At 47.5% G+C, this 288,358-nt stretch overlaps 1 protein-coding gene across 6 annotated transcripts; it reads left to right on the plus strand.

The window, feature by feature from the left end:
* Positions 1-10,046: 10,046 nt before the first annotated feature.
* On the plus strand, positions 10,047-219,041 carry GALNT14 (polypeptide N-acetylgalactosaminyltransferase 14). Of its 6 annotated transcripts, none has more exons than XM_045447249.1 (15): positions 10,047-10,692; positions 142,614-142,783; positions 169,327-169,425; positions 176,921-176,988; positions 179,322-179,387; positions 179,560-179,681; positions 187,331-187,418; positions 188,147-188,231; positions 191,636-191,739; positions 199,989-200,115; positions 202,226-202,318; positions 206,411-206,494; positions 206,971-207,115; positions 217,154-217,273; positions 218,467-219,041. In XM_045447249.1, exons 1-15 carry the CDS (start codon positions 10,564-10,566, stop codon positions 218,623-218,625), a joined length of 1,659 nt encoding a protein of 552 aa, XP_045303205.1. In that variant the 5' UTR covers positions 10,047-10,563; the 3' UTR covers positions 218,626-219,041. The 6 variants fall into 6 exon arrangements, with proteins under 6 accessions (XP_045303205.1, XP_045303209.1, XP_045303210.1 ...); XM_045447250.1 differs by having other exon boundaries at positions 10,304-10,692; positions 218,470-219,041; XM_045447251.1 differs by lacking the exons at positions 217,154-217,273; positions 218,467-219,041 and adding an exon at positions 210,663-210,964 and having other exon boundaries at positions 10,301-10,692.
* Positions 219,042-288,358: the final 69,317 nt, after the last annotated feature.

A 288,358-nucleotide genomic window follows, 5' to 3' on the forward strand; every position in this document is an offset into this window, starting at 1 on the left:
ATATACCACCAGTAAAAACCTCAGAGCCATTGCTGCACCCTGGAAATTGCTTTGTCTTTGAGAGTCTAAAAAGAAAAACCCATCAGCCATCAGAGATTTTAATTATTTATTTTTAATTACACAAGCAATGCATGAATATGTTCTACTTGTAAAAAATTCACACAATACATATAAAATGAAAGTCTCCCTCAAGTGAAGAATTTTAAGTAGCTCTGGTCCTCACCTGTCAGCCCGCAGCTCTGCCACGGACCAGCTCTGGGGAGTGTGGGCAAGCCCGTCAGAGGTTTAAGGAAACCCGGAGCCCTTGTTATACAGGCAAGGGTGAGGACGCTGGGGTCACTTGTAAAATGAAACGGGGGTCTCAGGCTGAATATATCCTTTCTGTTTAGAAGCTGTTGACTTTGTCAGCACTCTTAGATTTTTGTAGTTTTCTTTGAACGGAGCAGGGAAGTGGGAGCTTGGACACCTGTACCTCCACAGAGATGTGCCCTTTTCTCTGACACCTGTGACCTTAGGGCATCCAGCATCAGATGCACATGCTGGGCATCCTGGCCTGAGGCTGGTACTCCAGGGGGCTGCCTTCACCTTCCCAGCTTGGGCAGAAGAAAGAGAATCTTTCTCAGGCACACCTTGTGCCCTCTACCTTGCTGAAGGAGTTTCTCAATAATGGCTCACACCCTCCTTGAATTTAAGGGACCTGGCTATATTTGGCCACAGCAAGTGGGAAGATTTTCATCAAATCAATCTCTTTCTCCACAATATTCTATTAGTAGGTGTTTCCTGAGGACTCAATAAACCCCTGTATAAATTTTCTGTGGAACTAAATGGAGATGCATCAAGGGTTTTAAAAGAGGACTCAGAAATGCATTGGATTGAAGAAAGATGGAAGCAGGAAGAATCATTGAGACCATCTGTTTAGTTCTTCCCTTTACAGGTGAAGACACCAGAGAGGCGGGGTCCAATGCCCGAGGTCCCATAGGCAGAGTGAGAAACAGAGTGAGCACCAGGACTCCCGGTCTCAGATCCTCTGCTCGGCGCTCAGTCCATCACACTGGAGTCGGGGTCCAAGCTGCCACTGCGATCTACCAACAGGACCTGGCCCGTCACGACGAGTCCTTGCCCCAGGAGCTCCATCGCTTCCATCCACCTTAGAGCAGCATTGCAGACAGCAGCAGATGAAATAATGACTGTTCAGTGCCGTACAAATCGCCGAGGTACAGAAAGTGAACTGCAGTTCAGTTATTAGAAAGACAAGCATTCCTAATTAGTCACCGACAGCAGCGTGTCCCAGAGCACGATTGTCACCTACCTGAAGAAACATTTTTGGGATTGGGAACCTGGACAGGAAGCTTTGCTCTTCTGTTTTGGTGTATCTAGTGACTTGGTTAGGGACTGAGTGTTCTATGATCTTAGGAAATTATTTTTTTTTTAATTTTTAAAAAAATGTTTATTTATTTTTGAGACAGAGAGAGAGACAGAGTGTGAGCAGGGGAGGGGCAGAGAGAGAGGGAGACACAGAATCTGAAGCAGGCTCCAGGCTCCGAGCTGTCAGCACAGAGCCCCATGCGGGGCTTGAACCCACGAACCATGGGATCATGACTTGAGCTGAAGTCAGATGCTCATCTGACTGAGCCACCCAGGTGCCCCTAGGAAATTACTTTTAATTCAGTTAGGTATGATAATGGTTTTGTGGTTATGCCCCAGGAGGTCATTAATTTTAGAAAAATATGTGTGCTGAAGTATTTCTGGTTTATTTAAGGTTACTGTTTAGGTGTTACGTATCATGATGTCTGTGATTTATTTTTCAATGGTTCGGCAATTGTGGATGCATGCGTGTGTGTGCCCACATATATGGAAAAATGTTAACAACTTTTGAATCCAGGTGGTAGGTATATTATATGTGGCGGGTGAGTCAACTATAGTCTATCTTTCTGTGTGTTTGAGAATGTTTCTAACAGAATGACCAGTAAAACAAATTCTGCAGGTGAATTCTCTCTAATTCTCTCTAATGGTTTGAGAACCATTATGGAGCTGTACTGACCAATGACAGTCTGTGAAGTGGGAACGTCTTTTGAATTCCCTCCTTGGTATCTCATCAGACTTAGAGCCACTGTTTGTCAGCAGTACTCAAGGTTCTATTTCCTTTTGCTTTGTTGTGACAGAGTCATCGACAAAGCCAAAATATTGATATAATAGGCCATTTTTCTCATTTCAAGGCAGGCCTAGCAACGTAACAAGCTCCACTGGAATATATCGACTAGACCAGTAGTTTCCGGACTCGGGTGCCTAGAAACATTGCCCATAGAATTTCAGCATGCTTAGGGTAAGACACAATTATCTGATTTAATAGCAATCAGAGGTAATTCTAATGTATATCTAGGTTTGAGACCCATATTTTAGACCATGATGACCACAAAGCCAAGGTCACCGATTTGATTTCCACCTTATGAGCTGTTGAACTTTGCACGAAGAAAAGTTCTGTTCCTTAATGACATCCTGCACACCTTACCCTATCCTACCACTTACAATTTTTTTTTCAATGTTTATTTATTTGTAAGAGACAGAGCGTGAGCAGGGGAGGGGCAGAAAGAGAGGGAGACAGAATCTGAAGCAGGTTCCGGGCTCTGAACTGTCAGCACAGAGCCCCACATGGGGCTCTGACTCACCAACCGCAAGATCATGACCTGAGCCAGAGTCGGACACTTAACCTACTGAACCACCCAGGTGCCACCCACCCACCATTTTTAAATGAAGGTTTTGGTGGAAGAAATGAAAAAAAAAAAAAAAAAAAAAAGAACCAGGATAAAGAAGGTAAGCGGATCAGAACAATTTACTATTGCATATACATATACTATTCCCACCCACCCCCACCCCCACCCCCAATTCTGTCTTCTGAGAACCTGCTCCATTCAGTTGTAGAGGTGGCTGCATTTTACGGATGGGTGCCTTTATTTGTAGTTCTCGGATTATCAAGTGTATCAACTGCCTCAGGAATTTTGGATGAAAAGGTAAAAATGTTTTGCCAGCATCAGTGAATTATAATGAAAATGAGTGATGCTTTTAATGAAAAGTACCTGATAAAGAGTTACCCAGCAAGCCTGAAAGGAGAAATTGACCCTGGGAAACAGAATGATTAACCACTCCCCCCTCAGCCAACCGTCTTCATCATGAACATTTTCTAGGCTGCCGTAAAGGAAGATGGGGGAACAGCCGAACCCAGGCTTCTGCAGCAGAAACTCCATAAAGCAGCTTCCTTGTTCTTACGTCTTTGCAGCTTAAACCTTTAATTAACCAGAGATGTCATCAAGAAAAGTTTGCCAAGGAAGAGGATGCCTGGTTTAATTAAAAAGATCTTTAATAGTTATTAAGGAAATCAATTTGGAAGTCAGGCCTGAGAGCCGTGATGGGGGAAGAAATCACTGAGAGGAACTTTGCCACCCCTCAGGGTAATGGATTTTAACCCTTGGGTCCTCAGCACCTCCAAATCCCCGGGGATGGTGGTGCAGGGATGGAAAGGAGATGTTCATCACCACTCATAAGTTTAGAATTTACATTCCAGATCCAAGAGGCAGGTCTGCCTTACGGACAGACGAGGAGCCTAACCTTTCTGGAACGCAGTTATCCCGGCAATTGACGGAAATAGGAAACCTTTATAAATTGAAAATCTCCTTCCTCATAAGTAGAAGCTATTTTTTTTTTTTTTTCAAGGAGATGCATTATTTTTCCCCGGGGATTTGTGCTTGGACTGTACATCAGGCTTCTTTCCATTACCGTGCAAACCCGCCTCCCTCGGATCACGCTAGAGAAAGGTATTTGGTTCTTTGGAGCACAAGAGAAATATTATTTTCACTTGTCTCATGAAAATGATGACACAAAAGGTGAAATAGCCGGAGGATGGGCAAAATAAATTGTCTATGTGGAGGGAAACTGCAAAAGGGAAGGAGTTTTTATTTTAAAAAATAGCATCTTGCCAACAGGGGGATGATATTAATATCATCTTCTGATGCAGCCCAGTCGAGTTCAAATGCTAAAAGCACTTTTCAAATAATCTATGTTTAATTAATATTTGTACAGCACTTAGAGAGAGGAACTGAAGAGAGTTGCAGAGTATGGCTACAAAAATAATTTTCCTGTTGCACTGTAGCTATTTCTTAGGTCGACTGAAGTGCCTCTACCTGGGACTCATATTATTACTCCATGGAAACTCAACAGAGAGGAGGAACCAGATCTTTGAACACTAAAGCCTGCGTCCTAATGACCAGCTTACACTTTCTTGAAGAACCGGAAACAGGCCTTATGTTTATTTGTATTCCTTACAGCCAATTGCCCAGAATCTATAATCACCATGTATTTTTTTTATTGCTTTGCCGATTACCTGGAAACCTCTGGGCTTAGTCGCCCCCCCACCCCACCCAGTGTCACAGCTCCCTGTTTCACTTGAGGGACATCACTTGGACAACGGGTGTCTCTGGATAGATACACGATAACCCAAGCTTTAGTAATGAACTTATTTTCTTGCTGTAAGTAGATCATGCAGCTTCTCTGGGCTCCACTTTCCTTAATTACAAAGTAAGGAGTGTTGAACTAGATGTTCTCCAAGGCCCCTTCTGACCCTAACATAGTCCAATTCATTATTTCCCCTTTGCCTTGGCTGGGTATATCTGTTCAAGTTAATAGAATGATGGTACACAGGACATATCAGCGCTTAGTAAGACATTTATGGCTCAAGTATGGGTTGTAAACTGGCAGGCAGCAGGCTGGATCCAGACGGCAGACCTGTTTAGTTTATAGCCCACCTGAACTTTCTCTTTTTTTGAAGGATGGGAATTAAATCAGTTAATAGTTCAAATCCAGGAGGTTTCACATGGTAGTCTGGACTTCTGTTTCTGTTGAGAAGTTGGGAAACTCTGGCACCCCTTTACACCGGCAATGATCAGTTGGCTCCTTGTGAGTCTTGCCTGCACCCCCAGCACTGCGACCTCAGAACGAAGGTTGAATGCCAGTTCCATCGTGACCACTGTGCTTGTGCTGTTGTTTCCCTGACCCTATCTATTCATGTTTCTTTCATGGCCTGTGCAGGTATGTGGGCGAAAGGACGAGATGGTTGGAGGGATAGAGTCTGATGTCAAGAGGCCCTGCCCTTTGAAGGGACATCTGTGCCAGGAATCCACTGCTTTCCGGGATGTGTGAGCTGCTAGGTGGGTGAAATGCCTTCAGCCGGTAAGTGGGGTCAGACACTGACTGGTGTGGGCAATATAATAATTTCCTATTTAAAGCTGGCTCGATTTGTCTATACTGTCTCATCTTTGAATAAATATCTTAAATGTCACTTACTCAGAAAAGCACCCCACATGAACACTTAGTTTATTCTGAGCCCAGCGCGCGCACACACACACACACACACACAAACACACAAGAACTTTTAACATCAAAGACCCGCATTTTTAGTCACTTAAGAAAATCAATGTTGTGTTTAGCAACATCATTGGAAGTCGTCCTGTCCATTAGAGTGGCCATCTAGTTTATTGTCTAATATAGGAATTTCTTAAAAGTCGAAGAGGGCACTATTCATAATCATGCCAGGAAAATAGGAATAAACCGACCTTCTCAAGCAAACCGGGCACGTGGCTCCCCCTGTTCAGTATGCAACATCCACAAATGACTTGATGACAGAATCTGCCAATGGCCCCTGGAAGGTGTCCTGGGAAGGAGAGTTGTCCTATTTCTACCCCTGGGCATAGTCGGTTCCTCTCACTGCTGATGTTCCTGCCGGATGAGAAAGCACCCACCACAGTTGTATTCCTTCTGGGTTCCCAGCTCTCTTGCTCCCTTCTACCTGCACTGATGCCTCTAAGCTTGAGTCTACCAAGGACTGTTTGATGGTCGGAGATCATGCAGGCTGTCAGACCTGGCTATCGGAAATTTGGGACCTGGGGAGCAAATGACACCTGTCTTTGGGTTCCTCGGTTTCTTCTGTGTGTGCTCTCCTCTTTCAGAGACACTCCTAGGTAATTCTGTTTATTAAATAATCTTCCTCTACTTTTCTTTAAGCTAATCGGGTCACCCCTTCATGCAACTAGAACTCTGCATTTTCTGGTGGGGGTGGATGGTTCATGGCTCAGGTCACTGCAGGACATTAAGACACAAGATCAAATCACTCTCTACAACCCACAAAGACACCATGGCAGCCATAGTAAGTTTTCCACTTGCTATTTGGGTGAGGAGCAGAGAAAGTTGGGGGGCACATGTAATGAAGGGAGAAGCAGGCTTTTGAAATGCAAAGCTATAAATCCCTTTCTAGGAAGCAAATTATAGAGGGGTACCGAGGGAAAACAAGAGGTGGGGGAGGAGGGGGGTAGTGGGATAGTGAAAGGAGTTGCTTAATGGATAGAGAGCAGTCCAGAACAGTGACTCTCAGATCCCTGAGATAAAAGCCACCCATCTACTCACCAAAGATGAGAGGAAAAACCAGTTGGCCTTATTCTTCTGACAACGATACACCAGTGTGGCAGACAGAGGAGGTAAGGAGGTTGGTAAGAGCTCATTCGCATTTACCACGCAGCCTAAACTATTTCATCACTCACTTTATCAAAAGACCTTGCAGGAGACTTGGGACATGTGGTTGTAACAGAAGCCACCGTGGCAGGGGAAAGGGAGAGGAGCACCGAGGAAGAGGGCTGATGTATTATTTACAGTTGGAGAACTTGAACAGAGCAGACGGCAGGGGTCGGCCCGAAGACCTGGGTCTGTACGACTGTGGAATAAAGACAAGACATCTTTGAATTCTCCGTTGCTCCTTCTGCTGCCAGGGCCCCCTGCCAGTGCTGGGCCGTGTGCGTGTCTCGTCTCTCCGCTGTGCTACGATCTGCCCGGCTACCGCTTAGCCCTCCCTATGGCCCAGAAGGGGTAAAGCCCTCCACAGCAAGCTGTCCGGGCCTCTGTGGGTAAAATCTCATTAGGTCGGCACAAAGGGCGTCTCGCTGGGGGTGACAGGTCTAATGAGCATGCAGATAGAAGACCGCAGGCACACACGTGCTGTCACTTAAGTCACGCAGTGGGCAGAGAGGACGGATACAGGGACTCGGATCTGAGAGCAGCAAAAGGCTGCAGAGAGCTCGCGGACAGTGACAGGAGGACAGCGAAAGGAAGCCGGAAGCCAAGGGTGAAAACCCAAAGCAAAGGCCATTGGAGAGCATGTGCCTTGGACTCCATAGCTTCCCCCTGTTTCCAGCTCACATTTGCTCCATATGCTGCTTTACACAGCTTTCCGGGGCCATAATGGGTTTTATTCCATAGTTTTTATACGAACACGAATGACTCACATCTGCTCCAATACCCAATTTCCTCTCTAATGTCTTCGGCTGTGAGGAGAGAACAGCTCGCACAGAACTTGCCAACAATAGGAGTGGCGGGAAGAGTCCTATGCCGGGGACAAGGAAGGTCAGGGCCTTGTGTGTGTGAGCTCGAAGGGCCTCTGAGAGGGCGTGGCATTACAGATGGGGAAACGGAGACCCACCCAGAGAACTGAGGAATTTGTTCGGGAATATCAACACCAGGGAGGTAGATCCATTTTAGGGCACCAGGAGAGTCCTAATTCCTTATTCCTAACGAGAGTTCTTATTTAATTTATCTTATTTCCTGCCATGTTAAATCTTTTGCTAGGAGCTTTTCCTCCCCATATAAGCTGTGATGAGAAAAAAGTAACTTGGATTAATCGCCAGTGATAGCTAATCCCCCACTGGGATCAACTGTGCTCTGCATTACTTAAGCTGGTTATTAAAGTTTTAAATATCCGCCAGAGCGAATGGGGTGGGGGTAGGGGTGAGGGGGCCCATGCCGGGTCCTGGGAGAGACCTACAGGGCTGGGTCCTGCCTGGGGACCCACTTGGTTTCCAGAAGCTTGAAGTCCCAACTGAAGTGCATTTCAATCCTGATGACCGTTACTGATGTGACAACCCAGACTACTATACCTTTGGGCTGGATCAGGTAACGACTCTTGGCAAAACTGGATTCCCTTGACAGCTTCCAGAGGACCAGGGGATCTTCTCCACTTGAGTAGAGGGCAAAATAACAATTCAAGAAGCAGACAATCCCATGGAAGGCAATCCTTGGAAGGCAATCCCTGCTCTCCCTTGCAGGCTCTGCATGGAGCTGCCACGGGAAACCCAGGGCCTCGGTTTCCCCAGATGTCAAACAGAACGAAGCCCCTCAGCCCCATGGCGGCAGGCAGTGTGGTGCTGCACCATGTCTAAAGCCTGGCGGTTGTGTAACCGTCTGCCATCTGTTACTCGGAAGCCGCATCACAAAGCGCTGAGCAATGGACTACGGTGTTGCAGCTCCTGCCTGGAGCCGACAGCATCTCAGCGGCTTGCCTGGGGGTCCCCTGCAGAGCCTGCTGCAGAACAGGGCGCCAGCCCAAGGCTGCAGGTCCAGGGTGAGGCCCCTGGCAGAGACCCAGGGCACTCACAATGCTGCACGGATGGGTTCCCTTTTTGCTCCCCTCACCCCTCCCATTACAGTGATCTACCTGGATTTTCGCCCCGCCAAAGTGGTGGCTGGGGAGCCTACCCCAACCTTTCAGCGTATAGAGTTCTAATAAAGGCAGATTCTGGACCACCAGTCCCCCACCCCCAGGGTTTTGTGTGACGGTCTGAGAGCTCAGCTGAATCTTAAGATGGGCTGCCAAGAGAGCTCAGCTGTTCTGGGCTGTTTGATTTCCACCTCTGCTCCCAACCAAAACCTTGTTACCTACAGCCTGGCCAAGAACTCTTTGGGGCTGTGAGGCAGGACTGCCCTGTGGCTGAACGACAAGGCACCAAGTATAGGGGGCTTTCAGCAGATTACTCCATATGTGACTCCACTTCTTGGGGGCTCCATTTTACTGGAGAATGAATTCCACAGCCCTGCTTTACACCTGCCTCGCCTCAGGGTATGGGCTATCCCCTATGCTGAGCTCTGTGGGGACAGGCAAGGGGACAGTGGCTCTACGGTGGTAGGTACCTCATCCTTACCTCCCCGAGCAACTTAATGAGATAAGCACCCCTCCAATTAAGACCGCATACATTCAAATGGCACAGTTCCTGCAGCCACTGTTCCCCAGGCAGGACAGAGTTTTTAACACCCCTCTTCGAAGGGTCAAATGATTCGAATAACACCAGCACCCTGCATTCAGCTTTCACAATTATTCACTCACTTGTCCAAGGAGGTATTACCACCCCCATTTGGCAGATGAGGAATCTAGGGCTGGGGAAAGCTGAAGGACTTGCCCAATATTCCCATGGCCAGTATGGCTGACCCAGGCCAGGAACCCCTCCTCCCCTGACAGCACCATTATTCTAGTCTAACTGAGGCCTGCGTGCGAATCCAATCTGTTATTTGCGCTGCTTCTAGACCCAAGTAGTTTTCATCTGCAGAAAGGAGCAGAATGCATTTTTTCCAAGGGCATTTGGGAAAGGGGGCTTTCCCAGGGTCATTCCCAAGTACCTCATGTGGTTGGCGCAAAGTTGGAACACCGCCCCCCCCCCCCCCCCTCGCTCGCAAGCGCAGAGCCCTGATGCTTACAGGGAGAGAAAACCCTTAAGGGAGATAATTGCGCCTTAATTTTTAAAAAGATTTCTTTAAAGTTAAATTTAGACCATCTCAGCGTTCCATTAAGCAGAAAAAGTTGCCAGGCACCTGCAGGCAGGCATAGAAACACCCCGGGGGAGTTGGCTGAACTCGGCCTTGGCCCTGAAAGGCCAGGAGAGTGAACCGCGGTCCAGGCGGCAGCCCCGCCAGCGCCCGCGTCCCCCGGTCCCGGCGCCGGCTCCCGGAAGGCGGGTGCACTGGGGACCGGCTCCGGGCGTGAGCGCCACGTGCAGCCCCCGCGCCGAGCGGGAAAGTCCTCCCAGGCACAGCTCAACCCGGCCCGGGCTTGGCCCTTAGGTCCCGCCTTGCGGCTGGGGTGGCGGGCCTGCGGGGGTACTGTTCCTGCCCCGCCCCGGCCCAGCCCCGGACGGCCCCGGAGCCGCGGCCAGGGCTCGGCTGCGCCGGCGGCCCCGGAGCCGCACCTTGCGCCTCACTCGGCGGGCGGCGGTAGCGCCCCCCTCGCAGAGCCCCGCTCGCTCCCGCCCGGGCTCCCTCGGAGTCGGTCTGTCGGGCCCACGCTCTCGCTTCGCTCCCTCCCCTCCCTCCTCCCTCTTGTTCTTCCCGGGGTGCCGGGCACAGCCTCGGATTCCTCCCTCCCCGCAGCTCGAGTCCGTTTCCCTCGCGGCGGCGGCGGCGGGCGAGGCGGCGGCGGCGGCGGCGGCGGCGCAGGGAGCATCTCAGCTGCCACTGCGCTTCTCCGGCGGGAACGTGTGTCCAGCTTGGCTGCCCTTCGGTCCTTCTCGGCCCCTTTGCGCCCCACGACCCCCGCCCCTGCTCGCTTCTCTCCGAAGCGGGCGGAGCACCCAGCAGCTTCCTGCCGCCCCTGCACCCTGATCCGGCGGTCGGCGCTCTCCAGGACTCCTGCCCCGCCGACCCTGACCGCCAGGGGGTGCCCCAGGGGCGTAGCGTCGCGGAGAAGACTAGGCAAACGGGACCATGCGGCGCCTGAATCGCCGCTTGGCTCTGCCGATCTTCGGGGTGCTCTGGATCACCGTGCTGCTGTTCTTCTGGGTAACCAAGAAGAAGTTCGAGCTGCCGCCGGGACCTGAAGTGCAGACCCCCAAGGTACGGGCTTGGGCGGCGTGGTGGGCGCGGGGCACTGATTTGCAGGAGTGCGCGCAGCCCGCGCGCCGGGTTTGCGGGCTCCCGGGAAGCCAGGGCGGGAGTCCGGGTGCCGCGAGCAGGTAACGGGGCGCCGGATGCGGCCACAGGGTGATGTTTCTGGATTTAGGAAGGCTCGAGGCATCTCCCGACCCGTGAAGTGTGGCAGTGGGAGTGGGTGTGGGTGGCGGGAGCGCGCTCGCGGGCAGAGTGGGGAGCTGAACTTGGGCAGCGCGCTGGGGTCCCGGGGCGGAGGGGACGCTGCAGACGAGCCGCCCAGGGGTGGCGGTCCGTGGACGCCGCGGGAGAGTCGCGGGCGGTGGGGTCGGGTGGCAGGGCGGGCAGGTGCTGGCGCCCGCGAGGAGTCTGGCCACGGCGCTGACCTCCTTCCTTCCCGCAGCTGCCAGGCCCGACCAGGGGAGGCCGGAGGCCCGGGGTGCGCCGCGCGCGCGTGTGCATCGCGGGCGAGCGCCGTGCAGCCTCCCGCACGCTGGCTGCCCGGGCCCGCCGGCCTGTCGCCACCCCTGCTTTCTAATTGTCCCCGATCTCTTTAGCTGCGTGGGAAGTTGAATGTGCCCTGAACACCACCGAGGAGCCTGTAAAACCAGACGCCTTGATGTTGGTGGGGAGTTGGGGAAATGAGAATCCAAGTGGCTTTTCCAACTCCTGCCCAGTGGGTTCCTCCAAGCCCAGCCAGAAGGTTCTCCCTTTAATTTACATTCACACATTTACCTTTAATTCAGAGTCCCCATTCCTGAGTCTCCTCTTCCTGAGACCTGGAACACAGGTCGTGGGACACAGAAGGAGGCCTCTGGGGGTTCCTGACCAGGCAGACAACATTTACTAACTGGGTCCAGAGCAGTCTTCAGGGACTTGGAAAAAGCCCTTGGAAGAGGGTATGGTCTGAAGCCGGAGGCTAAAAAAGGGGGGGGGGGAATGGGGAGAGAAGGGGGTCTCCCCAGTAAGTCCATACAGAGGCCCAGTTTGTGCCATGTAAACAATAGGTGCTTCTTCATAAGTAATTGTGTAAGTTGGGTGGTATCCTCATTTCATAGATTAAGAAACAGGTTCAGTCTTTGTGCCTTGCCTTAGGTGGTTCTGACTTGAACTCAGACCGCTGATATTCAGAACCTTTCCACTAAATCAAGGTGTCTTTCAGATCCCTTTTTAACTAAGTCTTCTGGCACTTGTGTTTTGGAATCTTGCTAATGCCGAGTTGAGTCCCACAAGCGTTTATTGACGGTCTGCTGTGCGCCAGGCAGTGTGCTAGGTGTTATGGGTACAAATATGTAGATCTCACCTTCTAGGGGTAGGGGCTTTGCTCAGGAATGTGCCAGGATCATACAGAGTGCTGAGCGCCAACAGGGCTCAGTGTACTGGGTGTCATGGGAGCCTGGGGACTTCCTGGGGGAGGAGGATGTGACAGAACTGAGTTGAGAAGGATGAACAGTAGGTTTGCCAGGAGGTAGGGAGGGCATTCAAGGTAGAGGTTAACTGTACCAAACAGGCTCAGAGGAATGACACAGCGGGTTGTGTGAATTTGGCATAATTTGAGTGTAAACCACGTGGCTGACGGCAGGAGTAAGGGCGGGCAAGTGTGAAAGGGTCGGATTGGGTAGGACCTTGGGGGTGCTAGGGGCCCTTGGAGGGGTAGTAAGCAGGGGAGTGAGAGATCAGACTGGTGACTTCAAACAGCCTTTGGATCAATTTTCTCACCTCAGACCTGCCTGTAGATCTGGAGAGCTTTTCTTCTTTTTCCCCCAGGGTGGTTCTGCTCCTTGTGATGCAGTTAATGATGCCTGCAGGGACGTGAACTCTCTCTGTTTTGCATTGAACCTCATTACCTTAAGCTTACTTATTCTTAGTTTACACCAGGGAGCTGGGACAAGAGATCCGTATCCCTCTTTGTGCACTTTGTCTTTCGTCTTTACCTGCCTCTTCTCGCCCTGGCATGTGCTGGACACACATTTACTGAATCCAGCTAGATGCCAGGCTCTGTGCTGGGTTTGGAGGCTGCTGCGATGAAGATACTATGTCCCTGCCCTTTGCAGGGAGGTAGGGAGGCTCTCACAAGTTCCTGGTTGAGGCAGAATTACAAACAAGTGAGTAGTGGGTGGGGTGGGGGGAGTGGTCTAATATTGGAATTCTAGACATAGTGGTGTGCAGTCATGGAAGAGGTGGGCTTCTAGTTTTGGCCACTTGCTTTTGGTCTTAATATCTTACTTCTTCTTCCTCCCATGTTCTGTGTCCTTGAGAGCACAAATTCTATAGACTTTTAAAATCTTGGGGCGCCTGGGTGGCGCAGTCGGTTAAGCGTCCGACTTCAGCCAGGTCACGATCTCGCGGTCCGTGAGTTCGAGCCCCGCGTCGGGCTCTGGGCTGATGGCTCAGAGCCGGGAGCCTGTTTCCGATTCTGTGTCTCCCTCTCTCTCTGCCCCTCCCCCGTTCATGCTCTGTCTCTCTCTGTCCCAAAAATAAATAAACGTTGAAAAAAAATTAAAAATTAAAATCTTGATACCTTTTATTATTAGGCGCCCTTCTTAGTATATTTCTCCTTTCTGTTTTTTGCCTGTATGTGTGACCTCGTGTGCCCACGTATATGTGTTGTGTCTCTTCGTGAGTGTATTTGTGTCTGGTAGATGAACACCCCTCCGTATCTTAGGATATGTGTATCCGAGGAAAGAGACGGAGAGACAGAGTCCTTCTGAGCGCCAGAACAATGTTATTGCCATGACTGACCTGTTTAGGAAATTTGCACATCCTGTACAAAGGCGTGCGGTTGGTTCCCAAACCTGACGGCATGGCAGAATCCTCTGGAGAGTGTTTAACATACAAGTTTTGTGGCTTATTGCAGAGACTATGATTCTGTGGGTTTGGGAGAAGGTCCCAGAATCACTGTCTATACAAGTGTTCCGTGTGAGTCTGAAGCAGCCTATTGATGGGTATAATATTTAGAGCTAGATGAGGAATATTAAGTGTGTTGATTTTTTTTTGTAGTTTGGCCCCACGCAAACATGGCCGAATGATTTCATTCTTCTTGAGTTCCTCAAGGACCAAGCTCGTGTGAGCATGTGCACTCAGGCGAAGTAACAAAAGCTAGCATTTGTGTGGTGCCTTACAAATTCACAAGCTCTATTTCACACGTATTCGCTCATTTAATCTCCACAACAACCACATAAGGCAGATAATACGTTTATGCAGATAAGCCTGAATAATGAAGTTATACAGTTGGCCCACGACAACAAGGCTATTATTAAGTGGCAGCATCCGGGGTAAGAATGGAATGGGATCGTTTTCGGCACCGCCCACCCACAGGCTCCTTCCATGCCGCTCTGCTGTGTGGACTGCCTGGATCTGCACTTGTGGGTAATGGGGTGAGGCTAGGGGTGTTCACAGCATGTGCTTCCCAACCTCCTTTCCAGCATTTCCATGGTTTGTGCCTAGACACTTGCCTTTGGAGAGCTCCAGGGAGGGGGGAAGGTGTTGGTATAATTTGTGGGGGAACCTCCTCAGGGGGGAATCCTGATCTGCTCTTGGAGGAGGCCACCTGGGGCTGAGGAGGCTCCTTTGGCTGGACAGAGCTCCCCCTGGTGGGGAGGGTCCGGTTGCAGTCAATGATTGCAGCATCCTTTCCAAGGCAGAGATTATTTCCTCAATTATTTCCTCAATAGTAGGAATTTGGATGGGATGTTTGTCTATTGTAGGCAAAAAACTCAGTTTTGTGTGAGTTCAGTATCCTAGCTTTTCCTAGGAAATGATCATTCATGGTCCTTTGAAGAGCTCTTGACTTGGACACATTGAAAGGAAGCCTTAGGGAAGTTTTTGTCCATCCTGGACTCCTTCCCACCTTGGTAGAGGGGGTCAGTTTATTTCCCAAAGCACAAGCAGTGGGTGCCCTTCACTTAAAAATATTTAGAAGGGCCCCTGGGTGACTCAGTTGTTTGTGCATCTGACTTCGGCCCAGGTCATGATCTCGCAGTTTGTGAGTTCGAGCCCCGCGTCGGGCTCTGTGCTGACAGCTCAGAGCCTGGAGCCTGCTTCGGATTCTGTGTCTTCCTCTCTCTCTGCCTCTCCCACACTCTCACTCCATCTCTCTCTCTCTCAAAACAAAGAAACATTAAAAAAATTAAAAAAATATTTAGAGAAGTCAGGGGACTTCTCTAAAAAGAAGTCAGAATATCAACAAGCACTCTTTTTTTTTCTTTAACCTTGAGCTTCCCCCTCCCGCCCTCCCCCCGCCCCCACACCCCAGAAACTGGGGAGGAGAGGACTGGGGCTGGGGCTCCTGGGCCAGGGACCCCTCCACGTAGACTTTCCACGGCAAGTTGCCTTCCCTGGAGTCCACTACAGGCTGTAATTCCCAGGCCCTTAAATTTTTTTCCCAGTGTTGGAAAGCATCCTCATTGGCCTGGGGATGGGATCTCCAAAGTGGACCTGATAATAAAGTAAAACCTGTGCCTTGTCACAATCCAACTGATGTAGAGAAGGCACGCTACACTCCTGGTTTAAGAAAATTAATTGGATTTTTTTTTTTTTTAAGTTCCAAGAAGGGCTGGCTCTATTAATAGCTCAAGTAAAGATTTCTTTAAGTTTGACTTCTTAATGTTGATTTGATTCTTTTACTGGGTCCCTCCCCCCTCCAAATTCTGCTGAGCTCCAATTCCTAATTGAAAATCGTGTAACAAGTTTGATGTCTTAAGTCAAACTGTATTTTAGTGATAAATACTATACCAGTAAAAATACCTGGAAAATGTTTTCATTTCTTCTCTCCTGTATCATTTGTTTGCCATTTGGAGAATTATACAATAACCGACAGAATTAACAAAAAAAAAAAAAAAAAAAAAAAAGCAGCACATTTGTCTCTTCCAAGAAACTAAATTTAGTCCAGGGGCTTAGGGCTTAGTAAAAGCAAAAGAATTTGAAGCCTGAGGGTACTTTTTGAGGAAGGTATTGGAAATGTAAAGGCTTTGAATAAAGTGCCTCGGGCCCATGTAGATGTATTTGTGCTCTACTAGAAATATAGCAAATGCTATTAGAAAAGAGCTTGTCTTTTGGTAGTATTTGCATGCCACAAATGCCTTGAGTATATGACACTGTTATTTTATTCCCCATTTAGTAGATCATTTCTCCCATTAAAAAAAATCATAAATTTTAGAGAGAGAGAGAGAGAGACCCTGTTAATCTGCTGACACTTGGAGCATGCATCCTGGACTCTGTCCAAGGAATTTGACCCTGGCGTGACCAGAAGTAGCCACCATCAGATGAGCGTCCGTTGTTTCCTTCATTCCTGCGTGTGCTGGTGCCAGGCTCTGGGCTCTTTGCCCCCCCGCTGTGGTTCCCAAAGCAGGTGGAGGGTAGTGTTGCTTCGTGGTCCAGCAGCGGCTGCTGTACAAGGCTGAGAAATATGAAAGTAGCAGGTTGGAACCTCAGATATTCAAGAAATAGCCTGTTTTTGTAGATATCAACAAGCTATTTATTTATTTATTTATTTATTTATTTATTTATTTTTTACCCTGAGCTCTCCCCTGCAGCCAAATTCAAGCCCATCAGGCTGGTGGGAGTCTGCCCACACTGGGTTGTACCCACATCCCAGCTTGCTTTCTGGCTAAGAAAGCACTACCCTTCAGGGCCAGGTGGGAGGCCCTGTCTAGGGACCTATGGATCGGATCATTCTGAGGGACTCTTTTTGAGTCAGTGTGGGGAGCTCTCTCTCTCACTAAACCCTTGTTCACCGAAGTGGCCTCCTGCTTTTGGAAACAAAGACCAGGAATCCCTGTCTCAAATGTTCCTGGAGGCATAGAATGATACCTGCTCAAGTCAGGGAAGACAAAGGGCCAAAACCAAGAGGGAAAGAGAAATTAATGTTCCTGTCATAAGCCTCCCTCAGCCTGTCTAGAGACTACCCTTTTTCAAGGTTGCTCGTGTGTTTGCTTCATTTCAAAGTGTTAATTTCCACTCATCAGAGGTCATTTATAAACTAAACAGGGACAGAATGAGGCTGCCTTGGCTGATGCCTGAGGCCCAGGGTTTCCACCCGGCCTGGTTCACAGGATAGCTCGTCTGCCTCCTTTGCCTGTGTCCTTTCCCGAAGCCTTCCACCGCACATTTCCAAAACCGTCTTCTCCATTGTCAGGCGCATTTGAAGATATGTGTTGCCGTGCCCTTGTTTAGTGTCTAACGTGTCCAGTTCTGTCGCTCCTCCAGAGAGCATCTCAAAGTCCCCATTGCACTTTGTGAAAGAGTGTCTGAATTAGAAAGCAGGGACAGATCCCCCGCTCCTCCGTCCGGGGCAGTGTGCGAAGCCTGCCATGGCTTTTGCACATGCCACCCCAGAGACCAACATTAGAGACCCACCATCTGTGGGGTACGTGAGTGTGAATGTGCCCACTGCCCGCCGCAGCTGGCCGCAGGGCCCCTGGGTGGTCAGCCTTCCCACTCACAGGAGCCTCAGAGACTCGCACTGTTCACTGCAGTCAGGAGACTGAGAGCCCGACCCTCCCCTGGCAGCTCGTGTCACATCATCACACGTGGTTTCACCTTCTGGCTTTTCTTGTGTGTGTGTGGCCGTCCGTTGGCCGTGCTGGAGGGAACTCCGGTCCTTTCTCCTGGGACCCAGTCTCCCTAGCTGTGAAATGGGGGCAGCGTGGCTACGGCCCCCCTGCCTGTCTCGCCCTCGCCCCGCCAGCAGGTCTCAGTCGTTTCGGGTAATTTGGGAATGACTCTGAAAGTAAGACCTCGTGGCTATAAATAATTACACCACAGATACTCCGTGTCTATTACTTATCTTTTAATTATTTTACCAGAAACGCTAGATTAACCAAAAAAATAAATCAGTCTCTGAGTCCTCAGATGTTGAGCTGATTAAGAAAGAACCCCTTTGGGATATGGAAGAACACACACGCGTACTCGGGTACCCTGGGGAATTCTGCAGAAGCTCCTGAAATCTGCTGGCTCTGGTATTTTAGTATTTCAGAATAAATGGCCTGATGTGACCTTCTGGGGCAGCAGTGTTTGCATTTGGCAGCAGCTGCTGCCATCACAGGACCTAATGAACAAACGCTCGGAAGCTGAGAGGGGAGAGAGAGGGAGAGGTCTCTGCGGTGTTAGCTGGGGGTCCTCTTTCCTCCTGCTTCTCTTTCACACCATCCCCTCTTCCCTCCACCACATTCTCCCTCCTCTTATTTGTGTCTCCTGGAAAGCTGGTGGGGTCTAGAGCAGAGAGCCCCAGGGCACTCGGCCAGGAGCCCCAGGAAGAAGTCTTGGGATGGGGGGACAGGGGCCTGGGACTTCCCTGTGGCTCCAGCCAAGGTCTCGAGCAGCCTGTGTCCCTGATGCCTTGGATGAGAAAGCAGTTGTTAATGAAGGAGGGAAGTGACTGCCTTGCCCTGGGCCACCCCGGGCCATTCCGCTCGCTCGGATGCCCTGGGAGCAGCGTGAGCCTTCTCGCAGAAATTGAGGAGCCGTCTGACCCACGGCGTCCCGGACAACGCCGCTTCCAAGTACAACGTCTCTTCTGCATACCATTCCCAGAGACAAGATTAGGCACTTAAAAAAATAATCAAATTCTCCTCATGTCACTTGTCTTCTTAAATGTAAGCACTACAGAGATCTTTCAAGGAAATGCAGGGGAGAGCTGTATGCTCACATGTTCCTGCCATTGGATTTGAATTCCCAGATGAAGGGAACAGCCACCCAGCTGCCTCCTTTCTAATGATCCTGGTTGTTTAAATGCAATTTGCATCTCATTCCAGGCCAGGAGAGAGAGGGAAGTATCTAGAGAACGGGTATGACTGCCCCATCTTGACAAGCTCTCTCCAAAGAGGCTAACTGTCCCTTTTCCTTGTCTCACTATGGTTTAGAAATTAGGATTTTCTTCCCTGTGGTCGGGACTGGAGATTTATGTAGCTTTTCTTGTTCCTCTGAGAACACTTCAGTCATTCATTACCCGCACCCCCCCCCCCCACCTCTCCCCAGCCACAGAGAGACTGGTCCAATCAATATTTATGCGCCCATCACTCGCAGCTGCAACACACAGGAATAATGCACGCCAAATTCCTTGATGGCCATTGAAAAATTAGCTGGCGCCCATATTTCAGGCTCGTTGTATTCTAGGATCTCGGGGAGATCAGAGCACGTGGTGCACAGATTAATTAAGCTGCCCAGATAATTGGCTGTTAATAGACGGCCAATTGATGGCTGCCAGATGGGTGCGGAATTGACTAAGGTGCTTATGGCGGGGCTGGGGTCTTCATCGGTGGGGGAACTGGCTCAAAGACTTGATTAATTAAAGGTGAATCAGGAACAGGATGTTAAGCGGGAGCTTCTTTCCTCCACCGCTTCCTGTGATGTTTTACAGTTTACACGGTGTTTGTATTCACAAATGCCTCCTTTGATCTTTCCTGCAACCATGTGAGCTGGAAGTTAGTAACACTCTCACTTTCTGAAGTATGATGAAGCCGAGGTTAGAAGGGGGAGGCGACTCTGGCAGGCACCCCCAACCAGTAAGTTGTCTTGAACTCACTCTTTTGACTCTAAAGCTCATGCTGTTTCTATTATGGTCATGCTCAGCTTCTGCTTAGCATTGAAATCTATTTTATGTAGGTACATGTTATATGTATATTTTCATATGGACAAAAGGTTAGCGCTCTTGCTGAGCAATGACTCCTGACCTCTGATGGAAGACCAGTGTTGCTTTTCTGCATGCGGAAGGGAACTGAGGAGTGAATTAGGGGCACCAGAGAGCCCATCTCGGAAGGACCACAGCAGGTCCAGGAAGACTTTGGGTTTTCTTCCAGGAACGGCCAGGTTTGACTTACCCCCAGGCCCTAGAGAAACATTCCACAGGATGCTACCTTCTGCTGTGGGAAGATGCTGGGCCAGAGTGGCTCCGTCCACGTGTTGGTGAGGACGTCCCTCCTAGGCTGGCGGGGTTGACAGCCGGAAATGAAACTTTGCTGTCATTCACGAGGCTGTTCCTCTCAAAAGTCAATGGGATTGTGCAATTAAGACAGACACCGTTGATTTGAATCCCTTTCCTGATGAATGTGGTGCTTGGACAATCAGAAGCAATTCCCCTCTAAGAGGAAGAATGTCACTTGAAAGAACCTAATATGTCCTGTTTGAAATGCAAGGCAAACATGTGGTGGATGACTCCAGGGAAGTGCCTCTGTCCCCAAGCAGAGGGCGCCCTGCCTGTGTGGTGCTGTTTAGCCCTGAAGACCCCTTGATGACTGCTCAGTGCTGCCTTGTAGTCAGACTGACTGCCGGCTGCACCCAGTACCAGGCTCAGCTTCTTCACGGCTGCTTGGGAGGATGGGTGTTACTAACGTACTTGCTGTCCGTGTGTACGTTTCAACTTACGAAAGCAGAAAATCAGGAGCTGCTAATGTCTTCTTGGATATTTTGTCTGCAGTTCAGATTAACTACTGGAGGGCTCATGGTGGTGCTTTTGTTATGTGGTCTGAATGACAAAGTCAGTGTCTACTCCAAGATCCCAAGCGGAAACATGGTTTTTTCACTCTTGTCTATTTTCATGGAGCATGGCAACATTAAAGGGAACTATATTTTTAACAAGTGTGCATGGAGTCAGAACAAAAAGAAATGTAAACCTAATAAGTCTGATATTTTCCCTCTCTACTCGGAGGCCCTACTGATTTTCTAATCATATTTGCCCAATTCTGGATCACATAACTCCCTGGAATTCTCCCTGCCTCTCTTAAAACTGGCATTATGGTTTCTGCTCCAGGTTTTAGCTGTTCTCTTACAATGGAGCATGTATTTTGGAAAGCTTCTTGGTAGTGTCTACAAAAGCTGACCATATGTATATATCTTTGACCCTGCAGTTTTGCTCCTAGCTAGAAACCCCAGAGAAATATATTTGTATTCCGGTGAATGTCATGTAACCTGAATAGGAGTTGGCACACTTTTTCTGGAAAGAGCCAGACCGTATGTATTTTTTTTTTTTTTAGGTTATACAGTTCCTGTTGTAACTACTCAACAGTGCTGTTATAGAGTTTACAATAATGTAAGCAAGTGGAACATGGCTGTGTTCCAATAAAACTTTATTTATGGACACTGAAATTTGCATTTCATGTATTTTTCACATTTCATGAAATAGTCTTCTTTTAGTATTGCGTATTTTCAAATATTTATACATGTAAGCTGCATTCTTAGTTTGCAGGGTGTGCTGAAACAGGTGGGAGGCAGGCCAGATTTGGCTGTGGGATCCTATTTGTATAAAGCATGAAATCAGGCCAAACAAATGTATGGTGTTAGAAGTCAGTTTCATGGGGTTAGTGACAAGAAGGGGACAGGGGTGCTTGGGGAGAACTGGTTCTGTTCAGTTTCTTGATCTGGGTGCTGGTTATTCGGATGTATTCCCTTTGTGAAAAGTCACTGAACACACACTCTTTTCTGTTTGTGTATTTCACTTCAGTAAAAAGTTCAAAAACAAACAAACAAACAAACAAACAAAAACCTCTGAGTGTGTGGCTTCTGACTCAGATTTCAGCACCTCACTTGGGGTCAGAGTATGTAGTTTTCATTCTTTTTATAGCTATTGATTCCTGTTTCCTGGATGAGACCGTCTCTGGAGAAAGGTCTTGATCTGTCTTTCCAGTTTCCCCAGTCTTATTCCCTTTAATAATAATAATAATAATAATAATAATAATAATAAATAATCAGGGAGACCTTTAACAACTGGTGTGCCAAGGGTACCAGCGAACCAAAGTATGTGCTGCGTGTTAACCCCTTAGTTGCTGGATCACGGGAGGATGGGGAGGATTCTAGGAGAGTGGGTGCTGGGGGAGGGCCGTCAGGACAGTGGGAACCATGTGTAGGACTTTGGCTGGTGTAGCTGTCCCGTGGTGAATCCAGGCTAAAACCTGCTTATGCCTATAGGTAAGCGGCGGAGGTTTAATTCCAGAGAATGGAATTACGTGGCACAAACTATTGGCTTGCAGAAAACCAGCTGTTGGTGGGTGTATCCAGGATGAAAGCAAAGAACTAACAATCTGAGCCCCTAGTAAGTGCCAGGTGCTGTGTGTGTGTAGTCGTCTATTCATAACAACCCTGTACAGTCGGTATTATTCGCTTCACTTTTCAAGGAGGAATCTCAAGGCTTAGGGAAGTTCAGTGACTTTCCCAAAGTCATGCGGCTCGCAGGTAGAGGAGCTGGATTCCAAGAGGGACCTGTCTGGCCCTTGAGTCTACCTCTTTGCACTTATCACTTGTTCACCCCATGCTTCCTTCTGTCCCCTCACCCTTGCACCCCCTGTGCTGTCTTGGAAGTGATGACTTGGATAGATCTTTCTTTACCTTAGCAGCCAGCCTTTATAGCAGCCTTTGCTCTGCTTCCTGGAATTATACACCTCTTGTTTACACCAGAAGCTATTGAATGAAGTAGTTTTATATCAGAAGCTGGCTCTTCTAGGACGAGTCCTTTTATAACAGTAATCAAAGAAAAAACTTTACAACATTTTCAGAGGGAGATATATTGTGCTTTCTGGACCATTTGACATCCTTACGAACACTTCTCTCCGGCAGATGACTGGGAATGTTTCTCCTCCCAGGGTTAAACTTTAAAAAAGGAAGTCCTCAAGGTATCCCATTCTTGCGAGTGTTAAGGTGCTTTAGGTGTGCCTCAAGACAGATTGGAGAGGGGACAGTGAGAACTGACCAACAGATACAAAAATGCGAAGGCTATAGTGGATGGCTACCCACTCCCAACATCATCCCTCCCTCAGAGAGTAGTTCCTTCCCTAGCATAATAGCACCAATTATTTGGTTGTTTGTGCTGAGGAGTTGAAAGCTATCGTGTGCCGGGAAAATACTCAGCATGGAGCAGTAATTATGGATCAGCTGATGATAAAGGATGCATCGGATTGACTGCTAATTAGATTATTAGCAGGAAAAACAAATACCTGCTATTAATACAATACATAAGCTGCATTTATGATACTTTCTACTTTTAATGCATATTCCTTTTTATAATGTGCAGTTTCCTTTTTTTCTCTTTCAGAGCCAAGACCTCCAATTTTCCCTAGTTGTACTAAGCATATTTGTTTATTGAGCTGTAATCTGGTCATTTTCTTGTTTCCTTCTGGTCCCAAAGTGGGGTTGGGAGAGCTGATATGTATTGAGTGCCATATGTCAGGCCCTGAAGTGTGAAGTGTGTCAGGTCTTTTATGGGAAGAAGGCGGGCTATTCTAGAGCAGCGTCTGGATCTTTCCCATGGCACTGTGGCACTGTGTCTTTTTAAGGGGTTAGGGATCATGGGGTTTTCTTTGTGAGATCAGTGCTGGACTTAATTGTCAAAGAGATGACCCCGTTGCTTTTTGTGTGGCATTTTAAGATTTGGTCTTTGTTACCCTGGATTCAAGGTGAATGGGATGGACATTTGGGTGTTTCAGGTGCTGGCACTCCCCACTACTCCCCACCAGGTCAGCCATGTAGGTTGACTGCGTGTCCCCTAGCAGTGTGAAAGTCCTAGCCACCTGGGGTGGCTAGGAGTTCCATGGGTCTTCTTCCATCTGAAAGAGCCCTTGGGAGCTCCCTGGGCTGCCTGGGAGGTTGGCAGGCTGAGAGTTAGTTGGTGCTTGCCAGTACGGTCATGCTGGGTGGTGTTAAGGCTGGCACCCTTCTGGGGCGCCTGGGTGGCTTGGTCGGTTGAGCGTCCGACTTCGGCTCAGGTCATGATCTCACGGTCCGTGAGTTCAAGCCCCGCGTCGGGCTCTGTGCTGACAGCTCAGGGCCTGGAGCCTGTTTCAGATTCTGTGTCTCCCTCTCTCTCTCCTCCTCCCCTGTTCATGCTCTGTCTCTCTCTGTCTCAAAAATAAATAAACGTTAAAAAAAAATTGAAAAAAAAATTAAAAAAAAAAAAAGGCTGGCACTCTTCTGATTAAACAGTGCCTGAGCCATACAGGTTGTTAAAATGTTCTCTTATAAATATTATCTCTGGATGACATTGAATAGCCTTATTTTACTAATGAGGAACTTGAGGTTCATGAAGTTCCAATAACTTGCCCAAATCAGTAGAGCTAGTAAGTGGCAGAGCTAAGACAGGTCTGGGTGATTCTGGAGCCCATGCTGGGGTGTCATCGGGATGGTTCACAAGGGGCAGTGAGCTCCTCGAAGGAGTTTTTCCTTTTGAGTGGCTGGCCAGCATGGGGAGACAGAGCAGGCAAATTCCCCTGCCACTAGGTCAAGCCCATCAATTCATCCCACAAGCCCCTATGGGGCACTATTCTATGTGAAGCTCTATGTAGGAGATGTCCCAGCTGGGGTCCTGCCCTCATGTCCAGGGCAAATTTGGGGCAGTAACGGAGCATGGAGCTGTGGCTGTCTGCTGGCTCCTGGCCACTTTTTCTCTAAAACTACCTCCCTCCTGGGTTTTACATTTGTTGTGTATTACTGGAAGGATACAGCTGTATCTCTAGGATGGTTTTTTAATGGTGAAAGGTACCGCAAGATGAAGAGGCGTCTTTCCTCTCTTTTGAGTTTTTAAAGTGGAACATGAGGCCAAGGGGATAGAGAGAATCTTAATTCGGGTTCACAGGATAAAGGCTTGAGAAGATTGCTTTTGAATTTACTAGTCATTTTTGCAAGGGTGACTTTCTTCCCCTGATCATGTCACTCCCCCGTTAGCTCAGAAAGTTCTAGTTGAAGGTCAGTCTCATCCTGAAAAGCTGTTTCACTAAAACAGGAACCTGTTATTCTACTATGCCTCTTATTAGAAGAAAAAGCATTTAGGGAGGTCTTTTAAAGGCATTTCGGTGATTTTTGAAGAAGGGCATTTGTCGGGATCTACTTGTCCCCAAAGTGTGTGCTGTTTGAAAAGCATCGTCCTAGTGGAAGGCAGACAGGAAACTTCAGGATAGAAAATAGGCACTAGAAAATAGGGAAACTTCAGGGTAGAAAATAAGGTGGCTGAGCAAGCCACGTGGGTCGAATTGTCTGGGGTGCCTCTTGTGATTCTATACTTATTTGGGCACCAAGAGCTGGGTCTGCACATGGGCCAAATCCAGTCCCTTCCTCCTGCTGTTTATGTACGGCCTAGGAACTAAGAATGGTTTTGGTTTTGTTTTTTTTACATTTTTTAATGTTTGGGAAAAAACTCAAAACAAAAATAATATTTTGTGGCACATGAAAACTGTGGGAGATTCAAATATCAATGTCCGTCAGTAAAGTTTTACGGGAACAGTCACGCTGGCTCCTTTATGTGTTCTCTGTGGCGGCCTTCACACTGCCCTGGCAGAGCTGAATGGTGAGGGAGACTGGCTGGGTTACAAAGCTCACATTTTACCGGACCCTTTAGAGAAAAAGTTTGCTAATCCCTGCCCCAGACCTTTGGTTCTCATAGTGTGATTCCTGGGTGGGGGTATTTGTTCACCTGGAAGTTTGTTAGACATGTCAAACCTCAGGCCACACCTACCGATTTCACATCCGCGCTGAAGCAAAACGCCCACATGGTTTCCATGCAATTAAAGTTTGAGAAATGCCATATTAGGTGTCAACTGACTCTTACAAAAAGCTTATATGGGACAAACTGAGGTCTAGAGTTGGTGCCACGTTTCCCTATTTGTAGTGAATTCAGTGGGATTGGATCATTCAAGTCTAAAGTCCCGTTCACCCAGTTAGACTGGGGGGGTTCTTCTACTTAGAGCTGCAGAAGGATCCAGGAGGCCTCCTCAGTGCTCCCAGGAACATGGGAGGGGCCTTGAATCTTCCAGGCGTTGTGGTCTCAGCTGGAACATCATTGACCAAGCCCTCGTCATTGTGCTGACCCCCGGGCTGGGTTCCTTCTGATGCCCTGAGTCCCCACACTCAGGGTCCCGCCTACCTAGGGGCAGCACTGAGGCGTCCCTCTTGGATCTTGCTACACCCTGGGCACCCAGCACTCTTAGGACTGGCTGCCTCCATTGTTTTTCCAAGTTAGAGGAATTCCTTTTTTCCATCACCCTCTGTGCTACTTATTGTTTCAGCAACACGGGCTTTTGCATACCACCTTCCTGGAAGCAAGGGAGCATCAAGTCCTGGTTGTGTGTTGAGATGAGGGGTTGGGGTACGGCTTGGGGCGGGAGTGAGCAGGTAGAATGCAATGTGAAGAAATATAATCAATATCTCAATATGTGATCCTACCACACCTGCAGTATATTACGATGGAGTTGATGGGACAACCAGTGTAATCTAGGGCAGTAGCAAATGTAGACTGTCTTCCTGTAGAACAAGGGGTAACTTCTGTAGGAATTTAGAGAAAGGGAGATTGTGTGGGTGGCAGGGGCAAGGGAGGTCTTATGAGGTGCTAGGCCTCCAGCAAGAGTGAGCAGAGGTCAGTGGAAACCAGGAGCAAGCCAGATGTGGAAGAGTTTGAAAATAAAGTCATTTGCTTATTTTTGTTCTAAAACGCAAGTATGTCTGAAAGTAAACAGATCTCCCAGGTTGGGAATATTATACCCTACTCACTGGGGACTTTGTTTAGTACATGTTTTGGGTTTAAGTGTTTTAACTGCTCAGAGTATGCTAATTACTCTTAAGGTAGCAATTCAGTGAAATTTGAATTTGACGTTCCCTTTCTTTTACCCTTTTGGCCTAAATGAGAGTGTATGCTTTTCATTTCTCACCGAGTTTGATTCTGTTTTTTCCTGACCACCTATTTTCATCTTTAATTCATGTGGCTGCTTCCTAGAGAAATGCTCCTCTGGAAAATTCATCTCATCTGTCTACATTCGCCTCGATGAAACCTTGGCGGGGCTGTGGCCAAAAGTCACCTACAAAAGGCATGAACTGAGGGCGTATGCTTGGGGTCCTGAGTCCCGAAGACCTGAGTCCACATGCATTAGTTGGAGGAATGAAGTGGCAACATCCCAGCTGTTGTGACTGGGAGGATGGATCACAATGAGGTTCTAGAAGCTTCCCTCCTTCTTACATATACCAGGTAGCCCAAGGCCGATGGCCTGTTTGTGTTACCTGTTAATGTGTGGCTGATCCATGGAGACTCTCTCCAGATTACCCATTTGGGAAGCTAGATTAGGAAAGGACCTAATGCAGCGGACATGCACATAGGCTCATGATGTAGCATGTTAAAAAAAAAAAAGTAGGATTCAAAATTGTGTCCATAGTAGGACCTTATTTTAACAGAAGATGTATATTGAAAAAAAATCTTGGAACGTCAAAATGGGTGATTTGCCCAAATGGGATATTGTCTAGGCATTCTCATTGCTGCTTATTAATTAATTATTTGATTGATTGATTGATTTAGGCTCCCCTGCTCCCTAGCTCCTTCCATTCCTCCCTTCCCCCACTTTTACATAAGCAACGTAGCAACCTGTGTATATAAACTTCCGTGTCTTCTCTCTGCACCTGTCATCAGTATAGAAACGTAGATAAACATTTACAGATCTGCTGTGGTCCTTATTAAACAGGAGAGAGAGGTTGATCATGTTGTATATATGTCTTTGTATCTTGTCATCTAATCACGTATCCTAGAAATGCTCAGGTCAGCCAGCTTGTTTTTAATGACTGCATAATATTCTATGATTTCATTCACCTGTTTCCATTTAGTGGGACTCCACCTTGTCTCTTAACATTTGTTATCAAACCCAGTGCGGCAGTAAATATTGCACACGTATTCTCACACATTGGGGCTTTTGCTTCTATGGGATAGATTTTGAGGAATGAGAATTCTGAATCCAAGGGAGTCTGATTTTTATATGAATGGGTATAGTAATATTGCTTTTAGAAGCAGTGTAAAAATCCACATTTCCACCAGCATAGTATGAGAACTCTTTCCCCAGCATCCCCTTTTGCATAAATGTTGTCATTTTCCTTTTGCCTATCTGGAGGGTAGAAAACGGGATCCTATTGTAATGTTACATTCTTCTGACTTTAGAGAGGTTGGATGTGTTCTTGTACATTACTGCCCTTAAGGATCTGCTCTTCTGTGATGTATCTATTCATATCCTCAGCCTGTTTTTCCAGTGGGCTGTTTATCTTTTTCTTGTCAATTATAAGAGCTCTTTGTATGTTACAGACAGATTTTTATTGGTCGTGGGCGTTGCAGATTTTTTTTCTAATCAATTGTTATACTGTTGATTTTGTTTATGTTTTTTATATATTGTCATATAATGTTTTTGCTTGTTTTCTCATAGTTAACTGTCTTTTTAATAATAGCTAATGAGTGTTCTGTCTTATTAAAAAGATCTTCCTAACATCTGGGTTGTATATAGAACAGCCTAAATTTCCCCTTCTACATGAGTTACACTTTTTTTAAATCTTAAGTCCATCTGGAATTAATTTTTACGTATAATCTGAGGTAGGGGTTCAACTCTGTTTTCTTTTAAATGGGTAATCATTTGTGTCAATATCACCAACTAAACCATCATTTCCTCCACTGACTGAAATACTACCTTTGTCTTATATTTGTTTCCCCAGAATACTGAGTTTTAGTTCCTGGAGTTCCATTCTGTTCCCTTGACCTATTTATCTCCTACTGTGCCAATATCATATTTTACTAGGATTTTCTTAGTAAATCCAGGGGTTACTTGAATAATCCAGCAGATTTCCTAGATATAAAATCATATCACTATCAAAATGAGTTAAATTTATCTCTCCTGTTTGAATATTTCTTGATTATTTCATTATCTTGTTTTGTCACATTCATGGGAACTTTAAGATGAAAAACCATGCTAACTTTTTCTTGATTTTGATGCAAATGGTTGTAATGTTTTGCTAATTTGCTGTCCACTTTTATGAAATATTCTTAAAAACAATTTTTTTAAAAAATTTTAGACAGAGTGTGAGTGGGGAGGGGGCAGAGACAGAGAGAGAGAGAGAAAATCTTAAACAGGCTCCATGCTTAGCATGGAACCTGATGTGGGACTCGATCCCATGACCCTGGAACCATGACCTGAGCCAAAATCAAGAGTCAGATTCTCAACTGACTGAGCCATCCAGGCGCCCCTGAAATATTATTCATTGTATTTTAGTAGTTTCCTTTTCCTGTTTTACCTCAAGGTTTTTTAATTAGAAATATTTTTGAATTTTTATGTTTTGATTGACTTATGTGTTTCCCTTTTATTGATGCAGTTAATTATTTTGATTTCCTTCCTCAAACCATCCTTGCATTCCTGGAATAAACCCTATATAGTAATGGTTTATTTTCATTGTTGCTGCTGGATTTTATTTGTTGGTGTTTATTTGGAATTTTAACATTTGTATTCATGAATTAGATTCATGTATAATTTTTTTGGTACTCTATCAGAGTTTACATTTAAGAGGGGACTGCTTTCATAAAGTGAATTGGGAAGATTTTTTTTTAATCCAGTGGTAGGCCTTGACTACCTTGCATACCTATTTTTATTTTTCAATCCAATCTGATAATGTTTGTATTTTAATAGGAATATTCAGCATATCATAATTCATGGAATCATCGATAGATTGAATATTTACTATTTATTTTTATCTTTCTCCTTTATGTTACTTTTATTAGTTTGGCCAATGACCATTTCAACTCCTCTGTCCTTTTTCCATTTGGACATCTTCCTGTGCCATCAACATTGACTGTTACCATTCTTTTCAGGGTATTTAAATACCTATTTCTATGAAAACAAGATATCAGTGAGTTTTCCCTGCCAAGATTTTTTTCCTCATCTATTCATTATCAACCTGATGAGTTGAGCCTCATGGGGACATTTTTACTTCCTTACACTTGCTTACACTGAAAGCAGGTGGAACTTCGAAGGCTTTTACTCACTTCACCTTCTACCACCCCTAATTTCCAGGTTTTACTGAGATAATTTAACACTTCTAGAATGAAATGTCAGGGGTGTTTTTGTTTTTGTTTTTGTTTTTGTTTTTGTTTTTGCAGAATGCCTCTTCTTTTTCAGGTACTCTTTTTTGTGACTTACATTACACTTTCCAAACACTTTCCTACTATTTAGATGTAACAAATCATGAGGCTTACACTCATCACTGTGTTCTCTTCATCTCACCCATCTTGAGATTTCTGTTTGAATTCATTCATGTTTTTGATCTGAGCTTTTTTTCCCAGATGGGTTGTGTAGGTTATCTTTTCTGTGAACCCTTGCATATCCACAAATACTCTGCTGATTGGACAGGTTGGGGGGGCTCCTGGGTGGCTCAGTTGGCTAAGCATCCAACTACAGCTCAGGTCATGATCTCACGGTTCATGGGTTCGAGTCCCACATCTGGTTCTGTGCTGACAGCTCAAAGCCTGGAGCCTGCTTCAGATTCTGTGTCTCCCTCTTTCTTTGACTATCCCATGCTCGTGCTCTGTCTCTCTCTCATCTCTGTCTCAAAAATAAACATTTAAAAAAATAAAAAAAAAAAAGATTGGGTGACTTCTGGCTTGGCTACTGGCCATTCTGTGGATACAGTGTCTTCCTGATCCCAGTTTTGCAGATGCAGGTTTACTTGAAGACGAATTACTTTTCCCATGTAAGTTACCTTTTCTTTCTTATTGGGTACTGGTGAGATTTTCTCCTTATCCTTGGAACTTAGGAACATGCCTTGGAGTATGTCCTTTTCCATGACTCCTATGAGGAGCTCAGTTCCAGGTCTTTCTTCAAGGGAAATGCTCCACTTTTATTAATTTAATTCTTGTCTATTCTTTATGTGTTCCTCTTGGATAGGTTGGGGGTGCCTGGGTGGCTCAGTCGGTTAAGCGTCCGACTTCAGCTCAGGTCATGATCACACGGTTTGTGGGTTCGAGCCCTGTGTCGGGCTCTGTACACAGATAGGTATGTTCTCCAAATTTCTTTTTGCCTTTGATTTTTAGGTCTTTTGGGTTTTGTTCTTGTTGTGATATTTTTTTTTTCCATTTGGTCTTCCAAACCACTAATTCAGATCCCTACAGCAGTGATCCCCTTTGTTAATTCATCTGATGAGCTTTTTAGTCTGAAAATCATAATTTTTGTTCCAGAAGGTCTTTTTGTATGTGTGTGCTATGAATGAATATCATTAGGAGCTGTTATTATTTTTGATTGTGTTGCCCTTTGGCTCCTCCGGCAGCTCTGTTTCATCAACAGCTTCCCTCTCTAAGTGTCTTGCTTGTTCATCTCTCTGGCTTCTGACCCCTTCTGTGGGTGGCTTGTTCCCTTTGTTTCCTGGATGAGGCTTAGGACCAGCTGTCTGACCATATCAGGTAAGATCAGCAGAGAGTGGTGATGGTGGTGTAGTCTCGACTTCTGTGCTTTGGAGTGGTTCCACTTGGCTAGTGTCAGTTCCCTGAGGCACCAGGAGGAACCACCTAAATTGCTCTGGCACCAGGTCAGAGAGGACTTGGTGGGTCTGTTCAGCCTCCAGCCCTTCCTCTGAGCCAGAGAAATGGAAGGCCCTCTCAGTGTGCTCGTGCCAGGAATGCTGCCTTCTTCCCAGGGCTCAGTCTCACTCTTGGCCAAGTTGTTCGTGGGGTTTGGGAGCTCTGCTCTTGCTCTGCACCTCTCTGCTCTTGTCCTCCATGCTGTCTTTCAGTCCTGCATCCGCTTCCTCCATCCATCTCTGCAGGACCTGTGGTCCCTCTCACCGACTCCAGACCATACCCCTGTGGTTGTCTCAGGGTCTTCCAGGCTCACGAGAGCACCCTGCAGTTGGGTTGGAGTTGAGAGAGATGACTCCACATGTCCACAAGGGCACGTTCAAGACACCGTTGTCCCAAATTGCTTCATCAGTTTCTGAATTTTCAATAGTGAATTTTCAGAAATTTCCAAGTAAATTCTGTTTTAAGATTTAGGTTTCTTTGTAACCTAATTAAGTTCTGGTAGGAAAATGTGAAGGTGGAGTCTTTGCATTACCTTTCATATTCTGCTACCTTCTGGGAGACGGGTTATGCTTCAGTTTTCATTGGGAAATGTTACTGTGATTTTGTAGCAGCTGCATATAACACCACTGGATAGGCCTAACTCATCTTTACTTGAAATGGCTTCCTTATGGGGCCATTTGGGACTTCCAGGCTTAATCCATCACAACATAAGAGATCCAGAAAGATATGGTGATGAGATTCTATAACCAGAGAAAGGAGGATTTGGTATAAGATGGGCATCAAAGTGAAGAACCTGGGGATGGCAAGAATGAGAAGATTCAAAGTAACATCAGGGATAAACTCAATGGTGTTGCGGGCCGATGAGCATGGTATCAGACCTTGTTCCATAGGGTGGACAGAATGCCAAGTGGAGCCCGAATTGCTGGGGAATTAGTTGGCCAAGATGTTATCAGATGGCCTTTCAAGTGAGGAGAACTTGAATGGTCATGAACAGATCATGAATATTGGCCATTTTTCTTTGAAGACTATGGCATATTACAAAGATTAGCTCATGAAGAATTCAAGAGATCCTCACCTTTTTCAAAACTTACTAAGCATCTCTTCCATACACAATTGTGTGCCTAGTGCTGTCCCATACATCTCGTTTGATCTCCATCCAACACTCTAAGTGAGGCAACATTTTCACAGTTTACATGAAGAATGAGGCAGAGACTCATTCAAGGTGCCTTATTCACAGTCATGCGTCGGTAAATGCCTGTGGCATGCCTTTATGAGCTGATCAGGAGGCCTGACTCAGATGTGACAGTGTTGTTGAAAAGCATAGGTTTTGGTCCAGGATTTGCTCCAACAGTCCTCAGTGTAAGAGAGCAAGGGCCCTATGCTTGCTCTCCAGAGCCCAGGGGCCAGCTCATTGCTCTTGGGGGGAGCATTTCGGGGCACACTTATGCTGAATGGGCAGGAGTATGACTGTTGGCCTTCTCTAAAGGGCAATTTTTTATGGAGTTTGCAACTGAAATGGGAGCTCAGGTCCTCTGTAGAACAGGAAGGGATGTGTAGAAGGAAAAAGAAGCAAAACAAATAACACTGAGCCTGAAGGAAAGGAGGCATGAGCCCTGTGGTTGAAGGCAACAGCTTTCTGTGGGACTTTCCTGCTGGTAACAGTGCTTTTGGTGGCCTATTTAACAAAGGGAAAGATAAATTAACTCTAAGAAAGAAGCAAAATAGATGGAGGAGGAGGAGGAAAGGATTGAGTGGAAACTCACAGTGCCTAGAAAATGTGAGTCAAGTCAGGTGAGGACCTCCATTTGGAGCGAGAGTGTAAGTAGGTCCCTGGTCACCTGTATCATCTTGCTTCATTTTAAGAGGCAAAGGGCACTCACAGTGACACAGCCAGCATTCTCCAGAGGGCTGGGCTCAGGGGTGAGCTTTGTGCAGCCTGTGGTATATTGTGATGGTTTACTTTTGGTTTGATGGGTTGTAGTTTGAAGTCCTGGCTGAAAGCCACATGTGGGACTCCCACAAAAGATGTCCCAGACAAATGAGTCTGTTGAACAAGCAGACGGTCCTCCTTGCCCCTGCCTTTGGCTTTCCTGCTGTAGATTCAGTGAACAAATTAAGTTTAGCACATGTTTTGCAAATATCTACCATGTGACCACTGCTGAACTCCACACTGTGGGAATAAAAGTATAAGCTGGCCCTTTGCCCTGGAAATTTGTGGCATATTCAGGGGAGCCAGCCTGGAGTCCTTGTCATGGTGTCCTTGCGGCTTGCTAATGTGGAATCACTGGGCCTGCCTGCTGGGTGGCTCAGCCGTGGCATTTCCCCACCCACAATCCAGAAGGTTCCCTGGGGCTTCAGAGCTGAAGCAAGAGGCAGCGTTTTATTCTCTGCCTCACTCTGGTTTGCTGTCTTTGAGGCTCTGGAGTGCCTGCTGTTTTAAATTCTCTGGCTTTGTTAGAAGACCACTGGGATGAGGGATGGTTTGTTTAACTCTTGTCTTATAAACTGGGTACATCCCTTCCAGTCAGTAAGGGATGTGGAGGTCTGGTCCAGGCTCCCACCTTTTCCCTTAACCTACCTGAGTCAAGTTGAGTGTTATTTTTGAAAATCTGCCCAAGAATTTTTTTTAACCTTATTTATTTATTTTGAGAGAGAGAGAGCACAAGCAGGGGAGGGGCAGAGAGAGAGAGAGAGAGAGAGAGAGAAAGAGAGAATCTCAAGCAGCCTCCACACTGACAGTGCAGAACACAACGTGGGGCTCGAACTCACCAACAGTGACGTCATGACCTGACCTGAAATCAAGAGTTGAATGCTTAACCAACTGAGCCACCCAGGTGCACCAGAATTTTTTTTTTTTTTTTTAATGAATCTAGAGCCTACGTGAGAGTTGCTATAAGTCTCGCTGATTCAGTTTTTCTCACTCAGAGAAAAAGAACAATCAGCTTGACATTAATTCCCCTGCATTTGAGAACAGATGGTTTTCTGAGCACTTAGAAAAAAAATGGGGTGATTGCCAGGACTAGCGTGGCTCCCCACCGAACAAAGCACGCTTTCTTTCCTGGGGTGGTCCCAATGGGAGGTCAGTGGAAGGACGTAGCACTATAGGGCCAGCACCCGGCCCAGGCGCTCGCTCTCCCTTCCTCAATCTCGTGCTCTGGGAGACTGTTCTAACTGTCCTGAGCCAGAATATGTCCACGGTTTTCATGGAAGCCAGCACATGCTTGGCATCTCCTGTCACGCTTTGATTTTGCTTGTTAAAGATTGCCTTCTGGGTAAGAAACAGGGTTCTTTCTTTTTGTGACTCTTAAATCCTTGGCCTGTTCCATTTTTGAGATGCCTAGTGTTTGCGAGACATGTCCCTCAGAATCTCTCTGGAGTGGGACAGCCTTTCACTTGATGAGCCAGTGAGTGGAGTGCCTAGACACAGAGCCAGGAAGAACTGGTGTGCTTTCTGCACTGATGGGGAATACAGGGATTCAGGAGGTAAGAAGGGAGGAAAGAAGGATCTCGTCTGGCTATTCAGAGACCTGGAATATTGTTTCAAAGAAAGGCAATACAGAAATTAAACCTTTTTTTTTTTTTTGACAGATGAGACTCAAAGACAAGGAAAGAATGGATTTGTTTTTAACGATTTCAAGTAGAATTGAGGCTGTTCCTGCAATTGTTGGAAATAAAATTGGTTAGAAAATGATGTCAGCAGAGAGTGGGGACTGTGAACCAGGAAAATAAATGAGCTCTGAAATCACCTTCTATTTTATAAATATTGTTTCTGGAGCTGAGAAAATTGAGACAGATTATTCCTTTTTCTCTCTCCCAAGCCATTGGTGGAAGAAGCCCTGAGTATCCCATTTGGACCTTGTGAGGAGCATCTCATCTTGTCCTGGCGCGCTAAGTAGCTTTGTCTGCATTTAGACACACTCCATTTCCCTTTCAAGGACCACTATCAGCAGTAGCCAATTACAAACACACCTCATAACACATTATTGAGACACACCGCACGCAGATAAGCTGGAGAGATGTTTAATGATTGTACTGCATCGCGTCCATTACAATCTGTCCACACTGCCGTAGGACAGAGGGGCCACTTCCTGTGTGTGAGTGTCTCTGTGTATGTGTGTTTATGAGCATTTCATTTTCATTGAGTCCTAATTAGACATAATTTGAGCCAAACCAGTTTATACTTTCAAGGAAGGAAAAAGGGCATCATTTCACATTGTGACAGGCTCCTTTGAAGCCTCAGATTCCTTGTCTTTGGTTTTCTAAACCCATCAGTGCTATTAGCAGCCTGGATTCATCTGCGAACAAGGAATGATTCATTTTCCGACTCAATGGGTGGTTTCTTTCTGTTATCTATTTCTTGTGGAGAGGCAAAAGGTGGGCAATTTAGAGAAATGTTACTTAGGCATTCACTTTCTCCACTTTTTCCTCTGCTGGTTTGGTTTTGCAGTTAGAGTTTGCTGGATTTTATTTTCTCTGCCATTTACCATTGCTGCTGGTTTGGAAGTAATCACCGCGTTTTGCCACAGTAACAGCTGCATTCCAGGCCTGGGCGGAGTGGAGGCTGATTTACAAAGCACAAGGCCTTCCCTTATGGTGTTGGGGGTCTGGGATCTGGGAGGGAGAGCACAGCCAGGCTCAGGGGACAGACCAGAGCCTTCATTTGTTGAGGCGGGAGCCTTTGAGTTTATCAGACCTGCTTGCTCCTTAGGTCCTGCTTGCTGACCCTGGAGAGAGGAAGTTCCTTTCAAGAGTACTTAGCTGGTTAGTGGCAGAGCTTATCTGGAACCTGGCCTCTTGGCCCCTAATCCAAATTCCTTGCATTCTATCTGTTCCAAACTGGCTTCTTTTGTGTGGCAAAATACAAACTCAGTAGGGAGCTGGGAGCTGCCAGCAGGGATGCTGGGTGCCTGCTGGACCCTCCAGCTGCGAAAACCATCCCAGAACTTGCAAATGATTAACACTTGTATAGCGCTTGTTCCCCAGGGAAACCCTTTCCATTCCAAAGAGCCTTCTGAAGGAGGGCATGTGATTTCAAAGGATTATGTTATCAAAAGATTGTTCTTACCCTCCTTCGTTTGGAAAACCTGAACGCCCAATGTTCCTACCAGTGTTGCCTTGCCTGAGTTTTGTTCTTACAGCTCTGGGCTTTCTTTGACCACCTAGGAGAGGGAGGAGAGAACAAACTTTTGTGTTTGCCTTTAAGTCAGCCTGAAATGTTTTCAGCCAGATGGAAAACTAGGTTGGGTCTTCTAGAGCCCGTTGGTATAGTTGAGAGGGTGACGTGTCCAGCCTCCCAAAGTTGGAAAAATTTACTGTTCACACTTCATTCATATGTTCCTTAGTCCTTGGCAAGCGAATTGCTTTTGAAGAATTTACGTTCCCATCTGCCACTTCTATTAGTAAGGGTGATATTTGTGACTGATGTGGTGATGGTGGAGTCCTGAGGCCTTGGTGATTTAATGTTGCCCATCTGCAGCTTGAAACTTTGGGGTTCACATGGGGTCAGAGGCAGGAGTCTGGGTTTGGTATTTCCTGAAACACCGCCTGGCTGAGAGAGCCTGTGTTTGCTCACAGCCAGACGGATGGTGCCAAGTAGTGGCACATTCCTACTGTTACTTTTGCAGCCAGCAAGAGAAATGAGACAGGGCAGCCAACAAATTGGTATTTTGAAGAATCTGCTCTGTCTTTAGGTGTGAGTGTGGGTGTTGTTGTGGAGGCGGTGAGAGTCTGAGGCGTGGGGTACGATTCTATCCTAAAGAACCAGCTGTTCCCTGGTTAATGGTTATGGAAGACCAGATGCTAAAGGAGAAATAGGAGGAGAGGTAAAATGATCAGCACCATGGAAAGCACCATGTTTAGGGAAGCCGTCCTAGCAGCAGGGAGACTTGCCTCCTGTTTGTACCTTCCATACTCTGTTGATAATCTTCAGAGGAGCTGGGAGAAGGACAGCTGTTTCTTCTGGCACTTCTGCTAATGGGAGACTGAAGCTTAAGGGGCGACTGGTTTGAAATGTTGTGGCCAGCTAGCAGAACAGGCAACCAGGATTTGCAGCATGATATAGTTTGTGCAAGACAACCTCTCTTGCTTTCTGCTCTTGGATACTATACAAGAGCAACAAGGAGAACATTTTTTTTTTAATCTCAAAATGTCATTTTCAGTGGAATTAGAGAATAATCTGTGGAATCTGAAGTATGTGCTGCAAGGGCTGGCTGCCGGAGCAGCTGGGTTTGGGAGAGACCACTGAAGGAGTGTGTGTGTGTGTGTGTGTGTGTGTGTGTGCGCGCGCGCGCGCGCGTGCGTGTGTGTGTGTGTGTGTGTGTGAAGAGGCTTAGAAGAGTGGCAAGAGGGCCTCTGGGCAGCAGATGGCTGAGTGCGAGCAAAGTGCGTGACCTGGAGGTGTAGGGGCATCCTGATGAACCCCAGCCATGTCCCTTATTTGCAAATACTGGGCAAGGATTGGCATGAGCAGAACTGAAGAAAGGTGCCTCCCAAGTCTCTTTTGCTTCAAAGAAGCAGAGGAGGTGGGTTAATACAAAGAATCCTCCAGGGAGAGATATTTGTAGGAAGTAATATCTATGGTAGTAGAAAAAAAGTCATTCCTCCCTTCCTTCTTTCCTTCCTTCCATTACATGTTTCTTGAGGTATAACATACATACAGTAAGGTATACAAATATTTTTTAGGTTGCCAAGATTTGTACACATGTGCCTTTGTGTAACCACCACCCAGATCGAGATCTGGAGTGTTTTAGGCACCCCAGAAGTCTCCCTGTGCCTCCTCCCAGTCCTTACCCTCCCACAAAGAGAACTTTCTTTTAACAACGAAAAGCTGTCCTGGTCCTTCCTCCTATCCTACAGGAACTTCCTGCAAAAAACTGGTTCAAGAAAGTCCACCTAGCACAATGATAAGTAACAAAAGAGAAATGGAGAGTGCTGGCAAAATAGAAGCAAAGATATTATAGCAAAAAGTGTCAGCAGTAGTCACAAAAATTAAGGAACCCCCAAATAGGGAACATACCCGGGAAAATATTCTCAGGGAGCAGATGAAAATTGCAATCAAGTTATTTCACAATGAATTTAAAGAACTCAATGAAGCAGTCATTTCTATGAAGAAAAACTACAAAGCAGAGACAAGAATTCTGGAAGGGATGACAGGATGGTAAGAGGTAGGGAAATGTGAGCTGTCAGTACTCAAGGAGGAAAGAGGAGAAAAAAGGCAAACGTATCTCAGAAATGGAGATAAAGTTGGAAGGATCTCAAGGGAAAATAGACACCGGAAAATACAGTGTGGAACACAGACAATAGAAATAAGAAAGGTGAATAAATGCAATGGAAATAAGGGAAGCATTCATAAAGATTAGAAAGAAAATGGTAGATATAGAAGACAAGAAATGGCAATTTAGCACAAGTGTCAATTTAGTCCCTGAAGGAAAACACAAAATAATTGAATAGAACAAATATTTAAAATATAAATTAGGAAAACTTTCAGGATATAAAAGAAGACTTAAATCTAAATGTTACTAAGGGAAGTTAACACCAAGGTATAGCCTTGCAAAGTTTTATACATTAAAGATAGGGAATAATTCCCTCCCTCCCTTTCTTCCTTCCTTCCTTCCTTCCTTCTTTCCTTCCTTCCTTTCCCCTTTCTCCCCTCCCCTCTCCTCCCCTCCCTTCCCCTTCCCTTCCCCTCCCCTCCCTTCCCCTTCCCTTCCCCTCCCTTCCCTTCTCTTCCCTTCCCTTTCCAGCAGGGCAGAGGGTGAATGTGGAGGGGGCACACATAGAAAGTGGCTAGAATGACCTGGAGACTAGTTACAGGGGACAAATAGGTTAATTTATTGAGCAAGTAAATAAATATAGAGAGGGTAGTAGGACCCATGTTTTTCACTGTTTGAGAAGAGATTTATAAACATGTAAAGAAGGAAGGCTAGAAAGATCCTGAGATGCTGGACTGGAATTTGAAGCGTCAATATGTGTGAATATACTTACATACACTTCCTAACTCATTCCAGTGAGATGGCCCAGAAGCAGTGGGACTACAGTAGTCCTGAGTGCCCACTGAGGTTTATAAATACTGTCCTCCACTAAAAATTACCGGGGCTCTTCAGAGAGATGGCTGACTTAAGGGGTGGGGCAGAGAGAGTAAGAAATGAACCTGAAATGTTCTGTTTTACCAGAAAGTCAGGAAAAGATAAGAAAATGTCAAGGACACAGAAGTCAGCTTGAAGTTTCCATGGGCCAAAATGAGGACAATAAGAGCATGAATATCGGATTACAATCTATTGATTAAAATAGGAATCCATGAGTTCATACTGTTACAAATGAATGAATGAATGAGTATATAAATAGATAAGTTAGTAAATAAATAAGTGGGGAGAAGTCTCTTCCTTACAGTAGAGTGCCAATGATAAATGTAGACGGAATGGTGGAAATAGATATTTACCACTTGGCATCTATCATAACGGTAGTTGAAACAGGCAGGAGTTGTCCAAGGATGCTAAGTCATGGGGATGGAGGTTTCTTATGAGCAGCAGTATATTGGTACACTATTGGAATAGCCTCCCACAAAACTGTAATCAACTACAATGGAAAGATGGTGAATTGTTGGTGGTGTAACCTGGCAGGCACCACTTTGACCAGATGATCAAACTTAACATCATTTGCTGGTAGGATGGTTTGACATAGGGTGCCCTGGATGTGATGCACTAACACAGCATCGTTTCTGTTGTATTTCTGCCTAGCATGCATGGCTTGTTTCTGCTCATGAGGAAATGTAGGAGGGGCCCAGACCCTACAGAATGAAGGCCTATAACTTTTTTGAGACCTTTAAGGACTTGAGACACAGAGAAAGACTGAGGAGCCATTCTGGACTGGAGCAGACTGATGAGACATTACAGCTAAATGGAATGTGTGTTAGTGGATAAGATCCCAGACCAGGAAGAGAAAGGAGGCATTGTTATAGCAGTTGGGGAAATTTGAGTGGGTCTGTGTGTGGGACTGTGCTAGACCAGTGTTTATGTTTTGACTTGGAGAGCTGTATAGTGGTCATATAGGAGAAGGGTCCTTGTCTTTGGGAGGCATACACTGGAGTGTTTAGAGATGATAGACATCATGCCAAAAGAAAAATCCTTGTTTCCGAAAATGGGGAAAATGCAGTTAAATGTCATCATCTCAAGACTTGGCATAGAGGGGGTGTAAACATTTGTATTGTTCTTGCAACTTTTTTTTTTAGGTTCGAATTGCTTCAAAAATTAACAAAAAGATCATGAAAAAGAATAATAAATGAAAAGATGGGGTGCCTGGGTGGTTCAGTCAGTTGAGTGACTCTTGATTTTGGCTCAGGTCATGATCCCAGTGTCATGGGATCGAGCCCCACATCAGGCTCCACGCTGAGCATGGGACCTGCTTGAAATTCTATCTCTCTTTCCCTCTGCTCCTTCCCCTGATTGCGTGCTCTCTCTCTCTCTAAAATAAAATTAAAAAACAAAAAAGAATAGTAAGTAAAAAGAAAGAATTTCTTGGGAACAGAGGCAAAGAAATCAAGTTACTTAGGGGGACAAAAATATCAGGCTGGTCCCAGTTTCCTCTGCAGCAACATTTAATACCCTAAAGACAGTAAAACATCTGAAAGATAAGCAAGGAAAGAAAGTGTGAGCCAAAATTTATATCCATCCTTGCTGTCTTTTAAGTATAAAGAGTTTTGAGCATGCGATAACTCAGGGAATATTGTTCCCATGAGCCCCTACTGAGCAAACTAGTAGAGGATGAACTTCAGCCAGCGAAGAGAAGACTGAGGGTGAATGCTGAGTATTTCCAACCGTCAATCTACACTAAAACTAAGACTAAAATAAATAGAAGCGTTAGAGCGACAGAGGAGAATGTAAATGTTCTGGTGATGACAAAATGACACAACTAACAAATATGGGAGGTGGGGGGAGAGTAAATTCCCTGAATGCCTCATTCTATAATAACAGGCACTCAAAGGATATAATTTAGAGCTGACAAAAGAAGTAATATAAGCATAATTATATTTAACAATAAATGGCAAACATTAGGAAAGATAATATTATTGACCAAAATCAGGTGGTAGAAAAGAGACACAGCATAGCCAGAGTAAATGGTGCCCAGGGGCTTGCTTATGTAACGTGTTCATCGTCTCCCTCCCTGCGTGCAGCTGCCACTGTGTTAACATTTCCATGCACTTTCAAAATTGGCATCCAGGGATGTGTGTGTGTCTCTCTCTCCCCACCCCAACCATGCCTTTTCTTTGCCTCTATAGAAAGAAGTGAGGGGGAAGAAGAGAAAATCTACCAATTTTATCTTTGCTTCCAGTACAGGATTAATAAATCATGTCTAAAGACACAGGTTAAGATTATTATATAATGTTGTAGTTATGAATGCAACCACCAGAATAAAAACATGAACCCTCCCAAAACAGTCACACAGGAGAAACAATCATAGAAGGACTAAAAATAATGCCAAGAAACCAGAAACATAAGATAAAATGAGAACTAGGAGCAAACCTGTTTGTCGTGGTGCTAAATATAAATGAGTTTAACTCACCTTTTAAAAAGGGTTTCAGATTGGATCACAAATCAACAACCCAATCCGGTGTTGTTTATGGAGATGCCCCTCAAGTAAAATGACACAGGAAGGTTGGAAATACAGGAAGGATAAGTGAAGGAAAGTGAGGAAAATACAGAAATAGAAAGTAGTAATTAGGAGCTTGCCTCAAACAAAGGAAAATTCAGGTTAAAATACATTAAATGACATAAAGGAACTTCATAATGCTAATGTGTACATTTCACAATGGGAAAAAAAAAAGCAGCAACATTGAAAGAACAAATTTCAGGAGATGCATGGAAGAAATAGACCAAAGCACACTTGTAACAGATCGCTTTCATTTACATGTTTCAATCTCCAGATAACTAGACAAAGAATAAAAATCAATATTGAAGACCTAATTAACATAATAAAGAAGATCCATTTGATAAATAGCAAATCCTGTGCACTAAATGAAGAGAATGCATCTTTCAAGGGCCCATGATACACTCACAAATATTGACCATCTATTAGGGGACAAAGAAAACTTCAGTAAATCCCAGCAGGCAGAAAAAAAAAAAAAATACAAGCAGTGTTCTTTGATACAATTAAGCTAGAAATTAATACTAAATCAGAAAAGCAAAATACCATTATGCTGAATGTAAAATCAAATCAAAACAAAACAATACAAACCAAAACACTTAATGCATAGCTTAAAGAGGAAAATAAAAAGTGAAATTGCAGATTTTCTGGAAAACAATGATTAACGAAAACACTGTCAGAACAGATGTGCTATGGCTAAAGCGGTACTCAGAGGAAAAATGGTGGTCTTAAATATTTACACAAAAGAATGGTAATATAAATTAATCATCTAAGTTGAGGAGATATAGTGGAATAAAACAGATTATAGCAGAGGGAAAGCAGAAGAAAGAAATAGATAAAAGTAAGAATTAATGAGTTAGAAAACAAAGGCAGTTGAAATAAATTTCAAAGCTGGTTTTGGGGAAAAATAACAATGAAATAGATAAACAACCAGTTAATCTAATCAAGAGAATGTGGGAACAAATGCAGATACATAAAATAAATGATATGTGGGAAATGACATAAATAGGAAATTAAAGGAATCGTAAGAGACTACTTGACTCAGCTCTAAGCAAATACATTTGAAAGCTAAACGAATTAGATTACTTTCCAAGAAAATATATTTTACTCAGCTGACCCCAGTAAAGAATCCAAAATTTCCAAAGTGGAAATTAAAAAATAAAAAAAAAAAAACCCCGAACTTTCAAACAGGTATACCCTGCCCCAGAGAAGAAATCCCCATTCTAGATGGTTTTACAGGGAAAGTTCTAGCAAGGAACAGACAATTCCAGTACGTTTCAGAGCATAAGCAAAGAAAAAGAAACAGTTACCAAAGTCTGACAAAAAAGGCACAAATAGAAAACCAAAGACTAATCATTACCATTATGAATATCAATTCAAAATTCAAAAAAAAATTAGCAAGACAACTTTAGCAATACATTTGAATACATATGTCATAATCAAGAGGGTTTTATTCCTAGACTGCAGGTATGGTTCTGTAGCAGTGAACATTAGAAAAAATAATAATGGCTGTCTTCATAGATTCTGAGAAGGACTTTGAGAAAGTTAAAAGATCATGTTTTAGTAAAAAAAAAATACACATAAGAAAACAGGGCAGCTGGGTACTTTCTTAACATGCTAAATATACATCCACCTCAGACTAAAAGCCAGCATCAGGCTTAATGGGGAAACAGCAAAAGAATTCTCATTGAAGTAAAGAACAGGAATCTGCACTGTTAGTACTAGGATTTGTCTTGCACTGGTGATGCTTACCAATACAGTAGACAAGAGAAATCAGTTCAGAGAGAGAAGTGCAGAGGAGGTGAGGGCCACTACATGTGCAGGTATTGAGGCTGCATGGCTGGAGGACATAAGAGAAATCACTGGAAAACTATTTCAGATACTAAAAGAATCCCCAAAAACAACAAAGTGCAAAAACTAGTACACAGAAATGAATACCTTTTGTATATACAGACATAAAAACATAACAGTTATTATAACATATTATTATAACATAAAAAATATAAAACAATGATGACTTTGGCAAAAAAAGATATGTAGAACATGTAAGTAGGACGTGTAAGAATATTTAAAAGCATTATGGAAGGATAGGAGCTGTGAGCAAATGGAGCGATATATCATGTTCATGGATAGAAAAACAATGGATGGATGTCATTCTCTTTAATTTGTAAATTTAATGCAATCTATTTTTTTTCTTTTTTAAAAATGCGTATTGACTTATTTTGAGAGAGAGAGAGCAAGTACACAAGCAGGGAAGCAGCAGAGAGAGAGAGGGAGAGAGAGAATTCCAAGCAGGCTTTGTGCTGTCAGCAGAGAACCTGACGTAGAGCTCGAACTCACTAACCGTGAGATGGTGCCCTAGGCTGAAACCAAGAGTCAGATGTTTAACTGACTCAGTTACAGGCGCCCCCGTAAATGGAATGCAATCTAAATAAAAGTACCAGAAGTCCTTTTAAAAAAGAAAATCAGGTATGTTTATTTTAAATTTCACATAAAAAATTAAATAAGAATAAGTCAGTCAGAGAAAGACCGATACCATATGATTTCACTCATATGTGGAATTTGAGAAACTTAACAGAAGACCATGGGGGAAGGGAAGGGGATAAAAATACTTATAGAGAGGGAGGGAGGCAAACCGTAAGAGATTTTTAAATACAGAGAACAAAGTGAGGGTTGATGCGGGGGGAGGGGGAGGTTGCGGGGGAGAGGGGAAAATGGATAATGGGCACTGAGGAGGGGACCTGTTGGGATGAGCACTGGGTGTTGTGTGTAAGCGATGAATCATGGGAATCTACCCCCAAAACCGAGAGCATGCTGTATACACTGTATGTCAACCAACTTGACAATAAATTATACTAAAAAAAAAAAAAAAAAAAAAAAAAGTCAAAAAAATTCTGAAAAAGAAAAACAATATGGGAAGACTGGTCCTACTAGATACTGAGACTTATTATAGTGCCTTATTTATTGAAAAAGAGTTATAGGCACATACACAAATAGTTAACAGCAACAAAATATATAAATAGATCCAAATGCATATGATCATTTAGTATTCTATAAAGATGGCATTTCAAATCACTGGAGGGAAAGTTTAAATATGTACTATTGGGATAACTGGTTGCTGTATGGGGTAGAAACAAAATTGGATCCATACCTCACACTGTATATACACTAGGATAAAATTCAAAATGAAAATAAGATCTAAATGTAAAAACAAAACTATAAAAGTACCAGAAGGTAGCACAGAGGAGGCGTTTCTAACCAAATGTAAATCCAGAATCCATAAAAGAAAAATCTGGTATTATATGACCCGATAAGAATTGAAAGAAAAAAATAAGAACAAAATCACCCTGACTAGGAAGAAAAAAATCTATATAAACTGAGAAGAAAAATGACAAAGGACTAATCGTCTTAGTAGATAAAGAGCTCCGAAGAGTCATTTCAGTCATTTCAGCTTCAAAGCATTTCAGCCTGATAAAAAAAAAAAAATAGGCAAAGGATATAACCAGACAATTCATAGGAAAAGAAATATGAATGTTCATGTCCTAAGTATGTTAAGAGATATGCTCAGTCTTACCTCATAACAGTCAAATTAAAACTGAATGCAAATACCGTATTTTATCTATCAGATTGCCAAATGAAAAAAAAAAGCTAAGATATAGAACAATGTGTATATGTTACTAAAAGATGATGGAGCAGGAGTGGGGCAGAATTAGAATGTATTTAATTTTGCATCCATATGCATAAGGAGTTCTGGAAGGCTATACAGCAAAATAACAATGGTTTGCCTTTAGGGGTGGTGATGGACTAGGGTTGAAGGGAGACTTTTCATTGTATACCTTTTTTAAAAAAACAAACAAACATGTAAATGCATTTTAAAAAGGGGATTATTACAGTAACAGGATTCCGACATATTTACTGATATATTTATGTCACAAGATGATGCATGCCCCCTTGTCCACCACCTACAGAAAAGGGTACAAATGCCAAATGTAATTTGTTCAAATCCTTTCCTCCCTTAATAAGCCATGAAGGATAGAGGCAGAGCTCCTCAGAGTCCACTATGAGTTTTTTAGGTAAAATCAGCATCATCTTGAATCACTAACTTTTATTAGGCACTGGAGTGTTTGTTTGCAGAATGCAGTGCCTTTGCTGAGTGTGCAGTTTCCATCTCCCTTGACGATTTGGTATGGATCTGGATCGAGTGTTAGATGCTTGTTATGCAGCTTTTTAATAGAGATGTAGAATGGTGATTGATACCAGCTTGAGATTACTCAGTTGGCTATTATGATGTAAGTCTGAGCAGCTCCTACATACGGAGCATAGGACATAACATGGTGGAAGTGAATGGATCATAGAGACTGACTCGTGAAACGCCCCCATTTCACTGGTGAGGAAACACTCCAGCCCAGGTAGAAGGTACTCGGCTGGTCAGTGGTGAGCTGGAGCTAGAACCTGAGGCTGTCCCCTGGGACCTGCCAGCTCTGGGTTCTTCACATCTGCCTGTTTCCCATGATCACAGAGGTCTTGGCTCGGTCAATGCAGTGTTACTGTGTGCCCAGCACAGTATTGGAGAGTCTCATAGTAGGGGGGTGAGTGCCACTTGTGTTAGTATGCTTGGATGTGACCAACAGGAAACCTGACCCGTATGGGTTTACACAAAGGAGGAATTAGCTGACAAAGCTGAAAGTTCCAGTAAACATCCTTGGTTTCTCTCTGTAACAAAAACCCTATTTTATTTTCTCATAGCCCATAACACTCTTCAAAGGTGTCTCCTTGGATTTATTTATTTGGTAGCTCCATGACAGCAGGATCCTCTTCTGGCTTGTCTACTCTTGTATTTCCCATGCCTAGAGCACATTTTAGCTGTTCAGTAAATACTTGTGGGAGGTAATTCTCTGCCCTTGGGATGGAAGGTGGAACAGGGAGTATGCACAAGGTCTGAGTCTCCCAAAAGACACTGATGTGGCAATGGACGCTAGGGGCCATAAAAACTGGAGTCCACTGCGCCTCAGAGACCTTCAGTCTTTAGCTTTCTTCTCTTGTTTCCTAGAAGATATCTTCACTGTTCATGTATTCCTTTCCACTGGATTGACTCAGGAAGGCAGGGAGAAGCTTCCGTAACTATGATTAGTTATCCTGTCTCACATGAGCAAAAGGGCCCTGAGACCACCCAGCCCTGTATAGAGCACAGGAAACTTTCCCCTAATCCTTCCCCAGCTAGAGGATCATGACTGCTTCTTCTTGGTTTAGAATGAGGATAATGCTGATTATGTGTGGTCTCATAGTAAGAAAGGAGGAATACGGTTTTAGGAAGATGCTCTCAATGGGACACAGACAGACATAGGACAGGAGTCCAATGTGGGAGATCCAGAATCCTGAATTATCTTCAGAGACCAGGGTCTACCATTGCCACACCTCTCCACTTAGGTCAAGTTGTCCCTTGGCCAATGGTGGTGGTGGTTACCATCTTCCCTGTGTGTACATTTGGATGGTTTTCAGACAGGTTTTCATGCAGGGCATGTGTTATTTGCAGACTCTAATTTGAAAGCACAGTTGTCTTTGGTTAGTTGTGTGATGATCTTGGGCGAATCATTTAATTTCTTACTCTCAGATTATGAGGTAATAGCACCGTCTTCCTGGTATATCTCCCAGGATTGATGCGAGCATTACATGAGACAAAGCGTAGACAGAAGCCTACCTTTTCATGACCTTGTTTTAGTTCCATAAAGTTGTAGATCTTAAAGATCTTCTTAGACTTAGAAGGAACCAAAGTGACAAGAGGTTTGGTCAGGGTCCTATGCTTAGCTACTGAGAGAAAACTTTCCCAGCCTCTCTGGGACAGGTACTGTGGTAAGGAAACTAATGCCCCCTCTCCTCGACCTTCCCTCCCTCCCCTCCCAAAGATGTCCTCTCCTAATTCCCAGAAACTGAATATGTGCCCTTACATGACAAAGGGGAGTCAAGTTCCTAATCAGTTGACCTTAAAATAAGGAGAGGAGCCTGGATTACCCAGGTGAGTCCAGTGTAATCACAAGTGGAGGAAGGAGGCATAAAAGGGACTCAGAGTGATTCAGGGTGAGGACTCCACCCTCCGCTGCTGGTTGGAAGGTGGAGAGGGAGCGAAGAAGCCAAGGAATAGAAGAAGCCAAGGAATACAAGCAGCTTCTAGAAGCTGGACAAGGGAAGGAGACCAACTCTTCCCTAGAGCCTCCAGGGGGAACATGCCCTTGCCGACAGCTTGATATTTAGCTTTACCTAGACTTGTGTTAGACTTTTAACCTACAGAACTGTAGGTAAATAAACCTGCATTGTTCCATGTTACTAAGTTTGTGGTAATTTGTCCAGCAGCTGAGTACAGGTACCATTTCCCCTATTTTACAAATGAGAAAACGAGACAGAGAAAGGTAGAGACTTTTTCTAAGTCATAAATCTCAGCTACTTTGGGAACTTTTTCTAGAGAAAAGAGTTGGTGTGTCGAGTATATTCAATAACTGCTATGGGAGATAGTCTGGAGGAGATTAGGATATTAAATAGATGGTCTTGGAAAGACACCTTCCCCTCCTTCTAGCTAGCCTGCTTTCTACCCATAGAGGGTCAAGAGTTTTAAAATTGATTATTTTTCAGTGACCTAGTATAATCATTATTGTCCTGATAAGTAGGCAGGTTGACTTTTTTTTTTTTACCCCCCCCCCCCCCCCCCCCCCCCGCCCCGCCAGGACCAAAGAACATTTTAGTGGGAGAGTAAAAAGTATAAAGTCAGGGCAGAAACCTTTTTTTTTTTTTTTTTTTTTTTGCATAAATGGAAGTGGACACTTTGTTGTCTTTCCTTTCTAAGGATGATTTCCCCTGTGCCCAAGTAGCTCTAGGTAGGAAGGGAGTAGCTTAATGCCGAACCCACGCTGTGTCAAATACTCAGCTTGCAATTGTTCTGTTGTTGGGGCTGATACGTATTTGTTAGTGTATCTGGACCAAGGTTGCAATTCATAGACATTGAATGATGGGTGGGGCCCTAGTGGTCACTCTTCCTGGTTGTATCTGTGTTGATGACATTAAGCTATTAAGGGGACAAATGTCTACCAAGATTAAGTCACCTCTGTTGTCTCAACTATTTATGTTGCTTTAAGTCAGCACGTAATTTGTACTCTTAGTGACTCAGCTAGAATATACTCATTGATTCCACTGAGACTTGACATTTGCCTGGTGGCTCTTTTTTTATCAGCTCTTGGTCTCTTCCTCATTTTAATCTTGCTATTCCTTGGCTCTGACCTTGTACCTGGTCCAATCCACTCACCGGAAAGACAAACCACTAAGGCTAGAAAGGATAAATAGCCTGCATGGGGCCCAATATCACTGGGCAGCAAGGGGGCCAGAGCCTACCTTCTCCCAGTCCTGCCCTTGCCCCCACCCAGCACATCCCCTACCGCAAGTCTGTGTAGGAACATCATTGCTGGACCAGTCTCAAAACCAGCCACGTGCTCTTTGGGAAAATTACTTAATCATGAATTTATTTTTTTTAATCATGAATTTCTATTCTCTGTATGCTCAATAGAGCAGAGAAGAAGCTGAGACACCTGGAGAATGGTGAAGTCTGGCATGTGGAATAAAATGGATCAAGGGAGACCCAAGGCCATCCTATTTGCCAGAGTAGAGAGGGTGATTAGGGCACCTGGCCACAAGTTGCCCATGTGCATATGTTCTATGGCTCTCTGATCACACAAATAGCTTTGGCCTACAAATGGGGCCAGGTCAAAGCCCACAGCCGGGTAGATCTTATTGTTCCAAAAACAGATGTGAATTACCTGCATTCAGTGGGTTTCTAGACAATCAGCGTGCTTGAGAGGGGTTTCTCGAGTCCTGCTCAGGGTAGTTGAGCCCTGGACATGGAATAACCTGGCAGCTTTACTGTTCTGTGCTCACGGATGTTTTTCTTTATAAGAGGCTGCAAGTCTGCAGAAGTTTTTCAGGCCATTTACATTCAACACCTGCTGAATGCTACAGAAATAAAATGATGTATACATGATAGATAATAATAAGAGATACAGCACTTGTCATTTGTTAACAGTGCTATTCATTATTCTTTGCAGCAGGGTGGTGTGATAGACTCACGTTATCCTCCTCTTGAAGAGGAGAGACACAGGCATGGTGTGTGGGAATCGGCATATCACATCTTTGCTCTCTGCTGGGGATGTGCAGTTCTGGACTCCCTTGGCACTGCTTGGAGAGGTGGTGTGGCCTCTCCTCCAGGCTGGCTAATAGGATCTTAAGTCCCTGGTCCTGGAAGAGCCTGGCCAGGCTCTCAGGTGTTGCGTCTCCCTTTCCAGTTGCTTGAGCTGTAAGTCAGAGAAGCCATCCCAAACCAGCTCCTGCAAAATGAGACTCTTGCAGGGTTCCAGAAGTGTGGTCCTGGAACCCAGGCCTCCTGCAACCTGGAACCTCCTGGTTCCTCCTGGAACCTCTCCTCCTTTTCTTCTCTGCTTTATTTGGCTTTATTCTGCTTTCCTAGCAGATCAGCCTTCTCTGCTCCTCAGCTCACATAGTGGGTAGGAAAGTTATACTGCCAGCTGTACAGGGCTCCCTTGTCCTCTCCCTTGTCCCTGACCTGCTCTTAAGTTCTAAGGTAAAAGACCCCAGTGGGTCCAGCCCCAGACAAGAGCCATTCCTAGTCCCCTAAGCCATGGCTGAATCATGTGGCACAAACATGACATCCCAGAATGTCCTGCCCTGTGCATGGTCTTTGCAAGATGAGTAATCATCTAAAAGATGACCAGATGCTGGTCACTGATCACTACGTTTTATATTCATGACATTGTACATTCACTCCTTTGAATATATGTAGTGATAGGAGACTCATTGCTTGAGACAGCTCAGACAGCTAGGATGCTTCTTTATACTGAGCTGAAATAGGCATCCAACCCTAAATTTACTCCTTGTAGCCACAGCAGGATCTTTATCTTTCTTCTTCATGACGGTTCTTTGGAGGCACCCTGTTAATTAACTCTCTAACCATTCTTCCTCTGACACATGTCTGAAACCCAGCACGTTCCTGGTTGCCCTCCTGAATATGATCCATTTTGTCTGTATCTCTCTTAAAATGGAATTCCAAGCCTAGCATCAAATCCCCACTCATTCTAGATCTTTTTCTAGGAGTAGCCTTGGGGCAGGTGGAAGATGGTCTATATGAAGACTTGGCAAATTTTTCATTAAAGGACCAATTAGTAAATAATTTGGCTTTACAGGCCATATGATCTTTGTTGCAGGTACCCAAGTAGCTTTCTGGTGTAGCATGAAAACAGTCACAGGTAGTATGTAAACAGGTGAGTGTGGCTGTGTTTCCATACATTTTTATTTATGGATGCTCTAATGTGAATTTCATGTAATTTTCATATGTCACCAAATACTTTTCTTTTGACTTTTTTTTCCCCGAACCATTTAAAAATGTAAAAACTGCTCTTAGCTTATCTGTCACATAGGAACAGGTGATAGGTTAAGTCTGGGTGGTGGGCCACATTTTGCTGGCCTCTAGTCTGTGTCCTGTAAATAAAGTCCCTCAGTCAAAACAAATACAGTTCCTTTTACCCAAGCCTGAAATACCACCACTGCTGAGGGAGGAAAACATTGCCCTCTGCAGAAGAGGGGAAGGGAGGCCAGAGGATCTGTTTAAAAATACTTCTGGGACAGGTAATAACAGTCTTTGCAACTTTAGTATGAATTAGTACTAATGACTTCCCTTTGTAAAACACTTGCCAGTTTGTAAAACATGCATTATTTAATTCTGTGCTCCCAACACCTGTGAGGTAGATATTTTAATACCTACCTTCACAGATGAGAAGGAAGCCTTTGCTCCAACAGAGGAGGAGGGGTGGGTAGGCTCGAGATCTTGGTATCTGGAAATGATGGCAACTTGAGAAGACGGGTTGGAGGCCTTGAAGGGATGGAGGGTGAGCACCCCTAGCTGTCTCGTGAGTTTGCCCGTGGCATCCCTGTTGGCAAGCAGGTGTTCTCTAGACCAGACTTGTTTTCTCCACATATAACTGGTGGGTGTTGAAGAGGGCAGTGCAGGACCTGAGATGGTCAGGTTCCTTGAACAGACTTCAAGGTATATTCAGCTCGCCCCTCCCCCCCACCCCGGCTCAGGCTGGGAAGGCCCTTGAGAGTGAGCTCTCTCTGTTCTCTTTCAGGTATAAATAAGATCTGCATAGTTGGGATGGAAGGAGTATGCTGGCTGCTTGTTATTTCTGGGACCCCTTGCATGAAATACAGGCTCCCTAGCATCACCTGTCAGATCTGGCAGTTTTTGTTTCATTAAAAATAAAACAGAAAGCCCTCTAAGCAATGGCATTAAAGAACATCTGGAAAATAACCCTTCTGCTTTCCCAGGGAAGATGTCAGTACGTCCAAGGCAGGATTGATGAAAGAATTTTAGAAGCAGTCAGGAAAAGAAAATGGATCAGGCTTTAGGGAAGTTGGCATAAGAAGTGAGGAGGGATAAAAAACTGAACCAAAGAACGTGTCTGTCTTCAAAAACAATGGTTCTGGTGGCTAACTCTTAACAGCTGATCTTGCTTGATTTGTTGTGGTCCAGGCTGACTATTCTAGCAGACAGTTATAAATACTTTTTTCTTCTTGAGCCAGTTAGCAAGCAATTAAGCCTCTTTGACATGAACATCAGTGTGCCAGTTGGTATTGTGGGCGATTCAGAAGAAGCAGACGGCATGGCCCCTGTGGCTCGTCAAGCTCAAATCCGGCAGAGGGAAGGGACCAGTAAGTCCTGCATCAGACAGTGAGAAGGCTAATCAAGTATTGGGCTGGGGTTGAGATTACAGAAGCTGAAGGGAAAGAGAGGGGTCATGGTAGCCTAGAGTCATTAGCAGAGGCTTTCAAATAGAAAGGGGGACTTCCTAGAATTTAAATCAGTGGAGAAAATTAAAAAGATATTTAAGGAAGAGCAAACAGCTGGCCACAAGGTACCCCTCCCCACTGCCATCCACGCTCCCCACCCATGACCTTGCCTCATCATTCCTTGAGAAGTTTGAGCCTGTTCAATCTGAGTTCATCTTTCCTCTCCCAGGCTTTCAAACCTTCTGGCATCTACATCCACCTTTTCCCTTCTTATAACAACGAAGGACGCCCCCACCCCACCCCCGCCGCCTACCTAAGGCCAGCTCCTCTATTGGTTCTCAGGATCTCATCCCCTCCTGCTCTTGTCGTAGATATTGCCCTTCCAAAGCTAGCTCACCTCTCCCAGCCCTCCAAATCCTCTTTCATTTCAATAGATGGTTTTCCCATTAGTGTACAAACATGTCTGGTATCACCTATCTTAAAAATAACCCTGTCTAACTAAGCATTCCCCCTTGTGTTGGTCAGCCACATCCATGATGATGCTGCGGAACAAATAACCACAGCATCCGAGGGGCATACAAGAAGCATTTGTGTTCTTGCTCATTGGGCTGGCTAGGGTTCCACAGATCCAGGCTGGGTTCCATGTTGTGGGTTGCACTCTAGTCTGTGCCACATATTATTCATCCTCCATCATCCAGAGGCTGCCCAAAGTATGTTCTCCTTGGGGACGAAGACAGGAGCCAAAGACAGCAAGCCCCATCAGTCAAGCACATTCAAGCCCTTGTTGAGGGCACAGCTGTACTTCTTATTGGCCACATCATGTCAGATATCCAAGCCCAACGTCAGTGGGGTGGGAAATAACACTCCCTCCCAGCATGAAGATTGAGAGAGGGAGCAAATGCTTGCTGAAGATTAAAATACCATATTCTTTCCTCTTTGGTGCCTTTGTTCTGGTTCTCTGGATAGCCAGACTTTTAGAAAAGGGTTGCCCACACACGGTGTCCCAGTTCCTCATGTCCCTTGCTCTCTTCATCTCCAGTGGCTCTGCCACAACCACTCCATCTAGCCCCATCTTGTCAAGGTCACCCACATCATCTGTACTGTCAAAGCCAGTGGATGTGTTTCCACCCTTGTCTTGCTTCCTCCGCTGAGGGGGTCACTCTCTCTTTCTGGAATTCCTTTCTTTTGGGTTTTACCCCTTCAGCAGCCCTTGGTTTTCCTCCTCCCTCCCTGACTCCTCCTCTCTCCCCTGCTTAGTGGTGGCATTTCTGATAAGGTGGTCTGGAACTCCTCTTTGCTTACTCTCAACCCCATTGCTGTTCACAGAGTTTGAATACCACCTCTATGATGGTGACTCCTGAATATATGTCTTGAACACAGGGACCTGAGTCGTAGCCTCCTCTACTGTTTTAGCTGTCTTAACATCGCTGTTTGGATGCCATGATCATGCCCAAACTCAACACATCCAATTGGAATTGTTTTTCCCTCTATTATTTGCCCCTCAATGTCCTCAGCCTCAGCTGTAGAGGTCCTAAACAGACCACATTGGCACCTGCCTCAGATTCTTTGTAAAGTCTCTTTCTTATGCTTGAAATGTTTTTTGCTCTTCTTCTCCTAACCCCTGCACCCCTTCCCATGGCTGGTGTCTGGTCATCGTCCTGGCCACATAGTCAAATGTCACTACCCTGGAGAAGCCTTCCTTCACCATTCATTCTGAATGAGGCCGTATTCTCCATGCTGCCTCATTTTTTAATGTTTCCTACCAGTTAGCATAATTGGTCATTCTTTTGTTTGTTCTCTTGGGTGTTTTCTGTCTCCCTGAGTAGAACGAACACTTCTTAGCAGGCTCTGAGTAAATATTTGTTGAATTAATGAATTCGAAAGGCCCTTTGAGATTGTCTAGCTCACTGTTTGCCAGCCTGCAGGCCGTGGACCCCTGGAGGACTGTGGAATTATTACCCTGGGTCCGAGGATCCGTAGTACACCAATCATTGCTTTGCTCTTGGACAACCGAATAATAAATCTCACTCACAGGTATACTACTGTTTTTCAGATGATAGTATTGTAATGAATAAAGTACAAATTCATTTGAAGGGATTATTAAATTCATAGGGCTATTTTATCTCACCTGTGAACATAATTTGTATAACTTCTATCTTTATAGCTGTAACCACAGCTGCAGAAGGATGAAGGTGCTTGCTCAAGGTCACATTCTTCAGCAGTAGAAAGGCCTGGAGGGGATGGAAAGGAAAGGTCAAGGGCCTGGGGAGCTGTATAGCCTGGTGATTAAGAGCACGGCTGTGAGGCACATCCTCTGAGGGTACCTGCTTCAGCGGGGTGGTCCCCTGCCCATGGGCCTGAGCCGGTTTGTGTGGTTGAAAGGCTATGCCTTGGAGGGTAGTAGCAGGTGTAAGGGGCGAAGAGCTGGTGACTCTTTGTTCCTAAAAACCAAGGGTTAGCCTGGAATAGGTGAGTCCAGAGATGTTGGGATGCAGTGAAGGCCTGGTGGCCCGGGTAGGGGGTGGGGTATCAGAGCAAATGTCACATGTGGGCACTTCAGTTAGAGCAACATCAGAAAAGCATGAGAGAGCTGAGGGGTCACAGCAGTGCACAGAGAGGAAACGAAGTGACTGCTGTGAGCACACTGGAAGGCGTAGAAGGAACGTTGGAGAAGGGGGAGGTGTGACAGAGGTGGCAGGGTCTGGTGTGGGACTTGGGGCTCCTTGGTGAGAACCCAGGCCAGGGTGCTGCGGAGGCTGACTTCCCTGCCTCACCTGCTGTGCCCCCTGCTCCATCCCTGTGACCTTCCTGTGGTTAAGGCTCCCTCGCTGTCTTTTGGCTCAGACTTGAACTCCTCTGTGGCTGTTCTTGGGAGCATCTTTTTAAAGTTCTGAAGGTCATGCTTGAGTACTGGCTCCATCCTTTCCCTAGGAGTCTTTTTTAAAAAAATGTTGATTTATTTATTTTGAGAGAGAGAGAGAGCAAGAGGGAGTGGGGAAGGGGCAGAGAGAGGGAGAGAGAGAATCCCAAGCAGGCTCCATGCTGTCAGCATAGAGCCCCACGTGGGGCTCGATCTCATGAACCGTGAGATCATGACCTGAGCCAAAATCAAGAGTTGGATGCTGCTCAACCGACTGAGCCACCCAGGCGCCCCTAGAAGTCTTTGTCCTGATCCTGGACTGCGTTTCTGGAAGCCCAGAAGATGAGGAACAAGGAATGGAGACTTCAAGTCAGGCCTCTAATTCAATAAGTCAGTCCGGTCTTGTTTGATGCCCTCAATCAGGGAGTGGGATCTCTTCTCTTTGTCTTGTGGGTCAGGTACCCTGGCAGGTTGGCCAATGTCTGGTTGAAGTAATGTCCGCCATGTATGGAGGGCTGTGCTGTCCCCCATGCAGTGCTAAGCATAACACACCTGTTATCTTTAATGCTCGCCCCAGCTCTGGGCGAGCCAGGTTGTAGTGAAGAGACTGAAGTTCAGCGAGGTTAAGTGGCTTGCTTAAGGCTACTACGTTATGAGGGAGCAAAGCCATTGTAACAGTCCTGATGTGTGGGGTGTCCGTTCCCATGCTTCTCTCTTACCGGCCTGCCTGGACAGGGCTGCTGAGAAGGACACCTCTCCCACCTCCATGACCTAGGCAGGCTGAGCATCAGAATGTGCAGGAGCTGGGGGCACCTCGGTGGCTCAGTCCATTAAGCATCCGACTCTTGGTTTCCGCTCAGGTCATGATCTCACTGGTTCATGAATTTGAGCCCTGCATCAGGCTCTGCTCTGACAGTGTGGAGACTGCTTGGGATTCTCTCTCTCTGTCTCTCTGTCTCTCTCTCTCTCTCTCTCAAGTAAATAAACTTAAAAAAAAAAAAAACATGGAGGAGTTAGACACATCTTCAAATGCCACACTGGATGGCTTCAAATGCCACACTGGATGGCTGGCCTACAGAGAACTCTCCTTCTGGCCCTGAGGTTTCTACTTTCTTGCACCAGCCATCATTAGTTTGGTGCGCGTTCCCAGTCTCCATCCAGATCCTCATCTTCCAGGTTCCAGAATCAACTGTTTGAGCCTCAGCCAACTCACAGAACCACCTAATAGCTTCCTTGTCTTGAATAGCCCTCTTCTCTTAGCCTCATATTCCACTTCTCTGAGACTGTTTTCTCATCAAAAACAAAACAAAACAAAAGAAACACAAAGGAGGGGGGTCTAATAATGCTTATTTTGGATTGAGTTTGAGGACGTGCCTCCCGCAGCGGCTGCACCAGTGCAGGCTCGGCTCGCGTGAGTTGAGGCTGAACTGGAGGTTTGCCCTGCGAACCCAGTGCGCTTTCTCCTCCGCTCTACTGCGGATCAGCAGCCTGTAGAAATCGTGTTCCTAAATCCATCCCCAAGTCCCTCAGTGAACCGAGGAGTCCCTGGCAGCTTCCCTGGCAACAGTCTGTCGCCAGGATTCTCTCTCCTTTCTCCTGCTGTTTGAAGATTCACCAGCAGCGGGAGAGGGAGTGGGGACCCATGGCCCTGTGAGGACCCTTCCCTCGGGTCACACCTGGGGTCTGGCGACCTGGGGTCATGGTCACACATGGGGCCGCGGCTGCTTGACACGGGAGAGCAGAACTGTGGCTTCCTGAGGTTATTCCCAGCTAAGAGCCTAGGCTTTTCTGCAGAGGCACATCCACGGAGGCGGCAGATGGGAACCGCAGCCCCGCCACCCAGCTCGCTTGTGCGGTGGGCGCCGGCTGAGTGCCCACCAGCAGTGAGGCACTGGGTAGAGGTTCCCACTCAGGGGAGGGGAGGGAGACCACTTGAAACCCCGTGATCCCAGGCACATCCAGACCCCGTGTCCTCACAGTCCCCTCCTACCCCCTGTACCCCCTGCTCTGTTTTCTTTAACTGGAACCGTCAGGAGGAAATGATTAGACTAGGCAGCTCATTAACAGTTATCGATTCACTATGTTCCCTTCACCAGGTGCCTTGAAGGGATAAGCCGAGCTTCGTTCTCGAACAAGAAAACCCTGCTCTGCCCGTAGGAAGACATGGTGCCTGGCTCCCTGACTCGGCTGGCCTTTGATGCCCACAGCTAAAGGCACTCGGGGCCACCTGCAGCTTGTGTCCCACCCCCAGGCTCCATGATCAGTCTGGGTCCTTCTCAGGGAGAGAAGTACCAACCATCCCAGTTTGTCTGGCTCTTTCTGGCTTTAGCACTGGATACCCCACGTCTTGGGAAGCCCATCGATCCTGGGCAAGCCGGACAGTTGGGTTATGCTAGCAGGGAACATTTCATCTTCCTTCTCCTTGGTAATAATTCATACTGAGCGCTTCCCATGTACCCAGCTGACTGTGCCACCCGTTCTAGATCTTTGGGAGGTTGATACTCCCCTTTAGGAAGCTGAAGTTACATTGCAGCTAATTTATCTGGTTAATTGTCACATTTCCCTGAGTCCCTAACTCATGAGTTGAGCATCTAGTCAGCTTCCTCTGGGCCCCATCTAATCCTCTTGTTCTAAAAGCTGGTTTCCTCTTACCTTCTGCCTTGTCCTGGTCTGTGGTTGTCAGCCTCTCCTATGACCGAGGTCCCGTGAGTGCTACTACAGTCCCCTGTGATGGTTCCTAAAGTCAGCCTTGATCCTGACCTCCATCCCAGAAATCTGTAGGATCCCGGAGTGTCACACATGAACTTGAGTCCCCAGGCTTGGCCTTTACACCTGCACTCTGGACCCCACATGGCTGTCTTCACCTGTGCCTGCTCACTTGCTTAGTATTTATACAGATGTCCCTCAACTTATGATGGGCTTATGTCCCATAAGCCCACGGTAAGTTGCACATATAGGTAGAGAATGTATCTACTACACCCAACCTACTGAATGTCATAGCTTAGCCTAACTTAATGCGCTCAGAACACTTACATTAGCCTACAGTTGGGCAAAACAATCTAACATGAAGTCCATTGTATAAAAATTGTTGACATCTCATGTAATTTATGGAATACAGAACTGAAAGGGAAAACCCAGAGTGGTTGTCTGGGTATAGGGGGTTTGTTTAAAAATATACATATATTTTTAATGTCTGTTTATTTTTGACAGAGAGAGAGAGAGAGAGAGAGAGAGACAGAGACAGAGACAGAGCATGAGTGGGGGAGGGGCAGAGAGAGAGGTTGACGCAGAATCAGGCTCCAGGCTCTGAGCTGGCAGCGCAGAGTCCAACGCGGGGCTCAAACTCACAGACCGCGAGATCATGACCTGAGCTGACGTCGGACGCTCAACCGACTGAGCCACCTGGGTATAGGGTGTTTGTTAAGTCTGGGGGTCATTCACCCTCGTGGTCACGCCGCTGACCGGCAGCTATGCTCGTTGCTCCTGCCGAGCATCGCGAGAGTATCGCACTGCATATTGCTAGCCTGAGAAAAGATCAAAATTCAAAATTTAAAGTGTGGTTTCTACTGAATGCAAATCACTTTGCACATTGGTAAAATTTTTAAAAAAAAAGTGCAAGTTAAACCATTGTACATCGGGGACTGTGTGTTGTCGGTGCTCGGCCGGTCTTCCTGGGATTATCTCTCCTTGTCCTGTTTGCGTGCATGGGGAGCAAGTCCTTTTTGTTATCTGCCTCAGCGTCCTGTAAGTAGGCCGGTCAGTACCCACCGAACATAACATGATGCACTCCAGAGGCATGTATAAATGACTTTTGGATAGGGTGGGCTCGATTAAAAGCAAATTGATTCAAATCATGATTTGAATCACTAGTCAGGAAGAGTCGATTAAATCAATATTTTCCTTTCAAAACTGCATTCGTTTTTGATATAATTTTAATGCACAGGCTTCACAACTCTGACAGAGATAGATGTGGTTTTCATTTTTAGAAGTTACATACCATGCATTTTTAAGCTATGATTTATTTTGACATTTCGTTGAATCAATTTTGCAGCCACTTCTGAGTCTTGAGTGATGACTTAGTTATTTTATTTACCAAAGCTAATCAAACAAATGTGTATAATTTTCCCAACAAAATAAGCATGTGCACTTTTGAATGTTTAACTGTTTTTTGCTGTAAATGTAAAAATGTGTCTTTGCCGAGATGAATTGGACTGTTTGGGGCAGACCCAACCCCAAACACTTATCATATTGTATTTTGGAGTTAACTCAATCTTTGCCTTTCCTTTCTGCTTATTTACGTGTTAGAAGAGAAAGGTGTGCTTTTGTTGTTCCCAAATGATTTTTAAATTTGGATCGAAATCATCTTCTTTGGAAGACTCTCTTGGATGTGTAGAGAAGAAATAGCTGTGGTCACACAAACTTGATGTTCCTCTTCATCCTTGTTGAGACTCGTCCAGCCATTGGCGTGGTCTTCAGAAAGACTTACCAACATCTTTTGTGATTAATCGGGCTTTACCCTATCTGAGGCACATTCTTTATAGGGATCAGTAGATTTTATTTTAAGAAGGTGGAGTCAGACACAGAGAGGCTTGTCTTCTGGAAGGGCTACTTCCCTTCTATCCACATCAGAATGTTTGGGATACATAGAGCTCTAGAGGTCCAGATCGCTTACTCAGGTTTACAAGTTTATCTGTGTCTTTTCTGGGCCTGTTTCTGGCTTCGACTCATGGCGTCATCTCTTAGAACACGGCCATATGCATTTTCTACCTGCTGGGAAATCAAGTGTCTGATGATAGATGAATAGGTAAAGACAACATGGTATAAATAGACAATGGAATATTATTTAGCCACGAAAAAGGAGATTTTTGTCATTTGTGACAGTAGGAGTGAAGCTGGAGGGCGTTACGCTAAGTGAAATAATCCAGATGCAGAGAAATCTACACGATCTTATGGGTGGAATCTAAGTCAAAGTCCTAGAAGCAGAGATCAGAATGGTGGCTCCCAAGGACTGGGGGAGGGGAAATGGGGAAATGTTGGCCAAAGCATTCAAAGTTCCGGTAATGAAGACTGCATAAATTCTGGTGACCTAATATATAGAATGATGACCATACTTAATAATGCCTTATTATATGCTTGGAATTTGTGATGGTGGATCCTAATTGTTCTCACCGGCAGGAGTGGGGCGGGGTGGGGGGGAAGACAACTGTGTGAAGTGATGGTATATTATGTTTAAAAAAGAAAAAAAAAGGATCTGTATTTCCCAAGCTCTCTAGTTTTATTTATTTATTTATTTGTTTATTTATTTATTTTAGGACTTGGAATATAAATGCATTTATGTTTACCCTTTTCATATAGTTCTAGTTGAATAGAACCATAACATGGTAGAGTTGGAAAGAACACAGTGACTGGTTTCCTAGTCCCATCCTCAAACTAAGTCTTTAATTGTGAAAATTCAGTGACGTACACAGGTGACAAGCCTGGGGTGAGAAACCATGTCCTCTGAGTCTCTTGGAACAGGGTGTTTCCTGTAGTAAATCATGCCTGGATTTGAGTAATTTCTCACTTTAGTCTTCCTCTTCTGGAAAGTAATGAGTTTTTAAAACTATTCTTCATATACTAACATTGACTTTTATTCACTTACAGTGGTCCTTTATCGGACTGTACTTAAGAGTCTAAGTGTGGGATGGACACCACCTGGTTTCTTAGTGGGGACACCAGATTTAGCAAGTAGAAATAGAGGACACCCGTTACATTTGAATTTCAGCTACACAATGAATACTTTTTTAGGGTAAGTATGTCCCAAATATCGCGTGGGACATACTTATGCTAAAAACATAACTAGGCGTCCTGTATGCTATCTTGCAATCCTATTCTCCCTGTTATTCAGGGTGATGTGTTTCGTTTGGTTTCCCATGATGTTTGTATGGTGCCAGCTAACACACATAATCCACTTTACAGGTGGCCAGACGTGCTCGAGTTATATTTTCACCAGACACTCTACTCTTCTCTGTTGTTTCATTAAAAAAAGAAATCATTGGGGCGCCTGGGTGGCGCAGTCGGTTAAGCGTCCGACTTCAGCCAGGTCACGATCTCGCGGTCCGTGAGTTCAAGCCCCGCGTCAGGCTCTGGGCTGATGGCTCAGAGCCTGGAGCCTGTTTCCGATTCTGTGTCTCCCTCTCTCTCTGCCCCTCCCCCGTTCATGCTCTGTCTCTCTCTGTCCCAAAAATAAATAAACGTTGAAAAAAAATTAAAAAAAAAAAAAATAAATCATTTTGGTCAGCTCTGGTTTTACCCCAGGCACCATTTTCATGAATGTGCACCACTGCATCCCTTTGAGAGGGGATCGTGATCCTTGCAGAGCTCATCCCCTGCCTACACCAGCCTGGGGGGGGGGCGGGCACCAGGTTGCAGGGGGCTGGCCAAATGCAGGACTGCCAGAGACTGGAGTGGTATCCTGAGCACGCTGCCTGGTCTTCCCTGGGAGCACCAGGAGGTTCTATGCTGGGGTGACCAGCAGAGGGAGCAGGTGAGATGGGGGCTGAGTGACCGAACCTCACTCAGCCCAGAACAGGAAATCGAGACCCCGGTGATGGCAGAAGCCTGTGGAGAGCTCCTGCGGACACATTCTCTTGGTCAGTTGGTGGGAAGCTCGCCTGGAGGCTGAGTATCACTAGATGCATGGCTTTCTCGTTGGAGGAGCACCACTTGTCCTCTGTCTTCCCTCCTGAGGTGGGGCCCGGGCCATTATGGCTCTGGGTCCAGATGAGCTGTTCTCCCTAAGGTGTGGACACCTCAGCCATATATCCTGGCATGCATTTCATTTCTTCTCTGTTTTCTCGAATTGAAAATGCTCTGTACCTGAGGCCTGGGCCCAGCCATCTCACTCAGAAGCCAACCCCAGCCCCCCTGGTGTAGCTCCCCTGCTCCCCTTCCCAGGCCCCGAGATGGGCTTGTGGCAGCAGGGCCCCCGAAGGGGCCTGAGTTTGCAGCCCTCTGCTCCTCTGGTCTACAAGGCAACCCTACTTTGCCCTGTTCTGTCTCCACAATGAGTTCTCTCAGGCCTGAATCTTGTCCCCAGCCTTGGTCTTCTGTGGCAGTGCTGTTCCCTACTGTGTCACCATGCTGTCCAGCTTCTGGACCTTTGTCGTGAGTGAACAGCCTGTCCTGAGTGGGCAGTGTGGCTCCCAGGATCCAAGGCCTGAGACCTTCCTGGTTCGGGCACTGTGCAGGGCTGGGCCCAGGAAGCTTGTATCAGTTGGGGGCAGATGCAGGGTGCATGGGACTGATTCGATGGGGGGGGTCCAGGGAGGCCAGACCCTTTCAGGATTGCTTTGATGAGAACTTCAGACTTGGACCTTTTATCCTAAAGTCGTCTAGTTGGCTTTAACTCTAGACACAATTTTCGAGTAACTTTTAAAACGATGGGGTCTCTTATCCATCTATGTTCCTTTAGTGAGGGAAGGGCTGATTGAGACCTGAGTTGGGGCAGCAGACCCAGTGAGCTTATGATCGACTAATGTTATCAAACCTCATTACTATTTTCAAAGCCTTGCTCCCCCTTGGCAAGTTGTCGAGTAGGATCATTACTGTTGAAGTTTTCTCCTCCCGAGCCTGAGTTTTCCCTGCCAGTGCTCCGGCTGCTGCCCTGGGTGACTGCTGCATATAAGTGGTCCTGGCCCTTTTCCAGCCTCTGTATCTCAGACCCAGCCCCGTCTCCATTGGAGCCAGTCTCCTCCAGATTCCCCCTGGCCCTTCACTTCTCCCTTCTTGTCACTTTTGCTGTGACATAGCGATGTCCCTGGCTCCTTCCGGGCTGCCCAGCCTCTCGGTCTGTCCCATACCCAGGACCCCCGTGGACCCAGCGTGATCAGTCCTGATCAGGCTCCTGGGCCAGTGCACCGTGGCCTCTCACCCTAGACTGTCACTGAACAGCAAGGCACGTGTGGTGGACGGTAGGCCGTGGTGCAGCTGTCCTGCCAATTACGGGATGAAACCCAGAGGTGAGGAGATCAAGTGAGAAGTGTGGTGTGTTTGCTGGTACTCAGGGACAAGCTGGTTTAATTAAAGACAGAGAAGGAGGTAAAGCAGGATTTCTGGGGATCACGGAAGGGGACTTCGGGGCACTTGCGATGTTGTTATCAGATGATAGAACTGTTGATTATTTTAAAGTTTCTTTCACAACTGAGGCTTTCATTCACCTTCATAAAGGAACTCTTAGACATCAGACAAGATTAGCTGGTGTCTTTGGAGGTTTGTAACAGGAATGGAAATGGGGAAATATTTAGAGAGAATGAAAAAGTATTTGCTGAGATAATTGAAGGGAAAAGGGGGACAGATGTTAAGGAGGGAAGCAGATGTTAAAATGAAGACAAGGAAACCATTGGAGATGCCAGGAGCTGAGCTGTGGATGGTGAGAGATGGGCGTGTATATTGGATTCCGTAGCCTCCTTGAGGAAGGCAGGAGAAAATAAATAACGGAGAAACCCACAGCTCATGATTAAGAGGAGGCCCTTTAAATTCAGAGAATTTCTTGGGCACTCACTTTTGTGGCCATGGGCATGTCACTTAACCCAAACTCTTTGTACCCTCTTTTACTACCTATGAAATGGGTCTAGTAATGCCCACCCCTCGTGGTCGCAAGAATCAAATGAGATGGAGTTGGCAATGGCTTAGCACCGCCTCTGGCATATTGAGCCAGTAGAAGCTGCACTTGTTATAAAGGCTGTTACTATAGTAATACAAATAACAGTAATCATTAGTACTCTTGTCACAAGGGATAGGGTGCCATTGTGCAGAATTCACATTCCTATGGGACCCTTGAAAGCTGGCTCTGCATAAGTTTGTTGGAGCTTAGGACTATCTAGCTAGCTCAGGTGATCTTACGTCCTGGGTCACTTGGCCGGTCCCATTTATGTCTGGTGTCCTAGCGTATTATTTGCGGTGCGTCCTTTCTTCCTTAAGTGTTCCAGTTGGATGACAAGTCATTTAGTTACTCCACGTGTGGTTCTTACTGTGTAAATCAGTAAGGCAGTATTATTGCATTATTCATTGTTTCCTGTTTTCTCAAAGAGATTATGAGTTTCTTGAGGCCACTGTACATATGTGTATGTGTGAATCTGTGAATGTGCACACACACACACACATACACACATCCCTCTTGTACTTCTTTTGTATCTGCATCATTGCTTCTAACGGGGCCCATCTCAGAACCATGTGGTGACCTCCTCCTTCAGGGCTCATCCTTCAGGACCATCCCCTCCCTCTTGCATGGCTCCGTGCACCTCTCACAGAGAGGCGGTCATCAGGGGATGGCGGGCTCAGAGGAGGGGTGGAAGGAGGGTGTCTGTCGGAGCAGAGCTGGATCTAAAGCGTGGAGCCGCAGACAGACCATGGTTTGCATCCTCGCTGGCCACTTAGAAGCTACATGCTCCTGGGTGGTCAGTGAGCTTCTCGGGGTCTCTGTTGGTTCATACAGAAAATGTGAGTGACAAAATAGACCTTGAAGGCTTGTTAGAATGGTGGCATTGCATGGCACCTAACTGGGTGCCCAACAGGTGGGAACCCTCGAGCAAGACACTGCTCTGAATGTACGTGGGCAGCTCGCATCCCTGCCTTATCCCATTCGGCTCCTTTCTCCAGCTCTCCCAGCTGATCGTTGTACACCGTGGTTTCCAGGGCCTTGGTGACCTGAGGATACTCAAGTTCAGGCAGCTTCTGACCAGGTGGGTGGATGGGTCAGTGCATTCATTCAATAAGTATTTATGGAAGGTGCATGCGGGCACTATCCGAGGCATGGGGAACACCCTGGTCCTCTACCCGATGGAGTCCCTGGTTTTGCAGAACTCGTGACTGTCGGAGTTATTTGTAGGAGGCTTTAGAAAGGTTTCTTTCCCTAACTCATGCATGGATAGAACTTTCTGGAATCACAGAACCCAGCATCTGGGAGGAGTCTTCTACCACAGGTTTTGAACTTCTTGCCTGACTTGGAGTAAATCATGTTATTCAAATGGGATGTTTGTGATTCAAACATTCAAACATTCCTCTCCAGTCCCGGCAGAAGAAATCATCCCGTAAGCACGTGAGGCGCCGCAGCCCCTAATAGCTCTTGTAAACACGCTGTCACTCTCGGGGTTGGGCCCGGTCCGGCCTAACCTCTCCATGACACATATTCTGCACCCGTCAAGAAGCACTTTTCAAACCTATGTCTCCAGGCCCCAGAGATTGTTTCTGATCATTTCCAGATCAGTCAACAAACCTTTATGGATGGAGCAGCTTCTGGGGAGCGGGGGGCGGGGGGTAGAGGCTCAAAGATGCGTGAGACACGTTTGCATGTGAAAGATGTATGGGGATGGTGGAGTCCTATCTCCTGCCAAGCCCTGGTTATACTGTCACTTCCACCCTGGGTATCGTGCTCACAGCAGCTGTCCCTAGTTAGGTTCATTTCTCAGATGAGGAAGCTAAGACTTGGGAGATCAAGTGACTTCTCCAAGGTCACCGAGCTGACATTTGGACCCAGTGCTGGCTCTGCTGTGTTCTCTGCTCAGCATACTGTGAGCAGAAAACCCCCGTTAGACCAGTCTCCATTAGATCTGTTTGCAGTGTAAACCCCAATTGATTATTGTTATGTGCAGAGAACTCAGGGCTCATATGACACACAGGAAGACAAGTAGTCTAGGGTAAGGCAGAGGGGCCCATGTGGCAATGGAAAGAGAGGTTCCATCCCAGATATTGCTTTTCCCTTCCTTTGGAGTCTCCGAATTTGCTTTGTTTTTGTCGTAGCACAGACAGCTTATCTATGATTTGCCTATCTTCTGCCTAGAATGCAGGCTCCAAAAGGGTGGAGTCTTTGTTGGTTTTCTGGACCACTGTATCTCCTGTGCCTAAACCAACATCGGCACGCGGCCAGCATGCAACACGTGTATTTTTTAAGTCCCATCTTTATAATCAACATGTTTTGAGCGCATGTGATATGCCAGGCACAGGGCAAAGTTATTTATGTTATTCAGACCTCATAAAATCCCCATGGAGTGAATCCTATAAATATCCCCGTTTGGCAGACGAGGACTCTGGAGCATAGCGTGGTTAAACAGCTTGCCCAAGATCCTGCAGCTGGTTAGTGCGGGAGCCCTCAGACACTATCACTGGGTGGCCACTTGCTGCCATCACGCAAGCAGTTGGGGGAGGGGTTTGCCCAGCAAAGGTGGCCTGAGCCCTGCAGTTCCTGGTACTTCCTCTGAACGTGGGTGTTTTCCTTACCCACATCTTCCATGTACCTGGCACTTAGCTGTTCCAGTGCAAAAGCCAGTTTATCGTTGTGTGTTGAAAACATAGGGCTCAAAGAGGACACATAGACAGTTTGCAAGCCCAGCGCAGGAAACTTGGTTGTGGCAGGAACACCGGTCTAGAGTCTGGTGGCCCATGTCACCCTGTCCCACACATCTCTGAGTGGTGTCCTAGGGTGCAAAGCTTCCCTTGCCCTCTTGCCCCATCTAGAGTGCTCAGGGGCAAGTCCCATTGTTCCTGTGCACTGGGGTGAGGGCTCCCATGGGAGGGACACACCTGTTGGGCTTGTAGGGGGACCAGGTGTTCCATAGGTCTCCTTCAGCTCTAAGAATCCGTGTCTGCTGGTCCAGTGAGGAACAAGCAGAGGAAGGCAGAATTTCCCAGGGAAACCAAGGGGCTGTGAAATGGAAAGGAAAAGAGATAGGGCAAGAAGCAGGGCAGGAGGAGGACAGAGAGGGGATGGGCCAGGGGAGTAGCTATGGATTTGCCGTGTGTGTGTGTGTGTGTGTGTGTGTGTGTGTGTGTGTGTGTGAAAGAGAGAGAGACAGGAAAAGAGGGAGGGGGGAGAGAAGGGAGAGAGAGGTAGGGGGCAGAGAGAAGGAGGAGAGGGGGCGAGAAGGGGGACACAGAAAGAGAGATTTGGGGGGGGGAGAGAAACACGGAGGAGGAAGGAGCCTGGAAGGAAGGAGGGGAATAAGCTTCCTCCAGCCTGAGCCCACCACCGCCGCTCCCCACCATCCCCACGCTCTGCACAGCACAGGTTCAAGACCAGGTCTCAGTCCCTCCATCCCGAAATGCCCTCTGCCTGGGTTCGCTTGTTCTTCCACCTGTCTCTCTCATACCTCCCTTTCTGGCCCCTCCAGATTCGCTCTCTCCTTTCTTGCACATGTGGGTGGGTAGGTGGTCCCCACACCGCAGCCCTCACTGTCCCCTGGGTGATATCTCCTCTGGGGTTGCTAATCGGCCCCTCCAGTCCAGACGCCTGCATCAGGCAGCCTCCAGAGCTGGCATCCCGGGATGTGATAGGAGGGTACACAGGGGGCCCTGCTTGGTTTCATGCTCTGCTGTTGCCATTTTTGACATTCATAATGAGTCTTGAATGGGAAGCTCCCATTTTCATTTTGCAGTAGGCCCTGCCAATTACATAGCCAGCCCTGCCTCCACGCCCAGACACCCACGGCGGGGCCTGAAGGAACGGAGAGATACCCAGAATTCAGAGATAAGAGGAAGGGAGGCCCAGACATAACTGGTCAGGTGGGGAGAGGGCAGCCAGGGAGCAGCTGGGAAGCTGGGGACAGGTTCCTGGGACCAGGAAATCCTGTAAGGCAGGAAGGGCCACCGAGGGGCACACAGACTGGGAGCCTACAGAGCCTCGACCACCGAGGCAGCATTGCCATTGTGGGTTCGCCTGTGTGGACCCCTCCCTGCTCAGGGAGGGTGGGGAAGGAAACAAGCTAGGATGTGTGCAATGAGGGAAACGGTGTCACTTAACACCAGGTTCTCTGTCCACTGTGAGTTTCAGATCCGAGAGGCTGCCCTCAATGCTGTTGGCTCTCCATTGTGCTCTGGTGTCCTCTGGACTTTGTTCAAGAAATAGCTGCAGAAGGTCAAGGGCAGGGAGAATGCAGACTCATGATGGTCCTCCTTGGTTGAGTCTGGTTCTGCTTTTCTCCCAAGCCCAAGCAGGTCATGGGATCTCTGTGCTAACAGACAGCCCTTCCCACGCCTGCAGGCACAGCGCTCAGCCCTGAGCAGGGCCTGCCGTTCTCCATCCCTTAATCATTAAATCACCCAGTCTCGCACATCGGCATTTTTGCCATGGGACAGGGGAGTCTGGATGGCCCTGCCAACTCAGTGATTTGGACACACCTGAAAAAAAAAATCAGAATGCAAGATGTAGGATTTCAAATTAAAATGAGAAGTGTGGCTCACAGCACACTGCTTGTTTCGGCTGCACGGGCTCATGGCTGTCAGCCACCTCCCCTGGAGCACGCTTGGTAAATCACTGCTGAGCGTTTTCTCGGGTTGCCAGAGAATGGATGAATCACAGGGCTTTTGGAGCCTAACTGCAAGCTTGTTTAAGGTCACTGTAAAGTGGGCAGGTGGAAGAAGATGACCTTTGAACAGGGACCCGGGCGCCTGGGTCACTCAGTCTGGTAAGCATCTGTCTTCTGCTCGGATCATGATCTCGTGGTTTGTGGGTTCGAGCCCCACATCGGGCTCTGTGCTGACTGCTCGGAGCCTGGAGCCTGCTTCGGATCCTGTGTCTCCCTCTCTCTCTGCCCTTCCCCTGTTCATGCTCGCTCGCTCGCTCTCTCTCTCAAACATAAATAAACATTTAAAAAAGTAAATAGGGGCCCACAGGGATATATAAGCATCCCTGTTTTTGAGGACAGGACAGCATGGGTAAGGCCTGCATGGTGTTGCCATTTCTAGGTTCCTTCTGTCATCGGGGAATGTTGGGACCTAACACCCAAACTCCTAGGTCTGTATATGGGCTCCTTTAATGACCATGGACAGGTGCTGGGCCCAGACTGAATTCATAGCAGGTGTTTGGTGAATGAACGCATGTGTGGAGCCGCCCCTGGTTAACCTGGGGAAGAAGGCCTTGAACGTGGGGTCAGAGTGTGTGTCCTCCCTGGGACTTCAGTCGGGCTTTGGCTTATGGTTTGTGCCTTTCCTCCCAGAGGTTCCTGGAGGATGCTTTGCAGGGCCCAGAGGGGAGGTGTAGGTGGATGGAGGGAAGATTGTGGTTTCGCTGTTGATTGGCTCCCTTTCCTTACCCAGGTTTGGGCCGGCATTGATGGGTCTCTCTCCTCCCTGACACAGCGCCTGCTTTTCACCAGGCAGGGCGGTTCATCACCCCATTGGGACGGGGGAGACAAATGACAGCAGTGATATGAACTGAGGAGGATTAGATAAAACCAAAGAGCCATCACACACAACGGTGGACAGTCATTTAAAAGGACATCCATCTCGTTGTTGCCTGAGGCCTCTTGGGAAGAAAAAGACGTCTTCCTATTGCGAGTTCCGTTTTTACTGCTGGGGGTCAGCCTCCAGGGAGCCCGGGCTGAGCCTCTGCCGGTTGTCACGACCCTGGATCGCCTCCAGTGCACTCTCTGGTCAGAGGGAAGAGGGAAGGCTCTGGAGACTGCGTGCGCTCAGCGTCCACCTGTCCTTGGGTGAGGAATTATACTCAACCTCTTGGAGACTCCATTTGCTCATTTCTAAAATGGGGACAGTAAAAGCGTTTATGTCACAGGGCTGTCGTGAAGAATGAGTGACAGACTGCCAGCAAAGTGCTCAGGACGTAGCTAGGGTGCAGTCAGTGAGGAGCGTGACGATTGGGCAGATTCGGGCGGCCCAGCCCATTCCTAGACAAATACCCCCTAACGAACACTGACTTCTTTGCCTTCCTTATGTGGCCTCGGGGTAGGTAAATAACAGTGAGAAGGTTTGATGCTCTTTCTGAGATACTGACCGTCCCCTACCGCTCTCCCAAAAGGAAGATAAAGGGGGAATTATTCTAGCATCTATTTATTTTTTTTAATTAAAAAATAGCTCTATTGAGATATAATTTACATACCCTAAGATCCTCCCATATAAAGGGCATAGCTCGGTAGTGTTAGTGTATCCACAGGGTTGTACTACCATCACCATAATATAATTTTAGAGCATCTTCTTCCCCTGAGAGGAAGCCCTGTGCTCATTAGCATTCACTCCCCGTGCCCCCCACCCAGCCCCTAATCTACTTCGTGTCGCTATGGATTTGCCGCTTCTGGACATCCCATATAAATGGAATCACACAACATGTGACCTTTTGTGACAGATTTCTTTCACTTAGCATAGTGTTCTCAAGGTCCATCCATGCTGTAGCCTGAATCAGTCCTTCATTCTTTTTAGTTGACAAACAGTATTTCCTTGTATGGGTGTACCTCATTTTGTTCACCCATCCATTAGCTGGTGGATGTTTGGCTTGTTTCCATTTCATTATGAATAATCCGGCATCATCTTAAATCCCCAGGGGCCCCATTGCTGTCCTGGGCTGCCAGGGGCTGGTGGTATGCTAATGTGGCCCCTCTTCTAGTTTTGATCCTTGGGGGTTGAGAGCGGAGCAGGGGTCACTCTACACCTATTGTTACTATTTTTTTACTTATTTTGAGAGAGAGAGAGAGACAGAGAAAGAGAGAGCATAAGCAGGGGAGGGACAGAGAGAGGGAGAGAGAGAATCCCAAGCAGGCTCTGTACTGTCAGCACAGAGCCCAATGTGGGGCTTGAAGTCACGAACTGTGAGATCATGACCTGAGCTGAAACCAAGAGTCGGACGCTTTACGGACTGAGCCACCCAGGTGCCCCTCTATTGTTACTGTTTAAAGCAAGTTTGCCATCAGTTACAGACCTTGCTTGGGGTGCAGCCTTTTCTATGTCTCCAGAAGCAACCGTAATATGGGTGCCTATGGGAGGGGCCCCATGGTAATGACCAGAGGTTCTAGTTTGGGGACTGACTTGGAGTCCCTGTCTGGGCAGAGCTGGGGCGAGGAGGGGAGTGGGGACTCCTGAGCTTTGTGGCTGGTGCCGATGGGGGAGAAGTGACACACACGGAAGGGAAGAGCAGACGTGGGGCGTCCCCAGCCTTTGTGCCTGCCTCTCCCCGGGATGGTGGCTCGTGCAAATAGTAATACCACACACATCCACACTGCCTGGATTCGGCTCAGCCACAGGGGGACATCTGAGCCCCAGGCCTGGTCTGAAAAACAGGGTGAGGTGTGCCCGCTTCGTGAAATGTTAATGAAAGTTAAGGGTGCTGCCAGCACTGGAAGCAGAGAGTGGTGTCAACGTGAAGGTCAGTGTTATTGCACGAGTAGGCACGGGCTCCTAAGCCCTCCCTTTGCAAAAGGGAAAGCTGGTAAACTGAGGCATGGAAAGCAGCCTGTCTCAGAGCCACTGGGGATAGCGGGAGACCCTGCCCGGTTTCACACCAGATCCAGTGACCTGTGGAGACCCTGCTCTTCTGAGTGAATGTGGTGTCTGCCCTTCACCAAAGCCCCTGGAGGGAAGACTCTGGAAGGAGGACTCTGGAGAAGCTTCACTGTCTGTGCTCTGGATGCGGTGCAGAGAGCCCAGGCCTTCAGGATCCTGCACCATCACGCTGGGTCACTGGTGTTGCCAGGGCAGGCATCCCTGCCCCGAGCAGGTGAGGACTGGTGTCCCAGCCCCTCAGCAGGGATGTGGGAGAGGTGAGGGGCCGCCAGTGCCCCTCCCAGCTTCCCCCATTCTCGGTCTCACTGGACCTGGGAATTGGATTTCCATAGCCCTGAGGCTTCCTGCTCTGACTTGATTTCTCTCATCTGTTTCTGGAGAGTTGGCCCAGCCTGGGGGGCCGGCGTTGTGCGGTGGGGGGCCAGGTGGCCCGAGCTCGGGTGTCTGAGGCAGCGGCAGGACCCAACCTGCAGCCAAGCCCGCAGGCTGCTCCACACTCGGCTCTTTGCGGAGACCAATATTTGCGGCCAATTTTATCTTTCCAGCGGGATCGTTGGGATGACGATGTTTTGGCCAAGATGTAGCTGCTGTCCAACCCGTGTCAGCATTTCTGAGGTGAAGAGCTCTAATTAAAGGCTTCCCCGCACGGCCTCCTCCCTCCTTGCTCAGCCGGAGTGACATAAATAAACCCCTTGTTTCTCTTTCACAAGCAAACCGAGACCCTTAAAGGTGGCTGGCCGCCCCCGGCAGCCCCCCTCCCTGAGTCCCCGGGGCAGAGCAGGTGAGTAATGGCCACTGTCCAAGCCACAGCCTTGCTCCTCTGGCTTCTGACAGGCTCCTGGGTACTTTATAGCAGGGGAGGGTGCCATGAATTCTTCCTGGTCTCCTTCTGCCAGTGCTGCTCTGGCCCCTGGGGTGGCCTAAAAACAGCTTAGCTGGGGAGCGGGTGAAAAGCAGCTAACGGGGCACACACAGAATGAAACCTCCAGACTGATGAAAAGAGGGAAATGGGGTCACAGGGAGGGGACACCTGCCGTGTGTTGTCCCCCCCCCCCCCCCCCGGCTTCGGCACCGGGCACCAATGAGCTCCTTTCCCACATACCAAGTGTGGGAGTGAGACAAGGTTAAGTAAGGCTCCGAGACGTTGAGCCGCTTGCCCTAGGTCACACAGCTAGGGAGATGCTGGGGCAGGGATTTGAACCTTGAGTTGGGCGTTCCTGTGTTCTGGTCATTGTGCTCTACTGACTACCACTGGGTTGCATTTGGAGGGCAGTTTGTGGGGATATTTAGTTAAGTTACAAGGCACAACTGTGTCAAAGCTGGAGCTCAAACCCAGGTCGGCCTCTGGCCTTTGGTCCTGCTGTTCTTTCCCTGGGCACGCAGAGAAGGTTTGTTGGATGCCCAAGATTGGTTGGCACCTGGGGAGGATTTGCAGGAGGGTTTGTTGTAGTCATTCTCAAAGCGGGAGGCTCCCCAGGGCAATTGGAGGGTGATTCATTTCGAGATGCTTCAGTTCACACGGTTTTTAAAATCCGATGTGGTGAGCTGGATCTGTAAATCTGAGACCCGGGAGGGGCCGTCACCGAGTTGATGGGGCTGGAAGGTACAGCAGCATTCACTCATCCAGGGCCTTCCTCCTGGCCCCTGACTGGTCCTGCCTAACCCCAGCCAGCACTCTGCCAATGGCACCCGCATCCTGTCCCCTGGGATTTGCCAGACACTGAGCTGATTGTTTTACCTTTTGTATAATTCTTACCACTTTCCTGCAAAGTATTCTCCCTGTTTTCCCGATGCAGCAAATGGAGCTCGGAGAGAGTCAAATACTTGTCTAAGTTCACACAGCTATTAAATAGAAGGGAGGGCTTTGGACTGACTCACTTTCCCCGTGATATCTTAGCCTTCTGTGGAGGGAGGATAGAGGACGACGGAGGAGGCTTGAAGACAGAGTGTAAAACATCAGGCCTCCACTCTGCCCTCAGGGCCCTGGGGAGGTAGAGCATCCATGTAATAACGTTAAAATAATAAAACAAAAGAGAGGGTGATAAAGGACCAGGAGAGATGCATAGACTACAGATTTTGTGGGAGTCCAGAGCAGGGAGGTCTTCAGGACTGATCTGGAAGGAAGAGGTCCGTTTGGGGCTTGTTTCCAGCCTCCTTCCTCACCCCCACTTTTCATTCCTCGAGTTGAAGCATAGCCAGCCTGGGAGTGTGAGCGCTTAATCTGCCGGCAATGGAGGAGGAGATGAATCTCTTTAACCGTGCTAACAGTTTTTCATGGCTCTCTCTCCTCTCGTCCCTGTTTATTCTGGAGATCGATACAGACAAAGGAAAAGTTGTTCTCTGGAAGGACCTGGCTGTGTAGTTGTTTAAGAAAATACCCTTAGTCCTTCTTTCGCAGCCCCCTCGTCTTTCCCCGTTGCATTTATTTAGAGCAGAGCCAGCCCCCTCGTCTTTCCCCCGTTGCATTTATTTAGAGCTTCTGGAAAGTGATACCAGGTAGTGATGTTGAACTAGGAGCTCTGGCTGCTGCAGCCTGGTCCTTGGTTGGGCCACGGCAGGACCTGGACACTCAGGTTGCACGAGCACCCAACACAAGGAGCTCCTCTCTTCCCTTTAGACAGGAATGTTTGCTTTCTGAGCCAGAAGCAGGAGAGGGCTGCCCTCTTGAGGCAGAGGAACCCCTGGTGGGTGCGGAAGGAAACATAGGTGTTCTTCTGGCGTCAGGTCTCAAGATGTGGGGGGGTCTGGCAAGATCCAAAGGACAGTCTAAAGTGTACCAATCCCAACAGGAATCAGTATCCTCTGTATCATATATTTGGATGTGTCAATATAGTCTCGGCTATTCTATAAGCTGGTTGAATGACCTGGACAATTAGAATAGACATTAACCTCCAACTCTTTCCCCCGGGGGGGCATCCTTTTAGTGCAATGGAAGTCTTTGCCAGGCTGCTAATGTGAGCTGGATATAGAGGAGCTCTGGTTTTGCGGGACCAGGGTTTGGGTGTCAGTGGACTCTACTGCCCTGATCTCCTCTCTGTACCACCTTAGGACCTGGGGCTCTGAGACAGGTCAGGGAAGTGCTGGGGGAGTTCGCCCCGGAGGTTATTTTCTAGCTCTAATGTTCTAGAAATTGACTATCTTACCTTCTTCTCCTCTCGGGTTTGTGCCTGTGTCTAGACACTGTGGGAATCCAGGGAAAGTTGTAGAGGCAGAGACACTGTCTTGCATTTGCCTTGTGTCCTCACACATAGTAGGAACATAAGAGCAGATTTGCACCCAGCTGAGTTTCAGTCTCTATTCTCAGGAACATCAAGTGTTTGCAGCAGGGGATCTGGGCGAAAGAAAGAGCCACTCCCCATCAGCGTGACTTCCTCGTGAGTTCTGGAGGAGCTGGCCTGAGCCTTGCCATATTCCTTTTGCTCCCAACTCTGCCCGATAGGGAGAAAATAAGAACAAAATCCTCATCCTGGATGTTTCCTCCTGCAGAATTGTCTTTTCAAATCTTTTCCATTCCGGCAAAATTATTCTTAAGTACTACCAGGCAGTGATTCAGTTCATACTCAAGATTTTATTGAAACCATTTGGTTCAGGCACTGCATTAAATGCTAGAGGTATGAATACACTTCAGCCTTGCTCCTGTTCTCAAGGACTGTTCTGAGTGGGTGGTGACAGGAGGTACCTCGGGGCAGAGGGCAGTGGTGTAAGATGAGGTGATCAGTACTCAGAAAAGAGGCAGGTGTAGAGTAAGTTGCAGGGCTTTGCTCAGAAAGGGCCAGGGAACCGTGCTTAAAGTGAAAGGGGTAAGGGAAAGAACATTCTAGGCAGGGGGAATAGCATGAGCAAACCCTTGACATCTGTTTTCTTAGGGTTGCTTGGTGGTCTGGGATAGTTGGAATATCAGGTCTGCTGGGGAGAGTTACTGGAGGCCAGTAGAGTTTGGGTCCCAAGTGGAAAAGGCCATATATACCCCGGATGAAGAGTTTGTTTCCAGGAGGAGAAATTCATGGTCATTGCTGTTATAGGAAGATTACGCTGGTATTTTAGAGGAGGTATATTGGAGTGAGGAGAAAGGGGGACTCAGTTGTCCTTGGGCGTGTTGGTGGGAGTCCAGACTGAGAAGGGATGCTTGCATTTGATTTTTTTTTGTCAGAGTGGGTTTTTTTTAATATGAAATTTATTGTCAAATTGGTTTCCATACAACACCCAGTGCTCATCCCAGCAGGTGCCCTCCTCAATACCCATCACTCACCCTCCCCTCCCTCCCACCCCCCATCAACCCTCAGTTTATTCTCAGTTTTTAAGAGTCTCTTATAGTTTGCCTCCTTCCCTCTCTGTAACTTTTTTTTTTTCCCTTCCCCTCCCCCGTGGTCTTCTGTTAAGTTTCTCAGGATCCACATAAGAGTGAAAACATATGGTATCTGTCTTTCTCTGTATGACTTACTTCATTTAGCATAACACTCTCCATTTCCATCCACGTTGCTACAAAAGGCCATATTCCATTAGGAAGGGGATGGGTGCCAGAGATATCTGTAAGTGGAGTTAATAAGCCCATCAATGGATGTAGGGTTGAGAAGACAAATTAAGAAAGAGGCCAAACGTTTGGTCTGAGAAACTGGGCGGAGGGAGGAAGGTGGTGTTGATTGGAATCAGATGCAGAAGGATGCCATGGGGGCGGGGGGGGGGGTTGAGGGTGGCCGTGAGGTGGCCTGAGTTTGCGGGGTGTGTGGGACATCCCCGTGGGGTGCCCGGGAGGGGGTCTGGCAGAGTCTGGGACCCTTGGCCTCGGGGTGGAGGCTGACTGGGTGCAGGTGAGCGGTCAGGGAGCACTTGAAGGGTGGGAAGAGAAACATCCAACACTTAAAACTGAAAGGGAGAAGGGGATGAGGAAGAACGCGGAAGGAAGAGCTGGAGGAACAGTGTCCCGTGTTTCTCAGGGAGCAGCCCATCTCCCTGGATGCCCTGGGGCTTCCCCGGAAAAGTCCTGGCTGGGTGACATTACAGTCAAGACTGAGATGCGAGCAGAGCCAGGCCACTGTGCAGCATTGGCTGTCTTCTGGGCCACACTGGCTTCCCTTGAAGAGAGGTGACCTGCTGGGCCCAAAGCACCGAAACTAATCGAGAGAGCTGTTTAACTCAAACGCGTCACCCCGACTGTGCCGTGGCGGGGCCCGGGTGTCACGTTGACAGCCTCTGGCCCATTAAAGGTGCAGCTAGTCTGGTGAAGCACAGTTTTGAGGAGCAGCTATTAACAGCATTTAATAGCAGGACTGTAGTTAATGGTTAGCAAATGTTTTATGAACAGGCTCCTCGTGCTCCGTGAAGGCGGATTCAATTTATTCGGAATGGATTTGCTTTCCCCTATTAAAGCTCAAGAGTGTATAATCAGCATCCTCCCTCCACCAAAGGGCCTTCTTTCTGGCCAGAGGGGGACCTGTTTAAGTTACAGAGGAAGCCCCGGGTGGTGGGTGTGTATATGCGGGGTAGGGATGGGGGTCTTGTGTGGAGGGTGGAGACCTGAATGGCTGGTTTATGGTGGGCAGAGAAAGACAATCTGGAAAAGCTTCATGGTCATAATAGAGTCTTCTGAGCCCAGTAGAAAAAACCCTGACCTGGGACCTCATTGGTTCCAGCCCTGGCTGTGATACTGGTTTCCTCATCACTCTTGGGCAAGCCATTTAACCTTTCTGCCTCTGGTCTCTTCATCTGTGAGGTGCAGCTAATAACACCTGTCTTCCTCTCAAGTGTATTGTAGGAATTAATGGCCATGAAGCATTTCAAGGGTTGGGAGAAGAAAGGCTCATGTTGGTGTCCACACTAAGCAGTCAAGGAGAGTCAGGAACTCCCACTGATAGGGAGAGGAAGTATAATTTGGCATGACCAATTGTGGGGAAGTAGGTTCTACTTACATAAATGGGTTAGAGAAAAGATTTGGGCGGAAAGCCACCACCATGGGGTGAAAGTGCCCGAGGTTAGTTATCGAGATATTGTAATGGGATTATGAGAAACTTGGTATGTACCTGCAGGAAGTTACTTTCCTTCTGACACCAATGTTTCTTGATCACAAACTCCACTTGCCCCACTAGACCCTTTGCTTCTTACGCACACAAGTTAATGATTACTCTCTGAGTGTTTTCTCCACATCCACGTGTGTAAGATCTTGTTTTCTTCATGTTCACCACGTGGGTAACATCTTGTGAACTCAATAAATACAGAGATGAAATGGCTGTTCAGGGCTCTTGCCTCCTCCTGGATATTAGCCCCTCTCGTATTCAATTCTGTGTCCACTCTCTTGCTGGACAAGAGAGAACTCCAGACTCCTAGTCTGCAGCAACCACCAAGCCAGACATTAAATTGAATTTCGGATAGTATTTATTTGGAACAAGTAACATTCCAGGGTAAGTACCTAAAGCGTTGGGCTGTTTCTGTTCAGAGTAGAAGTGGGCCATGATTTCTGTTTTTAATTCACTAACACTTTCCTTCTGGATGCTGGACAGGTGCAGGACAGGTGCTGGACAAAGCTACCGGGCTGGTTTGCTTGCCCCTTTAAAACAAAGGTTAAGAGACTGTTGTCTTCTGGGAAATAGGTTAAGCTTTTCAGCCCTTTGACTTAAACGTGTTTCTTTGGTCTTTCTGCTTTTCCTGGAGTTATTTTCACTAAACTACACAATGAAACCAGAAATGCTCAATGACTGAGTAGGCGGATGACTTCCATGCCATATCTGTTCTTTAGCGAAGGGCCTGTCTCTCCAGCCCAGACGATTGCAGGGAGCGGGGATTGTTGAATCATTTATATCTGCCCTCTTAGGTCTTTCTGTTGGGAAAGAAATTGAGACGTTTAGAAAACTTGAGGACTAGGCCTGGTTCTGGTACTTTGAAGATGAATGGCTTGGGACAAGTCTCTTAATATCTCTGAACTTGGTCTCATCCCCAAAACAAGTAGCATTGTAAGATCTGCTTCATGATGTTGTACAGCCCAGACGGGACATCCTCTGTGAAAGCTCTGTGCTCTGTCAGGTGTGGGGATTTATTGCCAAGGGGCAAAGAGGATGAGGGAGATGAAGAGAACATACAAGGGGGGTCATGCCCCAACCAAATGGCTCCCCTGGGGTCAGCCTGACCTCCTACTTTGTCCCTTGAGGAATGGTCCCCTGGCTGCTGATGCTTGGTCTCTGAGCCCTCCGTGCCACTAAAAAGACCCCCCCTCCCCACCCCGGAGTGGTTCTGGCCATTCTGGCCAAGACAAGGGCTATTCTTGATCTGTTCACCAAGAGCAAGCTGCAGAGTAACCTGTCCTTGGAGTTCATCCCTAGTCCTAAAACGGAAGGTGATTCCCCTGGCTTCCACAGGCTGGACATCGTGCTACATCCTTTATACACAGTGTCCCACTGAACCCTCGCAGCCCCTCTACGATGATGCGGGTGCCATGGTTCCCCCTCCATGGACTGGGAGGCTCACCTGGTGGGGTGCCTTGCTCACTGTCACGTAGCTGGGGGGGGGGGGGCTCTGGCATGAAATAGCTGGTGCACACAGAGTATGGCTGAAGGGACCTTAATGAAGGGGCTTTTTAAAGAGCTGTGGGCAGGGGATTGGGCTTTCTGCTGACAGCTCAGAGCCTAGAGCCTGCTTTTAATTCTGTGTCTCCCTCTCTCTCTGTCCCTCCCTTGCACATGCTCTGTCTGTCTCTCTCTCTCTCAAAAATAAACCTTGAAAAAAATTTTTTAAAGATCTGTGGGCAGGAGAAAGGGTGCCAGCAGAGGACAGAGAACCCCTCAGGGGCCAGCAACAGCAGGAAGCAGTTACCCCCGAGGGCCAGAGGGGCAAGGAAGGGGTGATGTTCCTGCAGCAGGCAGAGGAAGGCTGGCTGGAGCACAGAGCAGGATGGAAAGGATCAGAGACGATATATCTGGGCGCACAGATGGAGAAAAACCAGGATGTGAACCCTAGACTCTGACATCGAAATTGGGGCTCCTTCTGTTTTACTGAGCCGACCAGTATTACCTGTTCTCAGGTGGGAGGTGGTTGTCATGTGATGACAAAAGAGGGAACCACCTTGTGATTGTTCTTCCTGGCATTACAAAGAGGGCTGTGGTGGGACGCCTGGCTGACTCAGTCGGTGGAGTGTGCGACTCCAGTTCAAGCCCCACGTTGAGGGTAGAGTTTACTTAAATAAAATTTATGAATTAATTAAAAAAAAAAAAAAGAGGGCTGTGGCTTCTCCTGTGGTTCTAGAGCCAGGCCCAATGCCTCTCTGGCTAAGCTGGCTCTCCTGGCTGGCCTCAGCTTTACAGGTACACATGCAAATGCTACAGGTATTTTGAAATGCTTTTTTCCATCTTGTTACTACCTTGAAATAATAGCAGTTCTAGAGTACTGTGGGATCTTGCTGAAAGCATTAATAAAGAAATACAGGGATTACTATATTAAGTTTTAAGAAACATTTTGAAAAACCACATTTGAATATAATTTGTCTCCTTTGTCCTTCCATGCACTTTATGCATCTGTTTATTTATTTTAAATGTTAATTTATTTTGAGAAAGAGAGCTCTCACGTGCCTGAATGGGGGAGGGGTGGAGAGAGAGAATCCCAAGCCGGCCCTACACTGTCACCGCAGAGCCCAGCACGGGGGCTTGATCTCATGACCGTGAGATCATGACCTGAGCTGAAACCAAGAGTCAGACACTTAATGAAATGAGCCACGCAGGCGCCCCTATCTTATGAGTTTCTAAGCATTATTTTGAGAAGGGCTTCCCATGGCCTGCACACACATAAAAGGTTCAGAAGTCCCGGGCTGGCTGGTTGTGACCTGACAGACCTTGCTGCCTATGGAGGTACTGGATTGTGGTTGGTGGTAACTTGAAGCTGTCAGTCCTAGGGCCTGCCCAAGTCCCAAGGTCGAGACCCCTGGGCCAAGCTTTGGGATAGTTCTGGTGCTTTCTGTCTGTGTTCATGGCTTCAACACTGATCCTTTCTGAGAACCACACCTTCTAAGATAGGTGTTTCCTCAAAATGGGATCTCTTTGTTCCTCCCCTGCCCACCCCAGAATCTCTTGGGGTGCTAATTACAATCAAGACCCACCCCCCACCAGACCTACTGATTCAGAATTGGGGGAGCAGGGCCTAGTCATCTGCATTTTATAAGTTTCTTGGGTGATTTGGGGGGCACACTGCCATTTGAGCCCCAGAACCACTACTTTAGATTGCTTGTGCCCTGGCACTTTTAATTTGACCTGATGTTCAGAATTATAATTGAATTTTCAAGAACACATTGGGGCGCCTGGGTGGCTCAGTCAGTTAAGCATCCAACTTCGGCTCAGATCCTAATCTCCCGGTTTGTGAGTTTGAGCCCCATCTCAGGCTCTGTGCTGACAGTTCAGAGCCTGGAGCCTGCTTCGGATTCTGGGTCTCCCTCCATCTCTGCCCCTCCCCTGCTCACACTCTGTCTTTCTGTCTCTCTCAAAAATAAACATTAAACACAACCACATGTGATCTTTCAACCAAGCTATACTCTAGATAAAAGCGTGCAAGTGAGGAGAATCCTGGCTTTTCCCACTGTGTGTACAGGTCTCTCCTGGCTCCTGTCCAGTATCCCCAGAGGACTTCTCATCAGACCAGGCTGGGGCTCTTTGCTGTCCTCTCTGGCTGGGCCACTCTTATTCAGAGAAATAAAGCCACTAGTCACTGTACTATCTGGGTCTCTTGCCCTACTGCAAGGCAGGAAAAGTAGCCAAGCCACTGTTCAGTCTTTGAGGTGGCCACTGATAGCCAGGGCTAGCCAGTGGGGAGCCTGTCCCTCTGCAAGGAGTTTGCTCAAAGTCCTCTCGTTACAAGAGGAGCCCCTCCCCCAAGACCCAGTGCACTGCATATGGGTGACACAAAGAGTCAAGTGGCAGGGACACGCCAGGGCTCCGTGAGCAGATAATGGCATAATGGCCCCTTTGGCCTCCAGCAGCTGGAGTCACAGCTGACCTGGTCTGTTCTGTTCCAACCCTGAAGCTTTGCGTTGCAAAGGCCAGTCCGTTGATCAAGTGCAATGACAAGGCTGTGGTTTATCCAGCACCTTTTGTCCTAGCGTGTAATGTGCTATCCAAAGGTCAGCTTTCAAGGCATAACTGCCTGTGTCATTTACGCTTTTTGAAATATTAGAAGAAGTGAAAAGCAGTATGCTGGCACCTTGCTAATGGGTGTCCACTTCCCAAATTTTGATTAGCTTTTCTGAAGATTGCAGGTGTTCTGTGGATGATCCATTTAATAACAGTGAGCCCGAAGATACATGGTCTCTGTGCTGTGAATAATAATTTCAGCTTTCATTTAAATTACTCCTTTTCCAGAGCATGATTTCTTTTATGGGCAGTATTTTCATGGCCGAATCTCCTCCTTTGCCCGGATAGTTTGGCTCCAGCTTCCTGCTTGTGGTTCTGCCTGGGCTCGACCCTCAGACGTGCCACCCCGCAAATAGGCAGATCTTCCAGGCTCTCCACCCTGAGAACCCTTTGGTGCTTTTAATTTTGCTGCGTGGTTTCCTGTCTTGGAGGACGTTCTCTGCCAAATGAGCAGCTCTGATATTATGCTTTTTCCCCCCGCTTTCACTAACCAAAATATATTTACTACTTAGAGTTTCTGATTGGCCTGGGAGCCAGTACTACTGAGTTGATCTCCTTCTAGTCAAAGGCAAAGAAATGTGACCTCTTCTTTCCTCTGTGGGGCTTTGTGGACCAGATGAAGTGTGTTAGGCTCTGGGATCTATGCAGATAGCTCACAGTGCCGTGTTACTACACTGAGGAGCCCTGGAGGTTGGGAACCACTGGGCTGTTGTTCTCTGTGTTCATGTGGTTATTCATTTATGCAGGAAACTTCTGTGCAACGGGCACTGTGCAGGGTGCTGGGGCTATAGCATCGAATGAGACAGACCAGGCTCTGATCTAGGTGGAGATGGGGGAACAAGTAAGGGGAGGCCAGGCAGTGATAAATGCCCTAATGACAATAAAACGGGGTGATGGGATGAAGAGTGGTGGGAGCTGCTTCATATCAGGCAGGTGGGAGAGGCTCACAGAGAAGGGGACTTTTTTTTTTTTTTTTTTGAGGGAGAGAAATGGTGTGAGCAGGATAGGGGCAGACAGAGAGGGAGACCCAGAATCCGAAACAGGCTCCAGGCTCTGAGCTGTCAACACAGAGCCCAACGCGGGGCTCGAACTCACAGACCGTGAGCTCATGACCTGGGCTGAAGTTGGACATTCAACCGACCTAGCCACCCAGGCGCCCCAAGGAGGGGACCTTTAAGTTGACCCAGGAATGGCAAGAAGGAGCCAGCCACGCCAAGAATATTTTTGGTTGAGGGAATGGCAAGTCCGTGTGAAGTCCACACATAGGCAAGTGAAACTTCAATCTTACCTCAAACCATTAAAAAAAAAAAAAGTCAGAACAGCCATTAGGTAGACAGCTCCCTTCCAGGGGCTCAAAGCATGTGTCACACTTCCTTGAAGTGCCTGGTTTACTTGTCTCTCTCCCTAAATCATGTATGATTTCCCTGAAGGCAGGACACCGACTTGCTCTCCATAGCCTGACGTGGAGGAGGACTGTGGCAAATTCGGTGGGTGGATAAAGGCTGAAGGAATGAATGGTGTTGACTTTCACTTTCCTTGGGCTTTACATAACTACACTGGGGGCGGGGGGGCTTCTTACTCAGTGGGAAACAGCAGCTCCAAGGTGGGCCAGAACAGGTAAGAGAGGCTTTCCCAGTGTTGATCTGATTTGCTAGTTGCCCCAGCACTATGATCTGAAGACTAGAATAGTCTTCTGCCCTGAAGAAGAAAAAGATGACTGTTCTAGTGATATATGATCAAATGTTCTAGGAAGAGCAGTCACTAGAACATGAATAATCACCAGTACATCAATGCCCTGCTGTGTCTCTTGTTAAGGAAGCACGGTAGCTGAGAAGCTAATCTAATCAGAAGCATCGTTTTTGGATTCCCGTCACAAATGGAACAAGATGCCCCAGGGGGAAGTGATGAAATATCTGATGTGGGATGGTCCCTAGATGCATTTTTGTGGGTCTTATTTTGAAAGGTGGTCCTGGTCAGGAACCACACCTGCTAAGACCTGGTCCGTGGCCATCATGGAGGAGATGTTGAAGTTGGGCAGATAGGAGGGCATGACAAGGATGGTGGGGAAAGATGGGCTGAGAAGAGTCCCGCTCACCTGGTGGACACCTTCCCTAGCTGTGGGTGCTGGTAGCTGAGTTTACACCTGCAGCCGGCACAGGGTTCAGGGGCTGTAGTTGTCTTCAGTCGCACATCCACCAGGAAGGCTGGTGGTACCCAAGATGAAGTGGCTGACGGTCCCAGCAGTCAGGGCCCTCCACCCATTGTGCTGGGGTTTGTATTGGACCAGAGGATGGGCAAAGGTCCCCAAAAGGTGCTGGGCAGAACACTAGCAGGGATCTGCAAGTATAAGAGAGGAACGCGAGGCTAGAGCCTTGGAGCCCAGTTTGGGACCTCTGGGTCTCTGCTTTGGCGTGCGTGTCGAACTCAGTCCCTCAGCTTAGGGTTGGGCCTGGGCCGGGGGAGTGGCCTAGCTGTGAGGAACAGGAAGGAGACGCCCAGGGGCTGGCACCAAGTAGGGCCTGATGTTGTAGCTCTGAGGGCTCTCCTCCATTGGAAGTAGGAAGGCCAGATAAGCCAGAGGATGCCCAGTTAGATTCTCTGACAACAATTAAAATTATACATGTTCCCAAATACTGCATGAGATGCATTTGCAGTTGATCTGAAACTACAGCTGAATTGGGCATCCCGTACTTTGATTTGGTAAATTTGGCAACCGTGATTGGAAGGCAGAAGCTTCCAGAGGGACCTGGCTCTCTAAAGTGTCTGCTGCTTGGCCGTCCTCTGCAGGTGAGGTTGATGAAGATGGTGTGTTCCTACCACGTCCTGAACAGGTGTTCCTCGGGGCAGCAGTTGAGGGAGGGGCCCCAGTGGCTTGGGCTTTCGCAGAGGGAAAAGGGTGTCTTGGCTGAGCGGAGGAAGGGCATCCTGATGTCTCCCAGGGTACCAGGCTTCTACAGAGTGGGCAGCTCCTTGCCGTTACCCGCCCTTGACCAAGGGAGTGAAGTGAAAATGCTCAGCTTTCCATTCTGTTTGACCTTGAGTGTGTCCTCTGGTAACACTACGGTGTGACGTCCAGGATGTCCCGCACCAAGCTGTGTGGGTCAGCGTTTCTAACAGGTGAAGTTCTCTGCTTCACAGAGCAGGGGGCCCAAGGCTCGCAGGAGCACGGGGAGGTGAGTGGCTTGGTGTCGGGTGGGGCTCTGTGGGTGCAGCCCAGGCCTGTACTCCTGGGTCCGTTTCGCACCCACAGGCCCTGGGCAGCCTCCACGCTGAGAGAATCGTGGGTGCGACGACCTGGAAGGACCAGCGGCAGCCCGTCCCCGTGCATCTGTTGTGAGCTATTGGGCAACTCGACACCTCAGTGAGTGTATCTCCTTGGCAGGTGGCGTGTTTGTTCTCCTCACTGAGGAAATTCTGTCAGCCGGGGCACACATGACTCGGGGGGGGGGGGGGAGTAGGAAGGTGAGTGATGTGTGGTTATTTTTGAGTGGAAAATGAGAGGCAGTTGAGGAATGTCCACTGAGCTATTTCTGAGATGTTTGTCACTTACTGTCACTTTTGAGTCTGGGGAAAGACATCCTTTTAGGACAATCAATATGAACTCTTTATTTCAGTGACTGAACGACACAGCTCTGGGAGCACCGATGATGGGGTGTCACGGTCTGTAAAGCCACAGACGAATGTCAGCAGGACAGTGAAGGGAGCAGGCGCCTCTGATCCTCTCTGTGATGTTCTGGATCCTCTGCTTCCCTTGTATTAGTCAGGGTCTTCCAGAGAACCAGAACTGGTATACGTGTGTGTGTCTACATATCGACACCTACCTCTATCTCTGTGAGAGGGATTCATTTTAAGGCGTTGGCTCACGTGATTGTGGGAATGGCGAGACTAAATCTACGGGGCTGGAGATTCAGGTCAGAGAGCTTATGCTGCAGTCTTGAGTTCAAAATTCATAGGGCAGGCCAGGTAGGATGGGAACTTAGGCAGGGTTTCTAAGTTGCAGTCTTAAGGAGAATTCCTTCTTCTGTGGGGCAACCTCAAAAGCTTGGTCTTTGTTCTTTAATTCGTTGGGTGAGGCCCACCCATGTTCTGGGGGGGGGGGGGGCGGTAATCTGCTCGACTCCGAGTCTGTTGAGCTAAATGTTAATCTTCACTCAAAGTCTACTGATGTCAATGTTAATCATAGGTTTAAAATACCTTCTCAGCAACATTTAGATTGGTGTTGACCAAAGAAGTGGGCACCATAGCCTCGCCCCACTGACACGTAGCCTGTACCTCATGGCGAGCTTGTCCACATGTGCTGAGTGTGCAGGGCCGGCCAGAGACCTGGGTGGAACACAGGCACTTTGAGGAGGACATCTCTGTCTAGTAACGGGGCTGGGCCACTGGCTTTTCTGTGGGAGGCTTGCAAAGGTCAGAGTGTCCATCTTGATTTCCCCTTCTCTTTCTTATTACGATGTCACATTCTTTTTTGCTTGGGAGAGCTCAGCCTTTGTCCTTTTAAGGCCCTCAACTGATTGGATGAGGCCTGCCTATGTTACGGAGGGTCATCTGCTTGACACAGAGTCTACTGATTGTAAATGTTGATCACCTCTAAAATGTACTTTCACAGCAGCATCTGGACTTGTGTTTGATCAACTGGGCCCTGTAGCCTAGCCCAGTTTAAACAAAATTAACTGTACACTTTTCCTCTGCCTCATCCTAACAGTTGAGAGACTCTCCTGTTGCCTTGGATGAGAAGAGTATGGCCACCCGTGTCCAGAGCAGGGATTTGGAGTGGTGGGAGCAGGCCAGGAGCTCAAGACATGGAGAGGCTACATACCTCAGTGGTCACCTGATCCACTGCCCCTACCTGGCAAAGGCTGGCATAAGATAGGAGAGGTTGGAAAAGCCCAAAGCCCCTTTCGGCAGCAGGAGTGGGAGGGGCTGAGGGGGGATCACTGCCACCCTTCTCCACCCTGGTCAAGGATGTTACACTTCCTTAGTGGGCCGGTGATGAGCATTCCAAACATGCCCAGCTGGGTTGAGGGTTTCTATGAGCCCCCTGGAGGCAGGTTCCGAAGGATTCCATCAATGGGCTGCCTAATGTGAGCCCAGAGTATTCCGCGTGGCTCAAGGCTTTCTACCCAGTTCATTTCACCCTCCAGCCAGGGGCCTTTTCTTGGGACGAAGGTAGTTTCTCCGCAGCATCTTCCCGCCTGATTCCTGCTCTTCCATTTCTGTGGGAGACTTTGCCCACTCCCTCCCTCTCTTCCCCTCCCCTCGTTAGTCACAATCTGCCTGTGACTTGCAGGCTCTCTCCAGGGTGAGGTCCTGCACAGGGAAGGTCCCTGTCAGAGCTGGGCTGCCCCCAGGTTCCACCACCCATGAAAGGGAGATCCCCTTTACCTCTAGAGGAGCTGTGCATTCCCTTTTTTAAAAATTAAACTTTTTAGCTTAGAAAAATCTTAGACTCACGGAAAAGTTGCAGAGATCATACAGAGTTCCTGTATACCCCTCACCTTGTTCCCCCGAATGTTATCCTCTTACATTCATTGGAGCATTTGTCACAGTTAAGAAACCAACATGGGTGCGTTCCTGTTAACCCAACTCTAGACTTTATTCAGCTTTCGCTAGCTTTTCGATCCCAGGATCCAGTCCAGGATGCCACGTTGCATTTAATGCTCGGACAGGCTTTGTCTGTCTGCCACTTGCTCCTTCTCACCATGACCCCCCTCCGGTTCTGCCCTCCTCCCCTCCCCAGTCTGCATGTGTCTGGTTGAGTGGTCAGTGACTGGAAGCTCGTGGTGATCTCTGTTGATCTTTGTTCAGAGGCCTGACCGGAGCTCTCTTCCCTCTTGCACGCTGGGAGGAAGGAAGCCACCCTGGCCACTTGGTAAATATTTTACAACATCTAATGGAATCAAGTTGTTTACTCTGCAGAAAATAGAAAGGCATTAGTTAAAGAAAGTAACAAGCTACTGGTTGCTGACTCTTCAGGTTTAGGCAGAGGCCTGGGAGACTGAATGATTTCCACTTAAGGGGTTTTAGTGCCGGCCTGCAGCAGAACATCCCAGAAGCGATTGGCTTCTGCTGCTTCTCGCTGCGCGGCCCTGGCCACCCAAGCCCCAGGGGCTGGGATTGGCAGCCAGGCTCTTGCAGCCTCAGACTTACTAGGGACCTTGTGGGCTCCTGCTCAGCTCTGTCCCCTTAATGTCCCTCTGCAGACCTCGTTCCCAAGTCGTTCTCCCCTTGGCTTCTTCCTCCTCAGCTTGACTCTTTGCCTCATGTCCCTTGGGTGGGGGAGATCTCGGGAGGCTGTGGACCACATCCTGAACCTGTCATGTCTGTACCCTGCTGGAGCCCTGGTGAGCTGTGCCCATCCACATGGCCCCTCGCCCGTAGGACCTGGCCTTCTCGTCTGAAATGAGAAGCATGATGCTCCACACGTGGCCCAGAGACAGAGAGAAACCGGGCCGCTGGTGGTGGCTAGAGAGGCGGACCCCGCATCACTACATGTCGCATTTCCTCCTTCTCCGCCCTTCCCAACTCTAGGTCCCACTTCTACTTTTTCATAGTCTGCCCCCCCCCCCCCAAGAGTTTCCTTTCCCAGAAGGGTGAGACAAAAATGTTTATTATTTAAACCTAGGCATATAAAGGCTGCAGTAAATTGTTTTGATGCCGTTTACAAGCTGTGCGTTGTAGTAAAGTTTAATGGGACGTCGGAAGGGAATCCATGCAGGAGGTCTGAGCAGAATCTCGGATGAAGGGGATGTGGATTTCACAGGCCCGCAGGTCTGCGGTGGGTCTCCTGGCACACCGCTCTGAGAGCTCGTGTGCCTCGTGTTCCCTGCTTTACCCTGTTGCTTCCTTTGCCCCCCCCCCCCAGCCTGCAGACTTCCTTTGCCCTGCACCCCCTCACCCCCTCGGTGCCCGCACTCACCTCCTGGAACCCCTGTCACGTACACACCACGGTTCAGGGATCCTTCATGACCGAGGGCCAAAGAGTGAGCTGCTGATGTGGTTCCAGGGCCCGGAGCCAGCTCAGCCCTGGCCTAGAGCATTCAGGAGCCTTTGGCTGGACTGTGGGGATTTCTGAGGAACCTTGGGTCCTCTTTCTTGGCAGTCTTGAATGATAATCATTCCCACTTTGAGCATTTTGTGAGTTTCGTGTGTGTGATGCCTGAGAATGACCTGAACACCTAGATCGTAACCTGAGAAGGGGGGGTCTGCGGCAGATGACAGACACCCCGAGCGGGACAAACGAGGACTGTTAAGGAAGTGAGCAAGTGACTGAGTCCCACCACAGAGGGCTTGCTGGGTAACATACACTTTATGAGAACGTGCAGGGTTTGCAAGGACAGCATGGGACATTTCTAATGGCCGTGCTCCTCCCTTCTCTCTGAGGGAGGGCTGGCCGGGCAGGGGGAGGGGAAGGGAGGGAAAGGGAGGAAGAGGGGCCTGTGGACTGGAGGGAGCATTTGTCTGGTGAAGGGGCCATAGTGGGAATGAGCAGGTCAGGGGAAGGGACTTGGCTTTTGATGAGTGGTAGGAGTAGAGTTCAGTCCTGACTGGGAGGGCAGGAGGGGCTTCTCTGGGGTCTTGGGCAGGGCATTGGCCTGGCCCAAGGTCAAGAGGGTCGTAATAGCAGCATAGAGTGAAGGAGTCAGCTCCAAGCTCTTGTATCTTGAGTGAGAGAAGATGAGACCGTAGTTCATAGTGGACATTTCAGCCTGGGGGAGCAATGGCAGAACTCCACGGAAGGATGCAGATGGTGTGGGAAAGGGAACGAGGCAGGAGCTGGAGGGGGAGACTGTCCCAGAGCCTGGTCCTCTCTGGCACTCTCTGACTCTCTCTCTTATTTCTCCTCCTGAAGATCCAGCCATTCACTGTTGTAGTTTCCGGAGGCTGGTCAGTAGCAGGTGTTGGAAGTGGATGGGGGCAGGACAAGGTCCTCCCTCAGCCTTGGGTTTCCAGACCAGGTCTTGCAAGCCAGCTCCCCTTAGGGGCTGTCAGCTCACAAAGAAGCAGAGCCCCACACTCCCTCGTCAGGGCCCTCCTAGGGGAGAAGTGGCTGGATTGAGGTACATTTGGGCATTCCTATGTCCCCTAGCCACAAGCCACAGAGCCAGCAGGGCCTGTGGTTCCTAATAGAAAGCAAGAAAAACAGAGCATTATGCGTTCCCTGACCCCCCACCCCCTGGTGGGGGCAGCACATATGCCTACAAGTCCTCCTTGGGGGCAGGGAGGTTACCCCTGACTCCGAGCATACCCTTCTGCGCCCTGGGCAGGTGTCTCAAGGTCCTCGTGTCTGGGCTGTTTCCCCAGAGGGTGGGGAGCTGATTCTTGGGTGTTTGGAGGCATCCCCCAGGCTCAGCAGCTTTGGATAAAGCGTTCTAAATCTACCTATTATAGACCCTCAGCTGGAGCCCCAAGGGGCTGGCGCTTGGCTGCAAGCCTGCATTCCCAGAGTAGGTCGGATCCCGGCACTGGAGGTGAGCCTGGAGGTGATGTGGGTGGGTGAGCTCTGGCTGTATGTGTCCTCTTTCCAGTCGTGGCCGGTGAGCAGCTCCCATCGCAACTTTGTCCTCCTAAGGTGTGGGACTCCTCTCTGGAGACGGTCAACGTTCAGATTGCAGGGCCTGCTTGCTGATTTTATGATTCACTGTGGCCCTGGGGTCTGCAGTTTGGAAAAGCTCTCTTGGGTGATCCTGTCCTGCAACCAGATTTGGGATCCCTTGTTTAGGTCCACCCTCCACTCTAGAAAGGAGCCCTTCAAAAGGTCCCTAGACCAGGCTCTCAAGAATTTGGATATGGAAGGGAGATGGGGGAATACCTGGGGCTCCTGGCCCTTGTTATTAGTTATACTGAAGTGAGATGTGTTCCCTGTAGTGCCCATCAGATCTCAGAGTAAGGGTCATCAGGAAGAACCAATTCCACAGCTACTTAGAGCCCAGTGAGCAGCTACAAATGGCAGCCCAGCCACTGGGACTCTCTGACTTAGAGTAAAGTGGTAAGGTCGAGGGCAGCATAAGGAAGTTCAGGGCCCTAGGGTGGACCTAGGCTTTCCCTGGCACCTCTGCCTCCTTCCCCAGGGAATGATGCCATGCTACGGAAAAGCCTGTACCAGTCCACATGCTGACTTCATGTCAGATGTTTGCCTCTTGCGCTCCCTCCTTGCCTTGCTCGGTCTGACTGGGGGGGTGGGGGGAGGGAAGGTGGCAAGGCAGGCCTCCTCCATGCTCCTGCCCCACCTGGGACCTGCAGTTCAGCCTCTGGCCAGGCAGGCCCTGCCCCATCCTATCCCGGAGGGGTGCTCCTTCGGGGTTCCGCAGGGAGGAGATCTATGCTGTGAGATTAGCCCTGCAGGAGGGAGGAGCCCGTTTCCAGCCAGGCGGCTTCCTAGCACCTGAGCCTGGGGGAGGGGCTCCCCTGCCCTGAGCTTTCCTTTCTCCATTTGCAAAAAAGGATTTTGCTGGCTGTCCTGCCTCCCTTAGAGAAGCATCTTAAAGACCGCGAGTGAGCTGAGAGATGGGAGCATATCTTGAAAATACTAAAGCAGGGCCTGTGAACTTGAAATGCGTGACATAAAGAAGTGGGCTGGGCGGTGAAGAATGGTGGGAGCAGTGAACTGCAGAGCAAAATTAGATTCGATTAGAAAAAATAGGTACTGTAGGCTCCGTGTAATGCACATTTAAGGACCAAATTTGGCTCCTTCATTCACTCCTGCTGTTAAGTGTCATTCAGAAGCCAGGTGGCCATCGTGGATTTCCATGTCACATTCATGACCTACTGCAAACAAGGCCCCACAAAATAGTTGATGCCTGTCCGGGGGCGGCGTGGCGGGGGAGACTGTGAGCGTGTGCGGCTCTGGGGCCAGCCGGCATGGATTCAAACATGTCTCCGGTGCTCGGGCACATTATTTCCGCCACCTCTGCTTTTGTTCTTTTTTTCCATGTAAAATGTGGATGATCCTAGCACCTGATTCCTCAACTCCCTTGAGCATTAAGTGAGCTACTCCACGAAAAGCTTCACCCAATGACTGCTTGCAACTTAACCTCCTCAATAAACGTTTATTATTATTATTATTATTATTATCATTATCATTATTATTATTATTTATTACTGTTGTATTGTGATGTTACTCTCTGCGGAGGGGCGTATGCTGCAGGAACAGCATGAGGATACAGGATAAGCGATGGAGGTGGAGAGTGGGAAGTTGAGAGCAGAGATCACACAGAGGTCTTGCGTGCTTCCTGTTGGAAAGTGTGACCTTTTACTTGGAGTCTCCAGGTAACCACAGGGAACAGGGACAAATGGCCAATTACAAAACCGAGGAGGGATCATGCACATTCTTGCTGCATCCGTGCTTGTACTTTGCTCAAGAGGTAGGAAAGTCTTTCGTCCTTGATTATCGGGCTGTGGATGTACCTGGAAAACTCAGGTGTGTGCAGTTTGCTAACTGGCACTTCCTCATTGGTGTGTCTGAGCCCAGCTTGGCACCTCGAGTGTTGTTGAACCTCAGCTGGACGAACTGCCAGTCCAGGACAGAGATGACGGTGGCATCTGTGTCCCTGGATGCTGGGACGTAGAAATGGCCTCCTCATGGCTGTGGCTTCAGAGTTCAAGGTTTGGCCCAGTTTTCTCAGTTAAATAATGCCCCAGATCGTGGGTGCTGCTCACGTATCTTGGTGCCCCATCCTTGCTTGCACCCATACCTAACACTCAGCCTGGTCCTTCTTCTCGTCCCAGCATGCACATAACTCCTGAGGTCTGCCTCCTCACCTCCCATCTTGAAGCCCTTTCTGAAGGTTTTCTAGGTGGTGATTTTCTGTGAGCATATTGGTTTGCATTTCCAATGCCTTTGATGGATCCAACATCCCATACTTCTAACTACTCAAATGCACTTGGGATAGAATGTAGCCAGGATGTCCTTTCCAGAAAACTCCTTTCTGGTTTGTGCACTGTTAACTATGGAATATTGAAGAAAAAGTTTCTAGAATACAGAGACCATACATCTGTTTATCTTGTTCTGAATTACATCCTAGGCACAGAAGGACACTTAATAAATCAATGTCCTGATGAAAATGGTATTGTTGTCAGCAAATGATGATAATCGGGAATGCACAAGAGAAAATGTTACTTGATTCAAATGTGAACCTTGGGCTTTCAGGGGAAAGCAAGCTCTCTGCAAGTTTCAAGGGGTGCATATTTTAAGGGGGCAGTGTGTTGAGTTTGTAAGCACAACCCCGGTGCTGCATGCAGTGAGCACTGTGTCCTCTTAGTGCTGAGTCCTGGCAGATAGTTCTGGGAACTCTGATGTGTGAGGACAAAAGGCCTGTCTTTTCATAACACTGGGTGGCTTTAAAGGGCTTACTAACGGGAACGTGAAGAAACAATTCCATGCAAAAAATTGATCTTGGAATGATTAAATAGTCTTATAATAAGTTGCTAGTTCTCTGCTCTTTGGTTAGAGAGGACGGCATATGAAGCTGGCAATCAGGAAACTTGACAGCATTCATAGAGGGTGGGTCCTCCAGGTACAGCTTTCCAAGATGCAAGGAGGCACCCTACAGCCTGGCCGGTCCACTCCCTGGCTATCCTTCACCCTTTGCCTACCCCATCATTGATTTCATCACTGTTGTGTCTGTGGTTTCACGGCACCTTGTGTAGACGTCTGATGCTGTATTATATTGTCATTCATTGTTCACAGGTTGGTCTCTCTGGACACTGGGAAGGGACTGATGTGATCCCTTACATTAATCTTTATGTGATGGAACCTCCCGTGTAGTAGGTCCTCAATGTGTATTTGTTGCATGAGTTAAATAATTTTGGCAGAGCCCTAAAAATAAAATCACATGGTCCAGCCCTTCCTGATAAGGTGGAGGACCCCAGAAAGTTTTAATCCCTTGTCTGTGGCCCTGCAGGGATTGGATGTTTTGCCTTCTGTCTCCAAGTGCAGTGTTTTGGGCTGAAGTTGTTTTTTTTCTCCTCTTGTTTGTCTACGTGGGTTTTTCTTTTCTTCTTCACTCGTTCCTATGTTATTTCTTAAACAGCTACATTGAACTAGGTACAAAACAAGATAAAGAACACTAACAGCTTTTATTTTAGCAAGGGAAGATAGCCAGGAAATAATCATGTTCAGTGAGGAAAATATATGGTACATCAGAAGGAGATAGGCACTGTGTAAAAAAGAAACAGGAGAGCAAAGAGGGGAATTGGAAATACTGAGGAGAGGCAGAATTTATGGGGTGAGAGTGACAAAGTGAGGTTTGAACAAAGACTTGAAGGAGCTGAGGGATTTAGTCTTGCTGATATCTGGGGATGTGTGTCCCAGGCAGAGGAAGAAACTAAAGCAGTGGCTCCAATGTAGGAGTGTGCAGGGGAACTTGAAGACCAGCAGAGGGCTGGCATAGCTGAAGTGGATGGGCCAGGTGACGGATGGGAGAGGAGGGGATTACATGAGACAGGTAACCAGAACCATGTCAAAGTAGGGCCTTATAAGCTCAAATAAAGACTTTGGCTTTGATCCAGAGGAAGTGAGGAGCCACTGGAGATTTGGAATAAAGGAATGGGATGATCTGACTTGTACTTAAAAAGGACCATTCTGGGAAAGGTAGAATCAGTGAGATCTATTAGATGGCTATTCAAACAATCCGGGCCAAAGGTGGTGGTGGTTTGGCTCAAGATGGCGGCAGCAGTGGTCATGGTGAGAAGAGCAGATACTGGATGTGCTTCTCAAGGAGAGCCAGCAGGGTTTCCTGATGGGTTGGATACAGCATGTAAGAAAGAGGAAAGGAGTGAAGGGTACCCCAAGGGTTTTCACCTCAATGGACAGATGGATGGAGTTGTCCACCTCCCAGCCTGCTTCACTGGTTCCATGCCTGGGGTGGGAGAGAAGTGGGGAGAATACAGGAAGCTGTCCATGCCAGTGAGACTACGGTCCACCCCTGTTTTTTGAGCCCTCAGTCTTCTTCACCAATTCAAATACCACCCTTTCAGTAACCCCTTTAAGATCCGTCATCTCCTTCACAACATCTACCTTGATTAATTTTACCTGGCTGAAGTCTCTCGGTTCATTCCATATTCATACACAGATATGCTTTACTTAACACAGTAGATGAGTTTTTGAAAAGAGAGGTGTATGTCACCTTTCCAAAAAAATATTAAGGCCTATTTTATATTCACCAGGGGAGCTAACTATTTAAAGTACCCTATTATTAATGCTTTTGTAAGGTGAAGAATCCTTTTGTTAGATGACTATGGATCTCCACTAATTTATCAGTTATGAAAGATCAGGGTATAAACGTATAAAACTGAGCACACACTTGTGTAATATGTCTCTCTATATGAGGTACCTGCTAAGCAGCTCATCGGAGGGTCTCTTGGGACCTCAGGCTCAGGGCACTCTCACCTGAGCTCATCATTTTCCTCCTAAATCATCTTCCTCTCATACTCCCGGTTTCATGCAGGCCTCAAACCCCAGAACCCTCTCTTGACATCTGTTCTCTTCATTCTCCCCTTGCCCCCAGCTTACCACCGATCCACCTTTGTGAACTCTCTTGCATCTTCTGCATTCTGTCCATGACCCTCTGCCTCTTATAGTTCAAGTGCCTAAGGCTTTCTAATGGACTTCTTAACACTTCACCCTGCAACTGCTCTATCCATGTTCTCTAAGACATCCTCCCACATTCAGCTATCCAAGTCAGCTGCCCAAAGCATCCTTCTTCCCATAACCCTGTTCAGGGTCTGAACCTGTTCAAGGTCTGAATCCTCCCCTTTCCATGTCTCTTTCCAGACATCAGTAGCCTCCCCATCACCTTGCCTGTAACCTACAGTCTAAACACCTGAGCAGGTTGTTCAAAACCCTGTCTGTGGCCAACCTGCATACACCCTTGTGGTCTTACCACCACCACTTATCCATCCATCCTCATGCACCACGATGGGCATCCATGGCGAGGCATTTCCTTTACCCCTGAAGCCCTGAGGATGAGCAGGTGGAGACCCATACCTTCACCACCCCTGGTCTGAAGTGCCCCTCTGGCCACCTTATTCTGGTCAAATCCTTTCCATTTTCAAAGACCAGCCCAAACACCCTTTCCTCTTTGAAGCCTTCTCACCTTTTAGGCAGAAACAACCCCTCCTTCCATAGTACTTCATGCAAATCACTTTAATAACACATATCCCTCTTCTGTTTTGTCATTTTCCCTGCCCTACTTTCTTCACCTACATGTGTGCTTCCTGCCTGCTGGGTGCTGTCTGAATCCTTCCCTTTCTCTTTCATGCCTTATGTGTAGAGAGCGCATAATAAGAATATGTAGTGTGACACTATGGCTGTCCTTTTTCTTATTAATATTGTTGACATGGAAGGCCCACATTAAATTATAAGTTTTGTGAAGTCTGGAACTGTCTTTGGATTTTTTTTATCTTCATCCCTTACCATACAGTCCCCACAGATGGCATTTATTGTGCCAAATGCCAAATTCTTCATGAGCCCTTGTGTTTCAAGGTTGCATGGTCCTAATGATGGAAACACAGCAAATTAGGAATTCATTCCAGGCACTCTGGCCTCTGGTTTGTTTATTTATTCATTTGTTTATTTATATCTCATGTATCAGGTATGCATTTCAGACCACAACAGTAGGGCATAAGACATGTCACATTTCTTTATTTCTCTAAGTCAAATTTAATCGGTGCCAAGCTTCCACCTGCTGAGCTGGCAGGAAATCTAATCTGTCTTTTGAGACTACCGCCCCCGACCACTCCCTGAGGATTATAAAAAAAGCATTAGGAGTCTCACCAGTTCTGAAAAGCTGGTGAAGGATTCTTTTGTTGGGGATCCATACTGGACATATCCTACCCCACATGGCCTGCAGGCCAGTGTCTCCTCTGCTTCCGTATTAAGAGAGCTTAAGGGCCCAGGCTGGAAGCATCAGTTTTGTTTTGTTTTGTTTTGTTTTTCTGAGACCCACTGCTATATCCCCAGGACGCTGCAATGAGGAAAGCCCCAATCTCCACCACTCATGGCACTGACAGAAACCAAGCCCCATCTTGGCTTTGGAGGATATTCTCAACTTCCTCCAAATGAGAGAGGGGAAGGTACTTACTCCTTTTAGCCTCTTTCAGTATGGTCAAAAAAGTTAATTATATAATGATTTTCCTGTCACATATCTTAATAAATGATTTTGACTCTGTGCACATCATAAATTCATGACCGTAGAGAGATAGAAATAAAGAATTCGGACCGGGGAAAGAACTCAAAGTTTCAGGAACTAGAATTGCTACAGTTAAGCTTCACATTTGACTCTAAGCTTCTGAGTTGCTAAAGTGAAAAGGGAGATGTGGTTTCATAACTCTGTTATCAGAAAGGGAGAGACAGTTTCTCAAGAGAAGCAAAGCTTTCTCTATTACTTGATTCTAAAATAAATTTCTCATGTGAAGCTTTATAAAGAGGATATCAAACAAAGCCTTCTAAGGTATTGCATACAGGTCTCTGTTTCTTCTTGCTTATACCTCCCGATAATCACTTGTGAGGATAAGTATGCCTGGGGGCCCGCACACAGGAGCATTGGCCACATACATTGGTCTGTACTGTTGCTACCTTTTTGTCCTGTTCAAACTCCTAAACATGGCCAGATATTCCTGACATCACAAATGCACCACAGTTTAAGCAGAACGAAGACTGAAATAAACATCTACTAAAGATCATAATGTAAGTGATAGAAGAGTATGTTTGGTTTAGTCAAGTAGGTTTTGCTCCTGATGTTTCCTTAGTCTATTGACGGCTTTGGCCATTTCTTTCTCCTGCTGAAATCTCTGAGCATAGGGGCCGGGACTCTATATTGAATCATTGAATCCTCAATGCCAAGCATGGTGCCTGGCTTTTCACAGATGTTAAATAAGTCGTTGTTGAGTTAATATGCTTGTTTTTCTGTTTATTTGTAACATGATCTTTTAAGTTACTCTCCTGTGTTTCAAAAGTGATATGGAGCTAAATGAGACAAAGAGTTCCTCCACGCTGGACCTTTCTTTGCCTCGTACATGACAGAACTAGAGAAATAGGCTTAATGATGCATTAGTGATTCAGGGAACTCCTATCCTGTCAGGACAATGAAAACTGGTAGGCTGCTGGGTAGAAAACATGAGGTTGTGTTCTATAAAGGAAGATGTCAGTACTACCCAAAGTGATCTATGAATCTGTTGTATGAAATCTAACACAATTCCCATCCAAATCCCAATGACATTGTTGGTGGAAATAGAAAAACCCATCCTAAAATTCATATGGAGTCTCAAGAGACCCTGAATAGCAAAAACAGTTTGAAAAAGAACACAATTGGATGACTCCTGGTTCTTGATTTCAAAATATATTACAAGGCTACAGTAATCAAAACAGTATGATATGGCATGAAAGATAAATATAGGCGAATGGAATAGAATACTGGGTTCAGAAATCAACCCTTCTGTATGTGGTCACATGATCTTCAGCATGGTGGCAAGGCCTGTCAATGTGGAAAGGACAGTGTCTTCAACAAATAGTATTGGGAAAAATATACACTTACCTGCAAAAGAATGAATTTGGACTATTACACCATAGATAAAAGTTAACTCAAAATGGGTTAAAGGCATAAGCACAAGATCCCAAACTATAAAACCTCTAGAATAAAACAGGGAAAAACTTCATGACTTGGCATGAATGGATTTGGCAATGTGTTCTTGGATATGACATGAAAAAGGCAACAAAAACACAAATAGACAAATGAGACTACATTAGCCTTAAAAACTTGTGCATCAAAGGACACAACAGAGTGAACAGAAAACCTACAGAATGGGAGAAAATATTGCAAATCCTTTATCTCATAAAGATTTAGTATCCAGAATATACAAAGAATGATTACTACTTAACAACAAAAATATCAAATAACCCTATTTAAAAATGGGCAAAAGAGTTGGATAGACAATGCTCCCCAGATGACATACAAATGGCTCACAAGCATGTGAACAGATAGTCACTAATCATCAAAGAAATGAAAATAAAAACCACAGTGAGCTATCACCTCACACCCAGTGGGGTAGCTACCATCAAGGAAAAAACAAAAAAACTCGTACTAAGACAGAAAATAACAAATGTGATTGAGGATGGAGAGGTTGGTACCCTTTTGCACTGTTAGTGGGATTGTAAAATAGTGGAGTTGCTATGGAAAACAGTATGGTAGTTTCTAAAAAATTAAAAATAGATCATATGGTAATATGATCCAGCAATCCCACTTCTGGATACATGTCCAAAAGAATTGAAAGCAGGCTCTTAAAGAGATACTTATGCACCTATGTTCATGGCAGACACTATTCACAATAGCCAAGAGGTGGAAACAACCCAGATGTTCAACAGATGAATAGGAAAGCAAAATGTATATAATGGAATATATATACTATACATATATATATTATATATATAGTATATATATATACTATATACATATATATAGTATATATATGTATATATATACTATATACATATATATACTATATACATATATATAGTATATATATATGTATATATATATACTATATACACATATATAGTATATGTATATAGTATATATATATACTATATGCATATATATATAGTATATAGTATATATATATATGTGGAGTGTATATATATATATATATGGAATGTGTATATATGTATGGAATGTGTATATATGTATGGAATGTGTATATATGGAATATATATATATATGGTGTGTGTGTGTGTATACACACACACACACACACACACATACACTGTGTAGCCTTAAAAAGGAAAGAAATCCTTTCACATGCTACAATATGGTTGACCATTGAGGAGATTATGCTAACTGAAATAAATTAATCCATCATGAAGAGGTAGGAAAAAATACCATTTATATGAGGTATCTAAAGTAGTCAAACAAAATAGAGAGTAGAGGGGAAGGGGGAGTTGTTTAATGGGTATATGAAATAGAGTTTCAGTTCTGCAAGGTGAGAAAGTTCTGGAGATCTGTTTCACAACAGGTAAAAATTCTTAACATGATTGAACTGTACACTTAAAAATGGTTAAGATGATAAATTTTATATGCTCTTTCTCATGGTTAAAATAGCAACTAAAAAAAAAAAGTCAGCCATTGAAGCACTTTCAAAATGGCAGAGTAGTTACCTCCAAAAATCTGCCCTTCCATAAAAACAGAATCCTGGCAAAAATTGTCAAAATCAATTTTCCCAGAATTCTAGAAATTAAAGACCTCCAACAATTTGAGGAACATTCTTTCAAGAAAAATGACTGAATCTTAGTAAGAACCAGTGACATTTTAACTTGCCCTGTTCCCATTTGCTTTAGCTCTGCAATATTCTTGACCAACATCCTAGCAACTACAGCAGGTATGAAAATCAGCAGACTAGCAACTCTGGAGGGGTCAGAATGGAGTTGGAGCTCCCCTCCTGGCCCCATCTCCTGAGAATTATCGCTATGTGAACAATAGATTTGAATTCACAGAAGAAAGAATCAGCAAACTTAAAAGTAAGTCAATAGAGTCTATTCAGTCTGAGGAACAAGGTGAAAAAAGAAGAAGGGACAAAACATCAGAGACCTGTGGGACATCATAAAATGTACCAATATGTGGATTATAAGAATCCCAGAAGGAGAGAATAGAATGTGGCAGAAAGAATATTTGAAGAAATGGTGTCCTGAAACTCTGAATTTATGAAAAACATTAATCTGCACATCCAAGAAGCTCAACAAATTCAAGTAGAATAAACTCAAAGAAATCCACACCCGGGGCTTCTGGGTGGCTCAGTCGGTTAAGTGTCCAACTCGACTTCGGCTCAGGTCATGATCTCGTGGTTCATGAGTCCGAGCCCTGCGTCGGGCTCTGTGCTGACAGCTCAGAGCCTGGAGCCTGCTTCGGATTCTGTGTCTCCCTCTCTCTCTGTTCCTCCCCTGCTCATGCTCTCTCTCTGTCTCTCAAAAATAAATAAATGTTAAAAAAAAAAAAGAAATCCACACCCAGACACCCCATAATCGAACTGTCAAAAGTCAAAGATGAAGCAAACATGCTGAAGGCAGCAAGAGAGAGGAGACTTGTTACATGGAAGGGAGCCTAGCAAGATTAACAGCTGACTCCTCATAAGAAATCTTAGAGGTTAGAAATCAGTGGAATGAAATACTCAAAATGCTGAAGGTGAGAGACTATCAACCAAGAATTTTCAGTAAAAACTATCCTTCACAAGTGAAGGAGAAATTAAGAAATTCTCAGATAGACAAAAACTGGGAGGCAGAAGACCCGCCCTACAAGAAATATTACAGAGAATCTCTCAGCCTGAAATGAAAGAACACTAGATGCATTTCAAATCCATATGAAAATATAGAGTAGTAAAAGCTACTACAGTGTAAATTCATTTTATTTGTTATCCTTTTTTCCCTATTTCCTTGAAAAGACAGATACACAAAGCAACAATTATAAAACTGTGTTGATAGGCTTATAATGCACAGAGATGTAATTTGTATAGCAACACTAGCATAAAATAGGAGGGAAAGAATGGAGCTGTATTGGAGCAAAGATTTTATATACTGTTGAAAATAATAAGTTCGTATTAATCTGAATGGGATGGTTCTAAATTAAGATGTGAATCGTAATCTCCGGGAAACCCGCTAAGGAACAAAAACAAAATAAAAATAGTACACTAGAAAACATCCATTTAACACAAAAGAAGGCAGAAATGCAAAAATAGAGGAATAAAGACAAAAGACATAGAGAAAACAGCAAAATGGCAGTCATAAATCCTATCTTGTTATTAATTACACTAAACTTAAATGGACTCCAGTTAAAAGGCAGAGAATGGCAAAATGGATTTTTTAAATGTTTGTTTTGAGAGAGAGAGAGAGCATGTATGTGGGGGCGAGAGGCAGAGAGAGATGGGGAGAGAGAATGCACTGTCAGTGCAGAGCCTGATGTGGGCTTGATCTCATGAACCGTGAGATCATAACCTGAACCGAAACCAAGAGTCGAATGCTGAACAACTGAGCTATGCAGGTGCCCCCAGCAAGATGGATTTAAAATATATATATATATATATATATATATATATATATATATATATATATCCAACTCTATGGTATGTACAGGAGACACATTTTAGATTTAAAGACACAAAGAGGTTGGAAGTAAGAGGCTGGTTAAAAATAGAACATGTAAACAATAACCAAAAGGAGCTGTAGTAATATCAGACATAATGGACTCTAAAACAGCACTTTTAATAGAGACCAAGAAGAATGTTTTCTAATAAGAGTCAGTTTATCAGGAAGACATAACAGATGTAAGCATATAATCACCTAACAGCAGAGCAATAACTAACAGAACTGAAAAGAAGTAGATGATTTGAAAATAATAGTTGGAGACTTCAATATTCCACTTTCAGTAATGGATAGAGAAAGTTAGCATGTGACCAAAAAGGAGCTAGAAGGTTTGAGTGCCATAAACCAGCTGGATCTAACAGCGTTTGTAGAATACGTCACCCAACAAAAGCAGAATACACGTTCTTCTCAAATGCAGAATGGGTCATTCTCAAATGGAGAATGGGTCATTCTCCAGGATAGACCAGATACCAGGCCATAAAACAACCTCAGTACGTTGAAAGGGATTGAAAGCCTACAAAGTAGTTTCTCCAACCACAGTGGAGTGAAATTAGAAATCAATTACAGAAGGGAATTTGGGAAATTAAACCATATACTCCTACATAACCGGTGGATTAAAGAAGGAATCACAGGGAAGGTAGAAAATTCCTTAGGAAGCATGAAAATGAAAACACATCATATCTGGTACAGCCACCCTGGAAAACAGTATGGAGGTGACTCCAAAAGTTAAAAGTAGGACTACTCTGTGATGGAGCAATTGCAGTACTAGGTATTTACCCAAAGGGTACCAAAAACACTAATTCAAAGGGATACATGCTTATAGCAGCATTATCTACAATAGCCAAATTATGAAAACAGCCGAAGTGTCTGTTGACTGATGAATGGGTAAAGGTGATGTGCTGTGTATATACAATGGAATATTATTCAGCCACGAAAAAGAACGAAATCTTGCCATTCGCAATGACGTGGATGGAGCTAGAGAATAGTATGCTAAGTGAAATAAGTCAGAGGAAGATGAATACCATATGACCTCACTCACGTGGAATTTAAGAAGCAAATGAGCAAAGGGAAAAAAATTAAAACAGAGAGAGGCAAACCGGGAAACAGACTCTGAACTATAGAGAACAAACTGATGGTTACGGGAGGGGAGGTGGGTGGGTAGATGGGTGAAACAGGTGGTGGGGATTAAGGAGGGCACTTGCTGTGATGAGCACTAGGCGTTGTATGCAAATGTTGAATCACTATATTGTACACCTGAAACTAATATTACACTGTTACCTAGCTGGAATTTAAATAAAAACTTAAAAGAATGTATAAACCCACCTAAAAAAATAAAAGAAAACACAATATACCAAAACTTGTGCTGCTACACCATTGCTTAGCAGGGAATTTATGGTTGTACATGCTTATATTTAAAAAGAAGAAAGATCTCAAGTCAATAACCGAAACCTCTACCTTAAGACATTAGGAAAAAAAACCCAGATCAAACAGAAGGTAGGAAATTAATAAAGATTAGAGCAGAAATCTAGAACATAGCGAACACAGAAACAATCCCGTAGATCAAAAGTCAGTGACTGAAATAGCCCCAGGCGCTCGGGGGAACACTCTCCAGCAAAGCTGTAAAGGACAGTGGGGCCCTTTTGCGGGGCTCTGGTGCTGGACCAAACACTGTATTTTAAAGTATAGGCTGGTAAGCGTCCTTGAAACTTGCTCCTAGAAGAGTAACAACATGAAGTAAGTGTTGGAAAGGATTATTTGGTGTCAGTGTTCATAATCTGGAGGCGGCATTCAGTGCATTAGAAGGGCGGAGGAATGAGATCTGCAAAGGGGAAGCCGGCAGCCGCTGCACGAATCCAGGCTGCTACGGACAAAAGCCTAGAGCAGTCATCGCCGTGGAAGGACACGTTCAGTATAGAAGGGGTTGGGGAGGAAAGTAGACTTCATGGGATTTTTTTTTTCTTTTCCTTTTTTTTTAAAGATTTTATTTTTAAGTAATCTATAACACCCCACACGGGGGTCGAACTCACAACCCCGAGGCTAAGAGTCGCATGCTCTTCTGACTGAGCCAGCCACGTGCCCTGACTTCATAGGATTTGATAGCTGTTGGGATCTTTGATCTGAGAAGTAAGGAAGGAGAATGAGTGTAGCCTTGGCTCCATAATTTACTAGCCATTTGATCTTAGGCAGTTCTGAGCCCTGGTCCCTTCATCTATGAAATAAGAATAGCAATGCTTACCCTGGCCTACATTTCAGGACTTTGTGTATGATTTAAATGGGATAATGGGTATAAAATAGGTGTAAAAGCCACTTGAGAATGCTCAAACTCTTGACAAGTATGAGGGCTTGTTTGCTATTATCATATAATGAGTTCAGGTTCTGATGTGTGTTTTCAACAATGAGGACATCTCCGTGGAAATGTGTGGATGGTTGGAAACTCGGGAGGGAATTCTGCAGAGACATTAGTGCCAGAATGAACATTTGGGCATCACCTGCCTCTCTCAGGAAGAGGAGTGGGGAGAGGGTGGGTTGGGGGTGGCAGGACAGGCACTTAGCCTGTGGAGCAATCCAGACATTTAGGGACAGAGGCAGGCCAGGGCGGAAAGGGACCAGGAGCTCAGAACAGGATTCCCGGCGCTGCAGTCTGCCATTACCCCTGAAGTGTGAAGGAGAGAAGGTAGCAGGTCTGGGCTGAGCGATGTCTGTGATCTCCACACAGGAGTTTCCTTAGAAGATCAAGCAGGCAAAGCAGCATTATCAGAATTTAGCTGGAGAATCACAGGTCGGGAGTGGGAGGCAGCAAGATAGCCTGTTCATTCTAAACGATTGGCTTTGAAAGAAAGAATTGGGGCAATTTCAGAGTCTTGTGTTGAGATTTCACGGTTCCTTAGTTTGAAATAGAAACTCTGTTGTGGTTGTGCTGCTAGGAGTGTCAGGGTCATCAGGGAGGCCACCAGGGAGGACAGGGGACCCCATCTTGCCCCTGGCTCTGGTGCGTTGCATTTTGCATGTACGAGCCGTGCCATGCATGAGAGATAGGTGGGAACCCCTCTCCATGGAAGCAAGAAGGAAATGCCCAGCAGATCAGAGCTATCCCAAAGCCTCAAGAGCTCATTCTCTATTCAGTGACTCAGCCTGTGCACCTGCAGGAGCAGCCCACCCGAGCCAGCAGAGCTCATTTCAGAGAGCTGATTCTCTCTCTTTTTTTTCTTTTGAGAGAGAGAGACAGACAGACAGGGTGGGGGAGGGAGAGAGAGAATCTTTAGCAGACTCCGTGCCCAGCCCGGAGCCCAACGCAGGGCTCGATCCCAAGACCGTGAGATCATGACTTGAGCTGAAATCAACACTTGGATGCTTAACCGACTGAGCCACCCAGGCACCCCCCCTTTTTTTTGAGACCTGATTCTTTCACTGCCATCTGTCCCTTTACATGCAGCACCAGCTAGATTATGCCCAGTATGTTCCCCAACCCAAGGATGTTCACTGATCACAGTGTGGCACTGAACTTGGGGTGGGGTGTGACTCCAGGTCCCTGCCAGTGCAGGACTGCTTTGGGGGCTGACTGCTCCAGTGGTCCCCTTAAGGGATGGGATGCAGCCTTCCCTGGCACCTTTTCCCACAGAGCCCAGCTGTTTTTCCAGGCTTGAGCTAAGTGCAGCTCAGGGCAGGGCTTCTTGGCTTTCAAGTGTTCTTCACAGCAGATCTCGGGGAGGCTGATATGACCTTCATCGCTCAGCAGTGCCGCTGAGCTGTGCTAAGGAGGGTCTTCCTGGCCTGGGAAAGAGAGAGAATCTTGAGATGGTGGCAGGGGGTGAGGGGGGCGGGAATATTCTCAACAGCTGCCCTGGCAGGAAGATTGCAGAATCAAGTCATATACTTGCTTGCACAGACCTCAGGCTGCTTCAGTGACTTCCCAGCCCCAAGATGCTTCTTAATACACTTGACCTCAGAAGGCACCAGAAAAGTAAAAGCAGCAAAAGTCGAGCCCAGCTACCCAGAACGGCCGACTTCATCTGTTTCTTGGAAATGAAAATAGCCCTGCCTTTGGTTGCTGTTCAGGATCTTCTGGAGCCTAGTACTTCAGTCCTTGTGCCTGTGCCCACTCTTGTTTCCTGCACCCCATTCTGACTTTCTCATCCCCAGCCCTGGGCCCAGGTGAGGATGAACATTCTGGGATGTCAGTGGCTGGGAATATCTTGAGTAGGTGAATCCACAACCAGCCATCCCCACCACTTCCCTAGGGACCATAAGCACAGAAAACTTTCTGAGAAAAGTCCACTCTTACACAAGTTAGGGCTTTGGTCCTGAGCCCCCGATTGGCCACCCACCTTGGGGAGCTGGCCTCGTCACTGTGGTCCTCAAGCACGTCTTTGTATCCAGGAATCCCTGGGCATTCTGCTCCAAATCCCACCCTGGTTTCAGCACAACCTTCTTAAAGGACTAAGATACCTTGTTCCAAATGAAGGAAGGTCCCTGGCAGATGAGAACGGCAGCTGTAAGGACTTCCTAAAGACATAGGCAGAGGGAGCAGGGCACAGCTCAGTAATGCCAGACACAAAGCCCTAAACAGGGAGACACTTACTGGAGAGAGAACACATTCCCCTCTTACTGGGTGTCTGTCCATGCTCTACTTCCCCAGGAGGGTGTGGAGAGGATGGGGCAAACCTCCATCTCTCCCTATAAAATGGATTCCATAGCCGAGATCCTGCACCCCAAATCATATTTCCTTATGGGAGTCTAAGGGTGGCAGCTCTTTTCAAGGCTTAGGCCGGGCATTTAAAGACTTCCTTTTCCTCCATATAATGTGTTTGGATGGATCCCAATGTCATGAATGTGTGCCAACAAGCTATAACTGCTTGAGGACTTGGTTTCCTTAACTCGGTGAGTTTGGGTGAGCAAAGTAGGGGGAGTTGCGGCGGGACTGGTAGATGAGAGGCTAATCCAAGAATTTGCAGAGCCACATGCAAAGGTGAGACTGGGTCAAAGTGGCATTCATCACGTTAGTGAGCCTAGAGGGAGAAAGAAAAGAAAAGGAAAAAGAAAGCAAGCACAAGTGGAGAAGGGGCAACGTGAGAGAGACAGATAGAGAGAGAGAGAATCCTGAGCAGGCTCTCGACTGTCCGTGCAGAGCCTGATGCAGGGCTTGAATTCACGATCCGTGAGATCATGACATGAGCCGAAATCGAGAGTCAGATGCTCAACCGGCTGAGACACCCAGACGCCCCTGCCTTTGTTTTACAAATGACAAAACAGTTCTGGAGACTTGAAGTGACTTGCTCAGGTCACTCTGCCCAGTGAGTTGCTGTGGAGAAACTCAGATCCGAGTGTGCGCACGTCTGGGCCCACTCTTTTCCCAGGGCGCATGTCAGCGTTGTTCCGGGCAGGGCAGTTTGAGAAGTGGGAGCTCTGTGGGAGGATTGCTAACACGGCCTTCCTTCCTGGCCCTTGGCCTTTGTTCTGGAAAGCGGTGCTTCTGTTTTTGTTTTGTCTGTGTGTCAACCTGCCCAGTCTCTCAACTGTGGGCCCCCCCCCAGCCTTTGCTGCTCTGAATGGGAGCCGTCCTTCCCACCGCTCACCTTCCCTTCCCCGCTGGATATCGCGGCAATGAAATACCACCTTGGCTGAGTCGGGGAATTTGTCATTTTTACATCTCCACGTCCTAGTGTCTTCTGCTCCCGGTGACAAATAAATCCCTGGGCTGATGGCTGGCCCCGGCCATTCATTAAGCAAATAAAGCCCCAGTGTGTGAGTCGGAGACTCGTAAATAATCCCGGGTGTTTTATCCCAGTCGCCCGCTGCCTCTCCGGCTTTGCATATTTATAATACAGGAGCAGTATTTCTGACACAGATTGTTACATGTGGAAGACACTGGGGAGGGCGGGCAGCTCTGGGTTCTGACCTGGATGGAAATGGCCTGTTAACAGGCTGGGTGCAGGCAGTGGCCCTGAAGCTCTGAATGTGGATGTCCTTACCCGGCAGGGGTGAATCCATGGTGTTCAGCCCGGAGCTGGCCCTGCAGGGACTGAGTTCTGATCTGGCTCTGAGTCGAGATGAGGAGGAGTGGGGAGACCTGGGGCAGGTGGCTGGTTCAGCCTGTTCTGTCTTGGGAGTAGAGGGCCATCATCTTGGAGGAGGGAAGTGGCTGTAGGACAGTGGAAGCCTCGGCAAGATAAGTGGCTAGTAAGTGACACTTAGTAATGTGCCCCCTCAGGAGAGGCCAGGCACCCTCACACCTGCCTCTCTGGGCAGGCTCCTGCATGAGGGGGTCAGGCTTCTGGCCCCAAGGAACCAAAGGACGGTGAGGAAACAGTTCATGCTAGCAACGACGGGAATGGCGAGGGTCATGAACAGGAACATTTACTATTAAAGAAGGGGTTCAAGTTTGCAAGCATATTCATACGCATTGTGCACCTGACTATGTATGCTTATGAGCGACGGACTCAGCAAGCAAGCCTTATTCACCCGAGAAAGATGCCATCAATGCAGCCACCTGGGCGATGTGTGCACGCATGCGCACACACACGCCATGACCCTCTTTGCACGTCATATCCCCCAGGCAGCAGTCGGTGCCTAAAGCCTCCCAGAAGCAAAGACTGTCGTTTACAGAGGTGTAGAGGCATGTGGGGCACATGAAATTGTGGTGATGAATAGAAACAGAGGTAATGGGCATCTAGTACTGTATCCCAGTCCCGAAGGGGATGCTTGGAAATACTATTAACCCACCGGTATCCGTGCACCAGGTTTCTTCCTAAAGTTGCCAAGGTTGGCCAATCTCACTCATTACCCCTTTTGTCTGGGATCTGTGTGCCTTGTGCTAGGAACCCCGAGATGGAATACCTGATCTCGGACTGGGCCCCATGACTTCTCAGTGTAAGAAAATACTGAAAGTGGAGTCCATCTTTAAGGCCCAGCGAGAGTATGTGGGGGTCCGGTCCTCCACTGTGCCTGGGTGGTATCAGGCGGACCAGAGTGTTTTTTTAATATGGGTTATAGTACATCATTAAGGTGCAGGACACGATGAGAAAGCAATACAAGCAGGAAGGGAGAGTGTCCTTCACAAAAGGTTCGTTTCTCTCGTACTTGTAGGTGTGGGTGCTGTGTAGGTGTCCTGGTCGCAGTGTGGCATGTATCTCTCACTTCGGGTTGCATTCAGGAAAGTGGGCCGCATGGGGAAGACTGGAGAGGAAAGGGCTGTGGACTCAGAGTGGAGGGTCCTGGATTCGATTCCCAGCTGCGCCCTTAAGTCCTTGCGCACCTATTTGCACACCGCGACTCAGGCCGGACCCCCTTCTTTGTACGTGAGCATGGCAGAAATGACCAGCCGTGATGGCATGGTGGAAAACTAGAGCTGGACGACACCCTGGAGGTTCTGCAGGCCTTCGTGGGAACTCAAGGCTGGAGATCGGGAAAGACAGGTCACAGTCCAGGGGCAGGACGGGAGCCCCTTGTGCTTCTTGGGGAAGCCCCCCTTTCTGATAAGTGATAGGCACAGGGACCTCTGGAATCCCCTTAGAAGCAAACGTCTCCATGTGGCAGCCAGGATGACCCAGTGTCACCCCGTTCGAGGCCTCATTCATCACCGAGCCAGGACAGAGCGGCCGTTTTAGCCGTCACAGGCCACACTCCAGTGTCTGTCTGGGGAGAGAAGACAAGATACTCTGCATCCGGTTAAAAGCAACAGGAGGATGTCAGGGAGACAGAAAGTAGCTCTTCTTGGAAGCCAGCCAAGGCATCCTGGTGCCAAGATTAAGAAGGATAATAACAACAGCCATAATAGCCAGAATCAAAAACGCTTCTACAAGGCCTCGGGGACCTGGCAAAGTAATAGGAGAAGGGAAATCAAGAGGGACACTGTGACCTTTGCAAACCTCCTGCAGAAAAGCCAGTGGCCCAGCCCCTTGCTGGAGAGAAGTGTCCTCCCGAAAGTGCCTGATGTTCCACTCGGGTCTCTGGCTGGCCCTGCACACTGGGCACATCTAAGGACAAGCTCATGGCAATGGTTAATGCAGTGTGTCATTGGTGGCGGGGATGGGGGGGGTGCTGTGGGTCCCAGTTCTTTGCTCAACACCAGTCTAGATGTTATTGGGAAGATATTGTAAACATGTGATAACCATTTAAATCAGTAGACTTTATGGGGCGCCTGGGTGGCTCAGTCGGTTAAGCGGCCGACTTTGGCTCAGGTCATGATCTCACGGTCCGTGAGTTCGAGCCCCGCGTTGGGCTCTGTGCTGACGGCTCAGAGCCTGGAGCCTGTTTCGGATTCTGTGTCTCCCTCTCTCTGACCCTCCCCTGTTCATGCTGTGTCTCTCTCTCTGTCTCAAAAATAAATAAATGTTAAAAAAATTTAAAAAAAAATCAGTAGACTTTGAGTCAAGCAGATGACTCTCTACCATGTGGGTGGGCCTCATCCAATCAGTTGAAGGCCTTGAGAGCAAAGAGTGAGGTTCACTGAAGAAGGAGTTCTCCTCAAGATGGGAACATAGAAACCCTGCCTGAGTTTCCAGTGTTCTGACTCAAGACTGCAACAGCAACTGTTGCTGGAGCCAATGCCTTAAAATCTCAACCCCCCGTCCCCCCCTCCGTATTATAGAATGTTAGTGATGGGAGGATTCCTTGCAGATCCTGATGCCAGCCCCTCTCACAGGCTAGCGGAATGAGGTGGGGAGGGGTGCAAACTTTGGAATCAGACCTCCTGTATGGAGACCTAGGCTTGTCCCCATCTTAGCATTATTATACATTCTTAGCATTACTATACATCTTTCTGCCTCAGTTTTTCCTTCTCTGAAATAGGTATAATAGTTACGAGAAGGATTAAATGTAAAGTATTTAACCTAAGTACTTGAATCGCTTTTAGCTCATTTCGTTATTATCACATAATTAAAAAAAAAAAAAAGTTGCCCCAAATTGATGATGTATCTGGCCTGTTACGCACAGAGTGTCTGTGATACAGCTGATCCACATGTTACGTATTTTGGTTTTAAGGCTAGGAACTGCTGTATTGCTCTGTGAGCCTGCCATCTCCGCTGGGAAGATGGTCCCAGAGTCTGCTCTGTGGGATCACTCTCCTCAGTGGTTTTCAGTCGCTCCCCACTGTTACTCCAAATAAAACCTATACTTTGGGGCCCGGCACTTAGTCAGCAACTGTTATCACATAGGACCATGTACCAGGCTCTGGACTGGTTGCCAGGGATACCCGCCGGAGCTCCTGCCCTCATGGGGTTCACATTCTAGTTAGAGAAGTAGAAAGCAAATGGATACATAATCTATATGAGTGAATATGTAGACAGAACAGAATAAGGGGAAGGGTGGTCCAGATGAGACCTCTAAAGAGGTAAGGTAAGATCTGAGCAGGAGGGAATGAGCCAGGCAGATATCTGGGGGAAAGGCATTCCAGCTGGAAGAAGCAGCATGTGCCAAGGTCCTGAGGTGGGAGCTTGATGGGCACCAGGAAGGAACAGCCAGGAGCCTGGTATGACTGGAGTAGAGTGAGGGGAGAGGAGAGAACATGGGGGTCTTTGGGCCATTGTAAGGACTTTGTGAGATGTGTAGCCAGTAGAAAGTTTTAGACAGAGGTGTGATGTTATCTAACTTATGTGCTTAATGGATCACTCTTGTTGGCTGCTGTGTGGAGAATAACCTCTAGGGAGAAAGAGAAGAAACAGAAAGACCAGTTAGATAAGAGAGGGCGGAGTGGGCACAGGCACAGGGGTAGTAGCGGAGGCACCGAGTCGCGTGAGGTATGTTGCAAGTTTGCCAACAGAAAGGATGTGGAGAGTGAGACAGTGAGGAAGCTAGTGTGACATGCACGCCGAAGGCTGGAGAAGTGGGATGGATGGATTCGCCTCTCACTGAGTGAAAAAGACTTAGAAGAGCAGGTTCTGAGGGGAAATCGAGACCTAGGTTGGGGACTTATGTCAGGAAATATTTTGGACCTTCCACTGGAGATGCTGGGGGAGCCATTGGACATGAAGAGGGAGAGAGGTTGGAGGTAAAGATAGAAATTTAGGAGTCATCTTTATGTTGAAATACTTGGTAGTAGATGAGATCAGGAAAGGAGAGTGTATAGATACAGAGAAGATGGCAGGGCACCTCAGTGCTTAGCAGGGAGGAGACTGAGAAGGGGCAGCCATAGAGGTGGGAGGAAACCCAGGACAGAGAGGTGGCCCAGAGGCAAAGGAGGATAGTGTCCTGGTGGGAGGGCTGGAGCTACTGTGCAATGATGCTGCTGGGTCAAGCATGAGAGAACCCAGAATTGTGGGTTGACTTTAACCAAGTGGAAGTCATGGATGACCTTCCTAAGGGCTACTCATAAATCATGGATGACCTCCATAGGGATCATTCATAAATCATGAAGGACCTCCACAAGGATCATTCATAAATCATGGATGACCTCTATAAAGGCCATTTCAGTGGAGACATAAGGAGAAAGCCTGGTGGGCTGGGATTCAACAGAGACGAGGAAGAGACAGTGAAGGCAGGACTCTTTCTGTAAAGTCAATACAAGAAAGGGGGTGTTTGTAGGGTGAAAGAGGGATCTGGGGTCAGAGGAGGGTTTTTAAAAATAATTTTATCATCTCAGCGCAGTTGACATACAACGTTATGTTATGTTAGTTTTAGGTGTACAACATAGCGATTCAACATATATTGAATTCTACGTTATGTAATGCTTCCCCCAATAAGCATAGCCACCATCTGTCACCATACAACATATTACAATATGATTGACTATATTTCCTATGCTGTACTTTTCGTCTCTCTGTGACTTATTTATACCTGGGAATTGGAACCTCTTGATCCCCTTCACCTATTTCATCCATCCCCCCACCCAACTCCCCTCTGGCAACCATCAGCTTGTTGTCTATTAATGAGTCGTTTTCTGTTTTTTCATTTGTTGGTTTTGTGTTTTAGCCTCCAAGTATAAGTGAAAACATGTGGTAGTTGTCTTTCCATGTCTGACTTACTTCACTTAGTATAATACCCTCTGGGTTCATGCATGTTGTTGGCAAGATCTCATTTTTTTAATGGCTGAGTAATAATCCATCATGTGTATTTACCACATCTTCTTTATCCATTCATGTGTTGATGGACACTTGGATTGCTTTCATATCTTGACTATTGTAAATATGCTACAATGAATATAGGGGTACATGTATCTTTTCAAATTAGTGTTTTCATTTTCTTTGGGTAAATACCCAGTAGTGGAATTACTAGATCCTATGGTAGTTCTATTTTTAATTTTTTGAGGAACCTCCATACTGTTTTCCACAGTGTTTGCACCAATTTGCATTCCCACCAAGAATGCATGAGGGTCCTCCTTTCTTCACATCCACGCCAACATTTGTTATTTCTTGTCTCTTTGATATTAGCCATTCTGACAGGTGTGAGGCGATATCTCATTGTGGTTTTGCATTTCCCTGATGATGAGTGATGTTGAGCATTTTTTTCACGTGTCTGTTGGCCGTCTCTATGTCTTTTTTGGAAAAATGTCTATTCAGGCCCTCTGCCCATTTTTAAATCAGATTATTTGCCCCCCCCCTTTTTTTTGGTATTGGGCTATAGAAATTCATGACATACTACATTAACCCCTTATCAGATATATCATTTGCAAATACCTTTTCCCATTCAGTAGGCTACCTTTTGTTTTGTTGATGGCAAAGGAGGGTTTTTGAAAGATGGGAAACAGTGTTCTAGGTTTGCGTGCTGATTGATGGGAATGATCCAGCAGGGAGCAGGGATGTGATGATGTAAAACAGAGAGGAGAATTACAGGAAAGAATTCCTCGAGGGGGCAAGAGGCGATGAGATCCAAATAAGACAATTGGTAGTTAAGGGCCTCCATACTCTGCCTTACTAGCGTTATTTTTCATCCACCAGAACCTTTTCCAGGCAAAATTTAGAATTTTACTCTTCCTTCAAACGTGTCTTCCCCCCCCCCACCCCTCTGTACTTTGGCCAGACCCTTAGAAAACTAGAAAACTGTCTCCCACATCTCAGTCTGTTGAAATTTTCCTGTTCTTCAAGGCCTGACCCAAATGTGCCCCTGCCATAGCACTCACAGGTCTGCTTCCAGAAGTGGTCCCTCTTGACCATCGGTGCCCTTTGCTTGGAGCTCTCTAGAGCACTTAGCATTAGTGTTGACTTCTCCACTAAGTGGACAGCTGCAGAGAAGGGCCACTGGTAGGTGGTGGGGCAAGAGGAAGAGGTCAGCTCCATGAACCCACCCAGAAATCTGGCATTAGAAGAGCTACAAAGAACTTCAGGCTTGTGTGTCAGTGTGGCATGTTTTTTATTTAGAATTATATGAGGAGGGGCACCATAATTTTTTCTGCGTGTAGATCCTAAAGATCCTTCCTTACCTGGCCCTGCTTGTCCCCATTCTACCCCAAGGAGACCATAAGCATCTTGCGCAGGCATCATATCCCACTGGTCTTGGGACCCCTGTGGTACTTTCTTAGCCTCTCAGTCCACATTGGTTCAGTGTGAGGACACTGTTTTATAGAAGTGTTATGTGGCAACTGAAGGCCCATGTATTCTGACTTTAAGGAAGGTGGGGTGCTGGTGAAAAGTGACCTTATTTGTTGGGGCACCTGGGTGGTTCAGTTGGTTAAATGTCCGACTTTGGCCCAGGTCATGATCTCATGGTTCACAAGTTTGAGCCCCGTTATCGGGCTCTGTGCTGATGGATTAGAGCCTGGAACCTGCTTCTGTGTGTGTCTTTCTCTCTGCCCTCCCCTGCTCATACTCTGTCTCTCTCTCTCTCAAAATTAAATAAAACATTTAAAAAAAGTGACCTTATTTGAGAACTGGGGTTGAGGAGAGACTGTAAGGCTGAGAATGGGGTCAAGATCCATAATACTCCACCCAAGGGAAAACTGACCCTAAGCAGGTAGTGTAACGGGACTGGGACACAGCATGCCACCATCCCACCATCTCCCACTATGGGGACCTCTGGGGCTCTGTGGCCATATTTTGGGTCTGACAGCATCTGCATTAAAAAAAAGAAAAGCAGGGTTTAATTCTCCTGTCTTATCAGTATTTCTCTTGGTCATCAAGATGGTGACAAAGAATGGCTCTCCCCTCATCCCCCTTTTCCTCCCCTTTCTGACCCACCCCTCCCAATTATACACATATTTGCAAAACACATGCATGGTCTCTGAAGATACTCCAGCCACGAAGAATAGGATGCAAAGATTTATTTCAGAACCAGAGGAATAACCTTTCTTCTTCCTCTCTGCTTGTTGATGCACCTGCCTTTGAGGCCTTCAATGCCTACACCACTTGTCCAATTTTTACTCATTATGGCAGCAACCCTGGAAAGTAGATATTATATCCCAATTTGATGGATGAGAAAATCATCCACTGGTCTGTGGAGAAATGAAGACCCCCTCCTCAGGTGCACACAGCCAAGGGCTTGACAGAGTACACATTTTATCTCCAGTCTCCCACCTCTAGGCTCAGGCTCCAGGGCTCTTCCAACTATGCCTTTTTATCGAAAGGGCCAAGTAGTAAATGTTTTAGGCTTTGCAGGCCATATGGTCTCAGCTCTGCTGTTGTAGGAGAAAGCCGTGGACAGCGTGTTAATGAGTGGGTGTGGCTGTGTCTCCATACAACTTTACTGATCAGAGCAGGTGGCAGGCTGGATCTGGCCCACAGGTCTGCGAGAGAGGACCTCGGACCTCCCCCAAAGCTACCTCTTACCTTGTTGCCCTTTTGTGACCACTGCTTCACATGACTCCCAGAGTGTCCCTCCCTTGCCTGCAAACCAGCTCATCCATGCCGTGCCTGCACGTTTTTCCAGCTCTTGCTGAATATCTCTTGGAATTCATGCTCCTGCCTTCCCCTCCAGGCCCATTGACAGGTGATTAAGAGCCCAGCTATACATTTCTGACAGCAGTGGCTGGCAGGAGGGACCGTGTGGCTGAGATAAGCAAGTGTGTGCTGGGGAAGGGGCTGGCCATGTGGGACGTGGGTTTCATTCCCGGAGAGGAGTAATAAGCATGTAATTGGCTTTTCAGAAATGCTCGGGCTGCTGGAAAGCCTGTGTCTCAAGCCCACCATGTACTCCTTAGAGCAGCGGAGACTGGCTCACCCAGAGTGGGGATGAGCCAGATGAATTCTGGGTCAGCAGGTGGGGCTGTCTTGTCCCCAATGATCACTATAAGCTGTATGATGTTTGGGAGCCAAGAGGCAGAGTAGGGCAAGACAGAGAAGAACGGAGGCCTATCCTGCCAACAACCTACTTCCCCACTCACAGGGGCAGAAGTGCATCCCAGGAGGCCAGTTCTGGACCCAGCATGACAGTGGAAGCATGGGGAATTCAACAGTGGCCACTGCCTTCGGTCTGTGGATGAGACCATCCCTATGGGATGCCGAGGCCACCTTGAACTCTAGGCACAGGGGGGGAGCTGTCCAACCCCCAGGTTTGTGCTGCCCAGAGAGGGGTTCTGACTATCTGACTCCGAGGCAGGGAGAGCAGGGGCTGCTGGAGGTCCCCTGCTTCTTTCTCAACTTCTCTTTCCCTGGGGTGTTATTGACCCACATGAAGGTATTAAAGCTGTAGCCAGGTTTTAGATAGAACAGTTACAGAAAAATCAGCTTTTACTTTAGGTTCAATCCCCTTTTAATGAACACAATTAAAATATACAGGTCTATAGATTGAGTCTATTTTCATGTCCGGGGTAATGATCCAACATTGCTTTGCTGTGTTATAGTAGCAAAACACATCTCTCTGGCATGTATGCTCCCAAATCTGTGGCCATTTCCCACTCGTCTGTGTCACAGAGGGTAGACTGCCTGGTCACCTGGTGACCTGGTAGACAGGTCACCTGACCTGTCAGCTCTAGTACAACTCTGTGCCATAGTTCTGGCACAGTAATAGCCTCCTGTATGTGTAGAAGGCAGTTAGGTTGTCAAGGCACTTTTTTTTTTTTTTTTTTTTTTTAATTTTTTTTTTTTTCAATGTTTATTTATTTTTGGGACAGAGAGAGACAGAGCATGAACGGGGGAGGGGCAGAGAGAGAGGGAGACACAGAATCGGAAACAGGCTCCAGGCTCTGAGCCATCAGCCCAGAGCCCGACGCGGGGCTCGAACTCACGGACCGCGAGATCGTGACCTGGCTGAAGTCGGACGCTCAACCGACTGCGCCACCCAGGCGCCCCGTGTCAAGGCACTTTTACACGCATCCTTTTACTTCATTCTCACAGTGACCCTGTTACCTAGGTGGGTCAAGTGTTATGCTTTCCATTTTACAGAAGGGTGAATGGAGACTCCAAGCTCAGTATTTGGGGTCACACAGGAAGCAGGTGCAGAGATAGATGGGACTAGACTCCAGCACTCTTTGCTCTGTCCCAAGCTGCCATTCTCATGATGGTCTGGGCTCCAGGCTAGGGTACCAGCCTCTGGACAGGGAGCAGTAGCCATCTAACTTCAGCAAGAGACCTTCGCATCCCTTGGACCTGCCTGGTCATAACTGTCGTGACAGGACTGGACTGTGTGGTTGTGTGGAGAACCTTGCAGCTTCCTGCCTCAACCAGGCCCTGGTGGACACAGCCAGATTCTCCATGAGTGGTCATTAAATGAGTGAATGATGAGTGGCCCTGGGCCATCACAAATGATGGTACAATGGGTGCTGCTGACATGTGTCAAGTGTCAGACATCCGGGCTCTGTAGTTCCTGAAGGAAGGGATTTTACCAATGAAAATTAGAGGAAAACCCACTTGGGGAGCCTCAGTGGCTCAGTTGTTTAAGCATCCCACTTCAGCTCAGATCATGATCTTGTGGTCTGTGAGTTAGAGCCCTGCCTGGGGTTCTGTGCTGACAGCTCAGAGCCTGGAACCTGCTTCAGATTCTGGGTCTCCCTCTCTCTCTGCCCCTTGCCCACTTGCACTGTCTCTTTCTCTCTCGAAAATAAATATTAAAAAAATTAAAATTTAAAGCAAAACCCACTCAAAATAAGCTCTGGAGTCAACAAATTCTCAACCTGAGTCCCATTCTAAAGTAAGACCACAGGGGTGCCTGGGTGGCTCAGTCCACTAAGCGTCCAACTCTTGGTTTCTGCTCGGGTCATGATCTCACACTTTCGTGAGTTCAAGCCCTGCATCGGGCTCTGAGCTAACAGCGTGGAGCCTGCTTGGGCTCTCTCTCTCTCCCTCTCTCTTCCCCTCTCCCACTCATGCAGTCTCTGTCTCTCTCAAAATAAATAAATAAATAAATACACTTAAAACAATGCATTTAAAGTAAGATTGCACCATTTTATGTTGGGAGAGAGTTTCACCTGAAGGGAGGCATGGTAGCTTCCACCTATCCTTCCCTCCGTCCACCCGTCCCCGAAGCCTTGCCTCTTGTGTGATGTCTATTGTGCCAGATTCCCGGCCCTGCAGACTCTTCAGCAAGAGTGAACAGTATGTGGGCCATTACTCCTCCGGAGCTGACGCTCTGTGGTGCCCCAGATGGGCGGAGATTGCGCTGGAGCTGCCTGGCTCCCTGTGCCCCAGGCCGCTGTCCACGCTGTCCACGGTCAGGACTTGGAACAGCACCGCCCTCGAGGCCCAGGCCTCCCCCCCACCCCCACCGTGAGGGTAATGTCCCCCTAGTCATCGCTGTGGCTACAGATGCCCTTATTACTCACACAGAAGTCTCACCCTTGTTTAACAACATATTAAACCATTAGTCTCCATGCCAGTGGGTTCAGCTAGTTCACAGTGGCAAAAGCTGATCATTAAATCCCCTTTTCCCTGCTTAATCTCTTTTAAATTGGTTGCTTTTTAATTTTACCAAGTGCCCTCTTTCTCAACCATTCTGTCACCCGCCCAGTGCTGCGGCCCTGGCATACTCCCAGGTGACGGGGGCCAGGTCCCCTGCATCTACCCTGCGGGGGGGGGGTGTCTCTGTGACTGCAGGGTCACTGGGGTGGAGCCTAAACAGGATGCTCTTCCTGCAGAATGGGCCCCCACTCCAGGTGCCGTGAACTGAACAGGTTATTGATCTGCTTGCCTCACACTCACCTCTGATCCACTCCTGAGGCCGAAGATTCCAGTCTTTAAACTTGTGTCATCCAGAGCCTGGGTCCCCTGCAGGTAACAATAAAAAAATCTTGTGTTTTCTCAGCAGGAAACTCAAATATTTATAAAAATGGAGAGTGTGTTATGTGTATTACTTGTAGTAACTTCAGAAGTCATTAAGGCTGTGATGGAGCCCGGAGAATTCACATTGCTGGGCCCGTCAGAAATGCTTGCGGCGGACAGGGATGGGAGGTGGGGGATGCAGAAGGTCCACTCTTATTCCTGGCAGGCCCTGTGGGCCATAGGAGAGTAAACCCCAGCTGTCGAGGTACCAGGCTCAGGGCATCTCTGCTGACAGCCATGGGGATGGAAGGGGTTAGAGTCTTAGGAACGTGATGCAAATGTGGAGGCAGAATTGATACGTGAGACAGAAGTGCCATTGGCACGGTGACCAAGGGCCATTCAGCCGTGGTTAGCTTTGAGGCCTTTGCTCGTGCATGAAACGGTCATCCCGATATTCAGGTTGCAGGGTCGCTAGGAGGATGTCAGTGAATAATGAGCGTGGTGCTCCTAGTACAGAGCCTGGCACATGGCGTGCCTCTCCCACTCAGCGGAGGGCAGTTGTCTGAGGAAGTCGGCGGCCAGCACTTTCGGCCTCCGGGGGAAGGAGATACAGGTGCAGTTAATGGGATCTGGGAGGGACCCCAGTGGCATCCCCTGCCGTCCACCACTGCATCCAGTACAATCCATATACCATCCACGCCTCTCTGGGATTCGGGTCAGGCAGCTTCTAGGGAAACTAGCAAGGGAAGGGCTCGCGTAACCAACTACAGCTCCTGCTGCTATAGTTGTTCCCGGGGCTGAAACTGATCTTTGTGTGTCCCTCCCCCGCCCCCTAAACACACACACACACACACACACACCTACACCTGCACCGAGGGCTGGTCTAGCTGGCTTGCTGGGCGGGGTGATCCAGACTCTCATCCCGAGGCCCTGGTTACTGTGTCTCTGGCAGTTAGGGGTTGTAGTACCTGCCTGTTATCCAGTTACGGCCGAACGTGGAGATGCTCCAGGGAGTCACCTGAATGCCAAGCGTGTGCCTTCCGTCCCCATTACACAGTGCCCCCCCCCCCACCTCAATCATCCTTCTCTATTAGATAACTGTTCTCTGAGCCTGCTGGTCTACTGGTGAGAAGCATCAAAACCAAAGAGGTGGCAACAATAGCTTTAAGTTTAAGGGTGCGCTGTCCCCTTGGGTGGGACTGAGAGATAGAAGTATCCCCTCTCTGGGACCCAGGGGGTCTAGACTCCAAGAGCCTTAGTTGTGGAGAAAAAAAAGCACAAACTCCCTGAGTGTGGGAGCGGTGAATGCGTCCACTCCTACTCTTACTCATTGGTACCCAGACCCCATGAACGTCACCTGCCGACTACAGAACATCACATACTGGCTGTCAGTGCATGGCAGCTCCCTGAAGGATGGTGTCCTGTCTTCTCAGGGCATCATCTCCATGCTGGTGCCTCAGCAACACTCTGGCAGACTCTGGATGGCATAGTATGTTTCTGGACCAGTGGATCTGTGGTCTGGTACCTACTGCCTTACCCTCTTTGACATAAAATGGGCCCTTTGGTACGAGACAACGTTACGGGGAATTCCTGCCAACAGGTCAGACTTTCTGTGAGCCCTCAAAATAGTGGTACCAGCGGAGGCTCTGTTGACAGGAAATGTGAACATATAGCTGAAATACATGTTCATCAGGAAGGATGAATCATGGCCTTTCCCGTTATGAGAGGGTGCACTGTAATCCACTTGTACCCGGTGGCTGGTTGGTCTCAGTGGATGGTGCTGTATTAGCCTCATGCATGATTTGTCTCTGTTGTGGGCAGGTTGGCATGTGGCCCTGGCTGTGGCTGCATCAGAGTTGGCGACAAGGAGCCCATACCACTAGGCCCATGCATAGCCTCTATCTTTGCCCCCATGGCTGCTTGATTCATGAGCCAGTTGTATGCACTAGGGTAGCTGAAGACAGAGCCTAGCTGACTGCTAAAGAGTCATCATGGCCACTGCCTGTTCTGGCATGGATGCTCTTCAGTGGGCATTAACATGTGATATAGATCCTCACACATGGTGCAACTCCCAGAAGGCTCTACCCCAGGCGTCCTTGTCTCCAGCCTTTTAATCTTGCTCCTTCCAGGTCCCTGAACGACCAGTTTAGCCATTTACCACTGTTCATGAGTACGGGTGTTTCCCTACATTGAGCCACGTCTTCCTCCATATAAGTGCGTACGTGACAAGGTGCACTGTCTGAAGCTTGACCGACTGGAGGGGTTTTCCCTTAGCACCAATTCAAGGCCACATCCGAGTATGGCTGTAGAGCGACAACAGTCCATTTGTGGTTTGCACCCATCTGCGGACCCAAGTAACTTGCAAACAAAACTCAGACGTTTTCCTTCTCGGTAGAGGGCCCCCAAGCCTCTCCTCGTGAGGCCATAGTTGTGAGCTGAGAGGTGTCAAGACAATGATTGTATGTGACAAGGTGGAGGAGAGGTCTCAGCCACCCGTTTGTACAGTCTTCTTTTGCTCTGTGGATGTGCCCAAGCCTGATTCTGAACATTCTAGTTCCGCTTGATGATGGCCTGCTCTCAGGCCTGCTCAAATTTATGGCTTGGTAGGTCTAACACTATCCAGTTCGTTTTGAGTAGTTCTGGCTATATCATTGCTTGATGTCCCGTGATTTGATTTTTCTTTTTTTCTTTTTTCTTTTTTTTTTTAATGTTTATTTGTTTTTTGAGAGAGAGAGAGAGAGCATGAGCAGGGGAGGGGCAGAGAGAGAGGGAGACACAGAAGGGGAAGGCAGGCTCCAGGCTCTGTGCTATCAGCACAGAGCCTGACACAGAGCTCAGACTCACATACCGTGAGATCATGACCTGAGCCAAAGTGGGACACTTAACCCACTGAGCCACCCAGGCGCCCCACATTATTTGATATCCCAAGGTTAGAGATGTGTGTCTGTGTGTGTGTCTGCGTCTGTGTTTTAATATTTTCTGTTTCTCCCAGCGCCCAGCAGCATACCCTACTGTATTGTTCTGAGCCTCAAATGGCTGCTTTAGGCTTGCTACAAAACCTTAGGCTACAGACTGGCTATTAACACAACTACAGCTTAAAACTTCACCAGTTTTTCCGCTGACACCCTTTGTCTTTTCTGGCATCTAATTCCAGATCCCATGGTGCATTCAATTGTGATGTCTCCTTAGTCTCTTTCCATCTGTGACAGTTTCTCTGTCTTCTTTGTCTTTCATGACCTTGATACTTTGTTTGTCTTGCAGAATGTCTCCCAATTGGGTTTGTCTGATGTTTCCTCCTGATTAGGTTGAGGTGATGTGCTTTTGGCAAGAAGGCTATGAGCCCTTCCGAGTGCATCATTTCGGGGGATGCATGATACCAATGTCTTATTACTGTGGTGTTCACCTCAATCGCGTGGCCAAGGTGATGCCTGCCAGGTTCCTCTATTTAAAATTACCATTTTTTTCCTTTGTAGTTAATAAAAGTCTTGGCGGAATGTACTTTGAAACTATGCAAAAATCCTGTTTCTTCTCAAACTTTATCCCACCGATTTTAAGATAGACTGGTGCAGTTTTTATGCCATGGACCCTTTCAGAAGGTGGTATTGACTTCTTTCTTCAGCGCTCCTGTTGGGAGTAGAATTTGTGGTGCCCTGTGCAGGGGGAGGCAGCTACCTCTCTGTTTTCACTGGCAGGGAGTGTCCTGATAGCCCTGCAGAACTTTCACATCCTGCTTCCATTTCTCACCCCCTCACCTGCTAATTTATACTCAACCTCTTATGTCTCTTGCCTCTCTCCCTCTTCCCTTCGTTTGCTTGTTGAATTAGTTGCTAGGGATGCAGCCAGCTCAGAACTCTGCACTCTAGGCATATGGTAGACCCAGAGAACTTTGGAGACCAGTGACCCCAGCCCCCTATTTCCCCAGTGAGGATAGACCCCATGACATGAAGAGGAGCACATGGGTCTGGAGGAACCAGTGCCAGGTCTAGAACTCGGCTTCCTGACCTGTGCATCCCAGGTTCCCCATGGTGCTCCATTCCTCAGGGCTGGTCATATGGAAGTTCCCTCTAGGCCCTCATGAGGCACTGCTACCTGTCATATGGCTCCTCCTGTGAAGTGAAGTCATGTTTCCCATTTGGTCTTGAGCTTCTCGACTTCTGTCCTGAGGAAAAGGGACTGCTGTCTGCCCGATTGGGAACTGGGGGCCCCACACCCCTCTGTGGGGAAGGCTTCTCCCTTCTTTGACGTGCAGCATTGGGGCAGGCATCTTTGTGAGAGCCCAGAGCACCCCACGAGCTCTCCAGACCTGAACAGTGGGTCCTCCTCTTGCCTTTTTTTCTGGTGGGGGGAGTTGGGGTGCTCACTTCCGTTCTCGTTTTCATCCTCATCTTCGGTTACCTTCGCCTCTTTGTCAATTGTTACATGCAAGTCACTGCTTTTCTCAACTGGTGTTTTCATTTAATCCTTAAACCCTGTGAGATGGACACAATTCTCCCATTTTCCAGGTGAGGGAAACTGAGGCTCAAAGAGATTAAGTAGCTTGCTCTGGATCACCATTCCCATAGCCGTTTGGGTTTGTTTCCTAATTAAATAGATTCAGTGCTCTGCTGATTCTTATACTTCATTCCTGGGCTTTTCATTTTGAACCGTCTCTTCATTGGCCAGATGTTACCCTCTGGCACATTCTTCAAAGCAAGCTCACAGGTGCTGTAATCCCTGGGTTCTCTGATGGCGAGAATGTTAGCCTCTTGCCTTCACACTGGAACAACACCCTAACAGGTTAAGATGCTCTCGGGTCTTGCGGAGAGTCCGCCTCTATGGCGTCTGTTCATTGTCCTCTGCCGGTGGATGTTGCTATGAGCAAGTCTGAGGTCAACGTTCTCCCTTTTGTAGGTAACTTGTTAGTTCTGCCTGGACGCTTGGTGATCTCTGTCTTGATTTTCCAAGTTCAGTACCTAAGCCAGGAAATGTCTTTGTGCTGATTGTTCTGCATCACTTTTTCGTGGAACATGGCATGCTCTTGTGTTGTGCACCTTCCATCCTTTATTCACCTCGGGAGCTGTTGTTAAGAAAAAGGTGAATACCTTTTGTGCATTCCACCTGTGTTTTGGCTTCATGGTGACCGGTTTTCTGATGTTGGTTCACCTTTGCTCTTTCTACATGGGTTTCTCTCCTCCGGTTGCTTTAATAATGTGAGCCTTTCTCCTGTACAGTCACAGTGACCCGCCCGAGGGCCCACTGCCAGCGGGTGGCAGACCAGAACTGCGACCCTTTCGTTGGTATCAGTAACTAGATTCTCTGCTGTACGTGCTCCACTTCTTGGGATTTCTACATTTGTTTATTGGTTCTGCAAAAGTGTTTTGTGGTTCTCAACTGTATAACCCTCCGGGCCATTTCTTCATCATCTCATCTTTTAGCTCTTATCTTAGTAAATTCATGTTCTTATGTTGTTCTAGAACATGAAGCATGTTTGGGTGATTTCTTTTGTTCCTTAGGTCATGTTTTCTTTCACACTGGGGTTTCTGGTGTGTGTGTGTGTGTGTGTGTGTGTAGTGTGTATCTGGTGTTTTTTTTTTTTTTTTTTTTAATGTCTATTCATTTGTTTTGAGAGAGAAAAAGAGCCCATGCAAGCAGAGGACAGGCAGAGAGAGGGAGAGGGAGAGAAAGAATCCCAAGCAGGTTCCATGTTGTCAGCGCAAAGCCCGACACGGCGCTCGAACTCCAAAGAGTGAGATCATGACCTGAGCCAAAACCAAGAGTCGGATGCTTAACCAACTGAGCTACCCAGGTGCCCCTGTTTTTTTTTTTCATGCTATGATCCATTTCTTTGTTTTTGTCCCCCACCGTCTCCCACCAGCAACATGTTTGCATCATGGCCATGGGGTTTGTTTACATCTTGCCTGACCTCCTGACCCTGACTCAGGGCGGGTCAATTCTTGACTGCTTTCCTAGCATGTCTGAGCCTGGCTCACTTCCTCCACAAGGCATAGTCTGAGGGCCGGGAGCTCTGTGTCTGCCTTCTGCAGCCTGAACGTGGTGGGGAGGCAGGGGCTGTAGGCAGTTTTCATGAGGACAGATGCCAGATGCCAGAATCCCCAGAGAAAATCCACACTCCCACCTCTAAGACATAGGCAATTTGGGGCAGGAAGGCCCGATAAATAAGGAATTATAGTGTCGCAATAAGAGGGGGGACATTTTTAGACTGCTGGGGTCAGATTTTCTCAACTCTCTTCTAGTAGTGGTGGGGGAAGTTTAAGAGAAAAGGTACTGGTAAGGATACCGGTGTGTGGGGACCAGGATTATGCATGAGACAGGAAGTCCAGAGAAGGACTTGCAGCCCATGGTAAGGGATGGGATCCAACTGTATTTTAGAAAAGTCATTCCGGCAGCAGTGTGAAAAATTAAATGCAGATCCCAAACTAAATCCCCAGGGCCTATCTTTTGGTCAGCTCTGCGAAAAGGCCAAGGAAGTATGTTTTGTACTTGGAGCTGAGGCACCAAGGAGTAGAAAAGTTCCTGAAACTGGCTGACATCCCCACTCTTTTTATCCCTGCCCCATTTTAAACACCCTCAGCTTCTGGGCAGCTGCTGAAAACCACCCCACATTCTCTCCCAGGGCTGTTTCCTCATGGACCTCTGGAGATATTTTCTCAGGCTGCCCAGATGGCAGCCAGGGCTGGGGGGCTGTACATCTGGATAATATATCTCAAGGTTTTTGCCTTTTACAGCACAGCACTGGGCAGGGACTAATTATGGGGTCCCTCTGAACAGCATGCCTCATTACTGTGCTCAGCATGAAATGGGCAGAGCCTGGAAGAGCTGGGGAGCTGGCTTCCGCCCCCTAAAGTGTAGCTGGGAAGGGAAGAAGGAGGGCATCATTGATTTCTTCCCTATCAGACAGGTTTGCCCATGTGAACTCATCTTTTCAGGAAGGCACTCACTCCTCTGTGCTGGACTTGACAGCCAGGTGCCTCCTGGGACTAGGGTAGCACTGGATCCTTGATGCTGTAAGCAGAAATTTGCATCTGTGTAAATAAGGACATTTCTCTGGGGAATCAGTCCATGGCTTCCATCACATTGGAAAGGGGGCCATGTCTCATCAAATAATTAAGAATGCCTTTTCTATCTTACTCCTACATGTGATGGGTGGGGAGACTAACCAGAGACCCAGAAGTGAGAGCAGAAGTGATTTGCCCATGGACCAGGTGTAGTGGCAGAGGCAGACCTGAAAGCCAGATCCCCTGGCTCCCTCTAGGACGCTTCTTGCTGCCTCATTAGTGAGATCACTTCCTGCCCTGCAGACACACGGTGTTTTCTTCTTTACTAACAAATAAACATGTAGCTGCTATTTATTGAGTGCTTAGTGTATGCATGGCACAGTGCTCAATATTTTACTTACTTTATTCCATTCTTTCATAAAATAGCATCATGATTTCATAGAATAGGCAGCTGTGGTGGTGGTGTTCTTAGCTGCCAAGGTGAGGTTAAATCACTTGCCAATGTCACAGAGATAGAAACTGGAGGAGAGAGATGGCAAACCCAGCCCCATTGGGCATCCACTCTTCCCATCCCCCCTGTTCCCTCTGTATTAGGCTCCTGCCAGCCTGGCCCATCCCTACAGACCCAAACCAAGACTGGCATGCTTCCTGAAGTATTGTGACAGGAATACTGCTGTCCCTGCTGGCCTTCCCTTCTCTGGACAGGTGGGGCCATTACAAGTTCTTGTAGGAAGATGGCCCCGGTTTCTTCACCAATCCTGCTCCTTCCTTGATGGCTGCCCTTGGGCCTATCTCCTTCTCCCCCTCCTAGCCTGTGCTTGTATATGACATGAGAATCATGGTATCCATATCCTGGGGCTCTTAATGAGATCATTCTTGTCTGCCGAGTCACTTATTCAACAAATACTTGAGAATATACCACGTGCCAACAGCTGTGCCAGTGATGTCGGTGGTGAGTATGGAGAAGGCTGTCTCTGCTGTCAAGAATGCAATGGCCTTAGGGGCACCTGGTAGCTCTGTTGTTTGAGCATCCAGCTTCGGCTCAGGTCATGATCTCATGGCTCGTGGGTTCAAGCCCCACATCAGGCTCTGTGCTGACAGCTTGGAGCCTGGAGCCTGCTTTAGATTTTGTGTCTCCCTCTCTCTCTCTCTGCCCCTCCCCGACTCATGCTGTGTCTCTCGCTCAAAAATAAATAAACATTAAAAAATTAAAAAGAAAAAGAATGCAATGGCTTGGTCAGGGAGGAAGACAGGAAATATATACTTAGACAAAGTTACATGGTGCAGACTGGGACTTCCAGATTCCTTGAAGGAGAAGTACAAAGTTCTAGGAAAGTATAAGCAGAGACTGATTCAACCTAAAGTTCCTGGAAGGCCCCTTTAAAGATGCAGCACTGGGGCGCCTGGGTGGCGCAGTCGGTTAAGCGTCCGACTTCAGCCAGGTCACGATCTCGCGGTCCGTGAGTTCGAGCCCCGCGTCGGGCTCTGGGCTGATGGCTCAGAGCCTGGAGCCTGTTTCCGATTCTGTGTCTCCCTCTCTCTCTGCCCCTCCCCCGTTCATGCTCTGTCTCTCTCTGTCCCCAAAAAAATAAATAAACGTTGAAAAAAAATTAAAAAAAAAAAAAAGATGCAGCACTTAGTCTGAGGCTGATGGATGGGTAGGAGTTGGTCAGATAGAGAATATTCTGGGGAGAGAGCCCAGCAGGCATGGAGGCCTGTTCGCTAAGGGTAAAATACCATACACCAGGGGCTTAAACAACCGAAATTTATTTTCTTGAAGTTCTGGAGGCCTGTAGTCCAAGATCAAAGTTCTAGCAGTGTTGTTTTCTCTTGAGGCCTCTCTCCTTGGCTTGCAGATGGCCACCTTCTCCCTGTGTCCTCACTTGGCCTTTCCTCTGTGTGAGGATATTCCTGGTACCTCTACCTCTTTTTATAAGGACACTAGTCATGTGACATTAGGGCTCCACTCTGATGGCTATTTTAACCCAATCATCTCTGTAAGTATCTATTGGCCTTATCTCCAAATAGTCACATGGATTAGCACCCCCCCCCATGACCTCATTTAGCCCTAATTACTTCTTTAAAGGCACTATTTCCAGATGTGGTTATATTCTGAGGCCCTGGAGACCTCAACAGATGAATCTTGGGGAGAGACAACTCAGCCCATAACAGATGGGAAAAAGCTGGTTTTGTTTTAGAAGCTGAAGAAGCCAGGGGCACCCGGGTAGCTCAGTTGGTTAAGCAACTGACTTCAGCTCAGGTCATGATCTTGCGGTTCATGAGTTCAAGTTCTGTACTGATAGTGCAGAACCTGCTTGGGATACTCTTTCTTTTTCTCTCTGCCCTTGTCCCCCCCCCCCCCCACCTCTCTAAATAAATAAACTTTAAAAACATATCCTTAAGGGGTGCCTGGGTGGCTCATTCGGTTGGGTGTCCGACTTCAGCTCAGGTCATGATCTCTCAGTCTATGAGTTTGAGCCTCGTGTCAGGCTCTGTGCTGACAGCTCAGAGCCTGGAGTCTGCTTCAGGTTCTATGTCTCCCTCTCCCACTCGTACTGTCTCTCTCTCTCAAAAATAAATAAACATTTTTAAAAAGTAAATATATATATATCCTTAATATATAATGTATAAATATATATATCCTTACAATATATAAGTATATATAAATATATAATATAAAATGTAAATAAATATAAATAAAATACAACATATATACATATATAAATATTATATATATACACACACACACACACACACACACACACACACACACACATCCTTAAAAAAAAAAAGCCGAAGAGGCCAGTGTGGCTGGAGTATAATGAACAAAGAGGAAGGGAGAAGTGGGACAAGGCTGGAGAATTTGCAGGGCCTGGGGGCCCATGGTAGAGTGGAGACAGTATTCTGAGTGCAGCAGGAGCCCCTGGAGATGTTTGGAGCTAGAATGGGAGAGAGAGGATCAGGTGTACTTTTAAGAAGGTGACTCTGGAAAATGGATGGTTGGAGCCAAGAGTAGAAATGCCGAGTTGGGGCCTGTGGCAGTCAGTGGTGGTTGGGCATGATTGTAGAGACAGGAGAGGGCAGGTGGTTGGATGGAGACCCATTTTAGGGCATGGGTGATGGGTCAGATATATGGGGGGCATTCGAGTGACCAGGCTGAAGGTGAAGGTGAGAGAGAAAGAGGCATCAGGATGACCGTCAGACTCCTGTTTGAGCCACTGCACAGATACTGGTGCCATCTCCTCACATGGGAAAGACAGAAGGTGGTGCCGGTTGGGATGGGAAGTTGGAGCATTCCATTTGGAACGGACTCAGGGTGACACAGCCCAGTGGGCATGTTAGGTGGGCCTTTGGGTGGTGCAGAGGTGGAGCTCAGCAAAGAGACCCAGGCTGGAAGGCTCTGTGGGAAATTTGCCACCTGTGGGAGGTGTTAGAGGCATAGGACTAGAACTCGCCTGTGGTAAGCAAGTAAGAAGAAAAGAAGAGGAATCAGGATTACATCCACGAGAATCCCAACATTTAGAAGCCAGGGAGGAGAGGGAGCCGGCAAAGGAGATTGAGGAGTTGCCAAAGCTTGTGGGAGAGCCCAAGACGGGGCTCCTGGAAGCCAAGGGACGGTGAGTGGTAGGCACCCAGTCAGTGTGGCTCCTTTTCATTGCCACCCTCTCCTTCTTACTTAATTTTGTCTCTTATTTCTCAGTATCTCTTGGCCCTTAACCTCCGGTGACAGTAAGAACCGAAGAGATGAGTAAATGAATGGATGACACATGCACAGAGTGAAGGAAGCGGTGCAGCTGTTGTGGGTGGGCCTCTGGGGGGACGAGTAACTGCCCTCATCTCCCTCCTCCCTTCTTGGCCATTGATTCTGTCCAAGGGACTGGGCGGGGTGCGAGTTTCCTAGAAACCCGTGGCCCTGTCTAGCAGAAGGCCCTCTGGGGAGCTCCTTCTCATGCTTGTCAGGCATCCTGGCCTGAGCAGGACTGAGCCAGTCCCCTTGGCTGCCCGTGCAGGGAGCCGCCTCCCCCAGCAGGTCACCGGAGCCCCTGTCGCCTTTCCTCCCCGAGCAGTGTCGACTGCACTGTAATCACACAATTATGATGCCATTAAAATGTCACATTTGGAGAAATCCATATAAACAAAGCATTAACAACCACTTGAAAATTGCAGTCTTTACCACTAATGACCTACTTTCTCTACACACCGCGCCCTCCTGCCACCCCCACTCGGCTGCCTCTTTCCCCAGCCTCGATTTCAGAGGCACACCAGAAGGTACGTTCTGTCGTCTTTGCTGCCTGGAAATCCTTGATGTCTAATGTGCTGGGAGAAGCTCTTCGACGGGGCGCAAGACAGCCAGGCCAGGGGAGCCCAGCACTGAGCCACTTAGGGAATGACACAAGAGGAAGGCACACCAGGCAGAGCTAAGTTCCTGATGGAAGGACCCTCAGAGAGAAGCTGATCCTTGGGAAGTTGAAGAAAGAAGGTGGTGTTGAAAATCTGAAAAGGCAGCTTTGGGCCTTGGCTTTGACCGCCCCCTTGGGAAGCAGAGCGGAAACCAGAGACATAGTGGTCACACTCACAAGCATAACACAACACAGGAGGAAAAGTGTCCTGCTCCGGGACTGTGGACCAGAGGGCTTTGGATCCCTGCCACCGTGTGTCCAGGATGAGAAGTGGGTGGGCTGGGCAGAGAGGCACAGGGCAATAGAGCTTTGATAGTTTTGACTTCGTTTCCCGGAAGAGTGCTCTGGAAAATTTCAGATACTGAATTTTCTTTGTCACCAGAATCTAATTTTAATGCATGAAGAAAATGGATTACTTAAAGGAATTTTATATATGAGTGCTCTTATAAAATAAAGCGAATGAGTGCTCTTGTAAAGTAAAACATAAACCAAAACAGCTCTGGCAAGTGATTAATCTCTTCCCAATGTATCTGAATTGCAAATCTGGATTCCCATAGAGTCCCGGATGTGATTAAAGGGAGAGTATGCCTGATTCTGAAACAGCGAAGGGAAGGCCACTGTGGATTAAACAAAGTTGAGTTAGCGTGTAGGAGGGGCTTTAAATAGTGTTCCTACGCTTTCCACCCCCTCACAGTTCAGGATGCACCTGCAGAAGGGATCATGCCCCAGGCACTCTGATGAGTGGACAAGAATGGTTGGTGACCAGCATGTCCTTTGGGGAGCAATTATTGGTGCTTCCTAAAGTGAGGGAAATGGGGGGCCTTCTTTACAAGCAGGTGCATCATAAACCTCTTTTTTATCATTTCTGTGACAGGGCGTGACTCACGTTCTCACTGTGTCATAAAGATGGCCAGTATTTAGGACAGGCTCAGAAGGATCTCTCTTGGTTTTTCAGCCCGCTGCCATTATCACTTGCTGTGTCGCCTGCAGCACTAAATTTGCCCTTGGCAGAGGCGAGCATCCCACCCCCACCCAGATTCAGCAGGCATGTCGTCTGGGTACTGTGGGTCTGCTTTGGACATAAAAAGAGCCCCTTTCATAAAAGCCAGCCAGCGGCCCCCATGGGGTCCTGCAGATAAAGTCATTTCAAAGTCATTCGCTCCAATCCCACACCTCCATATTCAGCAGCTGACCTAGTTTTGAGGGAGCTAGAGGGTATCTGGAAGTCACCTTATTTACAGAGCAGATAGAAAATGCACTAAGCTCTGGGCCCTCACTGCACACAGTATCTGGGGAGATCTAGCCTGCACCTCGGAGGCATAGGAGGGAAGGGAACAAATTCTCAGCCGAGAGCTTGAGGCTTCTTGCTAACGTCACCTTTGGGGAATGAATGACAGGGCTTACGGGACACCTGACTCGGAAACTCCTTTTCTAGCCAGAGTCGAGTTTAGCGTGCGGATTAGGAAAGGTATTTCCAGGATTACCTGGCAGAACGGCAGTGCCTCCTCCCTCCTCTTCCCAGTCCCTCTCCAGGCCGGCGCTGGGTCAGGAGCCCTCCACCCACGACCCCCTGCCATGGCAGGTCCTGCCTAAGGAACAACAGGGCCCACCTGCCTGGGTTTAATCCCAGCTTACTTGGCCAAGTCCCTTTAGCCTCTCAAACCTCAGTTACCCCTTCAGTAACATAGGGTTCACGATGGCATCTGCTTCGGGCTTGTCCTGAGGATGCAGCAAGTGACTGTTTCAGGACAGATCCTGGGGCGCAGTACATGTTACAAACTACTAGCTGTGGGTGTTCTGAGCGGTGTCCGGTGTGAGAATTGATCACCTTTCCACATCAGTCCTTTTCCCTGGCTTCCCAAGGCTATCTCCATCTTGATTTTGCCAAGGTCACCTTTGTCTGGGAAGAACCCAGAGGGAGATGTGGGGAAGCCGCAAACCTCACTAAACACATTCCTTGTGAGTCCGGCTGTAGGACTGGCCATTGAAGCCAAGTCCCAGGAGGCCCAGAGGAGCCCCTCCAGAGCTGATGTGTCCGGTAGAGGAGAGGGGCCCACAGTCGAGCAGGAGCCCTGACGTCCAGGTTCCTTGGTCTGATGGAGACTTGGGGGTCTCAAGTAGGCTCAGGCTTCTGACCTCTCCCCCAAGATTCCCTAGGTCTTTCCCCAGAGTCGCCCGCACAGGTTCTGTGCTGGCCCCAAGCCCCCACCTCCACACTTGTTAAAGGCGGTTAGCTCAGAGGTCCCATAATGCTAGCTTCTAGCCTGCCAAGCTGGAGATAACCTTAACTATTACTTCTTAAAATCGTTTTCTGTCTCATCATTTGAGTGGCTCTGAGCTCAAAACCACGTTTGAGATGGAGCTTTTGGGTAGACCAGCCCTGCCAGGACCCAGGACACATCAGCATCGATAATGACCTATTGCTTTCATCACAGCTGGACAGTCAGGTGATGCATACGGTCAGTTGCCTGTCGATGCTGTCAGAGACCCCGTTTCCGCCACAAAGAAGGACGAAGCTAAACATAAAGTGGCTGGCTATAAATTGCTTTTTTCTCTCCATTAGCATTCAGTCCCCCTAAGAAATAATAGTAACTGCAGCAGTGTTGACAATAATAATATGTTACACACGCATTATGTTTTGCCAAGCAATTTTTCCGGCCATATCTCATTTTGAAGATCTAATCCGGGCCTGTAAAGTTGTGCGGGGTAAGGGTTAGTACTGCTCTCAGGACGGAGGGAGAAACTGACCACACGCAGTTGAAAGGTCGTGTGGAGCAGAGCCAAACTCGGGATCCAGCTTTCCTGACTTGCGTTCTCTTTATGACATCGAAGGAACCGTGGAAGATTACAGGATCCTCCCTGGTGCGGTACACCCCTTCTCTGCCCAAGGTGTGTGCCACCTGCCCACACACGAACACTCTTGCAGCTGCAGATCTGACCAGGGGAGTTGGGCTGAGATGTACAAGGGGCCCCTGGAAGGGGAAAAGAAGTCACAAGAACAGAACCGGTAATGTGAGTGCTGTTCCCTTTATGTCATCCTTCCCTCCTTTATCTTTACCCTTTTCCTTTTATTCCATTCCTGCCCCAGGGTCACGGTTTGATGGCCTTCAGGCCAAATTCAGCCCATAGGCATATTTTGCCTCACCCAAAGGGAAGGTTTAAAGAGTGTGAGTAGGCAGGTGTTGTGAGGTACTTACAAGGTATCCACTGGCATTTCTGTTCTCAGTGACCCTGAAGGCACATTCGTTTGTGACCCCTGCTAGATGCTTAGGTTCAGTAGGGCCCCTTGAAAATTGCTTGGCTCCGTAAGTGTTCCTTGAGGCAAAAGGGCCTCGTGATGATGCCTGAAGATATTTCCCAGCCCTGTTCAGGCAAAGGAGGGGAGAGGAGACGGACTTTGGGAAAGTGATTTCTTCTGTCCCTGAGAAATCCGAATCTTGTTTGTAGTGCTTTATTAGTTCCTTCTAGAAATTGCTTCCCGTGGGGTGAGGCTCTGACCTCAAGGCCCCATCTCAGTCCTGCTGGAGGCCCCTGTGGCCACGTTGGAAGATGGCTACAGCATCGCCCTTGCAGACCCCCCCTCGGTCTGATGAGGTGACCATGCACCCAAGATGGCTCAGCGGTCCACACCAGAGACAGTGTGCTGCAGCGTCCTGCTGTGTCCAGCCGGAGGCTTCCTTTCCTAAGTCCATTTCCAGTTCTTCTCGTCCCACATCCAGATGCTTTGCTTAGTCTCCCCTGGGCACTGGTTCCATCTCTTTGTGCATGCTGTCCTCCAGCATCGAACTCCTGGTGGCGGACAAATCCATCTGCCTGTGCCACTGTGCAGTCCACCAAATCCTCTTTCTCCTGAGCCCCGCGGGGGTCCCTGGCTATCTCCCCTCCCCGATCTCTTGCTCTCTGGGTTCCAGACCTGGAAGGGGGGAGGCTTTTGGTGTTCCAGTCCTGGCTTACTGCTGCAGTCTTTGAACCCGCAGGAGAGGACGCAGAAATGCATGTGAGTAGGGCCGGCTCTCTCTCTGGCCTCATGCCCACCAACAATTGGGAGTATTCTTTTAGCAAGCGATAAGCAATTTGGGATGCCTGTCCACGTAAAGGGGCTCTGGTTTCGAATTTATAGGACTCTGGGTAGGAAGGAAGCAGACACATCAGCATGAATGCTCACGTACCCAGGCACCTGCGGGGAAGCCAGCCCTTCTTCCCCAGCCACGCAGACTTACACTTCCCTGGTACCTCCCTCTCGTGCTAATTAGTAAGCAAATTAATCTCCATATACAGTCCAAATTGTGTGCGTTTCCTTTGTTCTATTCCAGAAACAAAAGCCAGGCTTCTGTCCATTCCATTAATCATATTATATTTCTCAGTTGGAGTTTCCAGGCAATTAAAATAATTATCAGAACTTCTCTGCTTCCAGAAAGCTTGAAGCCTGCTACAAAGTCGTATTTGCATGTGGTGTGCAGTTGGGATACAGGCGGTGTGTGGATGTTGGGACAGTGGCAGGGAGGAGAGAGCTGGGCAGTGGCGGTTCTTGCTGTCAGAGGTTTGGTGAGGGTAATTGGAAGCAGATGGAGAAAGAAGCCAGCATTAGAGAGGGTTCTAGGCTTGGCATCCAGGCTGGCAGGCCCTCCAAGGGCTCCGAGAAGTCACAGCAAGCATCTCCCAGCAGATTCATTTTCTAATCACCTGGCTCTATGGTGGGGGGGCGGGGGGAGAGGGCGTGAGTTGTGAAAGGAAAGTGGGGAAGAAATGGAAAGACCTAGAATAAAAGAGTAAACTCATTCCTGCTGATTACATGCTACCTCATTTGATCCGAGAAATAGCCCTTTCCCCCTCTATTATATGTCCATTCCATCTATCACATTCCTTAAGGAGTGACTTTCGTGTAATTAATACTAACCATTAAACTCCAACATTGAAGGAGCAATTGCCTAATTCACAGGAAAATTTAAATTTATTACTGGCACCCGAGATAAAATGAATCCTGAAGAGGAGAGAAAACCCTGCAGAAGATAAATAGAAAGCCAAGTGGGATATTGACTTGATCCTTCTCCAGTGCAGGGTAATTTGGCTTCTAAAGTGAGTTAGATCATAATAAATTAAATTTAGATTTCTGCACATCAGTTAAATAACTCCCAAGACAGAATTCCAGCGAGAGGAAGAGGTGATAATACATGGTGGAAATATTAAAATGAAGATCTTATCTAATAATCCATAATTGATGTGCTGTCCCTAAATGAGGGAAAAGGATTTTCCAGCTCTTTCCCTTGCCATGAGCCCCAGTGAGTGGAGGGCCAGCTGGCCCTTCCTTCTTTCTTGGGGTTTGTCCTGCACACCGGGAGGAGTCTGTTCCCAGGGTCCTTCCTTTCCCAGACGATTCACTCTAGGCAGGACTTAGAGATTGTTCTGTCCTCTTCACTCTCTGGACTGGTTGCTGGAAAAATAAGGTCAGTCCCCAGCTGGGTGGACATTAGAACAGTGCTGGGGTGACCAGATACTCCTCCATTTTTAAGGACTGCCCAGCAAGGGGGTAAAACATGGCCTGGATTGATGAAAAACACATCCTGGTGATGTTGAGGGAACACAAGCTTTGAAGCTAACAGCCCTGGGTTCGAGTGTTCGTAGTGAACTCCCAATCCATGTGGTCTTAAGCAGGCTCCTTTGTTTCTTTGAGCCTGTTTTCTCATCTGTGAAATGGGAACAACACGACTGGCCTGCCTGCTTCACGGGGGTAAGGGAGGTGCAGCATTCCAGCAAAAAAGCTTTGCAGCTAATGAGAAACGTGTCTCTTTGGCCTGTTTGATATTGCCCTTCAGTCGTTATTATACTTTCTTCTTTCTAAAAGTTATGCTCGGTTCTTTTTCAATGAGCTTTTGTTCTTGGCTCATTTTTTTTATTCCATTTTTTAACCATTTTGTCTACAGTTCTGCTTTATTTTGTATCCCCAACTCTTACATCTGAAGTCTTTGGAAGATCTAAATCTGTTGTTTATAGTTTCCACTAACTCTCACTAACAGTGACTTGTTTCCCTGTGTGTCTGCTCTTCTGTTGTGATTTCACCTTTTGATGAGCTTTGTGGGAATCCTGGGGACCTAAATTGGAGATGCTTTTCTCTAAATAGGATTACATTTGCTTCTGCTGGGACCCGGGGCTACAACTGACCTGGGACCACTTAGTCCTTCTTCCTGGCCTTAATTGTGGAAGATGTGGCTTCAGTTTCTCCATTTTGGGGGTCAAGGTTTACTTTCTCAATGACCTTTACCCTCAGGGCAGCGTCACATTTGGTCTGCTTCCCATTCAACTCCCAACTCTAGTTTCAACACCCTGTATATTCCCCTGGCCTCACCCCGCCTCTCACACGGAAGATTTTCCTTATAGAAAGCCCAGAAATACATTTTTAAAACACAATTTGTTGTCATTGATGCAGGATCTGGTTGTATGAAGGCCCCCGTGAGTGTCTGGTCTGCTGAGGTGCGGGAAGCAGAAACCTCCGGGGGCGGAATGCAGGGACGCTCACCTCGGTGCCGGGAAACCGAGGCTGTCCACATGTGAAGGTGGGAAGTTCAGTGTCCGTAGTGAGCTTAGAACCCGGCCCGGGTCTATCGGCTTTGACACAGATACCTCTCAGCTGTGCGAACTTGGGCAGACCATTTATCCTCTGGGCCTCAATTTCCTCATTTGGAAACTGGGAATACAGTTGTCATTGTATGTTAGGTCTGTGCGAATTAGAAATAATTTGGGGCACCCCTCATTCACTGCTTCCCTCTAAGGTTCTGACAGGGGGGCTGTGGGATTAATTTTGGTTTTCTGATAAATGGCAGACATTACCATAGGTACAGCATTTTCACAGAACAGCTCCCATGTAGCAAACCTGGATAGAAAAGTTAGGGGTGCCTGGGTGGCTTAGTTGGTTGGGCGACTGACTTCGGCTCAGGTCATGATCTCGCGGTCCGTGAGTTCGAGCCCCGCGTCGGGCTCTGTGCTGACAGCTCAGAGCCTGGAGCTTGTTTCAGATTCTGTGTCTTCCTCTCTCTCTGACCTTCCCCCATTCATGCTCTGTCTCTCTCTGTCTCTAAAATGAATAAACGTTAAAAAAATTTTTTTTTTAAAAAAAGAAAAGTTACTCCGTCGTGAGCAGTGTTTCCTCTTCTCTTACTACATGTATGGAAAGGTTTCCAGAGTGTTTGAATTCTTCGATGAACCCTATCAGGCTTTTTAGTTGGTCTTGTTCTCCTGGACCCTTTATTATATGTTTTGCACTCCTCTGTGTCCATTTTTGACACTACGATGATGGTACCAGGGGTTAAGCCCTAGAAGACGCAGTAGATATAGCTAAATATCCAAAAGGTATGAGAAAGATTAGAGTTGTATCAAATAGCCTGGGGGAAAAAACAGACCCAGAAGGGAGATAACGCCAGGAGACAGATTCTGGTTCAATATTAGAAGGAAACTTCTAGAAGTTGGGGTCCTTTGAAGCTTGGAGTGAGCTACTTGGGACCTCTGTGTCCCTGTCTGGACCCAGGAGGGGCGTCCACTGGGCAATGGAATGTTATGCTGGAGTTTCAAACATTGGATGGGTAGATGAATGATCTCATCTTTAAATAATAAGTTATATCATTATTTTCAATTCTAATCTCCCATGTGTTAGCCTAGCATATTCCAACCTTCCCACAGGAATCTGCCTGCAGAATTGTACCCTTCCTGCCATGGCTGGGTGGAGACTAGGTGCCCAGAAAGGAGAGTGATAGACGGGTGGGGTGATGGTGAAGGGGGCACAGAGACCCTTTGAGGGAGGAAGATCCCCATGCAGAGAAAGAAGTTGGCTGAGAAAAATGATGGGAAACACACACATAGTCTTTGAAGATGACCCAAGAAGATGGCAGTGAGGCTGTGATAAAGCAGTGTCACCTAATAGCTGGGAGCATAGGAGCTGGAGCCAGGCTACTGGGGTTCAAATCCTGGCTCTAGAACATACTACCCATGTGACATTGGGCAAGTCACTGAATCTCTCTCTGCCTTGGTTTTCCCAGTTGTAAAATGGGAATGGTCAAATTGGCATGTGTGATTGTGAGGATTAGATGTAAATGACATGTGATAGGGCCCCCCCCAGAGTGTTAGTCCTTTTGTCATGGGGTAAGTTTGAGAAGTTTTATAATAATCAGCACAGTTCAGAATGGGACAGAGGCCTCATCAAGGGATAGAGACGTTCTCATTCTGATGGCGAAAAGGAAGAAACTTAGGGTAACAAGTGAACTGGTAGCTTGGGAAAGGAGAGGAGACAAGAGCATTAGTGGAAAATAATAGCCACATAATCAGCTCTAATAGTATTAGTGCAAAATAATCAGTGTGAAAGTAGAACAGAAGGAGCAGGCCAGGGATGGACGGAGGTAAGGGGGTTGGGGGTGTCTCATGAAAGCATGGTGGGAGGAAAGAAATGAAGCCACTTGGATGTTCTTCTGAGCTTTTGTCTTTGGTGCCAAATCATTTAAGCTGGGTTTGGCTGACTTAATCAGGTATATTCTATAGAAAAGATTGTCTTTTGTTTTCTGTGTGTGGCATCGTGCTTACCGTTAGAAACACACACACACTCCAGACTGAGTAAATTCTGGTCAGAAAGTCAAGTGTGATCTTTCTGGGGAACAGCGGGGCAGCTGGATGGTGGTGAGGGCCACACAGGAGGGGACACGGTCCTGGAGTGGGGTCTCGTAGGGGCTCGTGGGTGTGTGTTCTTGTTTAAGAGAGCAGTATCTCTTCCTGTAATAGGAAAGTTTGTGGAGGTTAAAGTGTGTGCTCAGGCACTGTCCCAGAGGGTCACGTGAGCCAGAAAGCAAGGAATCCAAAACCTGGATACCATGTGCTGCACTCTGGACTCGCAGAGACTGAGCAGGGGGACTCATGCATTGAAGAGCTTGGAAACCAACTCCAAATTAGTTCCGGAAATATCTGGTGGAGTCTGGGACCCTTCAAAAATCCTGGGAGGGCTACAGCCACTTTGATATGGGGGCAGGCAGGGAAAGAGTGGCTGGCCCTTCCTTTGGGTCTGCCCCCCCCCCACCTCACTCCTCAAGGGGGGGTGGTTTCTCTGCCCACTCACTCTCAGCAGAGGAGATACCCCTGGCTTGTTTCCGTGGTAAGACAGAACACACCGAGGTGTTGGGAGGTTCTAGGAAGGATTCAGTCACCAGTCCCTTTGCCATCAAGCTTGGGCAAGCCAGCCAGCTAGCCTGTCTATACCCATCCCTCCCTGTCCAGATGGGGTTGTGTGTGCATGCGTTCTGGGCCAATATGTGCAAGCTGCCTTGTAAAATAGAAATTGCTATTCAGATGGTAGTGTTAGTATTTTAAACACAGGCTCGCTATTATTTAATACATCCAGATATCATTATAGGAAAACCAAGCTCCTGGTGCAGAGAGTTCCCCCCCACCCCCAAAGTGGATCCCAGGGCAGCAAAGTGTGAACCGGCTCTGTACATATGACCATGGGAAGGAGCAGTCCCCTCCAAGGATGCCTCTGACTGGTTGTTCAGACACTTTCCCTCGCCAGCCAGGCTGTTACTCTGGCTCTAGGCTTTCTGGGGGCCAGAATCCCAGCTGAGTTCCCATGGCACCAACCCCAAGGAGGCAGATCCTGGTGGGGACGTCAGAGATGCTTTGCTGCCCGGAGGGTGGTGATCGCCGGGCGGAGCAAACAACCTGGTCTTATGCCCTCTTGGTCCTGGGCCTGGTCTGGTGTGAATAGAGAGTAGCGGATGAGGCCAAGGGGTGTTTACCTGCCCTTTTTCCAGCCGCGGTGCCTCTCCACAGGGCCTGCCCCTCCAACTGCTTCATGGAGCTGTCCAGCCATGCCCCAGCACTGCCTCAGTTCAGGCTTCCCTTCCCACCAGCTTGGATTACTGAGGTCCCCTGCCAACTGGGCTCCTTATGGCAATCTCTTCCCTCCACTTCGTCCTGCACATGTGGTCAGAGACCTTTCCGTTGGGCCCGCTTCATACAGACCCAGCTGTGTTTCAGAGCTTTCTTTCCTTCGTGTGCTGTTTGCAATTTCCGCTTTGGGCCTCCCCATCCCTGAGCTAGCCATTCCCTGACCGGATTCCCCCTCCTCCGGGTCTTCCTGCCTTATATCTGGGTTTTCAGTATGCCTGTTATCTCCCCTCCCATTTCCTCTTAAGCAAAGCAAACTGTCTGCTCCTCTTTCAAGCACTAATTCATTTGCTACCTCTTCCAGGAAGCCCTCCCCATTTCCCTCACCCTCTGGCATAGGTGTCATGAGTGTCTTCGTGCATGTCTCTCTGTGGCCTTGCAACCCCTCTGCAGCCTTCTGTCTCTGCATCTCCCCTCTGTGGCACTTACCACAGTGTAGGAACTTACCATGTAGAGAACTGCAGAGAATCTAACTGGGAATGAGCCAGTGGGAGGTGGTGTGGGGCCCCATTGCCCTTCTCTGCAGAGAAGGATGTCAGGGTCGCTCTGTGGTGATGTCCCAAGCATGGGTGACAGCTGTCAGGCTGTGACATTGCACAGCACAGGCCAGGGATCTCACACCCCACCCCCTGTATAGCAGCAGTATCCCAAGACATTAATAAGATCCATTATTGGATAAAAATCGCTGGTTTCCTAAGCTTCATTCTGTGCTATTAGCAGGAGAATGCTGTTTCAAAAGGAGATAACAGGAAGAGAGAGAGAGAGAGAGAGAGAGAGAGAGAGAGAGAGAGAGAGAAAGATCAATTACTAGATAAAATCAAGTGGTATCTGAGATAAATGTGTGCCCTGGTGAGCCGCCCCTCTGAGCTGCCTTCTGTGGGTGGAGCGCTTGCCCTAGCATGTGTGGGGGCTGCCCCGGGGCCTTCCTGTCAGGCTCCCCACGTACAGGAGGGCATCCTGGTCAGTGATGGGCTGGACAGTACCCAGTCAGCTTTTCATACGCTTGCACAGCGACTAGGGTCAAAACACATAAGTGAGCCTCTCATCCTTGGTGATGATGCCAGCCCCAGAGCCCCAGTCCCCACATTCCAGGGCAGAGTCCGGTCAGTAGGTTCTTTCCAGAGATACAGAATGCTTTTTGCTTTGGCGAACCTGAAAGGGCTCAGTGGCTCTCCTCTAGAGGTGACGGTGTCAGCACCCACTGGGCAGTGGCCATCGAGGGAAGCATCCAGCTTGTGGAGGCTCTAGAAGCCCGCACCTTGCTGGCTGGGTGGAGAGTCTCCGCTTGGCTGCGGAGGTGGTGCGGGCAGGGCAGACGAGGCGGCCTGGCTCTGGGCAGGAGCTGTCCCCTCCCCGTGTAAATCTCCTCGCCTCCTCTGCTGTGTGGAGGCCCCGGAGGGCCCAGGAGACTGCGCTCCGCTTTGGGCCTCTGCCACCGTCTACCTGTGCAGACGAGCCTGTAAGCCTTGTGAAAACTTGTCTTCCCAGCTCAGCACAGAGCGTTTAGGGAGGATGGAACAAGATCCTGAGTACAGAAGCCACCTTCTGCATTCTCAAGTGCTGTCTCCACGTACAGTGAGGGACTGATGCTTCTTAAAAATAACCACATGGGGCGCCTGGGTGGCGCAGCCGGTTAAGCGTCCGACTTCAGCCAGGTCACGATCTCGCGGTCCGTGAGTTCGAGCCCCGCGTCAGGCTCTGGGCTGATGGCTCAGAGCCTGGAGCCTGTTTCCGATTCTGTGTCTCCCTCTCTCTCTGCCCCTCCCCCGTTCATGCTCTGTCTCTCTCTGTCCCAAAAATAAATAAACGTTGAAAAAAAAAATTTTTAAAAATAACCACAGAGTCCGGGGTTGGAGGAAGAAAGGAACACGCCAGGGTCCATCTGGTGGGTAGCACACCATTATAGATGGAGCGCCTACTTCTCATCTCTTCCTGTGGCACAGGGGGGAATGACACTCATTTTGCACCTGCTGTGTGTTGGCGCTTTTCAGCCAGGTGTTCTCAAATTACCCTGGAGAGCTGGCCTGTGGGGTCAGGCTTCTAGGACCCAAGTCCCAGCCCTGCCACTTCCGAACTGTGGGATCCTGAGCAAGGTACTTAGTTTATTCAGGCCGTTTTCTTGTCCGTGTAATGGGAATGTGAGAACTGTCCACCTCTTAGAACTACTATAAGAAGTGGGTAAAGGTTCTCGTACAACACCTGCTACATAGCACTCAGCAAATGGTAGCTGTCTTCATTGTGTTGTTCTCTGTTATTGCTGCTGGGGGTGTTACTAATGTCCTACCTCTGGCCCCATCTTTGGGCTGGACTGTGCCAGGAAGAGTCCGTTCTCTGCAGTTGGGCGCTGACAGAGAGGGCTGATGGAGGGCTGGGAGCCATTCTCACGGACTGCCCGTTTGTGCTACACAGAATTTGGACACTGACTGGGAAGACCTGTGGGACCAGTTTGATGAGCGGCGGTATCTGAACGCCAAAAAGTGGCGCATTGGTGACGATCCCTATAAGCTGTATGCTTTCAACCAGCGGGAAAGCGAACGGATCTCCAGCAATCGGGCCGTCCCGGACACTCGCCATTTGAGGTACTTCCCTGTTTTCCCCCTTATTACTCTCTGCCCTTCCCTGAGGTCATGACAGAGCCACAGCAGGCTTGATTTGCGCGGTGCCCATGCCAACAATGGGGGCGGGCAAACCGTCCGTGGCCGGCTGGATGCTGAAGTGTTGTGATGTGGTAGTTTACCCTCTCTGTGCTACTCACTGCTGCGAGACATCCCCAAGCGCCTGCAGGGAGAATGGGGGAGCCCCCTGCACCTTGCCTCCCTCACCGCAAAGTCACAGAGCACTAAAGACCCTATAGCCTGGGCCCGTTGTCCCTGGCAGATTCCCACGGCCTGGCCTGGCTTTCAAACAGAGGGAGGGCAGGATGGGCAGATCCCTGGGAAGTCAGGTTGGTGGCCTCATCTGTCACTGGGGGAGGTCCTTTCCTCTGACAGCCCAGGCGCACGTCATCCTGTGAGATGGAAAAATCAGAGGGGCCTCTTTACATGCCATTGCTGGCTGCTTCAGAGCAACCCGTTCACATGGCCTCCACTCTGCCATGTCCTTGGTCAGGCCACACCTTCAGATGGGCTGCGGAGATCAGGCCTGGAACGATGCAGGAAGGTTCTTTCTAAACAAGAAGAGTCTTTGTGACGGCACGTTGCCTCATTACCAATCCTTCCTGGAGTAGAAGCAGCCCTTTGCTTCCTGATGAGGCCTGAGTCAGTAGGTCAGCCTCGACCCCAGCTCCCCTGTGCTGGCCTCCTAGCCCACAACTGGGAGACCCAGCTGCACCAACGGCCCACGGGTACGAGTTTGTGTCTCCTGCAGGAATTTCACTTTGCACCAGCTTCAAATGGCAGACTGGCCTATGGGGGGTAGAGGGCCTTGAAGGCATGGTTAAATTGAGAAGCTATATGGCTGGCATGAGCTTCTTAGCTTTCTACCTTTGTTCGGGTCTGCGGGTACCCACTTGTGGACACGGGTTTATGACCGGGGCAGTACAAATTTTCACAACTTATGAGGCTGGTCTGTCTGGTGGTGCTTAAGTTGGCAGTCTATGAAGGCTGGTAGACTCAGTTTCCCCAACAAGGCCATACAACTCAGAAACCTTGACTTATGTAGCATGTTTCCCATGGAGCAGCTCAACCAGGCCTTGTCAGTGACTGTCATTCGTAAACAGAGCTGGAGTCCCGGTTGCCCCACATAAATAAAAGCCAGAGCGATGAGCTATAAGGTATCTGTGGCTTCTTCTAACTTGGAGGGTTTGTAAACTTAACTCTCTTCTTATGGTACCCACGAGACTCTTCCTTAGCAGCAGGAAGACCCCCACAGACAGAGATCCAGGGCACCGGCTGTGCCTCGAACACTCCCTGCTGCCGTCCTGAAAGCTTCTTAAAGTCAGAGTCTTGTATCATTGCTGTTAAAATTCCCCAGCACGTATCGTGTTCCCTGGCACCTGCTAAAATTTTCTTTAAAAATTAGATCATTTTATTTCCCTGAGTAGAGACTACACGTAGGAGAAGAGCAAATAGAACACAGAAGGCTGAGAAGCCCCACTGGTCCCAGGCAGGTCCCTCCTTGTCTTGAGTCCAGATGGCGAGACCCTCTGGAAGGACAAATGGATGCTTCCTGCCGGGAAAGGAGCAGGTGCATCCGTGTGAGAGCTGTACCCCAACCTGCAGAAGGAGGGCAGGCGGTGGGGGTTCACTGACCAGACAGGTTCGAAGGGATGCGTTGAATAGGATGAATTTCTGCATTCACCCTGGTCTGCGATCTGAGAGGCAAAAATGAAAGCGGTTTACAAGGCTGGACATATGTGTTGGTTGTGGGGGAAGAACTGAGACTATTGCTAAGGACTCACGTTTACCGGGTCCTATTCAGGGCCCTCTGCAGCATGTTGCATTTGTTAAGTGAGTGTGATCTGCTGGCATGGCAGCAAGAGGAGGAGAGAGGATTTAGATGAAATCCAGGCTCCCTTTGGGAAGACAGAGGGGAAAAGTCTATCAGCCATATGTCTGCCTCAGGGCACTAACCTTGCCCTGTGGGAGCTAGGGTTCTGGGAGCAGAGAATTTCAGATTTGTGGATCCTGATCTGAAAGAGCAGGAAGAGGGGAGGACAGGTGATTGGGAATGAGGGCCAAGGATGGGGGAGGATGAGTGATTGGGAAAGAAGGCCAGCACAAGGGATCCGGCCGCCATGGCAGGGGTGTTGAGCTCCAACTGTGTGCACAGCCCCAGGCTAGCACAAGGAGAGGCCATCTCCAGGCTAAGTCTGGTATGGGGCTGACCCTGTGACCACATCACTCTTGTGCTAATGAGAATTCAGCAACCACCAGCAAAGCCCAGTGTTCTTCCCTCAGATGGGCCCCACTGGGGGGTGACCTTCTGTCTCCAGGATCTCCTACTTCCAGCCCTTGCTTCCCATGGAGCCTGTGTCCAGGAGGTTAAAACCCCCAGCTAAGTCCCTTAATCTGTGAGTCCAGCCTCCCTGTATCTTGACTTCGTCCGGTTGCAGTGCCTGGGGTCCTTCTTGGGCCCTGCCTGTCACAGCTCTGACCAGTTGTGGCCTCTGGTGGCCTATATCCTATAGACCAGGGATTCAATCAGTGGCTGGCATTTGGGGCTGGATCATACTTTGCTGTGGGGGCTGTCTTGTGCATTGTAGGAGGAGGGAAGCATCTCTGGCTTCCACCCACTAGATGCCAGGAGCAGCCCCCACGTGTGACAACTCAGAATGTCTCCAGGTATCGCCAGATGTCTCCTGAGGGGCAAAGTTGCAGTGAGAGCCATTGCTGTTAAGCCAGCCCCACTTGTTAGCTGACTTCTCAAGAGGGAAACATCAACATGCATCAGCAGCCCCAGCAACAGGACAAGGCCTTTGGCCTTCTGGGAGACTCATCTTTGCTAGCACCTATTACAGAGCCTGGTGTGGGCTAAGATTTCCAGAAACGTTTGTTGAACAAATGAGAGGGGGGTTAAGCCCACAGAGACACTTGACTGTTTCCTCCCATCTGCCTCATGTGCAAAGAGGGAAAGAGGGCCAAGAAGAAGCCCTCTTCGTCCACTCCCTCCATGCTCGGGGGCTTTAGATGAGGGGACAGGAGAACAGACTCAGTGAAAGGAAAAAGGCATTTTCTCTCATTACTGGAAAGAGAAGAGTGAAGAAACAGCATGGGGGAGTGGCCTGAGCTTATTAAATTTGCTTCCAATTTTCTTACTACAGTAATTGGATTCTGATTTATAGGATGCGTGCGGACAGCGCCTGAGACAGAACTATTAGCTGAGCATTAGAGCAAGCATTGCTGAGAGGCGGGCACTGGGGGGCATCACTCAGGAATCCAAAGATGCTGTGAGACTGAGGGAGGCAGCAGGTGGGGTGGGGGAGGAGGACGAGGCTGCCGAAGTTCTCACCCAACAGGCAGCTGGGCCTATGGAAAAGCCAAATGCGCTGACAGCGTGGAACCCCTGACCAGGACGTCGTGGCGGGGCAGCGTGGGAAGGCAGCCCCAGAGAGGCTGGGGGCTTCATTTCCCCATACAGGATGGAACAGTCACCTTGTTCTCTTGGTCCTCTGAGCCAGGGAGCCCAGGGTATTTTGTGGAGATGGCCGGGTTGCCCTGGAGAGTGGAATGACCAAGGCCAGCAGGCAGGCTTGGAGCTCCCCATTCCCGGGCTTCGTGGGGGTGCCAGTGAGTGATGTCCACACCCCGGATAGTTTAGAAAATGAGTAACTATGGTTTCAAGTGGATCCTTTGCTCATTCACCCTTTGAGTTTGACAGCCTAACCTTCCCACGCCCGCCCACATTTAATCTAATGCAGTCTTCACGGTCTTGAGATTGAAACATGCTGTCATCAGCCTTTAGACATGTCTTGGCCATAGCTCAGTTTCCCCATCCCTGGTCCAGGGCCTGTGAAAGGCATGGGGACCAGGTGACCAGCAATGGCCTTTCGCACATCCCTGCTCCTTTCTTGGCTTTGTGTTCTCATTGCACTCAGACTAGGTGGCCTTGTGCAGTGCACAAGTCGCTGCAGTTGTACATAAGTGCGTTCTTCTATGCTTGGTCTTCTCTTTCCAGATGTATCCGCATACATGCACTCGCCTCTCCCACCCGCCTCCGTGGGAACCCAATAGTTGTGCTTGCATCGGAGCAACCTACTGCCACATTTTCCCCCTGAGACCCACAGTCTTGTTAATGCCTACAAGAGCCTTAACTCCCAGGACACTTCCTAGGCCCTGCAGGGTCACAAGGATAAAGACGTGGCTGCCTTTATCGGGGTGGGGGTAGTGCGCCATGAGTAACTATTTCAGTGTAAGGAAGAGATAGCGGCTAGCTGGGGTGAGCCTAAAAAGATTTCCCAGGGGAGCTCTCCTGTTTATCAAGCACTGACTGGTCCAACAAATAGTCCTCATTTTCCAGGTGTCCCACCCCCCCCCCCACCGCTGTCACCACATTTTGGTGGTAACAGCTGGATTTGCCATCATCCAAGTAGCACATAAAACATCTGGCAGACAAGAAGCCATTAAACGGAGGCTCACCCCTCAAGAAGGGAGGAAATATTTTGATAAAGCAAACGTGTATTTTTGCTGTTGCCTAGCAATACTTATTATGGGTTTGCTTTGATTGCAAGGGAGCAGGTGGCAGGGTGGACTGTGCCCATGAGCCGTGAGCTGCAAGGCGTTACAGCTGGGAAGCCTCATTAGGTCACCTCCTCCTGGCCGGCTGGTTTGATTGTTCCCCTCAGCATACTCTCCCAGCCTTTGTCCAGTGCAGTGCTAAATGGTTCAAACAGTGGGATACCCATCACTTGCCTGGAGAGAAAATTCCACACTTCGATACATCTCACCAGGAAGACATTTTTCCTTTGCTCCTTTTCATCCTGGGAAATGAAGGGGCAGTGGCCCAGTCTGGGATCGCCTTTCTCACCTCCTTGTATTTACTCGGTTGGAATGGCTGCCAAAGATCATCATCATTTCTCTCCTTGTACTCGTCACTTAGCAGTAATAGGATAAAAATCGTTACGGCTGGAACAGCTAAGCATAAAAAATGTTCATATTCCCTCAGAGTCAAGCCTCTTCCACTAGCTTAGCACAGAGTTGGTGATTCTACATCGAGGCGGAGAGGAGGAGAGAGGAAACCCATCACAGCCACTTAGCTTTTGCAAACATGCTCTCCCCATCTGCTACGTTCTGATCCCTCCCGTGCACCATTTTTCAATATAGGAGTTGGTGAGCCTGTGGATAGTAGCTCTGAGTGCGCTTCACTGCAGAGCATCCTGGAATCCCAGGGAGCCTTGGAGGGTGGTAGCAGGAGGAGTTTCTGAATATCCTAGAAGTGGTTCTGCAGGAGAACAGTATCTGCTACCCTGGGTGGCAATTTGAGTACCAGATACTGGGCGCAGGAAGGAGTTCTCCCCAGGGTAGGAGTGGAAGAGAAGACATACAGGCAGAGATAGAAGGTGCCTCTGGGCCAGGATTCCTTACACTCCTGGTCCCCTGGGTCCTTGCCTGCTGCCCCTGTCCCTCCATCATTGCCTGCTCTGTGAGTTTCAGGTGGATTTCCTGAAGAGGCAGCATCTCAGCCTTTGAAAGGGGACCAGTCAAGAAAACTTGCTGATGAGAATTCCTCTGAACAAACCGGATTAGCTAATGTGTTCTCACACCTTGTTTAAGCTCATTCCAGCTTTGACATTATGCATCTCAATCATCTATTCATTTTCCCTTTCTTTGCCATTTGACCCATTCATTGAGCACTAACCACATGCCAAGCTCTAAAGTTGGTCCCCACTCCCAGGGAGCTCATGGTCTATGGGGGAAATGCACATGGGACTGATTCCTGATACTCAACCGTGGATTGCTCTTAGGCCATATTTTTGATTCTGGAGCTAATGCACAGACTTCCTGTCCTTGATTCCCACATGCCCATCTCCCGCCCTTTTCTGATTTTGGTGTTGCTATTACTGTCTTGGTCATGGAGCAAACCATACAAGTTTAGGAGCTTTCCTGTAAGAATGTCAAAACAGCATGAAGCTGGCCTACCCAGGAGAAGGCATTTACATGTGGATGAGAGGTGGAGGCTTTTCCGAGGAAATGGTATTTAAGCTGGGATGGAGGGTGACAGGTAGGGGGCAGCAGGCATCCCAGGTTGAGGGAACAGCATATGTGAAGACGAGGAGATTGGTTGGAAGAGCCACAGTGTTATGTGTGAGTCAGCGTAATTTCCTTGCAGTGGGGATGACGGAGGGGAGGATAACTCTGAAAGGGAAGTGTGGGGCCGCATTGTAGCAAAGTGTTAATCCAGTCAACATTGGGGTGCCTTCGCTTTTGTCTCAGCACTTCCTCATCATCTCAGCAACCCCCGGAGATGCCCTAGCTGGTACGGGGTCAGCCGAGCTCCTGCCAGCAGGAAGGGGGACCAAGGTAGGACTGAGCAGAACTGTGCCAGGCAGCAGTGTTGCACGGGACCACCACTGCCACCCCCCCCCCCCCGGCCCTCCGGCCCCAGAGGAGGGTAGGCAGTGTTCAAAACCAAACTTGGCCTGAACTGGGGCTGATCCAAGGCGGTGGAGTGTGATGTGGGATCCTCAGGGCGAGGATCCCCCTGGGGTGGGGAGTTTGCTCTGGGGTGAGGTGGGAGAGGCAAGAAGTGAGAACTGGTCCCGAGGAAAAAGTTGTTGATGGGGACCTGGAAAAGGAGTCTGTCCTTTACCCCCATCTGACTGCTGGGTTTAGGACTGAGCATCAGTCCTGGTAATGAAGACTTAGGCAGGAGAGCAAGACTACCAGATGAAGCCTATATCTTGCTAAAGAGATCCAGGCTCAGAAGGCTTAAGGGACATGTCCAAGATCATACAGCTAGTCAATGCTTGGCTGAAACTCAAATTTTAAGATGCTTGGGGGTATATATATATATGTGTGTGTGTGTGTGTGTGTGTGTGTGTGTGTGTACTGGTACTTGTGGGACAAGGAGAAGGAGAAGAGATGATGCTTGAGGACTCTGTTTCCCAATTCCCAATTAGTTTGATGTCTCTATTTTAGCTTTGCTTGGAGGCATAGATATAACATATTTCAGGTAGTTAACGGAGTCAATAATTTCTTCTGGTGTTCTGTCACCAAGACTAAGAAGGACCTGTGTGCCTTTGAAAGGCACTAAATGGCTTTGGTTCTGGAGCCCACATTTCCCTCACTCCCCACTGGGTTCGCCTCCCTTATTGCATGCTGCCTGAGGAAGGAGGTGATGGAAAGACATGTGGAAAGAGACGGAGAAGTGTGTTCAGGACCCAGGAGGGGAAACTGATTTGGAATGAAAATACTGCCCCTGAAAAATTTATCCTACAGATTATTGAGTCTTAGGTTATTAGATGTCAGCCTTAAAAGTTAAACAGCAAAGGTTATCCAGCAACAAATGAGCTTATTCAGGAATAGCAGAGACATTGCCATTTGGGACATACAAACCGTGGGGAACCACAGGCAAGTCTGGAACACTAAGGGAGGAGCATCCTTCTGTAGGAGAAAGGAGGAGGTTGGGAAGGGTCGTTCTGAACAAAAGTTGACATTCCTTAGTACCCTCCACAGGCCACCAGTACCTTCTCAGCAGTGGGCCCCTCCCCCCCGGAAGACTTTTCCCTTAAGCTAGCCTTGAGAACAAGTGACCTGTGCTCACAGGGGCCAGTAACACCAAGGGGAAGTTGGTATCATTCTCTCCTCCAAATTATTTTTTTTCTAGTTGTTTTTGGGGTGTACCCTTTTAAGAAGGCAGAAGGCTGAGGAGGAGACCCTGGATTTGCACTCTGCATTCTGGGGTGTTCTCTTTAGTGCTGTCATGGGCACCCAGACAGCTGGAGTTCTGAGGGAAATAGAAGGCATTGTTGAGCTTGGCTGTGGCTCTTGCTTATGTCAAAGGCTGTATTGAATTCTTTCACTTCTGCAGCTTTTGAAATATCCCTGCAAGACCAAAATACACACCAAGACCCAGAACCTCTCTCCATCTTTTCTTAAGTAAACTTTGAATCAAAGTAGCACATATATACAGCAAAGCTGACAGTTCATACATGGACCGCTTGAAGAAATTTCCAGAGAGAACATGCCCACATTCCCACATCAAACATCTCCCTCAAGGAAAAGAAGACACTTGGGGTGCCTGGCTGGCTCAGTCGGTGGAGCGTGGGACTCTTGATCTCGGGGTTGTGAGTTCAAGCCCCATGTTGAATGCAGATTACTTAAAAATCAAATCTGAAAGAAAGAAAGAAAGAAAGAAAGAAAGAAAGAAAGAAAGAAAGAAAGAAGAAAAGAAAGAAAGAAGAAAGAAAGAAAATAAAGAAGACTGAGTTTCAGCCATCCAGAACCACCCATATGTCCCCACGCCTACTCCCCACCGTAGGTAACACGATCCAGACTTCAAATGCCATTGTCTAGCATTGCTTGTTTTTGAACTTTATATGTAAAAATGGGCTTCCATGGTATGTACTCTTGTGTGTCTGGCTTCCCTCAAAATTACATGTGTGAAATCTAGCCACATTTTGCAAGACACGGTGTGTTTTTTCTCATTGCTGTATAGTATTTCTTTGTATGTTGCAATGTATATATCTTCTGCTTTGAATGCTCCTTTGGGCTTTTTCCAGTGTGGGGCTCGTATGATCCATGCTCCTTTGGTTAGTCATGTCCTTGTCTTTTGGTGAACATGTGGACGTGTCCCGCGAAGCATTGGTACATGCTGCAAAACCCCCAGTGAAACTGTCGCACCTGTTTCCACCCCACCGGCAGCACATGAGAGGTCTAATTGCTCCGTGTCTTTGCAGTGAGGCACTAGTGATTGGCGGTCAGTCTCACTTGAGGCCTTGAGAGGTTGAGTTGTGCTATCTTACCATGGTTTCAGTTTGCCTGTCCCCATGGATCAGTGACGTGGACCACCTTTCATAAGGTCATGGGCCGCGCCACTACCCGGTCAAGTGTTTCATACCTGCTCTCTTCACCTTTCTCAGCCCTTTGGCCAAGAGCCAAGCACGAAGCCTGATTCTTAGTTCATTCTCAGTAACCTGCTTCTCTTCTGATTGTTTTCTGACATTTTGTCGCACATCGTGGCAGTGTGAGAAAATGGAGGGGAGCCCCTGGACTGAGCGTGGGAAGCCCTGGGTCCTGTCCAAGATAGTGGCCAACTCTTCAGCTATCAGGGTATCTGTTTCCTCATGGGGAAGAAGAGAGAAGTAGCTCAGAGATGCTTATTAAGGTCACTTCCAGCCCTGTTTGCTGGTTAAAAACACTTCTGGTAAGAATGTGCAGAAACTGACTTAGGAACTGAATCTGATTGGAGGCTATTTCCAGAAGCACGGCTCCCTCCAGCTCAGCAGCACCTCCCCTCCCCCTGGGGATAAATCCTTCCCCTCACACACTTCCCTTCCTAAGGGGACTAGAGGGCCTGCAGGACCTTTAGAGCTGTCCTTTATTGCCACTCTTGTGTTCGGTCACCATTACCTCCCAGCACTTCAAAGAACGATCATCTGGTGTGATGTACCCCATTGTGCCTCTAATGCCAGGAAGAAACGGGCCTAGCAGAACAGGCTCGAGGACATCCTGGGAGGCTTGGGCAGCTGGCACCATTCCTAAGTAAGATTGGAACCTCGGCGAGTCCTCAGAACAAGAGTGGCCACACCTCATCTCTCTAGGAGACTTCACCGAGCGGTCTCACATCCCTGTCACATGACCTTAATAGCATCTGGGTGGAAGGGACACCGCCACCTCACAGGGGAGGAAACAGAGCCCAGGCACCGTAACTGGTGGACTGAGTGGCAGGGCTAGGTCTCCTTGCCCTGTGAGCATTGAGCTACGGCATGTCTGCTGGTTGCTAGCTGCTCCTTGGGTGAGTGACTCAAGCTCCCCAAGCCTCAGTTTGTCCTCTGTGAAATGGGAATAATAACCACACCCAGGGATGGTGTCAGGGTGAGGCAAAATAATCCACGTCGAATGCTGAGCATGGTGTTCAACTCCTAGTAAGCACTCGTGACTGTTAGCTGTGATGAGTTGCCAGAATGGTCTTAATACCAGGATCAGCATTAGCACCCAGGCCCTGTGATCTTTCCAGGCTCCGCAGCAGGTCTGGGAGGCAGGGGGGAGAGGGTGCCAGCCCCGAGGGAGCAAGGAGCTGCGGGAATGAGTTTGGAGAGGTCCTGGCTCCGCGCCCCATCCTCCACCTCTGAGTTGGGGTGTGCTCCAAGAACAAGGTGGTGCGGGGGTGGAGAGGGTGCGGGCAGAGAAGTTCTGCATAAAGCTTCCTGCCTCAGCATTGGCTCCTGGCGCCAAAACACTTCGCTTGCCTGAATGTCAAACTTACTTTAAAAACCAGAGTGCAAAATAAGCAATGAGGCAATCACGATGCCCCGTCTGGTGAAATGTGTACTTTTAAAATAGTGGGGATGGAAGCCAAGGCCAGCAGAGGGAGTGATGTAAGGGCCGGGGGCCAGGAAGTGGAACCGTGTCTGACGGGAGATGAAAAGAGCAGAGGAGGTGACAGCTGTGGGCAGGCGGCTGTGGAAAGCTGGTGCTGGCCAGGGTGACAGACAGTGGGATGGAGTGACGCGAGCAGCGGGCTGGAAAAGCAGCTGAAGGATGCACGATGTGACAGAAGAAGGGGGACCCACGGAGTCATGTAGCGGCCAGAGTTCCGTTGGAGTAACAAGGGCAGGATCGGCTAATGCCGCTGTAGTTACCCTTAGTATCCCTGATGCAGCAGGAGGAACCCTGATGTTTGACTGGAACACATGTATCCAGACAGCTGTCACCTTCTGCCCCACCATGACCCTAATGCTAACCAGACCAGTATCTGCTCTCCCGATTCTTTGCTCTTCTGCATTTCTCCTTGATTTGTCAGATGGACACATTTATTCCTTACCCCAAGCCTCGCTGAGCCCACTGCCACCATCTCTCGAGACAGCAGGCACCCGCTTTGCTCTCACCTGCCCCATCTCAGGATAGGTCCCGCTGTTTACCTATGACGCACGCCCAAACCTTTGGAGCCCGGCTTTGTCTGCCCTCATTCTGTTGACTCTGTCTCCTAGACAGCCCTTGGGCCCTGGCCTTGCTGCCACGCTCCATGGCTGTCCCCTCTCACCTGGGTGAGTGCAGCAGCTGCCTACCGCCCTCCAGCATGGCGCTGACTCCTCACCCGTCCATCCTCTCCTGTTCCTCCATTGAGAGCTTTCCAAATGCAGACCCTTTGCTCCCCATCTGAAATCTTTCAAATGTTGCCGGCTCACTTCTTCCCCAGCTAGCCAGGGCTCGCGGCTGCCCGACTGTGCTCGAGGCTTCATTCCCGTTCATCTTTGCTGCCCTGTCTGCTCAGGGCATCCTTCTATGGGGTCAGGGAGTGCTCTCCAGGAAGACATCTCACCCTCTTGGGCTAAGTTCAGAGGCTCCTTCTCACTCCCGTGCTCACCTCTGAGCACTCATTACCCTGAGGGACACACGTCCTCTCCCCGCTGTGACCTAGAGCGACTTGGGGCGAGTATGCCAGCAGAGTGCCCGGCACTCAGCCTTTCATCGGTACCCGCTGAGGGACTGTGGACTCAAAGGGCATCTCACTGGATGGATTCACTCTCAAACTGTCTACTGAAAACATAAGGGTTGGGAGTGCAGGTGCGGGAAAGAATCCTCCGGAACAGAGGGAGGAAATCAAATCACGGGAAATTTAAAACCACCTTCACTCAACAAAGGATTCTCTGTGTTAGCGCATAAATCCGGGACCACAAACAGCCAATGTTTATTGATCAAACTATTCCCATGACACATGGTAGGCACCTTGTATATGTTCTCCCGGCTAAGCCTCCCAGCCACCTTGCTGTGATTCGGGTTTAGAGATGAGGACATTGACTCTGGTTGGTTGGCTAACTTGCCTTGAGAACAAGAAGAAGTAGAAAAGTGGGCCCTGCCCACGGAGAAGACAGTATAGCTTTGCAGACAACGGAGTAACTCCCACGAGAAGCGTGGTAGTAGGGGCTGACGTGGGTGGCACAAAAGCTATAATTTCGGCAGCCCTGGACAGGAAGATGGGGATGGGGGTTGGGGATGGGGGGGTGTGTGGAGATTGTGCTGGAGGTGAGTGAGTGAACCAGGTTAGCAGGGCTGGAAGGTTCAGGCAGGAGAACTGTGGGGCAAGGCTGCGGGTTAGCCCAATGGGGCGACCTTGGGATGCGGTCAGGGCTTGGCTTCAAGGAACAGAGTGAGGGTAGGGTGAAGGTGTGTGAGGGTAGAGTGGTGTGTGAAGCATGTGTTAGGGACATTAGTGTGGAAAGCAGGGAGGAAGGAGATGAAGGGGAGACTCTATAGGCGGAAGAATAGTCTAGGAGCTGCAAGGGTGTGGACCCAACTTGGGCAGATGGAAGTGAAAATGAAAGGTGGGGTGGCGGCAGAATGTGGGGCAGGCTGACTTGGGGATGGTTGGATGGACTGCCTAGGAGGGCTTGGGAAGGTATGGGAAGGCTTTGCTGCTTACCTCCCTACCTCGGACCTTCCAGGGGGCACACCGTTGTCAGTCCACCAGAGAAGAAGAGGTAAGGGACACTTGGCCCTCAACCAGACCATTCCTGAGCTCGGTGGGCTGGGCCTGGATACATTCCTGGAGTCACTAGACCACAGGTTTTATCTCAGCTACTTCAGTCTGAGGACTGAAGGCAAAAGGTAAAATGAAGGACTGACTATTCTCTGATCCTTTAGCTGGAAAGTCTGAGAAATATCAGGAAATAATAGCTCAGGGAACATCAAAGGGAGATACCATTCTTTAGCAGGGGAGATACTTGTTATTTTTCCCTCTTTCCAGAACCTTCCAGCATGTGCCCTTCAAGACCAAAGACAGAGAGAAAGGCCAGTGTGAAATAAAGGCTGGGAGCCCGCAGGTCGGATGACCATCCAAGGGTCCCGTAGTGGAGCCTGTGAGAGCACAGAGCCGGGAGTCAGCCCACCTGGTTTTAGATGGAGGCTCTGCTGCTTACTGACCTGCCCTCACAGTCCCCTCCAGAACGAGAGAGGAGGAGTCCCAGCACCTACCTCTGAGAATCATTGCGCAGATCTAAAGCTCTTGGAAGGAGACCTGAGACGGAGCCAGGGTTCAGTAGGTGTTGTCTGTTATTACTATTGTGTAATGTGATTCAAGCAGGGCTAAAATAAGACTTGAAGGAGCCCTCGTCCCAGACACCGAGGAATCTTTTCCAGAAACGTTTCAAAAATAGGCCTTGGCCCACCTCCACACTTCCTGGTCCCAGCTACACTCTGCACTTGCCTTTTGAGCACATTATCCCCTATGTGTGTGCACACGCACGTATGCACACACTCCCAGGCACACGCGCACACGCACATAGCTGCCATCTGGGTGGTGCCCGCTACCAGCTAACGCAGATCCTGGCAGCAACCCAAGAGAGGCCTCTTTGCTGCCTCCCGAGAGCAGTTTCTCATCCTGGAGAGAAGGCACTTCTGTCTACCCATGGTTTCCCCCGAACCGCAGGGTCCCAGTGATTTCGAAGGAGCTGGTCAACATAACACAGCCGAATCAGTTGTCTGGAAAAAACAAGGAAAGGGGTCCTGTGCAGAGTGGAGCAGTGGCCATTTCTACGAGGCCTAAATACAGCCCCAGGCAGCTGTATTTCCCAGTCAGGGGTACGTCCTGAGCCCAGGTTGTATGGGCAGCAAAAGTGTGGGAGGAGGTAAAAAATGGGGATAGGAGATTGGAAAAACCATACTGACATATTAGCATCAGCACCCCCCAAGAACGGAGCAGGGGCTGCTGGGTCCAGAGCCGAGTGGAGATGGCCTGTCCTCAGTGTCTGGTGTCCATGCCATGGCGGGGGTGGTCAAACACAGCCTCATATAAGTTAGTGGACGGATCTTTGAGCTGTACTTTCACATGGGAATCAGTGCAACTCTGATCGTCGGTGTTGGGGGAGAGAGGAGGCCATGAGAAAGATTTTCTTAAAGCTTAATTTTACAATTTAAAGGGTTTTTAATTATTATGAAATTAAATAGTGTTTAATTTTAAATTAAATAGCAGCCTTAGTGTTTAAACCCCTTCATTTTTTTTTTTAATTTTTTTTAACGTTTCTTTATTATTGAGAGACAGAGAGACAGAGCATGAGCAGGGAGGGGCAGAGAGAGAGAGAGAGAGAGAGAGACACAGAATCTGAAGCAGACTCCAGGCTCTGAGCTGTCAGCACAGAGCCCGACGCAGGGCTCGAACTCACAAACCGCGAGATCATGACCTGAGCCGAAGTCGGACGCTCAACTGACTGAGCCACTCAGGCATCCCAAACCCCCTTTCTTTTATGAAATGATATTAGAGGATGGGGTCTTTACCAGATATCCTCTCCTGCAAAATAAAATGTTGCAAATCTAGTAACGATCTTTATAATTTTTTAAATGTTTAATTAGTTTTGAGAGAGAGCGCACAAGCGGGGAGAGAGAAGGGAAGGGGACAGAGAATCCAAAGAGGGCTCTGTGCTGGCAGCAGAGAGTCTGTTGCAGGGCTCAGACTCACGAACCGTGAGATCACGACCTGAGCTGAAGTTGGACACTTAACCAACTGAGCCACCCAGGCATCCTGGTCTTTATAATTTTTTGAGTTTTATTTTACTCCTACAAAAGAACCCATCATCTAGAAACCATTGCCTGACACTAATACTAAAATCTGAAACTGGATTGCATACAAGCTAAGGTTCAGTAATACCAAGGACAGTGATGTCCAATGGAAATAGGTGTCAGCCACATGGGTACTGTAAAATTTTCTAGTAGTCCCATTTTAAAAGCAAAGGAAACAAGTGAAATTAACTTTAATGATATGTTTTACTTAATTCAGTGTACCCAAATATTTTGACATGCCATGAGTGTGATGAACTATTTTGCATTCTTTTTCATACAGAGTCTTTGAAGTCTCGTGTGTCTTTCACACTCTAGTGCCCAGTGTCCACCATATTGGACAGCATGAGTCCGGGTGAAGAGGGTGTCTGGGCCATGTCTGGCATCCCGGTCAGGTAGCAGTCAGTCTGTCCCATCTCCCTTGTGGACGCCTTGTTCCTCGTCCCTGAGACTTTGGTAACCAAGAGGAACATTCTAGCCCTGTAAACACAGCTGGGTATTTCCTGTGCTACACAGAACACGCCAGAGCTCTGCACAGGCACCAGATGACTGTCCCAGCTGTGTCCCAGGACAGCCATCGCCCGAGGCTCCCAGTTTTTGCCACTGTGGCTGCATACTCCAGCTTCAGTTTTGGTGACTTGTCTGGTATCTCTTCTCTGTATGACTGACCTTGGCACCTGGCTCATCTTATAGCTCAGCAGTTCCCTTGAGCTGGTGTCACTCATAACTTGGCAAGGGACAGTGTCCTCTCTGGCTTTGCCCTGGTGGGAGCCCACCTACTTCCTCCCTCACACACGCATCCACTCGTTTCTTCAGACACGTGTTGTGTATCTACTGTGCTTAATCACCGTGCTACATTCTGAGGTCACAACCACAAATGTGTCCTTGTTTTTGCTACAGCTGACAGTACAGGGGACAGAAAAGTAAGTTCGCAGTGTTTGGTAATAAATTACAGAGGTGTCCTAGGGGGGAAAAAGTATACTTCCATACACTGGAAAAGCCTTGGGAGATCAAGAAATGCTTTCTGGGGAAAGTAACTTCCAAGCCAAGATTAGAAGAAGAGAAGACTGCCTGGCCTGGGAAGAGAGGAGAGTACATTTCAGACATGCAGGAGGGAGGCCATGCCTGCAGAGAAGTCCAGAGAGAGAAGGAGGGGGTCAGGCAGAAGAACATGGCAGAAACTAGGATCATGGAGGGGAGGAGTCAGAAGTGGTGCTGGGTCACTGGGATGGTAAGCCGTGATTAGGAGTTTCAACTTTATTTCATGAGCAGTAGGGCAGCATTGAAATGCATTAAAAATTGGCAGTATGGAAAGATCATTCTAGCTGCAGCATGCAGGATAGATTGGAAGGAGATAAAGCCAGCTTGGAAGTTGCTGCAGTAATCCAGAGAAGACATGATGGTAATGTAGAGAAACAGCCAGGCGGAGAGTTAAGTAAAGATTGGTGGAACTAGGCCTTTAATTAGGTTGGGGGGGTGGGGGAGAAGCAGGATTCAAGAATATCTCTTGGGTTTGGGCACACTGTAGATGGTGATCTGGGGAACACAAAGGGCTCAGCAGGCTTGGCCGAGGTGCTGGAGGCAGAGGGTGGGTGAAGAGGTCACCTCATGGGGACATCCAAGAGAAGGTGCTCATCAGGATGAGGGATGAGGTTGGGGTCATTAGAAAACAGATAGGAAATTGAAGCCTTAGAAAAAAGTTGAGTAATCCAAAGAGGAGCCTGAAGATAAGATGGTTTAAGAGAATTTGGGGGGGAACACTAGAATTTTAGATGAGGGAAAGAAAGAAAAGGAGAACCCAGAAGAGACAGCCTAAGAAGAGAATAGCCACACTAAGGTGATTTCACGAAAGCCAAGAGCAAAGAACCAAGTATTTAATAAAATGTGTGACCCTCAGTGTCAGATGCTACAGAGATAACAAGTAAGACAAAGACTAAAAAGTTTCCATTAGAGGTAGAGATGTACTAGGGACCTTGGTGGTAGGATTTGGCAGGGAGAGGGTGGTTAAGGACACTGAGAGGCAGAAGTGGATAGTGACCCCATGTGGACTGGAGCCTTGGGCCTCTCTGTATCATCTGACAGCCCCTCGCCCCCAATCTTGGTTGCCTTAAGGAAACAGCGAGTTCAGTAGTAAGGCCCAGAAGATCTTAGCTTGACCACTAACTAGCAGGGTGGCCTTGGGCAGGTCAGTGCACTGTTCTGGGGCTCCGTGTCCTCATCTGAAAAAAGAGGGAGCTGGAACCAACATTTTCTAAACCTGTGTCCCACAGAATTCTTTTTGGTAGGATGTTAAATGCTATGCTTTACTCATCATATACCCAGTAAATAGCTGAGTTCTCATTATGGGCAAGGGATTGTAGGATGGGGGGGGTGGGGAAAGGTGCAAGGGTGGGGAGAGGTCAGGTTCTGAGGTCAAATCTTGGTAAACAATAAGCTCGCAGAGGTTTCAGAACATTTACCGTGTTCATGTTCATCGATAGATCATGAATAAGGTGATCTAGTATTTGTCCAGTATTTCTCATTTGCCCAACTGATTTGACGTGTGTACACATTATTCGCAGAGCATGCACGGGCTTCTCCTGGAGACACTGTCCAACAGCTCGTGGTGTAGGGAGTGCCTAAGCAAGTACTCTCTAGTGTTGCAGGAACTCAGGGGTTTGTCTGGAGCCAAAAAGCATAGGGGCACTTGTACCCCAATGTTTATAGCAGCACTTTCAACAATAGCCAAATTATGGAAAGAGCCTAAATGTCCATCAACTGACAAATGGATAAAGAAATTGTGGTTTATATACATAATGGAATACTACTTGGCAATGAGAAAGAATGAAATATGGCCTTTTGTAGCAACGTGGATGGAACTGGAGAGTGTTATGCTAAGTGAAATAAGTCATACAGAGAAAGATACCATATGTTTTCACTCTTATGTGGATCCTGAGGAACTTAACAGAAGACCATGGGGGAGGGGAAGGGGGAAAAAAAGTCAGAGAGGGAGGGAGCCAAACCATAAGAGACTCTTGAAAACTGAGACTAAACTGAGGGTTTATGGGGGGTGGGAGGGAGGGGAGGGTGGGTGATGGGCATTGAGGAGGGCACCTGTTGGGATGAGCACTGGGTATTGTATGGAAACCAATTTGACAATAAATTTCATATTAAAAAAGAAAGAGAGAGAGAGAAAGGTCTTCCAGCTGCTGAGGGCTGCAAAATAAAGTAGAAGCAAGACTGAGCCAGACTCTAGGGGAGTCCAGATATCCTGGCCTCTTACATCATAGTGCTCTCCTTCCCCAGTTAGCTTCCCAGTTGTCAGCAAAGACCCTATGGGGCCCTCTTACATTGCCAGGAAAATGGGCTTGCAGTGCTGTTTTCTGGGAACACTGTTCTGATCTACAGGCTGCAATGACTCGGATGGTGGAAGTACCCTAGAATGGTCAAGATGTAGGTTTTCTTAGAAATCTGATTGTGCTGGGAGTAGGTGGCCGAGAAATCAAGGAGGGTACTCTGAGGAGGCAGAAGTGAACTGCAGGCCCTGAGCTGGCCTGACAGGTAGAGTCAACCAGGAATATGGTGATGTTGGTGCAAGGGAAAGCGTTTGTTGGCCTAAGTAGGCTCACCCTGAGATCAAGTCCTCTGTTAAATGGCCTTATGTTCATGGAGGGGTGTCCACGACACCATCTAGGTCAACCTTTCTGCCAGAGAATTAAGCCTTAAAGCCCCAGGACATCCATTGTATGAACTGAATTAACTTCTCTTCCGTGCATGTGGAAGGCTCCTATTATGTACCATCCATGGGAGAAGTGAGAAGAGAGTCAACAATATTCTATGTATTGTATGGTTCATATTAAGAACCGCTGAGGGAGCTGAATCTATAAAAATTGGAAGAACTCCAAAAGGTACCACTGGAGAACGTCTCTCTGTATGTGGGTCTCCTGGGCACCCACACCTAGATCATCCAGTGGAATGGAGGTGTGGGGGCTCTGGGAGCACTTTGTGGGGAGAACCATGATGCAATGGCTTAACTCTTCCACCAACTACCCAAGAGAATTTGCCTTTGACCCCAGTGGACTGACAAACAGCTGCTGAACTTGTTTTTCCAGGTAGCTAAGGGTACTTGTATTCCTTGCCTATTGCTGCATAACACATTACCCACAATTTAGTGGCCTAAAAGGATGTTTATAATCTCATTTTCTGCGGGCCAGGCATTCAGGCATGGCCCAGGTGGGTCCTTGACTGTTGGCTCTCACAAACAGTGATCAAGAGTCAGCAAGAGCTGCTGGCATAACTGGGCTGAACCCTCATCCAAGCTCCCTTGTGTGGTTGTAGGCAGGATTCAGTCCCTCACAGGCCATTGACCAGAGGCCACGCTCAATTCCTTGCCACGTGGGACTCCCCAACATGGCAGCTTCCTTCACCAAAGTATGCAGGCCAGAAAGATGGAAGCCCAGTCTTTCCTAACCTAATCACAGAAGCGGTATCCTGTTACTTTAGCTGTATTCTGTTCCTGAGAAGCCAGTCCCCAGGGTCAGCCCACTTCCCAGAGGAGGGCACTACACAAGGACTTGGGGGGTGGAGGCCATCTGCTGCCCACCACAGCACCCAGCCACGTTTCTAGGCAGCTCGCTTCCCTGCCCTGAGGGCTCACGAAACCCCTTGCCAGAATACAGGAACTTAATAAAGTGTTCACCAATTAAAATGTGGCAGCATAATGGAGTAGCAGATCGCAGTGACTCTAAGTGCCTTTAATGCGATGCAGGATTTCTGTAATACTAAGTGAGGACAGATGCTGAGGCAAGACCTAGGAGCAGTATATGTTTATGTGGATGAACAAATTAATCTGCATGTGAAATCCCAGTGAAATTGACATGAAATAAAAATTTCATGCCTTACAGTGTATCAGTGTTGCCCATGAAATGAGATTAAAAGGAATTTCTGATTTTACAGTTGTCATACTTTTCATACTGCTTGCATTTTTCTCTTCTAAAGACTTGGGCTTGGACCTAGAGGCCAGGCAGAGGTTTGGCATTTTATACCTTTTGGGCCATCTTCCTTCTCCTCATGCCTGGGAGCAGGCTTCCTTATGTAGAACTGAGCCAGGAATGTATTGGATGGTCTCAGCTCTGAAAACGGAATCTGTGATCGTAAACGCTGGTGGCATGTTCCCTGTCGCTGTCGTTAGGCAGCTGACATTCTGGAAAGCTCTCTTGGCTAAGAGCTTTGCCCTCCTCATTCTTCCTCACACACACCAGCTTTGGGGTGGGTGTTGGCGTCTGGGGAATGAGGGGGAGAGATGGCATTCTCTCTGAGGCCTCTGCGGGGCTGGAACCATGGCATGGTGAGATGAGACAAAGGTTGGGGAGGGATAGAGGATGTGCCACAGGCCCCTGCACCTGGGAATCCACAGACTGTCGCTCCCTCGGGGACAGTGTTCCCCCAGGAAACTGGTGCCACCCTCACTTTATGTCTTACAGCTGTGTTTCCCTTGGCCTTTGTGGCCATAGAGTTCAGGAAATGGAACATACAGAAAAGACAGCCCATTCCATTTCTCTGCCTCAGTCTGACCTCTGCAGTGTGTGTGGGTCTGAAGGAATCAGAGGGAGGGGAGCAGCTTTCCGTTTAGGAACACGTATTCATGAATTGCCCCTCCCAGAGCCTCATGGAAATCACACCTTCACGGGCTCCACCTTGGCGGTGAGTGAGAGCCCCTGTCGGGATTCCCCTGCGGTGGCCCAACCAATAGTTGGCCCAGGAACGGCAGCCTGTCCCTCTCCTCTGGGCAGGTCACTGCGACGGCTAGGTCCCAGCTCAGTAGCAACTGCTTCTTGGGTTGGTGACTTGAATTGGGGGCACATGGGTCCACACAGAGCACAGGGAGCAGGTGGGACCTGAGCAGCCGCTGGAGGCTTATGGATACCCTTGTGCTTGGAACAGTACTGGCCAGGAGATGTTATGGCATGGTGATGATAGTGGCCTGGTGACAAGGACGTCTGGCAGGCCTGGGTTCAAATGTCTGCACTGGCTGCAGCACCTTACTCAGCCCCCCTGTGCCTCAGCCGTTCAGCAGTGAGTCCGTTAAGCAGTGGCCCCTCAGAAGGTTTTGGTGAGTGTTAACTATGCAGGGTACTCACTACATGCCCGGCAGTAGGGGTCATTATGTAGTAGTCTAAAAACATTCCCTGAGGTAGATAGGTCATCCCTGTAAACCAGGAGTTAAGGCTTAGAGAAGTGAAGTTCCAAGCTCCCAAATAAATGACACACCCTGGGTGTCCACCCCACCCCCGCTCCTCCCACCCCCCCGCCCACAGGCTCGTTTGATCTCCATTACATCAAGCCACATATTTGCGTGACCTTTCCTCTTTCTCTAACTGTCCTCAGTCTCCCCTCTGGGACACCAGACCGCCTTCAAGAGTCTGTCTTCTCACACTTGGTGCCAATGTCCGTTGCAGGGGAGTCCAGTGGCTTTTCCTTTCCATCAACATTTGGGTAAAAATACTTATGTCTCTGCTTCAGAATTACTGCATCTGCCTCTCCATCACTCCCTCCTGTTTCCACACTCCAGGATAAAACCCCAAATGTTTGTCATTTATGACCATGTCTTTTCTTCCATAAGGATGGCACGCTGTAGGAGAAGGTGTATGTTCAGGAGGACTGGCCTCAGCCTTATAGCAGGCACACTTAGGACCACCAGGAGCCTCTGTTGCCCACTGATAAAATGGGGATGATGCTGATATCCTCACACCACTTACAGGCAGCTGTAAGTGCCGGTGTCACGAGCTTGTGCAATGAAATAGAAGGCATGTGTACATTATATTTCTGGGGTAACTGACTGTTGCTTAGTACGTTTCTGTCATAGCCGCATTGGCACCTGTTGGGGTGCAGGGGTGGGGAGGGGAGGGCGAGCAGGGGAGCAGCGATTGGTGATGGAAAGGGATGGAAGAGGGAGAAGTTCCTACCTGTGTCCCGGGGCCGGCATCTCAGAACCACTATGGAGGCGTCCTCAGCCTGTAAGTGCCCTGAACACTCAAAAAGTTGATGGTTCAGGAAGCACTTGGAGACACAGCTGAACTTGGGGAAATCAAGAATCTCAGGTGAATTTTTCAGAAAGAAAGAAAAGAGAGGAACAGGAGAGAATAAACTACACATGGGAAATGAGCTCAGTGGAGCATACGTTATTCAGGAGGTGCTGGGGCCATGGGGACAGCAGCCCGGGCGGGCGGGCTGGCGTCAGTCTCCCCACACAGCATGGGCCGCCCTTCCTCCCGGCTCTACCCCCGCCCTGATCTTTCCGGCTCACTCACTCTTCCCTCCAGTAAAACCCCTGAATCTTTAATAAATTATAAACAAGCTTTCCTGTCTGTCTGTGGGTACCAGATCTTAGCATTGCAGCTTTTGACATTCCTCTGGTGTCCCTGATAGATCTTGCTGTTTGATTAATCTTTTAGATCCCTCTCCCAGAGAGCCTGCCATCTGAGCTGACTCTCCACACAGCGTCCAGTTTGAAGGATTTTTCTCAGCCTCTCTGCCTTGCTGCTGCCGGTGCCTAGTGCTTGTCCCTAAGCGGGGCTGCAGGACGCTAGAGACAAATCACAGTTAAAAGTCACGGGACCCGGGTTCAGCTCTTCTGAATCCCTCACCAGGTGTGTGGCCTTGAGGGAGAGCCTGAGCCCCAGTTTTCCTCTTGTGTGGAGTGGAGGTTCTCAGATGCTGTTGCAAGGATCAGATGAGACAGTGGATGTGCTGCGACCAGGGGCAGAAGGAAGATGCCTTGAAGTCCCCTCAGCCAGGCTAAGCTGCCCGTGCCATCATGTTGTGAGGCTCTGCCCTGCTGCCTACCCTCCCTGGGTTGTGCATGCTGGGGCGCTTAGGGGATTCCTGCCCCACCTAGAGAGGAGCCCCTGTCCTGTATCCTGCAGGCACAGGAGGCTGGAGGGGAGTGAGGTCCAGGAGCACAACGGCCCAGGCTCCCACCAATGCCTGGCACACCACCAAGTTCTGCCCAGTTTAAGAGGTTGAAGTGGCTCGTCTCCAAGGCCCCTTCCTTTTCTGAACCATGAGTTCAAGGTTCTGGTCCATAAGCGTGGACCAGTGCATGGAGGCAGGTTCAGCCACTGTAGTCATGATAATTCTAGCTACCATCTTCTCAGCATCTGTTAAACACGTGCTGCTTTGCCTGCAGCCTGGGTTCTTCACGACAAGCCTGCAAGGGAGGTATTTGTCTGCATTGTATAGGTGACAAATTGGGGCTCTGAGAAGGCAAATGATGTGCCCAAGGGCACACAGCCAGTTTTCGGCAGATCCAGGATTCACATTGACATCACAGCCCAGGTTCCTCTCTCTAACGTTGATGCTACGTTCTTTGCTCTCTCGCCCCCTCTTGCCTCCCAGCGCCCCTCGCCCTCTGTCAGACAGGACAGAACTACCCCACGGGAGGAGCCGTCCGCACATTTGAACTTGACGTTGAAAATAATGATAGTTACCGTTTTGTCAAGCATGGACTGTTACCTAACAACATAGTGATAATCTAGGGAGGGGGGGGGGATCTCTACAAGTTAAAAAATCATTGTCTCCACTTTCCAGATGAGGAAACAGTTCAGAAAAGAAAATTCGGTGTCCAGCAACACAGCTGAGCCTAAGCTGAAAATGGTCTTTTTGACGGTCTTTCAGATTAACTGTGTTTTATTCACTGTCAGCGATAATCACAGCTTCTGATTACTGATGCTGGGGGGGCCTTAAGCAGGAGGGCCTGGGGTCCAACCTGTCTTACAGATGAGTAGACAGCAGACTGGGGAGGAGGGGGGTTGCTCACAGTCCCACTGTTGGTCAGTAGCGTATGACCCCCAGGCTAGTATTCTATGACCTGTCTCACTCAGCACTCAGTCTGCGGGTCCAGAATCGTGCCGGGACTGGGACACCATACCCCATGTCCCTCGGTCCGTCCCTACCTCATCCTCCAGCTCCATGAAGACTTCACCAGCCGGGGAGAGTGATGCCTGCCTCTCTGCCCTCCAAGCATTGTGTGTGTCCATACTGCTGGGTTGTCGCACATGAACATGCCTGCCTCTGGGCTGGATGTCGCCAAGGCAGGAGAAAGGGTCTCTGTCCCCAAAAGCTCTCTGAGCAGCTGTTCCCACTACCACCCTCCCGCATCAAGTTGTCCTTAAATAACTTACATCACGAAAGCTAGGGTTTGGGGCCCCCTTGCCTCCCAGGCTGCGGAAGGGAAATCCATCCCTAGGGCAGTGCCTAGCACCTGACCCTTGGCACAGTCCTGGCAGTAGTGGCCTTCTGAGTCACTCAGTTCGGTCTCTCTCTTTCTCCCCATCTCTGACGGAGACAAGGAGGTCCTGCGAAGCTCTCAGCTCTGTTAGCTTCCTGCAGAAGACAGATGGTTATTCTTCTGCTCCCTGACATCCACCTCATTCCTTTTGGTGCTGCCCATGCTCACTGCCTCCTCCCCCTCTGCCTGGGTATCTCTATCCTCTCTGTGCCCTCACGGACCCTGCAGTACAGCAACCGAGGGCCCCCACCACGTCCACCTCAACCAGCCGCCTGCTCTCTTCCTTCTCGTTGCTCCCAATTTAAACTCAGCTCTGTATACAAACATAGGCCACGTCAAGGGCTCTTCTCATCGGCGGACCATGTCGCGGCATTTTCCTTCTCTTTTTGTGATAGCTAACAAATGCATAAATAAACCACCCCCCTCCCAAACGTAGCAGCCTAAAAACAGTAGGAAGTGTGGCGTACCTTCCTAGTCTTTGTGGGCCAGCGATCGGGAGCATCCTGGCTGGGCGGTTCTGGCTTAGAGCTGCTGAAGCTTCTGTCATCTATAGGCTTGACTGGAGCTGGCGGATTCACTTCCAGGGTGCTCGTTCACATGGCTGGCAAGTTGGTGCCGGCTGTGGGCAAGAGGCCTCAGTTCCTCTGCACGCAGGCATCTCTCCGCCGAGCTGCCTGAAAGTCCTTGGCAGCTGGCTTCCCTCCAGGTGGCAGTGCTTTGGTGATTTAGCCTTGGAAGTCACCCACTGTCACTCATATTCTGCTGGTCATAGGAGCTAGCCCTGATTCAGTGAGGGGGATAGAACTACACAAGGCACAAGGACCCGTAGGTGAGAGTTCCTGGAAGCCTTCTGGGAGGCTGGCTGCCACACCTTTGAAAGACATCAAAGGTTAAGTCATCAGTTGACCTAGAAATGCATTTCCTGAATTTCTTTCTCCCTTTCCCCATGAATGGGCATCTAGTATACTTAACTCTTGTTCTAGGGCCATGGAGATAGACAAGGGTCCTTTCCTAGAGGAACTCATAGTCAAGTGAGGGAGACAGTCCCATCAGGAAGCTCTAGAAGAGAGACATGTACACGAAGAACAAGTCACTACCTATCTGGGGGAGTGTGGAACACCTTCACAGCAGAAGGGAAAATTGCTCAGGGTCTCGAAGGATGAGTAGGGTCTCATTAGATGAAGAAGGGAGGAAGGACTTTGCTCCATGCGGAAGTCATAGTGCGAGTGGTGGTGGAGAGTTCTGCCAACATAGGGAGCTGCAAATGTGGGAGGTCTTGAGGGCTGTGTCGGGAGTTTGGACTTTTTGCAACAGGAGCCACTGAGGGCTTCAAGCCAGAGGAAGGCATGGGCGGAGCTGTGTGGCACACAGGATGTGACTGGCAGGGACAGAAGGTGCAGGACTCTCGGAGCCGGGCCCACAGGGATGACAGAGAAGGGGTGAATTCCAGGGGGTTTTCTTAGTAGGTACAGCTGATGTGATGTGGTGAGGGGTTGTCTCTCTGGAAGCCACAGGAGAAGGCCTAAAGGCCATGACTTACCTTTTCACTGTCTCTTCCCCTGGAGCCTCCCTTTCCCAATTCTTGGCTCCTGGTGGGTGACCCAAACCCAGATCTGCTCAGGCCCTGAGCACAAGAGCCCAGCCTTCTCTGTTCTGTTTAGGGTTTGCTCTTGGAGGAACGTGTTCACGTATCAGGGAGGCCACAGGGGCATCAGGCTCTCTGGCCTAGGACTGAGATTAAGCGTCTTCGGCCACAGACTTCTTTGAGAATCTAGTGAAAGCTACAACCCGCACCTTTGCCTACCCGACTTTGCAAACAATTTCAGGGGGTTCACGGTCCCCTGGGAGTCCATCCTTGGATCTCTGGACCCCAAATGCAAAGCCCTGAGCCTAGGACGAAATTGGAAAATGAAGACATGTTTGACTCACCAAATGTCTGTTATTTACTTCCTCATTTAATACCACTCCCCGTAATTGGACAGCCCCCGAAAGAGCGACAAACAGGAGGAAGCACTTACCCAGGGATAGTCCCTGGTGGCACCGGCATCACTTGGCGGGTTTATTTTCATTATTATAGTAATTTTCGGGCTGCGGGCTACAATTTTCACTTGCAGCAAGGTATTAAATTGAAATTACCCCAGATGTAATTGTCATACGAAATGATCCTGGACACGTGGAAATGAATGCTTTTTTAAGATGGGGTTTTATTGTCTCTGCGCCAGGGTTTTAGGGCTCTGCCTTGTTAAACACACCAGATTTCCATGTTTGTGTGTGGCAGGAGGTGAGGGGTCAGCCTGGTGCAGTCAACTGGAGCTGCCGGCCGAGGACACGGTGGGGGCTCTGTCTGGGATGGACACAGACCGGGGAGCAGAGCCCAGGACCTGGGGTGGCTTTGTGTGGCTACCAGGAACCTCCATGCATGAATTCGGGCATGTGAGAAATCCCACATTTCTGTTCTGCACGTTCACTTAATTTGGATGCGAGCCCAAGTTCCCCTGAGGTGGTAGGAAATTGAACTTCAGTCATTCTGGGAACTTTCCTGCCCTGGGGTCTTAATCTGCACTGTGCAACCAGGTCAGCCCTCCCAGATGCCAGCCATCTGTCTATACCGGCGACCGCCAGTCACCTGGCCCCTTGGTGCCAGCCCTTTAGATCTGCTTTGCCCCCGAAGGTCTTACCTGTGCTCCTGCCTTTCCTTCCCCAGGTGCACCCTGCTGGTGTACTGTGCGGACCTGCCCCCGACCAGCATCATCATCACCTTCCACAACGAGGCCCGCTCCACACTGCTTAGAACCATCCGCAGGTAAGACAGCCCCCCCCCCCCCCATCCATCCATCAGCCCTTCGAGGCCCAGCCCTTGGGAAGACCGGGTCTGCTCACTGGCAGGCTGGCCCTGTGATAAGAATGTCAGGCATGTCCCACTCCATGGAGGTGCTGTCTGATACATGTTATGCATCCATTCTGTCGCTCTTCGTCCTCCTGTGAGGGCGGCTCTTACCCCATTTTATAGGGGGATAGCCAGAGGCCCCAGGTGGTCGGTAACTTGGAGGTCAGTGGCAGCCACAGAAGATCTGGAGCTCTCGCCCTTAACCATCGTGCTAGACTGTCTCTGGAACATGAGCTCTAACTTCCACAGCTGACAAGGGGGCTGAGGGGTGACACTGAGTAAATACCCCACCCCAGCATCGGGCTGGGATTAGAACCTGGGTCTGCCAGGCACTGCAAGTCCCAGTCCACACCTCTCCACAGCCTCCATGTGGCCAGGAGCCGCGGCACATGGCAGAACAGCTTGAAGGCAGTGCTGATATTTGCTTTCCCCGCTGCGTATCTTCTGTTGCAGCCTCAACCCCGCTCCACCTCTCCACCCACCCTCAGCTCCTAGTCTGGGTCTGCTCTTGCTGTAACAGGTGCATCCTTACCTTGGCTTGTGGCCTGCATGAATCTGTGACCTGCAAAAGCCCCAGTGCCAGCTCCCAGCAAACTGCCCTCAGAGCACAGACAGGGCCCTGGAGACCTGGCCCTGGTTGTTTTTCCTCCCTTCCCCATGCCATGTCCCTCCCATAACTCTGGAGCCCTCTCCCCATGCCCACCCTCCCCTCAACACCATCCGGCCCCCCTTCCTCTTTCAAGTCTCCAGCAGCATTGGCAATCTTCGAAGGTGGCAATAGCAGCCATTGATCATGAGGTCCCCTCGTGTGCAGATGTGCCTCGGCTCATGCTGTCCGTTGGGGAGGTGGGAGGCCACTGCTGTACCCGCTCTGCAGCTGAGAAAACTGAGACTTGGAAGTACTGAATCAAAGCCCACTGTTGCTCAGCTAACAGTGGTGAAGCAGGGTTCAAACCCTTGCACTCTGACCTCAGTTCTTAGCAGCCTCTGTAGGCAAGGCTGTGGATGGTGGTGGTGTTCAGCATCCCTGATAGAGGTGTTGGGGTCGGCCCTGGGATAAAGTGCCTGCGATACCTCCATGCCCCTGGGACACATGTCCTGCTTGAGCCCATCCCTATCTGGAAGGCAGCGCATCGCATGGTCACCTGATCCCACAGAGAAGGAGGGCCAAGGAGAGGATGACCAAACATGGTGAAATCTCTTGTCATTTCCATCACTAAGCCACACCTTCCTGTGCCTGGCTGTGGGCAGGTAGGGAAGCTCCGGGTGATGGGAGGGAGTCAGCGACAGGCTCGCCCCGATGGCGGGCACCAAGTCTTCGGCGCCACCTGTCACTTACGATGAATGTCTGCCTTGCAGGGTCAGTGCATCCCATAGAAACGCAAGGAGGGAACTGCCCGAGTATGTGTTGTTTCCCCCTGTCTACAGGGGCAACTCTGTCTGCTGCCCAGATGTCCTTGGCAACCGGCTGGCTGCTTCCTTCTGCCAGCTGCTTGCCTTTTCTGCCCTGGCTTCTGTATTCGCCCCCCCAGGCCCCCAGGTTTGCATTTGGTTTCCCAACAAGGCTTCAGCTCTTGACCAGAAAATGTCCTGAGTCACTGTCAGGAGTCACTGTGAGTCTCGCAGTAGACTAACAAAGTACCTTTCCGATTTGTAAACCAGTGCGGGCATATGGGGGGGAACAGGGGTATGGGGTGATCCGATTTACCTGAGTCTTTTCTGGTGAAGGGAGAAACGTTGTTTCTCAGCCTCTGGGCTGAGCAGGGACATGGTGGCACGAAGGTGACTACTTTGAAAACACCAGACCACAGCCCCATGGCCATCACGGTCTGCTTGGGCAGGGTAGGCAGGGTTTCTGGAACAAACTATGTCTGCCAGATGTTTCCACAAGGGCACTGGGATCAGCAAGAGTCCTCACCTTCCAGGCTGGCCTCTCTTCTTCTTTCTAGGAGTCCTCTGACACCACGCACCTCCACCCCCTTAACACACACACACGCACACGCACACGCACGCGCACACACCATTAGAGCCTTCCTCTGGACTTCTTACTACAAATCCCCACTCTAGCACTTAATGCATTTTTCCCAGGTGTCATCTTCAGTGAACTCCTTTAGGGCAAGACTGCATCTTATTCACCCCTTACCAAAGCTCCCTGTGGCTCAGTTGCCTGATCAAGAAAATGGGAATAATAACCATAGCTACCGCATAGTGCTGCTTTGGGTTAGACAAGGGACCGAGAACTGTGGTGGGCATAGAGTCAGTGCTTGAACAGCATTAGCTATCTCCATATCTGCACGGTGAGTGAGCTCTCAAAAGAGGCTGTCGGGTACCTGGGGTCACAAGACCTGGGGTCAAGTAAGTCCTTCCCCTACTGCTTCCTGGCCGTGTGACTTGGGCAGATCACTGACCACACCTGTAAGGATGGAGATGAAAATATCCCTCATGTTTCCAGTTCTACCACATTTCCCACAAGAAGACATTACCTGGAACATTTGGGGGTGTTATCCTGTGGGGCTCCCAGGCTCCCCATAGTTCCCTAACACTGTGTTTATATTCTCAAGGTCACTTGAGGTGCTCCCTGTAGACTCCTCCCTTTCAGCTCTAAGACACAGTTTTTCTTTTCTTCTCGCTGCTCTTTTACAATAGTAATAATGATACTTTATAATAATATCATTAGTATTTTAAATGTATGCTGGGCTTTATGGTCTCCAGAACACTTTATGCCTCAGTCCAGTCGGAGTCCCATCCGGAACTGGAACTTTTGAAGTCAGGGGTGCCTGACGTGAACAGAGGCCCAAGGCCACCGGGCTAGGAAGCACAGGAGCCAAGACTCAGGTTTCTAGCTCAAGGGGGGAAGTTGGGAGGCAGCTAAGGGTGTAACCCAGTGCCTCTGTCCACCAGCCTGCTGAGCACTGCCTCCGAGACCCTGGTGCCCTGTGTTCTGAAAGAGGGCTTAGGACCAGCGCATCAGCACCATACTTTTCAGTAGACACCCATGAAGTGCTAGACCACACACCAAACTCCTGGGCACTTTGCCAGGAGAGCCCATGGACCTATTTCCTGCCTCTGAGGAACTTCTGATATAACACCCAAGTGTGATATATGAAAACAGCAGAATGAGAGTAGAACTGTGTAAACAGACGGGCTTTTATATCATAAGCACGGTGGAAGTGAATTTTAGGGGAGGGGGGGAAGCAAGGAAGATTACTTCTAGAAGTTTCCATGGCCAGGTATTATTTGCCTTGGGATTCTCTTCCTTCCATTCCCTATCTTCATGCACAAATAAATCACCAGCCACTGAGACAGGACTGAATGAGGAGCTCTTCCTATCTCACTTTGTCATCAGTGAAAGGATCTTCTCTAAAGTATCTTTCATCTTTAATGTTCTAGAATTCTGATGGTTCTGCTGCCAGGCTCTCACAAGGGAAAGACGCTCAAGGGGAGGACGGAATGTACCCTCTCCTCCCCCTCCCTCCCCCCAGCACTTAACTAAACCTTCACCCCTCTGCCCATCCCTGCCCTCGCTCTCTGGCCCCCTGAGTTCCTGAGTTAGCTGGGTGAGGGCTGAGGGCTGGGAGGGTGTACATGAAGGTACTCAGAGCTAGGCAGTGGCATGATGGGGGTGGGTGATGGGGGCAGGGAGAATCACAACCCAGATCAGTGAGGGGACTTCTTTTCTTAAGGAGACAGAAGCAAGCCCCAAGGAATGGTTTATCTTTATTTGGTATTGCAGTGGGTCCCTGTGTATATGTGAGACCCAGAGCTGTCCCCTTCCTTTTGGAGTGTCCTTCAACCCGACACTGCCCGTGGGGGCTCTGGAGCATGCATGATTATACCCTGAATCTCCTTACTGTTGCTTTTTTTTTTCTTTTTTGGTAAAACTCTGGATTTAGAGGGAACAACTTCTTAGGTTAAGGTGGATAAGAAAAGAGACACGGGGCCAGATTTGCCCGCTCTGCTCATACCAACTGTGTGGCCCTGGGCAAGCTCCTGTACCTCTCTGCCTCAGTTTCTGTTTCTGCAAAACAAGAGCTACCGGTAATAACTGCCTCACACGATGGTGGAGAAGAGTGAGTGGGTTCAGGCAGGGCCTGGCACAGAGGGGTCCTGTACAATGGACAGTGGCAGGGGTCCTGATGCTCTCCCACCCGGGGACGCAGCAGTGTTGTTACGCAGGGGCTCTCAAACTTGAGCAGGCATCAGAATCCCCTGGAAGGTCCCATCCCCAGGTATTCTAACCCAGTGCGTCTGGCGTGGGGCCCGAGCGTTCGCATTTCTAATAAGTGCCCAGGCAGCACAGATGCTGCTTGCCCTGGGGTCACACTTTGAGAACCAGGATCATCATTATTATCAATTACCTGGATTCTGAAAGCAGCCCCTGGGCCACGCTCCATGCTGAGCACCTTTCAGGCAGCCGAGGAAGTTGTGGTGCTGGAGACTCAGTACCTACTGAAGCTCTCAAGCCAGCAAATGGTGGATATGTAGCTCTACTACATATCAAGTCAGCCTGACTCCAGAAGGTCCAGACTCAACGGTCAGCCCGCCTCAGGTCTTCATCCCACTGGCATTTAGGGAACGTTGGAGAAACCCTGCCTGCATACAGCACCGTAGAGTTCACAAAGCAATTTCAAATACATTTCCTCATTTCATAAGGCACAAGAGCCTGTGAAGTAGGTCAAGTATTAATATCGCCTGCCTTTACAAGGAAAATGTAATTACAGATGAAAACGAAGGCTGGGAGCGGCCTGGCGTCTTGTTCAGGATGGCACAGCTAGGAGATGCTGGGGGCCGCCCGGCCTCCCACGCCGTTCACACCGCCGTGCCCGCCGCCTCCCAGGGTGCTCCGTGGGGGCCCCCGCCATCAGGGCTCGGCAGGCAGATTGTGGAAGGTGTAGGTAGTTGCTCTCTGCCTAGCTGCCCTCTGGCAGAGAAGTGAGCCGTGTGTAGGAGACTCAGTTCTAGAATAATTCCCAGGCAGGGCGTGATCTGGGCCTGCTAGTGAGGTGAGCACTCACTCCCATTCAGAGGCTGTGTGGAAAGGGCATGGAACGCCGTAGTGGGGGACGGGCTTTTCCTAAGCTGGAGGAAAGGGACAGTTGGCTTGGTGGTAGAGGGGCTGGTGAAGCCTCCTGGCGGACGGACTGGGGAGAGCACAGCTCTCCAGGGATGGAGCAAGCAGGGTCTGGGTGGTGGGAATGGCAGCGGTGGTTCAGAAAGGGGGCCCCTGGGGGACCAGCTGGGCCAGGCCGAGCCCCTGGGCTAGACTTGACCTTTCTCCACCAGCCACCCCAGGAGCCCAGAGCACCTGCCACCTCAGGCTCTCCCAATCCAGGGCCACGTTCACGGAGCCCCCGCTATCACTCCAATTGCTCTGATTAGGGGAGCAAAAAACAAGCCAGGTGTTACCAGGAAATGGTCTAATTAGCACTTACTGCTGACGATTTCTGTTTTTTTTTTTTTTTTTTTCTTTTTTAAACCCTGGACATTTTTTATTCGCTAATCATCTCTCAGTTCAACCAGCCCAGAGCTGCATGCGATTTACCTTTTGATGTTCACAGAAGAGAACTCTTGAATTTCAAAGAGCCGGCAGGGATTTGGGGGGAATCACGTGAAGAAGCTGCAGCCTTAATCAAACCTCATTAGAGGGTATTCTTCAAGCAGGTTTTTCCCCCTCTTTCTGCCTCCCTCCCCCCTCCCCTGTCTGAACAGGAGACTGGTCGTTGGGTTGGTGTGTGTTTTCTTTGGGACTGTCAATTGATCCTGTGTGGTAAGGGTCTCCTCGCACCACCTCCTGCCCCTCCGTGTCCCCACCTCCCAACAGCCAGCTCAGGGCTTGGAGTCGGGGTTGCTCTCTCACCTTCTACCAGTTGCCATGGTGAGAATTAAGGCTACATAAATAAAAGTAGCTCCAGGCAAAGTTCTCCTCCTGGAGAGTCTCTGCATCCTGCTTAGACAGGGCGGCTCACCAGAAACAGGGCTCAGATTGGCCCTCCTGAGAGGAGGGACTCACACAGTGCCCCCCCAGCACCAGCTGAACCCCCTCCCCAACACGCACCAGGCCATGGGCACCCCCCAGTGGGTGGTGTGGCCCCGAGGGTGTCTGAGGAACTGCGTGGTTTGGGGTGTTCAGAAGTGGAATACGGCCCGACACCCTGAGGGAACCCAGAAATCCAGCCTTGCCCTGTGAGTGCACATCGGCAGCACAGACCAGCACATGAAGTCAATCCCAGAATTGTTCCTGCCGCACAAAAATAGTGCCAGACAACTACTCCGAGCCAGACTTTGTGCTAAATGCTCTGGAAACATTTTCTCTCGAATTCTCCCAGCGGCCCTGTGAAAAAGGTACTACTGTTCTTATCCCCATTTTACAGATGGGGCCACTTACTGCACAGAGCAGTAAGGTAACTTGCCCAAGATCACACAGCTTGTAGTAAATAGCTCCTAGACTCCGAGCATCTGGCAGGCAGAGCTGATGTTCCCTCTGTTCCTCGTATACCCAATGCAATGCTGAGCGCATAGTAGGTGTGCAGTACACATCCCTGGAGGGAATGGCGGGCCACGGCTCTGAGCTGGCTTCTGGCAACACAGTACTGACAAGGACCCTGATCCCCTGGGCTAGACTTGACCTTTCTGCCCAGAGGGGCCAGCAAAAACCAACCCTCAGAGTTAGGCATGATAGAAGCCTCAGGAAGCCAAAGCCATCCGTTCTCACTGAGTAGCTGGAAAGCTCTTAGGGGAGGAAGTACGTTGAACTGGTCCTTGCGACAGAGAAGGGGCATATCAGGCCATGGCAGTGTGGCAGACCCAGCTCTCGGTTACAAACCAGCAGGATGTCACCCGATAAGGGCCCTAGGCGAGAGGAGGCTGGAAATGGGGTCCTTCTCCAGACAGTGAAGAGCGTGCTGAGGATTTGGGTCTAGACAGTGAAGGTTTTGTCAACTTAACTTGTTTGCATTGGTGAGGAAAGTCGCACAATGAGACGTCAGCTCCAGGCTTCAGAAAGCTCACTCTGGAGGCCCCCAGAGGACAGCCCGGGCAGGTCATGGCTGCTGCAAAAAATCCGGCAAGAGAGGTTGAACCGGGACAGAAGTGGAAGAGGTGGAAGTGGTTTGAGCGACCTTTTCTAGCGGGACCAGCAAGTCTTGGTCACTGACTCGGTGTGGGGTCTCGGGATATCGCTGAGGAGGACTCCTGGGTTTCTGTCTGGGTGCTGGGTGGGTGCGGTGGCATTCACTAGGGGAAAGCAGGGCTGTATCCCAGGGGCGCACAGGGGAGCGGCGTGACTGCACAAGCCCTTTGGTTGCTCCCAGTTTTTATTCCTCAAATGCAGTGGTGTCTATTTAAAGCTCGGGTTAGTGCATACGTTTAGCTGCTAGAAGTCCTAATTATCTCCCATCCTTCCGCCTCACAGCGTACTGAACCGCACTCCTATGAATCTGATCCAGGAAATCATACTGGTGGATGACTTCAGCAATGACCGTGAGTATCAGTGCTCCCTTGCTCTGGAGACACAGGTTTCTATTCCCTGCCCACGGTTCTCTGGGGATAGAGGGAAGCCTAGGCTTGTAGCAGGTATAGAAGACTTCAAGTGTTGATGTGGGGCTCAGGAGGGAGGTAAACCTTACATTTAAAAACAATTTGTTGGGTCCTCTGCTGTGGGTCTTTGAGGACCTACACAGTATATTTAGTCGATCCTTGATTGGGTTGGGGTGTGTGTGTGTGTGTGTGTGTGTGTGTGTGTGTGTGTGCACGTGTGCACATGGAGGTGTGCACACACATGTATGTCACTGTCCCCTATCCTGGACATAGAAACCTTCAGAGAATTGACCCTGGGACCCAGAGCAGTTTCCATCGCTTGGGGTGCCTGACTCGTATCTGTGACAATCTGCTAGCCCGAGCACAGGCTGCAGCACCCTCTCCTTGCATTCCTGTGGGGGGCGCAGGGTGGGCTCTGCAGGGTGCCGTGTGGGGCATCCCATCACCTGGCCATGACGCAGTGAGCAGCTGCCCTCTGACCCTACAGCCATTGGTCATCACCGTTTCCAAGTTGTCCTATCAAAGAACCTGGGTCACCCCCCCCCAATATCTTCTTGCCCCCAGAAGAGCATGCAGGTGTCCTCAGACATGTGTATATTGAGTTTGATGGGCACGACAGTTGGGGAAGCATCCTCAGACTTCAAGGGTTGGTAGGGTCACCTCCTATGAGAGCCATCATCCCAGCATCCTGGGTGCAGTTCCAGGCAGAGCCACCTCTTTCCGGTGACAAACCAGGGGAAGCAGGCAATGGCCCTGGGAACAGCTCCAAGTCCTAGGAGAGTAGAATCTGTCCCCCCGAGTGCCCATGCTGGCAGCTGGCTTAGGAACCACTACCACCCTGGGGTCTGCTGCGGGAAGGCTATCACCCACACCCACCGCACGGCCTCAGAACCCTGGGAGTAATGCATACGTGAGTTGTGCGCTGGGTCCAGAACAATAAGATCGGACTCTCAGTACTTAAACTTGGTGAGCTGATCTCCCTTCCCTAGTGAGGAAGCAGTTGGAGGTGGGGAGAAACTCGTCCTGCCAGGTCACCTGGCACTGGAGCCGGAGGAGGGTATGCTGCTGGGTTCACTCAGAAGCGGAGCAGCTTCGTGGTTAGAGCACAGACGGAACCAGACTGCCCAGCTTCAAATCCTAGACCTATCACTTACTCAATCACTGGCTACGTACCTCAGGCAAATTAGTAACTTCCACATGCCTTGCTTTCCTTGACTGTAAATGGAGATCATTATAATTATACAGTTTATGTAAGGATTTAAATGTGTTAACACGGGGCGCCTGGGTGGCTCAGTTGGTTAAGCACATGACTTCAGCTCAGGTCATGATCTCACGGTTCGTGGATTTGAGCCCTGCATCCGGCTCTGTGCTGACAGCTCAGAGCCTGGAGCCTGCTTCTGATTCTGTGTCTCCCTTTTCTCTCTGCCCCTCCCCTGCTCGCTCTCTCCCTCTCTCTCTCTCTCTCTCTCTCAAAAATAAATAAACATTAAAAAATAAAGTCAAGTAAATGTGTTCACACATTCAAAGTGCTTGGAACAGTACCTGGCCCAGAGGAAGCTTCTATGAGTCTCTGTTGTCACTCTATAGAGTCCAGAGCCAAAGAGAGGCTAAGGGTGGTAAAACAGTGAAGCAAAACCAACACGATGGGGTCTCAATATGGAGTTCAGAGACTTGGTGGGTCAGGGAAGCAATGGGGCAGGCAGGCAAGCCAGAGGACAGGTCTGGGGTGATGCTGAAGACGGGGTCTCCTGCCCATCCCGGCACATTCCCCTGCATGGTAGAGAGAGAGGTAAGCCAGTTCTGTGATGGAATACACTGGACAGATCACTTGACAGATAAGGTCTCCGGTATCAGACAGGAAACGCCACAATTCATCTCATCCATTGTGTGGTCTCCCAGCAGCTTTTGCTAGACCCCACTAGAGTGAGCAAGAGTCTCGTCTCATGCTTTTCATGGTCTATAGAAACGGAGAAGAGTCTCCAGGTGGCCATCCTAAGAATTCCCATCTGGAAGTGCTTGCCAGCAACCATACAGGTACCACTATGTGACCTGCTCCAAAGAGGCCTCCCTTGAGGCCACTTTGCATGGACTGGGCCATGTTTGTATATTGATAGAAGAATCAGTCGGCCTCATCCAAAACCCACAAACACCCTGGGGGCAGGACAGGACTCTGCGGCTGGGGGCAGGGACAGTAGGTAGGGCTGCCTTACTTACCTACTCTTCGGGTTCACCTCCACCCCAGGGCATTCACCCCGCGTCACCTTCTGTCTTCACAGCTGATGACTGCAGTCAACTCATCAAGTTGCCCAAGGTGAAATGCATCCGCAACACAGAGCGGCAAGGTAGGTCCGTGCAGCTGGGCAGGACCTTGGAGCGTGAATGTCGGGGATTGGGGTGTGTGTGTGCATCTGGGTGTATGTTCAGTGTGCAGGGGGTGTCGTGTGGCTCCCCCCGCGAGCTTGCTGGAAGATGGAAGGACGGGGTCATCCACTTGCCCGTTTGTCCCCACTGCAGGTCTGGTCCGGTCCCGGATCCGGGGTGCCAGTGTTGCCCAGGGCACCACTCTGACCTTCCTTGACAGCCACTGTGAAGTGAACAGAGACTGGCTCCAGCCCCTGCTGCACAGAGTCAAAGAGGTCAGTGAGGCTGACTGAGGCCAGGATTCCACAGCCCCCACCTCTTGGCTCTCTCAGGCCAGTACTTCACATATGCCCCCCAGGCCCTCTGGGAGGGGGGTGGGACAGATTGCTGTGTCCTCGTTAGAGATGGAGAAGCTGAGGTAGAGCGGCCTGCCCACGGTCGTACGGCAGGGCAAGGCCCGGGACCAGTTCTTTGTATCACACTGTGACCCACAGCAGGCCCGCAAATGGGGCTGCCAACGGCAGCTGCTACATGACGCGTGCAGTTTCCTGGGCAAGAGAACTGCCCAGAACTATTTCTTCCAGACGGTAGAAGGTTCCAGAAAGGGAGCCCTGATGAGTGCCTTTTGTGAGAAGAAGGCAGCAGACTTTCACTGGGCCTTGTCACCCAATTCCTGAGGCTTCTGTCTTTCCTCCAGCCATGCATCACCCTTGCCCACAGGCCAAGGCAGGTGGGCAGGATGCTGAGAAACCTTTATTCCTTGCCTCTGTCTGCCTTTAGATTACTCTGGAATTCTGTATGTTTCTTCTATGTCTCGGTTACTCCTTTTGAAAGTATGAAAAAAAAAACAACTTTCTTTAATGTTCCCATTGGTATTTTATATTCCCCAAAGTCTGCCCACCCCCATCCTGATCTCCAGAAGTCACCAGAAGGTACCAGCATCAGTGCTTAGCGTTGCTGCCCTTCATTTTCTGCCTGAGTTGACTCCCACGGCCGCTCTGTGCAGTACGAGATCCGTTACTTTTCACATACCCATTTCACAGACGAGGACACAGTGTCGGGGGAATTATGTGAACTGGGCTGATATTCCCTGGCCAGCGCCACCTGCACCAGAGCCCTCCGTGTTGCCTCCACACCATCTTCCCTGTGCAAAATGACAGGGTTGAGGCTGAAAGAATTGGGATATGTGAACCACTCCGAAAAGTGGGAAATCCTTCCCGGCTTCGTTCGTCCCGACGAGAGCACCTCGGTGGCCTTGCAGAGTTCTCACACGTGGGCCCAGAGGTTAATACCCATCCTGTGACCGCCTTCCCTGAGACTGGGAGAGCTCAGAACTTAGCACTGTTTAAGAAAATGCTCTCTCCCCCTTTTTTTCTGGCAAAATCCCGCTGAAGAGGTCTGGATTGAGAAATAGTAGGTTATAAACAGACCCTTTAATTTCAGGGCTTTGCCTGGCCCTGGAGGCCCTTCCAGATCCTTCCGGTCACAGAGGTGAGGGGGGCGGGGATGATGCTGAAAGTACCAACCCTCTAATCAAGTGGTTGGTTCCCCAGCTGACCAGTCATCTCATTAGCGTAAAGCCAGTTTCCATGAAAGGGGATTACTATGAATAACAAAGATGTCCCTGTCCCCCCCATCTCTCAGGAAATCCCAAGGGCTTTAGAATCTCTTAGTGAAATAGGGGTACCTGGGTGGCTCAGTCAGTCAGGTCATGATCTCATGGTCCATGAGTTCGAGCCATGTAGGGCTCTGTGCTCCCAGCTCAGAGCCTGGAGCCTGCTTCGGATTCTGTGTCTCCTTCTCTCTCTGCCCCTCCCCACTCGCTGTCTCTCTCTCTCTCTCTCTCTCTCTCTCTCTCTCTCTCTCTCTCTCTCAAACATACATAAACATCAAAAAAATTAGAAAAAAAAAAAAAGAAGCTCTTGTGCAGTGAACCAAGATCAGAAGCCAGGTATATATTTCTTCTTATATCACAATATCACAGTGTACCGCATTTTTTAATTAAGTTTTTCATTTTAATTCAATTATAGTTAACGTAGAGTGTTATATTAATTTCAGGTGTACAATATAGCGATTCAGCAATTCTGTGCATTACTCAAGGCTCATCATAAGTGTGCTCTTAATTCCTTCTTCTATTTCCCCCATCCCCCCCACCCACCTCCCATCTGGTAGCCATCAGTATAGTGTGTTCCCTGTAGGTAAGACTCTGTTTCCTGGTTTGTCTCTCTTTTTTCCCTTTGCTCCTTTGTCTTGTGTCTTAAATTCCACATTTGAGTGAAAGCACATGGTATTTGTCTTTCTCCAACTGGTTTATTTCACTTAACGTAATATACTCTAGATCCATCCACGTTGTTGCCAATGGCAAAATTTCGTTCTTTTTATGACTGAGTAATATTCCATTGTATGTATACAGCATATCTTCTTTATCCATTCATCAATCAGTGGACATTCAGGCTGTTTCCATAGTTGGGCTATTGTAAATAATGCTGCAGTAAGCATTGGGGTGCATGTATCCCTTTGAATTGGTGTTTTTGTATTTTGTATTTTGAATACCTAGTAGTGTGATTACTGGATCGTAGGGCAGTTCTATTTTTAACTTTTTGAGGAACCTCCATTCTCTTTTCCAGAGTGGCTGTACCAGTTTGCATTCCCACCAACAGTGCATGAGGGCTCCCGTTTGTTTCTCCACATCCTCAATGTTTTTTGTATTTTTAGTTTTAGTCATTCTGACAGGTGTGAGGTGATACCTCATTGTGGTTTTTACTTGCATTTCCCTGGTGAGAGTGATGTTGAACATTTTTGTATGTGTCTGTGAGCCATCCGTATGTCTTCTTTGGAAGAATGTCTGTCTATTCAGGTCCTCTGTCTGTTTTTTAGTTGATTGGGTTTTTTTGTTTGTTTGTTTCTTTCTTTTTTTTTTTTTTTTTTTTTTTGGTGTTGAGTTTTAAAGTTCTTTATATATTTTGAATACTAACACTTTATCAGGGAGGTCATTTGCAAATATCTTCTCCCATTCAGTAGCTTGTCTTTGAGTTCTGTTGATTGTTTCTTTTGCTGTGCAGAAGCTTTTTATTTTGATGTAGTTCCAATAGTTTATTTTTGCTTTTGTTTTCCTTGCCTCGGGAGACATATCGAGAAGAAAGTTGCTATGTCCAGTGTCAGAGAAATTACTGCCTGCGTACCACATTTTGTTTATTCGTTCCTCTGCTAATGGACATTTGGGTTGTTTCCATCTTTTTACTATTGTGAATAGTGCTGCTGTGAACATTAGTATGCAAGTTTGAGTGCCTGCTTCTAATTCTTTGGGGTGATACCAACGAGTGGAATTGTGGGATCATGTGGCGATTCAGTGTTTGATCTATAGGACCCCCCCCCAGGCTAATGTGGCCCTGCAGGATATGTTAGGGGGCCTTGCTTTCCTCAGACAACCTTAATGAACCCTTTCCACCCCAGTGCCTATGAGGCCATCACAGAAGCCCTCTCTGAAAAATGCTCTCATTTTTGCATCCCTGGTCAGCCTCACCTGCAGGGCAGAGAAGCCTTCATCTTTTCTTCCTCTTGCGTGTGAGTGCTCCTTGCCACCCAGTGCTCCTCCTGTGGCAGTCACTTGGCCCCAAATAGAGCTCATCCTCCCGGGCTGAGCTCCGGATCCCCACCGCTTTCTGATCTAAAGCTTTGGTAGCAGGGGACTGGCCGGACAAACCCTGGGGCCGTGGTCTGGCTCTGCCCCTTGCGGAGCGCCACAGCAGCCTCTGTGGGCTGCAGAGGTTTTCTCCAGACCCTGGCTCTTGTTGCTAGAACATTCCACTGAGACATCCCTTCCAGGACAGGGATGTGGGCGTGTGTCAGCCTGTGTTTCCACACGTCTTTGTATTGTGTCTCGTCTCAGAGTAAAACGTGATTTGATCTTGTGAGTAGAAGTGGAAATTTTAAGCTGTAATTGGAGTTGGGGATTTTCAAAAATAGAAAGAGATAAGAGAGAGGCCAAGTTTGGGCTGTCAGAAACCGTCCTCAGCTGGTCTTTTCCACAAGGAACTCTCTTGCGTCCCGTCTCCTCCCTTCAGCTACACGATGATACTTGAAACAAGCACCAGGTTGGTTTTAATTCTTTTAACAGAAGCCTCTTTCTCCCCGCTCCTTATCTACATATCTCTTCAGTAGGAAAAAAGATTTTAAGAAATTTCAATCCCTTTAGCATTTGGTAAATTTATGTAAATAATGGCTTACATATGCTTCAAAGCCTCTCACACGCCTCCCTCTCTTCTTCCACCCAAAAGCCCTGTTAGGAAGGCAAGATGGTTTGGCAAATAATAATTTGTCTTCACTTTATAGATGAAGAAACAGTTCCTCAGAGTGTGCTGGTTTGCTTAAGGTGACGTGAATTCTAGATAGCAGCATCAGAACGAGAACCCAGGTCTTCTGTCCCCTCCTCGAGGACCCCTTCCTTCTCCCCACCCCGCCCCTCCAGCCTACCTTAGAGGCTCCGTCGTCACCCTCCAGTGCCCGTCCTCTGTCTTCCCTAGACTGTGAGGCCATATCCATCTTTGCACCTGCCACAATTCCTAAACCATAAGAGGTGCTCAGTAAAGCTGGTTCACCAAGTGAGTGGCTGATCTCTCTAGCTTTCTGAGTGCCCATTCACAGTGTACTTTTAGTTACATGAATGGGTGGAGGAAGGAGAGGTGTACCGCACAGGTGATCGATGGCCATTGGCTGGTGCATTCAGCCTCTGTCATTGCTGCCAGTGGACTTGTGGGGGGTGAGGGGGGGAGACGGGGTCCAGGCCATGGGCCTGCCAGTGACTCCTCCAGCTGCCTGCTTAAGCCGACCTGTGGGCCTAGCCTTGAAGACCAGCCAACTGGAGCTCACGGGCCAGCACCTGTGGTGGCTTTGGGTATCTTTACCGGAAGTCCTTCCATCCCTGAGCCTGTAGGAGGAGAGGCCATTTTTCTCAACTGTAACTGACCCATCCGCTTTGCTACCAGCCATCGACATAGTACCCTCAGAGCGAGTTAACAGCCAGCCTCTTGAGCCGACGCTGATGAACACCTGCTTCCCAGCAGGCCATGGGCTGGGGCTGGGTGCTGCACAAGTGGAGCAGTTACTGACCCCCAGGGTCACTCAGATTTGCGTCCTGGCTTTAAGGGCCACGTGTAAAGTCTCCTGCAGCCTCTTTTTAAGGACATGGCTTCACACAGCACTGAGCCCCAAACATCCCTCATTACCCACCTGGTCTCCATGACTCTAAGCAGACACCACATATGAACTGTGATAGGAGTAATAGAAGGGCAGAAGCCCTTGGAACGTACAGGGACGGTGCACCAGAGCCGACACACCCTGGAGGCGGAGCCCCTGGGTGGCTTCTGGGGAAGGCTGTGGCCCAGGCAAGCAACCAGCATTTTCCCAGGCAAGCAACCAGCATTTTATTTTGCATTTCCATTTCCAAATATTGAGGAGAGATTTGAAACACCAGGATTGCGGTGTGGGGGTCCCCAGACCACCCGCAGATTCAGTAATTCACTAGAAGGACTTGGAACTTAGCAAAGCTATTATATTCATGATTACTGTTTCGTGTAGCAAATGGATACAGGTTAAACTCAGCAGTGGGAACAGGTGCATAGAGAGTTCCAGGCACAAGCTTCTAGTTGACCTCTTTCAGTGGGATTATACACACGGTACTCACTTCTCCCAGCAGGGATGTATAACAACATGTACAGAGCATTTCGGAACAGGAAGCCCACCCAAGCCTTGGTGTCTGGGCTTTTTGTTGGGGGTCAATCACCTAGATGTGGCTGACCAGCCCCCCCCCCCCCATGGTCTCCATGCCCCTCCGAAGGTCAGGTTGAGTTGGTACCACACGACCCAAGGCCCTCATCATAAGTCACACTATTAGCATAGACTGTCTGGTATATCTCAAATCTCCCAGGTAAACAGGGATACTCTTCTAGGCAGGGCATTCTGAGGGCTTAGGAGTTACTGCCCAGAAGCTGGGCAAGGGCCAAACATATCTCTGGGCAAGATTAATTCTCTGCTGCACAAGCATTGACATAAGGACTTAGTGAAGCTGTAAAGACCCAAACACTCAACAAGCCAAGGCAAAATGAGGACTTTGTCAGACTCACAGAAGAAGTTCAGCCTCCGAACTTCTGCAACCATGTCAGAATTCAAGTCACAAGGATGTCTTTGAGGTTGTGTCCATGGGGAGGTATTGGTGTGGATGGCCGTGCGTGGGCACGTGGTGCGTGTGCACACTCAGAGACGCACAGTGACAGAGCCTGAGTGGTGCCTGGAGAACAGTGGCAGCTGGGCAGGTGCTGTGTCGACTGTGGAAGGAGCATCTGTGCGTGGCCCAGAGGTAGAAGCAATGCATTGAAAATGAGCATTTCTTTCCACATGGGCCCCTTGCCTTCCGAGGTACCTTGTCACTGTCAGGATGAGTCACACGTGGAAGCTGAGGGCCAAATGAAGTCTGTGAACATAAAAGCAGGCACCTGGTGAGTCCGAGCTTAAAATAAGGAGACAGCCTCATCTGGGAGAGAGATTGAACTAGGAAATGAAATGGCGACAAGGAGAAGCAGAGGTTCCTGCCTGTGCCGGCAGGTGGTAGGTGTGGAGGATTGGAGATGTGGTCCCGCCTGATTTCCCCGACCTGCTGGCTCTCCCAGGCTGCTTGGTTTCCATTTGGCTGTGGAGTCTCCATGTTCACATCTCCTTTACACTGCCCCCAGCTTCCCCTCCCGCAAGCCAGGTACAGGGTGTTCACCCAGAGCAGGGAAGGCTTTAAAAATATATGCAGCACCTTGACAGCCCCCAGGAGCTGGTGCCTCTGTCTTGCATATTTTGAGAATGTTTCCTGGATGACTTTGATGCCTATAGACAGGGGAGCCTGAGGGATACAGCAAGCGAGGAAGCCGGAAAGGGAGATACAGGCCTGGTTTTGATGGTCTCGAATGCCAGGCTAAGGAGTTGGAACCTTCTCTTGCAGGCAGTTCAGGTTTTTAGCTGTTGAGCCGCACAGTGAGATTTTCACATCGTAATGACAATTTCGGCGGCCGCCGAAGGGAAGAGAGTGGGATAAAGTAGGAGTCCACTGTGGTACGCCAGGTGTGAGGGGGAAAAATGGAGGCAGGACACACTCAGACGAGCAGTTTCAGAGTTAGATTCAACAGGTGATGGGCAGAGGCGAACCTTTCTGCTTTGTGCTGGGGAGACGGAGGGATACGCGATGGTTCTGTTAGCAGAAATAGGCAACCGAGGGAAAGGAGCATGTTTGGGGACAAGATGATGAAGCCATCACTGAAAGCCCACGGGGCATCCACGGAGGTGGCCAGTGGCATACTGGATCTGAGTCTGGAAGGAAGGGGGTGAGTCAGGACTGGAGGCACTGATCTGTGACTATCACAAGTGACACCTGAAGTTAGGAATGTCTAGAGATGCTATTCGTAAACGTAGGAATAGAATGAAGGTATTTGGAAATTCCAAAGTGCTTTTCCTGTGGGTGTGTGGCTTCTTTTCATGGGACTGCAGGTAGAGGTCACCTTCCGGGCTGGCTGTGGCCTCTGCCTCCTGAGACCCCACTGATGGTGAAGGACTTTTAGAGCCCCCTTCTTCCTGCTTTCCCCCTTCTTCGTGTGCATCCCTCTCCAGCTGGCCCCTGCCGTGTCCCCACCATGCTCCGAAGGCCACTGTGGCTGAGAAGGACTCCAGGAGTCAGAGAAAGGCTCCTGGCGTTTTAGGCAATGGAACCAGAGAGGTCGCAGTACCCCATTTTCTAGATGAGAAAATTAAGATCCAGAGCTGGCAGTGCTTAGTCAAGTCCACAAAACCAGCCTGGCGTTACCAGGGCGAGGCTCTGCCAAGCTCACTGATTCCCAGCCCGGCTCCTTGGCACCACAGGCTGAGCCCGGAGTCTGCTGTCTTCTAGGACTACACGCGGGTGGTGTGCCCCGTGATTGACATCATCAGCTTGGACAACTTCAACTACATCGAGTCCGCCGCGGAGCTCAGGGGTGGTGAGTAGGGCCAGCACCCCTCCCCAGCAAGGACTCGCTGCTCCTCCTGGTTGTTGCATTCAAGGGGGAAAGTGGGGGAAGCGTCTGCTGGTGGTTTGTCTGGAGCATCCAGCCCTGAGTCCTATAATGCTGGTGGCTCCATTGTGGCCTTACCACTGAGGCTATGAATGGAACAGCCAGGGGAGTGTGTAGGATGATGCCACCAGCCCCCAGAGCCCTGGCTCTGATATGGGCTCACTCTGGGACCTGAGAACAGGAGGGAGGCAAGGACCCCCCCAGCTAGGCAGGGCCTGACTTGTTCTGTCACCTCAGCACTGGTCGCCACGCTCTCTCTGAGGCCCACCAAGGTTCTGCTCAGGGCCTAGTGCTGGTTCCCCAAAACTGATTTGAGGTAGCTCAGCCCCTTACAAAAACCTGCTGGCGCCTCCCCAATGCTCCTGGCCAAAGGCCACGCCCGTAACTACCCATCCTGTCCCCCTTGGACTCTGTTGCAAGTGACTCTATCGTCTGCCCTTTATCCTCTAACTGCCCAGCAGAGAAGGCTCAGAGAGGCAGTAGGAGGTAGAGAAAGAGAAGCTGTGGGAGGGATATCTGGTGGCCTTCTTGCTGACCAGCCTGGGACCAGCTTCCCCGGATGCATTCATGAGCTTCCAGAAAAGGGACGCGTTGCGCAGGCTCTGCAGGGACACGTGAGAGACCAAATCAAGCGACTCGGTGCTGTGTTCCAGGGTTTGACTGGAGCCTCCACTTCCAGTGGGAGCAGCTCTCCCCAGAGCAGAAGGCTCGGCGCCTGGACCCCACCGAGCCCATCAGGTAAGTCAGGGCAGCGGTGGCTGGGCAGATTTGTCACCACTCGGTCCTTCCCGCTGCTGCAGAGTGTAGGAGGCATTTCACATTGGATGCTCAGGACTGGGCAGAGACCAGGAGAACCCTTGCCAGGCCAGCCCCCCTCTCCCCTTATGTCAGGAGTTTCTGTCTTCAAGGAGATGTCTCCTGAGGGGACAGGGGTCTGGTAAGGCCTGTGCTGAGGAGCTGACCAGTGTCACCCTTCCCACACATGCACCTCGTACTTACACTTCCCGCAAAACGTTGGGAAGTTGGGACCAGATGGTCCTGTTTGAGCCTCTGACTGGGGAAAAGATGGTTCCTTAGGGCCAGAGCTGAGCTACCAGGCAGGATTCAGCCTGGGAAAGGTCAGGTCAGCAGTGCTGTAAGCAGAGGCTGATCTCGAGGCCTGGCCACTGCTGCTTGTTAACAAACACGTCTGGGGCGCCTGGGTGGCTCAATCAGCTAGACATCTGACTCTGGCTCAGGTCACGATCTCACAGTTCATGAGTTCTAGCCCCGCATCGGGCTCTGTGCTGTCAGTGCAGAACCCGCTTTGATTCTTTGTCTCCCTCACTCTCTGCCCCTCCCCAACTTGCGTGCATGCACTCTTTCTCTCCCTCAAAATAAAATATATACAAACAAACAAACACATCTGCTGTGTCCTGTCTGAGAATGAGATGGTGGCATCAACTCCAGGCTCTTTTGCGGGTGTTCTCTCCTCAGGCCCCTGCTACGATTCGCTGCACATGGTGGCAGGATGGCCGCCTGGGGCCCGGGACCTGTCGCGGGGCCGGGGGTAGAACAGAGCATGGTGTCCACCCAGCGGGGAGCCTGTGTCCTGAGCACTGAGAACGTTTGGTGTGGGTGTTCCTACCTAAGGCTGGTGCATGTGTCCCAGACCTGTTGGGGAATCTCCAAGCTGACACCTGTCTGCTTCAGGTGGGGTGTCAGGAGGATAAAAGTGCTTGGAGAAATACAGACAAGACCACTAGGATGCAGTTTCTCTGGCCAGTAACTTAGGGATGCCCCACATTCTTCATGGGCATCTCCGTATCTCTGGACCTGCCATAGAGTAAACGTTTGCTCACTTGCACTGAATTAACTTAAGAACATAAGTCAGATTGTGAACCAAGGAGCTATGAAGAGCCAAATGGGGACACTCCAGAGAGACGTGTGTGTTCAGGAGAGCTCTACCAGGGACCTCTGTCTCACCTACCTGCCGGCCTCTCCTCCCTCCTCCTCCAGCTGTCATAATCTGGAGTGATGCCAAGAGGGAGATTGGAGCCAGATGGCATGCTGGCTAATGCCTTTTCTTTCTTTCTCTTTCTTTCTTTCTTTCTTTCTTTCTTTCTTTCTTTCTTTCTTTCTTTCTCCTTTCTTCTTTCTTTCTTTTCTTTCTTTCTCTTTCTTTCTTTCTTTCTCCTTTCTTCTTTCTTTCTTTTCTTTCTTTCTTTCTTTCTTTCTTTCTTTCTTTTTCTTTTCTTTTCTTTTCTTTTTTCTTCCTTCCTTCCTTCCTTCCTTCCTTCCTTCCTTCCATGTTTATTTATTTATTTATTTTGAGAGAAAGTACACATGCAAGCTGGGGAGGGGCAGAGAGAGAGGGAGAGAGACCATCCCAAGCAGGCTCCACACTGTCAGTGCAGAGGCCAATGAGGGGCTCGATCCCCTGAACCATCAGATCGTGACCTGAGTGGAGATCGAGAGTCAGACGCTTCACCAACTGAGCCACCCCGGTGCCCCCTGCCCTTTATTTCTAAAGGGAGAGTAGAACCTTCTTCCCACACTGAGAGCTCCATGCAGCACACATCAGCTTCTCAGCTACCCAACAGTGGCAGCACATGATATGGTGGTGGACCACATCAAGGACGAAGGGGGCGGTGGTGCAGCCACCTCCTGGTATTACCCTTCTCTGTCCCAGTGGTGGCATTCTGAGGGTGGGCTCTTTTCTTGTGGGATTATCCCTGCTCCCAGAATGAGTGTTTCCCAGCATTAGGTCAGTTTGCAGGAAATAGCAGGGGGGCGTGGCTTTGGGAGACCTGGTTTCTGACCTGCTCTCCATCAACTAACTGACGTGGGTGAAAACTGCCTTCACCCTCTGGATGCACTGGATGAGGGGCCAGGTCCCTGAGGGCTTGCCCACCTCTCCCAGCCACCGATCCTTATAGACACATGTCCCTAAACTTGCTGGATTATTTGGTTGGACTCTGCTATCCTTGTCTGCCTTCCTCTGCAACCTTTTCCTTTCCAAGTGGCTTCTCTGGCATCTCTCTCAGGCACCAGAGGCAGGGGAAGGTGGGGTGGGATCCCACGGGAAAAAATAAAGATGAGGGTGTATTAATTTGTTGGGGTTCCTGCAGCAAAGTACCACACACAGAGTGGCTTATCAACAGAAATGTATTGTCTTGCAGGTCTGGAGGCTTGAAGTCGAAAATCAAAGTGTCGACAGGGTCGATTCCTTCTGAGGCCAATGCCGGCCTCTCTCCTTGGCTTTCAGGGGGCTCTCTTCTCCGTGTCTCTTCACATTATATGCTCTCTAGGCACGTCTGTCTCTCTGGCTCTGTGTTTCCTTTTTTTAAGGACACTAGTCACATGGGTTTGGAGTTCACCGTAATGTCCTCATTTTAACTTCTATAGAGACTCGCTCCTTAAATAAGGTCGCATTCTGAGGTACTGGGGGTTAGGACCCCAACATAGGTGACATAACCCCTGATAGAGGGGTAAAGAGGGAAGAAAAGGAGAACACAATCTCAAAAAAATGGATGTGCAATTTTTAAAAAATATTTATTTATTTTTGAGAAACAGAGTGCAAGAGGTGGGGGGGGGGGGGGGCGGAGAAAAGGAAGACACAGAATCCAAAGCAGGTGCCAGGCTCTGAGCTGTCAGCACAGAGCCCGACACGAGGCTCGAACTCACAAACTGGGAGATCGTGACCTGAGCCGAAGTCAGACACTTAACTGACGGAGCCACCCAGGCGCCCTAGGATGTGCTGTTAACAGGTGCTGCCTCAGAATTCCTTCCCTGCCTGGTCAGTGGCCCGCTGCCCTGGCTCCCAGTAATGGAACCCCCCAAGAGAGCCACGCTGGGCAGGGCCTGTGGGAGAGGCCAGTGAAGGATCCCCAGGCCCTCAGAGCAGCAGTGTTCTGAGCAAATCCCAGCTCCCCCAACGGAAGGCATGCTGATGAGTAAATTAGCCTGTCTGTGAGGCCGGGAGATTTAAAATCAAAAGAAAAAACTCCAGAGCATGTTCTTGTTTTAGGTAATAATGCATTGGCCCTGTGAAAAGGAAGAGAAATGGGGAGAAAATTGTATTGAGCTCTGCACTGCCAGGGCAGACGAATGTGATGGCGGTCTCTCTCCTGTAACTCCCTCCCTTCCTTCCAAATGCATAGGACTCCGATCATCGCTGGAGGGCTCTTCGTGATGGACAAATCCTGGTTTGAATACCTGGGGAAATATGATACAGACATGGACATCTGGGGTGGAGAGAACTTCGGTGAGTCGCTGTCTCTGCGTCCTGGGGCCGGGTGGCATCTCTGTGTCCTGGAACCACATGTACCTGGGGCGAGGGCCTGGGAGGGGCCAGTAAGTCACTCCTTGGGGGCAAGGCCAGTGGGGGCACCGGAGGAGTGGTTGCCGGGAGGGTGGAGGTAACAAGGCATTTCTCCGTGGGGCCGCACGGACGCTGAGCACCAGGAAAGCCTTCCCGGGGAAGACCGTTAGGGGCAAGTTGAAATGCAAAAGCCAGGAAGACTAAGGAGGAATACCAAGCCAGAGGCTTGAGCTGGGAGCTCTGAACTGGGGATCTTGGAAGGGGCCCAGGGATGGAGAGGGCTGACAGTGACCCCGTGACTTGGGTAACATCTGTTGGCTGCTCTGTGCACACAGCACTCAGCACCAGGGTAATGAAGAGGGTCTGGGGTCGTCGCCACAGAAGCCCAGGAGCATCTGGCCCTTGTCTTTTAGTGAGAGAGAAAGGGGTGTGGGTGGAAGGGGTGCAAAACTGTGCAAGCGTGTCTGGCTGCAGTGGTGTGGGCCTGCATTCTGCAGCTACGGGAGAAAGAGCAGTCCGGGACCCGCTCGTGTAGCTCGTAGCACTGAGTGAGCCCAGAGCTGCCTCATGTAGTAGAAGTGCGACAAAAGGGTGCTCCTTGCGGTTATTGTGAAACTCCACAGAGTCGGGTCTGTAAAACTCCCAGAGCCATCTGCACACAACGCCAGCAGGTGTTGTGTTGGTTTCCTTTCCCTGCTCCCAGCCGGCAAGATCCAGGAAGTGACCAGAATATGGGCTGGGATTCGATTTTGTTTTATTCCCAGCTGTCTCTAGTGCTTATGGTAGTGGCCACCTTGAAGGTGGCTTTGGTAACTACTTGTTGAGGAAGACACTGGAGAAAGAGAGGAAGAGGCCAGAGTGTCACCGGGGAGCGTTGGGCACAGGCTCACGGAGCAGTGACGTGGCCTGAAAATGACCCGTGGGGCTCGTCTGGGCATTTAGCAGTAATCTCATGCATTGTCCTCTGCCAGTGTTTTTTCCTGTCCCTGCCTCCAGAGTGTTTTATGGCTTTCTTCCTCAGTCACTAAGAGTTATTTTCCAGGAATTTATGGCTGCTGGCCTGACCCACAGCATCTGTTCTCCCAAACTGGGCAGTGTAGAGAAACCCATCAAAAGTATACATCTCTTGCCATCAGGGGCCAGATTGGAAGCTCAACAAACGAGCAGAAAACCCCACTCCCACGAACCAAACTGCCTCCCCTTCCTGGCACCCGTCCTCTGGAACAGCCTGGGGAAATAAATCGGATATGGGTTTGAGATCAGCTGTGCCTGCACGGGCCCAGAAGAGCTCAGAACTGGGTAGACTCTTGTCGATCCCAATGGGGACGAGATTTCTGTCTTTCTGGGCAGCCCAGAGCCCAGGGCATCGTGCCGCTCAAGGTGTCTCTCATGATCCTCTCATGTGCTCCGGCCTTTCCTGCTACAATCAAACGAATCCTTTCTATAGCACTTTTGACAGACATCCTGTCTCTGCTCAGGTGCTGTTTATGACAACACGTTCACTGCTTCACAGTTCAGCACATGCTCTTGTTGTGAATTTTTGTGTTAAACTGTTAGAAAATTCTCCTTGGTGGTAACCCATCTCCCTCTAGCCTCTGTCTGTTGGGACTTGTTCTGCCCCCTTGAACCCTACAAAGTGAGTGTGAGCCTTCCTCCATGTGGCAGTCGCTTTGGGATACAGGCAGCACGTTATTTTTAATGATGGCACATTCCGGTCCAACCTTCCAGTACCTTCTGTTTATAGCAATGTTGACACACATCTGCCCACATTAAGTGGCAATCTCAGCTAGTTGCTTCCGGTCGTGGGACATTAACAAGTGCTGATTCCACTGGGGAAGTAGGGAGGGGCTTCTGCGGAGGTGTGGGAGAGGCATTTTCCGATCCAACACAAATTTTTTTTTTTTTTAATTTTACAATCCAACACAAAAAAGCTCTACAGACAGCTATCCCAGGAAACACCGCTTTCTCCCATCCCAGCATCCCGTTATGTTATAGCCGGCTCTCAGCACTTTGAAAGCCATTTCTGGATTTTTTTTTTTTTTTAAGCATTTTATATGCCAGAAGATGCAGGGCTTCTCCAACGGTGTGTATGTCACATGGAGCACCCCAACTCTGCATGTGAACATAGGTAGGCACCCGAGTGGGCATTTGGAAGAGCCCATCAGGATGGGGATGACGATCAGGGGTTTAGTGGGGTCGGGGAGCTCTCTAAGCTTCAAGGATGGTGCTGAGGGAAGGAATTCTGGCTCCAGGGTGTGGCAGAGGGGCCTCCCCGCAGCGCAGCTCACCAAGTGCCAGGATCCGCACCCGAAGCATCATCGTTCACATCCACCCTTCTCTCCAGCCCCAGGACTATTCTGTTCCCCTCAAAGCCAGCCTCCCACTGGGCCAGAGAGCACTGAAATGCAGCTCTCTCCCACTTCCCAGGCGTGGTGGCAACCGTGGGTGCTTCTTGTCCTAAGGACGAGGCCCACACCCCTCAGCTGAGTCCCTCCTGGTGTGTGCCCACCTCTCCAGCCATCAGTCCAGAGGCACAGCCCCAACATGCCCTGCCCTCTGCAACCACCTGGCCTCCCTCCTCCACCGAGTGTGGACTCCACTGCACAACACAGCTCCTGGGGCGGCCTCCCCCAGGACTAGCACACCTTCCCCGCCCACTCTCCTGCCCACCCCACTCACTCTGGGCCCCTCCGCACCCAGTTCTCCTCTCTACGAGGCCTGGGCCCTCTCTGTATTTGCGTTCATTCACCTGTGCCTGCTGCCGGCCTGCTGCTAAACCCGGGACGAGGCGAGAATATGCCTCCAGCCTCTAGTCCTAGAGGCCTAGAACACTGGAAAGTGCTGGCTACCCGTGTTCCAAACCAAGGGACTGGGAGCTGGCAAGTGGATTCTTCTCCAGAGCCCCCAGCATGACACCTGGATTTGGGCCTTGGGAGGCCCTCAGCAGGGGGCCCAGCCAAACCCACACACCAGGTTTGTGTGGCCTTTGTTATGGCAGCAAAGGTGACGATTACCCTCCCCTGCCCCAGGGCAGCTTGCTGTAAGTAGATAAAGCTAATGCCCCTGCTACCCCTTCAGACTCAGGGGTGGGGGGTGGACAGCACCTGCTAAAGAAGCATGTATCTGACCTGCTGGACTAGTTTCTCCCTGGAACCTTCTCTTTCTGACTCTCCCTCTTCATGCTGGATGGCTCAAGGTGACGGAGATGGCCTCATCTGAGAAGAGCATCCACATCTGATGAAAAGTCCTCTCCCCACAGACAGGGAACTAAACTAAAGCAGGCCACAGCTCGGTTCCTTCTCTGGGCCATTGGGCCGAAGCTCCATGCCCCGATGAAGTCCCCCAGGACCATCCTTTCCCACTGCCCCTGGACTTCCCCACGTCTACCCTGGGCCCAGCAGAGACGACACACATGGCTTGTTTTCATAGGGATTATGGAAAGATAAGTGTGCCACCTTGGCATTTGCAGGCTTATGGCTCTGGGTGACCATGGTGGGCCTGTGGCTAGTGCCTGTTCAGAAGCTAGGGGCCTGGATGCAGCGAGATGGCCCCAGATGGTATGAGGTGTGGTTTTGTAGACCAGAAGATGATCTCTACTCAAGTCCATGCATTCATTAAAAACTGATAACAGAGTTTCCAGGCCCAGAAGGTCCTGAGAACTTAAAGATCATTAAAAGGAGCTGGGTCTCTATGGCCACATTTGTATGCGTGGACTTGTGGAGAACAGTAGCCCACCACAGCTCACTCCACTCCCCTTGTCCTGAGTAGGTTCCCCTTGGCCAAAGGCAGAACGGGTCCTCCTGCTGTGTGTACAATGCGTGTCTGTATACGATATGTGCAGCTCCATGTAAAACAGGATCATTGAAGTCGGCGGAGCCCGTGTCTAAAGCGCCCTCCACCTGTGTTTAGAAACCCGACTATGAAATGAAATTGGAGCCTTGATGGGTCTGGCTGAGCAGTGGTGTTCGGATGGCTGTGGTTTGTTGTCTGGGGAGAAAGCGTCCCCTTTCCCATCCAGCCAGTCATGGGCTTGTCAGGCAGAGGTGGGTCTGGGGGAGGGCAGGGGTGCCATGGGGACCTGGTAAGAGCTGGTAAGTGGGTTGATGAGACAGAAGAAAAGAGGTGAGAATGGAGGGTGGGGAGGGCAGCTTTCCGTCAAGCATGAGTCTGATGCCTAAAGAAAATAAGATACTAGCGCCGTCCCCTCCCCACCCCCCCATGAGGGTGGAATAATGACACGTCTCCCTGCCTGGAATTCAGAGTATATTAGGGCCTGCGTGACATTCATCACCGTGGAGATGGTGCCGGCGCTGACTCAGCGAGAACCCCCTACAGATTCCCTACAGCATCTCTTTGCTCGGCCTCCCCACTTAAGAAAGTGATGACTCTGCAGGAGCAGGAGCCGCAGACGTGGAAAGTAGAGGGTCTAGGCGGTGCCTGGAGGGCCCGCTGCCCCACGCCTCTGTCCACGGCACTGCTGACGCACGAGCCCCTGCTGCGTGGGGCCTCTGGGTTCCGAGACTTTCCCAGGTGTCAGCACGTATCTGTGTGGACGGTTATCCTGATGTCAGTGGTGTAGACAAGGACAGGGCGACTCCATGTCCTGGGTGCTAAATATCCCACACAATACACCTGTGAAACATCACACCAATCTGCACCCCCCAGGCTGCCCGACTCTGGGGGCAGCACCGCAGTGCAGGTCAGTCCCCGTGTCTCCCATCACCCCAGTTGTAACACTCAACATTCCAGAGCAGAGAAGCTGTTAGCGCATCCCGGGCCTCAGGCACCTACGGGCAGCATCAGCCGGACCAAAGGGGCGCAAAGACGGGCATTTGTCACGATTGGATGAGTGAGTGGAGGAAATGCAGTGTGGGCTGGTCATAGGTGAGCCTCTCCTGTTGGTCGATAAAAGCCTTGAAGCCAGCGTCTGCACCCACACCTGCGTTGGCCGATGGGTGCTGCTGAGTGCTGAGGGCAGGTGGAGGCAGGGCAAGAGCGGAGTTCAGGAGTGGGGAGATGTGCTTCAGTCCCCAGGAACCCGCTGGCAGGTTCCAGCGGTCAGAACCGCTTCTGCATCATAAAATAAGGACATCCGTGACCAGGAGCAGGGTTGTTAGGATGACTAATAAGCTACCACCTGAGGGAGGACAGAACAAAGCACAGCCCAGGGGTAGATGAAGAGGTCATTTTCCTCCCATGGCTCACGTTTGCAGAATTGAGATGCGTGGTGATTTTAGGCTAAAGCAGCAGCCACAGGAAAAGGAGGAGGAGGAGGAGGGATGGTTTAACAGGTGGAGGAGAGGAGACAGGCTGTGGCAGGCTGTGGAAGGGGAGGACCGGGTAGGAGATGAAACGCATCTGCTGGTGTCCAGCACTCCCTGGCAGAGGGTCAGACAGCCTTGGAAGTTGGCACAGGAGCCGGGAGCAAGCTAGGGCTGGCGGGATGGAGGGGAGTCCTCAGCATCACGTGAACCATGGGGCCAGCTGAGGAAGCAGTGTCAGGAAGACACGGAAAAGACAGAGCCTCAGGGTGGAAGAATGCCAGAAGACCAGAAGGAAGGTGGAGAAGGACCAGGGTCCGATGACTGCTTTCCGAGGTGGGGGGCCTGTGCGTGCCGACGGGGGGACAAAGATGGAGAGAGAAGCAAGATCCTGGGAATGGGAAGCACGGAGGCAGAAACAGGTTGCAGGGGTCCGGGGGGAGGGGGGGGGATGGAACTGAGGCATAGTTTGGAGGGATTCGCTTTGCAAATGAGGAGGGACATATGTCTTATTTGAATACATGGAAAGGAAGAGACCACAGCCAAAACGTATGCGTATTTTTGGAGGAGGGCTGGCACAAAATTTGTAGGTTATATCTAGTAAACCAGATCTCCGTCTCTAGTTTTGCAAGATGAGAGGGTTTTCCTTTTTGGGAACTGGAGCAGACCGTATTTTGAGATGCTGGAGAGGAAATGAGGGGAGCACAGTAGACTTTTGAAGCATACTGTTAAGGAAGACATCCTGAGGCCAGAGTCACATGTGTGCTAACAGTTCCAGGGCCCGGCCCCTGCAGCCCCTCAATGCGCTCGCTGCAGGGTGGGGAGGCGGGTGTTAGCAGTCAGCTGAGCTCACTCATTGCTCATGTCCCCCCATCCCACAAACACCAGGCTGGGGCACGTGATCCCACTGTGCTCCAGCCAAATGTCAGATTGCTGCGTATCAAGGACCTTGATGGAAAGTCAAAACCCCAAAGTGTTAGTTCCACAAATTTTAAGTGGCTGCTGTGGCAGAAAGAAGCTGGAAGCGGGTACGGGAGGGCAGTGCTAATGGGGTCCGTGTTTCAGAGACTGGCTTCAGGGGCGTCTGATCACAGCCATGGCTGATCTTCCTGTCGTACTAAAGACGTTTCGCTATATTCTCAAAACCTCTGTTTCATTTGATGTGGACGGCAATCCTGTGGAGTGCTTCTGTGATCTTGGTTTGGCATGTGAAGAAACCCAGCCTCAGTGAGGTGAATGAAGCGGGTTCCCCCAGGGACACGGCTGGGGGACTGCCGTGGACTCGGGGCTGCCAAACCCAAAGCCGAGCTCTTCTCATCTTCCTCCCTCACTCCATGTTCTTGCCACCATTTGGAAGTAATCTTGAGAAGCCCTTTCTTCGTCTGAGTGCACGCATTGTCCCCACCCTGTCCCTGAGCTTCCTGGGAATGAGCTGTAGCGCACTGGGACCAGAACCTGGGCAAGCAGAAGGGCCCATGTGGGGAAGGTGGTGGCAGTGGGCTTGGTATCTAGGGGGCCTTGCCTGCAATTCAAGGGCACAGGGCAGGAGGCAGTAGGGACAGGTAAAGGGTGGCTGAGGACAGGTGAGTGACCGAGCAGGTGAGGATCACAATGGAGAAATCGTGTCCAGGCACCTGCTTGGAAAGCCGGAATGGGAGGAGACAGAGAGCAGGAAGTGGAGGGGCAGCAGATAAGAAAGAGAGGACCCAGGATGAAAGAACCCAGGGAGGTAGGGCCCAAGGTACTGGAGGGTGTGGGGCACGTATGTGGTGGGAAGGCACTAGAATACTCACATCCTCATTCCCTGCTCCTGGACCGCAGTCTGCTTCCACGTGCCCCGCCCCCAAGAGCAGCCACCCATGGGCCTGGGCATGAATACGATTCAGCCTGCCCTCCTCCCACTTGAGCTTGACTGCACAAGCATGGAGCAGGCGGTAATTCCCAGATGGGAAGCTGGCACTTCCCACCAGTAGCCTGGCCAGTGGGGTGCATGGGGGAGCCTGCCCTGGGTGTAGGCAATAAGGAGGTGCACTGTCCGTAGAGAAGGTAAAAGCAATCACAAAACTGCCTGACGGTCGTTCAGCAATTCTAAACACTAGCGGTGATGAGATACTCCCCTCCCCCACCTTGGTGTTCCCCTGCTTCCTCCTGGGGCAGGAGCACCAGGCTAGGACACAGCCCCAGGGGAGAAATGCACACCCCGGCCTCATCCCAGCTGCCTCTGCAGACTCTGCTCTACCCGCAGCTTCAGAGCCGGCAGCCAACCAGCAAGAAATGGGTATGTGTGCAAAATCCCCGCCCTAGGGATCAACCCCAGCAAGTGTAGAGGCTTCCAGCATTCTCTACAGCTGCTCTCAGCTACTGGCCAGACTTCCTCCTCCTGGGCTACGATTCAGGCGCCCTTACAGAATGATAGAATTGCAGTCGGGCCATTGGGAGGTGACCGACACCTCGTCCAGGGGTTTCCTGGGAATCCTGCCCCTGTATTTTGCTAGCCTGTGAGAGTGTGGAACTCACTACTTCCATTACAGCTGTTCCTATCTGGGCCTTGACTGTCGGGAAATTCTCCTATATTCTTGACTGGAGATTCTTTCTCCTCGGTCCTGATTCCAGCCCTCTGTGGTCCTCCATGAGGGGAGGGAACAGGGGCTAATTAAACGTGTGCCTCTCCAAGCCAGCCACTATTTCCACATTCGCTCCGGTCATCCTCCCGGCTATGAGTTATTGTCGTCCCCATTTGCAGATGGGGAAACTGAGGTTGCCCAGCCAGCAGAGCACACAGTCTGACTACGAAGCCACCTCCTCACCCCCAAGCCCTAGGCTAGATGCAGTGGGCCCTGACCATGTCCTTGGTCCTCAGGGCTGTCATCCTGGGTCCCCTCCCCTCCTGAGGACACAGCGCAGTGATGAGGGGGCACGGCTGTCTTACAGAAATCTCCTTCAGAGTGTGGATGTGCGGGGGCAGCCTCGAGATCGTCCCCTGCAGCCGGGTGGGCCACGTCTTCCGGAAGAAGCACCCGTATGTTTTCCCAGATGGAAATGCCAACACATATATAAAGTAAGTGCACATCCCAGGGGCTTCAAGGGGGCAACAGAAAGCCGAGGGTTTTCCCAGTGATGGGTTGTGGCTGTCCCATGTTCTCTGGTAAGTTTCCCGAGTGTTCTGGATGCTCTGGAGCCACACATCATTCTCCCTGGGATTCTGCCTAAGCAGGGAAGGTCGGGCTTGCCCACCCAGCTTGAGGACTAGGCCTGGGGCTGTTCCCCACCGCTGACTGCCCAGGGCTCAACAAGGCCCACATGTCCCTGGGCAGCACCGTCCTGCAGGGCTCCAGGTATTTGGGGGCATTTGGGCTGGGGGAAGAGGATGCCATTTTGCCTCTGAGTTCTGGAAGATCCACTGCTCCCACTTTCAGGCTGGGTCACCAGGGGAAAGGTCCTTGGAAGGATTTGAGACTGGGGACGCACAAGTGGCTACAGCTCACGTGCCTGCCCCAGGGCCCTGCCAGCACCCAGGGCTTCTTGCAGAGGGTGTTTGCACCGCCTGCAGCGGGAAGGGGTAGGGCAGGATGAAGATCCAGGGGCCTCAGTGACCCGGTGCTGCACTTACCTATTCCTGCCCTGTCCCTTTGTACACACTTCTCCTGTGATTCCTTCTAGAAATAATTCCTGTGTACCCCTCTCCCCGTGTTTATCTTTCCTCCATCTTCCCACTTTTTCCCTTATTCTCGTGTCTTGTCATCTGACAGCCTCACTTCTCCATTTATTCTCCTTTTTCCTTTTCTGTCATTTAGTCCATTTGGGAGAGGGGGAAGCTAAGTGCCTCTTGGTGCTTTTCTTCATCTGGGGCGTCGTTTTCCTCATCGGTGTTTTTCCTTCCTCAGTTTTCACACATATGAGCAGGTACAGGTCATGTCCTGACATGATGGTCTCAGGGCTGTCATGGGGTTGAGCAGGGGAAGAGTTAACACCTTTTGCAGGAACTTGGTGGACAAGGGTGGGGCGGTGAGAAACCCAGCAGGCACCAAAGGGAGAGCTGCCTTGGGCCCTCGGGTTTTCAGGAGGAAAAGGTGAGTGGGGGACACCTGGTGTAGGAAAGCCAGGGGGCTATGATGTGGAAGGGGGCCAGCCTAGGAATGAGGGGGCAGCCCTAGGCTCCAGAACAGGCACTGTCTTTGAGTCTGAGCCCTGGTCAGTGGGTCAGTCAGTGGTCAGAGAAAAGTGGCACAGGTGTTTCCTAAGCGGCGTGCAGTTGGCTGATGACCGGCCCAGGGGAACGCACCAGCAAAGCGCTGGTAACTTGAGTGCACCAAGAATGGACTGCGGGTGCATGACTCATTCTGGGTCCACCAACTTGGAAGAGCGTAACATACCCCTATATGGAATGCCTCTGCTCCAGACAGAACCAGAAGTCTGCAGGAGCATCCCCGTGTAGTGAGACCCCAAGTTCACTTCCGTGGACCTTGGCGGGAGTTGCTTCTCTGCTGCACCTGGCATCTGACTGTTTTCTGATGACCTCGGTCTTGCTCTGCGGGCTCTTCCTCGTACCTCTGCCTCCCTGTCTGCTGAATGGTGACATTCTCCGTGTCAGTTTCTCTCGCTTTTTCTGTGCCCTGTGAGGTCAGACTCAGAGCAAGCTCTTGGAAAAGACTAGTGTGCTGGCCAAATGTCTGACAGACGGCTTGATTCCTTGATTCTTTATGCCTGCGCCACACTGAGCACACGGGCTCCAGGAAGCCATGTGCGATTGGCTTTCCTGCCGAAAGCTGGGACCCTACCACTTTCCCTGCAGAAAGGGGGAGCTCCTTGATCAGGGGTCTTGAGGGTAGCTGGAGCCCTGCCTCTCTGCTCTTGGTCACTGGCATGTGTGGGTTCTCCTGGTTCTTTTCTCTTCATTCATTCATTCATTCATTCATTCATTCATTTTTGAGCCACAGAAGTTCTATTTCTGGCATAATTTTTCTGGTGTGTACCTTTTGGGGAGGAGTTTGTCCTTCTTACTAATGTCCTGGGTCTTGGGGGAAAGGCCCCTTTAGAGAGCAGGTGGGACTTGGCTGGACTCAGCGCCCAGGGAAGAATGCTATTCCTGGGTCTTGGGGCCCCCAGCTGGGTAATGTTGTTTACATGTGCATTTTAACCGATATGTGACCCCCACCCCACCTCCCCAGGAACACCAAGAGGACAGCTGAAGTGTGGATGGATGAATACAAGCAGTACTATTATGCTGCCCGGCCATTCGCCCTAGAGAGGCCCTTTGGAAAGTAAGTGTCCTTTCAGGCTGATTCGTGCAGAGGATTGAGACGATCCCCAGCTCCTGACAGCCTGTCCACTTAGCTGGTCACCCAGCCTTTGAGCTACTCCAGGACCCGGGCTGTGGCTGCTCTCCTTTGTGTCCCTTCTTGCTCCTGCCCTGTCCTGGGTGTGCAGGGCTCTCGGTAGCTCTTATGGAATGACTGACAACCTGGACCACCGCCCCAGTGAGTGAGCTGTGTTTCGCACAATGGGGCGATATTTATAGCTTTTTACAGAGAAGTAGGATGCGGGACACAACGGCCTTAGTCCCTAGAGGTCAGAGCTCCTCCTCCGAATTCTGAGTCACCCACATGCAAACTGCCCTTCTTCTCAGAGGAGCAGTATCAGACAGGTGTCCCCTAGCACCCTGCTCTAGCTCCCTGGGAGTGGACAAGGACAGGAAAGGAATTCTGTGCCAGATGCCCTAAAGGCTATCCTGTTAGCACTCCCCAAACTCTGAGTAATGGATTTAATTGCCTCTATTTTACGGGACAGGACACCGAGGCTTCTTCAGGTTAAGCGACTTGCCCTAATCAAATCACCTGGGGGATGAGGCTCAAACCACACCTGTCTGATCCCAAAACTATAGGGTGCAATTCTCCAGCCCAGAGCTGATAAAAGAAAAATGGGAACTTTGTTTATGTTGTCATTTGACTGTTTTGAGGAGCAGCCAGTGTTTTGTTTTTTTGTTTTGTTTTGTTTTGTTTTGTTTTGTTTTGTTTTTTTTGTCACACTGCTGTCCCTCAGTCAGACTAAGGCTGGTGAGCGGGTGGGTTTTGCTGCCTGCACCCCTCAGGAGGATTACATCGGACCCAGCCAGAATGGCTCGTGTCTCTGAGGTTATAAACCCATGCTGTCCCTCCAGGGCAATTGCGCAGGACCTCACAGGGCATTTGTCCTGAGTCCTCAAACTTCCGGTCCACTGTCTGTGGCCATGCACCTCCCCCTTCCTTACCTCCTGCCCTCCCCAGCTTGGGTTCACTCTCTTGCTTAAAGAGAAGATTTAAAAGACATTGTCCTCAGATCTTTTGCCCTGTTGTGTATCTATCAGCACCCCAGGCAAAGTTTTCTCAACCCTGGATGAACCCGACTTTGTGCCTTTCCCTGCCCCGTGCACAGGCTGCTGAAGGTTCTGGAAAGTATCAGCCGGTGCTGCTAACACACCGTGGCCATCAGACTCAGGGAGGCCCTTGGCAGACCCGTCAGTCCTGCTGCCTTTCCTGGGTACCATTCTCCCCAATCTCCATTTAAACCTCTCCTGTCTCCCCAGCCCCTGAGTTCACCCGTCACTCACAACAGATGATACCTTCTGTTTTATAGATGAAATAGATGGCCTCAACTTCCAAAGACAAATGACCTGTGAACTTTGCTGTATCTGCCCCATTCTTCTCTAGTTCATCTCGAAAGACAGGTGTGCCTCCTGCCGTGTTAGCCAGCCCTCCACCTGTACTCGGGATCCACCTTTCATCTGCATTCATTCATAAGTCAACATTTATCCAGCTCCCTCCGCCTGGATTCATTCTCTCCTGCCTCCTGGCTCAAGACTTCTCAAACTTTAATGTGCACCCACGTCTCCTGGAGATCTTGTTAAAATGTGGTTGCTGATTCAGTAGGGTTGCATATCTAATAAGCTCCCGCCTGGGTGGTGCCGTGTTGCCGGTCTGAGGACCTCTCCTCGAAGAGCCAAGTTCTAGGGCAATGCTTCCTAACCTAGCTTGCATGTTGCAGTCACCTGGGGAGCTTCAAAAATGACTGCTGCCACTCCCAGAGAGTTGACCTACTCTGAGGTATGGCCTGGGCTGTAGAATTTTTAAGAGGCAGCCACCCCACCCCCACCTCCATGACTCTAATGTGCAGACAGCGTGGGAACCACTGTTCTGGGGGACTTTGTCCTCCGCGGGTCTCCACTCTTCCTCAGCCCTGATCTTTCCTCTCTACCGCATGGTTCCCATCTGCATTTAAACTGAGACAGTGTCGTAAAGCTTAAAACTTAAACCATTTAAAAAGGAAGAGAAGGAGGCGGGGAAAAACCTACAAAAACTTCTCCTCTATCCAGCATCACTCATGCCCTTACAGCCCTGTCTGCTCCTTCAGGGCCACGCGTCATGAGCTCCTGCCTGCGAGTGTTGTGGGCGGCTGTTCCCTGCTCCTCTCCTGAGTGTGATCTGAGCCCCACCCCCACCTCCTGTTCCTGAGAGCCCCCACCTGGCTCACCCTGACCCCCTTGGGCCCCGTACATCCTCTGTGTTACCCCATCGGTCTTCTCCCTCCCAGCCCCTCCGGCGTATCTCTGGCCACGGTTTCTGCACCTGCAGTCTCGTGCTGCTGCCCCCACTCCCCCTTCTTGGTCCCATCTGCAGCCTCAGTTTCCTCTTTTCCACTTTGTATGTGGTCTTCCACGAGGGTCTGTCCTCTCTGTCTTCATACTGCGCCTTCTCCAAGTACAAACTGGACATCTCCACCTGGACGCCTCCCAGGCTCCTCTAACTCAAATTCTGAAGAGAACTCGTCTACTTCACTCTTAAGCTTGTTCCTCATCCCGCATCCCCCATCTGCATGAACGCTCCTCCTTGTGTCCTGCTGCCCAAGTCAGAAATCTGGGTGTCAGCCTTGACCCTTCCCTCCCCGTCTCTTCCCATGTCCTGCAATCACCAAGTCCCGGTGATCCTGTGCCCTTCACACACTGAGCGCCTGGGTCTTTGCTTGAACACTCAACATTCAGCTTTAAAAAAAAAAAGTGACGTCATTCCTCTGCTCACCCTAGTTTGGGTCTGGTGAGGAAATATGCTCAGTGCTAAGTACACGTCCTGGCTGTGAAAGCACCTGGTCTAGTCAGGGCCGGAAGGAGGGGAGGCTGGCCCAGTCAAGGTCGGTCCTCTGTGGTCACCCAGAAAGAACAAAGTGTCCATGGAACCCAGGAGGGTGATGGCAGTGCAGCTGGGGAGAAATGGAGGGGCTTGGACCTGTCCCTTCTCTCCGTTCCACTCCCCAGTTTCCTACCTGAGAGCGTGAGCAGCTCCTGGGCTTCTGCGGCTGCCTCCCCCTGCCCACCCCGTCTCCAGCTTTGCCCCGTCAGACCAGTTCGCCACCAGTAAGATGCCCTGAAAGTGCAGACGTTGCCGCGTCATGCTCTGCTAAGAGCCCATCAGTTGCCTCCCATTGCCTCAAAGTCCAGACTCCTCCCCAGTGGCCCCCAGACACTTTACCATCCGTTTCATCATCTCTTATCCCATTTACTTCCAATCCGCCACCCCCACATGCATACATTCATGCGCACGCTGCCCCTGCCACCAGACCAATCTCCCTTTGCTATTCCCCTGCCTCTACCTGGGGCCCCTGCCTCACCCACTTTCTGGTTTGTCTCGATAACGTCCACTTTTCCTTCCAGATACCACCTTCACCATTACCGCCTGGGCGAGCGTGGACCCAACACGCAAGGGTGTGCCTCTGAGGGGCCCCCACAGTCCCCACATGCCCACCCCACGTCCCCACAGGGTTGTTTTTGCTTGTTTCATTACCTTTGTCAATTGCTCAAAAGCTCGCCATCCATCATTTCCCACATGGGGCACAACGCCTGGCACACAGTAGGCGCTCAATAAATGTCTGATGCATAAAGACATGACCAGGCACCAGAACCAGCCAAAGAAGATGATTCTTTGAGAGAGAGGTGATCAGGAATGATATTTTGACTACAGAATCCAAAGAGGGATTTGTGGATAAGTAGACTCAGAGGCCTAGCAGTAAATTAGCAACAACACCCTGAATGTCCTTGTAGCCTTGTTTTTAATGAAAAGTAAAAAACACCCCCAGATCCCATTTCCAAGTAAAAGCACAAACCCTCCGTGCGTGTCATTACCACGCCATTGTGAGATATTGCTAAGTGTTTCCATAGCTGTGTCTGGAGCTCTCGAAATCTGTCTCGGGTAATTTCTCCAGTACCCTCCGGAGAGAGGTGGGTGCAGCGTGGGCAACAGCTTGTGTTTTGTGCCTCGGCCTCGGTACCTGTCTGTGACACAGCTGTGTTTTGTCTTTGTGTCTACCCCTGCCCCCATCACCCCCAGCGTCGAGAGCAGATTGGAGCTGAGGAAGAATCTGCACTGCCAGAGCTTCAAGTGGTACCTGGAGAATGTCTATCCAGAGCTCAGGTATTTGCCCTACCTCTTGCTGGCTGCAGGGCAAGGCCCTCAGCTGACTTGGTCCAGAGAAGGGACATCCCGTGGCCAACTGGATCAGGACTTTGAAGTGCGTGGAGCTCTGAGAAGACCAGTCAGCTCCCCTTCCTTCCTGAAACCAGGAGAGGAATTAAGTTAATCAGTAGCATGAGGGATTGAGGTTAGCTAGCAGCAGTCTCTCGCAACTGCTGGCATTTAAGCCCCAGTTGATCGGAGGGCGTGGGCTCGCTGATGCTGTCCTATGTCAGGCTCCTTACCCTTGTGGCTCCTGGGTCCCTCCTTGCTGGATTGTTCCTAGTGGCAGCCCCCACCCCAGCACAGGTCATGGTAATACCACCCAGGATGAAACGCCCCTGTCATCCTCAAAACCCTGCCTTGACCTCTCCAGCTGCTAGTGTTACTAAGCCAAAGAGCGGCTGGTTCTCCTCATTCCTGTGACTTTCCTCCAGAGTCCCCAACGATTCCTCCATCCAGAAGGGCACTATCCGACAGAGGCAGAAGTGCCTAGAGTCTCAAAGGCAGAGGAACACCGAGATCTACAACCTCAGGCTAAGCCCCTGTGTCAAGATCAAAGGCGAGGATGCAAAATCCCAGGTGAGCAACAGGCTGGGGATATGAGAACATGTACAGGGACTTAGCCTCTGTCATCTGCTTTTCTGTGACACCAGGGGCCAGTTATACCCAGAGCTTAGCAACAGAAGAGCAGTATGATTCCTCCTCACTCTGGGACTGAATTCACTCCACTAGTTTTCCAAATGTGTAGAGTTTCTCTGAAAGACCTCTTACTGGGCAACGTCGTGCCTATAGGAAATTGCCATTAAATTAGCAGGATTTAACGAGTATGTACGTCACTGGTGTCCTACCTGCTGGCAGTAAATGTGGGCTGGGTCAGGTGGATACAGTAAAGCACATCCAGCTTTAGCCACATAGCTTCCTCCTGGCTCCCACAGAGCTGCACCATCCAGATTCTTTCTCCCTCTTTCCTTTGCCGGCTCCTACCCTCCGCTTTCATACGCTAATGTGAGTATTCACCCAGGTTCTCAGGTCACTGTCCTTTGTTCTGTAAATGGTTTCTTAGAGATTCTATGCAAGCTTCCAGCTTTGACATCCTGTTTCATTGATTCACAAATTCTAGTTTTCATCCCTCTGGGCATTTCACTCATTTATTCACCCAGCAAACTGCTCTTCTCAAGGTGAGGAGTGACTAGGTTGCTGGTCTCTATGGCCACGCCCCCCCCCCAAGGGATCTAATGCAGGAAGCGGCAAGTAAGCAGCCCTTCTGTTGTAAACCCTGTCCTGGATGGAGCTCAGTCACCAAGGGTGGTATCTGCCATATGCATAAGGATCAGGGACGTCTTCCCAGAGGACTTGAAAATGCGCTGCATCCTGAGAGAGGAGTAGGAATAGGCCGTGTCAGGACAGGGAGAAGGGGCAGCCCAGGAAGCATGTGTGAAGGCCTGGGCTGTGGCTGGATGACACAGTGTCCGTGATTCCAGTCAACAGCTGGCTACGAGCGGCTGCTGGGCACCACGGCCACACCCCCGTCCCACACCTTCTCTGTGTGACTACCCTCTTCCAGGCTCCAGTCCTGTCCATCTGTCCTGGCTCCTCTTTTCCCCACGTCCCCATTCCCACAGATCCCTTCCTGTCTCTCCTCGAATACCTAGCTCTTCTTCTTCATCCTGCATTCATTCCTTCAGCCTTCCTCAGCCTCAGCACCGTTGACGTTTGGGGCTGGATGGTTCTTTCCAGTGGGGGCTGTCCTGTGCTCTGCAGCCTGCCTAGCAGCAGCCTCTGCCCACCAGATGTCCCGCACACCAGTCGTGACAATCGAACTTTCTCCAAGCTACACCAAACCCCCCTGGGGCATAAAACCACCTGGGTTGGGAACCATTGTGTTTGGTTTCGGCCACAGTCTCCGGTCTCTGCCCCTCATCCCCCAGCAGACGCATCACCATCACACCTCTGTTCCCCATCTCAATACAGCCTTCAGTGGCTCCCCACACCGTCTGCCACAAAAGTCTATGCCTATGTTTGAGGCATCTCACCACCGGCCTCCAGCTTGCAATGACTTTTCCAAGACCCGTTTCTCTGCTCCAGCAGGACATGGGAGGGGCTGCCTGAGTTAGACAGGAAAGGGGAAAGGAAGCAGGGGTATTGGTTTTGCCTTAGGTATGGCAGCCTGGCTGGGAATGACACCATTTGCTTAAGTGACTGTTTTGTAAACTGTTGCAAATAGGTGAGGCACCTGCCTCTCTTCTGACTCTGTGTGCAGGCCCTGTCCGCGGGGTTCCCAACAGCCTGAATGTTGCCATCCGCCTTTTCCAGGGACAGGAGTTGGCTTGATCTGTCTTCAGCAAAGCAGTGGCTTTTTATGTCTTCGGCTCCATAAGGTCATGGGAGGAGGGGAGCCACAGGATCTCTGTGGTCTCGGGGAGGGGTTCCTCACTAGCCCAGCCCCAGTGAAAGATTTCACTGGAGGGTAATAGTACCTATTCCAGCTGACCTTCCATTGGCACAAGAAGGGGAGGAAAAGCAGTGATCTGTGGGAAACTAAGAGCGATCATAGTAACAGGCTTGGAGTGAGCCAAGAACTCTTTCTAGAAGAGAGTGCCAAGCTATCACTCCTCCCCACTTTGGAGAGAACAGTTTGTGTAGCAGCAGTGTGAATTCAGGAAAATGGAAGAAGACTCTAAGATAGACATTCAGTCTGCTTCCACGGACAACACTGAGTGCCCACAGTGTGCCAGGTGTCAGGCTGCATGCTGGATGCAGAGTGGGGCCAGGTTGCATCAGACACAGCCCCCTTTGAGAGGGGGCCCACAGCCAACAGCAGGACTGGGCTGCACGTCCAAGTGTTGTGAAGGTGTAAACCCACTTTGGACTGATAGAAATCCGCATAACTAATTCAGCTACAATAATCCCCAGGTTTGTGTGTATGCGTGCACACATGTGGAGCTACACGCTTGCAGGACTGACTTGGGTTACCTGTCTCTTCCTTTCAGTATGTTTCCATCCTTCCTACGTAGGAGACATAGTCCTGCCTTTCTGCCCACCAGCCCTTTCTGCTAATGTGCTATGACATCCCGAGCTTGTCTCCTCTGACCCTGCTTCGCCTCTTCTCCCCTCCTACATTTTATTTCTCTTCTTGTGCTGCCTCTTGGCCTGTCCAGAGGGGGGTCCCATGTGCCCCGCAGGCCCTTTCTCATGACTCAATTCAGCCCTCTCTGCAGCTGCCGCCTTCGCTGCCTGTGAGAAGCTGTAGCAAGGAAGGGATACAAGAGCCCTGTTAAGGAGGTATCACTATTATCCTAATTTTGCAGATGAAACCAGGCCTGGAGAGATTATCCAAAGTCATAGGCTAGGAAGTGGTGATGGCGGGATTTGGAAAATCTAGCCACCATGCCATAGCTCTGCTATTGCTGCTGCTGTTGGAGTCATAGATGGTTCTGGAACCCTTTTATTCAAGTTCATTCGTGCGAGATGTCTGTCCCTGATATCCCTCACAAATATAGAAAACTGTAGATCAGCTCCACTCTGACAGCACAGAGCTGGTCACTTCCCACTGGAAACAAGGGTCACACCCCATGTCGGGGACTGGGGGGGGGGGGGGACCAGACAGTCGGCACCTCCCCAACATTGATGGGAACTGGCAAAGTGCATGAATGGAGGCCCACGTTCCCTAGACTCCATGCCAGGGCAGGGGGGTGGGGTACACTTAGCACAGGCTACCAGCCTGTGCCTATTCCCCTTTTCTGCCTGCCCTGGCTCTGTCCCCCACTATGAACTCCCTGCTGGCAAATTCACATTTGGTCGCTCCCCTCTAAGTGGTTCCCTTTGGGCCTGGCTGTGTGTAGTCTGGCTTCAGTCTACCCTTGGGAGGAGAGACCTGGGGTGAGATCTCTACAGGTCCTGAAACCAAGCTCAGGCCATGCGGTAGATGATTCCAGGGTCCAGACTCCTGGAGTAAAAGAACAGCAGAGGGTGGTAACAAGAGCTTGGAGTTCTGCTTCCAGCTGGCCACACACTCTCCAGGGGTGGGTTCCCAGGCACATGGGTGTCCCCATTGTTGAAAGGAGACAACCAGACCAAGGTTGTCCTCTGCCTCTGACACTGGCTCATGCCCCTGCCCCACCCCCAGCCCATCTGTCCACCCTGCCTCACCTCTCTTTCTTGGCCAGCTCGTCAACCTTGGGAACAAAATGTTTAATCTGAGAGTGTATTGAAGATGTCAGCAAGCTGATGCCTTGGGTGAAGTACACGAGAAATACATCATCAGTCTGCAGACGTACGAAGCCCAAGAACCCTCCAAGTTAACGAGTTTCCCCCTTAACTTTATTGGATTCTCTAGAAAAATATTTGTGTGAAAGATAGAAGGAAGACAGATGCACCAATCTCGTTTACTATCCCAATTTTTCAAAAGGGAAACAAACCTAAAAACTCTTCAGTGTGTCCGTCTGCCTGTGTTCCTGGCAGTTTGGGCTACTGGCTTATGAAGGACACGTGTAGACAGCTGGACACCCGGGTGGGTGAGAGAAGGTGAAACTCTTGCCCCCGCACCTGCACTCCCCTTGGCACCCAAAGTGAGTCTGCCCACGGGACGGTGGCCAGTATGTCATCTTCCCTGTCTGATCCCACCATTCCTCCCCACGCTTCGGGAACACACCCTTGGGATCGGCCCCATCGTGGCTGCCTTTCCGGCATCTCTCCTGGGAGGCGAAGCAAAGGCACTTTTCTAAAGGAAGCTCTCTGGGCCCATCTCTTTTCCTGTTGGCTTCCTCCGTTACCATAGTCCACAGATGAAGCGCTTGCTGTGTGGTCAGCCCCGTTCTGAGCACATACACATGGAAACCCATCTGTTCCCTACAGTGACCCTCCACGGCAGGGACCCACATTATCTTCATTCCCCACAGAGGGGACAGAGCTGCAGAGTTCAGTATGTCGCCCACGTTCGCAGGAGTAACAAGCAAGGAGCCAGCAGTCACTCTCGGGCCCAACAGCATGACCCAACAACAGATGCGCTGGCTGTGGGTTTTTAGTCACATGTATATAAAGTGTGTTCTTACAACTCAGGACGAAGGGACAGGATGGACTGGGAATAAAGAAAACACCCTAACAGTGAGTCTGGTGAAGGTCCTAATCAAAGGCAGGGACTGTAACTCTGAGCCTCCCAGGTCACCAGAGAGAGGCTGAGGTCTGTGTCTGTGCAGCTGAAGAAGGTGTCCCCAACACGGCCGGTCAGTACATTTGGGTGATCCTTCAGGGACCTAGGTGCATCGAGAGGTTGGCTGAACTGAAGTGTCACTTGAGCCCATGCATTCATTCCAGACACCTTGTCTGAAAAAGCCTTCAGGGCGTGTGTGTGCGGCCTTCAGAGTGGCCTACTCAAGGCCAGCTGGTGGTTCTGGATGCTCTTGGCTCAGATCCAGTCTCACCAAAGAGGCCCCACATTTAAAGTCGACCCTGCGGTCTGCACCTGGCATTGCCCAGAGTAACCACGGACCTCTGTCCCCCTCCATAAAACCGTTCCTGCCTCCCAGGGCCACTGTAAGCATCAATAGACTATGAATGTGAAGCACCTGGAGCCAGAGTCCTTATAAATGAACTATTTGCCCATCTAACCACAACAGAACCAGCAATGCTGCTTGGCACGTGGGGTCTCTTCTCCGTTGTTTACTGTTCCCCACGCTGAAGAGTTTTTGAACGGGGAGCTCACCACCATCAGTAACTGACGCAGGCTTCTGCGTTGATGACAACACAGCCCCTGCCTTCTCTCCACGTGTGAATGTTTCTCTTCTCACCCAACCATCGCTCCTCCCACGTGCCACAAAAGTACTGTTCACGGAGACCGCGTCAGGGCCAGGCGCCGGCTGCGTGTTCCACGGGCATCATCTGGGTTGGTCATCACACGACCCCGTGAACCGTGTCCTCTTATCCCCCCATTTCACAGATGGGGTAAGCGAGGCTTAGAGAGGTTGACCAGTACTCTCAGGTCATACACGAGTAATGCCGGGCCTGCTGTCCCCAGGGACCAAGCCCTTCAGAATAGGCTGGGGTGTCTCAACTTCAGCACTGTTTGCATTAGTACTGGATAATTCTTTGTTGTGGGGACCGTCATGTGCGCTGTGGGTTTTGCCAGCATCCCTGGCCCCACCTGCTAGGTGCCAGTGACACCCTCCAATTAGTTCTAGTGCTCAAAGAATGCCTCCAGACACTGCCATATGTCCCCTGGGCAGACAGATAGGGGTGAGATCACTCTAGTCGAGAGCTGCTGCCCCAGGCTGGTTCCTTCTTGCCTCCTGGGAGGCAAGACCATTCCAAGGTCAGCCCTGGGCCTGGACCCCGACCCGTCTCATGCCTGCCCCTTTTGGACCTTGGCTCCTCAAGACATGTTTTCTTCTTCTTTTTAAATGTCTATTTATTTTGAGAAAGAGAGAGAGCACGAGTCGGAGACAGGGGCAGAGGGAGGGAGAGAGAGAGAATCCTAAACAGGCTGTATGCTCAACACAGAACCTGATGCGGGACTCGATCTCACAACAGTGAGGTCATGGCCTGGGCCGAAATCAAGAGTCAGATGCTTAACTGGACTGAGCCTCCCAGGCGCCCCCAGACATGTCCTCTTAAGAGCCCCTTTCCTCTGCTGTTCCGTCCAACACAAGACATGAAATCCGGGCTGGGTGTTGCAGTCCGTGTGGTCCCAGCCCTGACAGCTGCGGCCGGATGGGCATCACCCAGAGAGAAGTCTGCTGCTCCCACCTGCCAGGCTGCTCGCTTCTCCTCATGCAGGGGCTGACTTCCAGAGACTCGCTAAGCGCAGAGTCCTTAAGGTCCAACCTCGACCACCCCTCCCCATCATCAGTTCCCCTCTTCCAGGGCAGGAGCAAAGGGGCTGGAGGGCCAGGAGTGGACCCCCCTCTCTTCAGTCCCTCAGTGGCCTATCCTTGAGGAGGCGAGGCTGCCCACACCACCTCTGAGTTACCTTCTGTAGGTGTGGCCATGTCTGTGTGCACCGGGGTGCAGGGACGGGGGGTGGTGTCTATGACTGGGCCAGATCCCCAAATGGAGCTGTCAGGAGACGGCTCAGCGCACACCGATCTAGGCCAGGCCAGCCTGAGCCACCACGGCTACCTTCCTGAATCCGTTTCTGACTCCGAGGTTCATTTAATAAACCCATTCATCACCGGCCATTCTGGAAGGCTGACAGGTTGCAGAACGGGAATCGGAAAACCTCTCCTCGCTTCCTGCCCCACCTGCTCCCGTGTTCTGCTTCCCTCCCTCCTCCCTCGCAGATGTGGCTCCTCCGAGAAATCATGAGGCTGAATTATTTCAGTGCCGGTAAACACCAGCTAATGGAAAGTCCACTCGGTGTAAAGGCTTCCATACCCTGTCTGTGCATGTGCGTTCTCCCCTTGGGGGTCTTGAGGTGATCTCTTCTGAGCCCAGCCCCGGCCCCCGTGGGGGTCACCATATGCCTTCCTTCCCGAAAGGCATTAGTGGATGCGGTGTCTCCGATGTGAAAAAAAACACCACCCCCCTCCCACCCTCAAGCCTTCCCTAGCACTTCCAGGTTTAGAAGCCCCCGGGATACTAGAAAAGAAGAAATGCCAAGATAAGCTTTCAGAAATTGTGGTATATGTCAAGTTTTTATGTTTAATTAGTTAATGCTCTTAACACACACACACACACAAAGACAAAGTCAGTGTATTGTGGTAATCGAGATAATTACAGGATTTATTTTTAAAATGCTAATTCATGGTTTACAGCAAGCTGTGTGGGTGGGTAATGGGTCAGGGGGATGGACCTTATCTTCTTCCCACATCACTGACTGTGTGTTTAGCCTCATTTCCCGACAATGGCAGAAATCTAAAGCTGAGGCCAGTTGTATGGTGGGCCTGGGCAGTGGTTCCCTGGCATTCCTGCCCTTGGGCCTGGGCCTGGGCTTCGGGCTTTTCTCTCCCCACCCTCCCCTCCTCGTACAGAATTCTCTGGACACACACCCAAGATCTGCTTCCGCTTTCTAGATCACACTGCAGATGTCTGGAGCCCCAGAATCCCCCACCGAAATGGCCGAAGCCTGAACTGAGGACCTGCATGGATCTCCTGGGGGTACCCTGTGTCCCTAGCACGCTACCTAGGTCCAAGGGGGTGACCAGCAGAGACGCATATGCAGGTGCAGGAGTTCACAGCAGGGGACAGAGCCGGGGTGGGAAGAAAAGGGGAACAGGCACCGGCTGGTAGGCCGCATTGTGTGTACCCCACCCCCCTGCCCTGGCATGGAGTCTGGAGAACGTGGGCCTCCATTCATGCACTTCCCCAGTTCTCATCAATGTCAGGGAGGCGCCTACTGTCTGGTCCGATCCCCCCTCCCCAGTCCCCAACATGGGGTGTGACCCTTGTTTCCAGTGGGAAGTGACCAGCTCTGTGCTGTCAGGGTGGAGCTGATCTACAGTTTTCTATATTTGTGAGGGATCTCAGGGACAGACACTGCCTGTGATTAAACTTGAATAGAAGGGCGCTGGAAGGAGCCGTGACTGTGGCAGCAACAGCGACAATAAACAAGCTGGAGATGGTCCGGGACCGCTGACCAGTTCGTGACTTTGGATAACCTCTGTGAGCCTTTCGTCGTCTGTAAGATGAGGATAATAATAATAATACTTATCTAGTAGGATTCCTATGAAGACTAAATTAATCTGTGGAAAGCCCCCGGAACAGTGTCTCGCACACAGTAAGTGTTCAGCAAATGCTAGTCATCGGTAACAATGTCATCATGGTTATTGTTTCACCTCTGTGCATACAGACGTCTTTCCCTCTCAGTTTACCCTGGAGGGAAGCACATGGCGTGTGTAGTATGGTGATGTTCAAGGCTGGTGGAGAATTTATTGATGTGTTCCAAGGAGTACATTCCGTAACATTTATTATTTAAAAAATTAAATATATATAAAGGTCTAGAAATAGATGGAAGAGTATAAAGGATCCCCTAGACCCTTGCCCAGGCTCCAAGAAGTCTCAATTCACAGCCAGTCTATTTTCATCTGTATTTCCATACACTCCCCTGGTCTAGATCTTCTCCCAACACCAGCAATTTGAAAAGGGACGCAGGAGGGACGCCTGGGTGGCTCGGTCGGTTAAGCATCCGACTTGGGCTCAGGCCATGATCTCACAGTTGGTGGGTTTGAGCCCCACACCTGGCTGTGTGCTGACAGCTCAGAGTCTGGCGCCTGCTTCGGATTCTGTGTCTGCCCCTCCACTGCTCACACTCTGTCTCTCTCTCACACAAAAATAAGTAAACATTAAAAAAAAAATTGTTTTAATGAAAAGGGAATCCACACATAGAACCCAACCATAGAGGACGGTGGCTCCCACTGAACCGGTGGCCCCATCCAGGTATCAGGGAGAGGGAAGGTTCCAGATCAGGAGAGGCAGTGGTCTGCATCCAAGTGTCTGATGGGGCAGCAGAAGGACCCAAGCTTGGGAGCGAAGAGGAGAACACAGGAAAGACGCTGAGGATGTCGCTAGCTAGCAGAAGTCAGGAGAGGCGCCAAGGCTGGGGAGTGGCTGCCATCAGCTGGGGGAGGTGCAGAACAAGGAACAGATGAGCACCGGGTCAGCTTATGGGGCATATGGACCTAGAACAGGAGGCCAGCCAGCTAAGGGACCCTTTCTCCATTCTCGGGCCAAGGAGAAGTGGCTGCCAAGTGGCCTGGTCCAGAGGCTGAGGGCCAACTGCAGGAGTGCAGCGGGGAAGGAGTTCAGTCCTTGATGGGTTCTCTCAGCAGCTCCCCTCAAAGCATCCAACTCACCGGTCACCCTTGCTCCGTGATGAGGGCAAAGGGCAGCTGGGCCCCCACCTGGCAGCCTGGGAAGGACCTTGTGGAGTTTCACGTTTTCATCTCCCTGACCTAAGAAACAGGAGTGGCTTGGGCTTCTTCAGCACTTAGCTGCTCTCTGATCTCTGGCATTGCATGGAATAAGTGAGGCATGTTCCTTGCAAGGACTCTCCCAGAATGCCCCTTTCCTCTCCCCACCCTCCTTGTCCTTTCGCCTTTTCAGCTCCCCTCCCTGTAGGAGCTCTGCACTAAGCCATCTCCTCCTGGAGTGCTGGAGTTCACACCCCTGCTGTGATGATGTTCTGTCTCCTGACTCCCTCTGCCCTTCCGCTCCCTCCCACGGCACACTCCCTGTTCCCTTTGTCCTGCCGTGGGCCTCTTATCAGAACACTCAGGCTTTCAGGGCACCAATTTGGCCTCCCTGCCAGGTCTGCTCACGGTGTCAAGTGTGGGGAACAGACCTGGATCTGACAGAGAAACTGCTGACCACACAGCTGGGCTGCGGTGCTGTTCAGGTTTCGCCACCTCAAGCCCAGAGTTGTTCCGTGCCTCCCAGAGGTGGCCTGCATGCCCAGGCCAGTCCCCTTCACAGGTGTGGGGATAGAGAGTTCAGTGGGGCTGTGACCTGCGAGCCTGTGGCTGTTGCGTCCCATTGTTCGAGGTGACTTTGTTGACCATCTGTTCCTGCTGGGACCCCCAGTGCTTTATACCACCAGGCTTCGCTAATTATCACACACAGTCCCGGGAGTGCCCCACCAGGCTTCCGAGGATCCTGATGTGAACCTTCTGGCCTCTTCTCCTCCAGATATGGGCCTTCACATACACCCAGCAGATCCTCCAGGAGGAGCTGTGCCTGTCCGTCGTCACCATCTTCCCTGGAGCCCCGGTGGTTCTTGTCCTCTGCAAGAATGGAGATGACAGACAGGTAAGTGCTCAGTGGGTACACAGGGGCATGGCCACCTGCAGCTTCCGGACTGCCTGAGTAAGGTCAGAGGCTCATGTGCAAGACAAGAGAGAAACTGTAGAAGAGGAGGGGTTGATCGGAAAGAGACCCTCCTGGTTAGGAGAGGTGGTCGGATTGCCCCTGAATGCCTGTGGACTTCGGCAGACCACAGTGTGCACGTGCATCTTGTACCCTCCTGCGTAGCTCTGATGCCCACCTGGCACCCCGGAGCCGGAGAGCACTGGGGCAAAGCCTTCAGGGCCACAGGGATGAGCAGTGCTTTAACTTTGCCTTCAGAAGCCTTGTGCTCTGGCAGGATGTCCACCAAGATTCGTAGCACTCTGAATGTGCCATGTGCCCAGCTGACCCCAAGTTGTTAACCCCACACAGTTTCCTGCCAACTGGGTACTGGCATTAGAGAGACAGAGATTCCAATGCCCTTGTATGACTCATTGGCTGTGTGACCCACAGCAGGTTACTGGACCTCTCTGAGCTTTGGTTTCTTCCTCTGTGAAGTTAGTTGATGATACTCCCCCCATGGGGCAGCTGTTTAGAGCGATGAACTGAAGTGGTCCATGGTGCCTGCTCAGTGGTGGTTCCCCGAAACGTGTCCATCCCCCCCACTTGTTGGGTAAGAGGAGTTCTGGGGAGCAGAGGCATGAGCTCCCCTCTCTGCCTGGGCCCTTCATGTGCTGGAGCGCTTTGGAGGAGCACAGGTTCGTGACATCAGGTGCTGCCCAGAAGCCTCTCTGCCCTCCTGCACCCCATCCCCCAGCTCACTCCCACATCTTCCTGCCGTGCAGACATTGAGGGCACATCATCTCTCTGGGTGCTCCTCTGACTAACGTGCTTCATGTTTTCTGGCCTGTGGCTTAGAAAGTTACTGCCTTCTAATGAGTTTTCCTAGCAAACATATTGATTTTGCTTTTACTTTTTTATCTGGAGGGGAAAAAACAAACAAACAAACAAACAAAACCAGAAAAACCAACAGTACCTGGCAAAGCAATTAGTTGCAGTCTTATTCCTCCGTGAGACCATGAAGTCAAGTCTCTGGGTGACCCCAGCCGTGCGGTGTAAACACGGCTGATTGTTCTGGAGCTGCTGATGTTGTCGATAGGACCTGGGGCCTTAGCCAGAGAATCCCGGTTCACTCTCTCTCCTCTCCGTCTTCTCAGCAGTGGACCAAGACTGGTTCCCGCATCGAGCACATAGCATCCCACCTCTGCCTAGACACGGACATGTTTGGTGATGGCTCCGAGAATGGCAGGGAAATCGTTGTCAACCCATGTGAGTCGTCACTTATGAGCCAGCACTGGGACCTGGTGAGCTCTTGAGGACCCCGTGCCTGAGCCAGCGGGGCCGTGGGTGACGTTTGCCAGATGAGAAGCAGACCAGAAATCAGGCCACCGGCAGCTCCCAACTACTGTAGTAGATGCCCTGCATGGGGAGGTAGAGAAGAGCCCCTGGACAGGAGCAGGTGTCTCAGGGAGGATGGAGGAAAGGATTGTAAGCCACGTGGGGCTCAGAGACAGATTTCACGTGCTCTCCGTGCTGCTGAGTTCCAGTCCTGGCCCAGTCTTCACCTCGCTGGAATCTGGCGACCAAGATGTAATGGGAAGTGTTTATGTTGTTCCCTTTCTTACAAAGGAAGCCAGAGAGAAAAGCCTTTTTTTGTCACTGGACCAGGACTAAATTGAGAGATGAAGAATGGAGGTTGTTTTCAAAACAAATAAAGGAACCTTAGATGTTTTCTCTGTGCATCTATTTGTTTCTACTTATGTAAGCTCTGGGCTAAGCTAAGTTCTTCATTCAGAGGGGACACGCGGCGGGGCGGAGGCTGCAGGGTCTTTGGGCAGAGCAGAACTTTGGGTTCTTGCAGGGTCTTGCAGGGTCTTTGGGCAAAGAGAACAGGTCCATGAGAGACTCATGCTCCTATCCTGGGCTGCCACCAACAGCCTGTGTGACCATGAAAGACACACAGGGGCACCTGGGTGGCTCAGTCGGTTAAGCATCCAACTCTTGGTTTCAGCTCAGGTGATGATCTCACGGTTCGTGAGTTTGAGCCCTGGTTCGGTCTGGGTGCTGGTAGTGTGGAGTCGGCTTGACAGTCTCTCTCTCCCTCTCTCTCTGCCCCTCCCCTGCTCGCTCACTCGCTTTCAAAATAAGCAAGCTTAAAAAAATTTTTTTAATTAAAAAATCACATACACACAACTGCTCTGCTGCTTCATTTCCCAACGTGTCAAGTAGGGGAACAGGAGCAGATCCGTGGTTCTTACCCAGGGATATGTTCTCTCATCCGGACAAATCATGTCTATTTAGGGGCTCAGATTCCAGCTGTGGAGATCCTGCTTTGGGAGGTCCAGGTGGGGTCCAGGCTCCTCAGATGATTTGGATTCTCCTCCCTGGTTGGGACCACTGCCCTAGATGTTGCTCTGGGCCCTCCTGGCTTTATAGTCTATGGCCACTAGCATATGACTTTCTTACTCTAATAAATCCCCAGTGTGCCCTAGGAATTGGGTACTATGTTCGTCCGTGCTTATCTTTTTAATGTTTATTTATTTATTTTGAGACACAGAGAGAGCACAAGCAGGGGAGGTGCACAGAGAGAGGGGGAGAGAGAGAGAGAGAGAGAGAGAAAAGCCCAAGAGGCTCCATGCTGTCAGCATAGAGCCCAGTGCAGACCCCAAACCCATGAATTATGAGATCATGACCTGAGCCCAAATCAAGAGTCAGATGCTCAACTGATTGAGCCACCAAGATGCACCTTTGTTCATGCTTATTAACTAGGGTTTAAGAAAAGAACCAATGCATATTGTTTAAAAGTTCCCAAAATAGGGGCGCCTGGGTGACTCGGTTAAGTGTCCAGCTTTGGCTCAGGTCATAATCACAGTTTGTGGGTTTGAGCCCCGCGTCGGGCTCTGCACCGACAACTCGGAGCCTGGAGCCTGCTTCAGATTCTGTGTCTCCCTCTCTCTCTGCCCCTCCACTGCTCATGCTCTGTCTCTCAAAAATAAACTTAAAAAAAAAAAAAAAAGAAGTTCCCAAAATAGTCCCATACATTTTCTGCCAAGGTCAGTCCACCACAAGCTGTTTAGTAATGGTCTTATTTATCTATTGCTAAATGACAAATTACCCCCAAAACCTGGCAGCTTAAAGCAACGCACATTTGTTTTTGAACAGTTTCTGTGGATCAAGAATCTAGGCTCAGCTTCACAGGGTCCCCTGCTTCAGAGTGACTGGAAATGCTACAGTCAAGGTGTTTTCCAGGGCTCTGGTCATCTCAGGGTTCAAACAGGAGGATCTGTTCCAGGGCTCACTGACTGTTGGCAGGATTTGGTTCTCCAGGCCTATTGGCCATAAGCCACCCTCAGTCCTTGCCATACAGTCCTTGCCTCAGTCCTTGCCTCTCCAACATACCAGTTCACTAAGCAGACCCACGAGTCGAAGGTGCCAGCAAGATGAAGTCAAGGTCCTCTAGAACCTAATCTCACGAGTGACCATCTGTCACTTTTGCCACATTCTGTGTGATAGAAACAAGTCACTAGTTTCAGCCCACACTTATGGGGAGGGAATTACACAAGAAAGCTGATGCCAGGAGGGGGGACCATTGGGGGCCATTTTCGCTTCTGGCTGCCGCAGGAACTGTGCCCTAAACAGGTGTCTGTCTCCCCTTCATCCAGAAAGCCTTCAGTGAGGGCCATGGTTCAAGCTCATCATTGCTGAGGACTACTGCAGGTAGAGGAAGTCAAGGACTGAGTGTACATACCCAGAATCTCTTCTGGGGGTTGTATCAATTCATACAATGCCCCTCTTACCTTCTTTAGTTATGGTTTGGCTCTTTTGTGGTACTTTCATTCCCCACTATGAAAAGGAGAGGAGGCCATGGGATAGATAAAGCCGCCTATTGAAGAAGATACTCTGATGACTCCTCAAGCTGTGTCCGCAGGATTTAAACCAGCCTTGCAGAGAAGGAAAGATCAGATAGGTTCGCCAGTACCCTCTCCCCTGAGTAGGGGAAGCAGGCCCTGCACTAAAATAACTCAAGGAGCCAACGTCCTCACCTATTGTTGGTCTCTCTATATATCTGTACCTGACCGTGAGTTCCCTGGTGGCAGGAAAGCTGTCTCTTTCTTGCCTTATCCCCACCACTGGGCTGGGCACATCAAGCTCTCAGTGAATGTTTTCCTAGATGGATGATTGCAAAAACTCCTCCTTGTCCAAGGTAAAGTAACTTATATTTTACTACTCCCATAAAGTCACAGAGTGTAGGTGGCTCTCAGTCCCTCTTGAACACCCAAGGAAACGGAGAAACAAGAATGAGGCCTTTGCCCCAGGAGGACAAACGTTTTTTGCTGATGGCGATAAAGCCAAAACAAGAGTAATTTGTGATTTGAAGGCAGAAATAACAATAGTTCCGGGGCATCTGGGTGGCTCAGTCAGTTAAATGTCTGACTCTTGATTTCTGCTCAGGTCATGATCTCATGTTTCATGAGTTCAAGCTCCACATTGGGCTCTGCTCTGGCAGCACAGAGCCTGTTTGGGATTCTTTCTCTCCCTCTCTCTTTGCCCCTCCCTTGCTTGCTCACGCATGCTCTCTCTCTCAAAATAAACATTTTTAAAAATTAAAAAAAAAGAGATAACAGTTCCACACCTCCACCAACTGAGGACAAAGCTGATGATGCCCTGATGGGACAGTGACCTGCCCTGGGATGCCTCGACCTGCAGTTGCACAGCAGAGTATGGCCAAGTTTTGCCTGGCAGTCAGGTCTTTCAGTGAATGCTGAGTCACAGTCCTTAGTCAACTCTGATCTTTGAGTCCAAGTGCCAAATTTCAGTATCCTGGAAAGGCTCACTCCGAAGGCCACCAGTAGTCGTCGGTGAAAGTAAAAGTGGGTCAAATGACATCAGCCTGTGAAAAAAGAAAGGACCTACGCTCTTCACATTTTAAGGGCTCACAAGATTGAGACCACCAACCAAGCTTGGAGTCACTACCCTGGAGCAGTCTCACCACACAGCCAGGTGAGGAGGTGTGTCAGAAGCCCCCTGTCCTGGGATCACATCTGACTAGTGGGCTCAGATACAAACAATAAGGATTCCTAAGTATCTTAGGGGTGTGGTGTGCAAATTAAGTGGAAAGAAATTTATACATCCATATATATATATATATATATATATATATATATATATTGGAAAGAAGAGAGTCAGGGGCTCCAGGCACTGCCAAGTGTATGGATTAGAGTTGGAGGGTTGATGAAATTGAGTGAATGGGCAGAAATGGGAGGTTTTGAGTAACTCTAGGAGCAGCATAGGTGGCCAAGTCAGGTGCCATATTGAATCTGATCCTTTCTCTCTTGCCAGTTTGTTTCCTTATGTGCTGTGTAAATCCTCTGTGTGAGCTCATCTTCAGCAGGAGTCATTTTCTCTGCACACCCCAGGTGTCCAGGTTGTGGAGGCATGCCTCGGGGAAGGTTCAAGTTTGCCTCTGTTGGGTCCCATTGACTTTAAACCATTTGGTACATTGATTTCTCCTCTGATTGTGGTTTCCACTCTGTGGAAGCGATGGGAATTTGGACCCTGCATCTACACTTAGCACAAGCTTGGTTTTCCATCTTTTGCAAATTATCATTTCTCTGCGCAAATTATTGGCCTGCTGCCATGCCATCACCATTCACCCAGCTGGTGGGTGGGGATTGTTTAGCCCTTTTAAGGAACCAACTATATGTACGGTCTTGTTTCTGATCCCAGCCACCCGGGTGTCCACAGTCTTCACATCGGCCTCTTGGGTGTTCGAACTCTAGCCATCTGGATTCAATTCCCCTATCAGCTCACACTCATCACTCCAGCTTTGAGTTCACACTCATTTTTGGAATCTAGGATTCCCCCTTCCATTCAAGTGCAGCTATGGTTTCAAATTGTTTTATTTTATTTCATACAATATTTACATGTGTGGTGGAGAGGGGGCTTCCCAAATCACCTCAGACCAAAATTCCTTAGTATTATGATTAGCTGTCACCGCTGTCTTTCCCACTGGCTGCGGGACCATATCTTAGTGTAGACACTCAATAAATTTCTGTGAATGAGTGAGAGAATAAGCTTGTGATTCTTTAGTACCACTTTCTAATTACCTCCTGGCTATAGCTATCAGACATTAGAGTTTTAAAAAGACAGCAAAGACAGAAACGGAGGACCAAGAAGACAAATTTATAACAATGAAATCTTGTTATAATACCCATAGATTTAGGGATCATGCATATTTTACTTCATAATGACAGAGTTTAATACTGAAAGTGCTAACTGGAAAGAACTATCAGTAATGGAAATCTTTAATACTGCAATAGAGCCCAGCAAGGAGAATCTGTTCTCATAAACTCTGGGGGATGGTGACAGAAGAGGACATGGCCACACTTGCACTGCATCTGCAGGAATCTCAGGCATATTCCCCGGCATCTGGCAACGTGAGTCCTGGCTGGCCTTCGAGAGGAGGCTTACCTTTTACCTGTGGTCTATGTGGTTTACCTATACTAGATTGAAGTCCCCTCCCTGCCCCCAACTCCACGCACTAAGCCGCTGCCCACTGTGCCTCTGAAGAGACTGTGCCCTAACATGTCTCTTCCCTTGACTTGTGCCAACAGCTGGGCACATCTGGCTCACAGAGGAGAGAGTGCAGGTTGGAGGGTGACGTGAGAGGTCGAGCAGCTGTGTGAACGTGGAGACCTCTGGGACATTACAGGTGATGATGGGAGCCTCTTCTCTCCAACATGCAGAGCCCACCTCCCGGGCTCCCTGGTGGTCCAAGGTCTCAGGCATCCTAACTCGGATTAACACACCCCGAAGCTCCGAGCGCTTTTCCATTTGCCATGGAGCCGACTAATTTAATGAAGCCGTCACAGTGCAAACCTCAGGGCATATTGGAAAAGGACTGGAGCACGACATTATTTCACAGCAGTAGATTTGCATCATTTTCATTTCACAGCTTTCCAATGGGAAATAATAAAACAGAATTACAAACATAATGAAGGAAGAAAGGAGGGGAAAAAAAAAACCAAAACCTTGGGTGAGAGACACATCCTCTGTGCTGCACCAGGGCTGGTTACGTTATTCATTTGAGCCAGTAAATATTATCTGGCTTTGCTCTGCAGAAAGGAGCGGCCCAGGATGCCTCCACCTGCTGCTGAAGATAACAGGCTGCAATAACTCACTGTCCAGCACAGCGAGGAGCTGTGTGCATCCCCTGCGGAAGGCTTACCGCATGGCCTTCTGAGAAATTGCAGCCTCTGAGGGCACATCCCCCCTGGGCTGGCTGCAGTGCCAGGATGAAGGGTGTTCCATCCATGATGGTGGGATGGGGTGGGGGGGATGCACTGTGCCTCCCTCCCCTCCAGAAGACCGCTTCCCGGCAAGGGTGCCCGGATCCCTAGGACGGAGCATGTGAGTCCCTGCCCCCTTCCATTTCTGCAGGGTGCTCCCTGGGCGTAACAAGGTGCGCTGACAGCCAGAAGCTATATAGGAGACAACAGAGAGGACACGCTCTGTTCCCAAACTGTTCCCATTCATCGCACTGCGGTGTGAGATCAAGGGAGGCAGCCGGCTCCAGCTCCACTGGGCCTTTTATTCTTTTCTGCTGTCCTGTCCTTCAACTTGAGGAGATGCCCCGGGCCTGTCCCCACAGCAGGGAGACCGAATCCCTCCACCCTCCACCCTTCGCCCAAACCCAGTTCCTCCCCTGCCTTTTACTGAAAATAACTTTTCTCCTCTGTGAACGCAGGAGTTTGAGGCCACATGGAATGAGCCGCTTCTTCCCTCTTAGCCTCCTTTGAGGCCAAGCCTCACCTGTGCCTTGGGCCTCCTCTAACCTTCCTGCTCCTACAGGTATGCCGCCCCGTCACCCAACCCTTCCCCATTAACTGAATAGTATCTCAATTTCTCCTACCCTGACTTCTAGAAAAAAAGCCTTCCCTTGAGCCCCGTTCCACTTTTTCTTTGACCAACATGCTCCTCTAAAGCACAGTAGTTAGTCCCGTGGACTCGGGTCAGATAACGTAGGTTCAGATCCTCCAGTAACTGGCTGTGTGACTAGGGACACATTACCTAACTTCTCTGAGTTCAATTTCCGACTCTGTCAATGGGGCGATAGTCACAGCTATCTCATAATGTTGGTGCGAGATTAAATGAAATGTGGAGTTCTCAGCACAGAGCCAGGAACATATTATGTCTTTGAAAATGTCTGTCTTCATTATAGTTTTATTGTGAGGATTGAACATCAGTGTCCAGAGCAGAGGACAGGGCTCTGGAGTGTTGAAGGCTGACCCTGATCCAGAGGTCACTTAGAGGTCAGGCTGGGTCTGAGGCCCCCGGAGTCACGGAGAACCTGATCCCCAGCAACGCTGCTCTTCGGTTGGGAATTGGTGACGAGCCCGGGAGGGGGAAGAAGCAGAGAAGAGCAGCGAGGGTGAGCGGTCCCTGTCGCCAGTCTTGGCCCCTCCTTGCCTGCAGTTCATTGCCATTTCGCCCACTTGGGTGTTTCCTCGGCCCTTGTGTTCATTCCCCACCCGCACACAGATCGGGTCTGTCACCTGTGTGCTACTCCCAGTGTGCCACGGTCCGTGCTGAGCCCTGCGGGGAAGCCACACTGTCAGCGGTGTCACAGTCCAGGAGAACAGAGCACAAGCACAGGAGGAACAGAGGTTGGCAGAGCAAGTCTGGCCTGGCCCGCACCCCCAGAAGCTCCGCCCTCCCTCTCAGAGACAGTCCCACCACACCCCACACCCCAGGAAGTATCTTAGCTCTGCTTCCTATGCTCAGCTCTCGTACCTGAATCCTGCCTCTCTTCAACTCACCAGCCTGGCACCTGCATGATTTTCAGGTTTGGAGGCACCCCCGGATGCTGTGAGAACACTGCATCCAGCACCCCTGCCTTCTGCCTGCCTTCCGGTGGGGTCCCCTGCTCAGGGGCTGGGGGCCGGCCTCTCACCAAATGGAGGGCAGGAGTTCTAGATCCACTGATGGATTGGTGGTTTTAAAGGACACTCGGGCTTGAGCCAGGAGATAGGATGTTAAGGACCCAAAGCAGTTCAGACAGAGTTCAGAAAGGAAGTTCAAAAAGAGAATTCTGGAGGTTCCAAGGAAGAAAAGACCCCATGTGAGATGAACTTCAAGCATAAGTGAGGTTTCGAAAAGCTGGAGATGGGGACACGTCCTAGGCAACAGCAGCCTGAACAGAGACACAGAAGCAGGAAAGGACAGGCCTTTTTCAGGGAATGTGGAGCGTGGCATAGAAGACATGGAAAGAGTGTGGGTCAGAGAGGGGGACCGACGGGAGGTAGCTGTGAGCCACTGAAGGTGTTGGAGGAAGTGTGTGTAAGAGGAGAGAGATGGATTAAGTAGCAGGAAGTAAGGTGCTTCGAAGATGAGATTCTGTGACAAGGGGCCTATTAGAGACTCCAGAAATAGTCCAAGAGAGATTATGAGGCCTAAACCATGTCACCGTCAGTCAGAGTGGAAGACAGATGATGATCCTGAGCGATTGTGGCGGCGGACAAGGAGGAGAGGAGAAGGTGATGAGAGCAGGTGGAACAAGGTGGGAGAATGGCCTTAATGCCGAGAGGATCTTGCTCTGCCTGCAGAGAAGATGCCTGCATCGTCCCATATTTAATTGTTCCATTTGAGTATCTGATAACTGGGCTTAATTAGTCAATCATAAAACATTTTAGACACACAAAAGAAGAGTAGCATAGCAACCAGTTACACAGCACTTAACTCTGTGCTCAGCATTGTTCTGAGAGCTTTCAAGATTTGAACTTCGTCAATCCTCGCACAAGTAACAGTACTACGATCTCTGTCTTACGAACGAGTAACTTAGGGGCCAAGATGGTTCAGTGATTCACCCAAAGTCATTCACCTGGTAGTAAAAAGTAAGCTTCAGGTCCAAGAAGTCCGTGGCCAGAGCTCCGGGTTCATAGTCACCAGGATCTGCTGCTCCTCACATTAAGGATAAAATAACAAATTTTATGGGGCACCCGGGTGGCTCTGTCAGTTACACGTCTGACTCTTGACCTCGGCTCAGGTCATGATCTCGCAGTTTGTGAGATAGAGCCCCATATTGGTTGGGTCTGTGCTGAGCGAGGAGCCTGCTTGGGTCTCTCTCTCTCTCTCTCTCTCTCTCTCTCTCTCCATCTCTCTCGACCCCTCCCCTGCTTGCCCCCCCAAAACAAATAAATACATTTTTAAAAATAATAAAAACACTGTGTTCCTACCAGAAAGAAAATGATACAGTGAAATCCCCCCTGCAAACTCCCTCATGGGTGGAGTTTTACACTAAGTGGTTCTGCCTGTTTAACACCTGGCCAGCCGTACTGACCTCAGATTCATTCACCCATCGACCATTTGTTAGGTAAAGAAGGGAGAAAGGAATTAGCATTTAGTGAGCTATTACTGTGTGTCAAATATACGCCTATGTGCTCTGCATTCACTGTGAATGCTATTAGCAGTTTGCCGAGGCAGGTGTTGTCCTCATGATTTCACAGATGAGACACTTGAGTCTCAGAAAAGTTAAATAACTGGTCAATGTTGCCCAACCTATTTTTTTTTAATGTTTATTTTTGAGAGACAGAGAGACAACAGAGCACAAACAGGGGAGGAGCAGAGAGAGAGAGGGAGACACAGAATCTGAAGCAGGCTCTAGGCTCTGAGCTGTCAGCACAGACCCCAACGCGGGGCTCAAACTCACGAACCACAAGATCATGACCTGAGCTGAAGTCGGACGCTTAACTGACTGAGCCACCCAGGTGCCCAAGGTTGCCCGACATATAAGTGGTAGAGCTGCCTACCTCTTCTCGGTGAACATGCTGCCTCGCAAAGTACATGGCAGTCAGCCCCCCAAATGTATATGGAGATTACCAAGTATAGATATTTACTAGGCACCCATTCCATGGCAGGAACTATTTCAGGAGCTGGCCACCAGTCCTTGCCTTCGAGGACAAGTGGAGAGAAGCAGGTTTTATTTTAGAGAGAGTTAGGACAGGGGGAGGATGTGCTCTTGGCTGTAACAGAGGTCACTGGCGTACAAGGGGCACCAATGTGGGGGGTGGGGGAATGGAAAAGCTTCCCAGAAGACAGGATGGCTGAGTCATAAGGCTGATAGGACAAGAGGCAAGGGGGCGTAGTCCGAGCCCCAGAAACCCACTTTTGCTTCTCCACACTGTCTTCTAGTACCTGGCTCAACCCTGACTATAAAAAATGATGCATTAACTTTATGAACTTCTGACAATTTGTTTTGAGGTTGGGGAAGAACATGGGGCTGAAGGAAGGCTGAGTCATCTGCTAGGAAACCCCTTCTAGCCCTCCCAGCACAAGGGGGACACCTATGTCCCCATGGAAACCTCGTGTCCTCATGGAACACCTTCTGTCAGCCTGTGCTCCCATGTTCCCACTGTGCCCTCTGCAAAGCTGACTTAGCACTCCACGCATGAACTGTACCTCCTGTTTATGTGTCTGCCCTTGCACTTCTGTTTCTTTGTAAGCCCCTCCGAGGATGGGGCCCACACTGCATCTACCAGGGTCTGCTCTCAGAGGGTGCTTGCTGAACTGAACTGCCCTGAGCAGACCAAACCAGATTTTCCAGATGAAACCACTTTGTTTGCCCCTGTGTCTAGTCAGCCAGCCGGGATCACATTCACCTTTATGTCCAGAACAGGCCCTGGCAACTTGGACAGCACGAATAGGCCACAGTTCATCCTAACCACCAAGAATTCTTTCTGTTGGATGGTGAAGCACATGAAAACCTCTCAAACCTGGCCTCTGTTGAGGGATACTTGGTGCTTCTGTCCTGCTGCCCTGGGGAATCGACAACACAAATTTAACAGGAACCAAGAGCATTCAGACTGGCCCATCTGCGAATGGCAGGGCTGTGGGCTAAGCATCCAGAGGGATGACCACTGACCATCCTGGCCTGCTGAAAATGGCTTTGGGACTTCCTGACCAAGTCGGCTTCAGGGTAACAGTCTACCTGTGAAGTGGGGCCTAGGGAGGGGAACCCATAAGAAGGCGAGGTGAGCCCTAGCAAAGATATTCAAACCACAGAACATCGTTCACACTCCAGAACCAGAAGCTCCAGGGTGGGAACACGTCTTGAAGACTAGGTACGTGCATCTGATGGGAATCCAGTGTGGACAGATGGGAATTCTCTTTGTTATAAAACAAAGTCATTCCGTGGAGAACGGGTTTGCTTAGCTCTGTTCTTCTCTGTACATCCTTTCTCATTGCAGCAGTACAGCTGAAATGGCCTGAATTCTGTATATCTTGGCTAGGATGAAAGAAAAGTCCAGACTACTGAGCATGAACAGAACTTTGAAAGAGTGCTTTCAGTCCAACTCCAGCTTCTTGGCAAACCTCTACCTAAATCATAGCGGCCACTTGCTTCCATTTCCAAATGTCTTTAGAAATTGCTCTTAATGGGCTCACATCAGTACTTAGCAGGTGCTTCCTCCATGCAGGTAGCCAGGTCTACTGAGGCTGCAGGGAACTAAAACACCCACACACTGCCCATAACTGCCCTGCAAGGAAGGCGTTGTTTTCCTCACCTACACGGCAGGACACCATGTTTCAGAGCAGTGCAGTAACTTGTCCAAGGATGCACAGTGTGAGCACTGATGGCCAGAGCAGCAGGGCTGAAACCCACTTCTTTCAGCTCCAGATCCCAGGCCCCTTCCTGTTCTTTTCCCTTTTTTCCCCAAGAAAATTTACCTTTTGAGAATCTAGTCAAGAAAAACACGAGAACAATGTTATGCGTCATGTAACTAAGAAGTTCAAAATGTAACACATTTTATTTTTTACATTTTTTTGTTGACTTATTTATTTTGAGAGAGAGAGAGAAACAAAGAGTCAGAGAGAGGGGGAGAGAGAGAGAATCCTAAGCAGGCTCTGCACTGTCAGAGCAGAGTCGGACACGGGGCTTGATCCAATGAGCTGTGAGATCACGACCTGAGCCAAAATCAAGAGTCAGACGCTTAACCAACTGAGCCACCCAGGAGCCCCAAAATGTAACACATTTTAAAAATTGTCTTTTCACAATGAAAAAAGCTGAGGTTTTTGAACTGATAAAGGCGATGCCAGTCGGATTGCAAGAAAAAAGAGATCCAGGACACTAAGGGCTATACCAGTTATCTTTGTCTTGTTAAAAAACTCAAACTTGCATTTAATTACTTTTATCAAAGTAATACTTGTTTGAAGTAATGTTTACATACAGAAATCTCCTATTCCAAATATACTCCCTTTCCCCAGAGGTAACCATCCTTCACGCTTGTAGGGCTTTCCCCTGGCATTTACCTCGATAATTGAATATTATACAGCTGTTTCTTGAAATATCAATTTTAGACATTATCTATTGACTTTGTGCCATGGGAGATAAGGACTTAGTTTTTCCACACCACTGCCCACATTTCTCTCCTTTTATCCCGGTGACATATTTATAAAATAAATTTTGGCAAAATCAATAATCAGCACTTATACACTGAGCCAAATGGTGAATTACAACCAACCTCCTTTCTCATACAATCTTTTGTTTTTCCCTGAATTAACAATTGCTTCACCTTTTTCATTTCCCTGATTTTCTGTGACTCTCTCACTCTTTTCTCCAAATTCTCCCATGTGACATACTTGCCATGATCTCAAACAAATCCTTATTCCCTTTTTTTTTCCTTCCTTAAGAATTCACTCAAGAGGCTCTCTGTTCAAATGCCCCAATGTCACTGGTTGCTTTCTCTGCAGGCTGAATAACAGACACCTGGGGATTCTGTTCTCCAATCTCTAATTTTGGTTTACTTCTTTCTTGGATCATAGATCTTATTTCTTGATTTCCTTTCTTTCTTTCTTTTTTTTTCTAGATAGCATCCTAGAGTACCTTCCTAAGAATGAGAGGTAAGCTTTTTGAATTTGCATCTGTAAAGGAAAAATTCTTGAATGGTAAAAATGTCTTTATTCTACTTCACATTGGCTCTCTACTTGGGTTGTGTATAAAATTCTAAGGTGAAAGTCATTTGCTTCAGGATTCTGAAGGCAATGCTCTCAAGAACTGTGAAGAGTCTGAGGTTTTGCCCTACTTGCAAGCTGACAAGTTGGCCCACCAGCTGGTAAAAGACACAAGACCCCTGGGTCAGAGCTAAAGGAGAGTTTATTACTCACAGTAATGGGAGAAGGCAGAATATCAGCATTTTTTTTGACACTGGTTCTCCTAACCCCAGTTCTCACAGGTGGCAGAGACAGGCCAAGTGACACCTACCCACACACAGTGGGTTGTGTTACCACAGATGAACCCTGAGCTTCGGGAAACTAAATCTTTTATAATGGGCATTTTTGCTCTGGAGGGAAACACTATTGCTGCCTTCAAAAACTGTTCACTATACAAATGTGCTTGAAAAGATAGTCCCAAACAAGGGGCCGTCAGTGCCGCTCTCACAAGATATCCAGAAATGCAAAAGACACAAGGTAAATCATCCGCCAAAAATTGCTTCCTTGCCTTCAAGCTTCCACTACACTCCTGAGCTTCCACTGATACCAGTGCAATCATTTTCTTTCATTTGTTGCCCTTCTCCCCACCCCCCCCCCCCCCCACACACACACACACAAGGCTTTGGGCCATTTCCTTATACCTGGTCTTCTGATTATTTCCTAATGTCAATTTGGAGATTCTATATCCTACATTTCTAGGGATTTTTCTTATACTATTTCTTTGGTTATTCAGTGGTTTCTTTCTCCCTCAAGCTCCCTTATGGAATTCCCTAGTTTCCCTTCGATTTGTTTGTTTGCTTTGTTCTCTGTCTTTCAGTTTGGAAGATGTCCTCAAATTTCCTATTAACTGTGGATGTACAGGCATATTAAACAATGAGACATTCTGTGTTCATGGATAGGGTATGCCACCTGGTGAGCTGAACCATGGCGTGATCAAAAGTGACCTTGCCGTTTCATTGTGGGGGGATCCCAATGGTCAATATTAGTAGGTGTTTTCTCTTGGTTCCCCTAGTTTCTCCAAAGGACAATCTAATGTCAGGCTTGGGTTTCCGGACATAAGACAGGGGAAGAGAGCTGAGGCTACCACATTTCCATAAACAATTTTTATGGAAGAAAAGAAAGACATACGTGTGATAAACCGACTCCCCATGATCCTCTTGTTCTCAAAGTGGTCCTACCCACATCCCCACTAAGAGTGGACCTTAGCTTAGAGCCTGGGACTCTTATTATGGTGTAGAGGAAATTAGCTAGAAATTAACCAAATCAGCAAGAGGTAAGATTCAAATCCTTACTGATTCACACCAACTGTGTTTTCTCACACAGACATGACCAGTCTTTGTGGATCTGATGGGGAAACTCAGGTGCAGGACATTGTTAAGAGAGAACCTGGGCTGGGTCTGGTGACAACCTTCCCACATGGATCTTTCTAAAGGAAATGACTGCTTTCCTTTTTCTTTTTTGTCATCTGACTTTGGTTTCTTGATCCTCAAGGTGGTATTTGCCCTTCTCTTTAAAAATTTTTCTTCACAAAGTGTTTGTGAGCTCATCACACGCTCTGAGCTGGTTTGTATGCCTTGCAGACCTCCTGCCTCTTGGTAAACCTTCATTAAGCCTTCTGTTAAGTTTCAAGGTCATCACCTGGTGAGCACATGCCCTGGCGGAGCGGGAAACCCATGAGCTCTTTCAACAGTGCATCTGACTTCCTCTCAGAATCTCAGTGGCTGAGGCCCGGGAACTTGTATTTTGAGAAAATCCCCTAAGCGACTCTGGTGACCTATGTGTTGACAGGGATCTATATACTCTTGCCTGTCATGACTAATGCATGGAGTTCTGATGTGCTAGGCCACCTGTCCCTGGTGCAGACTACCTGGCCACTTGAACCTCTATCAATCCACTGCCCTGGTTTGACAGGGCCTAAATGTCAGGCCCTAAACTTTGCATGACCACCCAACTATGGTCCTCCCATCCTGACTCTTTTCTGCCCTCACACTGGCCTCCTGATCTCAGGCTGGCTTTATGGACTTACTTGCCTTTGCCAAAACTCATGTCCTCCCTCACCCTTCACCCACCAAACCACCACCACCCATACACTCACATCCTGGTATCTTGCCCCACTCCAGAACATCCAGACCTGCTCATGCCCTAGGTCCCATAAACAGAAACAATGCTTTTGGGTGTTACAATGTTCAGTCTAATGAGAGATCCAGACGATGAGCACCGAGGAGGAAGAGGTGGCTTCAGGTTGGCATTGCAGGGGGTGTGTCACTAAAATAGGATTTCAGCCAGACTTTTTGTGTATTCACAGAGGAGAGCAAAGTCAAACCTAGAGAATACTTACCAAATGCCTTATGCTATTGCAATACAGGTACAACTGTAATTCCTATTCCTACTGAAATTCACCTATGTTATTGAATCCCGACTCTAGGATAAGCCCTGCGTCTGTACATATATGCACGGGTATTTATGTTTTTCCCCCTGATTCGATCCAAACTTGAGATTTTTCAACAACCCTGCATGGGAGGGATGATTATCCCCATTTTAGAGATGTGAGAAATGAGGCACTGAGAATTGTTCTCTCAAGACCTCAAGCCTTGTAAGTGCTAAAGGGTGGACCGGAGTCCCAGTCTACTGACGGGTGTCTTTTCTCCTTGCAGGAGTTCCTGCTGCTTTCTTGTAATTGAAGAATCAGAGAGGAGCCCCCCCTCCCCTTCCCAGGGAAACATCTGCAAACAAAACTCAAATGAAATCACTCTGTGTCTCCCCCGGCACGTAGGCTGCAAGCTCCTCCCTTGCGGGTGTCCATTATCCAGGTAGGTGAAGTGTGGCTAATTGTGATATTGATAACTGGGTGGCCAGGAGAGTTGTGTGAAAGGCGAAGTGTCAAGCCTACAAGCCCATTTCACTTGACACCCTTTCTTTTCTTCCTCCACAGCTTTCTGAGGCATTCGCTCAGAGACTGAAAATATTCATGGTTCACTGCAGCCCCAGATCTGAATTACTTTGTAAAAATTAAGTGCTTTTAGAGTTAGGCAAGCAAGAAAATATTTGACTTCGGTTCTAATGAAAGCCATTGTTAACATTTAAAATATAGAAAATAACCATGCGTTTGCACTTCAGACTCCCATATCTGCCAGCTTGCTGCAGCACATAGCCTTTTAAGTGTGAAGTACATGAAAATCTAGGTTTATGGAAAAGTGAAACTACCGGAGATTATTTAACTGTTTCCAAGGATGCCTTTGTGCAGGAATTCCAACGGTTCAAAAACCCGAATCCTTCATCAGGCCCTACACTTGCAGAACCTCTCTGCGCCTCAGCGTTCACCTCTGTAAAATGGAGAGGTGTGGGATTAGGGTGTTTCACCGATACCATGAGGCTGTCGTGAGAATCAAATGAGATACAGACTGTAACCCCAGAGGTGCTATGGAAAGGTAAGGCACATTGTACTTGAGAGGAGTCGAGGGCTGGGATGAGGGGAGAGGGAAGTTCTCGTCCGGAAGTGATAGCCCAGGTTGATGGGGCACCAGCCTCCCACCTAGACAAGCTGTGAACAGTCTGCCCTTAGCTGCCGGCAAAATATAAGAGTTGCACTATTCTGCACAGTATCACCCTGCCACCCTGCGATTCAGTTAAAAGTAAAGCTCCTGAGTACATTTTAATTTCTGATCATTAGTTACAAGATTTTCTTGTTAACTCTGATTCAGCCGATTTTGCTGAGACACCTCTATTTTTTTCCCCTTTTATTTTGGTCGTGCAGCACAGAGCCTGTTCAGACAGACAATAAATCCGGGTGGCTAACCTCCCTCCCGGGGATGAGTCATCTGCAACTCTGTAAAGGACACAGCCAGGAGGGTGGTTATGGGGAAGGGTCCTCCTCCCAGGCTTCCTTACAGGTGACTCTAGGAGACCTTTGTGATTCTGGCCCCAGGATACAAACCTGCCACTAGATTACATCAGGGATAACAAGATTTCCCCCAGGACTCAATAGCAGGCAAATCAGGGGGGAAAAAAAAGAACAGAACAACCCAGGACAGCTCAGCAAAATCAGTTCCTGCTTTCTGTTGCTTTTATTAGATCACAGGTATGATGCATCTGAATTGGTTGTAGATTCATCTAACCTGGAGGCACCAACAGAATTTCACAACCAGCCAAATTGGTTTGGGGCCCTGCAGTTCCTCCTCCTTTCCTTCCTTCCTTCCTTGTGTGTGGTTGTTCTCTGTGGCTATTGACATGGATAGGTTTATTGTCCTCCTTGGCCTGGTAGGTAACCTCCTTCTGACCTTGGACCTAGGACAACGAGCTCATCTGTGCTAAAATGTCATTCTGGTCAGTTGTAATGTGCTGCCCAGGGACCAGTGGTGTTTTTAGACATTCTTAAGGAGAGCTGACACTCATGGAGGTTTTATCAAGGGCTGGCCACTTTTCATAACCCTTTTTATATTTGAACTCAGATAAAGGCCCTATCAACCCTGTGAAGTAAATGGATACAGATGAGGGAACTGAAGCACAGAAAGGTTAAATAGTTCTCTGTAGTCACCCTTGTGGTTAGTGGTTGGGCTGGGATATGGTCACAGTTCCAGTCCATACCCTTAGCAACTGCACTTTATTGGAAAAACTTGATTTTGTCACAAGAGACTGCTGGAGCAATCTGATACAATAGCAGGATTGCTCAGTCTCAGAGGAGAGATTGGAGGGCCTGGGTTAGACCCACAACAAGAACAAGACTGAAGCTGGAGGAACAGACCTCACTGGTCAGCCAAGAAGAAGTCCTCTCTCATGGTGGCCAATCCTGGGGAAGAAGTTACAGTGCAGACGAGCAACCACAGCATGGAGGCTGAACAGAATAGAAGGGTGTCCTGGACCAACACATAATCCAGAGCAAGAAACACTGAACTATGCTGCCATCAGGGACAACAACCAGCAGGCTACAGGACCCAGGTTGGATCCTGAGCTGAGATGGGCTTGAGAGCAAGAGTTAGGAGTAAGTTAGGAATCTCTACCTCACACCATATACAAAAATTAACTCAAAATGAATCAATGACATAAGGGCTAAAACCATAAAACTCCTAGAAGAAAGCATAGGGTAAATATTCATGACCTCAATTTTGGTAATGATTTCTTGGATATGACACCTAAAGCACAGGCAACATGAGGGAAAAATAGATGAATTGGACTACATCAGAATTCAAAGCCTTCGTGCATCAAAGGACACCACCAAGAAAGTGAAAAGACAACCAATAGAATGGGAGAAAGTATTTGTGAATCATAGTATTCACAGCCTAGTATTCAGAATATATAAAGAACACTTACAACCCATCAACAAAAGGACAACCAATCCAATCAGAAAATAGATGAAGGAATTAAATAGACCTTTCTCTGAAGAAGGCATACAAATGGCTAACAAGCACATGAAAAGATGCTCAACATGATGAGTCCCTAGGGAACTACAGATCAGAACTGCCATGAGCAATCACGTCACACCCACTGGATTGGCTGTGATGAAAACAAAAACAAAAACAGAAAACAAGTTCGGACAAGGATGTGGAGAAGTTGGAACACTCATACAATGCTGGTGAGAATGTATAAGTTCAGATGCCATGGAAAACAGTTTGGTGATTCCTCAAAAAGTTAGGCACAGAATTTATCATATGACCCAGGCATTCCACTCCTGGATATATACCCCAAAGAAACGTAAACAGCTACTCAAACAAATATACACATATGCATAATCATAAACAGCACTATTCACTATAGCCAAGAGTAGAAAGAATACAAATGTTCACCAACGGATGAATGGATGCACAAATTGTGTTGTCTGTATACATTGGGATGTTATTCTGACAGAAGAAGGAATACAGGCTACAGTATGGATGAACCTGGAACACATTATGCTAAGTGCAAAGGGCCAGACCCAAAAGTTCTCACGTTGTGTGATTCCATTTATAGGAAATATCTAGAATTGGTAAATCCATAGAGACAGCAGATTGGTGGCCACCAGGCACTGTGGGGAGAAGAAAATGGAAAGTAACTGCTTTAATGGGCATGGAGTTTCCTTTTGGAGAGATGAAACTGTTTTGGAACAAGATAGTAGTGGTTATACAACATTATGAATGTACTAAATGCTACTGAATTGCTCACTTTAAAATGGTGAATTGTATGTTATGTGAATTTCACCTCAATTTAAAAGAAGACGAAGATGAAGAAAGTAGTAGTAGTAGTTAGGCCCTTAGAACAACCATGGCACCAGGCAGGGACCAAGACAGGTTCCCAGGTACCTGAACAGAGGTATAAAAGATGGGGGACCAAGTCTTGGCCACAAGGCGGAGGCCCAGGGAGCCTGGTGCTAAGCCTCAGGAATAAGGCCAGGGCTCCTGAGCAGGTGTAGCCTTGGAAGAAGGTGAAGGACAAAGCCAGCAGGGGAGATGAATTGTGCCCAGCTGAGGAACCTGGGATCCCTTTCCAGGTGGGAGGTTACCAGCAGCAAGGAGAGCAAGAGTGCGTAACCATGGGACACGGGGCATTTCTGGCCTCCCTCCCTCAAGTTGTATTAGCCTGGAGGTTTAGATGAATGCATTTGGCTGATAATGGATCCCAGACACAAAGGAACAAGCGGGAGGGGTGGTGAAGGAGGGAATGTTCTGTTGTTGTTTAGAAAATGAGCAAAACAGCTGGAGGTAAAGCTTTTGTTACAGGCTGCCATCTCTGATTCATGCGCCTTTATAATCCTGACTACCGTTTGAGTGAGCCAGGAAGAGCGATTATTACCTCTCGCGCTGCACCCACCAGCATGGGGTTTATTAGAAGTAGACGGCCGTTTAGCAATGTCAGGAGCGTGCTTATCATTACGCAGAACAGGCCACTGCCTGGATGGAGAGCCTCTGCTCTCCCGCGGAGGCTCAAGACAGCGGGTTCACGAAGGGTGAGGCCGGATTGTGGCACCCTAGCTGCTGGCAAGGACCCAGTGGAGCCCGAAACGTGCATAGAAGTTGCCACAACTGAGTGGAGCCTGGCTTTTGAGGGCAGTGAGTGGGACGCCTCTAGCTTTCCTCTTGGCCATCAGCTGGGAGTAGCAGGAAAGAGGAGGAAGTTTCTAGAAGGAACAATAGATCTTTGACACTTCTACCCACCCCCCACACTGTGCTCCCTCCTTCCCCAGCTCCCTCCTCTGCCACTCCTTCTTCTGGTGTACCCTCCGGCCGCCTTTTGCCCACAAAGCTCTCGAAAATTGTCAACTTCTTCTCTGCCCAAACTCTAAAGCCAAATTGAATGCTGCCCTTTGAAGGGGTGGGGGTGGTGAGACTCCTCCCACCTCTTCCTGGAACTGCTCTGGTCCCTCCATGGTGGGCCTTTCTGTCTATCCCCACCTGCTGCCATCTTACCCCACCTGGAAAGCCAGTTTACATGGTTTGAAGTCTTTCTTGATTGCCCACCCAGAAGTGCTCTCCCTACCTCTAAATAACCTAGCACCTGCTTATGCCTCTCTTGAAGACTTAGCCTATTCTGTCTCACATTCTAGTTATTTCTGGACTTGTCTAGCCACCCTGAGGTAGGCTGTATGGGCCCACCTCAGAGTTATCTCACAGGGCTTAGCACACAAGAGATGATATGTGATTGAATGAGTGAATATAATATATAAGTGAACGAATCCTTCCAACCTGAGTCAGGTGAAAGAGTTTCAGGGATGCTGCTGACCCATGCAGGAATCCCTTTGGCCCCAGCTGTGACTCATGGTGCAGAGAGCCCATCTATAGCATTTGACTGAGAGCATTTTACTCTCCTCTGGCTCTCTGGGGAGTACCCTGGCCTTCTTCTAACTCATCAAAGGGGCCTGGACTGGAAAGCAAAAATGGAGTGGATGAGTCTCTTTTTATTAAAACTGAGGCTGCCTTAGTCCTAGGTGTGCTGGGACTTCAGTTACATAAGCCATTGGGGAAGGGGAGGGGGGCCAGGAGCAGGTGGGATGAGGGCAGGCAGCAGGAGTACCAGTCACAGCACCATCACGCTTCCTGTCATCTGTCTGGGGGGGGGGGGGGGCAAGAGAAAGCCAGGGGGAGCTGGCAGTCCATGGGGCAAGGGAATGGCTTGCAGGATATTGGGGCCCCAGCTGGGCGAGCCAGGACTCGTGATGGGGGTCCTCTCAGCACAGGACGCAAGGCAGCTGCTCATCGACTTCATCAACTGAGTGACCCCAGCAGGCCAGTGGGAGGCAGAGGATCTGCCCTGAGCCCAGGCAGACATCTGATAAGGGTGGGCTGGTTAACTCCCGACCCGGGGGAGTTAGCAGCTGATGCTGGCTGGCTGGCTGGGAGTTAGGACTAGTTCAGCTCGCACAGGGCCAGGCTTATGCTCACAGGGGCTGCAGATCTGGAGGGCTGGCAAAAGCAGGGATTGCCCGCAGCACCCACCCCCACGACCTTTTTTCCTTGGAGCCCCTTTCTCCTACCCTGGATTTCAAGAAACAAAGCAGCAAGGGAGAGAAGCAAACCAGCAAAGGAAGGAAGGGGAGAACGGTGGAAGAACGGCAGGGGCGGTTGTAAGTTCTCAGGACGTCTCAGGACATCTCAGGACTTGTATACTATTGGGTGAGCCCTCTTAAGAAATTACAATTGCAGCATTCAGTATTGAGCTTTGCAAGTGATAACGGCAAGAGAGCGGCCAAGCCTAAGCTTGATCCTCTCGGGAAGTCAGCCTCTTCCCAGTCTGTAGCAATTGTATAGGTGGGGGCAGAAGTGGGGAGCTAAGATGTCCCATAGAAGTTCAGGCACCCTCCTTCCAGCTCATGTTTCTCTCTCACTCCTCTCTGGTGAACCTGGCTGGGCTGCCCAAGCTGCCTCCCTCCTTTCCTCCCCCCTCTCCCAATTAAAACATCTATTTTGTATTTCCTGCATGCGGCACCCTTAATATTAGGTCTGAAAACAATTTGCAATCAGTTGTACTAATTAATCTAATTGAATTTAATTTCCCTTTCTTGGTGTTAGGGGTGAGCGAACTCCATATGCTGACTTATGTAAAGCAATATGCAAATTTGTATCTTGAGCCCAGAGCCCTGCAAATGTTTTTGATTACAAAAAAGGCTGTGCCGAGGCCCCAGGGAAATGAACCACTGCAGTTTCTGGCCCAACCCCCTTGCATTCCAGCTGCCTGAGCACAGTATCCCCTCGCTATGCCACCTGTGGCTTGGTCACCCTTGTTCCTGCCCCAGACTACACTGTTGGGTCCCTCCGAGGGGTCCTTAGAAACCCAGATACCATATTTTCTACTTTAACTCTTCACAGTCTGGGTTCCTTCCCTTTATTGTGCTGCTACTTCTTCTCCCTTGGCCTCCCACTAAGCTCAAGGATGGATTCTAACTTTGGCTGGAAAGTCTGATGAGCACCCTGTTGATAAGACCTTGGTTTGGGGAGGTGGTGGGTAGTGCTTTGCCGGCTGCCCCAGATGCCTCCAGCAGAGGTCAGGTGTGGGGCTTGGGTGGGGAACCTGGCCACAGTGCGGAGACACCATGTGGCCCCCACTACCCTTCAGCTCCCACGGGGAGGGAGTGGTATCACCCATAGATGACAGTAGAGAGAGGGTCATGAGCTATGATTAGCCACAGCCCAGCCCCAGAGTCCCTTGCAGAGCCCTCCCCGCAAGAGCCAGCCCACAGATAGGTGCTGAGGACAAACGAGCACTGAGGCTGTGAATCACCGAAGGGTCTGCGTCCCTGATGTTTTGCTCTGTGAAAACCCAATGTCTTCAGTTTTGTTTGCTTCAGAATAACCCCGAGTGGGGAGAGGGGGATTGCACAGGGTAGAGAAGAAACAAGAGAAGCTATGAGTTAAAAATTGTTGAAGCTACGTGATGGCTCGTTGGGGTTTATTATACTTTTCTATTTCCATACGTGTCTGAAATTTTCAGATCTAGTTCTCACGCTGGTTCTAAGAGCTGGCTTTCTGCTTCCACTCAAGTGGGAGCTTACAGTGGGAATTAGCAAAATAAAGGAAGGTTTACTGTCAGCTCCTGCCATGCCATTAGCAGTGCAGACGGAGGCTACATCCTCCTCCCACCTCCCCAGGAAGGGTAAAGGAGCTTCAGTCTGAGTTGCACAAGGGTGCGGGGGCAGCACTGTCCCAGCCACCTGCTGGTCCCATGGTCGCACGGGTCCATTCATTTGGCCAGGGAAGCACAGCGATCCTAACAGCAGGTTTTAAATGGTAAAACAGCAATGAAATGGCCCAGGCTGTGGAGGACAGATTGGAAATGTAGGAAGCTTAGGGGAGGAAGACTCATTTGGGGGATTTGCAAAGTTTTTGCAAGAGAAAAAAGAGAGCAGAGCTGATGGATATGGAGAGGAGGAAGACGGATTAGAAATATTCTCAAGAACAAGCCATAGCCCATCTGGAAGAGATGAACAGGCAAGAAGCATCAGAAACTGCTCCCGGATGCCTAAATTGGTGGCAAAATCATCAACTGAGACAAAAAAATCTAGGTTGGGAGAAGGTTAGAAGGTGGAGAGGAAAAACAATTTTTTTTCTCAGTCAAATTTAATTTTAGGCACAATATGAATCCACATGGAGTTGTCCAAGGAGGTTGGGCATATGAACCTGGAGCCCCAGGATGAAGCGAGAGCAGAAGGGAAAGGTGTGGAAGTCAGGGGCAGATCAGTGACAGACCAGGGCAGGAAGAAGGTGAGGCCTACCTGGGGGAGGATCCCAGGGAATGCCAGTGTTCCTGGGGCAGGAGGAGGGAACAGAGAGAGCAGACCAAGAGAGAAAATCAAAGAACCACTTCAAGTGGAAGAAAGAGAATCAGAGTTCTAATTGTGGAAGCCAGGAGAGGAGAGAATTGCAGAAAAAGAGTGTAAGGATGCCACATCCTGCAGAGAAGACTCCTAAAATGAGGAACGTGCAAGAGTTTGCACAAAATCTGTGTGCTGAATTTCCCACAAAGAGGTCACCACTGACCATGGCAAGAGTAAGAGGAACACACATCCCTTGCACTCAAAAGTGACATAATACTTCAAAACTATAATAGCAATTTCCAAGTCTAGGTCTGTTGTGCATGAAATCCATATTCTTTTCTAAATCCAACCTTCCCTCCAGTATATTAAATATATGTGAGACATTATTCAAAGTTATTCAAGAACAAAGAAGAATTTCCCAATTTAGCCTCTGATGGGATGAAGGAGTTTATTAGTAAGAAATCCAGTTGAGAAGGTAGAAAGTAGTAGACAAGGATTGATGAGTTAGGGACAATTTAAAGGGGCCCCAGGGTGCATTCAGCCCGTCCATCCTTGGTCTAGGACTTCACTGCACCATTGCTGGGTTTGTTTTTTCCTACACATCATTCCACATTTCATTTAATCAAAATTGATTAAGGGTATACTATGTACAGGCATATACCGCAAGCTGAAAAATTTTTTAAGAGTATTAAGACAAATCCTAGCCATTAAGGAGCCAGTGTCTGGTAGGGAATTAGGAAGCATCTATAGGGATTTTATCACAGAGACGCAGAGGTGTGCAATGGTGTGGCCGAGTAGGTGAGACAGCGCTGAGCCCCAGTCCCCTGACCTAGCCAGAGCTCCCCTTCAAGAGGCTCCTCTCTCGCACAGCCTCTCATGCAGAACTTGTATTCACCTGGGCATCTTATGTACTTATTGGAAAGTGTGCCAAGGCTTCAGAGGAGGCCAGGCGTAGACATCAAAATCCATGCCTGCCTACCATGCTATCTTGCTGGGACTAGAGCTTACCAAAGGCCCTTTATTAAAATGTCTCATTCTTCTCTGCCCTTCTCCAGACTCTGTTGGTTCCCTTATCTCTTCCGGGCAGAAAGCAAAACCTCCCTCTAAGACTGTTCTGCCCTGTGTGGGGCAAGGGGCTTTTCAGCCAGATCTGTGGGGCCACAGAGGGGGCCTCTGCTGCCAGGCATCTGAGAATCTGGATTCTCACTCTGTCTACTCTGAGGCTTTCCTTGGTTGCTGGTTTTCCCGGATGACTGTGGTCGTCGGTCTCCTCTGTACCCAACAGAGATCAGATGATGGAGAAGAGCCATGTCTTTGTGTGTACATGGTGACATACTGAGAAAAGTGCCCAGGGTGGGAGAGGGGCATTGAAATTCTTGGCAGGAAAAGAAAAGCTGAGGCATCTCCAACTCCCTCTGCCCTTTGAGCCACATCTCAGTATTGAAGGAAGAGGGTAAGGGGTTTGGGGGGCAGTGCTGTGGCTGAGATGGGGAAGGTGAGGTGCGTACCTGAGGTGCAACATTTAAGGGGGGGGGGTGCCAAGAACTCAGTAATTAAGATAAATCATATTTTAATTAATATTAGAGGAATATCACATGCAAAACTTCATGATGAGCAAAAAATGAACATTGTCAATAAAGATGGGATCAGTAGGATCAATCAGATAGTGAGAGTTGCCCCAAACTAGATGGGAAGAGGTAAGGGTGTTCACAGGACATGCACATCTTTCTAACCATAAAACCCAGTTGAGTTTCCTTCTCCCAATTAACCCCCCACCCTGTTCCCCAAATCAGCAAGACAGCCCTTTACCATGCAGCTCTGCCTCTGCCCTTGACCAGCACACTCTAGCCACAGCAACCTCTTTCTGTTCCCAGGACATGTGATCTCTTCCCCACCCCAGGACCTTTGCACTTACCAATTCTTGTATCTAGAGCTTTTACCAGCTTTTTTTTGAAAGAGACTTACTATCATCCCTCAATTGTCAGTCCAAATGCCCTCTCCTCAAGTGCTTCCCCACCCACTGGATTTAAAGTAAGCCTCCCCCACATAGGAACCACCTACCCTCTTCTTCTAATTCACATTTCACAATCTATAATTATCTTGTTTTTTGTTCACTATCTCTGTGGCTAGACTGGAGGCTCCATGAAAGCAGGAACCTTGCCTGTCATCTCTGTGGTACTGCAGACCCAAACACAATGCCTGACACACCGTAGGTGCTCACCAAATATTTGTGACTCGAATGGTCAAGTGGGGAAATTCCAGTTCGGGCACTGCCTCCACTGCTGAGGCTCCCAGGATATGTGTCCTCACCATCGCCATCACAGAAGTCACTGCCTCATTCTCTGTGTCCTCAGAGCACTTGTGGACATTTTTATTATGGCGCTCCAGCTGGCCGCACACCCAGCAGCTTGACTAGTAAACACTGGTCCCTTGGAGGCCAGGCAAGAGACTTACTCACCCCACATGCTTGAGCCTAGCACAGTGCCTGACAAAAATTGCTCGAATAAACGTGAGGAAATGAATCTATGTCAGACCAGGGCAGCTAGGTTCACAATAGACGTGTTTAGGAAAAAGTTAGATATAATTAACATTTTGTAAATCGAATAATATTTTAATGGCAGTAGGGGAGCTCACTGCTTAAGGGAACCCTATGGAGAGTCTGACTATAGAGAGAGAATCACCCCCTTAGTTATCCTTTCATTTTTAATTTTGGATTTCTGGAAGCTGGATCAGGTTTGTCCTATATGCCTGTGCACATTCTTCGAAGCTTTCAGATGTCAGGTGTCCTCAGCCCTGCTCAGTTGATTGTTAGACCCTGAAGAACTTGGTCATTAACCCATTTGTGTATTTTGGGGGATCCGTAAGATGATCTCAGCTCCCTGTATTTTTTTTTCTTGCCTGTGAAAACACAGGCATGCTACCTTGCTGGGACTAGAGGTTACCAAAGGCCCTTTATTAAAATGTCTCACTCTTCTCTGCCCTTCTCCAGACTCTGTTGGTTCCCTTATCTCTTCCAGGCAGAAAGCAAAACCTCCCTCTAAGATTGCTATGCCCTGTGTGGGGCAAAGGGCTTTTCAGCCAGATCTGTGGGGCCACAGAGGAGGCCTCTCTGGTCCCTGGAGAGGCCTGGTTTGATCTTCAGTCAACAGAAATAGCCAGCATCTTGGAACAAACCAAATGCCTATTTCTGAACTGACTGGCCCAGTGCCTGGAGAACTGCCTGTGTCAGGCTGCTGTGCTCACCGTTCCCGTGGTTTGCTGTGTTCTTTCTGTTGTTCTTGGCCACCTCTGACCCTCTCCTCTTCATTTCATGGCTCTGACTTTCCCATTGTGTCTCCACTAACTTATATGTTAAAACTCTAACCTCTAAATGACTGTATTTGGAGGTAGGGCCTATAGGAGGTAATGAAGATTAAATGAGATCATAAAGGTGGGGCCTTAATCTGATCAGAGTGTAGCCTTATAAGAAGAGAAAGAAACCCCAGAGTTCTCTCTCACTCTCTTGCTCTCTCTCTGCACACAGAAAAGAAAAGCCATGTGAGGACATAGTGAAAATGTAGCCCTCTGTAAGTCAGGAAGACAAGACTTGCCAGAAACCAACACCGATGGCACCTTGATCTTGGACTTCCAGTCTCCAGAACTGTGAGAAACCAAGTTTCAATTGTTTAAGCCACTGTCTATAGTGTTCTTTTATGACAGCTCAAGCAGTTGGAGACACCATCCCACACTGTCCCCAGTACCTTAGAGGTCAGACAGCTGGGAGAGGTAGAGATGAGAGCTGGCTCTAAATCTCCCACCTAAGTGGATTTCTTTCCCAGTACCCAGGTACCGCACCCACCCAAGGCAGCACTCAGCTCAGCAGGTGCAGAGGAACATGGTAGCCTTGTGGCTGAGATTGTCCAGAGTCCCCAGATTCAGTTCTGTGTGGCTCATTGGAAGATACTTGCAAAGCAGGTTGGATTCAGACTCAGATATTAGGATTTATGGAGTGCCTCTTATAAACCAGGTACACTGTCAGGAATATCCATGTTTGTGAAAACGCTTGGCATCGTGGATAAGATAGGCCAGAAATTGAACCCAAGGCTCACCTTACTAGCTGTGTTCAAGTCACCTATATTTGCTTGCTATTCCCACAATAATTCTTTGTAGTAGACCATCTGAAATGTAATGGGTTAGAACAGTAATTATTTGACACTGTTCCAGTGAGCAAGTGCAAACCCCAGTGGTTAGAGATTTCTGGTCCCAATTTCCCCATCCCCTTTGCTTTCTCCTGTACCCGTGCCCGGCTGCTACCTCCACCCACATGCACATCTTTCCCATGGTATAATCTGCAGCACCCATAGCCAAGAAGCTTCACCTCTGTTGTGCATTTTTGGACAGGTCAGAACTCGAGAAAGAATTCAGTTTCCATGGAGCTCTTCCTGAGCACCACACCTTGAGCTTGCTGGTATTTGCACCTGCCTCCTTCTATCCACAACACAATACTCTTTCATTATGATTGTTTGCAAGGTGGAGAAATTGATTCTTGGAAAGTGACTGTGAAGTGATGTGACACAGATGTGACTGTGAGGACCATGACTAACGTCCAGGTCTCTTGACTCCATGCTCAGTGATGTTTGTTCTACAGACACTGTAGTGAGTAAAGTATGTTTGCCTTAAAATCATGTGTAGAACATTACAGTGGGAAAAAATAGCCTAAATGAAATGGTCTGGGGACAGGAAAAGTTGTGTCATGTGTAGCCAGCAGTGAGGGCACTATTAATTCTAAATGCAGAGGATTATATAGCAGTGTGTTGGTAGATACCACCATGAAGTGATTTCTAATTTCGTATTTGTATTTGTTCTTGATCCATATGTAAATGTTTTCTTAGGCTATCCTTTATGATCTCTTTGAGAAATGTGAAATAGGAGCCATTTTACCAGCCAGTTCAACTAGGTCATGAACAGAGCAGATGCAGAAATGAGCTCAGGAGGAAGAGTTTATAAATTAATAAGAAAAGCTAAACATCTCAATAGCAAAAGGGTGGAAGATGTAAAACAGGCAATTTGTGCCACTGGTATTTGTTTTTGGTAATGGTAGAGTATCTCATCTTAGACTAACCATTCTCCAGGTAGATTTATAAACTCCAGACAAACAAAAAGCCACTGCCCCTCCCCCACTCATGTTCTGTCTCTGTCTCTCTCTCTCTCTCTCCCTCCCTGTCACTTTCCCTATCTCTCAAAATAAATACATAAACTTAAAAAAAGAAAATATTTCATACTAAATAGTAATGAAAATGCAACATATCAAAACTTGTAATGCATCTAAAGCGGCACTAGAGGGAAATTACCACTGTAGTGTCTTTATTAGAGAAGAAAAAAGGTTTAGGGGCGCCTGGGTGGCTCAGTTTGGTTAAGAATCCTACTTTTGATTTCAGCTCAGGTCATGATCTCACAGTTTATGAGATCAAGCCCTGCATCAGGTTCTGTGCCTGCTTGGAATTCTCTCTCTCCCTCTCTCTCTCTCTGCCCTTCCCCCACTCTCTCTCAAATAAGTAAACATTAAAGAAAAGAAGAAAGGTTTAAAATTAATGATCTAAGTTTCTACCATAAGAAAAATGAGCAAATTAAACCCTAGGCACATAGAAGAAAGAAACTAATAAATATTTGAGCAGAAAGAAATGAAGTATAAAACAATGAAGAAAACTAACAAAACCAAAAGTTGGCTCTTTGTAAAGATGAATAAAATCGATAAAACCCCTAGCAATACTGATCAAGAAAAAAAGAGAGAAAACACAAGTTACTATATCAGGAAAACACAAATAATCTATACTGGGGATCTGTTGTCACTTCAGATCACACAAACTTTAAAATAGTGATAAGCACATATTATAAACAAGTTTATGCTGATAAATTTGATAATTTAGATGAAATGGAAAAATTCCTTGAAAAACAAAATTTACCAAAATTGACACAACAAATAGAAAATCTAAATAGCCCTATCTGTTAATGACCTTGGATTTATCTCCAGCTTTCCCACAAAAAGCCTCTAAGTCCAGATGTTTCCATTGTTGAAGTTTATCAAGATTAAGGAATATGAAATGTCAATCTTTTGCAATTGCTTTCAGAAAGTAAAGGATGAGGAAACATGCCCCACTACATTGTATGAGGTCACCATAAGCCTCCTACAAAAATCTGACAAAGCCTTTACAGAAAAGAGAATTACAGATGAATATCCCTCATGAACATGGATATTAAAATCATAAGCAAACCATAGCAAGTCAAATCCAGAAAAAAGATAATCCATCGTGACTGAGTACATTTTGTCCCAAGAATGTAAGGTTGTTTCAACCTTTGAAAAGCAATGTATTTATTTCACCACTTAAACAGAATAAAAGAGAAAAATAATCTGATCATCTCAATAGATACAGAAAAAGAATTTAACAAGCTTCAACACCCATTCTTGATTAAAATACTCAGCAAGTGAGGAAAAGGAAATTCTTCCACTGAATAAAAAACATACACAATTTTTTTATGGTTTACCTTATACTTAATGTTAGACATTGGATACTCACTAAGCAAAGAGTCTACTGTTTCTGCAGGGAGATTTCCAGTAGAACCCTAGTGGGCCATGGGGCAGTCATCGATTGATTATTTAGGACGAAATGTTCTAAAATCATGTTCTCAAGCTGAAATGTTTGCCTCTTCTTCAAACTGAAGAGAGAGATACAGTATAGAAATGAGTTTGGACAGAAACATTTTTTGAGAAACTACTATGGACAATGAGATCACTTAACCAAAACTTAAAATGCTCATGCCCTCAATCTAGAACATCCACTTCTAGGTTTCTAGTCCACAGAAACAGTAATATGTACAAGGATGATTACTGCAGCAGTATCTGCAATGGGGGTAAAACTGGAGAAAAATCATATTCTAGCAATAGAATTTTCCATCATGCTATATACAATACTATATAGCCATTCAAAAGAATGAATTTGATCTGAATGCAATGACATGAAAAAATGTCCATAATATAGTTCTTTAAAAAAAAAGTTGATATATGATACTTATAGTACAAGTCCGCTTTTATTAAATAAAGCTCTTTATAATTTATATTTAAAATAAAAGCCTGAAAGGATACATACCAAAATTCTGATTGTACTTAGCTTTGGGTGGTGGTATTATAGGTGATTTTAATTTTCTTTAGGCTCTTATTTTCAAATTTTTCTGCAAGAAACATTTTTTAAAACGTGAGCCACCAGTTGTGCAAAATGAGTGCAATTATTCCTCTTACTGGGAGGGGGGAGTGGTTCCATTAGAAGCCCAGCTGTGTGACTTTGAGCAAGATACTTAATTTTTCTGAGGCTTTCACCTCATCTCCGATGAAAATTATGATAATAATACATTCTGCAAAGAGTAATTGTTAGCATGTGTAAGTCCCTCTGGGCTGATATACATATTCCTGTGTGGGTCCCAGAAAGTCTTGTGTGTCCATCAGTGGAGCTAGCAGAACTTGGCACCTCGCACACACCACATCCCTTGCAGGCACATCTACTAATGATGCTTGAACACCTGCCAGGAACAGAGTCTTGTGCTGGGTGTTTTCTATGTATCATTTCTAATCCTCCACAAAGCCCTAACAGACAGACATAATTCAACTTGTATTTTATTTAGTACATACTTATTGATCCTCTGTTATGTGCCAGCCACTTTTCTAGGTTCTAGGGATATACCACTGAATAAAAATGACAAAAATCCCTGCCCTTCAGGAGTCAAACATTCTCATGAGGAGAGACAGGCAACAAAAATAACAAATACCTATAGGATAAGTAAGTAGTTAATGTAAGAATGCAGTATGGTCGAAGGTGGTATATGTTAGAGGGAAAAAAAAACAGCGAGATAAAGCAAATTGGGAAGATCAGAGGGAGTTGAGCTTACAATTTTCAAAAGGATGATTTGGGTAGGTTTCCTTAAGAAGGGTTATTGCAGCATTATTTATAATAGCCAAGATAAGGAAGCAACCCAAGTGTCCACTGATAGATCAGTGGATAAAGAAGATACAGTATATATACACAAGGGAATATTACTCAGCCACAAAAAAGAATGAAACCTTGCCATTCACAACAACATAGATGGATCTAGAGGATATAATGCTAAGTGAAACGAGTCAGTCAGAGAAAGAAAAATACCATGTGATTTCACTCATATGTGGAACATAAGAAACAAAATAAGTGAACAAAGGAAGAGAAAAAGAGACAAACTAAAAACAAACTTAAATACAGAGAACAAAAGGGTGATTGTTGGAGGGGAGGTAGGTGGGGGTGGGTAAATAGATAAAGGGGATTAAGCGTAGACTTACCTTGAACACTGAGAAATGCACAGAATTGTTGAATCATTATATTGTCCATGTGAAACAATTTAACACTGTGTGTTAATAATACTTGAATATAAATAAATTTAAAAAAACACTTGAGGGAGATGAGGGAGTAAATCAGGCAAATATCTGGGCAAAGAGTGTTTCAAGCAGAGGGAGCAGTCAGTGCAAAGGGACTGAGCTGCAGTCCTGAGGGGCCAGGAAGGCTGAGGAAAACAAGCAGAGTAGAGATGAGATCAGAGAAAGAACAAGGGTCTGGTCTTGAGAGGCCATTTAGGCCATCATAAAGACAGACTTTCTCTGAGAAATGGAAGCCATTATGTGAAATAAATAAATGAAAGAAAGAAAGAAAGAAAGAAAGAAAGAAAGAAAGAAAGAGAGAAAGAAAGAAATGGAAATCATTGAAGGGGGTGAAGTATAGGAGTATCATAATTTTAAGCTTTGATAAAAGGTAACGGGAAAAGCAGGAGGTCAGGAGGATATTACAATAATTCAGGTTTGGACAGAGTCATATTTCCATTTTAAAATCAGGAAATTAAAACTCAGCAGGCTCACGTCTGGCTCACAATCATGTCTAATAAATGGCTGCACTGGGACTTGAGTCCAGAACCATCTGATTCCAAATCCAGAGCTCTTTTGACCAGAAGGGAAAACTGGGCTCAGTGTTATAGTGAGAGTTCCTTTACTTCCAGTGTCCTCACAGCTGTGGAGCTTTCAAACTTCCCCCTGCCACCCGGCCCCATTTCATGGCCCTCTCCCACCCCATACTCTCTCCTTCCAACTCTCCTGCTGCCATGCCTCCTTTCCCCTTTCCGTGAAAATGGAGCTAATGTGGGCACTTCAACAGTGCTGAAAACGCCATTTGACATCCTAATGTTGGTTTCAAGTGTTTCCCAAGCACTTAAAACAGCCCAGGGTAGCAAGTAACAACCATAGTTTAGGCTAGAGAAACTGAGGCATTGATAAATCAAGTACCCCAAAGTCACACAGCAGGTTGGAGATGGAGACTCCTATCTCCCTCTTCCTTGTCCATTTAGCATCTCCTGCCTCCTGGTCTAGACACTGGGTGGTAAACTGAGGTTGTGCTTTGTCCCCAGTGGCTCAGTTCCCAAAAGGGTGCCCGTGCCCCTTGGCAAGGGTGAACACCACAGCAATCCAACAAAACTATGGTGAATAATTGTTACTTCTTTGCAAAACATCCATCAGGAGATAAGCCCTGGCATTTATCTAGCAGCAAGTGATCGTTATCTGGTGGCAGTGTTCTTCCCACTGACAGTATCTTCTAAATAAGGGTCAGCCATCCAGCGGTCTGTCTGCTGTTGATTTCTTCCTGTGAAATAAACCACATTCCAACCACGGCAGCGGGGGCACAAGGGCAGGGGAGTGGGAAGAGAGAAGGCGCTCAGGGAAGGTGGTCCTTCCACAGTTGAGCCAAAGAAACTAGCCTGAGCTTTGGTTCAGAGAAATATTTGTAGAACACAGGTTTGGGAGAAGATGGAAATCAATACTAAGGAGAATTCCTATTTCCATTTCGGCAAACCATCATAGATAACATGTAACAGAGCAACCAGTAAGTCACCTGGATGATGAAGTTCTGGGTGTGAAGAAGGTGAAAAGAAAAGGCTCTTGTGGCTTTTGATCTCTGTTGCTTTTCTTCCTGTCATCAAACCAGGATCTAGAATGGGTTTGAGTCACAGAGCTTTGATGGACTTGGTATCAGAAGATTTAGGTTCAAGTCCAGACACCACCAGGACCTTGAATTAGGTCCTGGATCCTGGACCTAAACTTCTCAGCCTTGATTTGCTCATCCATCTAATGAGAATGGGAATGACCCCTTGCTCACAGGGCTGTTGTGAGAATTGGAAGAGAGAATAATACATCAGAAATGCTGTGTTGACTATAGGATGCTCCACATGTAAGGTACCTTTGTCTTGTCCATGTCTAGGGAATTTGTTGATGTTGTTGAAGTGGTTTGCCCTTGTAATGTCACCCTGAGTCCTCCTGATTTAGAGACTAGCCTTCTTTCTCTTGTTCTACCTCTTATGATCTTGACTGAAAACTACAGTCCAAACAATGTGTTCATCGGCTACTATAGAGCCCTATCTAGCCAGGGTGTACTAGGCTACAAGGAGTTGGGAGAAATATATGATTTAGTCTGTGTGCCTTCATGGGATTTATAAGGTTCTATTGGACAAATTGAGCCCAATAAGAAGCCAAGGTACAATTATGAATATCTCTGTAGTTGGATCATATTTATTGAGGGCCTGACATGTGCTAAACTTTGCCAGGTGCTTCCACATCATCATATTATTTAATACTCCATTCTGAGTACAGAGTGCTCTCATTTTACAGATAAGGAAATGGAAATTTGGAGGAGCCAAGTGATCCACCCAAGAACAACGCAATGGCAAGATAGTGATGAAGGCCATATCTGTTTATTCCCAAGCTCAGAATTCTCTCCCCCACCTCAACTAGAGTAAAATCTGGTGCTCTGACTCATTTCTAAGGAGAAATGAAAAATCTCTGGCTCACATTCCAGGCAGTTGAGGCTCTGAGAAGCTCCTGCTTATGGATTCTGCCCCATCTCTGGAGGCCTTGCTACCATATTGTGGTAAGACAAGTATTTTCCTCTTGAGGGATATTAAAACCCCAAAGATAAGTACAAATCAAAACCGCAATGAGATACCACTTCACACCCATTAGCACAGTTATTTTTTTTTTAAGTGTAAAATAACAAGTGCAGGTGAGAATGTGAAAAGAAATTAGAATTCTTGTTCATTGCTGGTTAGAATATGAAATGGTGCAGCCACTGTGGAAAACAGTCTAGCAGTTTCTCAAGAAGTTAAACATAGAATTACAACATGATTCAGCAACTCCACTTCTGGATATAACACAAAGCATTAAAAGGGGACTGAGACATACATTTATATACCCATGTTTACAGTAGTATTATTCATAATAGCCAAAAGAAGCAACCCAAGTATCCATCAGTGGATGAATGGATAAACAAAATGTGTATATACTTACAATGGGATATTATTCAGCCTCAAAAAGGAAGGAAATTTGGACACGTGCCATATGTAGATGAACCTTGAGAACATTATGCTAAGTGAAAGCAGCCAGACACAAAAGAATAAATACTGTATGATTCCACTGACTTGAAGTACCTAGAGTCAGTCATCAAATTCATAGAGACAGAAAGTAGAACGGAGGTTCCCCAGAATGAGGGGAGGGGGACATGGGGGTTATTGTTTAACAAGAAGTGAGTTTCTGTTTGGGATGGTGAGAAAGTTCTGGAAATGGACAGTGGTGATGGTTACAGAACATTGTGAATGTCCTTGCCATTGAACTATACACTTAAATTAGTTAAAATGGTAAATATTATGTTATGTATATTTACTACAATAAAAAAAAAGCCCTCAGGGAGAAATTCTTCAGTTGAAGAAGAGGTATGTTGTTCACTAGCGAGTCCAGGATGATTATAATGTTTGTTTGGAAATCGTTAACTGTTCATCAAGGAAGGGGCAGCCAAAGATACTCAAGTGGTGACAAGAGAAGAGAAACAGCTCTGCAATATCACCAGAAGTCAATAGGAAACAAGAATCTGTGAGACTTTCTTCAGAGCCCACCTAGTGTCCAACACAAACAACCTGCATCAGTATTTAAAGGACCTACGAAATAGCCCAGTGGAATTTGACTACAGGTCCCTTTAAGTCATTCAAAGATGAACATTTATGCCACATGTTTCTTGGGCTTTTAAAAGGCAATGTTCTGTGCTGATGGTCCCCCCGGCTATATAGATAATTGTAAAACAAACTCCATATTCCACTGACACCCTTTCTAATTACATCTCACCTTCATTAGGCTATTAAAGTGATAGATGGTGGCAATTACATTGAATCCCACTGAAAACTCTCTATCTGTGACACGCAGTGACGAGAACATGAGTTATTTACCCAGAAGCCAGGAAGAACTTGGCTGCCTTGGCCATTCTGGGGAAAGAGAAACCCCATGCGACCATCAACAGCATATGGATTCCAGGAACAATGTCAGGAGGCTGGGTGGCAGAGTACACAGTTGGTATTCACTTTTCTACAGACCTCACCAGATGCTTAGGTGGAAAATAGAAACTATTATCAGGTGTTATAGAGTGACTTAAAATAATGTGAGTATACTCAGAAGCGAGCCTGCAAAATACTAAATTACTCCCAGCCAATCTGTATAAGGAATAGTTGAAGCGACCAAAAAAGTGAAACCTGGAGTAAGAAGACACAAGAACAGAGGGTGGCTATCTCTAGACATTCCAACATGAACTAGACTTGTTACATCCACATGGCCCAATTAGTGCAGATAACAGAACATACTGCCCTAATAGGTTTAAATAACTAGAACATATACTAGTTGGCATAACTTGGAGGACAAGAGGTAGATGCGCTTTGGGTCTGATTGATTCGGGGGCTCAGTGATATAATCTAGGTCTCAGATTCTTTTAATTTCTCCACTCTGCTATCCACTGTGTCAGCCTTATCCTTCATTGGTTGCTCTAGCATGCCTGTGATGGCCATTAGTAGCAATAAGGGCTACCTGCTCTCTTGTTCACTTCCAGTAAGAAAGCAAGAACTGACCTCCTATAACTCTAAGAAAAATGAGGAAAGCTCATAGAAGCTCGCAGCTAACATCCCTGATCACATCTCACTGGCTGGAATTGGGTCACACATTCATTTCTAAATTAATCGTTGTAGTATGGAAAGACGGGATTATTTTGAGTGGTTAGATGATTGTGTCCTAACATGGAGCTGCTGAAGGGAAAAACAAGGACCAATGGTTTTAAGCAGTTGTCTCAGAAGAAAAGTTTCTAGTACTGGGGAGGCGGAGGCGGCAGATACAGCTGCCCATTTCAGTACCAGTGACAAACATAGTTCATTCGTCTATCATCTACCACTGAGCCTGGACAGCCCCAGCATCTGCCTTAACTTGGTCGTCCAGGCAGTCACAGTAAATTAGGGACAGATCTCAAAAACTGTTCTAGGGGCGCCTGGGTGGTGCAGTCGGTTAAGCGTCCGACTTCAGCCAGGTCACGACCTCGTGGTCCGTGAGTTCGAGCCCCGCGTCAGGCTCTGGGCTGATGGCTCAGAGCCTGGAGCCTGTTTCCGATTCTGTGTCTCCCTCTCTCTCTGCCCCTCCCCGGTTCATGCTCTGTCTCTCTCTGTCCCAAAAATAAATAAACGTTGAAAAAAAAAAAAAAAAAACTGTTCTATTGGCTAGGCCAGCCCAAAGATGGCATTGGCAGGCATAGGAGATAGTGAGCTCTTCATCCCTGGTGGTGTTTAAGCACAGGCTATGTGACCTGTGTGCAAAGATGTTGTCATAGGGATTTGATCACAGGTAAAGTTTGGGACCCGACTGTCCCTGAGATTCGGTGGCTACAGATGGCCAGGGAAGGAAGCTGGGACATTAGAGCAGGCTTCAGATTAGCAACAGAGGAAGGATTTGAGTGCCTTGTCCTAGCTTTTGTATTTTTCTCCATGGTCCTGAAGCTTTGGATTCCTTACATGGGATATTAACCCCGGCATTGGCAATTTTTCTCTAGAGCATCCTTCCTGGTCATAAAATATGAATATCTTTGCCTGGGGCTTAATCAGCATGTGCAACTGATTCACACACCTGAGAGGTTGGTTGCCTTGTTCCCAGATCACACAGCTAAGTTGTTGGTACGGCTGAGATGGGACCTTGGGTCTCCCCTCCTCTAGCCCAGAACACTCCTCTGGAGGCACCAGCTGTGGGGCTGAGGGGTCCTCATTTGGTCATACACATGACAAAAGCAGACCCACCCAGATGTGGGCAGGAAGGACCACATGGGGCTCAGCACTTGGAGTGTGGTCTTCATGGCCCATGTTGGCTCCTGCAGGAGGCTGAGTACCAGCAGCCATGAGTGTGGTTGGTCTTCTATTTTGTCTGGGCTTCACGTCCTCCATTCACCTCCTCACCTATATGTCTTGTAAATAGCAGGTGCTGGTATGGCTAAGAGGCTGTATGGCCAAGATGTGTTGTGGAGGCAATCCCTCCAGCTTCTCCTTCCAGAGCGGATATGCCAGGGGCATCTGAGTAGGGTGGGAGCCCCTTTGGCTGCTTCTTTCCACTGGTTCCTGCAGCCTGTAACCTCACTGCAAGATTAAAATGGCTTAGAGAAGAGACAGAGCAGGGTGTAGAAGTTCTGTGTCTGGACAAAATGTACCTTAATCTCTCTTTTTCCAGACACAGAGCTTCTATATCCCTGCTCTGTCTCTTCTCTAAGCCATTTTCATTTGCAAAAACTGTGCCAAAGACCAGCAAAATGTGAAAGGAAAACCTGAAAGGAGTTCTCTGGAAGGAGCTCTTTGTCCCCAGTGGCTTCTCTCAGCACAGTTAGCATACTGAGCCCCTCCTGAATTTGGTAAAGCCCAGTGGAAGGCACTCAGTGCACATTATCTGGGAGTTTCTTGCCGCCAGGGCTGTGACACGCTGGTGTGTTTCAATCAGCTCTGAGGGATGCTGCCAGAAATTCAGTAGAGCCTGTCTTCAGGTTCATAGTCTGTAGCATAGTACCCAACCTTAATAGGCATTAGAAAATAATGAGCTGACAGACTGAATGAATGATTAGACCCATTTTATAGATGAGAAAACCAAGGCATGTGAGTTGATAGGCCAAGGCAACATAGGAGTTTGGGCAGAGCTGGGACTGGAACTAGGCCTTCTGCCTCCTGGTCTGGTTGGGAGCAAGACTAGACAATCTCTAACATCCCTCTGTGCTCTCTAATATTTGGGGACTCCACAAATCCTTCTCTAGACCAGTGCTATGCAGTAGAACTCTTTCTGCAGTGATAGGACCGCTGTATAGCTGAGCGGAAACAGTAGCCACGTGTGGCTATGGACACTTGGAATGTGGCTGGTGTCACTGAGGAGCTGTCTAGTGACTACCATGTGGGAGGGCACAGCTCTAGCGTTTTCCCTTCCCCAACGCCCAGCACCACAATCTCTGCCAGACATTGATGCGGTGCAAGTTTGCAGTTGGCAGTGGCACTCAGAGAAACTTCCCCACATCCCTTGGCAAAACACAGCAGCCCCTCCCCGCCAGATGCACCAAGTCATTCTTCAGTAGCTAGGCTTCTATCTACAGAAGGGAGATGAAAACAAAATTGGGAGAGTTGAAGCAGAAAGGCTATTGATTTTTAATCCTTTTTATCATCCAAGAATTTCAAGGTGTATTCTTCATGTCATTCCATTCTTCACCCGGGAGCGGGGAGAAGCTGACCCGGAAGGCCTGGACAACACCAGTCATGTGAATTAAACACACTTTAAAGGAAACCTCTCTGGGCAACATCGCTCTTCCTCAGGGAAATGTTCGGATCTTTAGTACTATTTTCTGTTGGGTTCTTTCCAGGAGAGGATTTTTTTTTTTCAAGATAGATTAAACCATGAATCCATTAACCACTGATTTAATTTCTGGGCCCTCATTCTTCTAAATTGTTATCTTGTCACATAATAGAACCATGGCACATGTGAGCTGGAGGATAGTTTAGACAATCTCCAGTCTGTAAAATTAATGAGGATGAAACAGTTACTGCTTATCCAAGCTTGTGCAACTGTTGGACCATGTTCTCTACACCATAATCGTAGTCGTCCCCATGACTCTCTGGGGTATGCAAAATTCTCCCCCATTTTACAGGTAGGTAAATAGCTGACCTAGAATTTAGATCAAGGTCTGGCTGGCTCTGAAACTGGGACTCTTCCTCTGTGCTCTGAGCTTTCCAATCATTCTATGGATAAGGATACAGAAGCCCAGAGAGCTGTAATCACACAGCAGTCAGGGCCTGACCTCATATCTTTTTGCTCTATTCAGTTCTAGCCTTCGACTTCAGATGTATAACCCCACACTCAACTTGCACATATCACATTTCTCTTTAGCAAACCCCTTTTACCAAAAAAAAAAAAAAAAAAAAATGTCGGAATACATTCATTTGCCATTCAAGCCCCTCCACAGTTTGGTACCAACCTCCCCTGCCCCAGCCCCCAGCCCCACTCAGTCAAGGGAGGTGCCTCAGCAAGCCTGGTGTTTACATTCCTTCAACACTTTCAGAATTGAGCTTTTTTTCTTGCCACAATAAAATATGTGTGTGTGTGTGTGTGTGTGTGTGTGTGTGTCTGTATACGAATTACATACCTGTATACTGACAAAGATGTTTTGGCGTTAAACACAAAACCCAAAGATGTTTTTTACAGCAATATGCATTACAGTAAAAAGTGCAAAATAAAAACAATGTACATGGTCAACTACAACAGAAATGTTAAGAATAGAGTAATTCTATTCTGTAGATTAATATGAAGCCACTAAAATGGAAGTAGGAGCCCATGACGAGGGAGCATTTGCTTCCCCACAATGGAAACCGCTGAAGGAGAATAGATCATATCTCCCTGAGGCCTCCTGGGCATATATGACATTGAGCAAAACCAGAAATGGCTGAATAACAACAAGAGAGATAATGTGGGTTAATCAAGCTTTGCATTAATTTAGAAGTTCAAGTTTCCAGCCCTTGCCAGCTCCTCCTTGAAGCAGTCCCTGGGGTTAGCTGGGAGAATAAAACTCACAGTGGACTTGGAGTCAGAAACCATTAGCTGAAGGCCCAGCAGGGTCACTGAGACTTTAGTGTGACCATCTGTAAAACGGGGAGGATTCTATCCACTGCAGGCAACTGTGTTGAGCACAAACTGGCAGCGGGTGGCACTCCCACTAGTATTTCCCCCTGCTGGTCTTTGGTGAAGAAGCAACACCATTCCGTGCTTCCTCCAAACACAGGGAGAGTGAGGGCAGCTTCACCGTGGCACCCCAGCAGAAGATGGGGCCAACCACCACTCCCTTTGGATTTGCTGGCCCATCAGGCTCTTCTAGAACTTGAATCAAATTGATTTGCGGCAGTCTGTCCACAGGGTGGTAGAAGTGGAGAGGCAGGAAACTGTCATGGCTCCGCTTAGATCCCTGCAGCATTTGTGGATTCTGTTGGACCAGAATATTAGAACAGAGCCTAAGAGCAATGAAGGCAATAGCCACACATACACCGGGGGGCTTTGGCAACCATTCATAAGACTGTTCCCAGACCCTGGTCAATGCACAAGGCAATTACTAACTCCATGGAAGATCACTATCACCAAATACTCTCACAAGTTGTTGGGTTCAACAGGATGTGTTAGTAGAAAATGTTGGGGAATGATTTCATCTCTGTACTGTTGTGCTTAAACACTTAGCCTGGAACCTTCTCCCCCCGGGCCAAGTAGGTTTGGTGCTGGACCCTTATCTGATTTGCCTTTTCAGCCCCTAATTCAGAATCATGTGAGATAGCTAAGAACAGTGGCTTTTAAATTTTTTAAGCAGCAGAACATTTTTTTTCCTCAAATGATATCTCATCTGAAACTTATGTGTTTATTGTATAATTTCTAATTAATAATATTTATTTTGACAGTCAACCAGTGACAATAATGAGGTTGTTTTGATTAACAAATAAGATTAGATCATGAACCAGGTTATGACAGTTGCATTTTTTATATTAGTTTCAGCATCTGATTTATATCTGTAGTTTATTTTGCTTGTATCATATTAATACGCATAATAACTAACACTTCAGCACTGCTGACTGCTTCAAACATTTTAACTCACTTAAGCCTCAGAACTCTAATAGATAATATTCTCATGCTTGTATGAGGAAGTGGAAGCCCAAAGACCTGGAGAAAGTAGCCCCAAATCACACAGCTGGGGTGTGGCCAGAGCTGGGCCAGGTGTGGCCAGGTTGACTTGCTCCATTGTCCATGATTGGATTAACTATTTTCTTGTGGCTCCCAATTAAAAGCCTAATAGAGTTGACCCTTGAACAATAGGGAGGGGGTTTAGGGCACGGCACACTCGAAAATCCACATATAACTTTTGACTCTCCAAGAAGTTAATTGCTAATAGCCTACTGTTGACTGGAAGCCTTACCAATGTCAGCTATCGATTAACACATATTTTGTATGTTATATGTATTATATTCTGGATTCTTACAATAAACTAAGCTAGAGAAAAGAAAATATTAAGAAAGTCTGAAGGGGGGGCGCCTGGGTGGCTCGGTCGGTTGGGCGTCCGACTTCAGCTCAGGTTGCGATCTCACAGCTCCTGAGTTCGAGCCCCGCGTCGGGCTCTGTGCTGACAGCTCGGAGCCTGGAGCCTGTTTCGGATTCTGTGTCTCCGTTTTTCTCTCTCCCCTCCTCTGCTCATGCTCTGTCTCTCTCTGTCTCAAAACTAAATAAACATTAAAAAAAAATTTAAAAAGTCTGAAGGAAAATACTTTTATAGTACTGTCTTATATTGAAAAAAAAAATTCAGTTATAAGTGGACTCGTGCAGTCCAAATCCATGTTGTTCAAGGGTCAGCTGTACATCTAAATATGTAGTTGCAAATGATAACTTTTAACTGCCTGCCCTTCAAACTCAGGCTATTCTTTCATTAAACTGGGAGGGCAGAAGGGGTTCTATTTGTGCCCTAAACAAATAATAAATCAATAACCTAACCCCAGAAGCACCCCCATTAGGATGCAGGGAACAATTTGAAAATTCCTGACCTAGAGCACCAGGGACATATTGAAGGGACAGTCAGTCTGTCAAAACACACATGCAGGGAACCCTCAGGGGGTAGTAGAAACAAAAGGCATTCGCTGGCATTTCACCAAATGGAAATCTCTAGTCTCTGGCACTACCAATATTCTCCATTACAAATCTTCCAGCTGGTAAACAGAATGATGCCACTGACATTTAATTGAAATGTCAGCACATTTAGAAAGAGCCCTGATGAAAACTGCCAAGTTAAAGTTATCGCTGATGACTTAAGCTAGATGGAAACAGAAAATCACCACCAATAGCACCCCCCCCCCACACACACACACACTCATATCAGATGGAGAGAAAGAAGAAAGCTTCAGCTGTCCGAGGAAAATTTATAGATCATTTTTAAATGGAGTTTTATTTTAGCTATGAACAACCATGGGGCAATTGGAAAAACTTGTGAAAGTAATCAGGTCTGAGACAGACCAATGCCCATGTAAATCAATTCAACAAGCATACAAGGATTAAATTGCCTTTGGATAGTAATATCACCTTACATTTATTTGCATAGCTTACAGTTTATAGAGGCCATGGTAGATGGCAAAAATAGTCCTAACTCTGCACTTCAGTTCCCTCCACCATCACTTTATGCCATTGTACCTTTGCAGCTCCCTCCCACCGGGATGCAAGATTTAACCATGTGATCTGCTTTAGCTAATGGGATGTTAGAAGACGTGACATGAGCAGAGGTTTGAAAAGCACCTGTGGGTTTCTACTCATCCTTCCCTGTGCCGTCACCACAAGAAGAACATGCCTGTGGAACAGAGCCAAGGATCCCAACTGTCCCAAGGCCATCCTAGATCAGCAATACCTGACCGACTCTCAGTCATATGAAAGAGAGAGCCCAGTCCCTCTCAGCAGAGCCAGTTAGGTGACCTGTAGCTAACCATAGTCACATGAGGATGCACAGACAGGAGCAGCTAAGCTCAGATCAGCTGGACCCCACAGACTTGGAGCTAAGTCAGTGCTTACCATTGTATGCGACTGTGGTTTTGAGGGTTTGGTTAAGCATCACTCTATCTGATGAAGAGACCTGCCTTGTGTGACCTCCTGTGTCCCCTCCTTGGAATGGCACGTGAAACAGGGTTACCTCACCCACTTTATAAATGAGCACCCTGTGATTCATACAGGTTAAGTGGATTGACTTTATTTCCACAGCTTCTTCTGATCCCTGGTTCTCTGCTCAGGCTCCAGTCCTGCCTCTCTGAAATCCTTAACCAACAGCATTAACCCAGAGGCTGAATCCATTTTTTCTTTGGATCAAAGCAGCAGTTTTTATAGTTTGAAAGCACAGAGGGAGAGCAGATGTTTCAGAAGTCCTTGGGCCCAAAAGGCAGAAGCTGCAGAAACATTTGGCTCTACAGCCATCCCTGCCCCCAACGCTGGGACACCCCCCTCCTTCCCAGGATTCCTCTCGGCTTTGAAGAGATACACGATGCAGGACATTGCCATCTCTCTGTGGCTGATTCCGTTCAGAGGCAGAGGCATTCTTCAGATGCTTCACAGAGATCCCTGCCAGATAGGGAAGCCACTGGAGAGTTGTGGAGAAATGATCAAGAATAATCTTTTTGACCTTGCAACACTCACCTTAAAAATCTACCCTTACTCCCAGTCTCCCCCAACTAACATCCAAACTCATATAAGATCCTTTATAACCTAGACCAAGCTATAATTTGAGCATCACCACTGCCTCCCACTTCCCTCCCCAAACTTCTGTTTCAGAATCAGAAATGCCCTGCTCTTTTTGGGCAAGTGACCCAAGACCAGACATGTAGGGAGTGGCAGCACTGGGCTTCGAACCCAGGCAGGCTAGCTCCACAGTCCATGATCTACGACTCAGGCAGCATTTTGAACTTTTGCCTCTGCTTATACTTCCCGATCTGTTCTGAATGAGTTTTTCTTTTTTTTTTTTTTTTCATTTGCTGAACCTCTATTCTTTCCTATAAGATCACACTCACTTCTTTAAATACTTTAAAGACCTACTCACTTTGTGTGTTCATTCATGCGTGTGTTTTATCTGCCTGAGGTTAGGAAGTGTCTGAAGGCCCTGCTGCTAAAGCTTTATGGCAGCCAGGTTCATGCAGAGCCTCAGAAATCACAGGGAAATAGTAGACTTTGTTCTATTTTTAGTTGCTCCCAGGTTAAGGGTGAAATATGATGGCCCCTAAGACTGTAGGATTCATATGTTCAGAGGGAAGGATAGGATTCCTCCCTTTTAGGAACAGGTAATTCTATTTTTTTTTAATGTTTATTTACTTATTTTTGAGAGGGAGAGAGAGAACCCCAAGCAGGCACCATGCTGAGCTCTGAGCCCAGCGCTGTGCTTCCTCTCACAAACTGTGATATTACGCTGAAATGAAGACTTGGACCCTTAACTGACTGAGCCACCCAGGCGCCCCTAGAAACAGGTAATTCCAAATAGACCCATTTACATTATGTGTGCCTTAAACACCTGCTCACCCAGGAGACTTCACAGGAAAGATAAATCCCCGATTCCTCTGGCCTGTAAAGATACCAGTCACACTGATTGGAACTGCCTCTTTTCGCTGGTCTACTCTTACTTGCTGTGCGTTCATCAAAAAGTAGATGGGCAGTTTTGTTTATCTTTGTATTTCCCTTTCTATCCTTCATCTTCCTCACCCCCATTATTCCTGGCATATATTACAAGCTCAATGCTTACTTGCAGAAAAGTAAAAACTAAACCATGATATTAGGCAGTAGACCCCCAGGGGTTCTTCTAAGAAGTAAAACAGGGGCACCTGGGTGGCTCAATCAGTTAAGCATCCAACTTCACAGGTACACGAGTTTGAGCCCCACATCAGGCTCTGTGCTGACAGCTCAGAGCCTGGAGCCACCTTCAGATGTCTCTGAAATCTGCCCCTACCTTTCTCTGTCCCTCCCCTGCTCATACTCTGTCTCTTTCTCTCTTTCTCAAAAATAACTTAAAAATAAAACATAAAAAGAATTAAGTAAAGCACCTCCTCAGAGCCTTTGGTAAGTTCTCCTAAAAAGCTGGGTATGCAGGAGAAATAGCATGTGCTCTAGAGTCAGAAGCTCCTAGCAATATCACTTAATTTCAATGATCCTTAATTCGTAGTCTGCAAAATGAAGAGAGTATATGGTATCATCTTAATGCTATCATTGGAAAAGAAAAGAAAAGCTCATTTTTCCAGAACCCATGGCACATTGGGGATGAGAGCAGGGTGGAGAGTGGCAGGCATATGTATTTTGAAAATCTCTCCCCAAAGGATTCTGATATACTAACGCACCCACAATGTGAGAATCGCTAGTCTAGGTCTAAAAAGAGAGTTGGGTGGAGATGGAGTTCTGGGAGAACTTGGAAGTTCATATGGTGGTAAAAGGAGTGGAGTTGACTCCCAGAAGAAGGATGAAGACAGAAAACATGCAGAGGTAAAGGAAGGCCACAGCTGGATGTCCTTGTTATCCATATAGAGGAGGAATAAATATAGGAAAAGGCCATGAAGATATCATTGCAGATGTCTCATTGAGCCGGTCTGTTTTTGGGGATTCCATGATCCGAATTCATGGAGAATGTCAAAGGATATAAGAGGACACTCAGGACCATGATTGGGGCAAGCCTGCGGGTATAGTAAAACTGTGAAGATGGTTTCATTTGGTCCTGGCCTTGTGGGAAGGAGAGAATCCAAGATGGAGGGATAGGTGTTGACAGTGGAATAGGAAACCATCAGGCCTGTCACCCCGTCTGCAGTAGAGGCAAGCAGGGACTCTGGCATCCAAAAGAAAGCCCCAGAAAGGATGTCCCGGTGGAACTTCTGAGAGATGCTCGATTCCCTGGGCTGTGACGTTGATTTAGCCAGGGTCTTAATCATGCCTTTCCTGGAGGAGCCAGCCAACTGGTCTCTGTACCACCCATTTTTGCTTCCTGTTAAGTATCTTCCCAACCACTGTCACCAGAGTGATCTTTTTCCCTTGCTCTGTTTTTACAGGTATATTAAAAGTACAATTAGGGCACCTGGGTGGCTCAGGCAGTTAAGTGTCCTACTCTTGATTTTGGCTCAGGTCATGATCTCGCAGTTCGTGAGTTTGAGGCCCGCATCCAGCTCTGAGCTGACAGCACAGAACCTGCTTGGGATTCTCTCTCTTTCCCTTTCTCTCTGCCCCCTCCCCTGCTCGTGCGTGCATGCGCTCTCCCTCAAAATAAATAAACTTAAAAAAAAGTATAATCATATATAGATTTATGTATTCAATATATGAATATATACATATACTATTCTTTGTAATTATTTTATTGAAAGGGGATTGGTTATATTATACACACCCTTCTGTAACTTTTCTCATCCAATAAAATCCAGGGAATTCCCTCTAAGTCTGCTGGTGGTTCTCCAATTTATACTTTTTTGTGATGACATAATATTCCACAATATAATGTGCCACAACCTATTCAATTTGGGGCCACTATAAACATCAATAGCCAATTCAGCAAATATATATATATTTTTATGTATATTTATATTTATATTCTTATATATATTTAATATATATTAATTTATTAATATATTCATATTTATTTCTATTTATATATTATTCTAATATATTTATTATATATTATATATATTATGTATGTATTTTTTATATTCTATACATATTTATATCTATATCTCTATGTCTATGCCCTTAGAAAATATTATTTTTATTTACTAGGATAGATTAACAAAAATACGATTGCTAGGTCAATATATGTACTTTGAATTTTAATAATTGTTGCTTGCTAGCTTCCAAAATAGCTCTATCACTATCCCAACCAGCAATATATGAGAACCCTCTGTTCCCCACATCCCTGCCAGCAATAGATATGATAGTTCTTTTTAATTTTTGCCAGTCTGATGGGTGCAAACAGATACCTCATTGTTATTATAATTTAGACTTCTGTGACTATCAGTGAATTGAGTATATTTGGTGCCATTTGCATATGCCCTTCTATGAATTGTAATTTTGCTACAATTTCTTCTCTTTATTGTGACTTAGTTTTTTTTGTCAACTTAGAATTTCTCTCTGCAGAGTAGAGGAATTCACCCCATATCTACCATCTGAATTGCAAACATTTCTGAACATTGCATGTCTTATTACTTTGTTTTTGTCAAAACGCATAACCTAGATTTTTTGTTGAGTTATCATTTGTATACCATATACATTTTAAGGGCATAATTCACTGGTTTTAACGTATTCACAAGGTTGTGTGCCCCTCACCACTGCCTAATCCTAATTAATACCTAATTCATCACCCTGAAGAAACCCTGCATCCATTAGCAGCCACTCCTCATTTCCCTTTCCCCCCAGACCCTGACAGTCCTAAATCTGCTTGCTCTCTCTGTGGATTTGTGTATTCTTCATATTTTATATAAATGGGATCCTACAATATGTGGCCTTTTGCGTCTGCTTCATTTACTTAGCATAATGTTTCCAGGGTCCATTCACACAGCACGTGTCAAAAGTTCATTTCTTTTCTACGTCTCAACATTCCATTGTATTTTACTTACTCATTCATCAATTGATGGACATTTAGGTTACTTCCACCTATGAGCCATTGTGAATAGCGCTGCCGTGAACATCAGATACAAGTTTTTGCACAAACGTGTGTTTTTCACTTCTCCTAGGTCTATACTTAGGAGTGTAACTGCTGGGTCATATGCTAACTCTATATTTAACTTCTGAGAAACTGCCACGCTAGTTGTTTTCGAAAGAAACTGCATCATTTTGCATTCCCACCAGTAATGTATGAGGGTTCTAATTCCCACACTATCCTAATTTTTTGAAAGTTTGTAAAGGGATTAGTGCTAATCCTTCTCTACAACTTTGATAGAACTCACCAGTGAAGCTACTTGGTCCTGGGCTTGCCTTTGTAGGAAGGGTTTTTTGTTGTTGTTACTAATTCACTGTTTGCTTGTTATAAGTATCTTCAGATTTTTAATTTCTTCTTGAGTCAGCATGAATTTTTCTAGAAATATGTCCATTTTATTTGGATCATTCAGTTTTTCAGCCTATAATTGTTCACAGAATTACCTTATTTTAATTCCATTAAAAATTTTTTTTAATGCTTATTTATTTTTGAGAGAGAGAGAGAAAGAGCACAAGTTGGAGAGGGGCAGAGAGAGAGACACAGAATCTGAAGCAGACTCCAGGCTCTGAGCTGTCAGCACAGAGTCCGATGCAGGGCTCAAACTCGTGAACCATGAGATCATGACGTGAGCCAAAGTTGGACTCTTAACCAACTGAGCCACCCAGGCGCCCCCACAGAATTACGTTATAACCCTGTTGATTATAAGGTCGATAGTAATGCTCCCTTTTGTATTCCTAATTTTAATAATTTGAGTCTTCTTTTTTTTAATTAATCTGGTTAAAGATTAATCAATTTTGTTGGTTTTTTTCAAAGAGCCAACTTTAACTTTATTTATTATTTATTTATTGTTTTCCTATTTTCTATTTCATTTATTTCCATTCTAATCTTTATTATTTCCTTCCTTTCTTCACCTTGCATTTCATTTACTCTTATTTTTCTAGTTTCTTAATTAAAGTCGAAGGTTAGGTTTTTGTTTTGAAATCTTTCTTCTTTTTTAATATAGTGCTTTACAGTTACAAATTTTCCTTTAAACACTGTGTTTACGGTAGCCCATAAGTTTTAGAAAATAATGTATTCAGGGGCGCCTGGGTGGCGCAGTCGGTTAAGCGTCCGACTTCAGCCAGGTCACGATCTCGCGGTCCGTGAGTTCGAGCCCCGCGTCGGGCTCTGGGCTGAAGGCTCAGAGCCTGGAGCCTGTTTCCGATTCTGTGTCTCCCTCTCTCTCTGCCCCTCGCCCGTTCGTGCTCTGTCTCTCTCTGTCCCAAAAATAAATAAACGTTGAAAAAAAAATTTTAAAAAAAGAAAATAATGTATTCATGTTCATTTTTCTCAAACTGCTTCTAATTTCTAATTTTCCTTATGACCTCTCCCTTGACTTATTAGTTATTTAGGGATGTTGTGTAATTCCCACTATTTGTGAATTTCTCAAATCGGCTTCTGTTTTTGATTTCTAATCCTATTCCATTGTGGATGGAGAACATGCTTTGTTGATTTCAATCCTTCTAAACTTATTGAGGCTTGTCTTACAGTATAACATATGGCCTGTCCTGGAGGATATTTCAAGTGCATTCAAGAATGTCTATTCTGCTTTTGTTGGGTGGAATGTTCTATAGATGCCTGTTAGATCTAATTGGCTCATGGTGTTGCTCTCTATATAGAAGTCTTCTGTTTCCTTACTCCTCTTCTGTCTAGTTGTTCTATCCATTTTTAAAAGTGATATTGGGGGGCCTGGGAACCCAACTTGGGCTCAGGTCATGATCTCATGGTTTGTGAGTTCAAGCGCCATGTCAGGCTCTGTGCTGACAGCTCAGAGCCTGGAGCCTGCTTCAGATTCTGTGTCTCCCTCTCTCTCTGCCCCTCCCCCACTCATGCTCTGTCTCTCCCTGTCTCTCAAAACTGAATAAACGTTAAAAAAAAATGTTAAGTGAGATATTGAGAGCTCAACTATTATTGTTATCTACTTTCCCTTCAATTTGTCATGGATTTTGCTTCATGTATTTGGGTCTGTTGTTAGGTGCATATGTGTTTATATTTGTCCTAATAACAATTTTTGTCTTGAAGTCTAATTTTTGGTATTACTATAGCCATTACAGCTCTTTTGGTTACTGTTTGCATGCTATACTTTTCCATCCTTATACTTTCAACCCATGTATATCTCTGAATCTAAATTATGTCTCTTAGAGGCAGCATATAGTGGTGTTTTTTTTGTCTATTCTGCCAATCTCTGCCTTTTGATTGGAGTTTAATAATTTACATTTAATATTTAATTTATTTGCATTAATTACTAATAAAGTATTATTTATTTTTGCCACTCTGCTATTTTTTTTGTACATGTCTTTTTTGTTACTCTGTTCCTTCGTTTCTATGTCCTTTTGTATTAAATAAATATCTCCTTGCATACCTTCATTTCTTTGTCACTTCTTTCACTATATATTTTGTAGTTATTTTCAGAGTAGTTACCCTGGTGGCTGCCAGGCTATTGGGTTCTACTGTGACAGTGGGCTGCTGGTTTTCATGAGAGCTGCATGGGGTGAGGGAGATGAGAATATGACAAGTTAAATGTTTGCTGTTCTTACTAAATTTTAGCCATTTTTCTTATATAGATGCCCACTGAATTTCTGTATGCCTCTGGTTAATTTTCAGAGTTCTGAAAAAGTTGATTCTGAACATTTACTAGTGTTATTATTGCCTTTATCGAGGAGAGAATTTTAGAGGGTCTTACTCTATACCATTTTCACTGATATTTCTATTATAGCCTTTTTTTCATGTAAAGTTACTTTTAATTTGTATTTTCATATAATGACTTACTTTAATTTATATATAATCAAATATGTCTATGCTGTACTTTCTTAATTCAGGGTGTTCACTTGCATTAGTAGAGTCTCTTCAAGCTTACATTGTAGTCTCCTAGGTTAATATTTATAGATATAGATAAATACCATATATATTATATATGTGTGTATATATATATATATATATATTTGTGCATATACACACATGTATATACACATATATTGAATTTGTTGATATAATAATATATAATGATATAGTGGGTTGTTTTGATAGATTTTTTTTTTTAATGTTCATTTTTTTTTTGAGAAAGCACAAGCAGAGGAAGGGCCGGGGGCAGGGGGGGCAGAGGCGGGACAAAGGATCTGAAGTGGGCTCTGCACTGACAGCAGTGAGCCTGATGCAGGGCTCGAACTCATGAACCGTGAGATAATAACCTGAGTTGAAGTTGGATGCTCAACTGACTGAGCCATCCAGGCACCCTGATAGATTCTTTAATATTAAGCCACCCTTACTATAAAATATGCTTAATCATAATAAATAATTCTTTAGATCACTGCCAAATTTTATTTGCTATTTCATTTAGAATCTGCACCTAATTAAGGTATTAGGAATTTTGCACCTAATTAAGGTATTAAGAATTAAGTGATATTGGGATATGGTTTTCCTTCTTTGTTGTCTTTGTCAAGCTTCTTTCTAGCATCTGGAGTAGTTAAGTAAGAATTTACCTATTCTTATGTTATATAAAATCCAAGCTTATAGGCCAGGTGACTTTTTTCAATGAAAACTCACTAATTAGGGGCACCTGGGCGACTCAGTTGGTTACATGTCTGGCTCTTGGTTTCAGCTCAGGTCATGGTTCCAGGGTTGGAGGATTGAGCCCTGTGTCAGGCTCTGCATTGAGTGTGGAGCCTGCTTGAAATTCTCTCTCTCTCTCTCTCTCTCTCTCCTTTTGCCTCTCTTCCTAGCTCTCTCTTCCTCTCTCTCTGTCTAAAAAGCAAAACAAACAAAACCCTCACTAATCAGTTTATCTATTTCTTCTCTAATAGTTGATTAAGTCAAGGTTTCCATTTCCTTTTAAATCAATTTTAATATGATATGTTTCCATGGAATTAATACATTTACTCTAAGTTTTAAATTTTGTGGTGCCCGGGTGGCTCAGTAGGTTGAGCATCTGACTCCTGTTTAGCTCAGGTCATGATCCTAGGGTCGTCAGATCAAGCCCCACATTGGTCTTTACACTGAATGTGGAGCCTGCTTAAGATTCTCTCTCTCTCTCCCTCTGCCCCTCTCCCTGACTTGTTTTGTCTCTGAAATTAAATTTTTAAAAAATTTTAAAAATTAAGCTTTAAATTTTGTTAGTATACAATCCAAGCATGTAATGGGTAATGGCAGCACATGTCTCCTTTTTTTACTTTTAATCTTGTCTATTTTTATACTCTCTTCTTTTCTCCCTTAGCAAGCTTGCAAGAAGTATATCTGTTTTATTGGTTTTCTCAAAAAATCAGATTTTGGATTTCTTTATTCTTTCTATTTTTAAAACTTCCAGTTTGGTGATTTCAATGAGGAAATTAAACAAGAAATTACTTACTACCTACATACCGATGAAAAATGGAACACTCTATACAAAAACAATGCAATACAAGACACTATACAAGCAGAACTTAATTATTGAAGGACACTGAAAAAGAAAATGAAACCAAGTACTCATCTTAAACTAGAAGAACCATGAAATAAACCAATCAGAAGAAAAAAAAGAATAAAGATAAAAGTTAAAATCAAAGAGATCTTTCAAAATACCAAGTCTTCCTTGCTTATATCTTCTATCTCTACCTACAGGGTGAAGACCAATTTCTTAGACTAGAGCATGGCACCTAAAGTCATTTATGATTTGTTCCCTATTTGCCATTTAGCCCCATCAGTTGGCACTCCCCGACACACTTCATGCTCCAACAATACCAGATTGCTTGTAGTTCCCAAAATACATTACATTCTCTTTCTTGCCTTCATTTTATTGCATGTACGATTCTGTGTCTGGAATGAATGTTCCACCTTCTTCCACCTGAAAAAATCTTTAGTCTTTCAAACCCAGTTTTATGGCACCCCTGTGGAAAGTTTTTTTGACTTCTCACCAGATGGAACAAATTTTTCTTCCTCCAAGCTACATCACCTTTATACCCCATATCCCTATTTCTTCCCTCAATTCTAGGACATCATTTTCCCCGAGAATTCATTCTGAATTTCTTAACTTGTCTCCTTCTGCATGATTTTCATCAGTGTGACTTAGTCTTCTTCATTCTTTTTATGATTGGACTCATGCATTCTCATGGCTTCAATTTATATACCTGGGGTGACAAGTCTCCAACCACTGGCCCCAGCCTGGACTCATCTTAGAGATCGAAGCTGACACTGCTAACTATGAACTTACTGGCGGTACCATAGGCACCTCATATCCAACTGCATGATTTTCCTTCTGTATTCTCTGTCTTTGAGAATGGTGTAAATAGTTCTCAAGTCACTCAGTCTGTAAATGGTACATCTTTGCCTCTTTCTCGTTCACTGCTCATGTCATCAGATCTTGTTTGTGCCTCTGAAATGCCTTTCAAATCTGTCTCCTTGTCTTCATTACCGCAGCTATGGCCCTGCGTCCATTCTCATCATCTTTTTCTTAGACTACAGTAATAACATTCTAATTGCTTTCTCAGCAGCCAGCCTCTTTCACGCTAATGTATTCTTTACTTGGTTTTAGTTCTTGTTTTAGTTCTAAAACATAAATCTGGTAATGTTTCTCCACTAAAAAAAGTCTTTGTTCGTTCCCTACTACCCCAAAGGACAAAGTGCAATCTCTTAAGAACCACACTTAAGACCCTGTACAATCTTTTAAGTTTGTATCTTATCAAGTTTATGCCCAGTTTTTCCTCACTATGCACCCCACACTTCAGACACACAGGATTGTCCATTTCTTAAGACCATATTATTCACTGATATTTTTGGCTGTTTAATACCTGTCCACTTGTCTGCAAGCTCCATGAAATCAGAGAGTCTGTCTTATTTACTGTTTTATCCTCAGTGCCCCCAAACAATTTCAGGCAGGTTGCAAGTGAATGAATGCACTTCCACACTTCTTCACCTTTGTTGTTTCCTTTACCTGCCCTTTCCCACATCTTCTCAGTGGTGAGTGTCTGTCTCTTCCCTATCTTCAAGGCCTAGCTCAAATACCAACTTCTCCATCAAGGCTGACCTAAACACATCCTTCCCCAATTCAAAATGAGTGACTTTCCTTGTCTGGGCTCCTAAAACATTTTCTCCAAAATGCCAGTTTAGCATTTACCTCTTGTACTATATTTATTTAAGTATGTGTCTCCTGTTTCACTAGACCTGAACTCTTAGCAGGGAGGGCAACGAGTCTCATTCATGGGCAGTTTCAAGCACCGAACTTCATACTGAATAAAGTACTCAATCAGAATAAATGTTTGAGCTGAAAGAAGGTGGACTGAGACTTTGCCTTTGGATGACATAAAGTCTCATTCCCAATTCGGACAGGAATGCTCCTCTGCAGAGTACCTCTTCGGACTGTCTCTCGTTCACCTACGATTCTCTTTCGCTGAAGCATCAAACCACAGTGTCAGAACTGGAAGGGGAAACTGAGGCCCCATCATTGAAGTGACCTGTCCAAGGCCACACAGTAAGGGTAAGAGCCAAGGCCAGGACCAGATCTGCTTTCTTTCAGGCTAGTATCTTTCTTTGCATCGCTTCCACTTTGCATCACTTCCAACCAGTTGCTTTCCTAATGGGGGACAAGGCAAAAATGTCAGGGAATGAGAGGAAATTCACAGGCCAAGTGTAAGTAATGACATAAAGTATGTCTGTGTGTGTATGTAGTTTCTTGTCTCCTTTCTTTTTTATTTATTTTTTTAATGTGTATATATTTTTGAGAGACAGAGAGAGATAGCACATGAGCGGGTGAGGGGCAGTGAGATAGAGAGGGAGACACAGAACTTGAAGCAGGCTCCAGGCTCTGACCTCTCAGCACAGAGCCCAATGCAGGGCTCAAATCCACAAACCGTGAGATCATGACCTGAGCCGAAGTCGAGCACTTAACCGACTAAGCCACCCAGGCACCCCATTTCTTGTCTACTTTCTAATCTACCCACAGCCCTCTGTGTATTTTCATTAGACTCCTAGAAGGGAGCAGAGAAGTCCCTGATTTTGACAGGAGCTGTGACGAAAGAAGTCATCACTCCTGACCCTTCCCAAATCACTCACCTTCTAGAAGATACCCAAAGCTCATTGGCTGAGACATGCTGCATCACACCAAGGTCAGAGGTGAGCCCTGGACAAGAAATCCAACAGCCTTGTAATGTCACTGTCGCCAGGAACCTAGATCCTTATTCAGCATGGAAGATGACAAGCCTATGTCCAATCTCACTCCATCACCCTGGCAATCTCACTCCTTCACCCTGCTGTCACCCTGGCAGACAGCAAAATGGCAGCCTCTGACTTCTGTCCTGCTCTGGCCCCCTATGGCCCAGACAGAGAGCAAAGAATAGCTCAAAGGGGTGTCAAGTACCAGCATCCTCCAATATCAAATTAAAAAAAAAAAACCTACATTACCCTCAATAGACATGGTTTTATTGTAATTGCTTGGAATTTGAATAGCACGCCATAACCATCCCCATAAATTGGACTTCTTTAGATTTATTAAGCTATTTATTGAATGGTGGGTAATAAACACTCAGGATTAACAGCTCTGCAACTGCTCTGAGCCAGTTACATACAGAGTTGCTAAACTCCCATAAAATAATTATGAATCAGTTACCATGCTGACAAACCATAATTGTCAAAAGTTCAATGCAGACTCAGGGCCTTATTTAAAAGTTTGTTCTTGTTTGCAGCTTTGAATCTCATCTTCCGGTCTCCTGACATTCTCTTTCATTTCTCTTTCCCTACATTCTTCCTGTTCCCTCTGTCTTCTTCTCCTCTCCCACAGCCCTTCCTTTATTTCATTTGAATATATGAAGATAGTGTGGTTTCAAGGAAGGAGCAGAGATGTGGGGTCCGAGATATCTGAACTCAGGACAAGGGTCTGCCACCTGCTAGCTCTGGGACCCTGGGCAAGTCACTTCTCTTGGCTCTATCTCTTTAGACGTAAATAGGGAGGCATAAGTAGAGCATCCAGGATATAGGTGGCTTTTTGGCTTCCTTCCATTCTCTTTCTACTCCAGCTCGGTCCATGCCAGGCATGACTGCTATGCTGGCTCTCCCACAGTTCACTCCTCTCTCCCCCATGCCTCCTCCAACCTAATAGCTCAGCAGGACTGTCAGGACCTTCCACAGTTTGGCCCACTGCCTTCCAACTTGTTAACTTCATCACTTTAGCTGAGACCCTAGTATTACCTGGATTTTAATTCAAATCCTGTAAAAATAATTTTTTAAATTGTGGTAAAACATATATAACATAAAATATGCCATTTTAATCATTTTGTAAGTGTACAGTTCAGTGACATTAAGTACATTCACATGGTTGTGCAACTGCCAACACTATCCTTTCCAGAACTCTTCATCTTGCAAAACTGAAACTCTGTACCCATCAAACATTGATTGCTCCCTCCTCCCAGCCCCTGGTCACATCCATTCTACTTTCTGTCTCTATGAATTTGACTACTCCAAGTACTTCCTATCAGTAGAATCGTACAGTATCTGCCCTTTTGTGTCTGGCATATTTCACTTACCATAATGTCCTCAAGGCTTCTTCACATAACTGTGTGTCAGAATTCCCTTCCTTTGTAAGGATGAAGAGTATTTCATTGTATGTATATACCACATTTTTACTCATTCATGCATTGATAGACACTTGGGTTGCTTCCATTTCTTGACTATTGTGAATAAGGCTTCTATAAACATGGGTGTAGAAATATCTGTTTGAGTCCCTGCTTTTAATTCTTTTGGGAATAAACCCAGAATGGAATTACTGGATCATATGGATTATATTTAATTTTCTGAGAAACTGCCATACTGTTTTCCATAGTGGCCAAAAATATTTTCTAAAAATATCCTTTCATTAATTTTAAGGGTAATATACATATTTTGTGAACACTTTGGAAAGTACAGAAATGACTGTAGAAGAAAATAAAAGTTACCCATAATATCACTGGTCACAGATAAGCAGTATTTACATTTTGAAATAATTCTGTCTAATCCTTGTTCTCTATAACTTTCCCCTTATGGGCTTAGCCTGATTTTATTTGTGTTTCTCAAACAGAATTATTTAGATAGTGCTATCTATGTGATTATGATTTTTTTCTTTTCTTTTGCTTCACATTATACTGTGAGCATTTCCCGGTGTTGTTAAATGGTGTGTGTGTGTGTGTGTGTGTGTGTGTGTGTGTGTGTAAATGGCTATACGGTATTCCATTGTATAAATGTTCCATTATTTATAGAGCATAGCTAAATTAGATCAATAAAAGCATCTATTAAAATTTATTCTTATATAAAATTTTTAGCTTTATTAAGTTATAATTGACATATAAGGTTGTGAAAGTTTAAGATTTACAATGTTTTGATATGATACACTTATATATTGTGAAACGATTAACACTAAAGTAGCATTAGTTAACACTTCCATCAACTCCCATAATTATAATTTCATTTTGTGGTGAGACTATTTAAGATCTTCTCTCTTAGCAACATTCAAGTATATAATACAGTATTGTTAACTATGATCACCATTGTGTATATTAGATCCCCAAAACTTATTGGACTTTATAATTGACAGTTTGTTACTCTTTTTTTTTTAACAAGAAAATAGCATTTTATTGAAAAATACAGTGTATACTATAATCATGTGTTTATACTCAGGTCACTCATTTGGATGATATTAAAATTTTATGGTTGAGCTGTTCTCTGAAAGATCTGGTACCCTGAAAGCACTCATTTAGTCAAGGTTTTTCATACCGTGACATATTTTACATTCTTTTCTTTCTTTTTTTTTTAGTTTTATTTTCTATTTTTTTAATTTACATCCAAATTAGTTACCATATAGTGGAACAAAGAATTCAGGGGTAGATTCCTTAAGGCCCCTTACCCATTTAGCCCATCCCCCTCCCACAACCCCTTTTGTTGTCCATATTTATGAGTCTCTTCTGTTTTGTCCCCTCCCTGTTTTTATATTATTTTTGTTTCCCTTCCCTTATGTTCATCTGTTTTGTGTCTTAAAGTCCTCATATGAGTGAAGTCATATGATTTTTGTCTTTCTCTGACTGACTAGTTTCACTTAGCATAATACCCTCCAGTTTCATCCACATAGTTGCAAATGGCAAGATTTCCTTCTTTTTGATTGCCGAGTAATACTCCATTGCCGAGTAATACCACATCTTCTTTATCCATTCATCCATCGATGGACATTTTGGCTCTTTCCATACTTTGGCTATTGTTGATAGTGCTGCTATAAACATGGGGGTGCATGTGTCCCTTCAAAACAGCACCCCTGTATCCCGTGGATAACTGCCTAATAATGCAGTTGCTGGGTCGTAGGGTAGTTCTATTTTTAGTTTTTTGAGGAACCTCCATACTGTTTTCCAGAGTGGCTGCACCAGTTTGCATTCCCACCAGCAGTGCAAAAGAGATCCTCTTTCTCTGAATCCTCACCAACATCTCTTGTTGCCTGAGTTGTTAATGTTAGCCATTCTGACAGGTGTGAGGTGGTATCTCATTGTGGTTTTGATTTGTATTTCCCTGATGATGAGTGATGGTGAGCATTTTTTCCTGTGTCGGTTGGCCAACTGGATGTCTTCCTTGGAGAAGTGTCTATTCATATCTTTTGCCCATTTCTTCACTGGATTCTTTGTTTTTTGGGTGTTAAGTTTGATAAGTTCTTTACAAATTTTGGATACTAACCCTTTATCTGATATGTCATTTGCAAATATCTTCTCCCATTCTGTGGGTTGCCTTTTAGTTTTGCTGATTGTTTCCTTCACTGTGCAGAAGCTTTTTATTTTGATGAGGTCCCAGTAGTTCATTTTTGCTTTTGTGTCCCTTGCCTCCAGAGACGTGTTGAGTAAGAAGTTGCTGCAGCCAAGATCAAAGAGGTTTTTGCCTGCTTTCTCCTCAATGATTTGATGGCTTCCTGTCTTATTTTGAGGTCTTTCATCCATTTTGAGTTTATCTTTGTGTATGGTGTAAGAAAGTGGTCCAAGTTCATTGTTCTGTATGTCGCTGTCCAGTTTTCCCAGCACCACTTGCTGAAGAGACTGTCTTAATTCCATTGGATATTCTTTCCTGCTTTGTCAAAGATTAGTTGCCCATACGTTTGTGGGTCCATTTCTGGGTTCTCTATTCTGTTCCATTGATCTGAGTGTCTGTTCTTGTGCCAGTACCATACTGTCTTGATGATTACAGCTTTGTAGTATAGCTTGAAGTCTGGGATTGTGATGCCTCCTGCTTTGGTTTTCTTTTTCAAGATTGCTTTGGCTATTCAGGGTCTTTTCTGGTTCCATACAAATTTTAGGATTGTTCTAGCTCTGTGAAGAATGCTGGTGTTACTCTGATAGAGATTGCATTGAATATGTAGATTGCTTTGGGTAGTATTGGCATTTTAACAATATTTGTTCTTTGTAACCAGGAACATGGAATCCTTTTCCATTTTTTTGTGTCTTCTTCAATTTATTTCATAAGCTTTCTATAGTTTTCAGTCTATAGATTTTTCACCTCTTTGGTTAGATTTATTCCTAGATATTTTATGGTTTTTGGTGCAATTGTAAATGGGATCGATTCCTTGATTTTTCTTTCTGTCGCTTCATTGTTGGTGTATAGGAATGCAACTGATTTCTGTACATTGATTTTATATCCGGCAACTTTGCTGAATTCATGAATCAATTCTAGCAGTTATTTTGGTGGAATCTTTTGGGTTTTCCATATAGAGTATCATGTCATCTGTGAAGAGTGAAAGTTTGACCTCCTCCTGGCCGATTTGGATGCCTTTTATTTCTTTGTGTTGTCTGATTGCAGAGGTTAAGACTTCCAAAACTATGTTGAATAACAGTAGCGACACTGGACATCCCTGTCTTGTTCCTGACCTTAGGAGGAAAGCTCTCAGTTTTTCCCCATCAAGGATGATATTAGCATTGGGTCGTTCATATATGGCTTTTATGATCTCGAGGTATGCTCCTTCTATTCCTACTTTCTTGAGGGTTTTTATCAAGAAAAGATGCTGTATTTTGTCAAATGCTTTCTCTGCATCTATTGGGAGGATCATATAGTTCTTGTCCTTTCTTTTATTGATGTGATGAATCACATTAATTGTTTTGCAGATATTGAACCAGCCCTGCATCTCAGGTATAAATCCTGCTTGGTTGTGGTGAATAATTTTTTTAATATATTGTTGGATCCGGTTGGCTAATATCTTGTTGAAGGTTTTTGCATCCATGTTCATTAGGGAAATTGGTCTATAGTTCTTTTCAGTGGGGTCTTTGTCTGGTTTTGGAATCAAGGTAATGCTGGCCTCATAGAAAGAGTTTGGAAGTTTTCCTTCCATTTCTATTTTTTGGAACAGCTTCAAGAGAATAAGTGTTAACTCTTCCTTAAATGTTTGATAGAATTCCCCTGGAAAGCCATCTGGCCCTGGACTCTTGTTTTTTGGCAAATTTTTGATTACTAATTCGATTTCCTTACTAGTTATGGGTCTGTTCAAATTTTCTATTTCTTCCTGTTTTAGTTTTGGTTGTGTATATGTTTCTAGGAATTTGTCCATTTCTTCCAGATTACCCATTTTATTGGCATAAAATTTCTCATAATATTCTCTTATTATCGTTTTTATTTCTGTTGTGTTGGTTGTGATCTCTCCTCTTTCATTCCTGATTTTATTTATTTGGGTACTTTCCTTTTTCTTTTTGATAAAACTGGCTAGTGCTTTATCAATTTTGTTAATTCTTTCAAAGAACCAGCTTCTGGTTTCATTGATCTGTTCTACTGTTTTTTTGTTGTTGTTGTTTCGATACCATTAATTTCTGCTCTAAGACAGTTTGTACTCTTTGACCAACATTTCCCCATTTCTTCCAGCCTCCAACCCTTGGGAACCACCATTATACTCTCTGTTTCTATGAGTTCAGCTTTTTTAGATTCCACATACAAATGAATCCATATATTTGTCTTTCTTTGACTTATTTCATTTACTTCAATGGCCTCAAGTTCCATCCATTTTTGTCACAAATGGCAAGATTTCCTTCTTTCCCTTGATGTAATAATATTCCATTATATATATATATATATATATATATATATATATATATATATATATCACATCATCTTTATCCATTTGTCCATTAATAAGAATTTGGGATGTTTCCATATCTTGGGTGTTGTGAATAATGCTACAATGAACACAGGAATGCAAATCACTCTTCAATATCCTGATTTCATTTCCTTTGGATCTATACCCAGAAGTGGGACCTCTGAATCTTAGGGTAGTTCTGTTTTTAATTTTTCGAGGAATCTCCACAGTTTTCCTTAGTGCATGAACTAATTTTCGTTCCCACCAATGGGGTACATTTCTCCACAACCTCACCAACACCTATCTCTTGTGTTTTTGATGATAGTCATTATAACAGGTAAGAGAGGATATCTCATTGTGGTTTGAGTTTTCTTTCCCTGTTGATAGTGATGTTGAGCATCTTTTTATGTACCTGTTAGATGTCTTCTTTGAAAAAATGTCTATTCAGTTCTTCTGCCCCCTTTTAAATTGGATTTTTTTTTCCTTTTTTTGTTTTTGTGTTGTAGGAGTTCTTTATGTATTTTGGATTTTAACCCTTATCAGACATATGATTTGCAAATATTTTTTCCTGTTCAGTAGTATGCCTTTTTATTTCATTGCTTCTTTTGCTTCATAGAAGCTTTTAGTTTGATATAGTTCCATTTATTAATTTTTGCTTTTGTTCTCTGCAATTTTGGTGTCATAGTCACATCCAAAAAATCATTGCTAAGTCCATTGTCAAGGATCTTTCCCCCTATGTTTTCTGCTAGGAGTTTTTAGTATCAGGTCTCATGTTTAAGCCTTTAATTCCATTTCAAGTTAGTTTTCGTGAATGGTGTTACCAATTTCATTCTGCATGTAGTCATTCAATTCTCCTAATACCATTTATTAAAGAGACTAGCCTTTCCCCCATTAAACATTCTTGGCTCCCTTGTCAAATGTCAGTTAATGATATTTGCATGGGTTTATTTCTGGGCTCTGGGCTCTATTGGTCAATGTGTCTAATTTTATAGCAGTATTGTACTGATTTGATTTCTATAGCTTTGTAGTATGGTTTGAAACCAGGAAGTGTGGTGTCTCCTGCTTTGTTATTCTTTCTTAGGATTTCTTTGGGTATTAGGTGTCTTTGTGGTGCCCTACAAATTTTAGGATTATTTTTTCTATTTGTATGGAAAATGCCACTGGAATTTTGGCAGGGATTGCATTGAATCTATAGTTTTGGATAGTATGAACAACTTTAACAATATTAACTCTTCCAAACCATAAATATAGGATATCTTTCCATTTATTTGTTTCTTCCTTAATTTCTTTCATCATTCTTAATAGTTTTCAGTACACATATCTCACCTGCATTTTGCACCTTATTGCATTTTGATGCTATTGTATGTGAATAACATTGGAGTTTTTTATTTATTTTGGGGGGCAATTTGTTGTTAGTGTATAAAAATTCAACTGATTTCTATATATTGATTTTGTGCCCTGTACCTTTACTAAATTAATTTATTCTAGCAGTTTTCAGGGGCAGTCTTTATGATTTTCTATTTAAGATCATATTATCTGTGAACAAAGATAATTTTATATCCTTTCTAATTGGATTTATTCTATTTATTATTATATATATGTACATATTTGTATATGTATATATGTACATGTATATATGTACATATATATTTGTATATGTATATATTTGTACATATATATATATATATATTTGCCTGACTGCTTTGCCTAGGATTTTAGTGCTATTTTGAATAAGAATAGTGAGAATGGGCACCCTTGTCTTATTCCTGATCTTAGATGAAAAGCTTTCAACATTTCATCATAGAGTATGGTGTTAGCTGCAGGGTTATCATGTATAACCTTTATTGTTTTGAGATATGTTCCTTTTATACTCAATTTGTGGGGAGTTTTTAACATTAAAGAATGTACTTGTCAAATGCTTTTTCTGCATCTATGGAGATTTCCATATGATTTTTATCATTTATTCTATTAATGTGGTGTATCACATTTATTGATTTTATATATGTTGAACCATCCTTGTATCTCGGAGATAAATTCTACTTTATCATAATATCTGACCCTTTTAATATGCTGTGGAATTCAGTTTGCTAATATTTTGTTGAGAATTGTTGCATTATATTCATCAGGGATACTTGTAGTGTTTGTTTGTTTGTTTGTTTGTGTTTGTTTTTGTTTTTGTTGTTTTTGTAGTGTCCTTACCTGGCTTTGGTACCAGGGTGATGCTGGCCTTGTGAAATTAGTTTGAAGTATTTGTTCCCCTTCAATATTTTTGAAGAATTAGAGGATTGGCATTAATTCTTCTTTAAATCTTTGGTAGAAATCACCAGTGAAATAATCTGGTCCTTGGCTTTTCTTTGTTGAGAAGTTTTTTATTACTGTTTAGCTGTCCTTGACTATTATTGGTCTGTACAGATTTTCTATTTCTTCCTGATTCACTCTTGGTAGGTTGTATGCTTCTAGGAATCTATCAATTTCTTCTAGGTTATCCAATTTATGGGTATATTGTTGCTCATAGTAATCTCTCATGATCCTTTGTATTTTTGTGTTGTCAGTTATAATGTCTCTTCTTTCATTTTTTATTTTATTTGAGCTTCTAAGAATGAATCCATTTCTTCTAGGTTATCCAATATGTGGATATATAATTGTTCATATTAATCTCTTATGATCCTTTGGATTTTTTGTGGTATCAGTTACAATATCTGTTCTTTCATTTTTTTATTTTCTTTATTTGAGCCTTCTCTTTTATTCATAGTCTAGTTAAAGTTGGGTCAGTTTTGTTTATATTTAAAAAAAACAACTCTTGGTTTGGTTTATCTTTTCTATTTTTTTTCTGGCTCTTTCTTTCTTTCTTTCTTTCTTTCTTTCTTTCTTTCTTTCTTCCCCACTCTGGTCTTTATGATTTTCTTCCTCCTGCTAACTTTGAGCTTAGTTTGTTCTTGTTATAGTTCTTTGAGGTGTAAAGTCAGGTTGTTTATTTTATGTTATATCATGTTGATGAATTGGCCCCTTTATCATTATAGAATGACTTTATCTCCTGTTACCATTTTCAGCTTAATGTCTATTTTGTCTGATAAAAGTATAGCTAGCTACCCTCACTCTTTTGATTTCCATTTGAATGGAATATCTCTTTCCATCCCCTCACTTTGAACCTATGTGTGTCCTTAAAGCTAAAGTGAATCTCTTGTAGCAGCATATAATTTGATTTTTTGTTTTTTAATTTATTCAGCCTTTTCATTGGGTAATTTAATCCATTTACATTTAAAGTAATTATTTATTGGTCAGGATTTATTTTGCCATCTTATTAATTATTTTCTAGCTTTTTGTAGTTCTTTTGTTCTTTTCTTTCTCTCTTGCTGCCTTCCTTTTTGAGTTGATTTTCCATAGTGTAATGCTTTGATTCTCTTCTCTTAACCTTTTGTGAATATTGTATGGGTTTTCTTTTCATAGTTACCATGAGGCTTGTATAAAATATCTTATAGATACAGCAGTCTATTTTACACTAATAACAATGTGATAACAATCACATATAAAAACACTCATTTTTGGTATCACAACTTATCTCTTTTTATGCTGTGTATCCACTAACAAATTATTATAGCTATAGATATTTTTTATTATGCTTGTCCTTTAACTTTTATGCTACAGTTAAGTGATTGATACAGCACTGTATTATAGTATTAGGGTATTTTGAATTTGACCATTTACTTACCTTTATCAGTGTACTGTATATTTTCATAAGTTTTCATGTTACTGATTAGTGTTCTTTCATTTCAGCTTGAAGAACTCCTTTCAGCATTTCTTATGGTAGATTTAGTGGTGATGAATGAATTCCATCTTTTTTTTTTTTTGTCTTGGAAAGTCTTTACCTGTCCTTCATTTCTAAGGATAACTTTGATGGAATTTTTTGGTTGGCAGGATTTTTTCCTTCAGCACTTTGAATATATTATCCCACACTTTCCTACCCTGTATGGTTCCTACTGAGACATCCACTAATAACCCTATGGGGGTTACCTTGTAAGTTACAAGCTTTTTTATTTTTTTTTTCTCTTGCTGTTTTTAAGATTCTCTGCTTTTGATTTTTGACAGTTTTATTTTAGAGTGGCTTGGAGAGAATCCCTTTAATTTTATTTTGTTTGGTGACCTATGAGCTTTGTAAACTTGGATATCCAAGTCTTGCCCCGGATTTGGGAAGTTCTCAGCCATCGTTTATTTAAATAAGCTTTCTGCCTCCTCTTCTCTCTCTTCTTTTTTTGGAACTCCAATAATTTGCAAATTGGTTCACCTGAAGTTGTCCTACTGATCATGTAGGCTGACTTTACTCTTTTTCATTCTTTTTCCTTTGTCCCTCTTGGACTGGATAATTTCAAAGTTCCGTCTTCTATCTCACAGATTCCTTTTTATGCTTGACCCATTCTTCTGTTGGTGCTCTCTATTGCACTTTCACATCATTCATTGTATTCTTTAGCTCCAGAATTTCTGTTTGGTCCTCTTCTGTGATTTCTATCTCTTTGTTAACTTCTCATTCTCATTTGTTTATTGTTTTCCCAACATTATTGAATTGTCTTTCTATGTTTTCTTGTAGATCATTGAGTTTCCTTAAAATAGCTCTTTTGGATTCTTTATCAGATAAATCACAGATCTCTATGTCTTTGGGCTTGATTACTGGAATATTATTTTGATCCTTTGGTGGTATCATGTATCCTTGAGTTTTCGTGTTCCTTAAAATTTTGCATTGCTGCCTTCATATTTGAAGTAGACTTCATTTCCTCCAGTCTTTACTAACAGCATTCTCCAATGTGTCTAAACTCTTTTGCTTGCTTGCTTTCTTTCTTTCTTTCTTTGCTTCTCCTTCCTTCCTTCCTTCCTTCCTTCCTTCCTTCCTTCCTTCCTTCCTTTTTTTCTCCAATAGTGTCTCAGAGCTTCTACTCTGGAAACCTGGACTTCCACAAAGACTGTCTTTTCAGTGGGTGATTGTCTACAACAGTTTTCCAAATTTTCACGGATTTTCAGACTACAGCTAAGAGGGACTGGAGCCAATTCATGGGCCACTGCAGGTACCACAACCAGGACCAAGATCTGTATGCATATTACCTAGTGTACAGGTAGGCAAGGCTTCTCCCAATTTTCTTGGTGTATGGTACTGGATCCCATATCTTCCACAAGGGCACCTTTGTCCCTGGATAGATGCTGAATTATTTTTTTTGGCAGGGGGAACAAAAATGAGGGACATCTTATTCTACCATGATGGCTTATAACCCCTTTCAATTAGTGTTCTCCAAAACAAAGTTCTCTTTAGCAGACTCTCCATTTAAAGGATTATACACATATGGACTAACCCAAACACCTGGAATCATCACAAAGAAGATAATCTAACAGTGAAAAAGAGATTGCCTGCATGTTAACCAGTGCTGTTTCTTACTATCTGCATATTTGTTTCCCAAGGACCCAACTAGCTTAAAAAAATACATTTTTAATGTTTATTTATTTTTGACAGAGAGAGAGAAAGACAGAGAGTGAGCAAGAGAAGAACAGAGAAAGAGGGAGACACAGAATCTGAGGCAGGCTCCAGGCTCTGAGCTATCAGCACAGAGCCTGATTCAGGGCTTGAACTCATGAACCTGAGATCATGACCTGAGCTGAAGTCAGTCGCTTAACCAACTGACCACCCAGGTGCCCCTAAATAATACATTTTTAAAATAAGTTGCAAAAATGGACCAGTGCACATTGGGAAATCTGCAAGTTTCCAACCTGTGCCCAAATTAAGTCTAGCAAAATCTTACCAAATCTTATTGAAAAAATAAAATGAGATAAAACCAAATACAATAAAATAAAAAATAAATTATTAAAAACTAAAAATCATAGTTTGTCTCAAAAAATTATATAAGTAGATCACAGCTCTCTGAGTTATCATGCTTAGGTTCACTTCCTCACTCCTTTTGTTTTAACAGAAAAATCCTTGCTATGAAAACTTCTAGAAGCTTCATTCTCACATAAAATTCTGAAAACGAGAGAAATTCCTTTCATCCCACAGTCCACAGCCAATTTTATCCCAGTATCAACCAGGAAAAAGCATACCTTTAAATTACACAAATCCCTGAAGGGTCAAGATCAAACTGTTTGAAGGTCCTGCTGTGATCAATCTGGTTAATTGAGGTGGGATCTTTTACCTAAATGGTTAACCAGACTCAAAAACAAATACATATTTCCTGTTGACATAAGTATTTCTTAGAAATAAGATGCATCTGTTTTTATGATCTTGTTTGCACAGGAAGAATAGTTTTGTGAAGGATTTTCACTTTTGATAGTGAATTTCTTAAGAAAGGGTGTTTTCTTTCTTTATAATTCTTTGAATGGACTTGGAAAATGAAACCCTGTATTTATTAACTAGAGAAGAAGGAAGGGGAGGACAGGGTGGAGAAAGGAAGTTCCAGTTTACAGTATTTGATGACATATCGCAGAGGTAAAATGCCCCTAGAAGGGAAAGGTCGGCAGAGGTCATGAACTCCTGTGAGGTGAGAGGTGGAACAAGCTTCTGGATCTAGGAGTCCAGGGTTTCTTAGATCTATTTCCTTCAGATCTCTCTGTGGCACTTCAGGGACTTCACCTCTAGGGTGGGGTACAAGGAGTGAAACTTATTTGGAAGCCCAAACACATAAAAATAAATTCAACAATTCCATGAGAGCAGCTTGTGTGTGTGTGTGTGTGTGTGTGTGTGTGTGTGTGTATGTTAACATATACATGTCATAAAATTGACCACTCTGTGTACTCATACAAGTGAAACCATATAGTATTTGTTATTTCATGACTGGCTTATTTCATTTAGCGTAAAGTCTAAAGGTTTATCTGTGTTGTAGCAAGTGTCAGAATTGTCTTTCTTTTTAAGACCAAATACTAAAAAAAAAAAAAAAAAATGAAATTCTCTGTTGAGCAATAGGCTTTTACAAAATTCCACATCTCTTCATGATAAACATTCTCAGAAAAAAGACTAAATACTATTATGTTGTGTATATGTACCACATTTAAAAAATCTAGGGGTGTCTGGGTGGCTCAGTCGGTTAAGGGTCTGACTTCTGACTTCGGCTCAGGTCATGATCTAATGGTTCGTGGGTTCAAGCCCCGTGACGGCCTCTGTGCTGACGACTCAGAGACTGGAGCCTGCCTCATATTCTGTGTCTCCCTCTCTCTCTGCCCCTCCCCTGCTTGCATGCTCTCGCTCTCTCTCACTCTCAAAAATAAACATTAAAATTAAAAAAATAAAATCCATTTATTCATCACTGGACATTTGGGTTACTTCCTTCTTTGGCTATTGTGAATAATGTTGCCATGAACAAATATCTGTTTGTGTCCCTGGTTTCAATTCTTTTGGATATATACCCAGAAGCAGAATTCCTGGGTCATATGATAATTCTGTATCTAATTTTTTGAGCAGCTGCTTTCTTTAGTGTTTTCTGGACTGTTTTCTATAGTGGCCACACCATTTTACTTTCCCACCAGCAGTGTAAAAGGCTTCTGTTTTTCCAAGTCCTTGTCAATATGTGGTATTTTCTTTTTTTATGTATAATAGCTACTCGTGTGAGGAGTATGAAGTGGTATCTCATTGTGATTTTGATTTGCATTTCCCTGATGACTAATAATGTTGATTATCTTTTCTTGTGCTTATTAGCCATTAATATATCGTCTTTGGAAAAATATCTGTTCAAGTCTTTTGCTTACTTTTAAACAGAGCAACGCATTTTTTTAAATTATCAATTTTTGTTTATCTGGCCTTCCAATTAAAATTTGAAGAAACAGTTCCACTGATTTTTTTTTTAAGAAAAATTATATTCAGAATGACTAATCTATTCCATCTTCCCATTTCCAGGCCAGGGCTCTTCAGGTGGGTTCAGAGTTGTGCTTTGCCTTACACACAGAAGTGTGCCTTACACACTTCTATGAAGTCCATCTCTCCAAATAAAGGTCACATTCCGAAGTACTGGGGGATAGGATTCCAACATACCCTATTCCGGGTCAGATAATTCAACTCATAACACATTCCAACAGTCTACCCTTGCAGAATGTTGGTCTTGATTCAGATAGGGGTCACTCCAGGTTCATTATTAACATCTCTGGGGCTCAACTTCTCCCCTGTAAAACAAAGGGGCAAGACAAGGTGATCTTAAGACTGTCTTCCAGCTCTAAAATCTCTCTTCCCCTTCATCAACACCTACCCATTTGATGTCCGTTCCCCACGTGCCTGGCTTTCTGCTAAGGATTCTCTCAATGGGTTAAATATTTAAAAACACTTGAAACCAGTGAAAATATCTGTCCCCAAAGGTCCCAAGGTTCACAGTGTTGCCAGTTGAGCTGGGGAGACCCTGGGCCCTGAAGCCTCAACCCAGCCTGTCCCAAATGTGTCAGGCTCTTGGTCTCGTTATGGGAAATAATTAAAAAATAGACATAGCACAGTAGGTGAGAAATATAAGCAGGAAAGTTTATTAAAGCAGAAGTACACTCTTGAGATGTGAGAGTGGGAGAGAGGGAGAGAGAGAGAGAGAGAGAGAGAGAGAGAGAGAGCGCTTCATGCACTGGAGGGGTTCGAGTTCCTATCAGATTTCTCTACAAGTATTGTCAGTTGTTGGGGCACCTGGATGGCTCATCTGGTTAAGCCTCTGACTCTTGGTTTCAGTTCAGGT

This window comes from Leopardus geoffroyi, chromosome A3, assembly GCF_018350155.1.
Source record: "Leopardus geoffroyi isolate Oge1 chromosome A3, O.geoffroyi_Oge1_pat1.0, whole genome shotgun sequence".
In the NCBI taxonomy this organism is placed as follows: domain Eukaryota; kingdom Metazoa; phylum Chordata; class Mammalia; order Carnivora; family Felidae; genus Leopardus; species Leopardus geoffroyi.

Excerpts from the sequence above, each read along its gene's own strand:
- GALNT14 (XM_045447249.1), top strand. The coding sequence starts at position 10,564 with ATGCGGCGCCTGAATCGCCGCTTGGCTCTGCCGATCTTCGGGGTGCTC. Across the intron at positions 188,232-191,635 it reads GACCCCACCGAGCCCATCAG|GACTCCGATCATCGCTGGAG; the intron begins GTAAGTCAGGGC and ends CCAAATGCATAG. Across the intron at positions 206,495-206,970 it reads AATGTCTATCCAGAGCTCAG|AGTCCCCAACGATTCCTCCA; the intron begins GTATTTGCCCTA and ends ACTTTCCTCCAG.